The following is a 288,041-nucleotide window of genomic DNA, read 5'->3' as shown; positions in this document are numbered from 1 at the left end:
CATGTAACAGAGAGAAGGGATACATACCTCGGGCTACTTTTTTTTTTTTTGTGAAAGGAAGTAATGGGTGACACTTCTGACCTTAAACCCTCAGCTCTATTAGACTCCAAACTCTGTCTCATCAGATCATCAACCCCCCCCACCCCCCCCTCCACCCCCACCACCACCAAGCCCCCACCTCCCCACCGGTCTGAGAGCTCCTCTCGTAAATGAGTGCTGGATTAGATTTGTAAGAGTGTCAAATCTCTGCCTGGCAGGGGGATCTTCAATCAGGGGTACCTGTGCTCCAAGTGTGGGGCGGGGGCACATAAAGAGTGTCTGGGGAGACTGGGGAGCTGTGGGAAAACCAGCCCGGGTAAGTCTTTTTCCGTCTGGCCTCTTGACAGCAGGCTATCTCTGCTATAACATCAATGCCACAGCCATACCGACTGTACACCCAGATACCCTTTAAAGAGGAGCTCCTGAGAAACCACATACACTGCTATGAAACTCTCCTGTGGAATATGTACATATTTATTTGTGTGTACTTTTCGTATATCAGTAATGCTCACACGCAAATGAAATACACACACATCAACTACTCATATACATGTATCCAATCTTTTATATGTGCATGCAAGTAGGCTGTTTCATATGTGTGTTTGCATGGTAGGATTCCCTCTGGTTAAAGTAAAATCTGGCTTCACTGAAATGCCTTCTGGTTGCAGATAAAGCAAAATGTCCTTGCACACATTCATGTGAAGGGGTGGGGTAGAGCTTTGGGAACAAAAATAGGTAGATTGCAGTGTATTTACTTTAAGCCACTTAATAACAGGAGTTAAAACCACTAGGCTAAAGCCACTAAAGTAAACATTACGCATTAGCAAGTTAGTTTGCTAACTTTAGCTGATATCTTCTGGTTACCAGCTGTGTATATTGGTTTCTATAGCTACAATTTACAAAAGATAATGGTTGGGAAAAATTATATGTGTATATGCATACTATTCATATTCACACATGACATACTCACTAAGTCTCCATACTTACTGCACCTCCAATATGCTTATATTCCTATCTGTGTAGGTAGCCACAAGGAAGAAAAATCAATACTGTCAGGCCTGAGTCAAATTTGCCTTTGAAATATTTAAGTCTTTTAGAAGGCAGTTAAATGAACACTACTGAAGATCCCTGATAATTTTCTGCCCACTTAGTTACCTAACAAAATGTAGCTCCATATGAATTCAAGTATTGAACAAAATGAATACTTCTTCACAAATTGTCATTTATCTATAGGAGATTTTCAGGTGTACAAAGTGTTTCGAAAGCAGATTTGGCCCAGGTCTGCAGAGTGGTTGATGTTGTTCATACCTCCAAAGTATTGGATGATGTGATGATTGTTATGAATGTCTCTGACGAAAGACACCGGGGAAGGCTGGCGTGTAGCCAGGCGGCTATGTAATGCCTGCTCTTGTTTTTTGTTGGTCTTGGCATTGCTTATTAAACTCGTGGCACCAGCACAATAACCTGTCTGCAAGCCACACCTGGGCGCCTCGTGCTCTTGCCCGATTAGTGGCACCCTGAAAGCAGCTGGAGACATGCCAGTCCGAAATGTTTTTGCAATATTGCATTTCTCGTAAATTCTATTTAAACTGCCTATGATAAACAGGTGGCGCGCACACACACAGTATAATGGCGTTAGTGATAAAGAACGAAGCTTGTATTAGAGCAAATATTTAGTCTTCCTGACAGACCACAGTATAACTCCGTGATGTATGCCTGCCTCAACGTACGCCTCTTTATGGTTGGACAGTTTTGACTTATGATGGCCCGGGTCGAGATCAATCATTTGTTTAAAGGTTCAGGAGCACAGAGCGTAGGACACGACGCGGCGGAAAATGGAAATGTACAAATCACTGGCTGGGCAAAATAGCAAAAGGGAGGTGTGCTGCAATGGCCGCCTGCTCTGCTGTGCCCTGCTGTCTGCAGGAGTCTTTTGTCATTCGCCGCACTTCAGCTGCTCTCTCCCGCTCGTTTACGGCTGCTGTCCTCTTTTGTGTTATCTGGAAAGTGTACTATCGTGCGCTGGGCCAAAGTTCAGCGCGATACATGCAGCCTGTGAAGAGGCAGTCGTCCCCAGAGAGCCAATGAGGCAAACTCTTAACAAAACAGTCTGTAGTCCTGCCCCAAGTCGTTTGCACTAGGCTGCTGTCAGGTAACCGCAGCAGAACAAAACAAAACCGACAGCCTGCCGCGCGCTAACGAACGCCGCAACAGGTCGGACTGTCCGATGGTACGCACTCACTATGCCTGTTTCCAAATTTATTTCAGATTCCGGCACCCTGAGATCGCAGGTAAGACGTCTGTGACTTTCACTCTGTTGTTCTGTGGTGATAAAAACGCTACCTTTTTTTTACGGTTTCCCAAGAAGCAATTGTCATTTTCTCATAATGTTGCAGAAGTATGTTATTAGCGCTAATTTCTTCACACATTTTGTTGTTTTGCTGCTTGTCTAACACTGGCTTGCAAGAAGTTAATGTACAAGTGTTGATGCATTTTTTTTTATAGCTTATGCTCGTGTTTGCTTGATTTAGAGGTTTTGCAGTAAATGACCCTAGCATATAAATGCATGTATGTACATGTGTCGTCTCATTACAGAAAGTGTGAATGTTGAGATGGTAGAAATTACTCCAACCAGCAATCATTGGACATTTTGATTGTACCACTGACAAGCTATTCCGTGCTTGTGTTACTGCAGTAATATAGTGCACCATACTGCATTTATCATATACATATCAGCACAGATATGACTATATTCCTAATAAACGCGACCACAGATGCATGTAAAATTTCATACACATAACAAATTCCATATAATATATGCAATCAGGATGGGATTACTTTCATATTAGTGTCTATTTACCAAGTGCTACAGGCAGATATGATATATATATATATATATATGAGTAAACCATACAAATATATATGCATATAGTTAGGGAAGTCTATATTTGTCCATTAATTGTTCCAGTCAGGCTAGCCCTTTCTCTGGGACAGTGTGCAGATCACATTTGTTCTCTCCCCTCCCCGCAGAAAAAGACAGACCACGGAAGACGGCATGACCCAGGTCAGTACGCTTTGAGCGCGTTTGGAGCCGGGCGCGTATTCCGTCGCTCCGCATCTCCTTCCTCTCTCCTAACGCGGCGCGAGACGCCCCGAGCTCACGAGCCGCGGAACGCGAGGCTGAATCCCCCCCAAAAATGTGCGCGCGCGTGCTTTCCTTCTAACGCTTCGCATTAAGACGTGGAGAATCCACCTCCTCCCGCTCCGCATCGCGCCGAAATCATCACCTGCCGCATTGTTTCGGCCATGATCTTTTTTATAATTTTGCCTATTTCGCGTTGCGCGAGTTGGAAAAGGGCCGCTGATTTGCATCTTCCCTTCTGTTGATGTAGCGATTTTCATGCTCCAGGGCACGCGGAGCGCCTCCGTAATAGCTCAGTGTAGCTCTTGCCTAAGAGGACAGGCTGTTGCATGCAACCAGCACTTACAGTAACTGTCTGTAATTAGATACCCACTTATTTATGTGTTGCACATTTGAACCCTCTGCTGGGGTCCCGCACGAACACTCACGCACAATGCGCTGTTTTGAGAAACCCTATCCGCAGTAACTAAACCCTGCATGATAGGGTATAGTGTTCTAGCTTTGAGTGCTTTGAGTAATACATCCTATTGCCACATGAATAGAGAGGGGATGGTCTGACAAAACAAATCTCTCAGTCATGCACCTACTTGCCCACTGCAATTGCAGCATTGCTTTTTTTAACTTAATGAGGACTATTGAGTTGTTTCACGTGAAATTGAATCATGAACCTTTTTAAATCAAGACACAAACAAAATATCAGGCAGAGCTTTGCAGGGCGTTGTTTAGTAGAGCACATGGCCAAGGCAGTAAAATGGCTCAAATGGGCAGGCTTTATCTTATGAAGATTGTAAAAAATGCTTTGTTGATAATGATAATAACAACAAGAGCAACAACAATAATAATAGATTGCTACAGTTTTTTAAATACATTTTTTCAGCTTTGAGTGTTACAGCTTTAGATGCACTCATTTCTGAAGTGAGAAAATCACTTCAGAATATATGGTGACTGATTAGGGGCTGTCATACAGCATAATTATAATGCAGACGTGGTGTTTTTTTAATTTTCATTTTAATTATATTACTTCTGTATGTTTAAAGCATATTACACTTAACAATAGGCCACATTCTGTTGACCCTTAATAGAGCAGAAGTTTCACAGCAATTGGACTGAAGTGTCATGAGAACCAGAGCATCTGGGCTTTGAATTTGCATCTCTCAGGTTCTGGGGCAACAAACAACTAATGCTTCCAAAAAAGGGAGGGGTGAGAGGAGGGGGGTAGGTAAAGAAAGCTATCTTTCACAGCACCGTTTCTTTGAAAGGTCATCAAGCCATGATGCACTTCTGTGCATTTGTTAATGAACAGCACTCTCTTGGGCTCAGGAGAATCAGCTAAGTCTCGTTTTTTTTTTGGAAAGAAGAGTGGGCGGGATCAATAAATGCGAAGTAAAAGAATCCAGCCATGGAAATTGTTCCTGCGGAGCGCCAAGCCGCGGTTGGCCAGTGATGAAAAGCTGTGAGGAGAATGGTAGCCGTGGCAGCAGTGGCAGGAGGAACGCCCCCGTGCCAGCCGTAATGGGATCATGAATATTTGAAGTAAATGGGAAAGTGTTCAGATATAAGGAGGCTTTTTTGTTAACTCTGCTAAAGACACGCGCACGCACGCTCACACGCACGCTCACACGCACGCTCACACGCACGCTCACACACACACACTGTAAATGCTGGAGTTCACTGCTGTTGAGAGATCCTCGTGGAAGGTTTAGGCAGTCTATTGGAAGTGATTAGAGAAGAACTGGGATCTGTTTGTTTGTGGTGTTTTGTGCTGGAGCACATATTTCATGACAAGTACTTACCATGTCATTTAAAATACATATTTATTCATGCTTTATCGGAAAGGCAAGTGTGTTCACCCTCCGCATTAATTATTCTTCTGCAATGGATCTTTGTAACCCTTTGTAAGTGCCATATGAGGAAGAAATTCCTGGCTTTACCCTCTCTCTCTCTCTTTCTCTCTCTCTCACTCTCTCTCTCTCTTTTTCTCTCTCTCTCTCTCTTTCTCTCTCTCTCACTCTCTCTCTCTCACTCTCTCTCTCTCTTTTGCCCATGATGTTGTGCATAATTCCAAGGTTTTTTAATGAGCAGTGCTGGGGAGAAAGAGGCCCAGTCACAATTATTGGCAGATATCCTCCCGGTTGTCTTCCTCCAGAATGCTGGGCTTGTGTGAACTGTCCTCCCTGAGAGAGACAGAGCCCGATTCACAGGCTTTCCAGCCTTTTAACTGGCTTCAAAGATGCTTCCATCCTTCGGGCGTGTGCCACTATTCACAAACTTAAGGGTCTTTGTGCTCTCACAAGGGGCCACTGATGTGTTTAAGTGCACCTCCTTGCGTTGTCTTTGTGCAGTAAAAGTGAAAATGGCCAAAAAGAGCAGTCGGTCGCCACGTTCAAATGCGGCTTGAGCCCCGTGCTTCATATTGAGTTTTAATGCCCACCTTTTTTGTTGATAAGCATCTGGTGCCCAGAAAATCCACTCGTTCTGCATAGTTTAACCAGCAGGGGGAGACCTTTGAGCTCAATTACGCTAATCACAAAAATCATCGCTCCAATCTGTAATTTGGATAATTACATGCTACAGTATGCCGCCGACGACCAGAGCCAATACACAGAAAGCAGGGCAAGTAATGAAAACAAATACAGCCTGCCACCGCTGCCGTTCAGGGAGGGCAGACAGCATTTATCTGCTGTGGAGACCTCTCCATTACAAAAACAAATACCCATGGTTGCGAATCGTATTGAGTGAGAATCACTCGCTTTGAATGGTGTGTAACTGACTCATTATGCGCCAAGTCCATTTTAATTATCATTAAAGCAGCTGGGAAAGAACACAGAAATTGGAAATTAGCATGTGGCATGCACATTCTGGGGGTCGTTTTGATGCGCTGAAATATTTATGCCAAGAACAGACAGGCTCAAGATGGCTCCCGAGCTTTCCCTCTCTCGCACTTTTTGTGTACATAACCAGGCATTTAGGATTTCGCAAGCAGTGAATGTAGAGCTATGAGCATTTTCACATCTCTTTCCAGAGCCAACTGCGTAGATGTAGTGTGGCCCAGATTCACTGAAGTGGTGTTTTTGTGTGTGCGTTCACAGGTTTGCCTAAGATGCTGGCGACTCGTAACTATCATGGCGTCCCAAGCCCAGTGTGTGGACCCCCGTTGAACATTCAGGCTGGGGACATCATAGAGTTGATCTGCGCAGATCTGCATAGTTCCTGGTGGCAGGTGAGGGGCAATGCCGTTGAGCAATGCAAAACAATACATTTAAAAAATCCCACCTAAATGCTAACTAGGTTTTTGCCAGGGCCACAACATTACCTCTGAAGGCTGTGTAAATCTCCTAACTGCAATGTACCTAGTGATGTGGCTCACAAGTTTTTTTTACAGCTTTCTCATGCCAGCTATCTCTCAGCAAATTTCTCATGACGTTCTAGTGCAGCCATTATCTTATCTACCATGAAAACCGTTGACACAAGCTTCAGTGTGAAGATTTACACCCACCTACATAATCTGACTGTATACGGTGCTTGCTGTGTGTGGTGACATGTAATGATAAACTTGAATGTGTTGGGAAAGCCCCATATGAAAATGACTGTGAATGCCTGTAATTTCTCCTAGAACTTCCTTGTAGAGTGGTATACTGTATGTATAGTTTACGTACAAAGCAAAAAGCCACATTCTGGAAGTTTCTCCGTAGAAGCGAACTGAAGTGAACACACAGCAGTCGCTTGTTCCAGTCAGATTGCCTTTGTCACTGTGAAGCTCTTTCTCAGTGCTGGAAATAGGTGCGGAAATGAAAGCTTTGGGTTGGCACTTCGTGGATTGATGCTCGCTTATTTTTGGCTCGTGTCCGCGCTGCCACGGCCAGGGCTTTATCGTGGCACGAGAATCGCGTGTTCCCTCTCGCCTGGCCCCGGCCGGGCTGCGGCTCTGTGGAGGACTCGGGCGGGAATAGGCATTTTGGTGCGATTTCTGAGGCTTTTGTGTGCTGTCATTTTCTGACGGCGCACAGGAAAACAGAAACGCGCACCCAGAGGCTCGCTAAGTCGGCAAGGCTTCAGACGCCGGCTTAGGCTGGCGGCCTGTTCAAGGAAGCGTGCGCCTGCGACCGTATTCCTGCAGATGTCGATGCGGGAGGAGGGGGAGGGGGGGGAGTGGCAGGCGGTAGGTGGTTGGCGGCAAGAGTGGGGAACGGCGAAAGCCCCAGCTGCGAAATGGAAATGTGGATTATTTATTTATTTTATTTCATGCAAAATTACACTTCACACTTCATGAGGCTACTTAATCTTCGCAGCCCTTTGGCGACAATGGGACGGAATTACAGAATACCGAGCATTCATCTTCTGCATAACCTAGAGACAATTATTCCTGTACTGGTGCCAGACAAATACAATCAATCAACGTAATTTCATTTTACCCTTTGGCTGCCATCTGTTTACTCTAACAGGGTTATAAGTTTAATCTTTATCATGCGCTTATCCGCGCCGTAACAAATAGAAGAGGTTTTCAGGAGCATTGATAAAATGTTATTACACTAAATGCATCATGGACGTTTTAGGATTGGGTTTCAAATTTGATTTGTGCAGAAGGGTGGATTAGCTGAAATGCACTTCTTGCTGTAATCAAAAGACAGTATGAGGGAAAGGATATCGAAATAACCTTGCTTTGTGCCACTTTATTCAAGTAATGTCCAATACAAACGTAAGACACAACTACATTGGTATGGATTGTACCAATTTGTGTTTCCATTGCCAGGCATTATCTCAAACCTAATGAAAAATAAAAATGTTCAATAATCTCACTTAAAATGTTTGTGGAAGTACAGTGAAATATGGCGAGCAATCTTTTTTGCTTTTGAAACGGGTTTCCTCCTTTTTCTCCCCAATTTGGAATGCCCGATCGTGCAAAGCGCTCACCCCTGCAGCCCTGCTCTGGGCTGAGAGTGGAGACGAGCGCACGCCTTCCTTTGAAGCGTGCGAAGCGGGGCTTGTGAGCGCCCGACCGACCAGCGGGGCTCGCCTCTGCGCGGTGAGACGCTGTCGTCCCGGGTGACTGAAGCCCTCCCACACCTGCGTCTCGCTCGCGCCAATTTGCGTCGCCCCGCTGGGCTGCCGGCCGCGGTCGGCGCGGTCTGGACATGACACGCGACTGTAAGGCCCGTCTGTGTCCTATCATAGTGTTTTAACGGGATGAGACACCCAGCAGGGCCCAGGCCATTATTTTTAACCAGTTACACATGATATGCTGGTATTTCATTTTTTCTTTCTTTTTTTTGGGGGGGGGGGGGGGGGGGGCAGTGGTGAGGGTTTTTTTTATTATCACTCAGGCATGTGAGACTCTATACATGCATAAACCTGAGGATCGTATGGTAATGTGGTGTCTGGCATCAAGAGTCAATTTCACACAGTTCTCTTCTTTTAAGAGTGCTTTCTTTTATGTATGGAAAACAGGCTAATTTCTTTTGCATTCCAATTCAGTCTCGGTTTAGGCTGAGGATGTGAATGCCTGTTTGTTTATGGTGATTGTTTTCCCATAAGCAGTGCCCTGCTCTGGCATTCAAAGACATGCAAAGGAGTTGCTATCGCTGCGAACCAGGGCCCTTATTTTGATGCTGTTCAAACCTGTCCACGAGGAGAATATGAACAATAATTAACACCAGCTATATATTTGTGGCACCGTGCTAATTGTTACTGAATTATTGAGTGGGAGTCTAGCAGCCAAATGTAATGCAATTATCTGCCATGGTTTCAGGGAAGAATACAGGCGAAGAGAGAAGTTGGCTTCTTTCCAAGTGATGCTGTGAAGCCATGCCCATGTGTAAGCATTAAACTGTAATTCTTTTACATACACTACAATAATAGCTTTTGCCTCAATATGGTAATGAACACATATGCAGTGAAGCAACAGTTTGATGACTGCCAGCCTCTTTTCCCTTTGCCATTTTTCAGTAATTTTATCCCTTATAAGGAGCGCTTCAGATTGAAACATCTTCATAGTTCAGTCCATTCATAAAATGCCCTGCAATTGGAGTCATTTCTTGCTATGGAGTTTCACCAATTTCCCAACTCAAAGTCCAGAAGAAACCTCTCATGGAATCACAATGAATGCCTCTCATTTCCCTGACTCTTCTAACAAACTGAGGCTTTGCTGTGATGTTTAACATTCATGGTATTTTTATATTTTTCTGTCACCTGTTTTGGCACAGCCCTTATGTAACTTGCAATTTCATAACTTTGAATTCATGTGCAATATATACATATCCTAAGAAACCTCAGGCACCTGGTTGTCTGAGGTCAACAATAAAATGTAGTTAATGATTTAACACTCATTATCACACATTATTGGAAAGATAAGAAGGGCATGAATTTTGGTCATCATAGATCAAGAGGAAGCCACTTGTTACCAAGACTCATTTTAAGATTTGTTCACACAAAACTCTTCTTCTTATTCAACTTCAACACACACTCGCGCACACACACACACACACACATACACACACACGCACACGCACACGTTTGAGTAAAGAGAAGACTTCCTGTCTGGGTAAAGAGACAGAATTCACTTGCTTTTCAGATGACCTCAAGAGCTGTACAAATGTGCTAATGCAAGAGCTGTATTTGCCGGCTTGTTATCTACAGTCGCCAAAGATGAGCTCATTAATTACAGATGAAATCTGAGCCACTCTGCAAAACTTATGAAATGTCTTCATTCCTAAACATGTTCCTAATGAGCAACACTTTGACCCCTTTATCACTGAAATCTTAGATAAAAATTTGAAAGTTAGAATTTTATTTAGAAGTTCCTTACTTTTGTTACAAAACAGGCTTGATTTCTGACAGGATTTCAAGTTGTTTGTTGAAAGGCAAGAAATCCTATAATGCTAGTGAACTAATTCTTCTCAGTCACAGGCACTTAGCAAGCTGAGTAAGTGGTAATAAAAACAGTGTTTGATTATTTTCTTTGTCAGGAATGGTACTGTAACTCCTGTTTTTTACTGTGTGTGAAGTTGACCGTGTGAAGAGCAGAATAGGGAACTTACACGAGCATTTAGGAGCTGTGTGAGCGAGACATTAAATTGAATTCTAAAGGCTAAATTAACTATAGCTAAGAGAGATCTCTCATTTAGAAGAGCTGATTTCAGCCATATAGTGAAACACAACTTAATACCTAATGGTTTGGTGAGATTCATTCCACGAATAACGAGTCATTCCATTCCTCTACACCAGGTTCCAAAACCAGTGGATTATTCAGCACAGCCCTGGTATGTCAGCACATTTGTATTATTTTAACACTGTATACTGAAGTGTTATTTTCATCTAGCAGTTTACATTACAAGTTATGAGTGCCATAAACATACTCATATAACGTGTTTGTTATGGTGTTGAGCCCTCTCAAATGATAGTTAACGTTTTCCCTACATTGCATTAATGTTGTAACCGTGTCACCCTTTCAGAAGAGCATGTGGAAATGGAATGATACTCTATCCTGAGAGAGCTGTTATTTTAGTATGCGTTATCACCATTAAGAGCTCTCTTCCCTCTAATATTCAGGCTTCAATTAATTTATTTTTCATGGTTTGTTGTTTATTTGCCACTTTGACACAGTGTTTCTTGGCTGCCTTAAGCCAGGGACAGGGAACAATTTCCAAATTGTGTTGTCTTGCTTTTATTTAAAAATTTTTTTGTCATAACAAACGAACGTTGTTCAGCACTTTGGAATAGTTCCATTGTGAAGACTCCATGTAACAAGTGCATTTCGATTGATCGATTGATCATTCCACAGGTTTGCCGGGCCAATGGAAAGACTCCAGGCAGAGGCAGAGCTCATAAACCGCGGGAACAGCACCTACCTGGTGAGACACAGGAGTAAGGAATGCACGGAGTACGCCATCAGTATAAAGTAAGTCAGCAGAATCTTATTACGCCCTTCATAAGGCAGAATCGCCATAACCTGTTACGAATATGGCCCCTGTCTCTCCCTCATAAACAGTGTGTGGTGCGTTCCCCCAAAGACGTGGCACAGCAAGGGGGCCCCTCTGTGTCTTTCTGTTCCCGTCTGTTCCTACTGCATGGTTTATGGTGCCGGTAAAAAAGAGCACTTTGCTTAAAAAAAGTTTGTGCACACTTGGTTAAATTGTTCTGTGCTGCTGACTCTGGGTCTCGGAGGAATATCTTAGAGTTATCTAGGAACAGCCGAGTGTCTTACCTTGTGTTAGGCATCATTCGCTCGCCAGGCGAGGAGGGGGAGGGTGTTCTTCAAGGCATTAGCGCTCTTTCATAAGCAGACGGATCGTGCTCAAAGCTCATAATCGCACGACAGTCTTAATTGCCTGCTCTTGCTGTGTGCTTGAACTGTGAACGGTGCAGAACGGCCCCTCAATGGCCGCTCAACTTTATTCATCCTAACGGCAGAAAGAGGATGGCAGGCCATATTTGTTGAAACGGCATGAAACTGTCTGTCTGAAACAGACAATACGTTCTCTTCCCCCCCCCCCCACCCCTCTGTAGTGTGTGGTATGTGCCCTGTCAGGGGAGGAGCCAGCTGGAATAAGACGCCGCCAGAATTCTAAATTAAGCTTTGGCATTTCAATTTATAATAAGCACGTCACTGGATTTTTTTTTGCGTACAATATGGATTAGGAATATTATTAGGAGGCTTATTCGGCAGCCAAGTGATAAGAGGCTCATTCCGGAAAGTAATGAAGATCAGAGAGGGGGGGGGGGGGTGGGGAGAGCATGCACGCCCAGACACAAAGGCTAATGTGATTGCGACTCCGCTTGTGCCAGCGTAGCTCATGCCGCCACAATCAAGGGCGCAATGAGTGATTTGGCCCCCGAAAAGCGCCCGCAGATTTACATCGGCACCTCTGTCCCGTAAATACAGTTTGGTAATGAGAACCCGGGCCACTTCTATTGACGTCTCTGTACATTTTGTGTCAGGGAGCTTTGGCCCCCATGCATTATCATGGCAGCTCACCCTTGGGGTCAGTATTGATCTCAATGATCACCAGAAAATTACACTCATAACTTATTCATTGCCCACAGGTATAACAACGATGTGAAGCACATCAAGATCTTAACTAAGGAGAGCTGTTTCTACATCGCAGAGAATAAGAAGTTCAGGAGTATTTTAGTAAGTGAGCAGGCTTTTTTTTTCGTATTAAAAGAAATTACTGTAAACATTTGTTGTTGTTTTTAATTTAGTGGTGAGTAATTAATCTTATTTCAGACCCATAAAAACTGAAGGGCTAGGAGGGTTTATGGATCCCAAGGAATGTGGAATGGTCCGGTTGACTAAACATTTCTAATTTCATTCTCTTGGCTTTGAATTTCATCCAGCACTATTCAATGTCAGCAATACAGTATGCTTCTCCACTTTGACGGATTAGTCTGCACAAGCTGATGAACAACATATCTGTCCTGTAGCTGCATAGTCAGATATCCTTACATAGGGCCAGAGGATCTGCCTTGCTATGTTGTTAGCTGCTGTAGCAACACCTGTCTCTTTTGAGCTTCTGGCTTTCTTGATGAGTATCTCCATGGCTGTAATGTTGTGTATTCAGATAACTTCCTTGAGACTGAAAAGGCTATCTATCTTTTTGGATGATTACGGTATGCCCTGACATGAATAACTGTGTTTAATATTATATTAATGTGTCAAGGTGTTACTGGCCATGATTTATGGACAATAAAGTTGAACAGTAATAGCTTCCCAAACAGCTTTGCTTATGATTGTAGTTGCACCAGTGTAGAACACAAATTTGATTTCACTTTTTTTGCCCTAGAAGTGTTGAGGGTTTGAGTCTGGTATGGAGTCTGAATGTGTAAAAATACGGTAGACTAACTGCTTCCTAGTTCACTAATTATTTTTGTTTGATGCGTTTGGCCAGGAGTTGATAGAGTACTACAAGCATCATTCACTGAAAGAGGGCTTCAGAAGTCTGGACACCACATTGCAGTTCCCCTACAAGGAACCAGAGAACGCAGCCATGCACCGAACCAACAGGCTCGGGGGAAACAGTGAGTATACAAGGCACAGCCAGCTTTTTTAAATAAACGAAAGCAAGACATAAATCTCAATTCAGATATTTTTTTTAATTAAAAGGTACAATCCACCATAAACACTAATTGGATTTTGTAATTGGACTTGATTTAATAATTCGTATAGTATTCCAAATAACCTTGTAGCGTCACACCGCTTAAAAGTATTCATATATCCAGCCACATTTCCTACTGCTTGGAAAATCTATAGCAGACTTGTTTACTCAGCTGATAGATGCAGGACTGTGATGCCAATTTTCATGAAAAATGTTTTTTGGGCATGGCATTTCCCTGTTTAAATAGAATTCATTTGTTTATGATATACGGCTAAAGTGTGTGTTGTCTTATATGTATGGCACAATAGATTTTCTACAGGTATTCACACTGATTAATACTTGGAATGCGGTTAAAAAGATAGATACATAAATGTGTTGAGTTCTCGTTGGAAGGAAAGGGTTAAAAGCCTTGCTTCTGCTGACAGCTCACTGCTGGCTCTAGCAGCGTTCTGGGTTGATCGAGAGTTTATGACGCACTGCAATCAGCGCTTAGATGAGATTTCATTGTAGCGCCATATGTCATTGTGCAAAAAAGCAAGAAAAAGAGTCCCAGGATTGCTGAAGGTCGTGCTGCATGTGGGAAATATATCCAGATTGCAAAGCCCCACTCTCATTTTGAAGAGCTTGTCAGTCAAATTTTCCAATCTTTAAACAAACAAACAAAGGAGATTGGGGAGCGACAAGAGTCCTTGACTAAAGAATCCAAATTCATGAAGGCCATTTTTCTCCCTGCAATTCTTGGGAAGGTCTTCTCTCATGGTACCAGATTTGCTCTTCTGTTTTTCCTCCTGCTTTAAAAATGAATGCAAATGTTTGTTTTTTTAATGCAAGTGAATCATCAATATTCATTTCTAAAAAAAATCAGCCTCCATGGCATTGCAGCAAACCTGTAATCATGGTGTTTATATAGACAACTGCACCAACAGAAGACTGAGCAATACCTTGTCAATCAGTGATGTTGCATTATGATCAGAAGGTTTCAGCTGAAATGCAAATATATTATTAAAAAATATATTTTTTAAAAACCTGCTGGCTCTTTCCAGAATCTTTTCACCTGATTGAAATGTCAATCCGCTTTTGGTTAAACACTGTTTTCAATGTGCTAATTAGACTTGTTAGCGGGGGTGACAGTTCATCTGTGCTGTGAGTTTTTGGATGAGGAGATTCGGAAGTAAAATTGAATTTTGTTTCTCTTGCCACAGGCTCCCCCCCATCCCCATACTGTATATTTTAATTTCCTGGGACCCCTGGAGTAGGCTGCCATATCTAGTTTTGAAATTCGGTGTTCAGTATTCAGTGTATTCTACTGTGAATGCAATGTACTCTCTTGCTATGGATGGTCGACCTATAACCCTCAATGGCGGTGGTTGCATCATGAATAACAACAACATTTTGAAGGGGGAAAAAAAAGTTTTATGGAAGGTGTCTTTGTGGTGAATAGATGGCGGTTCTGCAACAGGCATTTGACTTCCTCTCATTTTATGGAAGCGGCGTGGGCAGAATCAGAAATGTCAACCGGTCGGATATCACAGGCAGGCAAGGTGGATTGTGGGTAGAAAAGAGACCTTTCTGAAAAGCGCCATGCATTCATGAATAAATGCATCCTGCGATCCACGCTGCTGCAGAGATCGCTCTCTAAATATGTGAGCAGATGTTTTTGAAAAATAGCACAGTCCCAACAGCTCTGTCAAATGCCGGTTATTTAACCTCTGCCATCAGCAATGATGGACATTCTGAAAGGGATTCATTGCGCTAGTGTATTTTGGAAATGTTCGTTGTATTTGTATTCTTGCATCCATGACAAACATATTAACATGTTTGAGGTCTTTGCATATCATTATTATATATACATATAAATGATATATACACTACATTTCCAAAAGTATGTGGACACCCCTTAGTAATTAGTGGTTTGGGCTATTTCAGCTACACCCATTGCTAACAGGTACATAAAAGCATGCAGCATGCATCAATCATGCAGCCATGCAATCTCCATTGACAAACACTGGCAGTATAATGGGTCATACTGAAGAGCCCAGTGACTTTCAACATGGCACTGCCATAGGATGCCACCTTTCCGAAGTCAGTTCATCAAATTTCTGCCCTGCTAGAACTGCCCCAGTCAAATGTAAATGCTGTTATTGTGAAGTGGAAACGTAGGATCAACAGCAGCTCGGCTGAGAAGTGGTAGACCACACTCGTTCACAGAGTGGGGCTGCCGAGTGCTGAAGCATGTAACGTGTAAAACTCACCTGTACTCGGTTGCAGCACTCACTAAAGGGTTCCAAACTACCGCTGGAAACACTGTCAGCACAAGGACTGTTTGTCAAGAGTTTCGTGAAATAGATTTTCGTGGCCGAGCAGCCGTACACAAGCCTAAGATCACCGTGTACCATGTCAAGGGTTGGCTGGAGTGGTGTAAAGCACGCCCCCATTGGACTCTGGAGCAGCAGAAACATGTTCTCTGGAATGATGAATCACGCTTCACCTCCCGGCAGTCTGACGGACGAATCTGGGTTTGTGCCAACTGTAAAGTTTGGTGGAGGAGGAATAATGGTCTGGGCCTGTTTTTCATGGTTTGGGCTTGGCCCCTTAATTCCAGTGAAGGGAAATCTTAATGCTACAGCATACAGTGACATTGTAGAGAATTGTGCACTTCCAACATTGGGGCAACAGTTTGGTGAAGGCCCTTTTCTGTTTCAGTATGACAATGCCCTCATGCACAAAGCAAGGTCCATTAAGAAATGGTTTGCGTAGTTTGGTGGAGAAAAACTTGACTGGCCTGCACAAATACCTTACCACAGCCCCATAAAACACCTTTGGGATGAATTGGAATGTCGACTGCGAGCCAGGCCTTACGCCCAACATCAGCACCTGACCTAACTAATGTTCTTGTGGCTGAATGGAAACAAATCCCTGCAACCATGTTCCAAAATCTAGTGGAAAGCCTTCCCAGAAGAATGGAGGCTGTTATAGCAGTAAAGGGGGGACCAACTCCATATTAATGCCCATGGTTTTGGGATGAGATGTTCAACAAGCACACATGGGTGTGATGTTTGAGTGTCCACATACTTTTGGCCATGTAGTGTATGTCTGTAAAGATTACGTACTGTACATGCAGTATGTTTACAACGAAAGGGAACTTTAATTTCTTTTAGAGGAAAATGTCAAAACACTAAAAATAGTAAAATACATATAAAACAAGCTCATTGAACATAACCATGCAGTGAAGTAGAAAAAAAACATCTTTAAATGCTTTAATTAGGCGTGTGCTTGTACACACCGTCTCTGTTTCCTCCTGCCGGTGTGTTTGACATGAAAGGCCCTTTGCGGGGTGTTGATGCCTGACACTCACCGTTACGCCTCTGTCTGAGGAGGCGGTGAGGACCGCGGCGCAGCCTGTCGCGGGTCAGCCAGCGTGCACTGTGTGTGTGTGTGTGTGTGTGTGTGTGGGCGGGGGCGTGGAAGCTTCCACGCTGAAGACTTAAGGCCTGCAGGGTTTCTTTTTTTTTTTCGATAGAAAATCACAGGGAGTTTTCCCTCGCTTCGTCGTTACTTCACAAATGTCCCGTGCCCACAGACGTAGAGGTGGCGTGCACCGTCCGGTGGAAGTGAGCGACACCCGTTTTTTAACTGCTATGGTGGTAAATTTGTGCCATGTTGCACACTGCATTGCATTTGCCTTCTGCCGGAGGGGAGGCCAGTAAACATATTGCGGAGTTGACACTAACTTTTTCAGCATATTGGTCTAGCTAGTCAGATGCGGCATCAGATGGCAACATAACGGAGTCTAACATGAGGGAAGGAACTGTTTCTGTTTCTGTGCTGTTCATCTCAGCAAATGGAACAAGAAAAATAAGTCAGTTCCCCTGTATTGCCTTCTTCAGTTTATGTGCGTTAGGGCAAAGTAAGATGAATTCAATTTTCACCCGATTTTTCACACGGTTTTCATTTTACAAGGCAAACCAATACTAGTGCCACCTGCACAAATCTGGAGTTTGGCTTATCTGTGGCTGTTTGGCACCATTGTATGTATTAAAATATGAACTTGAAGCTGGAGTTTGGTATAATTCTGGCTGTTAGTTGCAGTTTTTTTTTTTTTACTGCGCTGTTATCAGCCTTTGTTTGCCTTTCAACTTTTGGTTGATATTAAACATATCTTTTCCTTTGCTTCTCTCCTTTTTTCTTTGCTTCCCTCCCCCCTCCCCCACCCCCTCCCCCTCCCCAAGCTCCATTTCTCTGTGGGCTTTCTTTTGTAACTGCTGCCGGCTACAGCTTTGTTCCTCCCTCCTCTGCTCCTTTCTGGTCAGGTACAGGTACTGCTTTCTATTCCTTTTCATTTGGCTTTTTAGCAGTCTGCGCAGGCCCATATCAGGCTTATCATTCCCCCTACACCATCCCGAGCTTTGCATTTCTCTGTGGTTGTGTTTTTGGTGTGTGCATGTGTGTGTGTGTGTGTGTGTGCGTGTTAAACTTATGCTGTCTTCTTCTGTGCTGTCAGAGACGTGGCCTCCCTGTGGGTAATTTCCCATTTCGGGGACGTACCCCTGGAGGCTGAACATATCCGTCTGGCCCAATGAAATGTTACCGAGAGCCATTATCCGAGCGGGCTTCCTTGTCCTCGGCACAGCTGAGAATGCAGGAGGCAGGCAGGGTCAAATTGTTGTTCCTCCTAAGAGCTCTAAGCTCAGTTTATACTGTCATTTTAGTGGGCGTATGAATGCAGCTTATTGGCTCAACGCCATCTGTCTGTACCAGGCAGTTTGGAAACAACATGTTGATTACTGGAAACAAAGAGGCACGCACTCGCACACACCTAGCAGTAGGGCTCAGAGGTCTTTCTGAAAGAGAAAGAGAGGCACTCACCTGACACGCATGTAAACAAAGTGACGTTTATTAGTAATTTAGTAATTTAGTGATATATATATATATATATATATATGTACAGTATATATATATATGTGTGTGTGTGTGTGTGCGGTTGTGTGTTATTGATTGTGTCAGGCATATTTAAGACAACACAAAAATGCACTTGCCAGATAAGCAGTGGATTCATTTTTTTTTAAACCTAGTTTTTCTTTCCTCCTGAATGTCGGGAACAGCTCTTGTGTGGTTTTATTGCACCAAATGAGTGTGGATTATGCTGTTGACACATCTCTAGGCATAATCAGTTGAGCCACTTCATTTTGATTCGATCTGCCTTGATTTGTAAAAAAATAAAAAAATAATTCATTTATTTTAATTGGATGTGCTAAGACAGGCAAATGAGTGTGGACTGAATTAAAATGTTTGTGTTAGATCCGGGAATTCCACCATGAGTCACTTGTGTAAATGTGAGAATCACACTGTATTTCAGTACACTTTCTGATAGTTTGTCATCCTCCCTTGTTCAACACACACACACACACTGAACACACGCACACACTCGCACACACACTGGACACACAAACACACACACACACACTGAACACACAAACACACACACACATACACACACACACATGCACGCGCACACACAGATGCACGCACGCACACACACACACACACACACACACACAGGCACATTCAACACACACACGCACACACGGTCGTGCACACGCGCGCACACACACACACACACACACACACGTGAACACACATACGCACAGGGCTTACACTTTATTCTCTGTCTTTCAGTGTTCACTCCGAAAGTCATGGGCATCGCCATCGCCCGTTATGACTTCTGCGCCAGAGACACGCGGGAGCTGTCACTCCAGGAAGGGGATGTGGTGAAGATCTACACAACGTCCGGCGCCAACGGATGGTGGAGGGGGGAGGTTAATGGCCGGGTGAGTGGCCCCCACCCAGTGGGGGAGCCGTAAACAAACAGCGACACCCCGATAAGGCCGGGAAAGATATTGTTCGTACAACCATGTATAATGAACATCCCCCGCTCACACAAATTCATTTAAAGTGGAATCCCATTAAGTCTGTGGGAAAAAAAGAACTGGGGAATCAAAAGAGCAAACAGTGATGTGGATGAAGGCTTTATGCATTTTCCTCCCTGTGGGATGGGGGGGGGGGGGGGGGACACAAAAACAAAACCTGTGTCTTTCTTTTTTGTCTCTGGCTTTTATGCTCCTCCACTTAAACTACTCACGCCGTTCGAAACAAGGGCCCTGGTCTTTTTTTAACTGAAATGTCGAGGTTCTTGCTTTTCTTTTGCGGGTGTCGTTAATAGTTTTGTGGATCAGTGGGCATCGGTGCCTTTGTGCGGCCCCGATGGCTCTGTGTGGGCTGCTGGGAATGTGGAGGGCTGAGTGGTTTTCACAGTGGTCACAGATTGAGCCCCCGTGGAGCAACTGGCCCTGTGACTCAAAGGTCACTCAAAGGTCTGCGTCCAGGCCCCCTGTCTCCGCCAGACCTCGTGTGCCCCGTTAAGAGGGGAAAGAGCAAAGATGGGGGTGGGCAAAAGAGGGGTCTTTTGGCGACGTGACGTTTTGCCCGCCTTGGCTGCATGTGAGGGAGTCAGACCGTCAGTGAATCAGATAATGGCGGAAGCGCACCAAGCGCAGAGCTGTGATGGACTACTGCTGGATTTTATTATCCCAAGCACAGCTGCAGCCATCAGCGCTTGGTAACCCAACACGGTAACTGTTCTGCCTAATGTACTGTGAAGCACATCTCATTGGCCGCTCCCTCCCCGCCTGCCGATTTTTGCTCCCCGTCTTCAAGGTTATTGATAGACAGCCGCTCTCTGATGCAAGCCCGAGCAATATTCTCTCCTCTTACTGTAGTTTGATCCTGCCTTCTTCCAATTTCAGGTGGGCTGGTTCCCCTCCACCTACGTAGAAGAGGGAGAAGAGTGATGGACACGGGAGGCGGGGACACCCGGAACTCCGCCCTCGCCCCCCCCTCCTGCTGCTCTGCCCTCAAACAACTTTGGGGGGGAAAAAAAGGAAAAGTGTGAGACAATGCAAAAGAAAGAAAAAAAAGAAGCAACAACAAAAAAGGAAACGCCCCGGTCGGGCCGCTGGCTTCGCCGCGGCTGGGAAGCGCGGGGAGCTGCGCGCTAGCCCGCGCTGACAGATTAATGGCTAGCCTGCAGCTTTAGCGGCGAGAGGCTGCCAGTCTGCCTGTCAGCGGGGACCCGCTCGGAGCCAGACCCTCTGCCTCCCGGAAGAAGCTCACGCATCCAGACAGCTTCATTCCCCCTGTCACTCTCCCCGCCTGCCGGCTGCGGCAGCCCTGTCGCTGGTAAATATTTAAATACATCTCCATCCCCAGCAAAGAGTCTCCTTGATGAGTTGGAATTAGGAAAAAAAAAAAAAAAAAGCCCTTAGCTGTTTCATTTTAGCCCCGCAAGACGCTTCCTCTGTGCTGACCTTGCCGGTGTCCTACTTACCTGTGTTATTATTGATGACTTCATCCTCCTCCCTCCCTCGCTCTCAGAGCGGAAGGCTGGGCGGCCAGCACGCTGTCTGCCACCTAAGCCTCTTTTCGGCACGCATCGCGATCGCTGCCCCGGACTCTGAAATGCCCCGAAACGGCACGCGGGCCCGCAGAGAGAAGGAGCGGGGAGCGCCATGTCACGTGACCGGTTGATTGCTGTCGTGTTCTCCGCCCCTCGTGTTCGGTTCAATGTAAAGACGTTTACTGTTTTTTTTCTTTTCTTTTTTTTTGCTGTGCTTATCTCAGAAGGCGCGTTGTTTGCTGTCACACGGCGTTTATCTGATTTTCAGATAGCTGCGGTGTCAGCGAACAAGCAAATACAGCCGCAACGCCGAGCGGCTTGTTGACAGAAAACAAAGGCGATCGCTCCGTCGCTCTTGTAAACAATTTGGGCCTGCAACTCGGAGAAGATTGCGGCTTTCCACTCCGAAGGGATCTCATTAGATATTACAGCCGGCACCTTCCTAATCCAGTAATGAGTAGGATTTGTGCACGTTTGACAAAATAATTGCATTGAACTGAGCAGGTGCAAAACACTGTCATCGGAATGATAAAAAGTAATAATTATCGAGTGGGTTTAAAAACCAGCTCAACGCGGCAATTTGCGGGAGTTAAATTTAGTGTTCAGGTGCATAGTTAGGCTGGTAGAAGAGCATCTGTCTGTTTTGCTTGTCTGTGTGAATGGCAGATTTTGAAATGGGGTAAAACAGAACTTGACATGTTAACGGCCATTAAATGTGCTGGGTAGGCAGGCAAAGCGGAGAAGATTTACATTAGACCTTTCCGTACTGGCTGCAGCCATGCTAAAGTGGAAGGGAAACCTGAAGCCATGGACAAATTTGAACAAATTCACACAAGCATACGACTGAATACAAAACAATGTCACACCTGTGTCTCCAAGAATAATTTTCTAAAATTAATTTACCTTTTTAATCTTATGAATGAGTCTTTTGAGGATTTTGCAAATGAAAATAAATGCTGACACTGAAATAAGGGGAAGATTGACTGTTCCATTAGCAGTAGCCGCAGGGCGTTAGCATGCCTGTTGTATCCGCGGCTAATCATGCCAAATTCAGAATTAGAATCCCAGTCACACGTTTCCTGTGGAAGTGCTGCCAACAGGAGCCGGAGTGAACCCTTTTCCTTTGAGTTACAATATGTGACAGGTGCGCGTTGTTTTCTGTTGTTGGAAAACGGTAAGGCGAAGGCAAGCAAAGAGCAGTGCACAAAAGCCGGATTTAACCCTCAGCGGCTTTGCGGAAACTTTAAATACAATCGCGGCGCTTCGCTCGGGGCCGCTGGGAACAGAATGCGGCTCGCCCTCGCTTCGGCGCGGTCTCCGCCGTCGTTCGGTTCTGCTGAAGGCCGCGTTCGCCGCCCGTCCAGGATTAATAACTCCGGAGACAAAGGGTACTGTGGGCCTTCGCGTGATGCACAACTGCTGTGGCAGATTAAACATCATTCGGGAACCGCTGCTGTGACAAGCTTGCACACAGGCAACGCTCAGCCGCTGAGGTTTAATAAAGCGACAGATCTCAGTTCACACAAATGCTACAGGAGCGTGACGTGCTTCTCTCCAACGACGCCTTGACGCCGTGGTGACCAGCAGGCCGCAGCGGTCGGCGTTGATGTTCAGAACCCCATGCAGACTAGAATAACGCGCGTGCGGGCTGAGCGTGCTAATGCACCGGGTGCTGCAAGCTGGTGGCTTAACCTCAGCTTTTGCCAAGGGCCGGGGTACATAGATTGACACTAGAGAGAGCTGTTGGAATGCTGTGAAATTTTACCTCCCTTCCTACCCTGCAATAAGACTGAGAGGCACTCCTAGCGATGACTGAGTCCAGCAATAGGTTGTTAGATAGTACTGCTCTGTCAAACCTTATATCAATTTTATATCTACGTTGTTTAATTTTTTCACCTATACTTCCTGAATAGTTGTTGCTGAGAAACGGGCATGTTTCCTGTCTGGTACAGTTTGAGCTCTGACAGTTAAAGAGGAAAACAAATGCCTCAAAACAACAATATTGCATTTCTACTTCCTGAAAGGATTATCTATTAAGGACTTAAATGAAAGGACTGGTCAGGTTGTTTTCGTATTTAATGAAAAAATTGCTTACATGCTTCTTAATGTGAGTGTTCTGGTGTAAGTATGCCCTTATCTCCCACAGCGTGAATTTCTGTGTTGCTAAAGCTGATCAGAACAATATATATGCACTTGTGAAAATGTTCCAAATATGCTGTTTGATAGTCAGGTTTGCTACAATATATGTGGTCAAGGATGCCCATTTATTGAATTGCTTAAAGAAATGTATTGAAGGAATTTTTGTACTGGATATAACATATTGTGAACTGTGTTCAGTTTGTATATGAGATTTTTTTGTATCTTTTTCTGTTTTTGTACATTTTAGATTAAGTTAGCTGCTACAATGCCTGCAGTTGTTTTCCCTATTTGGGAGAATGAAAAAATTATTTTATTTTTTTTTAATGTATGATTTTACCATGTTAATGAAGGATTACTTGCATTTTCATTGCACACAATGCTGCCTAGTTGCCACTAGATGTCAGCATTGAAAACAACACGGATTCCTTACTTAATTCAACAGCAGATCCGAAGAGAACAATTACGCCCATCCACCTTAACTTGTACGTAAAAGAATTGTTTCCACGGTCTTATCTGAGAAATATTTGGGGTAATTGTTTAACTTATATAATATTATATATGAATTTATTACTATTCAGCTTCATTAAATACTATGTATTGCCTTTTCACACAGTTTGCTCTCTACAAAGCATTGATCCCGGACTGTGTACTGAAAAAACCATAGGCACTTGGCTGGTGTCTGATGTAGCCATCAGAACCCATTTGCACCCCAGATGTGAGGACTATTTCACGAATGCGGTTTCCCAATAATTGTCCAACGACTGGGACAATCCGGTTTCTTACAGGTCACCAATCAGAATACATGGCGTTTCGGACGGTCCAGCGGCCCCGCACACAGAGCTTAAGTAGCTTTTGTCGTTCGCTTAAACGCGGAGGCCGTCCGGGCGGAGCGGAGATTATCGCTGCCCGTTGAAGCGCTTCTGCTTTCACTCAGACGAGAGGCGCAAGAATTGGTTTTCTAAGCTCCGCTCCGGTAATCTGTTCACTTTCCTCTTCCCAGGAGATGAACTCTGACAACAGGGATTTGACAGCTTCTATATATATGAGGAACATCCTCGCTGCAGACCACCGCTGCTCTAATCATCCTGTGATCTCTAACCCCCGCAAATGCCTGTTCTGTCACTGCGCTGCATTGCCGCAGATGCAGCCGCTCGCTGGTTAACTCTGTAGACGGACGAAATCCACGTTTGGGGTGAGGGGGGTGAGGGGGGTGCAGCGTGTAACGTCTTGCACACCAGTATTGAGGTGGGTGGTGGGTGGGGGGAGAAAGACCCATTTTTGCTTCTGATTGGATTAATTATTTTGTCAGTGTTTACATCAATCGAAGCCTTGTCCCTGTTTCACTAAAGCCATATTTAGTCCGTAAGTCTGCATTGTTCCTGTATAAAAAAGCCTATCCCAATCAATAGTTCCTCTGATATATTGAACAGTGTATTGATAATGTGTGCTCTTCCCTGAAGCCAAAGATGTGTCTCTGCTCATGGAGTTCAGATACCATGGAAACCTGCCATGGCGACCTTATGTGTTGCTGTGCAGTCCGAGTTTATCACCTATTGCTGTATCATAATAAACTGTGAATATGTACAAATCACACAATAAAATGTATATTGCTTTTTTTGTAAAGTGGGTTCATGTGTGTGTTTTTTTTCCCACAAGTGAACTTGGAACAAATTTGTATTTCATTTGCAGATGATGAGATGTTATTACCTTTTCAGTTGACTGACTGGGGAGCACCTTTAAAGGCACTTATTTGCTTATTTAATTATGTCTGCTGGCTGGTATGTTTTACAGGCTTAATTGGCTAATTGGCATGCATGAGAATGCTCTAAATTAAGCCACGTATCCACCTTGGTCATTTTAGAAATGAGAATGGGGATCTATCAGAAACTGAAGAGCTGAAAAGCTGTTTGCTCATGCTGTAGTGTGTGAAATGAAATGCGGTTCTTCATTTGCATGACTGTTATCTGTCTGCATTTATAGCATTTTAGCATTAAAATGAAAAACCGACATGTAAATCAGAGATAAAATATTACATCTAGCTGCAGCAAACCTAAAAGATATTAGATCAATTGCACATGTTTGTGCCATTTCAGTACAGTCATGTGTTCTTGTCCTAAAAAATATGCATGTATAGGCTGCACAAATAGAAGTATATGCTAAGTGAATAGACTGTGTGAATGGGGTATTTTGCAGATGGTATGTTTTCTAGTATATGCAGTCTGTGTTGACATAATACTAAAACATTCTTCTATATTTGATATTTGAATGTATGTTTTCTTAAATGTGTTCTGTACAGTTTACCTTCGTTTTTTTAATCTGCAGACATGATGGTGTACGTAGGCTATGATGAATGTAGATAGTACGGCATGTTGTTTTTGCGAGATATATTTTGTTGGTTGATTACAAGTATAATATATGTGTTAATTTGTAGTAATAGTGCATATGTAGATGGGTGTTTATGTATCTGCAGTATATTCCATGTTTTGTGCCACACACGGTGAATGAAAGAACTCGCTCTGTGGACAGAATACGGGTGCAGCTGCTCGGTATTTGCAGTCGGTTACGCGCGCGTCTGTGCGTGGCGGTCGCCGCGCCGACGCTCTGGCCGTGGCGGCCAGGCGGGCACTGAGTCTCATCTACAGTAAGGTCGCCACCTGAGCCCCATTTTTCACGCGTCCGGGGAAATCTGAGGGCAGCACGCCGCCTGGCCCCTCCGTTTATCCACAAGGTTAAAGGGAAAGGAAAAGCCCGGAGCGAAACCTACGGCACTGCGCGTACGGGCGGTCCGGTCCCACTGCTCGCAACGTCTGTAATATCACCTTTCGTTTCCTGAAAGGTGGGGGGGGGGGTGACGGAAGTCCCTCCGTATTTCCAATCAGACAAAGACGGTGCCGTGGCCGTGGTCTGAGCCATCTGCTTCCCGGTTGCGTAAGGACGGGGGGAGACGCCCCGCTGGCGTGCGGCGGGTCTCGGCGATTTGCTCCCTGATCCGTCGCTAAGGGAGCGCGGTAACAAAGACCCGACTCTCCACCCTGTAGCCATGGCAGTGACGGCCCGCCTCGCCGCTGCGCTTGCAGAAGCCGTGCGCGCAGACAGGCAACAGATGGTGAGGACGGGACGTCCATTTACTTTACCAGCCCTCAGTGCTGCTGACTGCAGAAAGGAGCTTTGCTCTACAGCACGGATGGACCGCCACTACTGTGGTACAATTTATTTATGAAAAATTTATTAGAATGCTGATTATTATTATTATTATTATTGATACTACTACTACTACTACTATTACTACTGCTACTTATAATAATAATAATAATAATAAGCATTAGCACGGTTACTCTGTGTTTGACTGTTGCTGCCAATGACTAGTTTGACCAGAGTTTCTACCCATCTGGACTGCCAGAGATGTGCTGTTTACCGCTTGCTCCTGCTGGTCCTTAGGGGAGACATCACTTCAGAGGCAGTTACTGGTGTGTAAATATCAGGCTCCCCACTCTCCTCCCCGAGACCGTCTGCAGTGCACACACAGCGCTGTGATCTCCCAGAATGCTCCCACTGATTTAAAAGCAAAGAAATCCAGATCGCACGCTCAATCAGACCACGGGTCCTCCTACCCCTAAAAGAGAGCGCTACGCTTATTAGTATCTGGCTCTGTGTGTGACAGGGTATTAATCAACACTTGCATGGGAGCCTTAAGCCATTACCTGACAGTTCCCCCCTCGCTCGTGCGGTATTGAAATGCACACTTGTAGCGGCGCTTTTCCTCTAATAGGCAGTACTTGCTTGCCTGGATGACCTGTGAGATGAAACATCTGCAGCACAATCCTGCAGCTGATAGGATCGTCTCACTGCCACGGGGAAGCGTATATTGCACTGACAGGTCTCTCATCTCAGGGGCACTTGAACTAGATAAGATAAGTGTGTGGCGGCGGTTGGAGAAATGACTGCGCGCCGCATCTGCCCGTGTACCAGTCAGGCTCTACAACGAGCGTGACAGTCTTCCTCCGTGCTCACGTCTCCTTCTCGTCCGCTCTCCGCCATCTGCGGGGAGATCTCCTCAAATAAATAAGTGCTCACCTGCAGATGCAAAATACACAGTGTTGCAGTGGCCTTGTTCTCTTGAGTGTATAAAGGCAACCCATTGCTTTGCTCTTTGGCTCACCATGTTAAAGAGAGGCCATGTTTTGGGTAATGGCCAGCGATGGACTTCTGTTGCACTCAGAATGAGTGATGGTGCATTGTCCTGAAACAAAAATAAAATAAAAATAGGGCACGCACTGAACATATGAGCCAACCTGACTTGTTGCAGACGAGAAGGGAAAAATGCCAATACAGATCAGCTCCACACTTTGGGAGGGATGATAAGACACATATTTATCCAGCAGGACTGGAAGAGGGGATCCACATCTGGATCTGTTTGTGTACATCGGAGCTTGGCTTGCTCCAAACACCGCTTCCCCTCTCCGCATGTTTAAACAGCAGATAACAGTTTTATCCCGGGAGCCGAGAGCTAGCAGCATATCTTTTATTTATGCGCGATGTTTGTGCAATGCACGGTTGGGAGCGTAGGTGGAGGTGTGGGTGGGGGTTGGGAGGAAGGGCGGGGGCGGAATCGGTCTGTCTGAGCGGATTCTGTCTCAAACTAGGGTTCAGAAAGCACACAGAGGGGAACGGGTGCGCGTATGTGTTTTGACTCACCACAGGAAATGGCACACAACAATGGTTTTTCTGCACACGCTCAGTGTGTGGAGAAAGCAGTACTTTCCTCATATATGAGTTCCATATACACATTTATTCACTTGATTAGGAAGGTGAGAATGAGGTCATCGACACGATGGATCTCAGTGGCCCCAGTATCATCTGAACGGCTCTGCTGCGGATCTGTGTGTGTGTGTGTGTGTGTGCATGCACGGGCAAGTGTGTTTGTGTGTGTGCGTCTGTGTTTTTGTTTAGCACAGGAAGCATAATAGAGACCAGGTGTGTATTCACTTTGGGCCCGGTGTGAGAAAAGTCACTGCTCGGTTCTGATAGGCCCCCCTGTCCCCCTGGTCCCACATGGCCCCTGACTGCCTCCAGATATTTTCCACTTTCATTTGTCTTTCTGAAAAGTGATGTCGTCAGCTCTTCCGAGCAGCTCCTGTGCTTCCTGAGGTCACTTTGTTTCTTTAAACCACTATCCGTCAGGTGTTTATCTAATTCTGACCATCGTCATTTCTCCTGCTGATATTACCTTCTCTAAACCCTGCACCTTTCAGTGGCAACCAACCTACACCAGTGTGGCAATGTATGGCTGGTGATTTTAGTTTTGGTCTTATAGCAGATGTGAGCCAGACAGAAATCACTTTGTTGTGTGCCAAAATAAATCACAGCAGTTTTATCAACATTTTTCTTTATTTATTTCCCAATTTTGAATTTTGTTACAAAAAATATGAGTAGAGTATACAAATGGGTAGCAGGGCTCTGTCAAATATTCGAAAAACAGCAGGAGAGCATCCGCTGCAGTGACACAAAACAATTTATTGGAGTGGTTAAATTTGCCAAACAGCAAACAGCTTGATATGACCCAACAAAGAGCACTCCCGTAGACTTATATTACTCTTGTATCACTGCAGAGGTTGCTCTCCTGCACCAATTTTGAATTTCCTTCTCATCAGTGCAATACATTTTGGAATCTCTGGTGGGTGCACACTAAAAAAAAAAGAAAGTCAGTCTTCAATCCACAGATCACTACAGTGGAAGACTGAAACCCATTCTCTCTGTGTGATTCTCTGGGCCACTTATGCATTGCCCTGGGAGTCCGACTACAAACCATGGGGCAGATCACTGCACTGAGCACTAGTGCAACACAGGTAAACACAGAAATATGCATTCTAGTGTTGATAAAAAGAATTGCAGTACGAACCTTAGTTACAAATAAACAAATAGATGAAAATCAGGCCCATTGTGATGTTAAGTGATGCACTCAGTATGTTATGACAAAATGTACACATAGTATATTTGCACACTGCCTAAACTACAGTAACTAACACATGCAGTATAAACTATTTAATTGGCCACAGCTCACAACTATTTCAACAATTATCTTTTTTTGTATGGAACACATAAAACTATGCACAATATATAATTTTCAATTCTTCCTGGGATAGAAATGCAGACCAAGAACTATGCCCCTAGTTTTATTCAACCCCAGTAGTGGTAGACATACATTTACACTGAGCACTTCACCTGAAACAAAAACAATGCATTGGTTACTTGAATATATGATCAGAGCTATGTGGGCAAATTCATTTCCATACCATATAACACTCTGAAAACTAAAAAGCTGTGAACAGTAATGTACTAGCCTACAGGTGGATTTAACAATTAACTTCTAAGACCTCTAACTTTTCCGAGAATAATAAGCAAAATGACACTGCATATAGCTACACCTTTGTGTCATGGTATGGATCCATATAGAGAGGAGTGATGCTGAGCTATATGGAATCAAAGTCAAATGGATAAGCCTGAGATTAAAAAGGGCAATCTTTGATAAGAACAAGACCCAAGCAATAGAGGAAAAAAATTAAAAGACACCAAAAGACTATACAAATGAAAATATAATGGAGTAAATGTGATTAATTACCATATTTAGAATAATGTGATTGTTTTAAAAGGTCCTTGCGGTATCTGTGTGTTCCCTGCAATTACTTATGGAATGATAATAAATTAGGCAATTATGGAATAGTTGGATTCATTAAAAATATATCAAGTAAAAATTGCTCCGTGTACACAGTTTGTTGGTGTCCCAAAGCACGCCTATCACTCTAGGTTTCTGAAGTTGTCTAAACTCTGGCATGGCCTTGTCAAGGCGAATAGCCGAGGCTGACCCTGTCGAATGGGAGAAAGCGAACAGGGTTAGCGCGCGGGTCCGCGCTCGTCAGTTAAGCTGTCCGTTTAGCACCGTGAAAAGCGCTTTGTGTATTGGCACCCAGTAAAAAGCGCAGATGCCATGTCCCGCCGTTTTATAAGGTTATCCAGGAAGTGTCGCCGCGCTAATAAACCTTGAAATGGGTTTAGATTACTTATACAGTAAAACGCAGGGCTGAGAAACGCTCTCGCCGGCATCCCGACTGTGTCTTCCGCGCGCACAGCCTCCCACCACAGAACAACGGGGGGAAGAGAAGCACATTAACCTAATAAGGGACATCTGGCAGCCATTCATTAACTTGACCATCCGCCTGTCCTAGCCTGGAAATGCCATTTATCATATCGCCAAGATCCGTTCGGCGGCGTGACGCGCTCCGGCCAAATCACTCGAGAAGGATGGAAAGGGGGGGGAAAAGTTAATTAGCTCTATCGGATTTTCGCGACGGGACGCTCCGGAGCGAGCGAGCGACACGGGGGCGGCGAGGATGAGGACTGCGAGGTGAATTTTTGGGGGAGAGAGAGCGAGGGAGGGTACCGTGTGATATAAGCTGCCGGGGGAACGTGCGCGTGGTGGGTCACTGCACACAGAGCACTGCTTATGCTTTCAGTGACCCGCGCCGACACCAATTTACCAATTTAACCCCCCCCCCACCAATCCCCCCCTCCTCCCACACACGAACAGCGCATCTTAATCAACCATTTTCCATACGTATGCCAAACGTAACATTATTCCCCTAAAAAAACGACAAAAAAAGGTCATATGCAAATCTTCCCATTCCGTTTAACCGAAGAGCATTTATCACGAATAAAACCCCCCTTAATCGTGCTTGTCAGTTCTTAAATAGACCTTTTAGGGGGTTTCTCCCCTTCGCAGTTCCAAGTGGTTGAGTGGGATTATGCTTTGATCTTTCTGGGCACGTTCTTCTGGCACGTTTTCAGCCACGCCTACTTCAGACCCTGTCCAGCTCCCTTATCCCATTTTACAGTATTTCCCCTTCCCTCCCCGTCTTTTTGTTCCTTTCATTTGTCAGGGAAAACCTGGTAACGTAGCAGAGGTGGAATGACTGGTGATTTAAAACTCATTCTATATGTGTTTCTTTTTATTATATTTATATTTGTGTAATTAGGCCTATATTTAGACCAGAAAAATGTGTGAGCTGTAATAACCACAGTTCATCTGCCATAGTTTTGTGGCTAATGGCACATGTTAAGGCTTCCATTATGTCTTATTAATGGAATGGTTGTCTTCAGTGTCTCCAAAAATGGTTGAAATATTCTATCTGTGGCTATGAAAGAGCCAGAGAGAAGACATGTGCTGTGCATGCTGCACAAGTGTAGGTCGTTGTATTTATATCTCTGTCCCAAAACGCAGAATTTTTAGGTAAAACACAAGCCTGCCTGTAAATGGCAGGAATAATTTGAATCACTCATGCACCTGTCTGCCTCTTAAGGGTGAGCAGGATAAAAATATTTTTTTGTAGATTTAGTTAATATAGGTTACAGATTGTATTACCTTGTCATAAAGAAGGTTTAGAATACTGAGGTACTCAGACAGCTTGAGTAGTGCGTGTTCATATATATATATATATATATGTATATATATATATATATATATATATATATAACACACACACAGAAATCCCTTTGAGAAAGCGTATCCCTTAGGGAAAGTTTATTTAATATGTAAATCTTGATTTGATATTATATTTTAGTATACATTGGTTTTACCAACCCCCTGGAGCATAAATATATCTCCAGAGAAATAATCGAGCTGTCCTTCATTAAGAAGCACAGGGACTTGCCAAATGCAATGGGAGTTGAATCCAGAAAGAAATACGGCCTTCCTTTTACCAGGAAGAATAGCAATGGCTGCCTTCATGCTTGTAAGAATACAATTATAGACTAGTGGCATCACAATATATGTGATGATAGTGTCCTTATTTTCTCTAATTAACAGGTAGAAATGACAATAATTCATCCATACAGGGTGAGTCATTTACAGTCTTTTGTTCTCAATATAAAGGCGTAATGTTGGAATGCTGGCTAATCATCATCCTCTGGCCTTCTCAGCCTGGACCAGTAATTGGACACCATTCCAGACCATCCTGTTCATGCCATTACACACTGTTCATTTTCCCTGACATGCTGTAACTGGGAAACACAAAGACATTTCAAAGAAATGTCAAAGGTGTTCTGTTTGAATGTGTATACTCTTTGGAGACTAGGCTTGAGGTGTCACATTATATTCAGATGTACAAAACACACTGAATCTGGATGTGCTATGAGCGAAAGAGCAGTTACAGTATATCATCAATGAAAAATTTTCAGTTTATACAATTAGCTATATTAGATATACAATACAAAAGAAGAAACTAATACATACTTGAGAATTCCATCCTAGTGAGTACACTCAAATTATGTTTTTATTATTGATCATCTTACCTCTTCTGGGTGGATTGTTTTTATTACATTAATGGAATAGGCAATTCTTTGGACTAGTAGATTGGGATGGCATGGTGGTGCGGTGGATACCACCTTTGCCTCACAGCAAGAAGGTCCCAGGTGTTCGTGTTTGCATGGGTTTTCTCTGCTTAATTGGAGACTCTGAATTGCCTGTAGTTGTAAGTGAAGGGTGTGTTCTACAATGAAGTGGGTACCTGTCTGGATATATTCCTGCCTCTCGTCCAATGCCCCCCCTCATAACCCTGACCAGGAGTGTGACCTGATAGATGTGATTTTTCATAAGTAAAAAATATTGTTTTAAATAATAGTGCCGGCAAGTTATTATAAAATGAATACTCTAAAATGTACAATAACATCCTGGCAGAAATTATCTTGCAAGTTGCTTTAATACATAGCACAGTATTCTTACTATAAATACACTTACAGGACCCCTCTAAGGACTGTTATTACAGTAATAATTCCAGTACTGTAATTGTTATTACAGTAAACATACTGTGAAATATATTACAGCAACCTACAAGCTCATTTCTGCCAGCAGGTCACTGTAAATTTTACAATATTCGCATTACAGTATGGCTGGCTATTTAATTACAGTTACAAAATATGTACATAGCAAATACAAATAGTCCTAATTTATTCTTCATGAAATTGTGTTCATAGTGATGTTCCTGCATTATCTTTGAGGAATGTAGTTGGCATATTATTTTGTATAGACCATTCATCCAACTGACTTGCCCTTAGCTTTTACAAAGCACAAATGTAACACCGAAGCACATACCGAGCTGAGGTAGTGAAACTAACCAAGTGGGCAAGGACGAGAAATTCTGCTTCTACGTGCGCACGCCAATGCTTTGTTTCATAAATGTTTTATTTATGGCCTCCTGGGTGGCTCATCCCGTGAAAAGCGCTAGCCCTGAGTGCAATGACGTGCCCCAGTGGTCTGGAATTAAATTGTGACCCTGCCAATGCTGACTGAAGCTGGGAGGGCCCATTGGGGAGACCCAAGATTAGTGTCACCCATGAAGAGAGCATTTCAGCCAAAAGTGTCCCCGCCCACCTCATTGTGCAAGAGAAATTCCGGCAGTCTGCCTGTACATGGCATGCATGAAGTGTGCTCCCGTGATGCAATGACTCCGCAGATTAGTCCGGGAACTGTACACTGAACAGAAAAAGAGGCTGGCCACAGGTGCATGGGAGAACCTACGCAAGTATACATAAAAAATTTCTGCAGGATGTGCAAAATAAACACAAATCAAATCTAATTTGATCCCGCAAACCTTCACTGGAACTTTTCTTTCATAAAGAATATCTCAAAGTTCCCTTGATAAAAGGCTGAAAAAGTTTCCAACTATTCAAATGATCCTGTTTACTCACAGAAATGTTTTGGTGTAATAATTTATTCATTGGGGAAAAATGCTTGACAATAATACATTTTTATATCAAAACTTTAGTTTTTTGCCATTTTGGGATGAACTCAGGGTTTTTGGTTTCACAAAGTGAGTTCACAATTTAGTGTGCCTGGTTTCTGCGGCAACGCAGTCTTAAGCCCAAACCCGCAAAACTGCAGGCTTATACTTAAGTTAGCTGGTGAAATCACACACACACCAACAGCAGAAATTAACCCAAGGTTCTTGTCGATGAACAAGCCATCATTGTAAGAAGTGCATTTAGAAGGGAATGTGTTTTTAGATAGCGACAAGATCCTTTCAGGCACTTTTAGCCTACCATCTTCATGAACACTACTGATCGGCAGGGAATTATTTACCTTCAGAAATTTATAGAAGTGCACATTGCCAACTCAGAGTGAAGTTAGGCCCATGGCTGGAAACATACTTGATTTAATGTAAACAAATATGTACAAACATTGTACATGTCCTCAAAAATGAACTATCTGCACCTGCAAGGTGAAATACCCACATAAACGGTGGGAGCAGTATACATTATATACCTAGTGATGTAACAGATGCTAGGAAATCAGAAAGTATGACAAAATAATTTGAAGAGAAACACTGATCTACCCCTGGTAGATATACCTTGTAAATTTCCAATCAGACAAAAAGCAAGCAGGCGAGCATACACGCAGCACAATAGAATTAAAGTATATTTTCAGCCTAACAGTGACACAGACACTGTATTGAGCTTAACTTCCTCACACCCATACCATTTTAAAAGCTGTATGCAGTAAAATGATAAATAGGCTACCATTAAAGCCAAAGAAAATAAAATATAAATAGCCTAAAGCCACAGTAGCTATACCGAGCAATCAGGAAAGTGTACACTGCATTCAAAAGGCATATTGTGTGTTCATAAGATTTCTAGGCCATGCAAGGCTGAACACTATTAGGCAAGTTTTCTCCTGCAGGAGGGTTTCACAATGGTAATATTTACCTGTACATAATCACTAATTAATACATGTTTCATTGTTTTTCCAATTGTCCTGTGAGAATAACCACTAACTTGTACATGACCTAGTTGAAAATGTAGAATTTCAATAAAGATGCTATGTTTGCAGTATATTTTTATATTTAATTTTGACATGCTACCAGCTCCTCCAAGATTACAGGGGAATTGCACTTTATAACACTTCTGCTTCTCATGACCAATATTGTCCTTCTAATGAATGTGTCGCCCTTCATTAGTTATTTCATTATGTTAATATTTTACGCTGTTTTGTTGTTTTCCTTTACAGATTCAGGAAGTAGACCCAAGCAGTTTAGTGTCGAACTCGAGGATGCATATCATTGCGCGACTTCTGATGTGGGTGTACCTGCAGACAATAACATTAGGTTGGTTGTAGAAATCATAGACATTATATACATATGTCTATGGCAGAAATAGTGTTGTATGACTACTAGCTAGCGAAACCGAAAATGGCTGAGGACGATGGAGACTTTGTTTTTGATCATGGAATTGTTGTGCCCTATCGATTCGAGCCGGAATACACAGAAGAAGAGCTGGCTAATTTGCAGGCTGATTGTGCGAGAGCGAGAGCGAGTCAGGAGCGGGCCGAGATTGAGGAACCACAGGCTATTCCCAGGACAAATGGCAACTGGTGATAGACATCCTATGTATCACAGACAGACGTGATAGCGTTAGCCAGCCCGCATAGTACCTACCTCGAGTGGTTCAACCAACGATGAGAAAACGGTGGGTACAGCTCCAGGCTTCTGACGGTCGCCTTGGTATTCGGTGGCTTCAAAGTAGTCGCTGCATACCCTTAGTCCTCGTTTGCAAACTTCTTCGGCTCTTATGTTGGGGTGTCTGATTACATCCAGCCATGTCTGGCACAAAGTTGCATCACGTGGAAAACTATGAAAATGTGCTTTCAAGGCAAGTTTAACAGGAGCATTACATCAACCGGGTACAATGCACCTCATTATTACACCGATATCGCATCAAACAAAAGAACGTTAGTTTGTTCGATTTCAACGCTAAATTAACGGAATGTTTTGCTTCGCTTCTTCTCGGTTTCGCGGCAAAACACAATTGAAGAAGAAGAAAAACCGGAAACCGTAGTACTATGTGGAAAAAAATAGATATTTCTTTCTAACGTTAGACATATAAAATGAAATAACTAATTGAAAAATGAAGGGCGACAAATTCATTAGAAGGACAATATCAGTCATGAGAAGCAGAAGTGCAATTCCCCTTTAACTCTAGTTCTTGAATGAGCCTTGTCAGCTTGTGTTTTTGCTTTGCTGTATCTGGGCCATTGCAGCGGCTAGCTAGCAATAAACACTCTGAAATCTGATCTCAAACCACAGGCTTGTTACTACACCCATGCATCCTCACACAGAAAAGTCTCACACCCAGAATTGTCCCAAACACATTTTAGAATAACAAATATAGTTGAAGATGCACGAATATGGTGAAAATGCATAAAGACAGAGATTATAAATATGACTTAGCATGGTTATTTTATATTTTCAAGGTTAAAATCCTGCATAGAATGCATTGAAGTAAAAAAAAAAAATGTTATACCTGGTTGCAGCTCTTACCCCAACTGCAAACATTAAATTAATTTCCCAGGACTACCCATTTTGAGGCAGCCAATTTCAGCGGCTACTACAGTGTTTGTGTGGGTATGGTTAAGACCCCCTTCTCCATACCAAACAGCTGAACTTATAAATAAGGGGCATCACCAATTAGCATATTTTCTGAAGATTTAGTTGCTACAATTAACATTTACATTGAAGATTTACATTTATATTTAACATTAACATTGACATTTATTTTTAGCATTTACGTCTAATTAAGAAACACACGGTCGGCATGACGTCTGCACAATGCAATCAAATCCATCGGTACGACATATTATTTAGAGCGTTTGCTCACTGGACCTCCTGTACATCACCACAATTTTACCATTTGAAGGTCTAATCTTAGGAGCGTTTTCTCAGTGGTCCCATGTCACTGGCATGTCTCAATGCACCAAACAGTGCAGCGGGAATGTAGGGCCAGTGTGCAAATGCTGTAAACACTATGTCATGCTGATGAATTTCATCGTGCAGATGTGGCAGTGACTTATGTGTCCTTACTGGGATTTAACATTTACATATATATTTAACATTTACATTTAACATTTATATTTAAATATAATATATAAGTTTTAAATTTTGCTTTAATGCATGACATTACTCTTGGAAAAAGGATTACACTGTTTTAGACAAATTTCTCTCAAAATTAAAAAGGTGACATTTAAAAATTTTTGTCCATTTATTTTTTACTCTTGACAATGCTAAATGTGCAAAAAATTGAGCACCGTTACAGAATACGAAACTTTTTACAAATGGCACTGCATACCCCAACTCCTGCTGTTCTCATTGGATTACTATATGAGTGCCTAGAACGCTCTTTAGTTATTTTTGGACTTATTATTCTTAATACCCCAACTCTATTTCAGGCAGCAACCTAATTTTCTCAGGATGTCTCCATATCTAGGAATTTTCTCTGCATTGTCTCAGGATTCCTCCGCATCCAAGCCCATGTTTACTTTGCTTCAGCCATTGGGTAGAACTATGGTGGAGAATGGTATAGCTGCTGGTCATAAATAATAATGTTTTATTGCTGAAAATATTATTATCCCAGTTCATGAAGAGCAATAGCAAATAAACGGCACATGGAACACAACTACACATGTGCATATGTGCACACACACACACACACACACACAATAAATGGTAGTAGGCAGAATGCATTTAAATTACTTCCCAGATACACAGCATCTGGCCTGAGTTTACTGAATCTAGCAATGCATTAGATTGTTTGTGCTCCCAAAGTGCACACAGCTGTCCGCCCTGATAAACAGATGCAGTACGCTGAGGGAACATGGACACTATATGCTTAGGGAAATTGTGTGTACACTGCAAGCTACAGCTTGGGAGGGGAGGGGGAAACCCAATGTACAGATACCTGCAACTGGGTGAAACAATGACTCCAGAACAGCATGCACTTATAGGTCTCAAGAGCTTACACCACTGTACATAATACAAGTTAAATAGAGAAATATCTATTTAATAATTATGAGCTAATACAGTACATTTTCTTTGGAATTTTAATTAGGTGGTCAAGAAACTACTTCTCACATGCTTTAATGATCAGAAATGTTCTTGGTTAGTTTGTAAAGAATCATTTTCTCAGTACATAAATAAACAAACAAACAAATAATAATAATAATAACAACAATAATAATATATTACATTACATTACAGGCATTTAGCAGACGCTCTTATCCAGAGCGACTTACACAACTTTTACATAGCATTTTTTTTACATTGTATCCATTTATACAGCTGGATATATACTGAAGCAATTCCGGTTAAATACCTTGCTCAAGGGTACAACGGCAGTGTCCTTACCCTGGAATCGAACCTGCGACCTTTCGGTTACAAGCCCAGTTCCTTACCCACTGTGCTACACTCCGTCCCGATAATAATAATAATAAAACATTCTCCTGCAGCGTTGTTGTTCACACTGTGATAACTATTCTGCTTTGAGATGGAGGCACAAAATATATTCAGATCAGTCACATGCTAATCAGTCAACCAGGTCCTGTTGATATCAAAAAAGGGCTCCCGTGGATGGGCCTGATGTGAAGGGCTGAATATTGGTCTCTGTCACTACACTGGTGGAGGAACAATGCAGGTAGACTCGGTCACTTCTATTTAATGGGAAAGAAGAAAATATAATCTATTATACAAATGTTGGGCCTGAGTGCAGTGGTGCAGGGAGTAAGATTAATTGGCTTTTATAGTATAAAGGAACAGGTTACTTGGATGAACATCATATCCTTGGTACAATGACAGGTACATTTTAAGGTTTAAGAGTCATGAACTTATTTGTAATTGAAAGAGTTAATTAAAGAGTTAACTTCATTCACTCTAGTTACAGGGGTATAGCCATTGTGACACTGCTTCCATATCATTAAATTGTCGCCTTACCCTGGCAATTGTCATTTCTTTGTAATGAGCCACCAGGGACCTCTGGGCAATTGCAACTTATCATTGCAATGCTGATGGGTTCTTACCATATTACAAGTGCTTTATCATTAGCTGGAAAGTGTAACTGAAACAGTTGGCATGTGAACAAATATAATTCTATAATTAAACAAATCATAATCTTACAAATTGCTGACCTTGATAATGATTTCCTGAACAGCGCAGTCATCTTTATTTTTAGCCAGCTCTATGACAGTCTCTGAATAAGACTGACCAGAAATTATGACTCATATGCTATGGTAACTAATTATAATTAAAATGCCACACCATTTCCTTTTTTGAAGATAAGCATTGATGGCACAGTATAACTGACTCTGATACATTTATCTCAGCAGGGAGACAGGAGCCATTGTGAGTCAAGTGATGCCATAAGGATCACTGTGTTTATATGGAGATGAATTAAAAAGACCCAAGAACATGTAACGCAATCACATGACGTGGGGAGCCCGCATGTATTCAGACATAGCTGGACACAGGTACTTTCCAACCTCATAATAATGTTTGATATTTTTCTGTGGGATTAGAGGTCAACTGTTTTATCTCTATTAGAAGTTGAAACAATAACCACCCATTGAATTAAGGTTAGGGTTAGGCTACAGTTAAATCCCAGAAATTGTACTGCTCGTTGCTGTGTTACAGCTGTGTTTTCCCATGCTATACATAGCTTTGGTAATCATTTGGTGCTTCCCCTCCTCTGCATCTATGCACTGTGGTCATAAGACTGCCTTAGTGTTTAAACCAGATCCGGCTTTAATTTACATGTGAATTAATACATAATAAACTTAACTGTCTTTAAATCTGTGAACTCTAATATAGGCTCTAATCCAACGCTGCATTTACAATCTGTGACTCCCTTCTGCTCAATTCATGTTTTTAGAAAACAGGGCAACCATTCACATAAACTCAAAATCTTGTGGCCAGTAGTCTGGTTACATTCTTCTGTATGAGTTTTCATGATATGATGTTTTTAAATGTGTCTTTGCATACTAAAGATAATTTCTTGTTCCACAATGTGAATGTGTCTCTGTTCTACTTTTGTGTCCATTGCTCCAGTACTGGTGTTGAAAAAATAAAAGATCTGAAGCAGTTTGGTGACTTAGTTTAGTGGCTTGTACATGGAAGCCTTGTGGGTGATCTATGTACAAGTGTTTTAGGCTGTACAAGAAAAAGAAATGCTCCCTAAAACTTGAGAAAATGACCAGGCCATTTCCCCAAAGAGATCGTTCACAGCGGCTCCATAATTCAGTACAGCAAAAATTCTTGGCACGTAACACTTAATCACAGTACAAGACATTTTGCCGTGACAACATCCTCAGATATTCTCGGGTGTCCTACCCTCCAAAGAAGTCTGTTACTTTGAAAAATGGAGTCTAGAATACATTCATTAGTCACAGAACCATTGATATTGCCTAGATAATGCTGATGCAACGTCAAGGGATAAATTTAGGGCAATGGTAATGGTTTTAGCAGCTAGCATATTCTTTATTCTACAAATATTCATAAGAATAATAAAGATGTGTGTGTGTGTGTGTGTGTGTGTGTATCACACATGAGATAAATAATCTAAATCTTGTTAAAATAATAAAATGATAAACTATAACGGTGCTGTCATTTAAAAAATAATTCATTTGTCTCCACAGATCATGTGATCTGGTTAGTATGAAGCCAAGGCAGAGGCAGTGTTGGGATGCTTGAAAAATAAATATGACTGCTCCAAAAGAAAAACAAATCAATGTCTGATCTCTCCGGTTCGCTCTCCGCATCGATTTGCGCACTGAACAGCATTGTGATAATGCAGTAAAACAGAATGTTGACCAAGGTCACGAATCAATACGCGAATGCCAAGAAAGATTGCACGTGCGCTACGTTTGCTTGTGCACTCAGTCAATTTCCTGTGTGGCTGTTGGATGTCTTTCTCTGGGTTGCACTGTGGCTAGGGGAGTCATGATTCACAGAACCTTGTATTTCACATGAGAAAGACCCAGTGCTCCTTCATCCACAAAACAGCATTCAGTGATCTGACAAGCCTTTTTGGAATATTGCATTTTTCTGCAGCTTTATTGTGGTTTCATTCCAAAATAAATTGAAAGACAAAGTACTATCATTTAAAAAAAAATACATCAGTTAGTAACTTTGTTAATCATGAGGCAAACCAAAAAAAATATATGATGATATATGTAAATAAATATAGACAATATAAATGAGTGGAATGATTTCATTTTGGTAACTTGTTAAGTACAAACAAGAAACATGGATAAATATACATGAAAAATGCTTGTATTTTGATGTTATAATCATCTCAACAAGAAATGAACATATTAATCGATTTTGTTCCTCATTCTGTGCCTTCAGCACTTTAGTGCATGACACAATTTATCAAGGAAAGTTTGGGGATAATGAGATTACTGAATGCATTCTTCTGGCCAAATTAGTGCTTTTCTTGGTCTGGTTCTGGAATGCAATAAAAGGACAGGAGTAGCCACATTTTGAAGGTGAGGAATCTAGGATAAGGTTTCTTTCCAAGAATAACATACGCTATTTTAATTCACCACCCAGCATGCAGCATGCAGACACCAGGGTTGAATATACAGTTAAAACAGTGCCGTAATGAGGAATCTTGACAAAACCAACGCTGATGCTGTTCATTAAAACGCAGAGGGGAAACCCAACTGAGAACCAATGTCTTTGACACAGCCAGACCTCTGAACTGATGTAAAACCCCTGCTTGGGGAAAGTGGTTTGGGCCACTGTGATTCACATTTCCTCAAAATGGTCATCGCTTTCTGGGTACAGAGAGATACGCTAGACACATCCCCTTAAAACGCTCTTACTATTCCTCTGTGTTAATAAGGGACACCCAATCCCTCCTGATGCACTGAATCCGGTTAATAAGGTACATTCTTTCCTACACCCTGGCAGATTTTTTCCAAGATCTGCTTTGCAAATTGGGATTCAGACAAATTATAGAACAAATGAGCCAGGTGATTTGCATTTGTTGCTGCTCATCAGGGGAAGTAAAATACGTTTGGAGGCTAAAATTAATGAACATGGGTTTACTGTTTGATAATACTGATGTATATTTAGCCCCCTTTTAACAGCACCATAGAAATGGAGAAGAATTTCCTTGTAATTCAGCACGAACAGTCAAGCACCCAAAAACAATGCATGTCACGTCGTTTTGTTGAGCCCATTGGAATTAGATTATCCCATCTGGATGTGGTGCATATTCTGTTCTCTTTGCACTGGTAATTGAAACAGGTGAAGAGGAGACTGGCTTTATTCAGGCAGTGCACATCTGTTTGCATAAAAAAAAGTGTTTTAGTGGGTTGAAATAAAGATGGCTTACAGGACTCTGGTGAATCTAATTTTTTACCTGGAAAATGTAGCATGTGTTGACAAAGAGAGCTATGTATTTCAGTGGCGATATAAATAATTTCTCATTTTCAAGATGAAGTTTTTGGTTTGTTTGAAAAGGAGAATTTTCAAATCACAGTAATACAACTGCAAGACAGCAAGTACTATAATCATATTTTATATGTGAATGAAATATGTTCAACCTAAACAGAAGTGGCTATTGGCTACCACAGCATGGCAACATGAAAAACAAATTTGAAAGTGAATGAATTTGAATTTTGAGTGTATAGTGCAATCAGTAAGTATTTGGACAGTGACACATTTAGTTGTTTTGGGCTCTATACTCCAACACATTGAATTTGAAATTTAAAAAAATGAATATGAAGTTGAAGTGCAACCCTTTTCTGCAGAAAAGTATGCCAGATAAGTGCATTCTCTGAAGTAATGCAGGGAAATGCAACCTTCCTTTAACAGGTTTATAGTACAAAAAAAGTGTATTTATGTGTGTATGTGTGTATGCATATCTGTGTGTGTGTATGACTGTGTATCAGTGTGTGCTTGTGTGTGTAAGCATGTGCTAGTGCATGTGTGTGCCTGTGTAAGCATGTGTGTGTGTGTGCGTGTGCATGTGTGTGTGTGGAAGGGAGGAGAATAGAGTAAGAGGGCTGGTAGCAGGGCTGGATGTGAAGAGCCATTGTGGGATTTGAAAATGATTTCCCGGCTCATGGCTGTAGTGGGGTCTCCATAGACAGTGAAATAATTTAATCAGTAAGCCCACTGGATCCCCGCCAATGCATTCCTTTGCATATATTACCTCATTTTCATCACTTATCCCCTGGAAATGTCCTAATTTAAAAAAAGTGTTCATTAACTATAATTTAAGATCCGCATACGGTATGTATCTAATACTCACTAGACTTTTTACACTTTTAATAGAAACTGCAGATCCTTTGGGGGTAAGACTGCATAATTTTCACACATCAGAAGACCCCTTTGCACAGTTTTTGGCATGGCAGGGATTTCCTAAGGCCTTCAGGAAAAACACAGTCTAACAAACTGCTAACTGTGAAATTAGGACGATTTGCACCACACACAGAACTTTCAACATCTGGAACTGGGGATGAAAATTACAGTGATCACATCAGGCAATTCGTTCCACCAGCGTTCCGGTAATAATTTTTTCCTCAGAAAAAGGTTTCTGTTTCACATCACTAGATTTGGGAAAGTCGATAAGAACCCTTGAGGACAAAAACTAAGGTGTACACTGCAAAATATTGCCTGTATATTTACAGTAAATTACCGGTATCTAGTTTCAGTACTTTTACTGTAATCTTCAAATTTCATTTACTGTAACATATTCAAAGTATATTGCAATTAAATGACAACTATATACTGTAATTTTACAGTAAACGAGACCTGGGGCTACTGTGATATAGCTGTATGCTACTGTAGAATTATAGTAATCAGCTGTTTCTAAAATAACCTGTATTTTCACACATCAACTGTAAAAGTAATGCAACTCAGGAGTCAGTAATTAAACACTTAACTACATTGTAGTTAATATTGTTAAATACTGTAAATTTGACCATTTAATGTCAACAATAATAATTATTCATTGCATTTATTTAGCGGTTTTCTCTCACTCAAAGCGCTTTACAGGGATGAAGGGGAAGCTTGCATCAACCACTACCAATGTGTAGTATCCACCTGGGTGATGCACGGCAGCTATTTTGCACCAGCATGCTTACCACATATCAGTTGAGGTGGAGAGTGAGAGAACAATTTATTTATTTATTTATTTTCTTGCCATATTCTCCCCAATTTAGTCGTTATACCAATTCCCTGTGTGTATCACGGTCGATGCGCTATCCTCTGTCGGTCTGGGGAGAGTCGCCAGCCGCTTCTTTTCACCTGACAGCGAGGAGTTTCACTGGGAGAGCGTAACGCGTGCGGAGGTTCACGCTATCTCCCCCAGATCCCCTCCTAGCTGAACAGGCGCCCCGACCAACCAGTAGGAGTCGCTAATGCAACGATCAGGACTTATACCCTCACCGGCTTCCCACTCGCGAACACTGCCAATTGTGTTCATAGGGATGTCTGACCAAGCCGGAAGTACCGCTGCTGGGGATTGAACCCGGGTCTCTGCGGTGGTAGGCGAGTGCTTATACCTCTACACTACCCAGACGGCCCCAGAGAGAACAATTTTAGTCAATTAAAATTGGGAGCTAGGTTAGAAATTTAGCCAGGACACTGGGGAACCCACTACTCTTGCGATGAGTGTCATGGGGACTTTAATGACCACAACGAGACAGAACCTCGGTTTAATTGCAGTTACCATCTATATGGAATCATTCATGTTGCTAAAAATGCTATTTTCAGTATCTCTGACCACCTCGACTCTTTGCTTGACATTTTGCTTGTAGTGTTTGAGGTTGTGTCCTCAAGAGAGGTATGGGTGAGTTTGAGGACGGCGGGGGAGACTTCTTTGATTATAAACACAAAGTGTAAAGGGCCCCAAAATCTTACATTTAATACTGACCGCATTGTGAAAAATGACTGTTACATATTGTAAATTCCAGGTAACCATTGATTTCATGGTTAAATTCTGATTACAATACTTTTTGATGAAAAATAACTATTAAATCCGAAATGTTTTTACAGTGTATGTGAGGTATAATTGTCTGAGAGTTATTGTGCACATATTTTCATTTTATTGCACCTTATCATGCACCCAATAGCAGTTCCCAATTAACCATACATGCTTGACACATTTTCCAGGAATCTGATTAACAAAACTCAACTCAAAAACAAAAAAAAATCCCCTCTGCAAGATCTGACTTTTTCACATTATGGATGAACTGTCTCTTGGCTGATGAGACCTACTATACTGAATAAACTTTGAACACAGCCTCTCAGCAAGACGTCAATACCTTTTAATATTTAATTTGCCCCTCTGACAATGCATTCTACTGAAACAAATCTTTACCGGATTGAATTCGAGACAAATAGCATATAAATACCAATGAAGCTCACCACATTTTCCAACATTTTCCCAAGTATAGCTCTCTTTAGAAGTACAAAGAGTTTATGTCTGATGTTTAAAAGCTGCAGTAATTTGTCTTCAAAGGCGTTTGATAAATTTAAGGAATAATGATTAGGATTTGAGCATTTTCCCCTGTTTTTTTCCCTCCTAGTTTCAGTCAGATTGCAACAAGGTCATGCTGCACAATTATACTGTATGTTTTTGGACAACAGAAGATATTGAAAATGAAAATGTAAGTCTTTTATGCAAATATATTGGATGAGTAACATTGTAACATTATGGTTCAAACAGATGGGGACACAATTAATTAAATGCACATGGACAGTTATTAACCTTAACAATTACTAATCCTATATTTTTAGCCTTATGCTCGTGACAATAAATACATGTGTCATCAAAAGGAATTACTCATCGCAAATACAGATACTTACCCACAATGGTAATGCAGAAACAAGGCCTCTTCTAGAGGATGTGTGGAAAACATGTTGAAGACATGGTAGAGCCAACAGTGCAGCTGATTTTAGGAGAGGCCTGTGATTATAAGTGGGGCATCGCAGTTGGCTGTTACCCGTTAACCTTCTGTTGTTTTTTGGACTCAGCTACAAACAAGTTGCCAAGGAAAACGCTGGAAACCTGCTTGGAGATCTGGACTGCCGCAAACACCGTGCGAGATCTACTACTGCGGGAGCACATTCACGAGTTTCACAGCATGCCACAGACTGGCATTGAAATAAAATGTTTACAAGATCTTAAACTAATGATTTGTCACATGTATATATAACGCATAGCATCATAATCACAAGTTCTATGTAACCCAGGAACTTGCAGGGAGTCATTTTTGGCTGTGGTCTGCTATTTATTTATTTATTTATTTATTTATTTATTTATTTTTTTATTTATTTATTTATTTATGTATTCATTTATTTACTTACTTACTTATCTTACTTACTTGCTCAGTGGACAACTTTATGCAAGACAATTTACTTAATTTGCTGATTCACTTTTACTGCTGGATAATTACTGAGGAAGTAATGTACCTTCCTCGTGTTCAATGTACACTAGCAATGCTCAGCTTGGGAATCAATCATGTAACCTCCTGACAAGCATTAACCATGGCAAATGTCCCACTAGGGTACTGGCAAAGCTGTTTTTTGTGAGAACAGTTCCAAAAATAACTCTCTTTACATTCGCTCTGCCCATTGCTCCTTAGTAACTAGGATGGGTCAAATTCAAAGGACAAAATACCCCATGGGGTCAATAAAATATAACTTAACTTAAAACCGGGATGGTATGCCAACGACCCTTTATATTAGGGTGAACAGATGTCCCATTTTATCTGGGATAGCCATGTATTTCAGCCCAGTGCTTTTACTGACTTATTCACAGGAAATCTTGATGTCCCATATTTCATTTATACCAGTAATCTCCATCACTGTTGGTTCTCATTGCATTTTGCACATGGCCCTCCAGGGAATTTGGTAACACTACCTTATATAGGCTACAATTCGACTATAGATATTACTATTTTATTTTTTTTCTGAAATTAATTTATCTGTGTTTTAGCCAAAAAACAAACAACAGCCAATAAGACTTACACAGTTTTTCCTCAATATATTTTATTCACTTAAATTTTCCAGTGTTAAAGCAACAAGAAAACAATTAAATGTCCTTTGGTGGAATCTTATTACACTTTAGTATATATGTAAACTTATATTCTTTGATGCCAGCACGTTGCCAATACAGAGGAAGCTCTGCACAACCAAATAGGAATAAAAAGTAAACCATTTCTTATTTTTCTCCTTCTCATAATGAATGAATATATTAACAAGTTGCCTTTTAACATGTATCGGCAATAATACAAAAATGTATATGCATTACATGGTTTTGCTTCATCAAGAAAATAACTTGTTCTTTAAATACAAAAATTAAATACACTGATTTTTTTTCTAAGCACTTCTGCTCATGTGGACACTAGCATCTTTGCGATGATCTCTATTGATGCAGTGCTTCTAAGATAAAAGAAGGACACGGGGTTGCTCTTTTTACTTTTTTGGGTGGGTGGTGGTGGGGGGGGGCGGGGGCAGGGCTATTACACATGTGCGTCACTAACATTGGACAAAAAATCTTTCAACCAACGAGGGTTACAGGAGTAACTTTCACAATAGCACAGGTAAGAGGGGGCAGGGAGGGATAACTGGGGCAGAGAGAGTAGAGGGCGGGACTAATGCAGGTCACAGGTCAAACGTGCCAGTCGGTGTGATTTTCCTTATATCCACAATGCACTGACAGCAAAGAATGCTTGAGTTTAATTTCAGTGTCGGTCCACACAAACTGGACAGTCCTACATTGCTTCGCGTCAGATTAGCCCAAAGCAACCCAGCCAACATATTACTCAAAAGCACCAGAGTGTGGCTCTGACATTGTTGTGATCGCCATCGAGTGGTTTCAGCTGCTGTTGCCGCGGCGAGGTTGAGGAAAAACAGTCTTTCATCTCTGGATCCTCTCTTGGGGAATGGTATCTAGTATGGCTTAGTTCACTGGTCTCCGTTCATTTGTCGGCTTTATGAAGCAAATGCTCAGTTATTTCATTAAATATATCTTTGTTTTTTTCTGTTTTTAAATGTATTTATTTTTGATTTCAATACTTTATTATAATTTTTTTCTTCTTCTTCAAATTATAGTTTTGCTTTCATTCTGGCACATTCCTTATTGACAGCCTGTGTCTTGGGTTGGGTGGATTGCTTGTATGCTTGTAGATTTTTTTTTGGATATATTTCTCTGTCGCTCTGCTTCAGAGCGCCGCGGGCCAGCAGGCCTCCCTCAGGAGGGCGGGGGCGAGGGGCAGGAGCAGCAGCAGGGGGGCCGGGGGCAGGGGGAGTGCGGCCTGGCCGGAGTCGGGGCCCCCGCAGCCCCCGGCCTCGCCTTCGCACCGACGCTTCTCGCACAGCAGTCCGGTGAAGGCCGCGGGGCACTGGCAGCGCACGTTGTTGTGGCACACGCCGCCGTTCTGACAGCGCATCAGCTCGTTGTTGCACACTTGGGCTGCAGTGGGGAGCAGGGGAGGGTCGAGCAGAGAGAGGATGGAGAGGATGAGAACCAGGGCCCGGCGCCACCTCTGACATCAATCTGCATTCAGTTACTCAAGGCTATTGAATTTGAAACTTTCTTCCGACAAATAAGCTGCTAGCCTGAGTTTTACAAATATTCATCATAATACAGTCATGGTATAGTAAAATTTAACTGTCACATAATATATTGTAAAAACAGTTTATGTGTAAGGCATGTCTGAGTAGTTAAAAATACAAAAAACAGAAATCACATAAAGGAAACTCTACTCTCTTTCAGTCGTGATCTTCATGAACATACTGTTCATGACTGGAAGAGGTCAGGTATTTCTAAGTCAAAATCAAAAAAATAAATTTGACATTATGATTGACAGTTCTGTGGAATCTGTGAGGTGAAGACTGCACAATCTGAAGAAAACTAACCTAAAGTAGCATATTTTGTAGGACATAAGACAAATAAACGAGGTAAGGGATAGTAGGAAAGCATGTAAGGAGTATGTCTATGATAACAGGAGAAGGTCAAAGTTCATCTAACTGAAATAGAACACAATGGATACAATATTGACAAAGATGTTGAGGCTGTATCTTTATTGCCAGTCTGACTAAAAGACCGTTTAATCCTCTTCTGGCTGCACATAACAAATTGAGTTTTTTGGGTAACAGTTTTCAGGCAAATGTAGTTTTAAATATGCCCATATACCATACCCCCTCCCCCCCCCTCCAAACAAACTTCTCAGCACAGTTTAAAGCACAGTCACAAGCTCATTGTTAAATGAATTAGCAATGCATTTGCACTTGATCATTATGTTGACAATTATTCACAAACTATTTTTGTTTTAGACCCAGGTATAAGTATATGAGTATAAGGTTAGGTTTTGTTTTATACACATTTGTCTAGTTATTCTTTTTGGTTGAAGAATCACACTCGATAAATCATGACATCATATTAAAGTCCTGAACTCATGTGGGAAGGGGGGGAGGGAGGTGAAACTGTTCAAGAAAGACAGTTCTACGAGCATAGAATTAATCCAAACAAAATATATTTTGCAGTGTGAAGAACAAGGCCAGTTTTATTTCTCCTGGAAGCAAGCTGTCAAGCAAGCTGTAGGCGAACAGAACACACATACAAAAACAAAAACAAACAAAAAGAGCTACTGCTGTTCACCTTGACAAGAAGAAAATATGGCGTATTAGCAGAAAACTCATGATAAAAATCACCCATGAAACTAGCATTCTGTCTTACCATTACTGATACTGCGCAGTTGAATTATGTCTGGCTTAACGTAATGGTAGAAAAGCCTTAAAGGGCTATTTTTGGGAGATACGCATGAGACGGTAACAGGAAAAGAAGGGCCAGTCTAGCACTGTGAACTACATTACCCAGGATACTGACAGATGGATAATACTAGTGCATTCCTTTTTAAGAAACCAAGCTCAATTCAACTCCTCTGGTAATCGCTAATCTATATGCTTGTGTATATTAATATACTAACGTATACTAATCTTTCTTTACGTAAAATATACAATATTAAAAATCAGAGGAGAATTTGGACAAGCCTGCCAGCACGACTCCACATGGAATTCATTCAGTCCAATTGAACATGCTATACCTATGCAGGAAGAAACACTGGCATAATAAAATCTAATTCTAAACAAAATTTATTGCTATTTTACTCCTAAAATGTTATCATCATTGAATGCTCATTTTTAAAAAATATATAAAAAAAGAACTATGAACTTAATAAATAAACTAACGTAAGCCTAGTCTTTTACATTTTCTTAAAGGCCGTCTGATAATTATCTTTCATAAGAATTAGTCAGCACCAAGTAGTTTTTCATGTTTAAACAATGAGGATGACTAGCTCAAAGGGTTTTTTCCCCTTCACTGAACATTACACAGTAAAAATATGTTAAAATATTACACAAATAATCTAGAGCAAAAGGTCTTTTGTGACTTTTCTAGAGTTACTGGAGGACACTCACCGGAAAATTGTGCTGTGTAACACACATACCGGTGATTGATGTAAATTTTAATCTGGCATAGATGTAAGACTTTACTTCTATTTACCCAATGACTGATTACTGGCACAAAACAAATAAAACATTGGCATTTACCAAGTGTTGTGCTGATATTAGATTTTTTTTTTAAATATGAGAAACAGGCAAACTTAAGATCACAGACTATCGTTATGCACCAAATAAAATGCTGACATTTTTCAAGTGACATGCTGATATTTGTTTTCCAGCTCGAGAAACAGGCACACTTAAGATTGCACTAATAATTTATTAAATAATGCCCCAACTTATATTGAGGTGAGCACCAAAATATGGATAACAAAACAACTAATGAATTAAAATTGATTTTTGGATGTGATGGATGTGTCATTTTTACCAAATAGATCATACTTAATGCTAATATACAGAGTGATTTGGTCTCTGCGTATGGATGTGTAGAATTACATTGGTCTAGTTCTGAGGTTTGCACTGAGCATCAAACTATGCTGGAGAGGGGGGGTATTGATTTCTTAAAGTGAAACGTCAATACTTCCAGTTATCAACGTGTTACTGAGGAGAACTAAAATAAGGAAGGTAATATTTAAAGGAAGGAAACATTGGATAGAGATAGCTCAATTCTGATGCGACGGGCTTAGTTTTAGACCTAACTTCAAGTCCACTGCTCTGATGGATAGATTATCAGCCTGCATTGATTCGTGAGGCGAAGCGGAGGGAGGGTGTGGGCGGGGGTGGGGGGGAGCGCGGGGTGTTGGTGTCGTTTCTGAGGTGGCTGTGCTGTCCTGCCTGGCATATTTTCCAGGTCACAGTCAGCGTCTCATCAGCCCCCACCCCCACCCTCTGCTCTGTGCCCCCTGGCCTCACTGTGAGACTGCTGAGCACAGGTAAAGCAGGACACATTACCCTAGAGAGTCCTCCCTGGACTCCCAGTCCCCACACAGAGCACACACATCATATTGTGATGCAGGCCTTTCAAAACGATGCAGACTTTGAATCTACCTTCTTTGAATCCGTCTGTCGTGTGTATCTGAGTGTATATGTGTGTGCGCCTGCGGGTGTGTGTGTGTGTGAAAGACTGCAATCAATATCATCACCCAATGTGAGTATAATCATATCAAGCTGTTGATTTAGTAGGTATATATACTGTATAGAGGTCTATAGCTATAAAATATTTTTTTAAAATCTTATTTGCAAACAAACAACAACGGCAAAAAAAAGTCAACTGCTGCAATGAAGGGTGTTAGATGTTGGGTTTAACTTTTTGAATTTTGCATCCTTGTAATGGTGCAAAAACATGCACTTTTATATACAATGGTCCTGTAAAGCCTGTGCTTAATTTAATTAAATGTGGAAGACATTTAATTGCTAAATAAGTAACTGAATATGTTCTTGTTCAGGTTGAAATTAAGAATTGAGTTCATGTTGGAGTTTATTTGTTTGTCATAGGTGGCTCATTCTTTAACTAGGTTACTGGTATTGAAACTGTCAGTATACGTAGGTTTCACAGTTGTACATTTTCACGCTTGTACAACATGACCTATTAAATTGGCTGACCAATATGATAAAAGAATAGGAGATGTGAAAGTGTATTTATTAAAGTGCATTACTACGTCTAACAGAAAGCAAATCTTCCTCCACACACCTGTACCATCATTTTGAAGCAGAATTGAACTTGTACTTTTTAGTTGTTTGGGCCATGAAAAAGGCTATTTATAAACTTTTTTATTTTACTCTTTCTGTTTGTGACCTGATTGTGATATATTCCAAACCACTTCACTGCTATCACACTTATTTTCCAAAAAAAGATAAAGTTATTTGATTGAATCTCATTTCAATTGGTTAACTCTACTGCTGTGATACCTTAACAAGCTGTGGCTATTATTGCAGATCAGATTTACACTTAGCATTTTTCAAATCTAAGTAAAATTATGCTTAGGTGCCACTTATATTTCATAATATTAAAAGCACACAATATTCCCCAAACACAAAATGCAGATTTCAGGCCAAAACTGTTATGTAAGCCAGCTTGTGTGTAAAACATTAAGAAAGGGGTCAACATGCAGCATATGAGAGTATTAGCTCTGGACCACAATATTTTTTACACTAAAGGGTGCTGCATGCCTTTGTCCTCATTTTACAGAATATTTTACAGAATATGCCGGAACAATGGAACTTGGATTGAACCGCGTAAGGCAGTAATTTCCCATCGCTCACGTTCACAATTTCCCCAGCGTAAACAGACGCGATAAAAAAATAGATTGTGAGATTTATTAGGTTTACTTTTGCTATGAGGAATAATATTTATCAAGTAAGGAAGAGAGTAGATGTTGCATCTGAGTGAGTGGGGATTGTTTGAGGAGAGATTTCTGTTTTAATTGCCTATTCCTATCTGCATACAGATGGATTCCCTTTCCTACTCTATCAGAGGTATATACTGAATGATCAGAGTGCCTAAAAAAGCTGGAAGATCTAAAGGTCTGCAGGTACTGTACTGTATATGGCTAATGATGAGCTAGGAACATTAATGATATTTGTTCACCTCCAATGCAGAGCTAAAAGCATTTCCCATTTTTGAAGCATTGCTTATTTTATCTCTGTCCAAAAATTATTTGAAAAGATGGTTAGCACTGGAACATACCAAGTAGCAACAGACTGCAGGTCTTCTGAATCAGGTTTTATACTAACTCTTCGGTTGTGATCGCTACATAAAATAATACAAATTTATCACCAATATTAAAATCATTGTGTGTTTAATACAATTTGTCATACATTATAAAATGACATATTTTAACCGAAAGTATTCAGTATATGGCACAGGTGTACCCTAGCTCTGTACATATGAAAGAGTGCATTTTAAAGAGACTTTGTGGGTTTTATAAGCATGATTGTCATGTAGTGTGATATATTTTGCCCTCATTTTTCATAGGACCAGAAGCTAACATTGGGACTAGCATGGAGGCTGTTATCTAAATCCTTATTCATAATACATGGTTAATGGCATTCAGCCATAATGATTGCCATTATGGATGCAGCATAAATGTGTGCATACTAATTTTAAAATAAGTCCAGAAAGTGCATTATTTGGACAAAGTGTTCAAAAAGGTTAAAATTATAGGGCTAATTTTCAATTTACACCACAGAGTTATGTACATAAATGCAAGCAGATTTAGTAATCCAGTTATTGCACACATTAATGGCAATGGGATGAGCCATATAAAAATGCATATGTATATATGATCGTAGCAAAATCCACATTTGTATTATTTATGATGTTTGTAATATTTTCAATTTGTATTGCACAAAAATAACCTTAGCCCAAAGTTCTTGGTGGTCTGTGCATACATACGGAAGGTGTATCTATTATGGATAGTCATATCCCCCAGAGAAAGTAAAGGGCTGGGGAATATGACGAACTATAATATATTACTTTCATCCCCAGACACAGTATCACTACTGCATCTGGAAAGGGAAGTTATGGTTTGTGAAATTGGTTTCCTGCAATCTGACTGGTTCCAGCAAGTTTTTGCTGCCATTGACCAGCATACACTTGGCTGGTAAGCCACCTACTGTTTCTCATTACAAGCCATTTAATCGAATATGTGGGACTTTCATTATATATATATATATATATATATATATATATATATATATATATATGCAGTGCTGTGAATACAGTGATAAGAAAAAGTATTTGTCCCCTTCCTGATTTCCTCTATTACATATTTGTAACACTGAATGGTTTCTGTGACAAAATGCAATATTAGACAAAGGGAACCTGAGTAAACACACTGTTAATATAATTATTTCATTTATTTAATGAGAAAAATGATAAAACACCCATGCATCCCATGTGAAAAAGTTATTGCGCCCTTAAGCTTAATAACTGGTTGCACCACCTTTAGCCGAAATAACTGCAACCAAACATTTCCTAGTCTTTCACATTGCTGTGAAAGAATTGTAGCCCTCTCTTCTTTGCAGAACTGCTTTATATATATATATATATATATATATATATATATATATATATATATATATATATATATATTGAGTTGAGTTGGGCTAAATGAGTAACCAACACTGCAGAGAGGGGCAAGACTTTGCATGTGTTGCAAAATACATGTGTGGGTATGTGTTATAAGCTCTTTAGGTATTTAAATTTCATGAACTGACTGTTAGATTAATATGTATGGCATGTCTTGCAGGCATCTTAATTTATTTATTGGAATATTCCCAGGTGATGGTAATTATGGGCCTCATCAGCTGTGATTTTTTTTTATTGATTCTGACAATTAAATTTAGGCAGTTTGGTTTCAATACTTAAATCTTGCTTATATTTTTGCCTTGGTTGTTTGGAAATAAATCCTTTTATATTACACTCTTTGGTTGTATAAAGCATCAGCTGGCTTTGTGACTGTCAGATTTTGCATATTTAACTAGCTAATAACAATGCTTTACCCATTTTATGAAAGAGGAAGTATGGCTAATTGGTTAATATAATATTCCAAGTACACAAGTTTAGCTAGCTAGCAATTATATAAATAAATTAGCTCAGGGATGGTGGTTTGATTTGTTAGGTATTGTTTCAGACACATATTGCTCACTAATGAACAAGCTGCCTCAACTTTAACACATTCTTTTTTGTAAACATTGAATGTGTAGATTTGCTGCTAGTCAGATACATAAGAAACTTAGGCATATCACATTTGAACTGGCCCATCCAGATCATGATTCACCAGAAATAGCAGACCATTGGTTTATTAGCAAATGCATCCCTGGACATTGGATAGACTTATCTCATATCACAGTGCTAACCTGGCCAGGGATATACTACCTTCAGAGCATAAGTGAGTTTAACATTGTAGAAACATAATATTGTAACTAGCTTGATTTTGATTTATTAAAATTAAAAAATCTAAACTTTTCAAAGAAAACAGGCTTTGTTTTTAATAGTTCCGACAACATTCCCAGAGCAGCATGTAAGGATGTACCGAGTAAAACACCAGTGCAAGTTATCTATGGTCACTAAGAACAAATTACAAATTTTTAATACATATAGGGTCTACCAATAAAAAATAAAATAAATAATAATAATAATAACTGTGTATGTTTTCATTGGAGAATAGCTATAGATCTGACACTATGTGTATTATTATTACACATTTTGCTAGCTAACTGGATCTTGCTCACGCAAAAACGGTTTGTTTCCTCTCGTGTTTTTTAGACCGACCTTTGTCCACAATGCCGCCTCATAAATAGAACAGTGTGACAATGGAACGGATGAGCAAACAAACAAATAAACTGACACAGACTGATCCATAGTCATCCCTTTTTTAACACCATTCCAGAATTTGAACTGTGCATGGAATCACCAGCTCATGCCCATCTATGTACCATCTTCCTTTTTTCATTTGGTTTGTGGTGCTCTATTAGGTACTTATTTTCATGCATGTTTGGCAACCTGAGAATATGACAGCAACTACATCACTTGTCTGTCACATTCTGTTGCTCTGCATAGATCTGACTTATTCCACGGTGTATTTCAATAGACACTTACAAAAAAAAAGCACTTTTAAGGCTATGAACTGATCTTCTAATACAAGAATTCCACACACGCAAAAGAAGCAAAGAAATACTTCACTTATCATTCTCTGTCACCAGCATCAGTTTTCACATTTCTTTTCCTACAGCCTGTATTAGGCCCAGATGCCTCATACCGCTGCATTCAATAAACAGATTTGATCTTGTAGCCATTGCATGTGCTGAAATCCAATTTTTTCTTAGCCCTTTTTATCCATCAGTCATACAGTGAACATTATGCAGTTTCTAAATACATGGTGATGCATTTCATATTGATCCAATATTGAGCGAACAAGATCGGACTGGCTCCGAGATTGTGCCACCTTGATTTTACAATTGCTTGTTTACCAACGGTAGGGCAGGGATAACAAGTGGAGTGGGTGGTGAGGACAGATAGCTCTTCTCCCTCAGCAAGGGCTTTCATGAGATTATGTCTACTGAGCAGCTCAGAATCTTCATAGGGCAAAGCCCAAGAAAATTGAGGTTAAAGGAGCTCATGAATATCTCGCCTGCACTGTTCAGTTAACTACCCTCTGCATGTTTGACAGGTTGATAGTATTTGCAGAGCATCAACTTGGCCATGAGATTGTAATGATAATACAATGTTGTGTGTGACTTCATTCTAGTTTTTCGCTTATTTTTTTGTGAAATTATTTTACCTCTGAAAATATTATCGATGTTGCATACTGCACACAGTATCACATACTCAGTTGAACATCAGATGTACATCCTCTCAAGTTAAACCAAATGCCTTTCAGTAAGATTTCATTATTCAGTATTTTTTTATTTTGATTATACTTTTTTAGGTAACGAGCATCCCAGAGGAAAACTGCCAGTTCAAAATATCTTCCATTCACAGAGTCACATTGAGAGAAAAAATACAGTTCACCAAATATAGTTCAATATAGTCACCAAAACAATGTTTCTGCGGACCAGCTCCGGTTAGATTGAACATGATCCCTTTTAATGCTTGATTCGACTGGCTCAGCTTCTCAATTCCAATATTAAACTACAAAATGCGCTTTGAGTTTTCCTCGTTCGCTTTGAAGGATTATACTGGCGTGCACTGTCCTCTATAAGAGCATCAATATGATTTGTCTTATTAAAGGTGTTATTGGTACTCAGGGTGAGCGGGCTTCTGGGGAATGGGTTTTAAGCACACTTGAATGGATGTGCTGGCACTACTGCACTGACTTTGACATCGAACCCCTCAATTGTCAACAGTCAGTTAAATAGGGCTATCTGCAATCCATTTAGGCCAGTGTGTCAGAACGTAATGGTAGAGCGTTAATAATGGGCAGTGAGGTTTGTGCGGATACATTTTAAATGCATTGTTTTTGAGATGGAAATGTACCTTTGCATCAACCTCTATAGTTGCTAATCGTACATATGCCAATCAATCATATCCATGAGGGGAACCACATTGGGTAATGGGATCTGTAATATTGTATGCTGGCATTTGTTCTCAGATGGAAAAAAGATCAATATTTTTCTGCATTTTATCTACATTATATTTACATCTATTACATCTATTTATCCATTGCATTCACACAGAATGCCAATACAAACCTGATGTCCAGGCCTCTGATGTGCTTTCTGCCGCTTAACGTGAAACATTGTGATAACACAGATGACACATTTTAATTAAAATTTAAAATAGAGGAACTGCAAAAAAATAAATAAAAATAAAAACCGCGTATTTTGAACACCATTATTCAGACATTTAGGCAGAGGGAACAAATTGACTTGGCACTGAATAAATAATCCTGTTGCTGCCACACATCAACAGCATGCTGCAGGCAGTAAATATTTGGTCAGCTGTTATGCTCCCCCTACATCAAACTGCTGAATAATTTGGCTAAAAAAAGGAACAGTCTGCATGCACAGCTTATTGCCTAGTTCTGAACACAAGCAAATGAAAACTAAAGAAAATGACAAGCTTTGGTGCGCATATGCCTATCAAAAAAGTCTATTAAATCTCAGGAAAGAGAGAAAAGTAATTCATTTCCAACTATTTTGAATAAAGCAAATCATTCATTCTTCAGCCTGTTAGTAGTGGTTAGGTATCACAGGTTCGTTTTCTGCTGTTAAGGGCACCTGAAGCGGTTGAGGCCAGGCTGGCGAAGCGGTTTCAGCCAACAGGACCAGGAAATGCGGACACAGGCGCTGCAAGGGAGCGGTTCTACTTACATTTGCAGCCATTGTCCCACAAATATCCCGGAAGACAGTCACGGCACTTAGCCCCTGTTGTTCCCTCCTTACATTTACAAAATCCTGTGCCATTACAGCGATCACTGTCTGAGCCAAAGGGATTACAATTACAGTCTGTAGAAACAAGACACATACACAAAGACACTGGAGACTGGTTTACCAGTTTAAAAAGCACGTATCAATAAATAATAGCTGCTGTTTCTAAGATTTCTAAGAAACTTGTTGGTTCAAAGGGCCCTGAAGTCTCATGAATCCATGAATAATAATAATAATAATAATAATAATAATAATAATAAAGAGCAAAACCAACCATTTACCAAAAAAATGCTGCCATTTCAAGTATAATGGGATACATATTGAAGTACAACCACAGCATAGATTATATTAACATTATAAAGCCCATTTTAATATTTTGTTAAAAATTTTCATCAATATAAATGCTAAATATAAATGCATTTTCAGTTCATTGGATGTTCCTGGCTTTGCTAAAATATGGTAACCAAGGTGAATGATGGTTTCTGTCAGGTTTAGCATCTTAAAGAATAGTACACAGTATCTCACTAATTATACTCCAATGAATTTATGTAAAATGTTTTATTTATTCAATCAACATTTGTCCTTAACCCTGATTTACAAGTCAATTAAAGGGTTATGCTTTTCTGCACAATTTCAGTTTATTTCAGTGAATTGTCATTTAAAGTGGCTATCCTTATTTTATCAGTTTTGATCGATTTGGTGACATCTGTGGTGACTGGGGTCACAAAAGTTTGTTTTCCCACTCCAAATACCATAGTTCTATTCAGAACTAAGCTACTAGACTACTAAAAGCACTTCAAGGGCATTTTTTCTGTTTTGTTTTAGAAGATAATCCACCAGTATTTTGGAGAAAGAAGACAACCAACAATGTTGTCTGACACAGAAACATATGAAACCTAATTTTAAAGATGCTTTTTGGATTTTACGCTTGGCATTTCACGTTTGGCATGAAAGTTCCTGTGTGTGAATCACCATATTTGAATACTTGGCGGGATTATCGCACTTGACACCACCAGTGGAAAATAGCATATTTCAGAATGCTAGGGCATTTAATCGATATTACTACAAATATGCCAGTGTGGAAAGGTATCACACATGGCATTTATTAATATGAAAAAATTAAGGATGTAAGGACAGATGTTGATATTCAGGTCCTAATGTGGAAATAATTTTTATCATTGATAGTAACTCAACTAACCACAGAGAGTGTGGCCATGTGTACAATGCACATATGTACAGTATGGGCTATGAAGGGGATGTGGAAGATGGAATGTAAAATGAAACATACAATCTGAAGCTCAATATTAATTTGAAGGCTGAGGCAACAAGATATAGTAGTGAAAAAATATTCACCTTTATGATGAGCATTAGCTGGGGTGCAAAATGAAAGTTTGGAATTGTATTTCTTAGTATTACATTTTGTGCTGCTACTTGCTGGCTTTTCCAGACTGACAGAAATAGAACGAAAACATTTGAGAGTCAGGAGAGAACATATTCAGCACTGAAGAAACAGGGTCTGAAAAAAGGGAGGCCAATAAAGGACAAGTTTATCTCCACTGACATCTGTCCAATTAACTTTATGGGTATAAGAGGGGAAAGAGAACTGAGCGGAGATGACACTGTAATGACCCCCCCCCGCCCCCCCCAGACACACACACACACACTTTGCTTCCTGATTGGCTGAGGAGACCTTAGCACTCACAAGCCTTATTCAAGTTATAAAATGCAGTGATCCCTGTGTCAGGTTAGGGAAAGCCTAGCAGTGTCCGGTGTGATCCTGGCCCATTTAAGACTGCTCTCCATTAGAGCAACAACAGAAACTACCATGTGTAAACCAAACGTGAATCTAGTTATTTATCTGAGATAATATGTTTGTCATATTGCCCTTATTTTGATCATTTCAACCAGTGATCAGGGCATTTAAAGTATGGTAATTTTTTTACTTACATTGCATTACTCTGGTGGTCACTGAAATTAATGAAGGAAGTTTGCAAACAAAATAAAATGCAACACTCATTAAATTTGTTTTCCTAAACTTAGTGAATAGGCACATTGTGATTAGATTGGCATAGGGTCTCTATTGTAAAAACAACAACAACAAAAAAAAAACATTTACCTGCTATTATTGTTTTTCAATATTTTGCTTCCTGCGAAAACATTTCTTTCTTAACAAAGGTTCATAATTAGGTACCAGAGAGCCATTCTACTACAGTAGGTTACCATCTTTCGCAAAATATTTCCCTTGTATTTGAATCCCTCCACATTTTGACAGAAACAGAGGAACTGGTGAACAAAAAGAGGGAAAAGAAACAGATAGTGGATAGTGGGAAACACTTTCTGCTGGGTTATGATAGATGTAAATCCCTGCATTCTGTCTTTTGCTGCTACTTTTTTGGCATACAAGAAAAAATTTAAATAACATATTTTTGTAATTATATGGTTTACATCATAACTTATCAAGGTAATAATGTTTTTCTCTTGCTTGCTATTTGGATGTGACTGTTGCATACTGTAGGACCATCAGTGAATTTACTTGACACATCATTGTGCCTCAATCTCGGTGAATGGATTTCTGAACACTATCTTTATCCAGACAAACTGGCTGGAAGACATAGTGTATGTGCAACATGGCACCTTCTCAAGGTGTGATGTTTTATCTCAACACGCTGGGGAATTCTTGTGAAAGGAAACGTCTCTTCGGGCAAAATGACACAGCAAGCAGCACATGGTCTGCTCACAGGTTGAACAACTGAAAACCTCCAATAGGTGATGCCACCATGTCCAAGAACACTGGAAAGAAGCCTTTGAAAAGCTGCTCTCCATGTGGCACATGCCCTGTAGCTCTACGATTGTGCTCCAAAATGACTTTTAAAAATGTTTTGTTTTGACGGTAATCCATTTAGCCAATGCAAAGCATAGATGTAAATCGGTGAAATGCAGAAATATGTGCGCGCGGTGCATTGCTTTCTTTGTGCTTTAAGCGGCCTTTCCCATTCTCTTCCGCAGGGGAATGGATGTGTAATGGACACTTGTTCATGACTGTGTCAGGTGGCGAGTAAATGGAGTGAAGCAAACAAAGTAGGCAAACAGTAAAAATGAGCAATGAGGCCGTGGAAGATGAATCAGACAGACGGCTGACGGGTGATGGGGTGGGGGAGTAGTGGGGAGGGCTGGTGGTCGTCACAAGTTGCAATGTTGATTACAATGATGGGACTGACCTACGCAAACATTCTCATCGTCCAGCTCTGCTGAGACGTTTCTGTAGTAGCCCAGCTTGCACAACTGGCAGTGCTGCCCTCTAGTGTTGTGCTTACAGCTGATGCAAATGACCGTGTTTAGCAGCTCGATGTAGCTGCACCGGGTGGAGTGGCCGGAGCATTCGCAATCTTGCAAAGAAGAACAGAGACGTGGATGTGACAGGGTGCGCAGTAAGGAAGCAGTCAGGTAGAGAGCAGACTTGCATGCGTGGTTAGGATGGAAGGTTGGCCCAGTCGCTGTGAGAGAGATGACCGGATGTTGGCACAGAGGCAGGCAGTGGTTTTAGATGTCAGATCACCATGTACTCATGGACAGCATGTTGTTAAAAGCTTTTTTTTTTGCATCAAGCACACGACAATGGAAAGGGGACAAGGAGGCCACATGGTCCAGAACGACACAAAAAGCAGTGTTACATGGACACAAAATAAATAAATGAATAAAATAAATAAACAACCACAAAAAGTTCAAATTCTGGGGGATGTAATTTTCAAACACAGCAAGGCATGTGCATACCACGCAGTTTGAAATTTACATCAATATTGTTTCGTTTTTTGGATAGTTTAACTCTAACAAAGATAATGGATTGTAAGGAGCTAGAACTTTCAAACACCTATCTGATCTATGGTATAATAAAATAAAGTATATAATGAATGTATTAAATATTATAAATATTTCACACGATGTCTTGATATGCCAGGCAAATTGTGAATATACACTGTAGGCAAGCAAAGCTTTATGACTTAAGCTACATTATAAAGACCTCACATCTCATCTTTTTGAAATAATTCTGCAGTCCCATCCTCGATGCAAGCATTTTGGTTCTGAGAAATACTGGAGGACTATTTCTTGATTCCTGGAAGGATTCAGCGCATCACATCCCAGGCCAAAGTGTCAAGGCTGATTTACTATGGATAGAGACGAGGCTGTGATGATCACGGCACACCAGTCTCCTAAAGCACACACATAACAGCTGACAGACCCAGATCAAGTGGTGAATTGTGACAAATCGGGCTTCCGGAACAACGGTTGCCACATGTCACGGAGCCAGCCGAGTATTAAAGCCTCACGTGCCCCTCTGAGCTGGTTCGGCCAACTTTTGGAGGGGATTCGGATTGTTCAGACCTGGATTGAGGTCAGGTATGTTCGATGCACTTTCCGGTCCCCTTGAAAGACACTCTCAAAATGAGAGGCTATCTGGCCAGTCCATCATGATGGAGACCTTACAGCACGGTCTGGATTTGATTGTTTAAGAAACAGGTCAGTGCCATATTTATCCAAAGTTTTATCCATCACTGTATCTGGATAAATCGCTAGGAGAGGATTTTTTTCCAAATTCAAAAGGTTGTGGTGGTGTGATAAAATCCCACCATGTCAGTAGATGTAACACATTTCTAATGTGCAAATATGCAACTATGCTTTAAGTACAGTGCGATGCTCAGTCACAGAGACATTTATAATGAAAATGTGAATGTGAGAATTGATCCTCACAAGAGATTAGGCTTCAGACTGCGAATAAAACTGCGAGCCACCATAATTTTAAATTAATTTCAAAAACTATAGTTAAAAAAGAACTAGTTAGGAAAATATGCTGAGGATTAACAGAAGTTTTATATTCGTGCAAAAAATATATTTAAAGTTCTTTTTTTGCTATTATAGTTTTACTGTGTCCCTCAACATTAGTTTATGTAAATTTACTATTTAGGTAAATTGACAATTTGTCATCAATATTTAATCTTGGTGTGAGTTTAAGACTTAATGTTTCATTTAAAAAGTGTGACATTAGTTTAGTAAGCTTGTTTGCAATGGGACGCTTTTTAACTTCCACGACGAAAGGTTACCAGTGTTGGACTGCAAGTATTCAAAATAATGTCCATTGAGCATACCAGAGATATTGAGTCACCAATTTGCAACCAGGTAAAATGATTTTAGAACAAAACACTCAATAGATGTCAATCTGTATACAAGTAATTACTCAGCAGTACATTATAGCTTATTTAAAATAGAAAGCAAGGGAGAAAAAGAAGAACTGTGATGATGAAGGACTCCCTTTGTGATATTTGTGCGTGTTTAATCTGTTTCCCGTGTGAATAGACAGCTAACTGTGAAATAGACACGCATGAGAAACTCACTAAAATCACTACTCTCCTGATCTAGAGAATGAGCACAGAGCACATATTTCTCAGGAAGATACAATATATGGTATAGAGGTGGGTCATTACAAAAAGGGTGAGGCTGGGTTAGGTGTCTACCACACAAAACAAGTGATTCTAGATTCATACAGTGGGAGATTCAACTACAGAGACTGAGGGGACACTGCATGAATCTTAGAATTCCTACCTTTCTTGCTGTTTGCAAGCTGAACGGAAGGGACAGTGGACAAAGCAACTTGTGGAGCAACTAGATGAGTTAGAACAAAACAAAGTATATATTATGTCCATTAAACTGGATAAATGAGGCCTCACCGGCTGTCCAGACTGTCCTGTCTTGAATAATTGTTTTTCTGCTTGTATTTAAATGTACCCCCCCCCCCCCCACACACACACACAAAAACTAAAACAAAGTCAATCAAAACAAATAAATACATAGGCACTTATTCAGTTAATATCTGTCCTTAATTTTGACATTTAACTTTGACGGTGATTTCTGAAAGTGCCTAATTACTTTTGGCAAGAAAGAAGAAACTTTGAGTCAAAATTAAGGACAAATGTTGATTGAATCCAGACCATAGTAGAATACCAGTCCTAAAAAAGATATTAAAGCTCTAAACATAAATTAAGACCAGGAGTATATTTCTAGTTATCATAATGGCTTGTTGGTTAAAAAGGGTCATTTTTACTTTTGAACGTGGTACAAATGATCTATTTCTTGTTAGAATGATAGTCAAAACTATGAAAATCAGTAAAAAAGTAAATACAGTAAGACATAACGACAAGACCAAATCTGTTGTTAAAATTGTGATATGAATATCAGTTACTTCAGGGATTCAGGGCCTGTTTTGCTAAAATGGTATTGAGCATTCCCTGCAAGTCCTGCAGTAAAACAGGATTTTAGCCCTGAGATATTTGATGGGCTGGACCAATAAACAATTCCAGAAGCACTGATTTATTTAAATCAATTAAATTCCATTAGCCTCAGCGTAAGTTTCACAAAGTTTGACAAAATGTGGTCCCTCTGTGGTCCTTATAATCATGAATGTACCCACCCAATGTTTGATTCTCAGGTTCTGGTGCATACATTCATTTCAATAGTAAGCCTACTTCCATGTGAGCAAGTAACACCTCTGTGCCATCAGGGAGAGCCTTGTGAAGAACTGGCTGCACTGTCATCTGGTGTGGCCTGCCCCTGGTGTAACAACTCTTTAAACACCAAGACCGCCTCCATGACCCACCCGCAGACCATTTCCCTTGAGTTAGTACACAGTGCCCCACAAAAGGGATCTAACAAGGCAGCACACAACAGACTCCACAATTCACCACCACTAGCAGTTATTTCCTCAACTCCAACAAAGAAAAAAATCGGATAATTATATTTAAACCACCTGCCTACTCTCACAAAACCCCTAACTGTGAGGACAAGAACCCCCTCTGCCAGAAAGGGTGAAAAAAAGAAAAGAAACGGGCAGCAAATTCAAGAGGTTTGCATGGCACATCTGCACGAGGGATTAACTGGAGATTGCCTGAAATCAATCTACACAAAACCTTCGTGGCAACTCGTCTTCTCTCCAGTCGATGGAGCCTGAATCCAGAATCCCTAGATGTGTGATGCCTAATTAAAATGGAAGGGATAATCAAAGGCTGTTGTAATTGGCGGAAGTGTTTGTCTAAATGTTGCCCGTTTCGTGGGGGCAGTCCAAACTGGTGGCGAATTGCACACAAAACTTTCATTTCACTGTGAAAGCAGAAACCCCCATCTATGGGAGAAAATGGTATCTACTTTGGAACAGAAGATGTCGGCTTCAATGAAAACACATATCACGTCTAACGAACAAAAAATCTGAAATCTAAATATAGCTTTGTAAAATTTTGTAATAACTACCAATCCACTCCAAAGACCATTGCCATTAGATCTGCACAAACACTTAATTTCAGCTTGTGATATCCTACCTTGATTTCGGTTAGCAACCCCTAGGGATGAAACATTCAGCCGAACTGCATGCAATCAGGAGAAATCAGGAGTTATTAAAAGAACTGTCTACATTAGCTCTCACGAATCTATGGTGAACTAGTGGACACAGACAGCCAGACATTCACCTCTAGCTGGATTTTCTTGTATTTCTCTTGCATAACAACAAGCCTGACGAAGACAAGCAATTGATGCATCCCAAGACCAGTAACACTCTTAAACATTGTATGTAATTGTGCAGTTTCATGGTAGTCTTTACATCGATGGTGATGATGAATAAAACAACAATCTGTGACTTTTCTCTAGTGAACTGAAGTGCATTGATTTACATCTGTACTGAAACCTGGTTATTCTCAATGAGTACAGTTTGTTTAGTCAAATCGTCTTAAGCTTTCTGGGACTGGGATAATTCATAATAATGTGTATGCAGTAAAACAATGATCGATTTATTGAATAACCTCATAATTACATACAATTCTTTATTTCCTTGATGGGAAATAGTAGCCAGAGATGGAGTCTTCTCAATGTCATGTCAAGCAGAGGCAGCAGTGAAGAATTGTAAAAATAGGGATAAAAGTGGTATAATTGACCCATCTACCGAAAAAAACCTAAAATCATTCCTCACTCTCTGTGTGTGCTGCTAAATTTTTTCAAGGCCTGGATTCAATCAAAATTTGTTCTTAACTTTGGCTTAGAGTATATTCAAGAATTAGATTCTTTTCTTCCTTCGCAAATACAGTTGGGCAAAATCCACATACTGTTTTTGTGACAAGGCCCTTGTTATTAATTGTGAGTCAAATTTAAGGATAAATATTTATTGAATCCAGGCCAAAATGCTTATGTGAGGGGCGAGACTGAGTTCTACAAATATCACAACAGGCAAGTTGGAAATGCATATTTGTTTTGAATATATGTCCAAAAACTTGAAATACATTCAATTTTGTGATATGATTGTGGAGTATTTGAAATAGTGCATACAAACATCTTTTGTAAAGCCCATAAATACTTCATGATGCTAGAAAGTAGTAAAAAAAAATTAAGATAATAAAGGTGTTGATATCACCTATCTAATACAAAATGAGAATACAGGATATTTTACTGAACCTATTTGGTTAAGTCTGCAGGAAACTTAATCATAAAACAAAAACTCTAACATTATGTATCAGTTATTCCTTTTGACCTAAGTTGTGCTGTAAACCAGAAACATTTATAACTGCAGAATACAGTTAATGAGCATTTTTTAAATGTTTGGTTTTGGATGTCATTTATTCCAATACAATCCATTCCCCAAAACTGTTGTATCACTGGGTTCTCAGTTCAAGCTCCTGTAGAGATGTACCATTATTCCTAGTAGTTTCAGTAGTGGTATTTAAAGATGTTTATGAAAAAAAAAGAAATAAAACTTACATCACTGCCATTGTTTTATGATATTGAGTAGTAAATAAGCAATGACCTTAATGGGTATCTCAATTTTACAGCAAGGACAAAGCCAGGCTGACACAAATAGAAAGGACACAGGCCTCCATCAAATTGACAATGGAAGGGAAATCAGCCATGTAAATTTTAAATTCTAAAATGAGAAAGTGATTTTTCATTTTCATTTGATAACATGGGGATGCGAGATATATTTTCTTCAATGGTACGCAATCAGGATCTGATTAGAATTAAAAGCATTAATTTAACATTTGTGAATGATTGGTTTCAATTCACAACACAGCTGTTATCTATTAATTATTTTTTCCATGAAAATTCAGGTAGGTGAAGTGAAATGAGAAGTGACAGATTTTAATCAATGACACTCCCATAATGCAATGCAATCTTACACAGCTAGAATCCTTTTTTAATATTAATTTTGTCTTAATGGCTGCATTAGGCTATTCTATCTGGCTTAATAAACTTGAAATCGAATTGAGAAAAGTCAATAAAGAATTCAATTACATTCAAACAACAGTATAAAAACTGCAGCATTTTCTTTTTCTGGGTATTCTATATAAGGTTAGGTATAAGTTTGCTGCCTTCAAGGGCATTCTTCTTTTTCCTGTTATGAATGCTTTGTCTTTTAATTGAAGTGAAAATGGTCTAGACTAAGGACATTCAAGCTTTGTTTTTCCCCTCCAACTTTATTTCCCAATGTGGTCAAAGAAGTTGGATGAGATTTATCATGTGGGACAAGGGGCACCCTTTTAAATGCTTTCTGACAACAACAGCTGAGTGCATTGTACATGCACTGTGTCCTTTCTGCAAAACACATGAATGTTTTTCATTGAGATTCCCATTAAGCACTCCAAAGAGGTTATGACAGAATTTGGTGAAGGTATGATGATGAGTGGGATGGAAAGCATGCAGTGCAACACAAGCTCATGCACATGAACAACAGTGAGAACATCAGTATTGCAGATTAAAAGATCCACTTAGTCCAATGTCCATTGCTGAAATTCAGTTTGACAGGATCGTGCCAATTTCTGGTCAAAACAAATTTACATTTTACATTTTGTGACAATGCAGATAACTATAACAAATTAGATAAATAAAGCTGACTGGACACAACTATTCTGAGAATAAAGTGAGAACATTTCAACAGAAGATTTCTGTTGGTTCCGCATAAACAAAATATATAGAGGGCTGTTCTTGAGACAAACAGAACTGTAAACCTTATACCTCCCATATTCCAAAAATGTGTGCAGATGGATCGTACTTTCAGAGCACTGGAGAGCCAGTGACTGCAAGAGAAGTGCACTGAATCTGTTTGTTTTCCCAGATGAGGAAGTTCTGATTAAGCCAGAGAAGTGGATTGATTTAAAAATGTCCAGGCTTTAAATGCACTTTGACTTGTTCAATACTTCTGTGGTTCTTCTCTTTATTCAGCCTCCCAGCAACTGTAACTTTATACATAACACAGCTCCAGGGGATGCTGGCCAGAGAAGATAATACTGTGTCATTTCTATTATGGTGACCTTTACAGCATTGCGCTTGTGGAAAGGTCTTGGACTGTAATAAAAATAATTGCTATTTATGTTTCATGTACATACACCAATTACAGGTATTTTCAATGTCATTACATAGGATGAAGAAACCTATACTTTCTTGTACAACTACTGTATATGTTAAGTATGAACATAATTATACACATACTTGACTTCTTTGTTAAGGTATGAATTGACAATTGAATTGCCAGTTCTGGTCCTTAAGGTAAATAAACTGCACACCAACTGCCTATTTGGGCCTATTATAGTTGTGAGATCACTTCATAAATAATAAAAACTGAAATCAGAAATGAACTATGAATACCAAGTGGACTTTAATTACTTTTAATAAGCAGAGCAAAAACTTGCAATTAATGTTTTGCTTTGTTTTCATTTACTTACTAACTGGACCGACATTATTGGGAATACCTGGAAAAGACAAACAAACAAAAATTATTCAACAAATCAATTACTGTATAAATGTAGAAACAATAATTACAGATTTGCATAATGCACACACACATGTACAAACACACACCCACACGCACACATACACACACGCACACACGCACACACACACACACACAATGAACAAAATCACTTTTTATTATTAGAATAAAAAAGCCTGATCCTGCTGACATTTGTTTCTCTATCTAAAGGTGCTTTTGTACTGAGTGGTGAGGGGAGAATGCACTTAGACGCTATTGCAGATGTGGACAGTCTGGTTTCCCATTTTCTCATTGATTCTGCACAGCAGGATGTTGTGTCCGTGTGAAGAGAAAAGGCAGTCATATAAAATGGAACTTTAAACAAAGGCACATGCTTTGTTTATCAAGCCATCATTATTAACCTATTTCTACAGCTTTGTTGCTGTCTCGAGCCAAACTAAGAAAATAAAATTCCATTCAGCTAAATCAGACAAATTTAAAGATAAATAGATCAAATCTGGTTCATGTTTTAATACAGCACAGTTTTATTCCCTCTAATGTTTAATTGACTTACATTGCTTTCATCTCGTCAAATCAATCTTATGTGAGCTAGCTTGAGAGTGATTTTCCCGGTGTTTTCTTGACTTCAAATCACCAATTGTTTCTTTTGAGTTACTGATGTACCACCTACAGAGAGCACTGCTGTGAAGAGTGTACACTCTGCCAGTGCACAAGCCCCCATTGACCATTTTCAACAGAGAACTAAGACAAAAAGGAGACACTAGGACTCTACTCAATTTAATTGGCTCTTGCATTATTACACAAGGATGACAACTGATTGTTATGAATAGACCTTAATCATTTTCAGTTGTTTTAATAGCAGTTTATATTTGTGTAAAACTGCTGTTGAATCTGTCACCTGTTTGTAATTGTAAAATATTTTGATGTTTTCATGCTCTGAATTGTATTCTGCCCTTGCAAGTCATTCTGCATGAGGGCGTCTGCCAAATAAATAAGAGAAACAGTGTGGTGACACCGAGCAATGGGAGGCCTGTTGAGACCTGCACATGAAAAAAATAGAAGAAATTAAATAAATAAATGAACAAGCGAACAACCGAACTCAAGATTTTCTTTGCCTCTCTCTCTCTCTCTAGCTCTCTCTCTCTCTCGAGGACTGAAGATATGCAGGCATCTGTGCAATGTTTTCATCAAACAGGGCGTTCAGTCGACAGCACTTGGGGCTTCGCGGATTTCGCAATAATTCTTCCCCTTCTCTGTCGCTCTCACGCACAATCATCAGAGATGCAAGAGCCCCCTGCCACGCACAGTCAATACACCCCCCCCCCCCAACTTTTTCCCCATCAGCTAATCTCTCCTTCTGATCCTAGCTTGACAGGGATGGTTGGGAACCAAATTTATGACCTTTGGGAAAGAAAACGAGTGGGCCACTGCAAAAGTGATGCTTCTGTGTGCACTGTCGAGTGTGAAGGCGCGGGCTAGAATAAGGAAGAAACAGACGAGGCAAAGAGTCTGCAGAAATGCTATTCCTGGATGCCCTGCTCAAATAAAACTCCTCTGAAATCATGGAGGAACTGCATTCCATAAAGCAACCTATTTCAATGGCAGAGTTACTTGCAAAAGATTTATCAATTGAATATGATAATGACCCATAATGATGACATATTTTCTTTAAAGGAATGACATGGGAAAGGTTTACTTGTAAAATGAATATGCAGAAAATGATTTTTCAGGCTAGCAGACCTCAAAACCGTTAAAGATCGTACAATCATACATTAGTGAAGTCATAAACAGCACATTGCTACATAAATGGACCAGGCTATAGAGAGGCAGCAATGGCAGCAGTCAACATTGACGCCATATTCATCAACCATTTGAATCTGAATATAGCTAGTATAGCTGCATTTCCCATGGACAGCTGATGCATCATTTGATTGGTTCAGTTAACTTTCCGCATTTCCAAAGGGAAGACTAACACAAACAAGCTCAAAAGAAGGTAGTGGATATTTTGAGGTGCTCAGAACTGTGGTGTTTCAGAACGGGGGCAGCTGGCTTTAACTGAGCCTCTCCAGAAATGAACGAAAATTGAACTTGTCCATCTATTTTTGGAACTGTCACTTCCCTTTGTGTGTCAGCTTCACCGTCAGCAGTGACAGATCCGCAGAGCTGAAATATAACTTCCTGTGTGAAGACGATCTGAGAGAAGAACAAAACTTCAAAAGAAGAGAATGTGACAGATCTTTGGTTGGACAAAAAACAGTATATGATTATTATATGGAAGTACAGCAGTTTATATTTAAATTTCCAAGCTATGGTCACCAAAAATCCACCGCAGTCCTTGAGACATATGCAGCCGCTCTCAACATTTCATAAATTTGAATTTGGTCAGAGTTTGATTAGCTGATTGAAATATTTGTTTTGTGAAATACCACATTTGTAGGGTAAATGTATGGTTATAAAACAAAAAGTAACCAGTTTTTTAAAAAGGTAAGGCAAAAAAAAAAACAGTTTACTGTGCATATATGCACAAGTCATACACTACCATTTAAATAGGGGCCAAAACAATGGGCTGTTAGCCATATTTCAATAAAACCATTTGTTCTGTTTTCATACAAAAATGAACAAACTAAAACTGAGGTCTGTTTGGAAGATAGAATATAAGATGTATGCTAATCAATGTGAAAGCCTGTCTTAAGCTACATGGGACAAACCATAGGGCTTGTGCAGTATAATATGATCATGCCATCTTGAAATTTTAGTGTAAATTTAACACTAACAGAGTACATTTTACTGAAAGCATTTTATCTCTTGTTAACTTGAAATAATACTGAAAACTTTATTGTGGGAGTAAAAATATTTACCAAATGTTTGATGGACATCAAGCAAAAGACCAGTCCAATGGTCAGATTGACATAATTTAGAAATGTATGTAGTTCTTGAGAGTATTATAAATGTAAAAAAGAATTCAGCATACTAACATGAATACATTACCAAGGATAAACATGTGTGCAATAGCAATTTAGGGAGAGGGGAGCTAATCTTTTCAGCATCAAAGAAGGTTAAAGTAGATTATATTAATGTTATACAATGAATGTTGTCTGATTCCTTCATCAGACCACGTTTACAAGACTGCATCCATCACAGGGCATGTTACACAGTGGAAATAGAAGCTCTCTACACAGAAGAGCAACAATACAGATTTGGCCTAGGAATTATTTAAGTCTGTCCTATACCTCCGTCAGCATTCAATTAGCCTTTGTTTAAAAAAAAAAAAAAATGATAAAGAAATGTATCAGTAATAGAAATTACACACATTTTGTCAAATTTATTTTAACCACTTTGCATAGTGCACACACGCATTAGGCTAAAAGAAATGTGCCTTATGACTTATGGTACAGGCCAGAAGTTCAGTTGGCCATCATCCATCGTATGCTGCAGTGTGATTGTCAGAGGAAAATTGATTACAAATAAAGAAAATGAGTCACAGTTTTTTCCTTCTGCAAGATATATACATAACAAATGTTGCATTAAAATAGATTATTTTTTACCAACTTATTTCTCCAAATAAAAAAGCAACACTTAAATAAAGTTAAGGACAAGTGTCGATTGAACCCAAACATTACTCTCTTCTGGCTCAGTAAGAAGAGACCAGAGGGATTTTATTGAGGCTTTTAAAATGTTACTGTGGACTGGCAAAGTTATTTAATTATGAATTCTAACAGCAGAACAATCGAGCATAGATAGGCATCAAAGGTGAATATTATGATGCTAGGCAGTAGTTCCTTGAAAGTATTTTTCTGATGTATCTTTCTCATCAATGGGCCTCAAGGAAGCAGACTCTTCGGAGTTTTCAAGACAAAGCATCACAGAGCTGGATATATGCAGTACGATGAACAAAGATGTACTAATAGGCATGACAGGATTATGGAACTTCCAACTGTATGAAATCTAATAGGAACCATGAGATGTACTGAATCCATCCCACTGCATCCAACCTGGGCATCTGCAGTGCTGCACTTGCTTAGGCATGTATCATCTTGCCATATACGTGCAGGGTCTGTAATACTCAATCCCAAATAAAGAAAGTCACATTCACCATTAATTGGTTATATCGAGAGAGAGAGAGAGAGAGAAAGAGAGAGAGAGAGAGAGAGAAATTCATTACAGCACATTTTAGCACCATAAAAAATTATATTGGACTTACTCGTTGTGACATTGACAATTAATTGAATTCATGCCAATTGATGGCCACAGTGCCCTACTTACGTTTGCTTTTATTACTTGGTTATCGGTCATAACTGGCATCATAACTGTGTATATGAACATTGAACAGTGGAGTTGGATAAGGGTATATTTATAACTGTACAATATCTATTTATAATAAGTATATTTTTGCACAGTTAAGATCAATAAATCTGACCTAGTCATTTAAAGCAAATATTTGAAATTCTTTAACTTTTAGGCACCAGTAAAATTATCATTAAAATGAAATAATGTATTAGTATCTAAATAGTATAATATTTCAAAATGATACTGTATTTGCTAAAAAACCGTCAAGTTTCAGAAATGATAAAACTCATATTGTAAGCCATTACTAACTTTAGTGCAAAAGGAAATGCAGGGATATTCAATACCTCAACAACAGTTTCATTGTTTAACTTAAAATTTAGATTTTAGAACAAGTTCTACTTGCTTAGACTTTAAACAATTAGAAGTATGTTTTTCCTTTTTTAAATTTTTTTTACCAGCTATCATTCTCATACAGTGCTTATTGCTATATTTATTTTCTTAATCGACTACATGCAGTCAGGCCAGCTGTTGAAGATCATATGCCACTTCATTAGATTAATTTTCAATCACCATCATTTTCGGTACTCTTCACCTGCCAGTTATCTCCATTAAACTCCATAATCAAAATCTAATTGTGCAGAATAATGCAGGAACACATTATGCTGTTTGTGTTTATCATGTACTTCACTGGTTTCTATTATCATGGTGTTTCAACCCACAGGTTCACTGTTTTAACCCTGAATCACCAGATGCATAGACAAGTGTATGAGAAGCAGAATGAGCATTCACACATATCCACGTTCTACACATAGGCAAGCATTGCACACATGCTTAGCCATTTTGTTACAACAAATCTTCTATTTACCTAAGTGTTTCAAAATGTGGTTTTACTACATAGCTGCTGTTGATTTAATCAAATCTAGGTCATAATGCTATCACAAAGACGCCTGGAAACCTCAACATTTTCTAGTCATTGATGTGATATACTTAACTTCACCTGAGTGAGCAAGACTAGGTTGACCCAGGATCTGTCTTGGCAAACAAAGCAAATGCATTCAGCAATTATAATATTATTTTATTGGGATACGATTGTTAAACATAGTAGCTATAGCTGCCCCATTGTCTCCTACTAGAAGAAAAATTCACAAATCAACTATCCCGCATATAAGATGAAGAAAGGATGTCTTTGCTCAGCCTTAAGCAGTGGGTTGTATTAGCTGTAAATGGTCCGACATCCTTATTATTGTGTCAACTAAAATTGTCTGACCTTCACTATATCTGGTCTTTTTAGCTCAGGTCTGCCTGGCTCACACAGCGAAGTGTCTGCTGGATGTTTGGCAACAGGAAAATTCAGCAATTGTGCTGCTGGCCATATCCCTCATTCATTTTCAATCATCTGAAGAAACAGGCGCAGGATACCGTACTGTATTTTAGAGGAATTCTGCTGTTCCACATTACTTTTTTGGGAGATGTGTTGTGAAATTTTCAGTTGATATATGGAATTCATATTCAGCACAACTTCTATTCTCTTTATCCTGAATACCAACTGGCTTGGTTCAAATGTCTTGAGATGGTGGGGGTGGGGTAGATTTTTATTGAAGGTGGCAAGTGTTGAAACAGGTCTGCAGAGTAAGACACAGCTACGATTCTGAGTGGAATACCATGAGTAAAAAAAAAAAAAAAAACAAATATTTGAAAGAGAGATTACTGGCTCAGCTGCAGAAGGAGAGATGCGAGAAAGACAAAGTAAACAAGGCAGGTCTCATGGGGCCAATAACAAGAGCACAAAACAAAACAAAAAGAAAATGACAAAATAATAAAGGTGTGAGCACAGGATCAGTACCGGGAGGAGAGAAATGCAAATAGCGTTTGGAAAATAGAAAGGAGCATAAACAATGTACGGCCAACGGCATCTGTTTGTATAAATAGCAACCAGAATAATTAGGAACTTTGATAATAGAAATAACTTGGATTTTCTTCGCTATGGCAAGGTGACCACCTGCCCTTTGGATAATATTAATTACAGAGCCCTGTCTTCACTTAGGAAACTGTTCTGAAGTCTGTCTTAATTACACCTGATCACACCTTGCAATGATATCTGTTCAACGGCAAATTATTATATTAACCTGTGGCTAAGCAAGGGTTTTAAGGGGGAAGGGCATGAGAACGTTCATGGCTTGATATGAAAATTCTGTTTAATATTAACTAAAGGATGTGGTGGCTGAATTATACTTTGGGAGGGAAAAAAATATTAAAAGGGTTGAAGGTTCTGAAATATTCTCACAGGTTCACTGTGACTTAAACACACAGGTACAGTATAATAGTGTTTTTTTCCTGATTACACGGGGGTATGCCCACCCCATCCCCAAGCTATTATTGCAATTAACTTACTATGGATGATTATTAAAGTGCATCCAGGTGAAACTGGTGGAGAGGTTATGAGCCACAACGTGAGGGGAGGGGGGGCAAAATCCGTCTTATCCATAGTGACAGAACCACACTGCTTGATCTTCGAGAGGAGGGGAGTAGTTGGGGATAATAATAGCAGGGAATTTGCAAGACATCTGGCAGTCGCACTTATGCACTCTAATCAAAAACAGCAATTTATAAGCCACAGAACATAGTAGCACACGTAATCCTTGGCCCTAGCTAGGACTGCCTTCTGCAGACGTGCGTCTCTTTGCTTTTCAGGAAACCTGCCCGAGCCTTCACGGTCGGGGTTAACGTTGGAGCGATTTGTATTTGTTGCACATGAACTTCTGAGATATCCTTGCGCCCAAATGGGCAAGATGACCTTCGCCTCTCCTGCAAAAGCTTTCAGGTCATATTCATGTGATGAATCACATTAGAAAGCAAAATCTTCATAGATCCTATTAGCTCTACTTTATGTGGAAAAATAATACCGTAACAGAGAATAATTAAATGTTAAAAAGCTGTAAAATCAATAAGTCACATAAAAGCTTATATCATGTTCAGCTCTTATCCCCACAGACAGGAGTACAGGTCAATGAGGAGTATTAGACCTTTGTGAAATCCTCGCTGGGACATGTCTCCTCTTTATACTTTTATCCGCAGTAATTCAGAAGTTCAATCTGGTTGATCTGAAGTTCTGCATGTTGTGTTTAATCCAGCTTGAACAAAGGGGTTTAATAACTGGATCTGTGTTCAATACATATACCTCAGTCCTAAGTGAACAATTTCCACATAGTGGAAACAGAGGGCTTTTAAAAAGAAAACAACAACCCACAACATTAGAATAATTCATCTTCTCTGCTCTGTTCATCTTAGATCAGGCATTAGCTCATTTTGTGATAATAAGATCTTTGAAACACTTCAATAGTGTGAATGACCATGATATAATCTACAATGAGCCATTTTTTATTTGTCTGGGGGACCAATTATAACACTGCCAAGAAAGTGTCACATAAATTTACGTGACAGGAATTGGCAGCAGTGTATTTAACACTATGTAAACACCATAGTGGGTTGTTAGCAGTATCTGGCACAACCACATAACAGCCTTTAACAGGCATGGGGAAGCTCCAGGGAGCGGCATGTGTCTGCGCTAGTTTCGGTTTGCATAGTTATTCAAATACCCGCCTGCCTACACAGACCATACCGGCGCTATCCACACACAAGTCGACATAACATATTTTCATTCTGTCGGAAGTTTCTCTGTAAAGTGGAAAAGCCACGGGGAATTGCGGGGAGCTCCTCGAGAGACGGTCGGACAAGCTCACGGATGACACATTGAATCAAAGCGCTGGAAAAACAGAGAATTCTCTGCTAGCTCGGAGACCTGGGCCTCCCGGCTCCCAGCATCCTTCGCTGGGGAGACCAGTGCCGCTGCAGTGCAGCCGCTTGCTCCCACATTGCCCCTGCAAAGTGGGCTGTCAAAGATGATTCCCAAACTGATCCTTCTTCTTCTGCGCACTGACAGTCAAGGAAAATTCCTGTATTGCAGAAGGAAGCCTTCACCGTGACAGAGAGCAATTTCTCCTCCTCTGCTTCGCTCCCCTTATTCCCTCTCTCTCGTACCTTTTCTCACTTGTACAGGCAGGCATTTCCTTCCTCTTCAATTATTGGATATTGTCTCTACATAGGTGATTTATTGCACCCATAATCGTATCAGATGACTTGATGTGTAACTCAGAAATGCATTAAATCCTAATTAGATTTGTACTTTTGACTAATTTGTCTCTATACGGGTGCCATATGTTTAATATCCTCTCAGCAAATGGGAAAGCTTTGCAGAACCGGCTGATCTGTTTTGCAATGAAAAAAATTGCATTAGTAATATTCTCCCATCAAACACATGTGTTCACTTTTTCCCCTTAGAGGCGGAATCACATTGATAGCTTTTTTTTTACACCATTATTGCATTATAAACTTCTGACAGAAGCCTAATAACAGCCTGCAATGGGACTAGGCTTCATCACCTGGGTGCAGATGTGACTAAATGCTGGGTTTTTAATAATGTGCTGTCAATCGGAGCCCCATAACCTTCATCCTACTGCCTCTCACAGAAATAAATAAATGTATGCTACCGGGCAGAAAAACTAAACAAGGTGTGATCCTGCAACACCGAATTAACAAAAAAGCAAAAACAAATCAAAGATAGTCCGGATCAATTAAAGAAAAAAGAAAGAAAAATCTAAAGAAACGGACAATAAGTACATCACCTCTTAAGGACATCGCCGCATAAATACGTGGGTTTTTTTCTTTTTCAGGATGGGGGAGGGAAGTGTGGGGAGGGGACACATTCTATCCTTGTCCTTAAACTGCGAATTGCCCCATAGTGCTAGTTGCAGAAGCATGCAGCATTCATTTTAATGGAGGTGGCTTATTCCGAGGAAACTGCATTCAGGGAGGCAAAGTGCCCACTTGCCACCATCTGGACAGTACTGGGCCGCATGCAAGAAGTCCCTGAGCTGGGGATCCTGGATGCATTAAATTTATAAAGGCGATGAGCCCCCCTGCCTGAATCCACAGATTTGACAGATGTGGCTCAGGACTCCACCAAGATTAGGACAGGGATAAAGACCAAACCCCTTTCTCTGTGTTACAAAGATTGTCACATGGAAATAAGCAAAAATAGCAAATAAATAAAAAAACAAAGAACAAATACAAGACAAAAAGGGTGAGCGTCTGCTCGAATCCTCTGCGGTGCAAAAGGTTGTTCATTTAGTAAATGTTTTTTTCCGACAGATGAAAAATGGGGAGAGGTGCGGGGCATACTGAGAAGATCTTGTGTTCAAACGGGGGAAAAAACCCAACGGATTACACAGGCCCCCGTTGTCATTAGCGCCCCATTTAAGCGCGGACTTCCAGGCACGCTGCCTGCATCATGGCGGTGCGCATACTGGGTACTCACAGATATTTGCTGTTCCCTTCGGGATCGGAAGATAGGAGCCCGCACTCCATGCTCGGCCCTGGTAATTTTTCTTGCATTTCCCGCAGTCGGGGCCTGTGGTGTTGTGCTCGCACTCGCAAGTCAGTTTCTCTTTGTCAAAGACACAGCTGTTGGCGTGAAGGTTGCACTTGCACCTGTCAAAAAAAGGAAAAATAAGCATCAACACTGGTCAATTTTGTATTGTGGAGTTCGATGAGGGGAAGATAAAAAAAAAAAACAGTCAGAGTCTGAAACACACTTCAAGGCCACAGTGACCTTCAGAGGCATTTACATTTTACAGGACACATATTTGCATGCAGCGTACTTTCGTTTTCTTCCACAGCTTCAAATAAGATGCACGATAACTTGCGGGGGAAAGCTATTTTGCTTCATTATTTTGTTCTTCTGGGAAACATAATTAATTTGTAATTGTCCCTGTGGAGAAAGCTTAATAGTGGTCACATTTGTGGTGAAAAACTAAATGAAACAAGCTTAGTGCAATTTATAAACACTGAGACAGAGCATAGTAAAAAGCATCTTCATAGTCATTTCCCTGTGAAGTGAGCTGAGGAACCTAAGATTAGCGCTATCGGAGCATTTATTATGATAAATTAAAACATAATGATGCTTGTAAAAAAATAACTTCAACTGCACACTGGAAGGTGTAAAAACTAGGACAAATCAATGTCTCTCGACAGCTTCTCTTCAACCCCTCCAAAACTACATTTCCATGAAAGCTACAAATGCTGTTAAAAATAGATTGGTTTTTTGTGTAAATAAAAAAGCTAATTTTTTCCCATTATTTCACATAATACATGTATTTGCAGTTTTATGCATTTTTTAATTGCCTTTCTACAAAATAGCACTTGCCTGTGGACACTCCTATTCTGTATAATTCTACTGGGGTCAGGAAAACAACAACCTCTCTAAATTCCTAAAAACACATTAGGCAGAGAGATCCTGTAATACAAATCCGGCTTTCTAAATATAAAACTATGCCACAGATTTTATTGCATGGAGACAAAATGTTACAATTATTGCATACAACCAATTTCATTCACACAAGAAAGAGGAACTGAGGTGGCTGTGGAATTATTGGCTTTATCAGTAATCATACTCTCCTGATGGGAATTTGTGTACAGTTTGATATCATGTATGTTCTGGGGTTTATGGAGCATATCTAGAGGTCCTGTCTCTTATTGGAGATAAGAGAAGGTCTAACTCACTATGGACCTGCAACCAACACCCCACTGTGAACATGAGACAGACACATTAAAGACACAGTGGGAGGTAAATTCATTTTAATGGACCTCCTACCCTTTGTGCCATTTTTCAGAAGAGATGAATAATTCCCAATTTCCAGAAGGAGAAAAATATGAAAATATCTCTCCTGGGAAAAAAGGATGTATATATATATATATATATATATATATATATGTGTGTGTGTGTGTGTGTGTTTCCCATACTATTTGGGTGGGCCACCCAAATAGATTTCCCCCCGTCCAAAAATATTTATTGGAATTTAGTTGCTTAATTCTATAGGCAACACACTATACTTTAGTATTGGCTATTTCTTTGTTTAATTATCTGTGACATACAGCCAACTTTCGTTTTGCAGCATGAGTTGGCCCTCGTCCCTCCGTCTTGTAGCCAGCATATGTAGAGCAGAAGAGGGAGGACAGTGCCTGAACGAGAACATAATTAGAAGGACAAGTCATGCAACTGTATCTGTGTCAGGTATGGAAATGTTAGTTTTTCATATTGGTAAAATATAGCTGTTTAGTTGTTACCCAACGTGTGTTCAATGTCATCTGCCCTACCAAAGACTGAAAAGTTATCAACATTAATGGATGCTAGCATTTAGCAAGCATCAGCATTCATCCAGCTAATGTTAGCTTAGATAGCTAATGAAAACGTAAACTTTTCACTTATGACAGAGATGAGTACAAATAAATTTGTCTAAAAAAAGAAGTCTAGAGGAGGGGAAGGAGGAGGAGGAGGGAAAATATGCCATAATATTACTGTTATAGTAACAGTTACGGTTAACAGGCCTACTTAATTTAATTGAAATTAATGAAAATCATTTTGGTTAGAAATGAGGGCATGTTGGATATCAGGCACCAATGACTTTAAAGCCCTTAACTTATGTTTAGAATTTGTATGTGATTATATTATCCTCCAAATCAATATGATAGCATAAAGGTTGGTCTGGAACTGACCCCATTACTGCAAACAATATTTTAGTTTGGTTCCAAAACTCTACTGATTTTTAAGGGACTTCTTCAAACTCTAACCTGGCTGTTCTCTTTGTGAGGCTTCAGTGGTTTGCATCTTGGCAAACCCTGCGAGGTTATGCTGGTGTAGTCTTTTTCTCACGGTAGTCTTTGAAATATCTATTCTTATATCCTGGAGAGTGCTCTCATCTGGCAATTGAAAAGGGGTTCTTCTTCACAATAGTATTCTTTGGTCATCAAGAACAGCGGTCTTCCGTGGTTTACCAGGTTGTTTGCGATTGCGTCCTTGCTTCTTAAAAACGTACCAAACTGTTGATTCTCACACCCAATTTATTCGGATTTTTCATCGTCATGATGGCCTGCTTTACTGTATATGCAGATAAGATATGGGAAAAAGAAAAAAACCTTATGATTCCTTGGAATGGGGGGGCTATGTATAAAAAAACTCTGTAATTTCTATATGGTGAAGCCAAAATGTATACAAATACCGGTTAATAAAAGCTGAGACTATGCACTCCAACCACATGTGAATTGTTTGATTACAAATCTAAAATTGTGGAGTACAGAGCCAAATCAATAAAAAATGTATTTGTCTCACACATTATGGACCTCACTGTATATCCATATCCTGCTCAGAGAGTAGACTGACTGGAGAAGCATAAGGATGCGATGGAATCATCAGAGGCTCCTTGGTTGGCGACAGCTGGTGTTGTTTATGTGCTAGCCACTGCTAGCTTCCAGCTTTAAGATGCTTAGACTGATCCCCGGAGATAAATATGACAATTTAAGGAGCAGCTCTCCTAAACCAAATAATTTGACTTTGATCTAGCATCCTAGTTATCTGGGACACACTTGATTCAGGCTCAACGATGATTATAAGCATAACAGGTTGCTTGATGTATTTCATTTCTTCCATGCATGTAAAATTCACACAGCATGAATATGGGCCCATTATTAAACCTATTACCGCACCGTGTGGAAGGACGAGCCTGTAGGAATTGATGTGCATGATGCACTGAACTGCTCTTCGGTGACAAATGACTCCGGTCTCCCTGCAGGTATACATGGATGGCATAAATGATAGGTCATTATTCTCCAGAGGGGCTGATTTGCATCTCATTATCAAAAGGTTTTCCATAAGGGCGTATCAAGCTCAAGATCTTCTTATAAAGCAACAAGGGCTTACCTACTACAGACTAATCTTTAACAGGCATCTTAATGTGACTGTACAAATTTGACAACTTTGCTCATGCTCAATCAAGAGAGCTGCATTGATTCGATACAATATATGATGTTGCACCATATGATAACCTTGCTGTACCTAATCTTTTCAAGAGTTTCTGAATGGCACAACATAATCTAATAGGATGGTTTACTGCTGAACAACATGTGCCGGGGACACAAAAAAGGAAATCACTACAATAGTCAACTTGTGCTTTCCTTTTCTTTTTGGTCAGAAAGTGCATCTTGAAATTTCAGTCAACTTTTAAAAATATATAGATAACTGCTAACAACCATTGGAAGCCATTGCTGAATAAAGTAAGAATTAACAGCAGTTTTGCATTGGAAATTCAGAATGCAGAGAGCAGTTGGCAGTTTTGTTTTTTTAAAAAATATAGCTGGGAGGTATTAATTTCTACAAAGTTCGCTTTTGTTTTAACATTTTCCCTAAACGGCGGGTACATTTTAATTACCAGGCCCAGATGATGCAGCAGAATGCAGGCGGAATGATGACAGCGCGCAGGCTTGGGCCTGGGGTCTTTGCCGTCGGCATGTTTGCACTGAGCCCAGCAACCAAATGCTCTCATTTCACTCTTATCGCCAGGGGAGGTACAGCTCAGCAACAACTTAATGGGTAATGCTGTAAAACTGTATTTAATATGGCTTTAATGGCATTTTCCTCTCATGGGTTCTACAACAATGAACGCCTGTCTTTAATTAATACAGGCTGCTGCCTCTGTCAGTTAAATAGAATGTGCCACATTCAGATGCACCCTGTCCTTAAGTGAACATTTATTGCGGATATAAAACTTTTTCTGTGATGCTTTCAACTATGCAAATACTGATGAGTATGGAGGGCAAAGGGTTGGATGACCCTTACATAATTACACTGAGGAGTCACTAACACCCTCCCCCAAACAGATGAGACAATGAATTCATAGTGTCAAGTGAGAAAAAATACCTACACATATGCGCGCACATACACACAGCGTATAAATAAGAGCTCTAAACTGAAGATCAGTTTCCATCTTTGCTTTAAAAATACATAAATACATACAAACAAATAATATTAAATAAAAATTATTTTATATCTGTCAGGAAACATCCTCCTTAGGGATCAGAAAAAGGAATACAAATTGTTAAAGGGTGATTTATTTATTTATTTATTTAGAAATTGAAGTGCTCTGCCACGGAAGCCCACACCCTGCTAGCCCGGAGCAGGAGGCTGTGACCTCCACTGTAATGGAATTCTGATTGGCAATGAGAGAGCAGGGAACATTATTGCACTTTCCTCACGTAAGGTAAGAAAAATAACAGTTAAAACAAACCACAGGAATGGTGAATTCCGGATGAGTTCTTTTAGCAAAAATAACAGCAACTCTAAGAATTCATGCTTGGTTTTTCTTCATTTCTTTTTTAATATTACCTTCTCTTTATTTTTTCAGGGAGCAATAAAAGAACTCAGGCTTGTTATTCAACATAGTCTAAGCAGTCAGCATCAAAAGGGTATTATAATGGTGTACTATATGTGAACTAGGCTGATCACAGACTGCAGTAGGTATGAAGTTATGATTATGGTAATAATGTAAATACTAATGTTGGCTATAATGTGCCAACATCTTTACATATCTACGGCGACTGACTCAATAGAACGTTACGTGAAGCATGGTAGCTGTAGATATGGAGATTTGGTTCATGTAATACACAGTAACCTGATGGATCACTTCAAGGTCGTTATCTACATGCTATTTTTTCTTTGTGCTCAAAAAGACACACGTTGCAGTTGATATCCTATGCTTTTTATTTTCCTATATTTCTAGCAGCATAACATAAGTTTGGCAGAACTTAAAAACTATGCAGCATGCGTTTGCATGTTATTTGATGGATGTGATTTACTGCATTATTGAATACTTTACTGCATGATTGAAAGATGGCAAATCATTTTTGTTTAAACATTTTAGATGTCCAGATCATCAACTAATAAATCACTCAAATAGTTCACTACCACAATAGAACAAACTGAACATGATTCATAAAAATGCATCAATACATGTACAGCCCCCTCACCACAACATTGAGTAAAATGACTGTAATGTGGTCCTTAAATGAGCTAAGTGGTAGGCAATTAAAATTAATCATACATGCAGGTGTTATTGTAATCAAGCTAGTTACATCAAATTAGGTCAAATATCCTGTAACTAAATGTTTGTTCATGTCACCATGAAACTAATCTTGCAAATGAAAAACAAAAGTGTCAGCTGCATGATGTGAGCCAAAAACAAAATACAATTAACAGTAGAAAAGCAAATGTAAAAAGGATTTGTTGCATCCTGAGGGTTGATGCAGATGATTGGTTTTGTGATCACTGGGGTGGAGAGACTCTGTGATTACCATGTCTTTATAACTAGGACAACCCCTGAAACAAGTTTCCATCTCATATTTATAGTACTGTCAAACACAGCAGCAATTCCTCCCCAAAACACACACACACACACACACACACTCTCTCTCCCTCTATCTCTCTCTCTCAAACATACACACACGCACACACTCATACACAAACACACAGACGTACACTCACAGACACTCTCTCACACACACTCTCTCTCTTTCTCTCTCTCTCTCTCTCTCTCTCACACACACACACACACACACAATTGGCAGTCATATCACGTCTGAAGTTTATGTACTTCCACACTTCAGATTGCATTGACAATAAACAAAACTTCATTGAATCTTAATTGTTTCCTGAGATCTGTCCTCTGGCCTGGACTGTAGAATGTAAAAAACAGTCACTTTATTTGGTAAAACAAACCTGCAACATGAGACTGACAGAGAGTGTGCTGTGGTTATACTCCATGAGAATCTCCTGAGGACTGCAGATTCACAACTCTCATTCCGAACTCAAATTAGGAAGAAAGCGAAGCCTGAACCATTTCAAACCTCATTACCAACCGCAACAGTAATTGTTTCGAGCACTTTTGTGATTTGTTCCGTGATTTTTGGAGTACTGAATTGAATCTGAAGACTTGAGTCAGAGAGAAAAAAAATGCACATGTGCACTCTCTCTCTCTCTCTCTCTCTCTCTCACACACACACACACCAGTATCTGGAGAGCATTTACAAGTTAACACGTTGCAAGAATATTACATTTGCTATATGGGAAATCTAGTCCAATGAATTAGTCAATTGAAATCTCATGTGGAATAAACGGATGACCCTGAAGCTTGACTTTTATGGCTTCTTGCCTAAGCCATTTCACTCTGTTTGGATTTAGCAGTTAATGATTTAAAGGTAACAGAGAGTACACAGGAAAACACACACACGCACACACACACACACACACACACACTTACACTTATATATGCCATGTTGGAAAATCTCACCAATTTTATTACATCAGTACTAATTCAGTGGAAAACCATATACAATATAAAATATAAAGAACATACTGGCATATAGGGCAATGCAAGACCTTGAATAGACCTTGAATTGAAACATGATTCAATAGGTTAATTTGCATTAGTGTTTTAGTGATGTTACATATATACTGGCTGATACAGGAATGTTGCAAGACAGGTCTAGCACTGTTGATCACGTAAATCAGGTGAGAGCACTTACGTTCTCCTACACTGTAAGTCGCTCAGGGTGAGAGCATCTACTAAATTAATGTAATGTAATACGATAGGATCAAATGAAAAATTCTAGCCCATACATTTTAAATGTGAATACATTAAACAGACTATTTTTAATGTATGGCATTGTGCTGTATGCATCGTGCATGAGTGCAGATTCAGATCGAGGGTCACTGAAGCTGCGAGAATGGATCTGTCCATGTCTTTAGCGGGCGAGGCAAAGCAAGACAGAGGCTCAGTTCCACTGAGTTGAAGAGATCAATGTCTGCTCTTTCCCTGATCGACCCCTGGGACAGCCTGCAGAACCTGGGGGGTTAAATGACCTCTTTGATTTTCTTAATGAAAGCCAGAGCAGTGGCACAGTATGTAAGCCATCACATACGCTTTCACCTGTGATTCTATTTTTTTAAGCAAAAGAAAACAGTGTGGTGGAAGTCGATGCTTTTCGCAGCTGGAGGGCGAACCTCACAGGGGCCTCGTAAGACTGTCATATTGAGGTGGGGACATTGATCAATTTGGGGTAGGATGCAAGAGTCTGCCGTCGCAGTCACATCTTCACCCGGGATACACAGACGCGCGTTACACCATGAGGGTAAAGCGGTGGGTCCAGAGTGCCGTGCTTACTGTTCAGAACTAGCAGTAGAGGAGGAGCGGTCTTAACACCCACAATCCCCTGTGGCAGCAGTGCTTTAATGCCATATTCCTGCTCATAAGAGGAAATGAAGGGCTGGGGGCATGATTCCTGTTGAGTAAAACACAGGGAGCCTTCCCCATGACAAGATTAATGAGGTCAATGCCAGAGGTAACAGATTGAAAAAAGGAGTCTCTCGGCTCAATATATCAGAGTGATGGACTGGCACCACAGAACTGGATTTAAAGACCCTGAATACTGTGTGACATTTGACCACGTTGCACATTTTCATTATGTGTCCAACCTTCAAACATCAGACTAAGCATCTGAAAGGCTTTATGATTCTACAGCAAGCATCTTTGTTAAGCTTCCTTTCCCCACAGTTATGCCAGTGCCAAATAGTTGATATTCACGAATTGGTGTAAAAACCAACATTATATGCATACTGGATGGGACATACTTAAATGCACAATGTGCCATATTTTGGGATATTAAAAAAAAAAAAAACAACTCAAAAATTATTAAATAACACGCTCCAGGTGCTTTCATTTGGTTCTTTGTTTTCTTGCTCTGCTGAGAATTCCAGCTAAGACCAGCTGGGATTCTAAGCTGATTTAAGATGGTTTAAGCTGTGTTTGATGCTATGACACTTCTAGCTGGTCATAGCTGGTCTGTGGCTGGTTTATAGCTGGACAGAGACGCAGAAGGCTTTAAAAAATTGAATATGGGCAAACAACAGTTCTGCAATCCTGATCCTGGAAAGCTACAGGGTCGGCTGGTTTTTGTTTTTATCTTAGTCAACTGTATAATCAACCACTTTAAATGATAAATTAAGTGCTGAGCAAAAATGATTGGAGACCTTTGCCATCGATTCACAACATGTCTGTGTAATTTGCTTTCTTGTGACCTCTAGTTTATCACAACGATAAAGCAAATGTGGAAAAGGATTTGAAATCCTGTCAAAAATCACATTGTGCCATATGCCTTAACTCCCCATTTGTTAAAACTAACTGCAAACAGTATATACCTTGTGCTCCAGCTGATATCTCCTGGAGTAGTAGGGTAGCAATTTGCTAATTTCCTGAGATGCGGAAACTGATCTGTAATGCAGATGGCTCTGTTGTCCTCTGGAATTCCTTTGCATAGTTCAGGTAAGCAAGATGTTTGATGTCACAGTCTTGGCAAATAGGGATTTTCAAAACAAAGAAATGGCACTTTACTCCAGTCATAAAAAGCACATAGCTCTTAAAAATAAGGCAGCAGGCATAAATCCCTATGGTACTGGTGATCATAGTCATAATGCTGCTATGGAGGGAAAAACTCCTTCTCTACAGCAATTTTCTGCCAGGGTGACTGACAGTTATTGCAATGTATTGTGCGCAAACTGGCTTCTCAAATTGGCCATTTTATTGTGTTGATGGATACTTAGTTTGGTGTAGTAAACTGTGTGATTTAAAAATGGTAATTTCTTTCTCATTTGACTTTAAAAAGCTGGTACCAAAATATGAATGCATCTTAGTAAACGGTAAACTATGCAATTGGGTGCAGTTTGACATTTAGCCATAATTTCACTTGCTTATTTTCAAGGGCAGTGCCTGTTTCATGAAATAGAAACTTCTTTTACTCAAGAAGTTCAAAGGACTTTCCAGGATACCAGGAAAATAACAGGATATGAAAAATGTGGCATCATTCTTAGCTTCCCCTGATTTGAATACTGCTTCGGAAGTAGTGGTAAACATGTTGACATACGGCCACATCTCCGCTTGTATCTGATAAAAGATAATATCTCATGAGATCCGTGTCATGTTTATGTACTTGGAAGCCAATTCGGCCACACGGCTATAGCCAAGTCTCTGCATTTCTCATGATTAAAAGCACTAAATCCATCAGAAAATCTGTAAGATATGCGCAGGACCCTGGCGCTCTGCGCTAGATGTCCAGAGCATCATGTGCCAATGAGAGCTGGTCTACAACATCCCATTGCCCACAAGCCGCAATTTTACCAATAAACTGAACTTCATTCCGTTTTAGCAAGAAAACCGGAAACAGAAGAATTACATGAAGTCAACTTATGATACCAAAGATGAAAAACCTTTGTTTAAAAACCAATGGTTAATTTAATCATATATTGTCAGGTACATGTATTGTATGTATGTACTGTTATTGTGCATTTTCTGGTTCAGTGTTTATTGACCAAAAAAGACACATTGGAAGCTCATGGCCCGGATAAAGATGCAAATCAAAAAACTGAAGAAAAGTCTGTCATGTTGCACCATGAGCCTTCTGGTTTGGCTCACTCTATATCTTCCCATGTGGTCACACTGACGGCAGCATGAGGCTTAATGTGCACAGGATGTGTGTCTGTGTGTATGTGTGTGTTTGTGTGCATGTGTGTACGTTTGTATGTGTGTTTGTGTGTGTGCGTGCGCGTGTGTGTTTGTGCACATGTATATGTGTGTGTGAAAGTGTGTGCACGTCCGTGCAAGTGTGCGTGTGCATGTGTATTAGTGAATCAAAGGGAACGGGTGACAGTCAAAGTGAAGGTGAGGTCAATGTGAAGATTAGTCATTAATATGTGACAAGAAGGAACATTATGTGGTCTGAAGCAGGCCCAGGAATGGATTGAAAAAGCGCTGTTACATGTCTAAAAGTGCTCTCCATTAATTATATGGGTCACTCCATGAATCTTGAATGCAGTCCCAAAAAAAAAAAAATGATGCTTCTTTTAATATGACCAGCTTACTGGAGTACAATGGATGAGAAGCGCTCTATTTTAATGAGAGAATAAAGGACATTTTATAAATGAGCCAGCAGCAAACTGAATTCCCTCATAGAGCTTGCTTTCTCATAAAAATTAAAACCTTTTACATGAATTTCAATAGAAACCAATAGTTCCAACAGCACCGATCGAGGAACGCCTTTACTCTGCAGCTTTGTTTCTGCCAAAAATCTTCCCGAAACTGGGAGGCTGTCTTTTGTTGCAGTTCTGAATGAAATCTGCCAGTCTCAAAGGTTTTATTTAACTTTAGGCTGGGAGAGACTTCCCTCCCAAGCTATTTTCTGTTCCTGTTTACTTGCCAGCTCGAGGATTTGAATTCTCCGTTACTGTCCGTGTGGGAAACTTGTCATTCAGGGCACATCGGGTCCAAAGCCCCAAACCCACAACATAAAAATTCAATTACAATGTCTGTGAGCGCTGCTAATTTCACAGTGGGATGCTATAAAAAAATCAATGTATAAAATCAGAGCCATGTTATCGACTCCGCTGTTTCTCAAATGAGACAATTAGTGATACTTGTGATGCGTCTGTGGTTCAGGCTTGGGGTGTACGTTTGCGCATCTGTGCCTGTGCGCGTGCCTGTAGGCAGGAAGAGAAGACAGTGGAAGGCTGTGAGCCTACAGTACCTGCCATTTGTATGCAAGATTGATCAGGGGAGAAAGGAGAAGAAGAAAAAAAACGGGTGGATGAGTGAGCTGAATGTAAATGGAGGCGCGGTGAGAGCGCCTGAATTTATCCAGCCTGTGAGAGTTGAGGCTGTGGCTCCCGTCAAAAGGTTGCTATCTGTCACGGCAAGGCTGTGAATTCACCGCGCTAATCTGGGACCTCAGACACTGATCTCCAAGGACTCTGAAACAGAGCGCTTCCCGCCAAGCGACTTGCATCTGACACCCTTTCCCCAAAGGCACAGGGGTGGCACTGTTCCATTAGGACAGGCGGATAAAAAGCTCCCCCTTCCTATTATTTTCCCATTTTCCTCTGGCTCAAAACATTCTTCCAGACGCGTAAAAGGTTAATTTGTAGGTCATATCCATACATGTGTGAATATGTCCTCCCTCTGCTTTGCCACTTAACTTCTATGTGAGATAGAGAATATGTAAAAGAGATGAGACAAGGTGTAATCGGCATCATGAATCAATTCAGGAAAGCTGAGGAAGCACTATACTATACTATCTTACCGTAATTTAAGTGTTCACAAACAGTTGTGGTTGGACTACAGTTCTGTACTATAATTGTAAGGTTTTTCTTTTTTTGTTTTTATTTTTGGCGCTGTCAGCATTGCTTCTTTGAGGTGTATTTCAAACAGACTCCTCTGGAGAATGTGATTATTTCTGAACCTGGCTTCATGAGCTAAACATGCACCTTTGATATGCTGGGGATTTATCCCTTTCCTTTGTGCAGCAAGGAGACGATCACACTAACATTTGACTCTTCATCCTTTCAGCTTTTGGAGAAAGAAAAAACTTTTTTTTAATTCATGTTTGGTGTGTTGGTTCCTGAAGTTAGGTTAATAATTGTGTGCATGGGTGCACCAGATGCCACATTTCTCATTTATTCATTTCCTGCATTCCATACAATATTTTTATACACCTGAACGTGATGTCATACATCACACAGCATATCTGTGTGTTCCTATGCAATAATCCCAACCATAAAAAAATCACCAGAAAAAATATCAGGATATATCAGAAATACTTTCATTTAATTGCCAGTATTCCTTTTTAAATTGTTTAAATTGCAGATAATGGGGTACTTACACTAATTATGTAGGTGTATTACATGTGTATCTCCAGCATTTTTTTATGACTACAGCTGTGCTGCTGGTCCACAATAACAAAATACAGATCACCCACAAAATATTTTTACAGCTAATAACGCTGAACAACTTTTTTTTCTTTTTTTTTTACAGTCAAACAACTTTTCCAATTCCCCTTCATAACATGTTCCATCTCCAGACACGGATTGGTCAATACAGCATTCCAGCTGTGTCATAATATATAAAGTTGCATAAACAAAATATAGTGGCAGCTATGATACAACACACCTGTTCAATTATTACTGTGTATAATATCACTGCTCACCTTTAACAAGAGATTAGACTATTAGCTATTGCCATCGCCCAACATTTGGTGGGCTACATCTGAGAAAACTCGGAATAAAAAATATAAAACAAAAAATGTGCAACAAACTAGGACAATAATGTGGACAGTTTTAACATTAGGCCTATGTTTAATAATAAAACGCATCTGACGTAGCTGTCCGTGGATAACATCAAAACGTAACGTTTTGTGTTGGTGTTAAAAACAATCTACTGCTTGGCACATTCACCACTTATATGAATGGCAACATCCAGACAATAAACCTTATGTGAAAAAGTACCTTATTAAGTTAACTAGTTAGACTTTCTATTTTTTTTTTTGTTGTAATTTTATAGCAGCAGCTAGAGTGATTGACAAGTGAAAAAGGTGTAGACTGCTTGCCAAGTTTGCATAATCAGATAGGTGAGTGTGTAATGTAATGGTGCTACTATAAAATTCAGGAGTGCATTTTAGCTAACTAGATAACATTAAGTTAATATTATCTTGGCCATCTTCTCTCTGCTTTCAATCATCACAGAAAAGATAACGTTATAGGCTTTATGTCTGGGGTTAGCTAGATAGCTACACTAATTGTCCCACTGAAATGCACCAAGCTTGGTAACCATCCAGTAATGTTGTTATAGAACTATATTTCTTATAGTGAAAGAATGTTATTGCATGTTTTGAACATTGGTGTCTTTTTTATTTGGCGATAATGTTAATGATATTACCGCCATTTTACAAAAGCAAAAAGGCACCTGAGGCTGTGAAAATATTATGAAAATGATCATGACAAAAGGGGTTAGAGGTACTTCACTTTGCATCCTCTCTAACAGCGCCCTTTAGCCATGACTACATTCCCAATATAGCACAGCCTCTCGTGCCTTATTGCTTAATAAGGCCCATTCTATAGGTTATGCTGCAGACCAACAACTGAAATGGTTGCTCACTGTTCAGTGAAGAAGTCTGCACTAAGCTCAGGATATGTTCTTCTGTTACATGAATATTAACAATGTAAGTAACCCAACAGGGCATCTGTATGCCAGAACCAGTCACTAAATATTGTACAAATTATTTGTGAAATTGTACACTCTTAAGATAACCTTTCTTATTTATTGCTCCTTCAATCCAATTGTTTTGACAGATGAAACTTTCATGCTCATCCAATGAACAATGCGCCTTTAACAGCTTTCCCAGCAAATATTCTACAGCAAGTCTGATTGCATGAGCAATGGCTAGAGAGGCATGGAAGGAACTTTATCATAGATGAAAGGTGCCAAAAGCAAGTTCTTGATACTTGACGGCAACTGATGGAACAATAAATGCTCAGATGAAGCTAACCAAAAGTAAACAATCACATGCTACCATTTTTTTGCATTACACTTCCATTTATGTAATTTTAGTGATGAGTTTAGTGATGTGACATGTTGAGTGAGTTTCAGTCCAGCAAATGTTGAGATAAATCCTAATTTTGGGTGAAAGACTATTTCTCTCTCTGAGACAGACTTTCTACAGCTAATCCATTAATTCTAGGTATATTTAAACAAAATGTTTTTGTCGGTAGTGAGAGAGGAGAGTCTTATTTTTTCAAGTAAAATTATTTTTGAGATGCTGTGAGATGCATTGATATTCATGTTTGTGATTTTACCTCTGGGAGAATTTATGTGTGTAATGTATCAAGTCACTCATTTATTATTTACAAAAAGCAAAGCTCCTAATGAGAGCTAATTAAACATCTGAGCAGAGTCATGATTGGCAGGGAACACGTCTGCATGTGACATGCATCTGGTTGAGCAAGCAGAAATAAACCTGTCCCTTCAATTCATGATAAGAAAGAGGAGCGGTGGCCTGACGCTGCCAGGCGCCATATGCAAACGACTGGAATCTGCCAGCTGGGTCTTCCAGATACAGCACGTCATACTCGAGCGCTGCCAACTCGCAGAGGTGGGAATTTTCTTCCCTTTTTTACCTTCACGGTTCACAGGTGTAGCGCTTGAGGAGGTTTCAGTGCAGGGAATATCCAATTAGAGGGAGGCAAAAATGGATGTGGGCCACACTGTTCGACCTCAGTACCACCACTTCGTTGCTTCAAAATCGTCATTTTCATCCGACAAATCCCCCAACAGCTACTTGACTCCCATGTGCCGAGGTTTTTGTCAGTTATCCAGGAGGTAATTCTCTTGTGTGTGGGGTACTACAGACATAAAACAACTGAAAATTGATTGTTGAAAGCTGATGATTCCTATGCAAGAGAAACATGCAGTTTTGCTACTTGTTCAATCCCTGTAATGAATGGTATCTTCAGGAAAACCAATGTGAAGGCTAAAGATTCAAATAGCTTCCATTTCAGAAAGTGCAGCTCCTTATATTATATCCTTTCAAATCACTGTAAAGTATTGAAAACAGTTTTGGTCAATTAAACCATTTTTATAAAAAGTACATTATTTATTTTAGTCAAACAATTAGTATTACTACATATGAGTTCAAGATCTGGGTTTCCATATTGAGAAGATCCACACAATGTTACAAACAGGAATATTACTACATTATTTAAGTTCCCATCTCAGCAGTGTATATTTTGCACAGTTTTCTCGGACTAAATCAAACTGTACATTTCCATGCAACACCTCACATTCTAAAACCGTGATTATTAAAAACCCATTTGGCATACATTTCCAGACACTGTGTCTATGGCAGCTACAGAGATGTAGTTGAAATACGTGTGGGGAGATCAAAGTGAACCCACTGTGAGAATGGTACGCTACTGTAATCACTGTGCTAAAGTCACAGGGGAGTCAAGGTCAAAAATTTCAAATCTCAATGTGGAGGAAATGGACATAACGTCTCCTTGAGATTTGTGTCAACAGGGGAAGTGCAGATTGACTGGTCGAAAACTATCCATCAAGCAGAAAAAAATAAATCCCCAAGTCGGGTAACTGAGGACTTCTGCAGTTATGAAGGTAAATCCTTTACTGAAGTTTTGTTAACAACTCCTAAATCCTAAAATCTTTTAATGCATTCTTTGAAGAGTCAGAGGCTTTATTTTAGAGATGGTGATGGAAAAGTTCAGATTCAGAAGGTAGATTCAGGCCAGTGGAACTGATGTTGGATCTTCTTTCCCCTGAGGGATGGAATTTCACAGATGTTGAGAATAACTGATCGGGCAAGTTTAAATTTTTACAGATTCAATTGTTTTCTTAGCTAAGAGGATGTAAGAAAATAGTGTTTGTAGATAATGAGATGACAGAATGATAGATTAGATGCCGGAATCAACTGGGTGTGTAATTGTGCACCGCCTCAACAGAATATTAATGGTTTAAAGGTTGATGATGATTTTCATACAAAAACATGAGATGAAATCGCTCAGTGTAATGTGAATGTGATGTATAATGACACATACATGCTTGGATTCTCGTAAATAAATAGGTCAGAGAAGATGTATCTTAAAAACCTGAGTAGGTCATTTGAAAGAAAATTGAACTATTAAATATGTGCATAAATTTAAACAGCTCACTTTGTGTACTCATTTGTAACCAAGGCCTATCATATAAGAAGATAAAGATTTTGTTTGAAATAAAGCATATTATCCCCATTAATATTCGGATAGTAACATACTGTGCAAATATCAGTTTTACCGGCTGGTTTTATACCAGGTCATGAGATATAAACAAGCTGCTGTTTATTACAGAAACGCAAATGTGGAAAGTGCAACACGCACTGTGAGTATTCACAGTAAGAAACTGAGAGTGAGGACAAAAGCCATGCAAAATGGCTTACTCATGTGTGGGGGAAAGAATCATGGAATTAGTACAAATGGATTATATGTCCCCTGCTTCCCAGCCCTAGCACAATCCTCAAAGAAGAAATGAAACAGATTGACTTTTGAGGCCCTTCCAGCTCAGTCAAGTGGGAATTTAGGTTGAACAATTAATCATTTTATCACCGTTCAATAAGTAAAACAGGTGCCTTTAAAGCAGGAGTGTAGTGGGTCTTTAGTCAGACCAAAGAAACAAAACTGTTTGTCCTTGCTTTTCGTTTACAGTAAATATGCTGCACAAATTATGTTCTTAATGGGGTCACCTGATTTAGCGTGAGGGAGGCAGAGTTGTTCAGTTGATGCCTGTATTTGGAAATAAAGGTGCACGAATTAATGTTTTCCTACCTTGCAAGCATTGAACCTACATTATCAGGTAGGATTTCAGTCATATGACAGCACATGATGTTCTACATGTCCACTGCGAGGTGCTCAGTGATAATCTGATTGTCAACGGTGCTATCTTGAATAAAACGTGACTGAAGCTAAAAAGAGAAATGGGTAAAAAAACTATGAGGTGTGTAGCCAAATAATAAACAGCAATAGCTGGCTGTCTGTTTGTGTAAGAATCAATGTGTGGATAGCATCAGTGTGTCAGTGACACCATGAAAAATGGTACATTTCAGGACTAAATGATTTATTGTAGAACCAATTGTGCATGCAGTTGCCCAGTGAGTCTATTTGTAAGAGCTGAACAGACTATTTCTGTATACTTCAAACAACAATGCATTTTTGTTCTTTAATTGAATAAATGACCTCCATAATAAAGATTAAGAGGTCAAAATTTACAATATGACTAATAATTTACATTATTAAGTCAGATATTTGAAGCAAATACAGAACGTTTAAAAAAATAATTTTACTTTCCATACTTTTTATTTTATTATTTAATAATACATATTCACTGGAAGTGCTGTACCTTTCTGTATTCTTCAAACAGAAATCCTTGATGTTTCATTTTTGTCTTTTAAAATAATGGATGACCTCTAATAGAATGACAATGTGGTACAATGTGAGTAATATTTTGCATTATTCCATATAAATATTATTATTTTATTATTTATAATTATATAATTATAAATGTTATTTTACTTTTTATAATCATATTCATCTGCATGGATGCGTTTTTTAATAAAATGTACAGAAAGGTAAATTACCAATACATAATTCATTCATGAATTGCAGCTATTTATACCTTTTCTTATTTGTTTCTGGTTCATAAATAATTTGATTATTTTTATTCTTTGAATATTATTTTGGTGTGTTACTAAAACTATCCCCCAGCCCATGCAATTTAACAGTCCTGATTTAGATGCCTATATTATTAATCGTGGTCACAATAATACATATTACATATATATCATAAATAGACACAAATCTTCATCCAGTACAACACATTCTGTGTTGTCATAAAATGATTGCCAAATTGCATTGTCACATCATAATTATATTAAATGTGAAAGAATTAAAGCTGTTTAGTAAATAAGTATCAGTTAGTCATTAGCTTGTGTTTTCAGTACTGTGTCAAAAAATGCAATCTGAACACACTGTTACAGAATGTGAGTAATTTAAACATTTCTAAACATCATTATTTTAATATATATGACAGTACGTGGCAATATGATGTACATTTCCAATTTTAAGAATTTCTGGTCCTTGATCAATTTTTATAGAATTAACAGCACACATAATTGAGTCACTGATGAGCCATTTTGATTTAATTCTTAGATGACAACCTCAATGAAATGTCCAGGGATTAGCAGTGTAGCTCTGCACTGCAGAATAGACCTTTCTTGTCTCTAGACATACCGGCATATTATTCAATGCATAAATGGCTATTGCATCAGGTTAAAAATACCACTATGCTGTGAATGTTAAAAACAACATGTTAAACAAGCATAACCCTTCCCTCCCTTATCCCGGAAACACAAAACACCATGGTACTGCAATAAGGAAAATTTGCACTTCATAGGTGTTTTTCCTGACTGAACATATGGAAAGGTAGCATAAGCCAATGCATTGCCACTTGTGTAGCATAGTTTAATTTAGATTTTAACAGGCTGAAACAGCAGCTCAGAAATCTCAATAATGTAATTCTGAGAAGTGCTTGAAGTGAAGTTGAGACGGAAATCGGCTTTTGATAGAAGTACATCTTTACATTAAATCAAGAGGCTTCTGAAAAGCCAAAAAATAAGAAAAGGGGGGAGCAGTAAATAATGTTTCTCCGGGTATGTTTTAAAATGGGCTTCCACATGAACTGTTAAATCTCCAAGTTGATATTTTAAAATCAACAGCCATTTATTTTGGAGTAGACACACTGTCAACAAAGGGTCAAGAACACGTTTTTAGCAGTGTACTATGAGTGAAAGAAAGAAATAAACATTCATCTAAAATAACAGACAGTGATGAAATATGATCAGTACCAGCACTCATCATTTTTTTGGCCATCACTGCCTAGGTGCAGACCCCCGCTTTCATTTTCAGAAAACTATTTTATTTTCATCTTTTTGGGAAAAAATGTTTGATAAGAATTACTAAAACCATACCGGCGACATGGCACATTATTCAACTGCAAGTATCCATTTTAAAAGGGTAAACTGTGGCCATAAAGGGATGCACTTGGTCAGCAACAATGCTTACAGTAGGTATGCTTTGGCATTCAAATTATACTCAATAGGTATTGATATGTGCCAAGAAAATATTCCCCACACCATTACACTGCCACCGTTAGCTGGCACTGTTGACACAAGGCAAGATGGATCCATGGATTCATGCAGTTTATGCCGAATTCTGACCCCACCATCTGCAGATATTGAGATTCTTCAGACCTGGCAATGTTTTTAAAATTCAAAACCATCCGTTTTGGTGATCACATGTCTACTGCACCCTCCCCTTCCTGCTCTTAGCTGACAGGAGTGGAACCCGGCATGGTCATCTGCTGTTGTAGCCCACCCACTTCAAGGTTTGACGTGTTTTGCATTCAGAGATGCCGTTCTGCATGCCACTGTTGTTATTTCAGCTTCGTGAAATATCTCCTGATTTCTGATTTTGTCCATCCCCCTGGCCACATTTAATAAGTGACCTGCTTTGCATTACATTAAACTTTTCAGTCAAGTTCTTCGTTTCAAGCCACTGTGCAAGACTTAATGTTCCTCAAGTCTGATTCCCATCCCAATCATATAGACTAGTTCACATAGTGTCTTATGATGAGTTTTCAAATATAAAAAGAAAAATATTACTAAATTATGAATTGATCCACATTTGAACTAAACTATTTTTTAATTACGACCACTTTCAAGTAGATATAAAAAGTAATATGTAATAAATTACTTTTTTAAATGAAAAGCTAAATGTATCTGACCAGTGTGAAGGGAAAGTAAGCATGTGTTTTATGATGCAAGCAAGGTTTTTGCTTTAACTAACTGCCCAGAACTTTTTCCATAGTTTTAAGGGTTATGCATTTGATTGCACAACTAGTGTTGCCAGACATCAGGTTTCCGTCCCCTGGTTGGATGGTTATAAGGAGACCCCCTCCCCCACCCCCCGGTCTGACAGCTCCCAACATCATTCGCGAGTACGCTTCCAGCTGTGCACGATTCTAAATCTGTTAACCCTATGCACTTGTACCATAGCTACCAAAGTAAAAGTTTAATATTTGCATGTTCCAAATGACTTCAAGAAACAGACAAAATAAACCAACAAAAACATCAGCTAGGACAATTACACTAACTGCGGTCTGCCCAACTAAGACGTTTGACCGATATACTAATGTACTGAAACATTGGTCCCGTTCTTTCTCACACACAATCAGTCACACACTTCCAAATCCACATGCTTGCAAAATGTTTCTGACTGATGATAATGTAAGTGTATTTTTTCACGTCATTACCTTAGTCTACAATATTCTGAAGGAAGCGAAAATGATAAAACAGTCATTTACTTTGATCTTTCCTATAAATATTAGCATGTTTTCTTTGTTTCCTAACAACATCACTGGCCACAGTCACATATTAATATATGTTAACATGGCTGCTTACAGCACTGTTAATTTAATTACAAAGCAAAAAGCCACTGGAAAAGCCTTGCCCATGTGATAAACATAGTAGGCTGGGAGCCACCTTTGAAACAAGAGAGACTGAACTCTATTTACTGAAATACTCACGACAGAACATTATGAATAGATCTGAGGTTAAAAGGCTGATTTCGGTGAATAAACTACAACTAAACTGAGAAATTCAGATAAAGGATAAGCATAGTGTTTAAGCATAAGTTCTAAAGTTTTAAAGTCTTAGTCTAGTTTTAAATAATCGTTCGGTAATAAAGTCTTTTTAAATTATTTGAAAATACATATTTTGTGTTACAAATTACAAACGGTTACATTCTAGTTACTTAGTAGATGTTCTTATCCAGAGCAACTTGCAAGAGAACATATGTGCATTCACCTGAGTTAAATGAGCAACAGTGCCAGACCAGGGGATTCCATTTTATTCTATTAGGTGAGGTCTACTGATTAGAACAGACTCATATTAAAGGTTAGTAGTTAGTAGTTTTATACTAAATTAATATAAATTTCAAAGGTAATTAATTTACTGCTGCGCTGTGATTGGAGGAAACCCTAGATCCATATATGAGGTAGGTAACTTAGAGTCATACTTAATAACCCAAACTAGTACTATACATTAAATAGTGAATTTATTTCAACCGCATACTGTCCATGTGCTGTATTTGATTCATCGCATTCTATATGTTCCGTTCATTTTGTTTGCTAATCTCCAGGAGGGAAATAATTTACTAACTATCCCACAATGGGTAAGGTAATCATTGTTCTTACAGTAATAGATAGAGATAACGATAGAACGGGAAGCCTTAATATGCTAAAATAGACTAAATGCAGAACTGATAAAAATGTAGATGCTGTCAGACAGCTACTGTTGGAACAACCTGTATTATGCAAACCTGCTAGAAGGGATATAGGGGTCCAGTGACTCATGCTGAATCCCCACCTGCTCGCCCCATGGGAAATTGCTCTCACAGTATCGGGCAGATTAGAATGTTGGGTTAACAAGTTTACCTTTCCGTGCGATGCAAGAAGGATGGTGAGGAATGGATGCACAGTTACTTACTTCAGAAGGAAGACTAAAATGTGAACTGTTTTGTGAAATCACACATTACCTCAACTCATAGGGAGCACTGAACTCATTAGTAGTGCTGTAAATTGAATTCTGAGGATGTCCTGAAATGCCTCTGGGCTAGCACGGTTATACCTAAATGGGTTATTATATATTTTTTCTACTGTATTTACTTTTATGCTTTAAATGTGTTTTCCCCCATTATTATCTCCCCATTATTAAGTGTGTTCCTTCAGCAGTACCTTTTTGTACTTTAAGCCCATTAGTATTTCAATTGAAATGGACAGATAAGACACTCTTACCATTAGGCTGCTTGAAAATGGCAACAGATCAATAATGACAACAATTTTTACAACCAGCAACTAAACAGTTGGATAAGCACAGCCTTGTTTTACAACATCGGGGGTATTACCAATTCTGTGGCACGGCTCACTGTAATAATCACAAGCCGGTACAACCTTTTACTGGGAACTTTATTACAGATATGAACTTCATTAGACCCCAAGCAGAACAGGCTGACTGACGCCAAAAGGATTGCCATATACCCACAGCCTAGGTCAAATACTTCTATGTAGGCATAAATATATGCAAGGCAAATGTAGAATTACTGCTCAAGAATTTAGATCTTTGTCTGACATTTGGATTGCTGTGTCCCTGCAGTCCATAATACCTTAGTCTCTCTGATTTAGCCATGACTCCTCTATGGTTATCATGGGAGATCTAAAGCAGACTCTTCTAGTCGTGAGATTAGTTCCCTTCTGATCAAGCAAAATTCTAATTGTTCTAATCCACCACTGCACTCTGCTGAATTCAACTTTGGATGCATCGTGTCTGAGCTGAGGAGCCATGATCGCTGGCATTATAACTAATGATCCCACCGTGAACCAGCAGGAGCCCGAAGTGCAAGTTCAATTTTAGAAACCAAGGGGAAAATCTTTTATTCATTTTGAAGTAATAACTTGGCTTGCAAAGAAAATTCTTATTTTTTTATTTCCTGTTGCAAGTCTGGAGCCTCTGAATGCTTTATTAAAAAACCAAGCAACTTAACTGCTGAATACTATTAAATATATTACCCATTACATTATTTAGGATATTTTTGCTGTTCTCATGAGTTGTCCTAAGTCGGTTAGGACACGTGGCATGCCCTGATGCATTTGCTGCAACCTTATGTGCTTCATGCCAGCCAACAAATTGCAGACTGACACAGTTCCTAAATTAAAGCAAGATATATAGTCAAAAGGAATTACTTTAATTAAGGATCCTGCCAACAGTGGAGTTCTGTAAATGATTACAGGAGGAATTCCCTGACTGGCAAAGAGGATGGTAGAAAAAAATCTCTTCAATGGGCTATTAAATCTTTGCACTAATAGGACTGTACAACTGCAGCTAGACAGCCTAAATGGCAGTACCTGTGGTGAACCATCGGTTGTAGTAGGCTCTACCCTTGGAGATCTGCTTCATAATGAGCCCTCATGGATAGGTGAAGAATGTAAATGGATATTTTAGAATTCCGCCGCTGGCAGTTTACATTCGCGGTCCATTTTTTCAACATTTCTAATGCTTTTTAGAAAGTTTTTGGTATGCAGTTTGCACTGTATTAAGCCCAATGTTTAAATACACAAGCTTCAGGTTACTGGGGATCAGTATAGCAAATCTGAAACAATGTCACAATGATGCCCTTGTCAATATTAGCCATGTGCCATGTAGTCCACAAATCTCAATAGTTAATGATAAAAGTAAAGATATAAGTGTGAAAATTAATCATAAATTGTGAAAGCCTTATAAAACATATAGTTTATATGACACCTTGATGTATTTATTCAGGTGAGTCTGTTCTAATTCAGCTGTATGTAACACCTTTACTTGACTAACACATTCACTTCTGCTAGTGTTGGTTTTTTAATGAATGCTTTTTAAAATTCAATGAAAAAGCATGGGCCAAAGTGTGAAACAGAAAGCAGTCTTTTGCTAGGCTTTATATTTAATAAAACAAATGTGTATTTGTGCTCTCGGTGGTTCCATGTCATATAGTGAGCTCCATAATATTTGGACAAAGACATAATTTTTCTTTATTTGGCTCTGTACAACACAATTTTAAATTTGTATTGGTTTATTGGTGCTGAGTATCTTCTCTGGTGATGCTCTGCCAGGCCTGTGCTGCATCCATCTAAAGCTCCTGCTTGTTTCAGCGGCTAGTTGCCTTAGGTTTTCTCTTCAGCATATGAAACACATGTTTAGATGGACTCAGATCAGGGGACTGACTTGGCCAGTCAAGTATTTGCCAATTTCTGGATTTGAAAAACCCCTTTGCTGCTTTAGAAGTATGTTTGGGATCATTGTATTGCTGTAGGATGAAGTGCCATCAAATGAGTTTGGAGCATTTTCTTGAATGTGAGCCAAAGCATAGCACCACCCACCAACATGTTTCACAGATGAGGTGGGGGTGGGGATGCTCAACTCTGATCCCCATGTAGAGCAGCTATTTTGTGTGTTTCCTCGTTTGATATTTAGCTATTCTGGTCATTTAGTTAAAACTGGAATGTAACAGAGTCATGTGTGGAATAAGTAACATTAGCAGGCCATAGGTACATTATTGCGAGCTAATACACTTGTAAAGGGAATGACTTTTTCAAATACAACATAATATGTATATGTTCATGGCTACGGATAACTGGTACTGTATGCAAATTGTAGCTACCTAATCTGACCTATGTTCTGTAGTTGTTCCAATGTCCTTTGGTATGCAGGTATTGTTCATTGCTTCAGATAAAGCTGCTACCAAACAAAATGTAATGTAATATTACATTGTTATATTCTTGAGTTATAGAGTTAGAAATAAATTATTGAAACATTTTGATGTTTCAAGTTATGCTGTTTTATAATCAGTGAACCCTGATGAGAACGAGAGACGTTATTAGCTTTGTTAGTGAAGTAGCTGTAGCTAGATAGCATGCATGCTATATCAAATTCAGTCCCCCTGATTGAAATAAATGCAGGTGAACTCTCGATGCCTGAGCAGTTATGATGAGTTTTATCATCAGTGAATTCTGATGAGGACAGGGAGTCTTTGTTTGCAACTTTGTTATCTTTGTTAGTGAAGTTGGCTACATGTAGCTAGATAGCATGCAATTCAATTCACTTTAAATCAGATTGAAATAAATTCTGGCAAATTACTAAATTAGCTAAATTACATTACTTACAGGTCCAACAGGAAACAGGCCAAGTCCCATGGCGAACTTCAGCTGACGCCACCAAAGAAAACCAATTCTAAAGTTGACTCTAGTTATTGAATGAGCCCTGTCAGCATGTCTTTTTGCTTCGCTGTAGTCATTGCAGGAGCTAACAAGATATCTGATCCCAAACCACATGCTCTGTAGCCACACCCACCCCTCCCCACACAGAAAAGAGTGCCATGCCCAGAAACGTCCCATAGACAATTTAGAATAACAAATACAGGTAAAAGGCGCAGGAATTTTGTGAAACTAAGTAAAGACATAAATTGCCAGTGCATCATAGATATGCCATACCATGGTTATTTTATGATATTGTCAAGTAAAAATCCTGCAAAGTCTGCCTTTAAATAGATTTTATTTCCATTTTCTCCTTTGCTTCTAATTGGATCACCTTTGTTTTAAAATAAATTGACACTGTAATAGTTACAACTTTAAAGAAGGTGTTCTGTCATTTTTGCTGTGTTACCCTACGACTACTTCGGTATCTAGTATTCAATTACTAAAACACACATGCATGTACGCATGCACGCACACACACACACACACACACAAACAGACAAATATAAATATGTGTTTTTGCAATAAATAACAGATACCTCACTTTACACTTATCAGCTTTAAAATTCATATTGTTTTGAAATTGCATTCCACCAAGCATGACTATAAAAAATGGAAACTGCTAGTGTTTTGAATCAGAACCAGTAAAATGTGAGCATCTGCAAATACAGCCAAATGCAGATGCTCAATCAAACCCACAAAAACCGTCAGTGACTAAAGCCTAGAGGTAAGCATGTGCCTGATGTTGTTTGAAGTTTCCTGTTTTTCTTTTGAGAGAAGTGATGGAATGTTCATACAATTCATTCAGAGAAGGCCATTTCTTAAGGATGAAAGGTCTGGCTTCAAATAGAGTTGAATCTATAAATTATGACAGTGAAAAATCTTTTCACAAGATCTTACCTTCCATGCACTTTGATGTCAGATATGGCGTAGAAGTATCTGGACAGGTTGTTCTCATCCACCATGGTGGCTCCCGTGGCTGGCCTGAGGAGTTTAATTCTCAGGTCTGTAATGGTGAAGAAGTCCCTCAAGTTCTTTGTGGTGTCCAGCTGTCCATACAGCGAGGCCATGTTGTGGAGCCGGGGCCCAGCGAAAAGGGCAAACCTGTCCTTGATCTCAAAGCGGACCGTTTTGTCATACTTCCAAACATAGCCCCGGGAGTAGTCCTCTGTGCAGATGATGTCCAGCAAGGTCTGCTGAGTAAGATCCTGAACTGTCTTGGGCTCCATGATGAAGGCATCCAAGCAGTCTGTGGCGTAGAACTGGTATGGCTGCCAAGTTCGACCGTAGTCCAGGGACTTCTCCAGGACCATTTGCTCTGGGCGACCGGACTCAAATGTTATTACGATGTCATCTGTCAGCTCTATAGTTTTGTTCCAGGACAGGGTGATGTTGACCAGAAGGGGCTTTGGGTATTTTTTCCAAGAGGAGGACTGCCAAAATGTTGTTGGATTTCGGCCTTCAAAGTCGAACATCAGTTCAGGGGGGTGTGCTAGCTCCTCGGTGCTAGCATCACACTCGTTATTGCACATGTACGGATTTTCCTGGAGAGGGAGAGAGACACAGAAAAGAGGGCTTATAAGATGACAATAACGCAGCTGCTTTATGAGCCTTTGTTTTGGCTTCTTTTGGGATTAAAGATGTCAGCTCTGTTCAAGGGGAAGAGTTCCAGTAAAACAGTGGAGGCCTCCACATGTTCAGAGTGGGGCTGAGAAAGTGACATGATTGTAACCATAATTGATGTGCTTACTGGGCTTGTGCACCAGCTGTGGAAGGAGGGGATCCAGATGAGAAGGTGTTATAAAATACCCAGCACCACATCTATTTTTTATGGAGTCGTTTCCCATGAACGCACATGCACAGACACAGTAAAGCCAAACCAAGGCCTCACATTTTCATCACATCGACTTTACTGTGGGTCCTGCTGGCATCATTTTTGAGAATATTTACTACACATTGTGCCAATTTAATCTGTTAGTGGGAAAACCAAGGCATTTATTGCATCATAATCATTACAATACAATTTATACTTCAATTTGAGCAACAGATTTAATAAATTGTTACTTATTTTCCCCAATAGCATACTCTAGCGGTCAGTGAAATTAATTAAAGATGTTATGTGAGACAGAAAAAAATAAATGCTTTTGTCTGCATTATTATAATATAATTAGTGGCACAACCACAGCTGAACAAACAGTATTTACACGGTATGCTCTGAAAATAATAATAATAATACAAATATATCCCCTTCTATTTCAGTGGGTAGGAAGACCTGAGAACAGCTCTAAGCATAAGCTGTAAGTTTTAGACCCAGCTTTTGTCGGATGTATCAAGCCGATGACATGTCCTCTTTAAAACATTTGTACAGTTTGCCACAAATCATTACACCACATTGTACAACAATCTCTGGGGCTTCATACCGACATCTGCTGGCCTATTAGCTGTGGGCTACGGGAAGCACTTCAAGGAGAGGCCTTTCATGAGATACTCGGCCCAATTTATCAGGACAAGATAATCCGCCACTTGATGAGGCAAGAGATGTCAGCGTCTTTGTAGGACTTGTGGCCATGGTGATTGCAGTTGTTCGGCGTGATATAAAAGGGTAGGAGCTAGTAGGGAGAAGACAAAAAAGGGGGGAATATGTTCCCACTAATAAGCTTTTACTTTACCTTGTCCTCCAAGGCAAGGTGAAAATGAAATGCTGCACTGCCAGCCATTTAACCTTCCAGCTTGTTGAGAGTTACATTAATATCCCTATTCAACAACTCCCCAAAGTCTATTCGGATGGAGAGTCTGTGAATAACGCTACATGTACATGGCAGGCAGAGGGGTCCACATTGGGGTCTGCATTTGAGTTTACTTTAATGTCGCAGGCCGAGGTTATATTTGCCCCATGATTTTCCATCTACTATATCAGTATAAAAAATGTAGGACAATTTTTATGAGTAATACATAAATAAATAAATAAATAAATAAATGAACGTTTGTGTGTGTGTGTGCATGTGGTGCTTGCATGCAGAAAAAAAAAGATATATCAAAGGACACAGGTGTAGTTGCAATCTTTCCGATCTTTCCACTCGCTCAAGTGAGCAATATTTAATGTATGCAAAAGTACATGCATGCATAAACATATAAAAATATACACTCATTAACTGCCTCACAAGCAGACGTATGCATGCAGACATACACATCACTTTTTTTCTCTCACTCTGATGCACAAATACAGATACACATGGTGTCTCTCACTAACATAAATGTAGTACAATGAAACATGCATAGACATAGAAACACACACACATTTGAAAATTCCAAGTATGTAAAATTATAATGGGAGGCAATGCCTTCCCTTACAGAGCTCTTGTCTTATAGAATAATCTCCCTTTATAGGTCCAGGCTCTCTGTCTTTAAGTGTAGGCTAAAAATGTAGCTCTTTTGTCAATCCTTCAGTTAAAGATGTCTGGGAAGGGGATATCAGGAGCATAAAGCTGTTATGTGAGCTGAGCTGATTGTGCTGTTGCCCTGCCACTGCATGTGAAAGCCTAGGTTTGCTGTTCTGTGCCATGTTGGAGGTACTGTCAGTCCAGGATCACACTAAGGGTTGTTTACAGCCCCTTTCTTCACAACTTTCAGATATGCTGCTCTAGCGTAGCACCTTTCCATATTACACTTAGGCCTTTACATATGCAACAGTTAATCTCATAATTATACAGGCCTACTGCCTAACCTCCTCCTTCTTCCCTGTGGCTTCTGTCCCTTCACCTGCCCTAAGTTCACAGGCCACTCCAGCCCATCCCTCTCCTGATTCAAGCCCATGCCATGGTGCAGTCGAGAAGCCTAGATAGACCACCCTACATATTAATATACACTATACTGCCTATTTTATCAGCAAGCAAATACCTCTGACTATTACACCGAGCCAGCCAGCAGAAGATGGGCTCCTCTATAGCTTGTTTCCTCCCAAGATTTCTTCCCATTGGGGAATTTTCCCCCACCCTCTTTTGAGTGTTTTTCTTCCCACTGGGGAGTTTTTACCTCAATTGCTTGCTTTCTGGGGGTTCAGGCCTGGTTTCTGGCCAATTTTCCTTTCTGTTTTCTCAGTAAAGTGTAGAAAGTAGAAAAATGCTGTCAAATTCACATCAAATAGAAATTAAATTAATTCACACACACAGACACACACACACACGCACTTTTGCAGAGAGACACTAAGAATTACATTAAAACCTTTCATTACAGCCTCCTCTGCTGCTCATTTAACAACAAAATACTGCCTTATGAAGATCAATACCCTCTCTGGTCATTCCAAACCAGGGCCCATGGAAAAGTGCTGAACACAGCCATTGAAAATCAATGGGAATGCTCCGTTTTACTTTACGACTCTGAGTGCTCTATTACGGGATTAATGGTTTGGCACACATTAAAATAATTGACATCACTACTGCTGTAGACCAGATCTGTAATTATAGAAGATGTTTCTATTAATCCTAATCTGATCATCAGAGACAAGGAATCAGATGAAGCCATGTATTTCACAGATGATGAGAGTCGCTTGATCATAGAGGTCATGCTAAATTGCTGCTAATGATGTCTTCCCCTCAAAACAGGCGAGGTTAATCCAATATCCTGTGTCATTGATGAAGTGAGAAAGAGCTGCTATCTGAGCACGGTATTTCTCAGAAAAGCAGTCAGCCGCACTAATCTTGTGACTGTCCAGCCCATTGATAGCGTTCTAGGTAATTTCACCAGCCGGCTACAAACGTAATATAACAAACTATGGCATTCTTCCCCTATTAAAGGCTTGTTGTTTTCTCTCCCTATTGACACAATATTATTTGCATTCGTGGTGAATTTGTAAAGCGTTTTTCTACTTTTTTTTTTCTCCAGTAGCATTGGATTGGTCACACAAAGTCACATAAAGAAAAAACAGGGATAGTTAGATAGTTAATTCTCACAGCAAGTGAGGCAAGAGAAGTTGTGCTGCTTCATTGTCTTTGTCTTATCAGATGTGGTACTACCATTGCTGCTTCTTTAAGGCTAAGCCCTTAATGTTTGATAGTACTAACACCTATAGACATGCTTTCAGTATATACTTTTTAGCGAACAGTATAGTTTAGTATAAATAGTTCCATATATAATTACCATGCAATAACAGGTTAAACAAAGGTAATAAGAGAGGGCTTAATGGAACCCCCCTCCCCCCCTCAATCCCCAAAAAATAAATAAATAAACAAATTGAGAAAAAAAACTTGAAATGTATACAGGTAAGATGGCTTTCCCTATCCCCAAAGTGTGCATCAGTACTGCCGAGTTTTAAAGAGAAGAAGATATACCCTTTCAGAATGACAGCATTTGCCTGCCGATTCACTGATAGAGGATGTGGATAGGGAATATAAATTTACCGTCCACTGACAGGAATGGCTGATATATGGGTCTAACCAATCAAACAAATCCTTTTGTGTGACAGATGTTTCTGACTTGTAACCCAGATCACAGATTGCTCCTCGCTCTACCCACTCCTCGCTCCCACCTCCCCACCCCCCCACCCCCCTTTCCCTCACACACACGTCCTCTGCATGCGTATACATCAAAATAAAACCACCAAAAGAAAGAGGCAACCAACCGCCTCTGCATTGTTTTAAATGCTCCATGTAGAAAGTGCATTTCAATACATTTCAGAAATGTATGCATTAGCCATCCCCTGTTGTGCAGATGCATATATTATCATGGAGATGGCAAATGCACACTAACAGGTTCAGCATCCATATAATCATGATTTACTTCCCGACTGTAAAAAAAAAAAACCTGGGATTTTAATGATGGCTCTGCTTAGTCTATAATTAACATGCCTGGACCGCTGAGTGAGGGATCATCTTGGGAACACAACAGTCCATTTCATTTTTTTTTACCGGGTTTCATTTATCTGTTTTCTTTCATGGGCACACGAGGAGCAGACATGCAGTGTTGTAGACATCTTGATGTGACATTTGTTTGTGGGGCATATTTGACTACATTTGCAGATGTCACCGAATGAGAATTCACACAAGAAACTTCTCTGGGATGTTGTTTACCGAAACCTTCCTGGTGACAAAACCAGAATTCAGCTCTCTGTCCCTGTGTAGGAACTGGTAAAATAAGTACTTTTTCCCTCTCCAGCAAGGTGAGGGTTAAACCCATCGCTCCTGCTTAAATGAGGCCTTGTCGGCAAGGAGAGATTTCTGGCTGCCATGGGACATGATTGAAGCTGTTGCCGGTTTCAATCTCTCCCTGCTCACGTTAACTCCTCGTGGATTCTCTTCCCTCGCTCAGCAACAAAGGCGTGCAGGCTTAACCTCTATGTGGCGTGAATATTGGAAGCTGTACCACAGATTAGAACTGGTGATAGACACCAGGCTAAATCCCATTGAGGATTACCGTTACATTTTCAAACTGCTGTGGGTCACTCAGGGGTTGTTTAGAGAGTAGCCAGAAGCTCGTGAGCCTACCTCCCCACCTCCCCACCCCCCATAGGAAACATCCTTTTTGGTGGGGGGAGGTTTTTATAATTCTGGCCCCAACCCTAGTTACCGTGGTGATACTGACCCTTCTGATGGCCTATGTGCCTGAAAAAAAAGAGATGTCTCATAGGTGAGTTGATGAAATACTGTGGGTGTTGGCAGTTCAGTGGAAATTCAATAGCGCTCTAATGCCACTTATGTATAGATGTGTTTTACTGCACTGCGGGCTACCTACTGACCTCAGAAGTTATGATGCAGGACGACTTGTACATTTAGCTGTTAAAGGCCGTGACACACAGGCTCCATGATTTGTGGGATGCTTGAAGCTTAAAACAGTTTAGGGACATCAGAATCCCTTCATCGTGCTTGTAAAAAAGACATATTATGATATTGTATTACCCTTTAAACACAATTGAAGAGCCCACTGAGAGAAAATGTTAATATGGATTGGAGACCCCACTGTTGCTCACTGGAAAATGAGGGAATATTTCTGGCATGGGACATTTAACACCCTTAAACACATCTAACCACACACCATTTCATCTCAATCTCTGTTCCACATTACACTGAAAACATCATTGAATTAATGCAGCACCTGGCCATGTTGCTATGCACAAATAGGCAGATGTATTCCATTGTCTTTATATCTATATATAGAGACTGAATCCACAATAATATTTTGATGTCAGGAGAGTAAACATTGAGGGGAAACTTTAAGATGCAGAATTTGGCACCTGAAAACAGGGTGTAGCGTCTGTTATTATGATGCAAAGACAAAAGACTAGTACATTGTAGACTAGTACAGTAAACAAAAGCAAAGAACTATATTTCTACTGTCAAATTAACCACACTCAAAACATTATAAAAACTGCTTTGCTCCCTATGATGCATCCACAGCATTATAAAGCAGCAATGCTAACAATATAACAACTGCAGTACACGCATGTAAAGCCTCACCTGTAAGGGTTTGTGGTTGGTTAACGGTTTCAGACACAATGCAAGTCACTGTTTGTGTCAATACTCTGTGGGAGGGGAGCAGTGAGTCAGTCTTCCAGTCTGGCAGAGGCGTTGCTGTCTTGTGCAATTTTTAGTAATAACAGGGTCACTGGTTCAATCCTCACTTTCCTTCTTAGAGCACTTAACGATAACAGAGAGCAGGAGTCTTAACCCTAGGGTTTACTCCTCTCGAGTCTTGAGGAGCTCTGAAAAGCTGAGCCTTCAGGCTGCTACAAATGATGAATTGTGTAAGCGAGTTCCATAAAACAGACAATGGTTAAAAAAAATGTTTTCCTCTTGATTGAAAGTTACAGTATACACCGGATAGCTGAGAAGCTATCAAGTATTACCCACACTTCAGTGCCCATTATTTTCAGGACAGGCATAATTAAACATTATTTTTTACACGTAAGAAATTGTGAACCGTGAAGAGTCGGCATTTAAAAAAATAATCCGCCCAGCTAATTTCCTTTCAGAACTAATGAACCCCATCAAGGACATCAAACCTTGCCACATAAAAGGACAGACTGCTGTGTGCATCATCCTACGGTGTGCTGTACTGTCATCTCATAGCAGACATCTACTGTTACAATAACAGTAGGTTGTTAGCGATGGAGATGTACACGCAGCATTTCAATGTGGGCAATGTGAAATCAATCTGAGCCCTGACCTGGCTGGGGATGCTTCGGTCATGCTTCGGATTGAGCTGTGCAGGTTGGTCTGTTGCTAATGCATTACCTGTGTCCTGCCAGCTTAAACAGCTGCAGAAACAACAATCTCTAAACTTCTGCAAAGGTCTTTTAAGCAATAACTTTGCAGTGATTTGGCTCCTAGTGAGAAGCTTGACTTCTGCTCCCTCACCTGAGTAATAAAAAAAGATATAGATCCTGAAAGTCTGCCAGGCGGGCATGACTTGCAGTCACCTTGGGCCAAACCGAAACCTGACCCACAGCCCTGAGATCGCTGCTGTGGCAGCAAGTCAACCTCTTAGGAAATGAGGGTGCTACATGGCCCTCCGCATCATCAGTGTGCCATTACATTACCTTTAGTTATGAGGAAAAATACTTCTGTATAAATCTGGAATTTCATGAGTGTTACACTGACATCTGTGACTAAGCCAGTCCAGTTGACCTGCTGTTGTTTAAGCAAAACTAAATGAACTGCAATGTACCAACACCATCACTAAATTTGAGTTAAATTAATAATCTGACTGCAAGTAGAACGATAGTGATCCCCAGCTAAAGACTTCATGCTAAACTAAATGCTGGGAATTGCTAATTAAGTCGTGATTTCCTGGAGGTGAGATTTCTGGAGGGAGTTTGTATTGGGTACAGAAGTAATGTTATTCAGCACACAAATAGTATTCACACACATGCTCTTTTTGAATGGAAGGTAAATGCATCTGCTTCTATCACTGGGAAAATTAATTTTATGTTACCATTTTATTCCTTTTGTAAGCCATTTTTCTTGAGTAAATATCTCAACATATAATCAGATATATCCATTTGTCAAGCTTGTCACGTCACAGAATGTCATTTGATTAAAAAGCCTTCAAAACACTTAATTCAGGATGCGTATACACAGTTTTCCTGACACGTGAATTGCCCTTTGGAGTAAAGGCCTCGACACGTTAGGCTCCGTTTGTAATCTACAACTCATCAGAGCTTTGATGTGCATGTCATGTTGTTATGCCTTAATTAGAATTCACACTGCAAGAATAGATGGAGAAAAAGCCTTTACTGGCATCATTATTTATCCCATGTCGAGTTCCAGGCACATTTAACACCATTTCATTATCTTGGGGATTTAGTTAAAGCTGGAGGATGGAGGAGTGAAAAGATCAGCTGCTCTCTGTAACATTTCTTCGTTGGTTTTCCCTTATTCCTTCAACAAAGTACCCTAGCTTTTCAAATGAGTTATTAAAAAAAAAAATGAACAAGGGCAATTAGCATATGTGGGGCCATTACGAGTATGAACATATAACTTGAAATTCTGGTCTTGGTGCTGCTGTCAGAAGTCAGGAGGTTGGCTATTCCACAGGGGACTTTACCATTTAAAAAAAAAAAATCTTTTTTTTCTTCTTTTTTTCTGAGGGGTGGGGAGCTAAATCGGAAGTGTGATTGACAGATGACTTCAGGGAATAGAGCGCATGCCTGACTCCAGTCCCCTCTTTTCTGAGAACTGAGAAATGAAGACACACATATACACGCTCTCACAGAGGCAAACAGACAGACACAAACACACACACCACGTGTGGCATGAGGACAGTGTGCGTTTCCACGCACAGAAACGGACACTGTCCTTATGCCATACACATTCCGCACATACCACAAACACACATACAGTACCACAAACACACACACACACACACACACACACACAACAGTATAAACCCAAAATTTTAGTATTCTGCAAGCACAGCTCAAGGGCGTATTGATATATGATGCTTGACGCATACTGTTTTTTTGCTGGCAGTTAAACATTAGTACCGCAGAACAATCGTTTTTATTATTGACTGTTTTAAAAGGTGCTTAAGCAGTCAAATTTCAGCCCATTTCAGTTTGGAAATAGGAGTTAATGGACTAAGATTGCCATTTACTCTGTCTCCTTTTACAAATGAAATTCAAAACTAAGACACAGCAGGCTCTCACAACATTGCTGTGAGTGTGGGGGCAATGATAACACTGCTCAAAGTTCCAAGACATTTTGAGAACACTGTGTGTATTTCACAGGCATGGTGACCCTGCTTCTGCACAATCAAAGTCCTAATGGTGTGTTGAGGGCACTTTGGGAGCTGATTGTCTCTTTTGTTGATGAGCAGCCATTAAAATCTTAAAAGGCTACAGGGAACTGTTCCTCTAATCAACTCCACTCCATAAACATAAAAGATGAATCAACTACTCCAATACTGGTGAATTCAGTCATGAGACCCAATTAATGAGATCACAGAGCAAAATAGCAGTCTTTTCATTTGAACCAATCACACATATTTTTAATGAGTTGTCAGAACACAGTGGTTTCTAAGTAAGAGCCTTAAGCTGTTTAAGGGATGCAATCGTGTATTTCAATCCCAATCCATTTAAAATATATTCAATAGCAATGGCGGTAACTTAACCACTTTCACAAAGGACACAGAACCCACAATCTACTAATTCGAGACATTATTTTAGAAATCAAGTTGACCCAAGTTAATGTCTCCATTTTGTCTCTAAATTTGTGTGGTTTGCCATTAAACATGTTTCTGATTCTTAGAGAAAAATGGGTCATTTTGCTGTTGTGCTGTTCAGAAATATTTTAGAATATGCTGTTAAAATGTATATTCTAAAATATTTCTGAAGAGACAGAAAAATTATCAGTGTACCCTTAAAGGTCTCAATTTGTGCAACAATGAAATATTCCCAGACATCCTGTTTGTTGCTTGTCTTTTTTGGTGGGAAATTTAGGAAATAGCACACCTACATTCAAAGTTGTTTTAAACTATTTGATACTGAAAGCACAGCGAAGCATCCTTGTAGTTTAGCATTGCAAATAAGCCCTTACATTATGGCTCATAAACAAACAAACAAACAAGAAAATAAATAAATAAATAAATCATTGACCCACATTAATCATGCAGTTTAGCTTTCCATGATATCCTTAATAAAAAATCATGGTGCAGCATCACCTCTGGATATATAACTTTATATGCCAATGGCTGGTTGGCTTTATGGAAGTGAATTATAGAAAGTGCATGTTTTGCGGCTTGACTTCCAGTCAGGTTTAAGCCCGAGAGAACTGAAGTCCAGAAATCTATCAGTGTGTCACTGGTGTTGATCAATGTCATCTGGACAGAAGAGAGCTCAAGGCCTTCATTAGCACCTCTGACACATTTGTTGTGTTGGGGGCTGCCCCATGTCAAATTGTTCTGCGTTAGCCTGCTGGGGTCCCACTCAGCCCTCATGATGGTAAGTGTTGTGTCAAGGAGACCCTATTGTGTGGGTACTTAATCAGTGGCTCGCATCTGGCACCTTGTAATGCTCCCCACGTGAGCCTTCGGGATGAAAATATAATTATAATACAATGGGAAAAAAACTGCAGATGGTGTAATATGGTAAAATCATGGGTTACAGCTGTCTTATGCACATGGTTGCTTGAGGATCTGTTTTTGTAGTCTGAGCAGTAAAAAATATAAATGGGATTTATTACTTGAACCATGAGCCAGTTCTCTACACATTTCAGCAAGCAGTGGGAGAGATTAATTGATACTTCAAAGAATGTCATTCTCATTTCGCTGCACAAACGTGTGTTTAGACCAGTGCTTGATTGGTGCTTTGATGGCAATTGGTAAACAGACCTTTGATCTATTTGTTAATTTGCTGGCTGGCACAAGCCCCAAAGAAGAAAAAAACAAACCAAGCACAGAAGGTAGATTTCAGAAAACGAACCACAATCTGACTCTCTAATGTACCTGTCTGACTGAAATGTGAAATAGCATGCGATATCAGTTGGTTAGCTAAGGCTACATACATGCTAAAATTTTTTTTTTTTTACAATACAACAGGGTAAACCTTTATTTTCAAACATGGAGGAATTGATTACTTTTTAACTGATTACACAGCCTTGTCATGGCTTACGGTAAGACTGCATACCAAAATAGAAATCTTTTCACTGTTTCATTCCATTTCTACTCCGCGTTTTCCAAAGGTCTGAGAAGGACTCTGGGAAATAAAAGAATCTCTACAGTTTTTGTTTCTCTCTGGGCTGTCTATCTTTCATGGTTGGCATATAAATAATTCAAAATGAAGTTAAACCTGAAATTCCACAGAAAAACACAGCTTGAAGAAATAAAATAAAAAACAAGCATTCTTTAAGGTGCGCATTAACTAGCTGTGGCTGCATACAGTAGAATCTCCCATTTCCTTTCTGCTACTACGTCTGTTATTTGGAGGCTCCCAGCTCCCAGAAACCGCTTGTTTTCAGTTCAGGTTGACACGCTCACTGCCTGAGATCGATGATGCTGACAGCAATGACTGAAGTGCACAAAGAGTTTGTGGTTTTTAACCATTCTCATCTCTGAGGAAAACCCACCCTCCACAGACTTCTCTCTAACCCAAAGAAAGAAATATATTCTGACCAGTGTTTGCTCTCTCTGCCTTTTTTCTCACACCACAGATTTCATTAATCAAGACTGAAAATATAAGCAACCTGTACTCTCAATACATTTGCAAGGCAAAATGTTCACATGGTATTCAAACACCCCGGGACAGGGTTGGAGTAGCACTGAAAGAAATCACATGTTGTCCTATGTTTTTACCTATTTTTTTAGGTGACAAGAAGCTTTTGTAGTCATGTTGAAAGTCGTAGTTATAGTTAAACAAAAATTTAGTTTTCACATGTACATGTGTGTAGATGTGCCTGTGTGTATATATGCAGAACCCGGCATCCAAACGTATGAACAGAACTCGACCATCTGTGTAATGGAGAGGTGTGTTCTATAATGGAGAATGATCTAGGTTTCTAATATTATCTCCTGATTCAAGCTGCTTCACTTTCCCAGCTGGTGGGAATGATGGATCTTGTTCCCAAGCTTCCTTCACTCCAATTTCAGAAACTAGATACATTAGGATAATGACAAGCATCAAAACACATCTCATCCACTGCAGCAAATGGGCAGCAAGCCAGGTCAGACCAAATTAATAATATATGTTGATTGCTGCTATAAAAGCGGTTATCCTGTAAGTGTGGTTTTGGCGTTCTTGCTCATATAGTATATGTAAATGTAAGCTTCCGCATGATTACAAACAGGTTTTAAAGACAAATTAATAGCCTCTTCTTTCCAGAAGGCTTAGTGGCATTCACTTGCGGCATTAAATTCAACCGCAACACACACACACGCGCACGCGCGTGCACACGCACACACGCATGCACACACACACACACACACATATATATATATATATAAACAACATTGCTGTTCTTTGAATACACATTCTGCTTAGAATGTGAATAAATGTAGATGCTGTGGTTCATCGATTACTTTGTGACACTGTGTCACACTGATATCGACAAAAGAAGCTTAGCCTGTCATTTTTTTGGCAGAGGAAATATCACTGTTTGCCCTGGCAATCTTAACCCCTCAGACTCTTCAGGTACACAGATTAGATGACACTTCCTCCTGGCAGATCTGACTCCTAACTCTCAGTCTCTCACAGACAAAAAACAGTATCTCACACATGAAAGTGTGTACACACACACACACACGTCTGAATATGGATACATGATATTTAGTATCTGCTGAAATGTTTGGTTTTAGCTTGATGAATTGATCGCCAATGACCGATGATGGCCATTTGCTTTAGTGACACTATTGGTTGTATATACAATGCAAAACTGATTGTGGTCAGAAGGATGACTGGGTATAGGTGAAAAGGTCAATTAATCTTTTTAAATCAAGCCTGGTAACATTTTTCAAGGGAACTCTTTTGGGCCATTGGCATGTTGGGGGCTGGACCAAATTGCCACACCATCACAATCAATATTTTTCACAGTTCCATCTGGCAATGTGTCGAGACATTACAGCTGAGCTTCAAGGATAGGTCCAGAGAATGCAAGTTAGAAGCCACTAAGATAAAGACATCCTTATTTGTAATCATCTTTGCACTGCCATGCTCACTGCAGAAACATGAGCATCATCAGTGATGAAGAAGCAAACAGGCAGATAGTGGCAAGGAGGGAGTACAGATTACTGGACCGCACAGGACCCCAGTGCTCACCCATGCTCATCAATGCAACATAATGAAATGGGGTCAAGGACTCATAAGGTGGACTGGTCAGCAATCGCAAGCCATCCATCAAACACTAAAGTGTCCTTTACTGATGAGTCAAGGATTTGTATATGGTATGCTTGCGGACATTGGTGGTGTGATGTCAGATGTGTACAACAGAGCGAAACACTAATGGTTGTGTACTACAGACCAAAAGATGGGGGGGCATCCAGACATGATCATCTGGTCAAGAGTTGATAAAAAATGTTATTTAGAATAAGTAAGTAACCTATGTCAAGTGTAGTGGTATTACAATTCATGACATTGTACACCTTTGTACACCATAAATTATATGTTCTTAATGATAATAGCTTCAGAAATATGTCACAAATATAGTTTATCAGTTTATTTACCAGAGGAAGACAACACTTGATTACCTGACATGAATGATTACCTGGACCATCTCTTCACATAGTTATATCAATGATATGAAGTCATCATGGTGAATGATACTGGAAAAAGTAAGACAAAAGCTAACTTTCAGCCAGACTTGAAATTAAAAAGATGTAATATTGATATACATCGATGTAATGTGTCCAATTTAGGGGAGTTGGTTTAGAGGGACAATAAAATGAGATTTGGATGAGTGTGCCTTTGTCCTTGTTTACAAGATTTCTGTCCCTGGTGAGGAAATGCACTGTTGATGAGGATGAACTTCCTAATACATTATTTATATGCCTATCATTTATCACCGAATAATTCCACTTTTCTGGAAGCAACATTTGAATGTAAAGGCATGTGTGTATGACATACCAAACAAATAGTATACATTCCCAGGGCTTAAATTAGGATATGGGAGGCAGAGGCACCCAAAGATCTGATTTATCATAAAGAATTCTTAGATAATACCTCATGATATTAAAATGTGCAGCATGTTTTATGATACTGCTTATGATAAATAGAAAGTGAAAAAGGAAACATATGGCAGCAGGGGGTTTGGGAGGACAAGAAAATAAACATAACTAAATGATCTGTCTTAGCTAAAATATTTGCCAAATTTGTTGCTATGATAAGCTCTGCAATATATAATATATCCAATATATTGAGCACATACTAGATGGGCAGTTTGGCTGTTGACACTTGCACACCATTTATACAATTTATATACTGGTACACATATACATTTATAAAAAGTGAACATCTCTAATGCATCATGTATATCTCAGGCGTGATATGCAACTTTTCAAGCAAATATTACTAAATGACAAAAATAAAGAGTTTGTTCACTGAACTCACTGTGGATTTTCCCACCTCAGCTAACAAATTAACTAAATTTTTTTCGCATTTTTCATAATTGGCTGGGCGAGTAATCTGGCTAGAGGAATAGATACCATATTCTTCGTTTTCTTACCTGCAATCATCTCTACTGTCATTTGCCAGAAGGAAATTTTTGTATGAGTGCAGAAAGATGTAATAAGAGTAAATAATTTCTCGACCTGTTGAGCCAACATTTTGTATTCTGAGGCTGAACCCATCTAATTATATGGTGGGAGAGTAGAACCAGATTGAGAACCTAGTTCGAAGCCTATCGCTACAGAAATGGGCTCAAATGTGGTAGAACCACATCTCACTTGATAATAAGTGATGATCTGAATCTATGATCTTTTTAAACTGAGGATGTGAGACAATGTCTATAACAAGCAGAGGAATATCAGAGTATGTGATTACTTTCAGAAGGCTCAGACCTCCACAGAAAGCTGGTGCTGCTTGCCCTGGTAACTGTGTGTGTTTATGCCCTGGGGGTTTGGGAGAGAGGGAGGGAGGGAGAGAAGACAGATTGAGTGGAGAGGGAGAGACAAAGATAGGGAGAGAGAGAGAGAGACAGACAGAGAGTGTGAGAGAGAGAGAGAGAGAGAGAGATTGATTATGAGTATGCATATGTATGTAAAATTGGTGGTAACATAGATCTGTCTCAAAATACCCCGATTCTCCATTGGGGGAGAGGGCTAATCAACCAGTTTGCTGGATTTTGTTACAGGCTCCGCCAGTCTTCTCCCCCAAGCAGGCTGCCATTTGTCCCATTTTCCGTGATAGGTAGTTATACAGCTGCAATGATTCCTCCAGATGCATTGACATTTATCCACTTAGCAGCAGTGGTCTTGTCAGCCCCCGTCAGCCTGCAGTCAGCTCTGAGAGGTGTGAGAATAAAGGTCATGACCCTTGTTAACAGTCTGCTCTTCCCCTACTCTTGAACTCTACTTAACGGGATTGAGGATCTGGCACCACCAGGTTTATACAGTGTACTACAATATTGTTTAGACCCATTAGTGCAGCAGTTTGGAGAATGATTTCCATATTTATTTCCTAAGGCTCTTACTTGATTAAAACATCAAACTAACCATCTCACACAAAAAACTGACTGTGTAGATTCTTAAATAATGGCCAAAATAATAAGTTAGGCATGTGGTTTGTCAGATACTCTATATACATTACATACTGCAATTATTATCATAATAACACCTTGTATCAGAAAGTCAACATATCCATAGCATTATATTACAAATTATATTAATTTATATCACAGCTGGGTTAAATAAAAATATTCTGGATTCTAATTGGTTAAGAGGATGTAAACCCGTAAACAGTATAAAGCATGACTGTGAAGTAGCCCCAGCAAAAGTGGCCAATAGGAACTTATGGCATGATTTTCCCTCCTATCTAGATTTGTATAATCAAATATTACAAGAGGATGTTATGACATAATATAAATATGAATTTGCTTGGTGGGATGAAGGTCGGCGAAGCAGGAGATATATTATATACTGTATGCAGGGCCATATTCTATTTGATGCTGAACGAATCAAGAGATTGACAGAACTTCCTGTATGTTTCTGAGTATCTGATACATTGAAATCAGGATGAACTTCAGTTATTATGTATTTGTTTGTTTTTAGCCTATATTAAAATACAATTTTGAAAAGAATATGCACATGAATTAGCTCTCAAAGTTTTTCAGTTTACAAGATAATATACATTGGCAATTTCATTAAAACAGCACAACAGTAAGAAATTACTAAATATTTATTTTATTGAAAATATATTGACTTTATTCTGAAATTGGCTCAGTTTAAGCAAATGAATCCAGAAACATAGATCCTATTCGTTTTCATGTCAACCCTAATTTTCCACATCTGCCTTTACTAATTAGCAGTTCAAGAAGATCTCTAGCTGTTGAATGAGGTGTGTTTTGTTAAAGTTGGTGTGAAAACAAGATAGTAGATCTCCAAAAATAGTGTTGGGCAGCCCTGACAGAGATGTTAAAAATAGATGTATTCCTTGAATCTCAATAATTAAAAAATAAATAAATGTGCAGTAATATACAATTTATGGTTTATTTTGATAAAACTCTGGTTCATAATTAAAGCCTGTATAGTAAACATGACTTTCCCTTGTTTACAGGTTACGTAGCTCCAAAGTAAATAAAATGAATTGACATTCCAGGTAAAACAAAAATGTAAATCAAGTGTTTGTTGAAAAAGTATGCAGTCTACTGATGAGAGAGACCAAATGGTTGGTACATTTGACAGATTTTTAGACTTACCATGAATAAATAAACTAGTTCAGGTTTATTTCATTTTAAACTGCATTTGAAGTTGATGATATTCAGTCTAAAACAAGGATTATGGTTACCTTTTCATGAAGCTAAAATTAAATGAAAATATCAGATTCATCACAGAACACACATGGCTGGGATTCAAACCTGGGACCTCCTTGCTGTGAGGTGACAGACTGCTACCCACTACACCACTATCTCATGTGCTTCTGTTATCATACTTCATTTTCTGGTACCATTTAGTGCACTCTAAGTCTGTTGTGTTCCATAACAAATACACTTCAAGTAGGAGAAACACAACTTTACTCTGCTCAAATGAACAATGTAAAGAATATACATACGAGTATACGTATATACATATTCTTAAAATTAAATGCATAGAGCCACGATTGATGAAAAAATATAATTTAAAGTATGCTTTTCAAAAGGATAATACAATACACTTACAAAGAATGAAAAGTATACTTTAAGTAAATACTATTTCCATAATTTACCAAGATTAAAACAATGTGCATTTTTCATAAGTATATTACAGTATAAGTTTAGGTGAGTGAAGTTAAAGTATACTTTCAGAAAGTATACTAGTAGTATGCTATCCAGGGATGAAAATAAAGTATACTAAAATATCACAATAAATATATGCGATTTAATATAATTCCCTGCTGAAGTTTTCATCTTAAACCAGTCTAAATTGGTCAAGCTGGTTTAAGCCGTGTTTTTGACACTTTTTGCTGGGCAACCAGCTGACCAGCATATATAGTCAGCTCGTCCACCACTTTGGCCACCAGCTTTGTCCAGCTAGAGACCAGCTTTGAGCAGCCACACCCCAGCTATGACCAGCTAGAAGTGTCGAAAACACAGTCTAAACAATCTTAAACCGGTTTAAAATCCCAGCTAGTCTTAGCTACACTGAAGTACACTGAAGTACAACTTAATGACATATATTTGGAGGTATACTTTAAAAAAGTACATTTTAAGCATACTTTAAATTAAGTTTAAAAACATTTAACTGGATGTCCATGATACTGGTCCACCAAATAATAAATAAATACTGGATGTAACTTGTTTCTGCAGTCAAAACATTTTCAACAGACCAAATAAATTTCACTCAACATCACTAGTTTCCCTGAAGTGGATCTCTTCTTAATCTTTGCAAATCAGTGTGATTTCAATTGCCTTGCAGGAACAAGGGTCAAGTAATTCTCATAGTCTTTTCAAGAGGTTAATGTAACAAAACCAGCTCAGGAAAGGTTACAAGACATACTGAGCATATCAGTAATAAAGTGCATACAAATCAGAATATGCATACAATGCAATTATATACGTTGAAGGAAAATATGTGTTAAAGCTTTCCCTGAACTTAAAAGAATGGATTTTAAAAGTATATATCAAAACTAATTTGCTCAGAAATTTTGAGCATTCATCTTTATTAATTAAAAACCAGAGCTGACTCCGTGACAGCTGTCACAATCAATAACAGTGTTATTATCTGGTGAATTTTTAATTGTCATGCTGGAGGCAACCAGACGTCTGGGTAGGGTTTATTGAAGATGTTTTGTAGCTGCCAGTCACCATATCTTGAGCATTTCACGAGGCTCTCAAGTACACAGTATTAAATATTTATTAGCTGCCGCTTAATATAATATGAAATATATGCCATGGGCTATTTTATCAAAATGGCTATGCCCAAACAGTGTGTTTATTAGCACCTGCGAGTTGTGCTTTATTGTTTAAATTGGTTAGATTGGCTACAGTTGTGAGAAAGGAAAAAATATATATATTCTGACCTAGAGGTAATGTAAGGGTGCTGATGTGAGATCTACTCCTCCTGTGCGACTCTGTTCTAAAACTTTAAAAGACTTTCAAACAAACAATCAAAACATAATTAGACGATAAACAGCTAAAATGAAACTATTTGGGTCAGACGCAGTAAATAAGGTCCACGAGAGATCACTTCGGCCTCTGTGATGAAAAGAAATACAACGTATAATCAAAACAAGTGAGGAAAACATAGCAAAGGTCACAATTCATGAATAACAAGCGCCATTTTCCTCTTGGATATTCTAAGCATCCCATCACCCCAGCTGCTGCTGAGGCACTGACAACCCATAATCATCATCTATTTTCTCAACTTTGCCAAGATTGGATTTATTACTTGATTTCCTCCAGCCTTGTGTCCAATCCAAGTTAACAATAATACTGTGTATACATTAAATGAATAAATACCTAATAATCATTGCAATGATTTACTTTGTATTTTTTTAAAATTAATTTTTATAAATTTTTTTGAAGTTCTTGCCAGAAAATGTGATTTTACATCATTCAAAATGACCTGCCCCATTTAAATGCACTGCCAAAATATCTTTACTCATGTACATCTATGTAAAATTATGTTTAGTGACCCATTAAATCTGGGGACTGGAGACAGTCATCAACTTGCTTTGTAGCAGGCTGCAATAGTCACATGCACTTCCAAAATGCATTCACAGGACTGTTTCAAATTCATAGTTTATTTTGCATATACATTATTCATTTCTGTATTTATCCAATGCCCTTTACAAAAATTTACTTTCAGAAAGCAGTTTTAGGGACACTGTAAAAATTATGTATCATTACAGAAAAATGTTTGTAAAAATTTACAGGACTTCACAGTCAAAGTCATGTAGAATAATAGAAATAATGGCCATCCCATGAAATAACAGGATTTATATTTTCCCTTTAAATTGCTTTTCACTGGCAACATTATTGCCCAGATTTTTTGTAGAACATTTTTAGAGTGCAATTAAAGCTTTCTTCGCTTTGTAAATGAAGCACCCATTTCTAAACCTTCCCCCATATTATAGCAGTTCAATGAAAGCTGAATGATGCAAGTTATTATGTGCATTTTAGGGTTTTATGCTTCTTCCAAGTAAAAATAATAATAATAATAATAACCTCTTCAGTATATACAGTATATACAGTAATACATTAATATTTGGGACAAACACACTTTTTTTCTTGATTTGGTTCTGTACTGCAAATTTTTAGATTTGTAATCAAATGTCAATTGACATGTGGTTAAATTGCATTTTCAGCTTTTTTTTAGGGTATTATTATACACTTTGATTTCACCATGTATAAATGTACAGTACTTTCTATACACAGCCTCCCATTTCAGGGCACCGTAATGTTTGGGAGACATTAATGCATTTTAAATGAAACTAGGCTATGACCCTTAGACATGACAAGGTTGCTGAGTATCGTCTCTGGTTATGCTCTGCCAGGCCTGTACTGCAGCCACCTTCAGCTCATGCTTGCTTCGGGGGCAAGTTTCCTTAAGTTTTCTCTTCAGCATATGAAATGCATGTTCAATTGGATTCAAATCATTGTAATGCTGTACAATGAAGTGCCAGCCAATGAGTTAAGAGGCACTAGCTTGAACTAATGAGCAGATTCTTATGTACACTTAAGAATTAATTCCGCTGCTGCTATCAGCAGTTACATCAGTGAAGACAAGTGAGCCAGTACCTGTGGTAGCCGTACATGCCCAAACTATAACACCCCCACCACCATGTTTCACAGATGGGGGATTGGGTGTGGGTAATTCCTTTCAGTCTCCACACTTTGCTCTTACCATCGCTCTGATACAAGTGGATCTTGGTCTCATCTGTCCAAAGGACCTTTTTCCATAACTCTTTTAGAAATCCTTTTGCAGGGATTTTCTTCTACTTCATATCAAACTAACCAGGACATCCTGTTTTTCGTCTAACTAGTGGTTTGCATTGCAGTTTTGTTCATGAAGTCTACTGTGGACAAGAGTCACTGACACATCCATGCCTGCCTCCTGAAGAGTGTGTCTGAACTGTCAGACAGGTGTTTGGGGGTTTTTCTTTCATTATGGTGAGAATTCTTCATCAACTGTCTTCCTTGGCCTACCAGGTTCTTTCCTATTACTGGGCTCACCAGTGCTCTCTTCTTAATGATGTACCGAACAGTTGATTTCGGTAAGCCTATGGTTTGGCCTAGGTCCCTGTCTGTTTTTTTTCTTATTTCACAGCCTCATAATGGCTTCCTTTACTTTCACTGGCCCAACTCTGGTCCTCATTTTGAAAAAAGCCAATTGCAGACTCCAAAGGCAACCAAAAGCTGAGAATCAAGACTGAATATTGAACAATCTCTTATATCCTCAATTGAAGCAACTGAACACACCTGATTAATCAGAAACACCTGTGAAGCCATTAGTCCCACACATTATGTCACCCTGAAAAGGGAGGACTATGAATGGAAAGTTAAGTAATTTCTACATGGCAAAACAAAAATGTAAAAAAATAAAATAATAAAACCTGAGAATCTGCACTTTAACCACATGTGAATTGTTTGATTACAAATCTAATATTGTGGAGCCAAATTAAGAAAAAAAAATATTTGTCCCAAGCATTATGGAGCTCACTGTAAGAACTGGTTTGAAAGGAAGGATGTTAACATTTTGGACGCATGAAAATAAAAAAAAGATAAGAAGCATATGGGAGGAGCAGTCAATAGCTCAATTCCATCTCCCTCAATATGAAAATGAGATGACAGCTAATGCTAACTGCCAAGTGCATCAGAGCTGTGCTGTGACAGCCATGGGCATTTCTTAGAAGCGTCAAAGGCAAAGCATGGCCCTTGTTGGGTGAAGGTGGAGGGTGGGGGGTGGGTGCTGGGGGGAGAGGGCTGAGGGAAGAGATGATGCCAAGTGAAAATAAAAAAACTTCAAAGATTATAACAGAAAAGAATATTCTGTCATTTTTGATCATTCTGGTCCCCAAATAAAACAAAATAAAAAAGGAATTCAGAGCTTCACTGGGGAAAATAAAAGCATGTGTACACAAATAAGAGTGTGAATACTGCCATGCTAACACCACAGGCACCACCCATCACAAGCCCCAATGCGCAAGCCCCTTTTCCATACCACAGCAGCCTCCAAGCCTCTTGTGCCAACATTTCATTGGCTGGGAGTTTCATCTTTCTCATCAAAGTAAAGCCAGCCAATCCACCAAAACACACTGAAGGCTTGCTTTCTGTATTAATACACCAAGCTGAACAGGCATTCGTTCATAAATCTAAATTATACCACAGTACTCAGTCTAGACTATTCACCAGGTAGAGATCCTTTCTATTTCAGCGGGAGTAATTAGCTACACTGTCTACAGAAAGCTCTCCAGTTAAGACTGAAGCGCTGATATTTATCAGGGTGACAGTTACAGCTCAGCTCACTTTACTGCTAAACAGACTGAACTGAACAAAAGAAAAATGATCTCAGACCACTTTTGTTAATCATACAGTTTGTAGAAGGAGTCGATCACAAAACAACTACAACATGAATGCTTAGTCATATTATAGGGAGATGAATTTACCTACATATAAAAATGTATGGGCCAATTAAAAAAATAAAATTCCTTGGCCCTGGCCCATACTACCCTGACTTATTAATCACTGTAAGGTTTAATTAAGCATGCATCTATAATTTTGTGCAAAAAATTCAAAATTAAAAAATAAATAAAAAAGAGGGGTGTCATTCTATCTTGTGGAGACAATAACATTCAACAACATATTATAGACTGATGTACATTGTTTTCAACGTACAAAAATGCCAAGTTAATCACACATACATACAAAGCACTGACTATAAGTCATTACTTCAAATCTAGGCCTGCCATTAAAATTACCAATATCAAAATTGTGCCAAGTTACATGTAATTAGCTTACACAAATTCTGTATTTATTCCAAAGCAATACCACCCAATGTTTCCTAAATTGTTTTAATGGGCTATTGTACACAACTGACCAATTCATTGTCTGTATGTTTTTGCATTGCCCAGGGATGGAAGCATGAGCATGACATGGCATTCCAGTTTGGGGGGGAAAATTCCCATTAAAATGCTTCCCTCACTAGTTGCTCTCTTCTTGGACATCAGTAATAGTTCCATTTGATTTCTCTGATTATTTGTATTGATTCCAAAATATTTGGAAGGATAAAAATTCAAGTTGACAGATGTTCATCTCCAAAAGTACCACAACTTGTCTTTGTACAATTCAAGGACAAAAATGAAAACATGACCCCAAATACACAATCTACCTAATCCACTTTTGTTTGCATTTTATAAAATAGACATAACAATAGTTATGGTAACAATTGTTAACATCATATTGCTCTAAAGCTAGGGGGAATTGTAGTGCACTGAAGGTATGGAATGTTCATTGGAGGAAACATACACTGTATGAACAGTTAAAAAAAGCAATGGTGGTACCATGAAAATCCTACCACCCCCCGACTCTGAAGGACACCTTCTGTATCCTCGAGGTCAAACATTAGGTACTAATGACTGAGCAATCTTAAACTGCAATGCCATTGCATGCAGTGCAATTTATCTATGTGTGTTTTTCTAATGAGCAACTAAAGCAGACAGCCCTTAATTTATGGTGTGGAGTTACCTATAATTACCTTAAAAATAATTGCATTAAATACATGAGCACGGTTTCTCCCTAATTTAAAAAAAAAGATGATTGCTATTTCAAAAATATTAAGAGGATGAAAGGGGCAATGTTTTCGTCACTCTCATTTTTCTTTAAGGGGAGGTATGAAATAACATTTTAAATGTTCTATTCTGCTTCAGAGGTCCTGAAGCACTTCAATGAAGAAACACAAAAGGCCATTTACTAAGCATTTTAAAACATAATAGGTTTAAATGTGAAACCTAATGAGCCAATTATGAGGCTTTTCAATTTTCAGTAAAGTCAGTGAGTTACAAAGTTGTGTAACTCAACAAACGTAATTTTTAAGCCACAAAATCTATACTACACTACATTACATTTGTTTAGAAGGTGATTTTATCCAGAGTCACTAATATCATGTTCATAAATAGGACTATAATTGACATTTAATAATCATGTTTTTATCATTGACGAAATAAAATTCAACAAACCTGCAATAAATCAAATCCATAAAATATGGTCTCAGTCAATACAGTTTGTTCATAAGCATATACCTGTGTACCCTTTTGCAGTGTTTGGTCCCAAAATATTTTAGATATTTCAGTGAAAAAGACAGCCATAATGTAAAATAAAAAGATAAAATAAAACAATCAACAGTGAATAACAAACTATTAGACTTGTTCATTACACACACACACACACACACACACACACATATATATATATATATATATATATATATATATATATATATATATATATATATATACAGGCAGGTGACAAACTAAAGAAAAAACCTGAATAAATGAGTGGAGAAACATAATGAATGCAGATGCTTCCATACAGGTGTACTGCATGGTATAATTAATCAATTAACACTTTATCATGCTCTGTGGCATGTATGAAAATGCTGAGCAGGCCCACCTGACCTCGATTTTGAATTGAAGATAGCAAGAAGAAAAGATCTAAGAGTATGTTTACACTGTCTGGCAAAAGTGACCCATTTCCAATTTTTTTGCTCACATGAGGCACAGATCAGATATGTACTATGAACATATAAACAGGAAAAAAGCATATGGAATCGGATATTTTCAGATCCGTTTTGGGCCATAAGCATTTGGAAATACATCGGATAAGAATCTGATTTTCCAATGCGGCTGCCATCTTAAATGGACAGATCGAAATTTCCTTGTCCTAGCAATTCGCATGTTATTCAAAATGCAATATTCTCATACTTATTTTTCTCATTTGAATTACAGTAATGTATATTACATACACAGCCACTCTCCGCTGGTGACGTTTAAATAGAGGATGTAGGCTTAGTCCAGTAGGGAATACTGAGGTTACATGCTTTTTAAGTATGTGGGCGAAGAGTCGGTATATGCCAAAATACAGTGGATGTTCGTTGCGGATCCAAGATGCTTCGAAAAGCAATAGCTTGCATTATTATTTCTGTCTCGTTTTGTGTCCATTACAGATGGCGATATGGCCGTTGCGCTGTGGTTGTTTACTTTCGTATCGGTAACCAAACCCTCATGTACGCATGCAACTTGTTTCCAGTGTAAACCATGTGAGCAAAGGTATCAGATATGGATCACTTTAAGTAGATGCAAACAGGTGGAGGTTCATACTGGGGCATGGATGGTAGGATCTTCAGTCACAGAGACTGCCCAACTGGCTAGTGTTTCAATAGGAACAGTGACTAAAGGGACATCTGCATTTCGATCTATGGGAAAGGCATTAGTAAACAGGGTCAGGAATTGTGGTCGAAAATGCACATTCGATGACCATGATGCTCAGTGTGATATGTAACGAAAAACAGACTGAGCATGTCAATGCAAGACGTGATCAGATTGTGTTAGCAAGAACAGTTTGTCGAGAACTACATACAGACAAATATTCTAGTTGCATTGCAGTACATACTCCCCTCACTACAAAGACAAATGCACATTTGAGAGTTCAATGGCACAAAAACCATAGTCACTGATCTACAGAGATGTGGAAAAAAGTGATATGGTCAGATGAGTCATATTCTCGGCAAGTTTGCAAGTGCATGTGTGGCATACACCAAGAGAACTACAGGCCTGAATGCTTGACCCCTACAGCCAGGAGATCCAGTGGCTCTGTTAAGCTGTGGGAGGTATTTTCCTAGCATGGTTTGGGTCCACTTGTCCCCTTAGAGGGAAGGGTCACTGCAAATCAATACAAAGTTATTCTGAGTGATCACCTTCATCCTATGATGAAACATTTCTATCCTGATGGAAGTGGTCGCCCCCATCCACAGGGCATGAGGGGTAACTGAATGGTTTGATGAGTATGAGAATGATGTGAATCATAAGCTATGGCCTTTGCAGTCACCAGATCTCAACCCAATTGAACACCTATGACTTGTTTGACATTTTGGTGTTTTTTCAGTGTTTAAATAATGAATCACTCGACGTCGGTTTTATTATTTGAACTGTCTTAATTCGGTGGACAAACTGTGTCTTTCTCCAATCTCAATGTAGTAGTTTTTTTGAAGTTGTAGTTTTTAAAAGGAAGCTACTCAATACAGTTTGGACAGAAATAAGCATCACGATAACTACAATGACCATAATTCATTGCACGTACAGGTAGTGTTGTGACAGTTTGGAAACACCGAACCTAATAATCATAGAACACGAATGATAAAGCTGGGCCAAAGAGGTACAGTATATGTAGGCCTACTTCACAACTGCAACCCACAATACACATATTTGTTTCTTCTAACAAACTGGTAGTTTATATTTGGCAGACTGTTAAATCTGGCTAACAATTTTCAACATTGCTAGTCACATTGCGAGTTAATTAATTGCTAACGTGTCTCACAAGGAACACTGAGACCAGTTGGCTGTTTACTTCTTAGGCTCTTTACTTCCAGAGCCAATAGTCTATGAAAAGGGAGCCAAAAGTCAAAAAATAAAATAACTATATATACACACCTGAAATTTTCATATATTTTTGAAGACCAAAGTGATAATTATTTATGCAGTCACAGCATTGGAACCTTTGAAAATAGAAAGTTCTTTCTTTCTTCTTTTAAAATTAGTGTTTAATATTTCAATAAAAAATATTTTATCCTTCACATAGACCTCAGGACACACTTTCTGTTTCGAAAAAAATGGTACATTCATATTTCTAAAAAAAATTAACAAAGTGAAATTGAAATCATGATTGTCAAACCGTGATTAATGTCAAAAACCGAATCGAAATCGAACTGAATCTCAAAAGCACTAATCACACAGCACTAGTCTGGAACGGGTTACAAAGCCATTTTAAAAGCTCACTTTTGCAGAAAAACACCCGGATGATTCCCAAGCCTTTGGGGACGATGTTCTATGGGAAGATCAGTCAAAACTGTAACTTGTTGGGCGAAATGGGTCCCATTATGTCTGACGTTAAGCAAAGACAGCATTTCACAATACAAACATCATACCAACAGTCAAGCATGGTATCGGTAGTGTGATGTTGTGAGGATGTTTGCTGCCTCGGGACCCGGACAACTTGCCATTATTAAAGGAACCATGAATTCTGTTCTGTGCCAGAAAATTATTTAAGAGAATGTCATCTGTCATCTGTCCGTGAGCTGAAACTGAAGCTTAATTGAGTTATGCAACAAGATGAACCTAAACACGAACAAAATTGAAGTTTTGGAGTGCCATAGTGTCAGTGTCCTGACTTGAACCGATAGAGATATAGAGATAGAGATACTGTGGCAGGAATGAGAAGTCCGTGCTCAAAAAACCTACCAATTTCTCTGAATTAAAGTAGTTCTATAAAGAGTGGGCTAAAATTCATACACAGCAATGTAAAACACTGATATCAAATTACAGGAAACATCTGGTTGCAGTTATTGCTGCTAAAGGCGGTGTAACCAGTTATTAAGTTTAAGGGGGCAATTACTTTTTCATATGGGTGATATAGGTGATTACTGTTTTCATTAAATCATTTTTTAAAATGTTTTTCGTGTTTACTCGTGTTCCCTTAGTCTAATATAAAGATCTGAAGCCATTCAGTATGACAAATATGCAATAATAGAGGAGACCAGGGAGAGGACACATACTTTTTAATGGCACTGTGTGTGTGTGTGTACATATATACTGTATATAGATACTTGAATATTTATACATTGCAAGCTTGAATATACCATTGTTTTCCTCAGTATAAAGAAAGAAAGCTAATAGAAGTAATTTTTGAAAAAAAATGATTAAAGGTTTGAATATTTGTTGTCTCTTGAATATATACTGAAAATTTTAAAAATTGGGTGTACACAAATAAAGGAGAGTGCACTGCCATGGTAATTCACACACCACCCCAGTCACAAGGCCCTGATGCTGTATATACTGTATGTCATATGTTTATTTTTTTAAAAAAATCTGCCAATGAAATCATCACAAACGAGATTAGTGTCAGAATGAATCAAGCCTCTCAAAGACAGGGACATAACTGAAGAATGAGGGAAAATGAATGCAAATGGGTCAGACTAATTCGAGCATATTAAAAAACCAGAACAAATTGTATTTTAACACTGGGCAGGCTTATCAGTGAGTAATGTTTGATTGCTGCCAAATTACAAAATGACTTGAGGGAAACAGTTCATTGGCAGGGTTTCATATGATAGAAATATATATTCCTGATAAACACACAAGATGGTTTATGTTAACAGCACTTTAACAAGGTATTCACGAAAAGAGATTGCTTCGCTCACTAATACTATTTACTTTTAAAGCTCGGCATAATTGAAAAATTTGCAACAAAAAAGTTGCACTGAAATAAGAGTCCGGAAATAAAATGAATGCATGATCATGTTCCCTCTTTAACGCAAGCCATATATCATCAGCATAATACGCACCATATGGAAGGCTGGGGCATATGCTAATGGAATCGTCTATATTTCACAATAAATCAACAAACATATGAATCAATAGACTAGTTTTATCTTACATGTGTCTGAGAAAGATTTGAGTGTGCCCACACTGGGCCAAAGGAATAGACAGGCAAAACAACAGTAAGACTTTCTAAATTAAATTTTGATTAGAGTCATTAAATGATTTTCTTCCTTTAGCTTCCCTCTGCTCCTTGCACAGTAATTGCCAGCACCGCACACACATCTCTCCAGTGGAACGCTAATGAAGGCCCCTGGGTCCAAAAACACTCCATGTTAGATGAGCTGATTGCACCGCACGACTATATATGGACACATTGTAGACAAAAAATGCTTCCCCTCCTCTGAACATACAAGAGAGGGATGTCTTGTCTAAAAAAATGCATTAGGAGAACCAATTAGGATTATTAGTTGGGTATAATTTATTAAATAGAGAATAAAACAAATCACTTCAGCGGTTTATAAGACACATTTAAAGAGGAAATAAATTGTGCTATATAAGGAGGGTTCTACATTAGATTAGCACTAGGCCCTAAACTGGTTTTATACTGTATCACTTAAAGAGGCAGTTCACCCAAAAATAAAATTAAGGTATGTTTCCACTTACCCAGAGTACTATCTATCCATCCAAATTTTGCTCAGATTTGTTGAATTTTTATAAATATCCACTGCAGCTCACTCTGATACAATGGACCTCAATGGGTCTCTGGCTTTTATGGCCTCGAAGCGTCAAATATTTACATTTAAAAAACTCAACAACATTTCCTTCCAAATACAATGCAGTGGTTACTCACAAATATCCACAGACCTTAATTTGTGCATGTTTTTTTTTTTAACTAATATTTATAAATCACGCCAGCTGTGTATATCCAAAGCACACCAGTAACCTTGGGCGTAGTGTCAATGTTGTTAAAACAACATTAATTTCATTTCTGGGTGAACAGCCCCGTTATGTCACTATTAGTAGCGGAAAAAGCACTATATTTGAATGAGACCATCAATGAAAAATGTGTAACACTTAAACATTTTTACCTCTTTGACATGCTTGAGTCGAGTAGAGAGAGAAAGAGAGAGAGAGACCTAAATGCTCAGTAGGTTCACAATTGAAATTTGCATAATCTGAACTTTTTTCCCCAGTCACCTATTGTACCTAGTCATGCATAACATACTTGCAGGATTCAGTAAACATCGGCCCTTATCTTTGACTCACAATTACATGCACGTGCAAAAGTCCCCTATGGTTTTTGCAACTTTACTGATAACCAAAATCAGTGAGAAGAATTATGCATTGCAAAAAGCAGCCTTGGATGATTTTTTATTAATTTTTTTACATCATTCTTATGGAAAAATGTTGATTGAGTGCAGGTCGTTGTATGCAGAACATTTGAAACTAGGCCTGCATCACATTGATGAATCCAGATTTACTTTTAGCCCATTTTTTGCGGCACCTTTAAAATATGCACTACACCAACAAACACTTATTGAAGAGGTGTTGGTTGGGGAGGGCTGGGATCACTTAAATTCAGGTCAATCAGTCAAGGCGAAAAAGTTTCCAACAAAATAGAAAACAAAGAAACATCGGTAGCTGATTTAGAACCTTCATTAATTTGAACGATAAAAGTGACTGCTAATTTAAAAAAAAAAAACAGACTTCATGTCCTGAGGACTAGCATGATTAAGTTTGTTGGTTCAGATGCCAGACATGCAACTGCTCAGGCTCCAGGAGGCAGACCTGCAGACACTGCAGTCCATCCTCAAGTGGACTCCATATATAGATGAGTCTCAAACCCATAAATTGTTAAAGATTGCAATCAGTGGGCAGCGATTCTGTAACTACACCTTGGCACTTTCACCTTTTCTGCCTTTTTTGCATTTCCCACAAGAAATGCAGCTAATCGATGAGCCTTAATAATTAAAGGGAAGCTCTGGGGGGTATATTGGTCTGGCCGTGGTTTCACTTATGCTGTCAATGAAAATTTATATTCAGATTAGTATTAATGAGCGCCTCTTGTTTTTGTCTCGTTAATTAAACAACATGCATTTAAGTAAGTGCCACACTGGCAAGTGATTCCCTCACTGTGGAACAGCAATGCGCATTACTATTGCAGTATAAATAAAATGCTTATTATCACTGAATGGAATGATGCAAGCTCTCACTAGCCCACAAAAGGAGGGAAACAGAAGCATGCCAGCTCAAATCCCAGTTGGGGCACTACATTTGTACTCTTGACATTGTACTTAACCTTAATTGATCTTAAAAACTGATAATCAGGTCTGGTTCTAATAGGTTTTTACCTTTTTTTCAAAACTATTTTATTGTATGTAAAATATGTTAAGAACTATATTTTATAAATATTTGTATTTCATAAATAAATGAATAAAAATAAATACAAAATACATTACTAAAAACAAATAAATAGGTACTTTTATATTTATTTGACTATTTTTTCAGTAAAAGTTTTGTATAGTGCACATTTTGTTTACAAAATGAATTGATCTGCACTTGCACTCACTCTTTACATTGACAGTGAAGCTTAAAATAATAATTTGTTCATACTTATATTCTGTATTTCAGTCTAGGGATGAAAATAGGAAAATAGGAAAAATAGGAAAATAGTTTACTCCGATTGACACTGAAATAGCATTTCTTCCTTTCCAATAGTTTTTCACCCAAGAGATTTTTATAGGAAGCTGTAAACAAATCAGAGGATGCATATAACCAAGACTATCAACCTTTCTGATTACAGGAAGGGATTGTTTTAAATAGGGACATCCATTAAACTGTAGTACACAACATACCTACATACTATATACCACATTGGTTGAGCTAGTTGACATCCATGAAATTGTGTTACACTCACATCTTCCGAAATGCATTTCAAGTAGAAAAAAGAAAAACTGTCATTATGTCACAATGCATAGAGCTAATGTCTATGTTACAAATAACATTATTTGCTTCTTAACATTTGTTATGCAACACTCCTACACATTTGCACGCAATAGCTACCCAATTTATTGGTGTCATGCAGTAGACAGGAATATCATGTGTCTAGCACCACTGTCCAATAGTATAATTAGCTTGTTGACTTAACTAAAGAGCATGTGAAAATATACTGTGTGCTGTCTGTACCACAGCAGGTCACAACGACCTTCGCAACAATGAAATATAATTTATTAACTGTTATAATAATAATAATAATAATAATAACATAATGTATTATGTTAAAAATATTGTAATAATAATTTTCTCATTATTGGTTGCTTGCCTGATCCTGCTGCTGCTACTTGCTTGTCTGAGTTTGTCTGTGTTGTGCAGTTTTTCTTGTTCAAAATTCATATTATTTTTGGTACTGTAACTCACATCTATAAGAAGGTTTTTCTCCATGAAAAATGTTATCACATTTGATTAGTAGTTTTTTACCCTAAGTAGTTTTTTCTTCTTTAGAGATTTTTTTAGTAGTTTTTACTATTTTAAGAGTAAATATTAGAGCAGGGAAGTGCTTATTAGCTAGGTTGCTCCATATTGTGCTTAAGTAAATATCAGTTAATGTGTCACAAAGATTATGCAAAATGTTACTGCCAGTAAAACAGAAGCATTTAAAATTAACCCACTGTTCACACAGCGAGCGACTCGTTTGACCAGTTGCCGGAATCCATTCATTTTCTATGAAGCTGTGCAACTGGGAACTGGACATCCGAGCTACAAAAGTTCCAGAGAAAAGTTTGCCTGCCAACAGCCAATTAGAGTTCTGCAGCTCTTATTTTTCCAATGAATATGATGCCATTTCATGAATGGTTCTCCCCGGCTTCACTCATTGCAATGCAGCTAAAACTTAAAAGATAGGCTATTTGGCAAATATGTGGTTTCCTCTATTAATATCAGTCAGGAAAGGCTAGCTAGCTAGCTATTTCTAGTGACCTATCTATCTGTCCCACTACCGAGAGTGAGTGTCATGACAACACTATATAGACTTAAATGATAGGCTAAATTCCAAATATACATCTTGATAGATTGTGTAATGCCATTATTTCTCTTCATCAAAAACATGCAGCAGTACGAGACCACTAAGAGGACACAACGGGAAGCTCTTGCCCCTCCCTCAGCCTAGTACATTTGAGCAATCCATCAACCAAATTGTTCACTGTGTGTACATAGGCCCATCCTCAAAATTTAATAAAAACTGTTCAGTTTTAATTATATTTTAAATGTAAATGCATTAATTATATTGAACTAAACCCACCCAAGCACACTGAATCTGATAGCAATAATGAACCAGCCAGTGACTTAAGTGCACTACATTAACCTTACAATGTCTGCTACAAAGAGTGATCTATCTTAAGTCAGAAATCAGGTACAATGTCTAAAATGTGCAAAGCATGTAGGCAGAGATTGCTTTTTACCTCTAAAAGCTTTCATCCAAATCTGTGAAGAACATGTTTAGTCATCCAGTGCACAGCCAAAATATCAATGACAGCAAAACCTACCAGCTATTTGATAGTCTATTCTCCATCTATCAGAGATGACAGAGATAATAAACTTGTATTCTGCCAGCATGTTTGCACAATTCTAAGAATAAATGCCATGTCAATGAAAGCACCAACCATCCCACCTCCGACATGTTGTGAAACAGTGATGCAGGACTACAAATAATTGCGCTGAAGTAGGCTACTAAAAGATTTTTTCAGCATTAGCTACAATTTCTATGTATGGAGAACAGCTAAACCTACCCACTATCCTTTACGTTCCTAAACCCCTGAAAGTAATTGGTCCTATATTCTTCACAGACATATCCCTTTAATAGCCTTTTTATATTTGTGCTTCTCAGCACTGAAATCTATTGCAATTCCATCACCGATAGCCTTTGACAGGAGGGAACCACAGTTCCGTCCTCCATCTAGCTCTTCCACTTGACTAAGCTGTTGATAGTTTCTGTCAATAAAAAAACACATTAGCAATTCATCAAAGGAGCAAATGTCATTATGCACAGGAAGTCCGGGGGAATTATTTTGCATTTGATTTTAGGTTCCGATAGCATTGTTATTGATTTAAAATTTCCCTAACACTGCATAGGCCAGACACAACAGATCACTGTATTTTTTGAACTGTCAATCAATGTAATCCAGGGCTGTCTGAGGACTGACAGCATCAGGCAGGCCCTTTCTTATTCCCCTCTGAAGTTCCCAAGGGAACACGAGGCCTTCAGGCCAAGAGTGTGGTAGCTCCCCCCCTCCAAAAAGGCTTCTTCAGCCTTTTAAAGCTAGCAGCTCTTCCTCAGAGGGACTTGTTTTCAGTTTTTGCCCCCAAGAATGGACAGACCCATTAATTCCCCTCTGCAAACCACCCTCCATCCTGTTCATTTGTTATTTTTACTTTTTGAATGTAACTCAGAAGGGCACGGCAGCAGGTTGTAGTCCAATGCCCGTTTAAAGGAATCAATTTGTTTATCAATAAGATCGTCCCTTCACTTGGACGAAGTGACCCATGCATTTTTCCCCATCTCCATTTAGTAAATGGGCCTGTTTTGACATCCAACAACCACACACAATCATTAATCTTTCCTCCTGTGCAGTTCCTCCAATGGGCAGTTAATGCGACTGAGATCGAGCGGTGCGTAGTCTGATGCAGAATCAAAGAGCCCCCCCACCACCCCCCACCCTACCCACCACAGCCGAATCTCCTCAAACGCACTCTGCGACCCCAGCCCATTGATCTACATGAAAAATGCGATCAGCGATGTCTCAATTTAAAATGCGAGTATTAATCTTTTCATGAGCGAATTAACATGCCACCAGAAATAAATCAAACAAACATCCCCTTATCCCAATTTGTCAACCTCTCCAGCGAAGTGAGTACGGGTGAGTGCGTGAATGTGTCTGTGTTTAGCTCCAGTATGTTATGTAAGACATACTAGTTCTCATGATGACAAGCATCCAGATAGATTGCTTAAGCTCTTGTCTCTATCCAAGGCAGTACGTATAATAGCACTGTTAAAGAAGGACAGGGACGCCGGAAGCAGTAACAGCAATTAAGAGCAATGGATCCCTAAGCCCTATTTAAGAAGTGCTACTTCTGTATTACAGCTATTCTTGGAAACTGTACACAGGAAAGGTTTCAACCAATAGTTTCCATGCATGATGAACTGTTAAATGTAACAAAAGCCCTACAGCCAGGAGGGGGATCCAGGTTCGTTCTGAATTAAGGCAAGGGGGAACTGGAAGGCAGAAAGGAAACCTAGGCTGAATGGAATCACATTAAATATCTCCTGTGTCTAAGAAATAGGCAAATGAGCAAAGTGAAATACGTTGTAACAGTGCTGCTTCAGTGCCATGTGAGCGTAATAGCAATGGGAATAATTTGTTGAGCATTTGAGTAAAGCGGATATGATTGCCTCATAATAGCAACTGGAGCTCAGTTTCTGGTTGAGGAGTCACAGTTACTCCAATGCACCATTAAGGAGTATTGGAAAAGCAATGGCACTAGAAAATTCAGGCCCTGCTTTCTTTCAAAAGCTTAAACATTCAATCAGTTTTAAATAATTCTCAGTGTTACTTAGATTAATTTATATCAAATTTAATTAAAAAATGTTTTTCATGTTTTCTCATTATTCCAGACTGCATGTTTTGGTCTCTAAAAACTCCTACAATAACCTACAAAAAATCATTTAGAATATTCTTTTTGAGGCAAGTTATGTTTTCTCACACTAATTTCTTTAACTGCATATGCTTTACATGTAAGGTGGCATATGATGCTATTTTCTTTTGCCATTTTCTGCTGTTTTGAGGTTCAGATACCTTCCCTGTCCACCTTGGAAAAAAAAGGAAACGTGTGTGACAGATAATGGCTCTTTCCGCCGTTTGATTCTGTCACCCTCATCATCATGCTTGCATTTCCATAAGGACAAAAACGCTGACAAATGTCACGAAGACACCACGGGACATTGACCTGAGAAACTATTTTCTTATCTTATTGTAGCAGGATATACTGAGTGGTGCCCGATCTATGCCCTGACGGATATCTGCTAGACATGCTCTGCAGGTACACTGGAAATACAACTTCCTGTCAGCGCTCGCGGTGCAGATAAATTTGAGCGCTCAGTTCGTGTCACAGGCCCTGAAATCTACGTGACAGAACACCTGTCCAGCGGGTGGCACTCCGCTAGAGAATATCTAGCACCCCCCTCCCGCAACGGAGGCTGAAGGATTTTGTAATGAGCATGTCCTGTAAATGATCGCCACGATGTCATCGGCGGCCGATCTGCCGCGGCTCCGCAGTCACCTTTTGCTGTTCCGGCGGAGCGAGGTGGCCGGTGGCGGCGGCCTCTCTGGCGCTACGCGGCCTGGCAGCTCCCGTGTCAGCACAGATGCTGAGGTGCGCGGCCACGCATGGCCGGGCAGGGACACGCCATTAAAATTAAAATGTGGAAATTTCCTGTCACCTTGTTAATGGGTTCCTCTAGCGCCTGGCAGAGCAGATGGACAAGAGAGCCTGGGCTCAAGATGGAGGTTTTGTATTTAAAAAAACCCAGACTATTCCCTTGTACTCATGCAAGCTTTATTGCTAAGCACTCAAACACAGACAGCACCGCCTCTGATCAGCATGACTATCTTTGACAGCCGGGTTTATTTATGGACTATCGCTAAGTGTACCCCTTGCTTAATTTTTTTAAAATTTTGCGTGAAATACATCAAGCAACTGATTGCTGGAAATATGCCAGACACTGATATACTGACGTCTCAAGTGCACTGTAGGACATTACGTTTGATAACGACGTGTAAAATCTCATTGAATATGACATTCCAGTGTAAACAGAATTTCCTTCTGTGCTGGTTGTTGACATAAAGCATTTATGTGGCCCACATAAATTCATGAAATTCAAGTCTTCTTGAAAAGAGAATCATAGCTATGTCTTCTTAGGTTCTCTTAATGGTGGTTTGTAGCTTCATTTTCATTCAATTTTTTAATATTTCTTTTCCTAACTTTCCTAACGTTTGCCAGAATTTTTAAAATGAAGAACAGCTGATGAGACAACTGAAACAGTGACCACAAGAGAAAGTATGAGATTGGTATAGAGCATACATTACTACATTCTGAACGTCTACTGAATACATAATTGCCTTTCAATATAATTAAAATGCAAATATTTCCATGAGTCCACTCTTATTCAGAGAAGTCAGCAGTTTTGAAATGCTGCCTGCTAGCTTATTTTGTAAATTTACACATGAATACAGTATGAATAAACTATTTGATTAAAATGAAATGTCACCATTTGTTTGTCTGAAACAACACTATCTTAAAAAAGAAACTTCACTTTATTCCTGAATTTAAATGCGTATTTAAATGTGAAACAAGCCGTATTGTTGCTGAAAGCAGTCTAATTTCACTCAAATGTCAACTTGCAACCACCTGAGGAATATCCGTTCTTAGAGGATGGTGTGATGAGCTGAAATATTCTCTGCCAGTCAGAGAGCAGTATAATACCAGGAGATGGCATTATGAAAGGTCAAAATGGAATATCAAAATATGAAAAAGCAGAAGAACAATGAGTCTTATTAGTTGTGTTATTTGCAAAAACTGTCTTAAACAGATTCAAACATTGTCCTGTGAAGCCATCAAGGCTCTATCATGAAACCCGTAAATTTCAGTTTCCTTCCACAATGTGTATTTCAGAGAAGACCCCAAAGCTCCAAGCACATTTTCTTATTTAATATAGTAATTTTATCCTCTGATTCTTCATTTAACGTGGTTAAATAAATGAAATGAGGGGAAAAAATTAAAATGGCACTGCACACGAAGGGGAGGCATAGCATGTCCTCACATGGCAAGAGGAACCTTTAATTAAGACAATGTTGCATTAGTGATCAGCCGAGTCTCTGCGGAATGCGTTTAATGACTGTCTCATAATATTATGCCAGTGCCGGGTGCACGGAGGACTTTTTAATAATCTCTTTGTTTCCTAATTTAGTTTTGATTGGCTATGAAATCCATAGCAGCACTCAAGGGCTCGCATTTCGCCCGTCATCAGCACTTCTTGGCCATAAACCGTACAGTCGCACAAACAAGCGCTTCCGTCCGGGGGCTCTTTTTCAGGTCCTCTGTTCAACCTCCCTCTGGCTGTTGGCTGTGGCCTGGATATAACTGCAGATAATTTCACAGGAGCCCCCCCCCCCCCCACCTGCCTGAATGTGTCGCCTGCAGACCACAATACCTAGGCCTGCTCATGCCTCATTCCAAGGGTGGGGTTGGGGGGTGGGGGGGTCTCTACTGGGATATGACATACATCAGGGTTCTTTCTGGAAACCACCAGCCTGAATTGAACGTGTCACGCTTTCGCAGACAGCAAATTTCTACAATAAATAAACAAAAACAATTTTTAACCGAGAGATAGTAATAGACATCTGTTGTTTCCAGCATTTGTTCAAGTCTATTGGATTATACACACTTAATTTCTGTAAATCTATCTTGTTTTGAATTTTGTGTAATCTTAGATTATATCAGGGGCCCATCACAAAGAAAATGTACAAAAACAAATCACGATGATTACATGGGCAATGTATGAACTACACAATGCTACACAATGTCTCAGCGATTCATAGCGCATCTGAAAACCTAGAGTACACTTGGACCCGTCTGAAGGCCTGGAACCCCCACAGTGAGACGTAACTGGCATTTCTAGGGGCCCCTCGCAGCATAATTACTTAACAATGGTAGCAACTGAGAAAAGATGACTAATAAACTGGGAGGTGAATCCTGCCTCATTCCGGAAAACAGCAGAGCTACACGGCTCCTATTAGCGCAGCAGCTATCCACGGCCCAGGAGAACTCAATGCCTGCCTGGATGGATTGTGCTGCACATTTGAGTCATGTGCCCAGGCAGCGAAGCTGAAACAGGGATCATGCATTTATAAGGTTTACACTTGACCTGAGATAAGCCTACCTGCCCGTCTGCAGGCAGCGACGCCTGATACCGCCTTAACCGCAGGAAGCAATCAGAGGCAGCAGAAAGAGCCATATGCCCTAAGGGTCAATGGACAGAAATCAATTTAACCAGATTGAATTCTCAGACAGGGCATGGTGTAAGGACTTGGTAATTGCCTGCATAAATAACTGCGGTACTTATGATAAAAATGTTATTGACATAATCGTGATATTGGTATTGTTTTAGTTGCCATTTCACAGCTAATTGCTCAAAAATTGATCTCTTCTGCTGAGAACTTGGATGCAAAACAGAATAAAAATCAATCGATAGCGAAGAGCATGTTTTTTTCTTTCTTGCTTCTTTAATATGAAAAATATTCATTAACAGCTAAAAGAAAAATCACATTTATATGGTAGTAACTTGGGATCACTGACAGACCTGATTGAATTAAAAGTGTATATGTCTGTCAAATAACAGTATTTATGCTATAAGTTATTTTGACTAAAGAGCTTCTGGTCAGGGTGGGGAAGTCACATTCTCATTGCCTCAGTCTCTTCAAAGAGTCAAAATGCAACTAACTCAATTGCTGCGCTTGTTGATAAAGGCTAAAGGTCCTTTGAGTGCACTTTGTTTGTCTGGAAAGCATTTCTACTGAATGTAAAATTATTGAACAACTGCCTAGGAGATTATTGATGGATGACTGAAGCCCCTTTTCACGCTTCGGCCGAGAGCAAAAATCACTCAGTTATGGGTGGCTTTCCCCCCCCCTCCATCCAATAAAGACACCAGCTTCAGTTCACATTAGCCGATATGATGTTCACTGTCCCTGGAGACCAGGAGGCAGAATGCAAGTGTGACGCTGACCCTCAGAAATACCAGTTCAACCTTTTCTAACCTTGAAAACCTATCACAGGCAGTCAGCGATTTCAAAAGTGCTCCTGAGATGCGAGTCTGAATAATGTATCCTATGAATAAAACACATTAGCTACAAACATATTGAATAATTCACTTTTCAAAGCCCCTGTACATGAGATATTAGGTCTTCCATCACTCCCCATATTTTTATCCTTGCGTCTCCCTCTGCCAATGGTTGCTGTCTTTTTCATTTCTCAAGTAGTAGTTACAGCACTTCTTAGAACCTCCTTTATTTTTCTGAAAAGGTTTTGAAATTTTTAAAAGCACGTTTGTTACTGATAAAATGTTTGACAGAACAGTACAGATACCCAAGACGTATTCAGCTTTCATGTCTATGTGTCACTTAATATAGACAACCAACTGCGGCTTTGAAGCTACAAAGTCTAAACATGGAGGAGCTACAGCACTTAGTGCTTTACCAATTTGACCTCCTTTTCAAAAACGAGCTGCATTTACCTCAGACTAATCTTGACTTCAAGTGGTTTTCTATACTTGTACTCACTGCCACTGTTCTGGTGTAAGTGGCCTTGTTCAACAGACAGGAATACCCGTAAATGAGCAAATGCATATTTTATATGATTCAAATCATGGCCATTACAAAAACAAAGATATAATTCCATCATTGTAAAAAAACGGAATTAATTAAAACGTTATGGCTCTGTCTGGGCTGAAATGCTTCATAATATTCTCCTGTTATGTGATTTAGTTTATTATGCTTTAACCTCTTCCTGTACACAAACATATAAGTACGGTGTAATGGAGTGATCCATCCATTATCTATACCGGCTTATCTTGGGGAGGGTCATGGGCGGGTGCTGGAGCCTATCCCAGTGTGCATTGGGCGAGGCAGGAATGCACCCTGGACAGGCCGCCAATGTATTGTAGGGCACACACACCATTGTAATGGAGTGATGCATAGACTTTAACTAATAAACAAAAAAATATTTTATGTTTGTCTTGTCAATACAAAACTAGAAAATAATTCACTTTTAAAAGTCCTCTAGCTTATGCAATTCACAAACAAGTTAATTTTTCCCTTTCTTGAGTGCATATAAATAAAAAAATACATCCCATATTTGAAAAATATAAATAGTGGTGTGAGACCAACTAGCAACGTTTCTGTATTAATGTTTTGCAGAGGGGAAATGTGTGTGTATGTGTGTTTGTGCAAATTTATGTGTGCGTGTGTAAAGAGAGATTTTGAGCGATGTTACTATGCCCAGACAACAATATTGCATTAGTATTTAAGCAATAGTGAAATCTTTGAACTTTAAAGGTCACGTAGAGTGAAAAAAGCCGCATGTCATAAATCAAACAGAAGTGCCAAATAAGCCCATCCATATCTGAGAGCATTCTAGACTCACCAAGGCGCAGTATGTCTCAGGCGGGTCTCCACATGTGATGTTGGGAGGGTCGAGTGTCACTTTCAGGTACTTGGTCATGTCGGCTGCCTCTGGCTGGCAGGCCATGTAATCCCAGGTCAGGCCTTCCTCGGTGTAGACCTGCGACTTGCAGACGTCGTAGTGTCCCCAGGCTGCGGGGTAATTCTGCATGGCGTGGCACAGGCCGGCCCACACGGCCTGCAGTGTCAACAGCACGGGCAGACGCATCGCTGCTTCCTTTGTGAGCCCTCTCTAAATTCCTCTCTAGAATACTTTACCCCGCTCCCCAAATGAAAGTGAGAGAGAGTGGCCGGGGCAATCTTATAAAATAATCCAACTTCTGTTGAGTGGAGAGCTTTGGAACCGTGCCGGCATGCCAGCTTTGTGTTAGCTGCTTTTGGGGGGTGGGGGTGGGGGAGGCTGCTAGCTCTGCCTAAATCTGCACTAAGTCTCGTCTCCCCAAGTTCTGTGGTTAGATCCGGTGTCTCAGCTGACAGGTCAGTGGGGTGGAACAGGGGGGGAGGGGGGGGTCCCCGGCTGTTGAGGTGATAACGAGAGAGGGTAAAGGAGAGCACGAGGTCATTAAATGCCGTCCGTGACACTCAGGTGATTCGCTTGCTTGGCCCGGGGCGATGAGTGACAGCCGTCTCAGGTTTGCTTCCTGTCAGTCATCGCTTTGCACCTCGCACCCGTGCTCTGTAAGAAACAATTAGAGGAGATGAATATGTTGCAGGGGTATAATGACAACGTACATTTTGACAGTGAGAAGATGCAAGGTGATGAGGGAAGGATGTGCAAGGTAGCGCTGTGCAGATGTCTTCTGTACATCACAAAGAAATATAACATATCCAAGTACCACCAGAGATTTGGGGTATACATCCCTCACACCGTTTATGCCTTTCGATATTTATACCTTAGCCAATACACAACTTCCTCAATATTCCCAGCTATACAACAAGCTCCAATACAGCAATTCAAATGTAAACACTAAATTGTAATTGCAATAGAAAAATGTCAGTTTTGCTAAATGTGTCTTAATGTATTTCTGAGTCACCAGACAGAAATTCAGAGCATTTCCGAGGCAATTACAATCAGGCATTATGTCTCATTTGTCTTTCAAATGTGACATTCCACAGAGGTTGTGACACACTGTGGTCATCAATGATCCTACTGTCATTTTGAAAAGGCCAAAGTCTCAACATAGCCCTTCAATCTGGCCACATAAATCCCCAAATTCCACACATGCACACATGCACGCACTGTATGCATATATACAGACACACACACAGCTGACTGACCACCCTATCCCTTATATTCACTACCTACTTTATTTCCCAAGGTCATCGCTAAAGACAAAGAAGTTCTAAGTAGGGTAGCACAATATGAAAACTTTTTCAATAAACCATATTAGTCTGACCATACCGGCTGGCACTAACAGCAGTGCCAATACCCCTGTGTATTACATTATAGCATAAATGCTAACTGCAACCAAGTTTACACATTACCAGAAGACGTACATGAACACAGACATCAGCTAAGAAAATAGTTACATATTTCATTTGCAAACCAAAATTATTTAAACTTGCTTACTGTTTTATTAAACAGACAGCATGAGTCTAGAGAGCTAATGAATCTGTGTATCACTTTGCTTGTGAGTTTGGCTGGAAAAATAAAAAGAGGTTCAGATGACTCTGCTCAGGCTACTTTGTGAGCACAGCATTTTATGAAATTGACACCATCAGCGGCACACCAATGTCTTGCCTCTCTGAAGCATGTAGGTCATGCCACCACATCAGCCATAATCTTAGTTCATCAGCTAGTATCATTTTAAGATGTTATTTACCGATACAGTACATATACAACCCCAATATTATCATGTTTCCCCAGGTCTAAGCTGATCTTCCTGACTGAATAAAGGTTACAAACCAAAAATGAGTGTACATAAGTTAGGCAAGAGGAAATTGGGAAATAGCTTCTTTCCACAGATTTAGAGGTGGCTCAGTGCTACCTACAGGTTTTCTATTGCAGACAAAGTGCAAATGTAAGAGTGATTCTATACAGCATTCAAGACCATGAAATGTGTTCATGGGAACTGCTGTCCTAAATTTCATTATACAGAATCATAATAAGGGGACTGATACGGGCCTGAGTTCGATCACAGCTTCCAATTATACTTAGCAGCTACATACTGAGTGAGGTTCTATGAGAGCAAGATAATCAGTTTCTTTATTTTGCCTTAATACAGACTGCACAGACCTCACAACCCACTATGGTCACACACAAAATATTCAATTAACACCGTGATTATGACTTTCAATTGTCTCGGTTGAAGCTCCACCTTCAAATGATTCAAATGGGGGAAATGTGATGGTCTTTCTTATTCTCCATTATCACTGGGTTGAATTCATGGCACTGAAATCCATTAGACACTCGTCTGTTCACCTCTGACACTGTAGTTGTTCTCCAATAAATGCTGGCAGATCTTGCTTTCATTTGACCCCGTCACACGGCTGAAAGCACCACTGTGAATTTTTTAACAAATCAAAACAGGGAATGCTTGTCACGGAGGCTGCTTTGATTTTGGCCAATTTAAATTCTATGGATGTTTGTGAATGTTTGGAGCCCCGTGGAATAAATTTTAGGAGATATTATTGCACAGTTTGAATGCCCACACACTTCAGCCTGGTTTAAGTCCAGGGATACCCAAAATGCTGTGTGTGATAAACGCACTCGGTATTTAGAGGGGGTGACTATGATTTCAGGTGCTTTTATAATAACCATTACATTTTATTTGTATCTCTTTATTTTATGCAATTGCACAGCAGTTATGTCCCTCACACTGTCGTTTTATCTTCTTGTCTGTTCTGATCCTAGAGAAACAGAGACTCCTGTGTAAAAACAGTAAAATTTAAAATTCCCTGAGAGGGACCACACTCTTATAAAACTGCTTATAAAATATGCTTGCACTCACACACGCACACACACACACATACATACTCGCATGCTTGCGCGCATGCATGCTCGCTCGCTCGCTCGGTCTCTTGCTCACGCACTCACAAACACAGCAAAAACACCAAAAGAAACACCATTCTGAAAATACATCCACAATTGACCAATGAACAATGCAGCTTCCACAAGTACTGTTTTATCTGTTCGCTTCTACTTACTTGGGTCTTAGTAAATTGAGATCTACAGTTTATCTAAAACACGATTATATAATCAATAGCAGATGGCTTTTGAGGCAAACCCTCTCTGTGCTTCCAGGTGTCCAGAGGCAGTTTCATTCTACTGCCGGGAGCAAAAAAGAAACAATGTAAAGTTTTTAATTTTTTATGGCAGCCCTGCTACCAGAGGGATAATTGCTGATGACTCACCAAACACTCCTGCAGATACAATGCTTCTGTACATTTCCGTTCTGGTTAATCAGTCAGGGAAGTCAATAGGACTGCTGACCTGGCACACCTACTCCTAAGTGATCAATTAGTCTCCAAAACTCATTGGAGGTTTGTCTGCTCAACGCTGTCAGCTGCATTGTACTGCACAAGCAATTTTGCCTTTTAAAACCACCACAGCAGTTGAAAAGAAAATAATAAAGCCTTTGTCCAATTCGAAAAGGAAAGATTAAAGACAATTTAAAGTTTAATACCATTGACTAAGTTGAATGGGGGTAATTGTACAGATTAAAAATTACAAGAGACAGAAAAAAGAAAAAGAAAAAAACAATGTGTCTGCTGTAATTGGTCTCACTCACATTTGAACATATTATTCAGTAGGTAATGGCATGTACCCCTTGGAAATAAAGTAGGAGGTGAGCAAAAACACAGCTTTTTAACTGAAATTCTGCTGCTGTTTATGGGAAACACGTCAGCAGCGCATATTTTATTAACCTTGACCTTCCCTTCTTGTAACCTCAGGTTTCCTACTATGGAAGAAGGAAATAAATTCAGATATGTCCGTATTCTTTTTCAAGTATATTATTATTTTTCCATATTATTTTTTTTCCTTCTCTTCTTCTCTTGGTGTGGGTTACACGTTTAACCTTACGGGAGAGTGCTCATGAATACACCCAGGGCACAAAAAGGATATTTTTATCAATCTGAAAGTATAATTCCATTCTATTAAAATCCATCACATCCATCAAAATGACCATTATCAGCAGTTATGGATGGAGACCTTGATTGGATCCACCATGCTGAATAAGGAGAGACAGAGAGGAAGGGAGGGGATCCTCTCCATTAAATGCCGGCACGTCGATGGAGAGGAGACGTTCCAGGCAGGGGGAAGCCAATTACGGAGAAGAATTCTTGGCATAGAACCTGTTGTGATTAATAGTCTCCCATTACATTACAGACATAATATTAATGCGTAGAAAAACGTCAGAGCTTGCCAGGGACTAGGACTGGTTGAGCGAGGGAGAGATAAGTCTAATGAGAGTACACTGATTCCAGGGTAGATAAGGGCCAGGGCATATTAAAGATCACAGGCGCTGGGTCATTATCACTTTTACAATTTAGACACAAGTCCTTCCTCTCATTAGCCTGCTCTCGGATTTTGGTGTCACAGCTAGAGGAATGGAGCGTGTCTCACATTACAAGCGAGACCTGCGCTATTTAGGATTGGATGCTTCCTCAGCCATAACAAGGGTCATTTGTACTGGTTTGCACAGCACAGATGAGCAAATTCAGAACTCCAAAGCCACTCTGAACACCATAAGGCTGAAGCTGATAAGCATCACTAAAGGTCGATCCAAAATGATCATTTGGAAGAGGCTTGTAAAGATGGAGGCACTAGAGTCTCTGCTAGAGAATGGGCTCCACTTTGTTGTATCACAGAATTGAATTGAACATATATTTATTTTACTCTGGCACAGGTTTTAATATTAATGCTTTATGCAAATGATTTAGCAAAAAGATCTCGGTACATTGTGTACTTTCTTCCCACTGACCCAGACAACACAGATTGGGAGTGTATTTTTGGGTTAGGATTCCACCAATGAGATAACATGGGAGCACATCTTATATTAAAAGCCATAAATGTTTCACAGAATCTATATGACCTGGAAGAACACACTGCAGGACACGATTTTTTCCCCCCTCCCTTAAGTTCTAAAATACCCCCTTGCGTCCACTTCAATTTCTTCCCCCGGGTCACTGGAGCATGGCAGAGTGTTTAAAACTCCACAGACAGACATGCCTGGCTGCCGTTGGTTAGTGTCACTGGTGTAGCTTCTGGGAAGCGTTGTGTTTACATAGCCTGCTTACTTTATCCTCTCTATCTCTGTCTCCTCTATCTTCTCACCCCTCTCCACGTTTGTCTTCCTTTTCTTCATCCTCTTCTACACCCCACTCCTCTTTCTCTATTGCTCACACTGTTTTGCTCTGCATTTTTCTCCCCTCTCTGTCTCACCCCACCCTTTGACCCGCTCTGTCCCCTTCTGCCTCTCTCTTTCTATTTTTACAAAACCAGTGTTTATGAAAATGATGCGCATAAAATGTAAGTTTTGCGAACAATTGCTCATGCACAGAGCTCACAGGGCAACTTGGCCATAGAATCATAATTGACAGTAGCCCCAAATAAGCATTTCGTAAATGTCCTTCCTCCCATGACCAGGAAAAGCACAGGAAACATTTCTCTGATACTGGATAATATAACATCGTGCGGCTGTAATAGGACTCATTTCGATGTATATGCCACCATATTAAAGACTGCATTCGGCCATTCTTCTTTTTGTAATGGTTGATGGAGACAGCTGTAGCGGTAACAACAGTTTCAGTGATGTGTCCTGGCAGTGAGCGGTAAAATCAAAGCAGAGGCTCATTTCTGTCCCCCGAACACCTCAGAACGTGGCAGGCCCTTCTTGACACAATCTGACTGCGAGAGCCTGACAAGCCCTGATCCTCTGAATAAAGCATTCCCTTCAGTGCGGCTGCCAAGGCACGCCTGACTCAGCCCACAGCTGCGCTCAGGCTCTCCCCTCGCACGGTTTGGAGGCTGCCACATGCAGTTTATGTGCGAGGGACCGGCCCTTTTGACAGGGTGACTCTTGTGGTACTGTTTCTGGCAGCTCCATTGCTCATGAGAGGGCGCATGTGGCTGCGGCCGTGTGTGTGTGTGTGTGTGTGTGTGTGTGCGTGTGCGTGTATGGGGGGTTGGGCTCTTCCGTTCATACAAAAAAAAACCTGCCTCCGAACAGAGGCGATGGGGGGAAAGCTCCTTCCCTTCCCCTTCTTTTCTCTCTAAGGTACTGTCTCTGCCACCAACCAGACACTTCCCCTTGACATCAGAAAACTGTATACATTATTTAAATCGCTTTTCCTAAAAGGCTACCATATTATTCAGCTTTCATGGTGACACTGGCTGACTGCTTGAAATGCTCACATCATCCACTAAGTGAAAGCAAACCAAGGTATTGCATTCAGGAAAATACAAAAAGCTTCATCTGAAATAAATGCTTACATTCACAGTAACCAGGATAAGACATTCCCAACTTCACCATGATGTACATATAATATATATATATATATATATATTTTTTTTTTTTTTTTAAGGATACACCATAAATCTGCTGGTGGTTTCATGAAATAATGGAATGCTCAATCATGTGACCTGGCTTTTGCTAATGTGACATTCTTATCATAGGCCAGTTATTAACTCTTTTTAAAAGGGTGGCCCGTTGACAACGAAGAGTATTATATCCTTCTAATGGTAACTGGTAAAATCAGTTGGTCACTAATCATCATCATAATTATGCCAATTTTTCGAGGTGATAAACCATTCATCTAGAACTACAAGAATGAGTTATTATTGGAAAACAAATTATTAATTAATGCAATTCGCAGCTCATTTGCAGCAAGCCTATAAAATCATAGACAATGCATCCATGCCAAACTATTAGTAACTTTTCAATTAAATTCAATTAAAAATATAATTAAGCAAATCACTTTTTTGTTTTGCTTATTAGCATCGTTATTATTTCAGACTGGATATTTCCCTGAAATACTATTTAATTATTAACAATATAGAAATGGGTGTGATGACTACTTTAAAACAATTCAATCACATGCATTTATATGTTGCATGGCAATAATACCTCAACTATTTCCCCGCGGTTTAAGCAGCCCACTAGTTCCTATACATCCATGATACTTTGTAACGCTTAAAACAATGACGAACAAATTTCACAACATCAGTCAGGGCACATCACTGCATCCACAATAGTTCAAATGAAAAAAATAATAATAATACCTTTCGGCCTTTTTCTAAAAAAAATAGCACGCAAATTCCTCGTCTTAACTTTTCATATTCAATGAGCATGATTTCATTTATTGCGCCCATGAAAAACTCTAAGATAGATACCTGCATTCAGTGTATATTCAAGGACAAAGTTTCATTCTGAATGTAACCGAACAAAACAACAGGGATGGACGTTATGAATTACCGCAAAATGCTCTCCCTGCGTTGCTATGGTTTGTTCGTCAGAAAAATTGTTAATCTAGTTCAGTCAAACCCCAAACAAAGTAACATTTGAAAAGAAAGACCTCGAAGCATCTCCAATTAACTGTCCATCGGAGCCTGGTGTTGCCTCGTAGTTTGTTGGCCAGAATCGTTACTATATGGTATTCTTCCTGTGCGCAGAGAAAATCTAAATACAATCTATTCCCTAAGTTGTTGTATTCAAAGTAGTAATACTGGTAAATATTTTTCAATTCGTGTTAATATCTTACGAATTCACAACAAATAACAATATAAAATGGGTTGATTACCCCCACCAGAGGGCGCTGTAAAAATCGGCCATATAACGTGCATTTTCTAAATGAAAGCTGCATCCTAAAGAACGAGGAATTAAATAAATTTACGCGTGTACACTCCTAAGAAAATTAGCATATGAATCATTAAACGCACCATAGAATCAATTTGTTTCCCATTTTATAGGTTTTTAAAATATACATGTTTCTATTACGAGCTATTTATTTATTCTACAGTCAAATGAAGTTGATGTCAGTTAGTGTCAAATGGGGAAATCGAGGCAATACTACATAAAACGACAGTTATGAGAAAACTCTCTCATAACACAAAATTACAGTGAATAGTTCTACTGTCGAAATAAATTGTAGGGTTTCCAGCACCCGCAGGCTGTTACGCGGATGCATTGCAGTAGCCGACAAATAAAAACTGAAACATTTACGGAAATACCTAGGCTACTTACAGTTTTTTTATGATTCCCTCTGTGTTCGCGGTACGATGGTCCAGTCTTTGTGAGTGTTCAACAAGTTCCGAAATGACCACTGAATCCTCTTTAAGATGCGTGAGTTAAATCTCAATGTGATGAGTTCAGGGAAAATGTGATGCAAAAAGTTGATGATGCACGAGTTTAATGAGCTGACTAAATAAACTGATTTAAGCCGTTTCCTAACACACGTCAATCTTCGTTGAATCACGGTGCCACCTTCATATAGCTTGCAATCGGGATCGGGGAGGAGATTTCAACCACTTCAAAATAAATGACTTATCACTGTCCGGGGAGCAGGGTCAGCGCGATGACATGGGAATATAGAATTTCGGCAGTGCGTTCCGTAGCTACAATGTTGTTCAAAAATCCGCTGCTTGCCTCTCCAACATACCGCCAGTATTGTGTAGTTTTCCCCAAAAGCCTCTTGCAAAACTTTAAATCGTGGCGTGGTTCCCACTTCTCAAGCAATCTTCATTGTGTCACTCCCCATATCCACAAGCAAGAGAATAAACTCCTGATAGCGGAAATGTTTTTCCCCGCGAGTCTTTAAGAACTCGTTTCAGACACTCAGTTGGGACAAGAATCGCGCCAATTAGCCCTTGTGCCTAGAATATCTTCTACAGTTTACTCAGCGCGCTTCCTCCACGCATTCCTCTACTCTGTGCGAGGTGTTAGTGTGCAATGTAGATGTGTTGACAGATACACATTTGGAGAGTCCATTGGATGAAACACACAGCACATAGATTCGTCCAGACCTAATTCTTTAGAGCATCCTCTCTGTTCACACCGCTCTGTTGGCTATCTCAGTGGGACATGAAGTTAGAGGACAAAGGACATAGCAGAGGAAATTAGGGTTTCCGTTGCCAACACCTAACACTGTAAGGAGAGATGTATGGGAGATAAGCAATCTTCTCCAAATGCGAGCTAATATAGGGATTGGAAGCAGTCTTCTGCCACAATACTTGCGCGATCCGCAGGGTCCTAAAGCTAGCATTTACCTGTCCTGTTTTATCAATTATAACGATCTGTTACGCTGTATAAATGTTTTAAAGTAAATAATGTGGATTTTGAATTGACTGCGCATTATACGCCATATGTTAAAATGAATGCACCTGCACTTTCTTACTCTATAACGACGTTTTGATGATCACGTGTTCCAAATACTATATCCGATAAGCTCACACATAATTTTGGGGAAAATCGAACGTATGTTTCAATTAATGTTTCGCATGCGCCATATCTCGTACAAAACGCAATTGGTTATGGGCGGCTCCTCCACATTCTCCGCGACGTTACGCAGTTAATGGTTTTGCCATAATTAACACCTGTCTTTTCAGATACTCAAAAGAAGCGCACGCGCGTGCTCATACTCTCGTACGTACCACGGTGCCTATATAGTACAATGACCACTTAAAAGAAAAATTGCAAATATGGTAATAAGGTCAGTAGCCTAAGGTCTGAGCATCCGACACACAAAAGAGGAAAGTCGAGGAATTCTACCATGACATTTACGCTACCGCTTTATTTGGGTCAGCCCTTTTATTTTGTCTCTGTGAGAAATAAGACACACAGACACTGCTTACATTTAAGGCTTTATTTTTTCGCAATTAGGGCCAACAGTGACATCAGCCGAAACAACTGATTAGTATTGGGAGCCATTTCAGGAGCGACCCCGCACACTGTCACGTTCGGGAGAACCAAGATGGTATTAAAATTCGATCAACCCCTGACAGTAAACCCGGGGTTGACGACTATTCTAGAGCGAAGAGCATTCATCCAGCTCAAGAAAAAAAAATGTCTTAGACGATGTCTTGTCCACATATCTATTTATACTAGAATATGTGCCAGACAAATAGTTACATTGATATCACTCAACAAATAGTCTATTATTGTAGGTCTATATCACTGGCTATTGTAAATACACACATTACATCAGATTTACCCTTTCAATCCATAGATTCCGCGTCAAGAAATGTATAAATGTGCAGTGAGGATCATGGACAACAAAGCACAAGTGCTGGAGACGGGATCTGTTATGTTTAACTAAAATGTAACATATAAATAGACTGAGCATCCAAACTATGAAAATACTGTACTGTATTTGTTGAAAAAAACCCCCCAAAGCATTTAACTATATGAACTGAACTGAAGAAATAAAATAGTGCCCCATAGCTATCACTTCAGAGGGGTCGCCAATAAAAAAAAAAATGCTACGAAAGTTTCACACGACAAAAAGTAGCAAAACTGGGAACGTGTCTGTGCGTGCGTGTGTGCGTGCGTGTGTGTCATATATAACGACAACAACGACTATTATTGACTTAAGATGTGTTTTTTGTTTCTCCTATCAAATAAGGTTGCAAATGTGGGCTATATTTCCTGAGGGATGAGACGATTTTCATGTTCTGAAGGTGAATTACAAAGCATCAGAAACTCCCATCGGAAGAAATCTGGTTTGGCCCTGTCAATCAATATGACTTATTATATAACTCAGACTATTAAATAAGACAAGTGAAGACCAAAGCGACAGGGCAATCCGTTTACGGAGTGTGATAATCAGAACGTGGTTTAAACGGCTAATAAAGGGGTGGGAAAATATTTTTTTATGAATATTAAAGGCGTGCTTGATTAAGATACAATATGGGAACAACACAGATCATATTTGGGCCTATAGGAAAAGTCACTAGTTTGATATGCAGATTCAGCACTTTGCATATGAAAACCAACCAGCCGACTTACCATGCACATTCTAAAATGAATGAATAAAATAAATAAATAAATAAATAAATAAATAAATAAATAAATACGGGAAAATCTGCAACCCTGATGTGCATGCTTCCTATCTTACGATTTAGTTCTCAAATAATTAAAACTAACGCACACACACACACACACACACAGAAACTGACAGCCATCAAAAAGTTTTGAGCAGCTAGTCTGCCTGTGAACATAACCACACCAATCAACGGCTTACTGGACATACCGGTCTGTAGATGGAGAATATATTGGCTCAGTCAGTTTGCAGACATAAAGGACCAAACAAGTCAAAAGCGTCATATTGGCAGTCTAGCTATAATGCAGCAGAGGGGGGGGGGGGGGGGGGGGGGGGGGGGGGAGTTCCAAATGTGTCAAGAAAGAAAGAAAGAAAGAAAGAAAGAAAGAAAGAAAGAAAGAGAAAGAAATGGCCCACATGAAAACAAAATGTCATATCCCGATTCAACTGGCAAACGGTTCCTTTCTGTAGCCTACTTACTGTGCCTAATAATTATTTCTAGACAATATAGGCAATTTTTATACATGCCACTCTTATCTATTAATTTGTATATGATCACGGGTGTTCAATCATATACGCTGCACATAGGTTTTCCCTGAAATATCGCGTCAAAAGTTTGTCTGAAGGCTTACATCACAACAACAACAAAAAGTTTCCCGCACCTATACTTTCCTTTCAAGGCGTCATTCCATCCGACTCAGAAGAAGAATGTGACGAGCTCAAGCACGTGTTGGTTTCGGACTTAAACCTTTGTGGACTGCAGTCAAAAAGATTTGCTCAAGAACGAACAACTCTCCCCACAGCTCTCCAGGAGTGGAAGAATCGAAGACACAAACGCCACTCCAATGGTAAAACAACAAGCCAAACAAATTCAGTGGCAGGGTGATGCAGACAGGCAACCACTTTAATTTCGGTTTTATACTCACTAAGAAAGCGCAAATTTAGTCCCTCATCTAGGTCGGTGAAATGCATGCATTTTAAAACGCAATACCGTAAATTCACCAGTATGCATAAAGATAGATTGTATCTGATATACTACACCAAATGGTCGTATTTTTTTAGGTTTGTGTGCACACAGCTCTCTCATTAAAAGTTACACACATTTGCACAGCCTAGCTTAACGTGACTTTGTCGGAGGGTTAGTAAAGACAAATATATTGTAGCGTCATGAGAACACTGTTCACCGCATGTGTTGGTTAAAATGATCAGGTCCGGAAATGTGATATATTCATCGTTTTACCCGAGAGCGCTCCTTGATAGTTAGCGTGCTTAAACAAGAGTGATTCAATCCAGGAATGTAATAATTGTTTAAAGCATGTGTCTTATGATTATAAAAAATGCAATGCTACGGGACCACATTTTAGCCGTCTCTAGCAGAGAAACACTACTCGGACACTTTACGCAGGCACCAGCACATTTACGCAAACTCCTTAGTACAACTTTGTACTAGCCTACATTTAGCCTCTACGGGAATTGAAAATGTAGTAAAACGTAGCAAAATCAGTGTTATGTTACATATTTAGTTGTAAAAATAAATAGGACACCCCTTATTACCTTATAGGGTAAACCCCCTGTGTTTGCTTCACAAGGTTGCGCGCGACCTCCCTCCCCCCCCCCCCTCTCTCTCTCTCTCTCTCTCTCTTTCATATACCGAATTTTATAACACGTATCAAACTTCGGTAAAATAAATTATTGGATGGTTTACTCAATAATTAGTTATCGTTATTGTTATATATTTTGTATTAAAAAAGAATAGAAATAAGAACAATAAAAACGAAATCAAGATGAAAGCCAGTCATTGGAACTAACGTGCAGTTTTACTATATATATATATATATATATATATATATATATATATATATATATCGTACACACGCGCGCGCGCACACACACACACACACAAACACACACACACACATATATATATATATATATATATATATATACGCACACAATATCAAACAAACAAAAAAACGAAAAAAAAACGAAACACAACCTGATTATGAAAAGGATGCAGTGTTCAGATCATAATGCAGGCCTAGCTGGTTGTGTTGTACACTGATAACTATTTATTTCTTCAGTTTTTGCTTTAGTTTCATTTCAGGTACATGGCAGCTCCCCATGTTTTTTTCTTTTCTTTTCAGCTGACAGAGCAGAATGATCCTACAGACCATCGATACAGCGATTTAAATAGTTCAACAACCGACGAAACTATTAACTGTACTTAACCAAACAGCCCAGCATAAGAGACTGTGTTTCTTGCTTGATGTCAGGATAAAAAACGGATTTCTTTGTTTCGGAAGCTACCCCAATATTTCCTTATGTCACCTCGAACAGTACGTCGGCGCAGGCTTGTTTGTCTGTGTATGTGTAGGTGTGTGTGTGCACGCGCACGCCTGCCTGAATGCGGTTGTATGTGTCTATATTATGTGCCTATATTTATGATGCTTATTAACACTCATTCCTTACAATTCTACCTGCCAGTTCACAGTTTAGAACAAACAAGTGTTGTAGGTTAGCATACATTATTTAGCGAGTTGTTTATGTTTTTTCTAGACATACATCATCACAGACTGTCCTGCATTTACCTCAGTGGAGAATACTTAATGTGGCGTAAAAAGCACAATGCAACCCAGTAGCAAATGCTTACACATGAGTTTGCCTGTCAAATGTACAATATAGAGACCATGTCGGTGCTTGAATTGCAAAACCCTAAATGGAATACTTATATTCTAGTGCTGAAAATGTCCACAAACTAAATTCTATCGGTGGCTCTGTTTCAAACAGATCACACAGTAGTTAGCTACATTATGCCTCACACCATCCATAGCATTGTCTAGCTTCGTAGAATACATATACAACAGCCTTCTTGTTGGCTACAACGTGTGAACTATGGCAAGTTGAAATGGGCAATAGGTGATAATTAGCGTTATATATATATATATATATATATATAATTAAAAATTGTAAAATAAAAAAATAAATAATAATAAAAAAATAATCATAATAATAATAAATCACTTCTGATTACACAGGATGGCACTTCATGTGTGGCTCAACAGATACAGTACTTGCAGGCTCTCTATCAGCCAGTGGGGGTCGCTGATGTGTGACAAGACGCTGTCATCCAGGCAGACTGAAACCGTCCTGTCCCTGAGCAACGCTATAGAAAATTGTGATTCACCGTACCGAGCTGCTGACAGTCCACCCTGGCATAGATCAGATTCAGTTCCACACTGGGGCCCATCCATGTGTCTGAACACTGCCTCAACAAGATGAGCCACCCAGCAGCACATATTCCATCCAGATATCATGAAAAATAATAGAATGGCACACATCAGGCAGGACAATCATATATGAATAGAATTATTTCATTATTATCATTATTATTATTCAAATATGCTTCAATATTTAAAATGTAGCCTTCTCAATTGCAAATAACTGTGAATACACCATCGTTGTTACATAGAAAATGATGATAGAAGGCATGTTGGCTCGTTAAAAGTTAAACTGCTACATAACACCACCGTACGCTACATAGCAGTTTGTGTATTAACTTTAAAATTGGGCAATCTCTTTAAAACCCCAAAATACCTGAAATAAGATCACTGTAGGTGGTTTAGTTTCATTTTAGGATTGGTTTAGTGTGGTTTATGATTAAAGACTGAAAAAAATCTAAATTACTGTGCACAGACTTAAACTGGGTGCATAAATGCCAAAACAGTAATGAATCAAAGAAGAATAAAAAAAAGGCTCTGCATACAAAAAGATGCCTGAAACACGCTTGAAGCATTAAGTTTTAATAGAAGACTAAGACAAACGTTTCAGCATTAGCTTTCTTGAGTGTAAATGATGATTAAAGATTGCAATAACAAATAAATGCTATATTTAATATTTCCAGTCAAATATTTAAATGTTTTGGGAAATCTAAAATTGTAAGTTATCATTTAAATTGTTATCATTTATAATTTGCATGGTAAAGGACTATCACTGCAATCTAAAACAAATATGCCCTTTTCCTATGAGCACATCTTACATCATAAAACTAAGAAGGAATATTCTTCTAAAATATATTTTTGATACTGTATGCAGAAGCGCACTCTGACACAAAAGTAGTTTATTGGATTGAAAATAACTGATAAACAAAAATATATAGTATACACACAATTTCTCTTACTTAAAGAGGAACAATAAAGATATCTTTACCTTTCTACATATTAGTGACAGAGCGTCAACATACTGTAAGTATATAAGTCTGCCAGACAGTTTCCCTATTCAACATTTCACAAAACCTTTTTTTTTTCAGTATAAAAGAAGTCAAATGGGTGATGACAACGGGTTATTTTGGCCAGTACCCAGTGGGATTAAAGACGGTCTCTGCAGAATTTAGGGATGAGACTGAGTTTCCTGACAAGGCCTATATTTTTATTACGATGGCTAATCTCAACCTCAGTGGGAGCATGTAAAAAACAATGCTTCCATTTCAGTTTATGAGGATGCAGGTATGCAATTGGGTCTTTCTTTTATGTTATATTACTTCTTGCTTCCCATGCACATAATGCTGCTGCTTGACCAGTTCAATCAGATATTGAGAACAGTTGTATTTTTTTTTCTCAAAATAAAAACAACAAATTTCACTCTACTGTTCCCATACTTTTGGAGAGAACTGTGTGCATTGTAATTAAAAGGCAATCTAAGGCAATCTGAGCTCAATGACAATATTATAACATACAAGTGTGTACATATTATATCTGTTATGAAACAGATGGCATTTTCTGATACTGTGCCATGCACCATTTTAACCTTGTCTATAAAACATTTTTCTCATGAAGCCTCCGTCTCCTCTAATAAAGTACTTATAAAACAGTAAATTAATGAAAATGATTAAATATGATTGAATCCCTCAAATGAAAAATCCATCTTCTAATAACCTGTAAGCAATTTCCAGTATAGAAATTTCCAAAACTATTACTAGTACTACTATTGCTAGTACTCTACAGTACTGGCAATGTGATGTACTGTAACCATAAGGGAACTTGACTTAACCATAACGTTTCAGGTTTGAATCCAAGAAATAGCCAGGCTGTCGTACCCTTGAGAAATGCATATCACCTGTATTGTAAATACTCAGCCATTTTAATGGGTAATATATGAAATGTAAGCCATGTAAGTAACCCTGTATTGAGGCATCTGGTAACCAGATCAATAGTGTAATGTAATGCACCACACACGCTCCGAGACTCCAATTCACTACCTCCTCCATTGACTGAAAAGCTTCCGCACCATTGCTGCTTACTATTTTGCACTCAGCAAAGCCATGCATCTAAAAATCTATGAAGAAGTTCAATAACTGGCACTGCAGTTGACATGGGCCGGCAGTCACGTGGGAATGCCGTCTGTTATTAGTCATCTACAACATTCTTTGTTTACTGTAATATGCCTATTGAGCATTGCAGAAATGATGCCGACTGCTGTTTTTGCACTGAACTGTCTCAAAGACTCAATACAAAGGGCATTCAGACATTTTAGGTCAATTCACTGCATGTTGCAACCATCTGGCAACAAATCACAAATGCATTCTGCAGGTGAGGAAAAAACATCCTTGCCCAGAATTTATTATCATCTGTGCCCCCACAAGCTCCTCATGCCAATCTGTGGTCTAAAAACCTGTTTCATAAGGTGCCTTAAACCCCCCCCATAACTGGACTTGCCTAAATTGCAATATCATATTAAGTGAAACAATGCTTGGTAAGAAATAAATAGAACTATAATCCAAAAAGTGCATGATTGAAAAGGGATTATGATGGGCCCACACACTATGTGGATTTGTACCATGCTCGGGCCGACTTGCCTGTCTGAGGCTGATTATGATGTAGCCTTGTGTGCAGATTGTGCATGTTCTGAGAGTGAGCTGGAATCCATTTTCCTGCACCAGTAACAACTGCCCTAGATTTGTTGTCTGTCCATCATATTTGCTTCAACAGTTGCAAATTCTGGACCGTTTTGTCAAAAAATAAACTTGTTGTTTATGGACAAATGTATGCGTTGTTTTCATTGTCTGTCTCTGGTGCTTTAACCTTACAATAATTACTTATCCTCACTGGATAAGTCACCCCGAAGCTTACTGTCTGTACCCCATCCACCACTCCAGCCTGTCTCACCACTCCTGGACTGCCACCTTCAGACGCTTCATGCAACCCTGCCAGACCCCCCTGCGCCTGGTTCCCTCAAAGGTTTCTTCCAGCATTTCTTCCAGGGAGTTTTCCCTTGCCACTATTGCCTCCGGCTTGCACTGTGGGGGTTTAGGTTAGGGTAAAAGCGTTTTGCGACAAATCCTTAGTAAAATGTCCTATATAAATAATAAGAATAAGCCATAAGCTCTATGAAAGTGGTCAATTTAATAGATTGATGCAAAGAAAAAAAAATTCCACGGCACTCTTTGTTGAGGGAAAGTTTTTTTTTTTTTGATTAATATAGCGGTATGTTCATAGGAGGTTAAAAAGATGTACCAATCCTAAGCCTCTTAGCTTACTTGCCTTCGTCAGGGTATGATACAGTGTCTTATAAACCCATTAGAGATGGGTTGCATGTCGGCAGAACAAGATAAAAAATGACTCATTCATTCAACCCGGGTGACCTCTGAATGTGTTGTAATTATGACGGAAAAGAACATAAATGCAATAGGCTATATTAATGGATGATTTCTGCCTGATTTGCATCTGGATATTGGAGGTGTAGGCTATGTCATAATTAAAGCATGCAGCATTTCCCTTAAGATATATTAAAGTAATCTACAATCTTCCATCTTCAACATCATTATAGTTTTTTTTTTTAAATATTAGAAATATCATGAATCCATCCCAAATGTGTAGCTTGTCCAAATGGTTTTGAACTGAAGACTCATTCATAATACATACATATAGCTTATAAAATAAGAGCAATGCAATCATGACATATCCAGATGTTATTTTATGTCAATGTATTTATTTTAATTATGTGATTTTTTCTTATATCATCTCAATGGTACATATGTAGACTAACCATTCTTGTAACTTTCTGCCAAAGACGTGCAGTTCAGCTGGTTTCCTCAACACTGTATTGCACGCCAAATCTATATACTCAGTGCGACCCTCCGTGCTTTCTCTTATGAACTCCATGCATACAAAATGTGTTAAAAAACAAAAAAGCCTGAATAACCAGCCCTAAAAACTCAGAATTCCTTGCTCAATACCCATACACAGTTACCAACTATAGTGCAAAGATATGACATTACAGCATATTTTGGGAAATAAATACATCTATATCTTTGTCTGTGTGCTAGGGGAAAAAATCAGACCACAGAAAAAAATAATGAAAAAAAATTAATAAAAATAAATATGAAGTATAAATTAACCACCAATATATGTGCGGAAATATTTTTTATCTGACAGTATGGTGGTGCTGTGGGAAGCCCTGTCGCAAGAAGGTCCAGGGTTCGAATCCAGGCTGGGCCTTTCTGTGTGGAGTTTGCATGTTCTCCCCATGTCCGTGTTGGTTTCCTCTGAGTACTCTGGTTTCCCTTCACAGTCCAAAGACATGCAGGTAGGCTAATTGGAAACTCTAAATTGCCCATAGGTATGAGTGTCTGAGTGAATGGTGTGTGTGCTCTGCGATAGATTGGCAGCCTGTCCAGGGTGTATTCCTACCTCTCCCAGTGTGCACTGGGATAGGCTCCAGCACCCCCCGTGACTCTGCCCAGGATAAGCAGGTATAGATAATGGATGGATTGATGGATGTCATAGGGGGCCACGTCATACATGGTGGCAACAGTTTGATAGCCAGCCCTTTGGTTTGAGCATGATGGCTGCCACTGCTAAAATAACAAAGAGGTATTCAAAGCCAAAAACTGGAAAATTCTTGACAGGCTAAGTCATACACCCGATCTGAATGCAACTGGACATGCATTTCATGTTGAAGAGAAAACTTAAGGCTAGCCCATGAAACAAGCAGGAGCTGAAGATGGCTGCTTCACAGGCCTGGCAGCTGATGATGTCTATGGGAGTCATTGCATGCAAAGGACATGTCCCAAACATTTTGGTGTCCTAAAATGTGGGGGTGGGGGGGGGGGGGGATTTATAAATAAAAATAGCTATATCTATATGGTGAAACAAAAGTGTATGAAATACTCTTATATAATGGCTGAGAATCTAAAATTGTGAAGTACAGAGCAAATGTTTTTTTTTAAGTTTATCCAAAACATAATACAGCTAACTGTATACTTTACATTTTATTTGTAGTTCTGTTTACTTTTTGGCGCATAGAAAACACTGGGAGGAAGGCAGTATTAAATACAATTCACTGCAAGCCCTTGAGGGACCTATGGCTTTCCTCTTTGCAGCTTTAAGTTTAACATTAATCTTCTTGTCAAACGTGCCTTCACTCCTGGATGAACATTGTATAAGTTTGAATAGATGCATGGCAGTATTGATTCTTCACACAATTGCTATGCAATACAAGCAAAATAATCCTATTCCAGGGTTGCAATGTAATTTATATTCTTTAAAAAGGATTAAAAACTAGCCAAACCTTGAATAATAATTAGTTTAACATTTAACTGAGGTAAATGACTCAAGAGAAAGTCCAGCACACAGTTCAGCACTTGCTTGAAGCTAATATCATACCTGACATTTCCATTAAATCTGAGATCTCGGAGTGCAATGGGCAATCCAGCTGTTGAACACCACCACATACCCGTGGCAACATTGGTCAAATTTAACCAACCGAAAGTAATGTAATTAAAGTGCTTTCAAGACAACAGTAAAGAAATAAACACTTTCACAGCCAGAAGATGTTTTGTCAAAGTGTATGTAGTAGAATAGCCTATAACTGCAGCTGAGATGGAGCTCTTACCAACACTACCAGCTCACATTTATACCACAGTCAGTTCACAGTTTTGTGCCACTAGCCCTGTGGAAGCAGGCAAAAAACATGGGAACATGTGAGAATAGACGTAATTTATGACAAATCTCCACCATCTTCCAATTCCATGCAATTCAAGTAGCTAACTGATAATGGTAAGATGTGGAGCTTACTGACATAATCATGCAGTTTCACTTTTCACTGACAAAGTAACATGGAATGCTTAGTGCCCATTTTGCTCATAAATATGCATGCTTTGACAAAAGAGGCTACAGAGATATTTTAAAAGGAGCCCTAACAAACATAGTGAGCTCTTTATTTTATATATTTTATATGCTATACCTGGAACATGGCATCCATGCTTTTTGTCTGTGCACACAGTCAATGCAGAATTCTACAGGCATAATTTATAAACTTCAATTGTATTTTACTTGTACCTTGGCTGGGATGATTAGGAACCGCCACACAAACCCTCTATCAAAGTCAGTGATACCTTCCAAGAGAAAGAATATTATAGGTACACTACATTTTCAAAAGTATGTGGATACCTGTTCTAATTAGTGGTTTCAGCTATTTCAGCCCCACTCATTACTAACAGATGCATAAAATCAAGCGAACAGCCATGCCATCTCTCTTGACAAACACTGGCAGTAGAATTGGTCGTACTGAAGAGCTCAGTGACTTTCAACGTGGCATTGTCAACAAGTCAGTTTGTCAAATTTATGCCCTGCTAGAGCTGCCCCAGTCAACTGTAGGTGCTGTTATTGTGAAGTGGAAACGTATATGAGCAACAACAGTTCAGTAGGCCACCCAAGCTCACAGAACAGGACTGCCAAGTGCTGAAGCGCGTACCAAATAAAAATCATCTGTCCTTAGTCCCAAACTACCAATGTCAAGAGCTTAATGGAATGGGTTTCCATAGCCGGGCAGCCATACCCAAACCTACGATTACCATGTGCAATGCCAAGCATCAGCTGGAATGGTGTAAAGCACAGTACGTTGGACTCGAGCAGTGGAAACAGATTCTCTGGAGGGAAGAATCATGATTCACAATCTGGCAGTTTGATGGATAAATCTGAGTTTGATGGAATGCATAGTGCCAACTGTAAAGTTTGGAGGAGGCAGGATAATGGTCTGGGGCTGTTTTTCATGGTTTGGGCTAGGCCCCTTAGTTCCTGAGAAAGGAAATCTTACTACTACAGGACCCAATGACATTTGTTAGTCTGTTTCCTGTCAATTTCAAAGGACCAACCTACTACCAGGTGCCACTTTCTTTTCAGTGAAGTCATTGTATCACCATGACATCAGCAGATAGCAGCTTCCTAATTGACCAAAGGAGTAATTTTTATTTATTGATTTATTTATTTATTTTTTGCAAAATGAGATAAGGGCAACCCCTCCAAAATAAATTCTCTGTGCTTGGGTGAGCCATAACCAATTATGTACAGGCCTGTAGGGCTACCAGTTAGAACCAGCACTTACGTAGTTGAGATACATGGCTAATAAGTCTAACCAATAGAGGTGCTGATAAACAATAATGTATTAATAAACAGCTGGCTTCTGCTAACACAAACCAAATTTGCTAAAAGAGGTGGGGTTTATCCTCTGATAATACTATTAAAGTACACACTTGTGCAGCAGCCTCCTTACCCTAACCTACTTCTTTCCTTTACATGAATTATGATCTCTCTCAATGCATCTAAAGGTTAGACAAAAACCATAATATAAAACGTAAAGGTCGAATTTAAAAAAAAAAATGCATTATGGCATAAACTGTGATTTTATTCTGCAATAGCATTTTGAAGAAATCTCCACATAGCCTTAATCTAAGACAGACCAAGAGTTACCTCCTCCAATACGTACCATTAACTTCAGTAGGAAAATCTTACTGGGCTGAAAGAAAAAGATGGTCAGACAGAGTCAGATATCTGCCTAAATTTCAAAGTAATTACCATTCCAATGATATCACTGAACATCATCCATATCAAATGGCTCTATGCTGAATATGGAATGGGTATGATCTGCACACTGAATTATCAGTGCTGACATTCATAGATTAGAATGAGGAAGTTCTGAAATTACATATGTTTAAGTGCCTTTCTGTTCTTTATGGAGAAGATTGGGTAAATGCTCCATGTATGATTGCATGAAACATCTTTGCCATTCATTTTCGAATGCAGCTTAGTTTCAATGGCAAGCTTTCGACTGTGAATGTTCCCTTAGTGCCAACCAGTGGAATACCCTAATGTACAAAGAAATTGCATCTGCAGTGAAATGACATTGCTGAAAATGGGAAGGCCAGTGCTTTGTCATTTTACATATAAAAAATAATTCAAACAGGCTGCTGGGTGGCTCATTCAGTTAAGGAGCCTGTGTGCTAAATGTTAAAGCTGTACACAAAAGGTCTCTTAATTAATTCTGTGCGATATTGGCTGTGGGCTGCAGTGTGAAAAGAAGCAGGCTAGCTACACCACGTTTTGCAAAACTGTGGATGTCCACACTCTGTAGAATCAGCTGTGGGGTCCGTTCACGTATACAGCTGGAAATAAATTGACATTCCAAATTAGGGTGGAAATTGAGTAAGTTCAGCCACACACTGGGCACCAATATTTTCAACGATAATAATAATAATAATAATAATAATAACAATAATAATCTGCAACCTTGCTTTTTCATACAATGGATACAAGGCCTTCACTTTGAGAGTACTTTGTATGCAAGAGAATATTATATATTAGCAACAACCAGTTTTTAAGTGAAAGCCATAACCAATATCAGTGCTTTGCACAATTTCCTAAAACATTACTCTTAGCTTATGTAACAAGTAGGCTACCACTTCTTCAGAACTCCAATCTTAAATCTTATTACTGAATAATTTGTATTTTTTCCATCTGTTTACAGTCGATCATGCTACAGGCCATCCGGTGTAACCTGTGCATCAAATATACATAACTAGATGTAATGAAGTTATGCACTAATATCAAGTGTGGAAACACAGCTCAGTAGTAAACAAAATTGTCAAGTTATTTAATCTTGCCACCATTACAGAGTAATGTGTGTCATTGCCACAACTAAAGATGTGCCGATATCAAAGCATTTACAGTGAAATGGTAGAAAAAAGGCAATATATTTTAGATAAGGCAAGTTTTGGTTCCTGTTTTTGTGATGAATATTTCAAGGTATCTACTGTACAATATGCAGGGTTGGACAGGCATCAACAACTTGTACAGCAAGAGATAAATTTTAAATATTCCCAAATAAGAAATTGTTAGAGCATTACTTAAGAAAACTTTCACAAATCCACTTATATGAATAACATACATTACAAATAAACAAAGATAGTAACAATAATCAGAATTCAATGTTCACAAACTAATATAACGCATTACATAATTTGCAGGTAAAATGATCTTTTCTACTTTTGAAGTCAGAGCTGCACTTTTCAAATGTTTGACAGCACACATTCATAAACGGTTGACATGAACACAAAGTAAACACGCTTTAAAAAAATAATTTTGTTCACTGAGCATCTGCATAGCCGTCAGGAATGGAAAAAGTCTTGGATTTCTTTTTGAGGTCTCCTATTGTGTAGTCCACGTGGACGCATATGTGTCTGGAACTTTCCTCAGAGGGGTACATGGTTATCTCCCCTGTGATCTTCGTGTCCTGGATCACATCAACGGGCTCGTGAAGATACAACACTGCTTGCTTCCAGTGAGTTTCCGGATTGAACGGGGATGTTGATAGGACTAGGGGTTTTTCTTCTCCCGGAAAACTTACGGTAAACCACACACAGAAGGCATTGACACTGGAGGAACCGAAGCACTCACATCCAAAGTTACCTTGCACACGTTTCAGTTGTTCTTCCGTCACCGTGTGCAAATCTAACTCGGCAAATTTAGATGGGTGAGAGAGTACGTCCTCTACGGTCACCAAGTTCACAGTGATATCGTTGTTCATGATACATTTTCTTGCGAAGTCAGACATACAAGACATGTCTACACCATACTGGTCTTTCACTGTACTCCAGAAATGTAACCGGTCCTCCACCACCAAATCGTTTATAGGTGCAATATAAAGATCTGCTTTGGAGGGTAAAATGAGGCCCCCAGGTTTTAACCATTTGTCACGCGCAAAAAGCACAGAGTTTAGCATGGATTCATGGAGCAAAGCATACCCCATCCATTCACTGACTATCACATCCACAGGCTCCGGCAGATCGATTGTCTCTAACGTACCTTTAATGACATCGATCCTATCTTCCATGTTATTCAGTTTCACGATCTCTGTCGCTTGATCAGCGATTGAACTTGCCTCGACCGCGTAGACCTTTTTGGCTCCAGCTTGAACACAAAATATACTGAGGACGCCGGTTCCTGCACCAACATCCAAAACGACTTTGCCCTGGATGGCATTACTGTTCCTCAATATTCCCATTCTGTATGTATTAGTGCGAACATTGTCTGCAATCATTTCTTCGTGAATGGTTACATCAGCATAACTATCGAAATATAAGTTATCCTGAACACTTTTGTCCAACTTCCTTTTCTTTGTAAAGTGAGACATGTTTGTTTCCCCTGAAAACCCCTTCCTCAGTCCAAGCAAAGTCACGTTGGCTTTCACATTCACCGAACTTCCTCAAGGGAGGTGATCAGCTGCATCATGGTACTTGTAGTTTTAACAGTAGCTTAATTCGCGTTGCAGCGTGGTTTCACCTATTCAACTAGATCTTTATTAAAAACTACATATCCAATAAGTGCGACAATTACAGGGACCCAAAAGACACGGGCGCCATGAATATACGTACACGTTTCTTTGATTCGCTGCTTTAGTGGTTCGGTTGTTAAAGCCGTCCAAGGAAATAGAAAGACAATTAAAATATGTGGCAGTTTATTGAGGTGAGACTTTTTAATTCAAAAGAGAAATGAATGTACAGAATCTACGGCTAACGTGCGCAACCCATTTCGGTAGCGGAAAGCACTGACTGATCCAGCTGAATAGACCATAGATAACTAGTCAGCAAGGTGTGATCCTATAGAGCAGTGGCAACCAACCCTATTCCTGGAGATCTACCGTCCTGTTGGTTTTCATTTCAATCCTAAATTGGCACACCTGACTCTACTAATTAGTAGCTCAACAAAATCTCTAGCTGTTGAATGAATTGCGCTTTGTTATGGTTGGAGTGAAGATCTACAGGGTTGGTTACCACTGCTATGGAGCGTTCAAGTCCCGCCCACCGCAACAGTTGACTGGGCCTAGGAAGTGGTTTGACACAATGGCATGTTTTAGAAAACCAAATGTGACAAAATTAAATAAACAAATTGATAATTAAATAAATTAAGAGCAATTAAACAGATAAAAAAAATATATGAAATAATAAGCCATGAAATAAATACCGTATCTACTAATTTTTTATCTCTTTTATTTATTTCATGACGTTTTCATTTCCAAAGGACACTGTGCACCTTGGCTCTTTTATTAATTTCCTCGCATATTTATGTCTCTCCAATTTATTTCAACATATTTATTTCAAAATGACTCAACTTGTCAGTCAACATGGAAGGGGCAGTATCAGCTATGATCATACAGACAGTGCATGGGGCAAGCCCACAGTGGGGAAAACAACCTGCTGCACTTCATATAAAGTAGTTAGTATTAGCAGTAAGTGGATTTTCATGATTGCAAAAATGCCGAGAAGTGTTGTGTGGCGGGCTGTACGAATAACAAAGCCAAGAATTTGTCGATTTGAAGTTTTACATTCTCCCACACAAAAAGACCAAGCCAATGAGGAGGAAAAAGTGGATTAATGCCATGACGGAAAACTCTGGGATGCTGACTTAATATTTTTGGCCATGTAAATAAACTATGTGTAATAATAAAATAAGAGATTGTCTTCTACAGGAAAAAGGAAAATAAGGGCAAATACAACCTTCCTATATAATTTACTGTACTGTAATGTTGTTACTATCCCAAACTAATCTAAGCAGTACAAGGTGGAAATTATTCAAGAAGATGTCATTGCCTGGTGCTGATAAATGTACCCATCACAAAAAAAAATGGGCTGGTCAATTACACTTTATGCCAGTGTGATTTTTATCATGAAATGCACACAAATAGATTGCAAATTCACTGGAAAACTGAACATTTGTGTCCTTCAAAAAGCAATTAGTGATAGCCTACAATTAAGCGGAACACAAAGGCATTGTCACTATCTGCAATTAACTGAAACAAACTAGAGCAAAAAATAACTCCAATGCAAATAGTGGTATTCTATAATCTCCTGTAGCCACTCATGTGAAGTTTGGCCTATCACAGCACACCGGCAAATTTTCTGCACTTATTGAACGCAATGAATTATGAGGGTAGACAGTAAATAATAAATAAATAGATAAAACACAAAAAAATACATAAAATCTGTTGGTATATTGGTATTTTATGTATTTTATATTCATACAGTTGTCATCTTTTGTAATTGTTATCATCACCTCTCCACCTTAATCAGCACCATATCATCATCTCAAAAATAAAAACAGAAAATTTTATATAATAAGCTATTTCATTATTTATTTATGTTGGCCTAACGAGGAAAAAAGAGGAAAAAAGTGACTTTGAAAGAGGGCTCATTATTGGGGCATGGATGGCAGGAGCTTCCATCACAAAGACTGCTCAACTGGCCAGTGTTTCAATAGGAACAGTGATTAAAGTGACATCTGCATTTAAATCTATGGGAAAGACATCAGTAAATAGGGTCGGAAATTGTTATCGAAAGCACACATTCAATGACCGTGATGCTTGTGCAATATGTAAAGAAAAACAGAACAGTAGCTCTTCCTCAGTTGACTGAGAATGTCAGTGCAGGACATGATAAGACTGTGTCAGCAAGAACAGTCCGTTGACAACTGCATAGTGAGGGATATTGTAGTAGGGTTGCAGTGCCTAAACCCCTCATTACAAAGACAAATGCACATTTGAGATTTCAGTGGTGCAGAAACCATAGGCACTGGTCTACAGAGATATGGAAAAAATATTCTCGACAAGTGGGCAAGAGCATGTGTGGAGTACATCAAGAGAACAGTACAGGCCTGATTGCTTGACCCGTACAGTGAGGGGGTCCAGTGGCTCTGTTATGCTGTTAGTGGCATTTTCCTGGCATGGTTTGGGTCCACGTGTCCCCTTTATGTTGGTTTTTCCTTTAATTTGTCACCTATCTGTATGCTACCGTGAAAAAGTGTTTGTTCCCTTTCTGATTTCCTCTATTATTGCATATTTGGTTTCAGATCTTTAGAAAAAATGATATATTAGACAAAGGAAACCTAAGTAAACACAAAACATTTTTAAAATGATTATTTCATGTATTTAATGAAAAAAGTTATCTAAGTCATCAAGCACCGATATCATCCATTATATGGCTGCTTGATGCTCCTCTAAATTTGTACATGAATCCCTTCCATTTCCAGAACACAGAAGGCAAACAGTGCTGGGGTTTTTGACTTTAACTGTATTTTGTAGTCTCTTCAAGGAATTGAAATACAGCATAGTTTAGTGGTGTGGATATTTTTTAAATTTGCCATCTTCTTCATTTCCAGACATGACTGGCGAAAATTCTGGACAACTGCAATAATCCCCATGATCAGCAATTCATGTTTTCTTTCCAATATTTTCCTCTTTCAGTGATTCATATTTGAAATGAAACATACATATACCAGAAATAAATGTTTCGTTTAAACACTGGAGAAACAACACAAGCTTATTGAGGCTATAATTTATACTGCACGAACAATGAACTGAAATTATGAAAAAATGGCATTTGTTTTCTCCTTCCAGGAATTCTCAAGTGGCACATAAAGCTAAAGCACTAATTCTCAGTGCAGTGACACCCCCATTAAACATGGACTTGTATCCTGATCATGCCACAGGCAACTGTAAATGGAAATCCTGCTAGATCACAAATTAGTTTCCATAGCTTAGCCCGAGGAGGGGTTGGGGGAGGGGGGGTGGTGGGTCATCAGGGCTGTCTCTGTCTCATTTTACAATAGCAACTCTTCATGTTGATTGGACGCCTGTGGCCTGTCTGTATCAGCCTGACAGGGTACGCAGCCCTCCAGTGCAGTGGCAGGACAGCGTAGACAATTAAAATGTTTAAGATGTAGGTAGCTGCATGTGTTTCTGAGTGTGGGTACTACTCTGTGCTCTTCTCAACTGATGGAGGTTACAGCCTACCTTTGCAACTGTGAATTCAAAATAGAGTAAAGGAAAGCAGTGAGTAAATAGATGTTAAAATTGTAATAGTGTGAAAGCGAACATTTTAACATTAGGCCAAAGCTCCTGTGATTGGATTGAGGAGGAATTTGATTTTTCCCCTCACGTTTTTCTGGTTGATACAGAATTAATTTATTCTTAATTGCTCATTGATTTCTAGTCCTCACGCTGAGTTAGTGGCAGCATTGCTTAGTCAAAGCACAATGCCTCTTCTTTTTTAGACATACAAATGAATTCAGCAAACATCCATCCTGCCCTGTTCCTGCTTTAAATGTTTTCCCATGTAACTTTCACTAATCTGATTTTTTCCCCAAAAAACATGTTTTTTTAAAATTATTTATTAATGTGATGACAATGTTTTACTGTGATGAGGAAATATTTTAAATTCTGAAAACAAAATGATCTTCACTCACAGATGATAGTGCTATTGCATGTGGCCCATGCTTAATTTGCACTATGTATGTCTTGCTATAATTTTATTCCTTGCTCATTTGATCCCAGAAATAGAATATATTAATTGATTATACATTTTACATATCTTGGAATGTCATTCACTTAGAGACACTTTGCTACCAAAATAAAAAAATTACAATATTCAGTTGTATTTTAAGTATGCTTATCTCCTTTGGTATATGACACAATACATTATACTGACTACAAAGGCAGAAAACAGTATCTTCTATAGAAAACTCAAGGCATCAAGATATTAGGTACTGTAACCAAAGTAATATTGGTGTTCCTATGAGAAAGACATAGCCTAGCTTTGAGGAGTATTCATGTCACAGGGTAATTTTGAACATATCTGACTAGAAACAAATAGGGGGTCTGCCCCACTCTCTATAAATACCCAACTATAACTTTAACCGTTTTTCATTAACGGAACCTCTTAACCAAATCTATCAGGGCTAGAAAGATGTGGTTTGTTTTTGGTCTCCCATAGCTTCCATAGTTCAAATCAAGATACTCCATTACACTGTAGTCAATGTGAACTATAACAATCCTGTGCAGTCAGTCTGGACAATGATGCATTGAATGCTTGGAGAAAGTTCAGTTCAGGATAGCACCAGTTTGAAAAAGGGCCAGGATTCAAGCACTTTTAAATTTCACTTTAAGTAAATTCAAATGTGCAAATTTTCTTCCAAACACAGTTTGTCAAATAAAGCAATAATTGCAAAAACTAACTAACAAGGCTGAGTTTGTGATGAAAAGCATAATGTTTGCATTTACTTGTAATTCAAAGTTAAGGACAAATGTTGATTGAATACAGGCCTTAGTTTGAATTTTTACCAGATCTGTGTTGCAAACAAATCAAACAAAACATTTGTCTATGATGGCTATACATTCAATGCAATATTCTGTAACACTGCAAAACAATATGAGGCACTCACAAATGTGGAGAACATCAGTGTTAGTCTTAGGAATACAGAAGTATGATAACACCAGTGAGGCACAGAAGGTCAATTTATAATGAATAAGTGTAAATGTAACCAAACAAACCAACAATTTGTATTGAAAACAAATGTAAATACCACTACACAGCTAACCGGCCACATTGCTATCCCAAAAGAAAATCCAAAAAGGAGAAAAAAAGGAGAACAGAAAAGAGAAGCTTCCGGAAAACGCAGGCATACAGAGGTGAGGGACCAGGTTTCTCGAATTATAGAATCACGAAATATGATTACATCATACAATATAATCACATGTTCTCAGTGTACCCAACCCGATAAAAATATTTTGTTTGGTGAAGTGCAGAAACAACAGTGAAAAAAGCAAAAGGGCAGTCTTTTTAAAATGTGATTTTCTCAACATAAAACATCAAGCAGGGTTTATATTAAATAAGTACATCTGTAGTGGCTTGGTCATAAAAAGGAAAAAAAGCGCAAAATGTCCAAGGTACTCTTCTTATACAAGTGATAAAAGCCTTTAATAAGCCTGAAATAGAATACTAAGAACATGCTTGACCTACACATTGTGGCTCAGCCAGCTGTCAGCAAGATTTTATTTTTTATTTTTTATACTTTTCTCGTTTTTTGACCAAGTCACTGCAGCTGTACTAACTTAATGCAAACTCTGTTTGTTTTTTTTAGTTTAAAGACTGTTTCAAAAGTGATACAGCCAAGTCAGTAGGGGTAAGACGTGATGTTGGGTGTGGTGGGGGAGGGGGGCGGGGATGGGTGATAAGGTATGTGTTCTTCCTCTGTCTTGCAATCAGGGCAAAGCAGCTGTTTGAGCTGACTGCTCCCAGCTGTGGATACGCTGGCGCAGTGCCAGCTCCTATCAGAGCCAAACCACATTTCACAGTATGATGGATGACATGATTTGTCTTTAACCTTAACAAAATGACAATATATTACCAACGTCTGTTGTTCCTCAAGCGTTAAAAGCTGTCTCTGACAAGAGGTAATTCTTTGTGAATCTGTGTTTTCATTTTTCCAGCCATAATGATGAATGTTGATATATTGGGTATTTCACTGGCTTTACTTTGCGGATCATTTAAGGTGTGTTTTGTTCAGCTATGATGTTTTATGGCCATTCTTTTTCTTTACTGCATCCAGAGGAATGTGGACCTTTTATTTTGAATTATGGGTTAAAGAAAATGAATGAGAAAGTGTTGAAACCCTCTTTAGCATTTTGAGAAGAACATTACTCATCCAATGGCAGACCATTATAATGCCAAAAAGGAGATGGTCATGAACATAGTTGTTATGAATAAAAGATAGGGAGAATGCAAGACACTGTAATGGAGAGAATTAAATGAATGTCACCAAAGTAAATAATAAATGAAAGTGCAGAAGCACGGTATGACTGGGAAGTTAATATTAAGTGGACAACATATTGCTGTTTGGTTTCAATCTTCAGCACCCCATGTGTGGTGCTTGTATTGAAAAGTGAGAATGAAATCTAAATATTTAGATATACTGTGTGATAACCTAACCATAAACACAACAGATAAATAAGTCTCACTTCATTTTGCATTGCTTATTCTGCCAAGAAAGACACCATAATTGGCACCCACCCTATTACATGTTATTTTCACTGCAGGCCCATTGCCAGTCTTATATATACAGAAAGTCCTCAGCCTATGTAAACTTCATATTGCATGAATCTGGACTTCCGTAAATTGTTTCAGAGGAATTTTAAAAAGCAATATCATGTAATGTGTTTATCAAGCAATAGTTTTTATTTCAACTGCAAAATGACTTTTCAATTGTGTCTTCCATATGATGCGCTTGCCCTTTATGAAAGGTTCGCAATTTCTTCCAATAGGAAATATATTTCCTATAAATTGATTTGCATGTCTGTGTGCATGTGTGCCTGCGTGAAGTACATGCGTGTGGGTGTGCGCGTAGCTCATTAATTAGCATGTATTCAATTGTCCATGCCCAAGCGATCTAGCATTAGGCAGTGTAAACTTTGAGTCTACTTGCGCTTCTGTGTCAATATAAGTTTCAGGCTTAGGGTTGTAAAATGTGATGTTTAATGTCCCCAGTCCCAGTCTTTCCTAGACTGGCCAAATGCTGAGTTGCTCCGGAGGCATCTGTTTTTCAGCAAAGCAAGCTGAGGTGCAGAACAACAGCAGGAAATCATTTCCACTGTGGGGATACAAGGGTAAAATTGGGCAACTGCAAATTGAGTGTCAGAACTGGTTCAGAGACTCACTGCAGGAAGACTCCAGCTGCCAGGTGAAATTTTTTGGGGAGCTGTGAAGTGATTCAGATCTCTAAAACAAACATAACAGGTCATCCTCAATTGATTGGTTGAAAATGCAGCTGAGAAAAATACAGTTTTAGCTGAGCTTTACATAAAAATATAATTACAGCACACACCTGACAACATACCTGCGTGTGCACACACCCACACACATTTGCACACACATGCACACACGCACACACACACGCACACTTTAGAATGCACATCTCTCTAATGTAATATACAATTCTTAATTATTGGGGGATTAAAACCCACATGTTTGCACAGACGTCTAGACCTGATCTCTCTTTAATTAAATGTGTACATCACTGTTTGCCCATCTAAACCACAGCCTTGACTGGAAAATGATTGACTCTGAAGGTAAAGGGAATTTGTTCAGCAGACCCGAAACATGTTTGAAAACTCCAAAGATAATTTTTAAGCCCAGAGATGGGTAAAGTAAGGCTGGCAGAGTAAAGTGATTGGATGTTCAAGCATGAGTAAGAAACCAGATCTCAATCTCTTTGACAGTGAGTGAAAAGAAAGCAATTGCTACAGTACTTTTTAAAATGTATTTTCCCCCTAAAGTAAGGTGCTATTTGTGTGGCAAAAACTGAACTCTATGAAGTGCGCCTTATCGTATTTTCAGGTTTGTTTTCTACAAGTTAGTAAAGAGGAAATGTATTTTTAGAAGATTAAAGGCCATACTATAGTGTCAAAATGTAGTGTCTAAAGAAATGTTACTAAGGGTTTTCACATTTTTACAAGGAATCAGTGATCTGATAGGAATACGAAGACAGAAAGTTGTACTTGTATTTTGTTCTATATGCTACCCCTTCTATTTAACAAACCTGCCAAACCATACAAGTGAAAATCTAAGCTCAACTCAAGTTACCATCTCTAGCAATACCTCAGTGGTATTTCAATATCCTTCTGCATAAAGCTGTACTTGACATTTAAAACTTGACTTTCAGTGACAGTTGAATTATTGGATATGGTTGCAGGATACATTTGATCAATGCAACAGTAATTCAATCTGATCTGCTCTGGAAATCTGCTTATCATATGCATTGGCAAGCATAATTGCTATTCTTGATGCATGATGGGAGACACCATAACCCACGACCATTACTATACAGTCTCAGGAGGAGCTGTGTATCGAACAACTCCCAAAAGCATATTGGATACGCAGGCACATAGAGATTGCTCATTCAATGGAGGCAGACTTAGTTACAGGTTCACCGTATAACCTCAAAAAAAGAGAAACAAGCACAATATGAAATGTGATCTTAACAGAACTTTTTTTTAGGAACCATTCTGTTATCTTTTAGATAAGAACTATTAGATGGATAACACAACCTCAGTTTCTCCAAACCATGAAACAGATTTATTTATTAATTCATTAATTCATTTGTTTATTTGTGTAATGAAAGTGGTGTGTGTGTGTGTGTGTGTGTGTGTGTGTGTACATGTGCAGAAAAACAAGAAGCTGTTACTTTATTTGGGCAAATGCTGCTGTCTGTCACCTGAACCCCCACCCATCCCACCCGTCCCCCGTCCCCCGTCACCCCCCAGGCAGGACAAGACACAGTGCCGAGAGCAGCACAGAACCTGTCACCTGACCCCCTGGGACGCTCCGCGATGCCGGCAGCAGGACAGAAGCTGTCACCTGTCTGTGCTCAGGGCGGAGAAACCAGCCTCCATCAACCCGGAGTCAGAGAGTCAAGGGACTTGCCAGTCAGTCACAGCCTTCTGGTTTTCTATTGCACAGAATAGCTCAAAGAAAAGGGGGATATATTGACACAGAAGGGGGAAATATCGATTGGAGTGTTTTGGCATGTCACTACTGTAAGGCAAGGGCGCAGCAGTCAAGAACGGTTTGTGGAATTGGCTATATTTTAATGAGTGCTGATTATTGTCTCAATATTTGACAGCGAGCAGACAACACTGATCAACACAATTCTGACAATTACATTTTCAGACGTGTATAGTATACACTTCGGCTCACACTTGCTTTAAATAAGACACGTCTACTGTGTTCCAGCCTCATTACGGTAGTGAATGATTCTACCAACATTTATTAGCGCCTCCACAGTCTGTAAAAACTCCTAACGCAGACAGACTTTTGAAAGACAACGCTGATGCGTGCGTCTGGGGTGGGGTGCGGGTGGGGGGGATGTTCTCAACTGAAGCATTTATTTTACCTTCCTCCAGCACAGACCATTCGCCATGGCAGGATCTTGGCTTGTCACTCCCCAGCCCCATTAATCAATTCAGTAATTACAGCCCTTTCCCAGAAGACATGCTTACTATCTACCCTGGATCAATTACATTACAGTGCAATTAGATTAAATTACTAAGTACAACCTGCAAAATATGACAGCAACTGAGGAGGCAGAAAGATCTGCTGACCACATCAAAATCCTTAAATATATTTTGTAGGAAATAACTAAGCTTGATCATTAATGGGAGGATTATCAGATATCAATATTTCTTTTTCATTGTTTTATCCTTGTCCAAAACTGGCTTTTGCAGACCATGATATTTAATATCCAATTAGGTGGTTGGCATGCATTGCTATTGTCTGGCAAGGCTAGTGGTGATGGTGGGAGAAGGTGGGGGGGTGGGGGGGGATTCTGTTCTTACTTTAAGAAAATATCCAGACATTTAAAAAATATTTAATGAGAAAGTAAATAAAATATATAAACATTCATTTTATTTTTTACTTTTAATTTTTATCCCTCTTGTAATATTTTAATTATACGACTGTGTTTGCTTGCAATAAAGGAAGCAACGCCACTGGCTGTTTGCAGGCAGAATGATTGACTGGTCATCCCTCTTGCAGCTCTGTATGGTTTGAGGCCTGTTGTCTAAAATCATATGCTGGTTGTATGCATTAGCCCACCTCATAATTAACTGACTGGCATGCGGAATTAACATTTGTTTTTTTGAAAAGGGCATAAATATAAGGGAGCTTAAAAGATTTCACTCAGATTTAAATGCTCCAGAAAGACTGTGGGTATGATGGTGTGCTTAAGGGCAGTTTGTTGCTGTTGTTAGCCATAAAACACAATAATTGCTCCAAGGATTGCTTTTTAATTGAAAGGCCTTTTGGATTTAAACAACTTGATGTACTTAGTCACAATTACCCTCACAGGCAGTTCTAATTCACACTTCGACAACTACAGTTTATCACATCACCTGCAAGAGACACTGTTTCAGCAAAGGCACTTGCTTTTTATATTTCATTTCGTATAACCTCTACAGATTACGATTCTAACATTTGCTATTTTTTGTCCATCTCACTGTGTAAAGGACAAGAAGCAATGGCCATGTATTGGTGTTGTACACTATCCATGAGCACTTAAGGCAGAGCACATTACAAGCAAAGCTTTCTAGAGAAAAAACAGCCATTGTTGGGTATGAATTATAATGGCAGGGAACAGAAAATTTGAAACAGTGCAGAAGATGGAAAAATTTCCAGCCGACCTGTCAGTTTCTGAAATCATTGATTTTCAATGATGTGACAGAGAAAAAGTATTTTAGGAAACAAATATCTCCTTCTGTACAAATTACACATCAGCACTGTAAAGTTTACCCAAAAGTTGTTTGCTGCAAATTTAAAATCATCTTTGTTGCATCTGCCTTTTCTTAAAATCCTCTAGCAGGCTGTAAGAGGCTGTGTTTCTTCATGAGTCATTCATTCAAATAACTAACCTAGCAGTCCGTCTCTATATTCAAATACATGTTTCATTTTAAACATCTTTCATTTGTTTTGGTCATGAATTCACTCCTGTGCTGTATAGAATTGGTTATTGCAACACTCCTTTAAAGTCAATTCATTAATGATAGTCAAGATTATTAATTGTTTCATCATACCACAGTTTCATAAAATATTTAATTTGGGACTGGATCCATGGATCTGCAATAGGTTGCTGTCCTGCTAGGGTAAATTGGCACAACAAACGTTTTCCCCAGATGATACACATAGGTGAAAATGTAGGATGTTGTAGACAGTGAAAGTATTGTACTGAAATCCTATTGCCTATAATGGAATGTGACTGCATGTTCAGAGAAAAACCAGCCATTACTTGGTATGAAATGTAAGTGACAGAGAAGCATTCCCAGAGAAAAACACTTTTATTACAAGTATTCCCTCCTATTCAAATCACACAAAATCATTCTGAGGTTTGCTATCAAGTTAGATCCATCCATCCATTGTCTAATTTAGAGTCTCCAATTAGGCTAACCTGCATGTCTTTGGACTATGGGAGGAAACCAGAGTTCCTTGGAGGAAGCCCACATGGACATAGGGGAACATGCATCCCAGCCAGGACTCAAACCTGTGACCTTCTTACCGTTTAATACAAAGCTAAAATCCTCTTCAATTCTACTTCCCTTTCTTAAAATCCTGTGGTATGCTATGATGGAGAGTTATTTTCCTTCATGAAATATTCCTTTGAATTACCAACCCAGGAATTTGTCTCTGTGTTCAAATGCAAATTAACTCAAGTACTCTCAGTTCATTCATCAATATTGCCTTTCATAAATTACATACAAGTCCAAAAATACAAGTACTCATTTCAAATATTTGAATGATCCTATACAGAGTGTGGAGTGTTTAGTCACTATAACCTTTCCATTATGAAGCAAACAGAGATTGTGAGATTACGTTTTTCAGCACAAGGAGATAAAGACTGTAAACAGGGTATTGAAGGCTGATTCGAAGATAGAATGATCATCATAGAAGCACTGAAAAGCTTGAACAGATACGCCGCCTCAGCAGTTCCTAATTTGCATTTAAAAAGCACCCCAATCAATATGACGTCTCAATTCCTTCTTGCTGGAAGTAGCTGCTTTCATGTTTACGGAAAATTCCCACTGACAAATGATTATCCTGAGTGAATTTTTTTTTTTAAGCCAGTGAAATAATATTTGGAAAAGACTCATTTAAACCAGTTGCATTTTACAGTTGATTACATTTTTGTCACTTTGTTTATTTTCACCATGAGGGGCTTGTCTGGTTATGGTTCTCCTATTCTTAATATTTCATTCAATTATTTTACAAGAATGTTGATGTGTTTCTTAATTTATTGTGCTATAAATGGCTGAATTCATCTTTATACTGTTTGCAATACAGAATTCACGATCAAGCATGTCAGTTCATCTCGTACATTAGAGACTGTACACAAATAATGGGACTAATCTTGTTGGATGACAGCTTTCAAAAATTAATTGTTTCCCCTTCAATGCTATCTTCTTTGCCTAAAGAATACTTGCAGAATTGGTATACTGACAGTGGGCCATTTTCATAAAGGAAAGGCTAACTATAAATTTGTTTTCATCCTCAAACATTACTGAATCGTCCAAGCTTAATAGATATATTGGTAATGGCTGACTCCGTGTTTGTGAGAGAATGGTTGATAGAATGAAAATGGCAACATTGCAGTGTGCTTTGTGAATATAAAGAAGTAAAAAAATAAAACATTAAAATCAATAAAACAGATAATCAGGGAAACTTATCTTTCAAAGGAAGGGTACAGGGCATGAAAAAAGTATAAAATAAAACATAAAAACATAATATAAATAAACATTTCACATTGTTCAGTTTATGCTATACTTTACTAAACAAAAATGGGCGATCTTAAACTTTGCATTGTCTCTGTAAAACAATTGATTTTTACCAAAATAATTTATCATTTTGTGCAAGCCTCAATCATACCCAATAGGGCTATTAGTTGTTAGTTAAATAAACCAAGGCTTAAGGAGCTAGATAATGACTTATGTTTTAACAAATCAATGGTTTATCCTTTGTTAATTCCTCATATAGCAAAAGACTTCATCATTGTGCCAAATTACTTCATTCATTCTAATTATCATATAATTTGGCTCAATTAGTGAATTCCCACAGGTAGCCAAACACAAACTAACAAATATTACTAGTTAAATAATCAGATTATGTTCTAACTCTCTGAGTTACTCCTCAAAAGGTCTGCGATACTGACCAATCTTCATTTGTAAACTCCTTATTTGTAAGTTATTTAAACAGCACAAGTTTGGATGACATGGTTTACACATATGGGACTTGAGATATTCATATTATAGTCTATGACCAAAATAATATATTTCTTTCATTTTCTGTCATGTACAGCACATCATCCTAATGCTATATTGTTGTAAATATAGTTCCAAGTAAAATATATTGTATGCGTTTTATAGTTATGATGTTTTTCTATCAGATTAAATGTTCCAAGCAATTGCACTAAGAATTAATAAGAAGTAAAACACTAAAACCCACACAAAATGAGGCATATTGCAATTGTAGAGATCCTTGAAGTTTTCCTTTCAAAGCAACCTTGAGGCTCTGAAGAAAATACATCAATAATGTGTGTGGGTCTGGGCAGTGCCCTCCATAATGTTTGGGACATATAAATATTTTTCTTGATTTGGCTCTGAACTCCACAATTTTATATTTGTAATCACAAGTGAAAAGTGTGGAGGCCAAAAGGAAGTGCCCAAGATCCAAAGCATACCACCTCATATGTGAAACATGGTGGTGGTGGTGTTTTGATTTGGGTATGTATGGCTGCCACAGGTAGTAGCTCACTTGTCTTCATTCATGATGTAATTGCTGATAGCAGCAGCAGAATAAATTCTGAAGTATACAGGAATATCTTATCTGCTTAAGGTCAAGCAACTGCCTCATTTGGAAAATACCCCTTAATGAAAGATGAGAATCTGCACTTTAACCCCAAATGAATTATGTGCGTATAAATTAAAAGTTGTGGAGTATGGAGCCAAATCAAGATAAAATATGTCTTTTTCCAAAACATTAGCACACTATATCTCTTAAGGTGCATTTACACAATGAAAATATAATAATCAGATATTCAATAGAGGTAACCAAGTCACACTATTTAACAGTTATAATGGCTGATATACAACAGGCCTCCAATACAATTTGGATATTTTTCTATTGTGTTAAATTATAGCATTTATCAGTGAGTTAGTACTGTATTTACAAAGGCATCAGTTGCCACTAGTTCATGTAGTCATGCAGAGCTTGTTACTTGTGATACCTATGTAAGTGCCTCTGGGGGTGGTGCCTGGTGTCTAGCACTGAACAACAATGCTCCTTTAGCCTGCGGGGCTAAATAGGACATGCAAAATAAAGCCTATGGGTGAGCTCCAATCATCTCAGAGAAGAATGAAAGGAAGCTGGGCAATAAGACAAATGAAGATCTGTGATAAAACCAGGTCTGTCTGGACTGGATAAAGCTCCTATAATCTCTGCTGGATTGGCATCCTCCAATCGACGTCTTGAGCAAGCCTATAGAATAGAACAGAGAAGTGATAATCACAGTAACTCTATGAGCCAGTCTCAAGCAGGCTTTATGGCAGAGCAGGTCACAAGGCCATAAATAAAAGCTGTGCATGTGCCCTTTAACCTACATGTGAATATAAAAATGTGGAGTACAGAGCCAAAGCAAATAAAAAAGTCTTTGTCCCAAACATGATGCTTTATGGCCCTCACTGTATATACATGCATACTATACATAATATATATATACATAAAGTATATATATATGAGTGAGTTCGCACATGTACCTTTGCACAGGTGTATCACCAACATTGGGAGGGTGTGATGGGCAACTGTGAAGTGTCAGTCTTCCCTTAAATTGGTCTTCAACCTGAATAAGCTCTGCCTCCAGCAGCAGGACCTCTGAAAACCATAAATATATCTGGGGACACAAAGAGAGAAGATTAAAATGCAGTAATAAATCTATCATAAGCAGGGAATAAAAAAAGCGAGCTCTCAGTCATTACATTATATTTCATTTTGACGATATGAGGAATCCTCATACCTGATGCTCTTACCAGGAGGGCATTTCTCTCAATTAAAGCACTGCTTGTCTCAACCAATGTGAATTCTGAGAAGATCAGGCATCATGTTAATGATATCCTCCTGCAGATGATGGAATGCAATACATTGATGTTGACTGGGTCTGGACAGCAGCTCCTTCTTCCAGAAAATAATTCCCTAAAGCACAATAAAATGAGAACTGAAGGGAGAATTGAAGGGAACTGTGGCCTACGTAGTCTGTGATTTGTTACAACAGAAAAAACCCTGAAGGTCAAAGTAGGGGGGTTGAAGCTAAACAGTGTGAGGCTCAACCAGTGTCATTAAAGGCATTAAAAAGTTACATTTTGTGGCATGTGTTACAGATTTAATAACCTCAATGTAAACCTTAACAGCTGGAAAAAACTAGGCTTCCAACAGCAAACCAAATGAAGTTCATCATTTGGCAATGATACTATTGACAAAAGGTACAAGATTAGGAAGAAAGGCCGGAAACACTCAGAACCTCTTCTCTTTGGCTTATGGCATTAATGCTGTTTCTGCTTTTTCCCTCTCATCAAAAATGCACCGCACAATTGTAGGTCCTGTATGGAACGATCTGACAAGCAACAGATGAAACTTACCCAGTTGATGCTTTGGGGAATACTTCATTCTGAACATTTTCTACTTTCCCATCACTGTGTCAAGGTCTGTCTGAACATTGTCAGTCACCATTTAAATGACCCTGAGCATTTATTGGCTGTTCTCCAGACGGCAGAACAATCGGCCTGTCATCAGGCTCAGAATAGGTCCTGAATGCCAGAGCAGCCCAAGCCACTTACGAGATGGCTGGCTCACCATTCGCGCTTCAGGCAAATGGTCATGAGCGCTAAAGGCTTCAAGTGGCAATAAAGCAGCTGTCAACTGTTTGGCAGTACATACATACAGAGTTGCACGGAAATAATTCTGATAAATATAGTATGATATTTAATAAAAAATAACAGTAACAATAACAGTACCAGTACTACTTCTATTATACTATAATACATTGCATTTGCAATTTGGTCATTTATTTGACAGGTACCTTTATTGAGGATGATTTACAGAGCGTATTACACAAGTGAAAAAGACAAATTAGCAACTGCAATTACAGCCTCCTGTGTAATGTAAAATGACATGATCCTGCCTAAATACTATGTTGGAGGATATACTGTACAGAAAGTGTGGCACAGAGACTGTCACTTCACATCCAGTTAGAAAGCGAGGCAAGACACTTGACAGATTCCCTTTCTCTCCCTTTCAAAAAAATCCATTGCACTCGCATTAGCAAAGCATCTAATTGGTAGGCACACATCGCTGTGTGTCTAATTGCAGAAATTGATCCGCCCATGACCACCTACTGCTGCAATAAAATTAAGAAATTAAGGACAACTTTATAAGAATAAATTGATTGCCACAGAGGAAAATGTTGTTTTCATACTCAGATAAACAGCAGTTGATGTGATGTGCTTGCGTGGATGGAAAATTAACAGTATCTCCATCATATTCAAGGATATGTTTACATGCAATTTTTTTCCCTCATTGCTGTTGTCTACAGTATTTCATGGAAATCCACATGCATGCAAGTTATTATTAATAGGCACAAATCGGAAGCAAAGAAGAAATAGTTTAAAGCCACAAATTACTGCTTTCTGCTCAGACCACATTGACAAATGGTGATAATCATCAGGGCAAAGATGAAACTGATCATTTCATTTTTGGTAACAAGTGCTCCTTCTTGGAAACAGAATGTTACAGGTGTACTGTTATGATTGATATGATTATGGCTCGGTGAAAAAATTGGCATGACTTGTAACAAATGCTTCATAAAAATAGGTCATATGTAAATAAATAATATATTTCATTGTGGATTAATTTCCAACACACAATCCTTTTAAAAATATACATTTAATTATGTAAATTATAAATGGCAGCGGTTCGTTGTTACGTGATAACACTGATTGGCAAATGTAATGCCAATGTAAATTGAATAAAGTTTGTAAAACAACTGCACACCCTGTTTCAAAACTGTATAAATTATCATTTGGGCCAGAGCACTTTTGTATTTGCCTCTTGTCTAAATGAGGATCTGTCATTCATAGACTTCCTGGCCAAATTCTTGAAATTATCATCTTTCACCATCGCAAAAATAAATAAATAAATAAATAAATAAATAAATAAATAAATAAATAAAAACGAAAAGAATGAAAAAGGTAAATATAAGAACTGTAAATTTATGAAATGCATAGCTTCTTCCTTTGTATATAAAAACTACATTACTGCCAGATTTCCAAAACTAAAATGTTAATTAAAAAATAAGCCACTTTATATGACTGATTGAAAATAAGAGAATGTGCAGAATAGAATATACATTTTTAGAGTATAATCAATTCATAAAATAAATGTGAGTCGTTTTTCTAACACCATACAATTTCTGTATAAAATTTCTGTACAATTGTGTTTTTGTGAAGCTACAGATTCCAAGAGGAAGTGCTCCACATAGGGTGTGCGCATACGTGCCACATTTAGCTGATTAAGGGAATGGAAGGGAAAGTCATTTATTCCAACTATTCCAACTATCCATCCATATCCGTGTTTTGTATGCTCTGATGAAGGTCGTCTGGCAACAGTGTGTGAATATATTTTCTTTGTGTCTAGTGCATGAGCCTTAAATTTTATTCAATGGTTCAAATAATAATTTACTAGGACTGTTCAGAATTATTGCTGTAAATTATTGATGCTAATTAAAGAAAACCCTCAGATGTGTGTTTTTCCTTTTTTTTCGTAGTTCAGCTCCACCTCCATTCTATATCAGAGATCTTTGAATTTTGTAATCTCAGTGGTCTGGTCCTGCTGGAAGCCCAGCTATAGAGAATATTCTCTGTAGAATTCAATTACAATTCAATAGGTCACCAATGCCGATATTCTAGACTTTTTTTCTCCAGATAACGGCTCTACTGATGTCAGAGCTGAAGGTGTCAGACTCTCCTGAGCAGTGATAACTGAACATGGTTTTTCTGGGTGTGCAAAAGTTTTTCTGGGGAAAAAGACTGCCTGGTGAGTGATTTTGCTGCTGCTGACAGCTTGCCTTTGGCTCTGATAACTGACCACTGCCTTACAGGACCACCACAATATATGAGTGGACTGTAGCCATGGCAAACACGTGTGCCTTTTAAAGGCTCTGTACAGTAGTCTATACCTCCGTACAGTAGTGTGTCCCTACACAGTCTTCTACCCAAGAGAAATGCCAAAAGATCATGGCATTGGCTTTTGAGTTCAAAGAGACGACAGCTGCACGCTCAGTGGCAGTTTTGCCTGCAAGCTTGTTGACTTTGCACCCACTGCAGCCGACCATGAGTCACCTCTCCTGCAGTTGGTATGTAGACAGCCTCCCTCCACTGCGCTGCTGTCTGGATCAGAGGGTATCAGGCTCTATCTGTCTGTTTGACTGCTTTTGAATTAGGCTTGACAGCTTTGAGACCAATCTTTCTTGGACGTTTATTCAATTTTTTATTTTTCCAAATACCTCTCAAAGGGTCCTTTAACATTCCCAGTTAGCACCTTGATGAGAACTGCATTTTCAATGCAAACATGTCATTTTAGATGCAAACAGTGATCAGGCTGGCTCAGAGTGATAGCTTATGTAGGAAGATATATGAAATCCACAAATAAAAAAAATTAAGAAAAAACTTAAAGTAACTTTTAAGCAAGATGCAAGTCAGAGTTAGACACTGTACAATAATGTGATGCCATGTGAACAGCTCATACTGTGAGGACATGCTTCTTGTAGCACCATCACTATATCTCCTGCCACTGTAGAAGCCCTTGAGGTGTGTTATTGACGGGTCGCTTCACTGTTGATAGTGCTTGCCATAGCAAATGTGGCAATAGCTTTGGTTTTCCAGGTTTGAGTTTGCAGTGAACCCTTTATCAGAGTGGTTTATCCTGCAAATATGGCCTTATCCAAGTGAAGTGTGCATAGAATGCCAGTGTTGCCTTTGTACGTGTCCTGCAGATTCTTATGTGGGGAACTAGCTTTGAATCTGAGTTCATGATGTAATGCAGGGTGATTATAATCCTCCAGCTATGATCATTATTTTGCTAGGCTGTTTCTCTGTCCTCATGAGGGCAGGACCTGTTGTGACCTTATGACATGGTCTGTGGTAAAGCCTGCTTGAGACTGGCTTATAGGGTTACTACCAGTTCTTTTTTTCCCATCCTGTAGGCTTGCTCAAGACGTCCATTGGAGGACCCCAATCCAGCAGAGATTATAGGAGCTTTATCCAGTCCAGACAGACCTGGTTTTATCACAGATATTCATTTGTCTTATTGCCCAGCTTCCTTTCATCCTTCTCTGAGATGATTGGAGCTCACCCATAGGCTTTATTTTCCATATCCTATTTAGCCCTGCAGGCTAAAGGAGCATTGTTGTTCAGTGCTAGACACCAGGCACCACCCCCAGAGGCACTTACTTAGGTATCACAAGTAACAAGCTCTGCATGACTGCATGAGCTAGTGGCAACTGATGCCTTTGTAAATACAGTACTAACTCACTGATAAATGCAATAAGTAGTAATGTAATGTGATGTGACCCTCAGACATCACCAGGTGCTCAGTATCTTCTTTGGTGAAGCTCTACCTGGCTTGTATTGCAGCTATCTTCAGGTGTTGCTTGTTTTGGGGGCTAGTTGCCCTACATTTTCTCTTCAGCATTTGAAACACATCCAATGTTCAACTGGATTCAGATCAGTGACTGACTTGGCCAGGCAAGCATTTTCCAATATTTGGCTTTCAAGAACTCATTTGTTGCTTTAGCAGCATATTTGAGATCATAGTATTGCTGTGAGACGAATTGCCATCCAATGAGTTTTGAGGCATTTGCTTGAACTTGATCAGATAAGATGTTTCTGTACACTTCATAATTAATTCTGCTACTCTATGAGCAGTTATGTCATGAATGAAAACAAGTGAGCCAGTACCTGTGGCAGCCACATAGTACCATATATCACCTTAATATAATACCTTGCTCACGGGTACAACAACAGAAGTAGCTAACTAGCGCCAACTGCTGTTGTTATTGTTAGCTAGCTATTTTAGTTAAATTTTAGTTCAGTTTTACTGCAATTTTAGTTCACACTCGGCTGTTTTAATTTTCTTTTTTCTCTTGCATAGCAAATTTTTGGCCCTGTAAATCAGCCCTAGATAGAGAGTTAGAACAGATAAAATTCACCCAGCAGCACTACCAATATTACCATATAGTTGGGCATGTGTCTGGCATGGTTTAAGAGTTGGGAGATGGATTATTTTATATATGAATTTAGTAATATCCTACTCATAGATGCCAACCTGACAGTTATTTGGAGGTTCACCAAAAGATCCCTTCACCCATGGCTGAACAGCATGGCGAGTTTTAGAGATGAGAATGTGCATTCCATGTTTTATAATATTGTGACCTCATTTTCTTGTGATAGATGATTGCCCTCAGGAAATATACTTTCACTATAGCATATAGCAATGGCTAGCTACACAACCTTGGGTGCTTGAGTGATGGAAATGCACAGTTCATCTTGTCACAGCATTGAAAGAACTCAGCATCTGGTCATGTTTTTATTTATTTATGTATTTATTTATTTACCACAGAACATACTAGAACCAAGGTTGGATAGATAACATTTTGTAGACTGTAGATGATAGTTTCTCTGATGGATTCTTTTTGCCTGTCTTAGGCTACAAGCTATCATTCACATTTTAAGCAGTAACATATACACTACATTTCCAAAAGTATGCGGAGACCTGAACACTCACTCCCATATGTACTTGTGAACAACCCAAATGAACATCTCATTCCAAGCCAATGGGCATTAATATGGAGTTGGACCCTCTTTCGCTGCTGTAACAGCCCCCACTCTTCTGGGAAGGCTTTCCTCTGGATTTTGTGACGTGGCTGCCAGTATTCACAATTAGAATTTGAACCAGAATACACAGACAAAGAGCTACATTTAATTTGTGTGCACACAAAAAAGTTTGATCATACAACTTCAGACAGAATTATTTTTAATTTTGATAAACAAATTTCAACATTCACATTCATTTTCACTTCCCAATAATCAGCTTTAGATAAACTGGACTTGCTTGAAGGTACATTGATATGTAGCCTATATATCTTGGTGAAGCTACTGGCACAGAGAAAAAAAATGTCTAAAAACCCAAAACTTGACAATTAAGCAATTGCGTAAAATACTATCAGAACCGATAGGATTGATTAAAAAAAAATATTACGAAAATAAGACCCAGCTTGAAAAAAACAGACCTTTAATTTCTGCTTCACATACATTGTATCATTTACAGACGGTTGACACTTTGCAGCTTGCGCATAGACTCTGCTCACATTTCTTACATTATAAACCTGGAATACAGACGGGCCGAAAATCTGCTGGTCATTGATTGCGTGTTATGGAGCGAAAAACAGGCCAGCTCTGATCCATGGCTGATTGATCAGTGCACCCTTAAGCGATGTGATTATGTGAGAGATCATTTATGTATGCCCAAGTGAATGGGTAGCTGTGGGAGAATTCACATTTTTAACATCACACCTCAAAATAAATTGCTTTGGCACATACATTGCTTTTTGTATTGTATTAAAAAGTAAAATATGTATATTTAGGATATACCTCAACTTTCAAAAGAAAACCTAAAGTTGTGTAATACACATTGATGTGGTAAAAAAAATTTGTGCCATGACAGGCACCTTTAACATGATGCTCAGGTCCACTGTGAAAAAGACCGAACTTAACATTGTGCCTCTCAAGGCAACACATTCGCAAAACACTCTGCCACATCATGATCAGATTCAGACTTAAGTAACTGTAGGATGTAGCATGTTGGATCTTGTGTCCTATTTAAATATGTGTAAACATAAATGTGCTAATTCAGAATTAATACATGGAAATCCATTTCATAGGTAAAGACAAGTGGTAAACACCGAACATTAGTGTCCTCTTTTATGGGACCAAGATTTCTAAGTAAATGTGGCAGCCTGATATAGGTAGCTGCTAATGACCAAGTAGCATCATGCAATTTTCACATCAAATGTAATTCTTTACAGCATCATTTATTTCCTTGGCAGCGTTATGCAGCTTGCAGTTTACACATTACACATTTACTATATTGGTGGTTGTTTATTTGAGAAATTCAGTAAATTCAGTACTTTGCTCAAGCGCTCCTTATAGGAATCTATTCCATTGCCATTTAACTCAGGGGTGTCAAATCTTATCCGAAAAAGCCTGACGTGGGTGCATGCTTCTGTTTTAGCCCAGCACCAAGACACCTGAATCTACTTATCGTGGTCCTGATTGAAGACGATGATTACTTAATTAGATGAAACAGGTGTCGTAGTCCTGGGCTAAAACAAAAACCTGCACCCGCAACGGCCCTTTATGGATAAGATTGGGCCACACTGAACTAGCTACAAGTCCTGTCCCTTAGGTGTCAAATTAGAGTATTTTTTATGTTTTTTATTATTCCAGGAATAAATCACTGACGCAGACAAAATGGAAAGGAATGCATCATTCAAATAAACAAAAGGGCCAACAAAATGCAGATATAGGTTAAAAGAGTGGTGGCAATTAATAAATATACGTTGTGCAGTTTTATTATAACATGCCTACGCAGCCTGCTTTTGAACATTGGTATTGAAAGGTGTGACTATGTTGGAAAGAGCGACGGTCAGTGAGAATGCACCGTACAGAAATTTCAATTTCTTTAGGTATGCAAGGCATGTTTCAGGTACCCGCAAACCTCTGAAATATTAAAGAATCCTACCTGCCGTTTTTTCTTCCCTTTTAATAATACAAGACAGTCACAAACCCATGTCCATTTGCTATCTGAGTCTGTCCACATCCATTTACATTTCATTCTGTGTATGTCTACAGCCATTTTCATGTATTCATACTTAGTCTTACTCATGTATTCATACTAACTAGCAATTAACAGTTCATCATAATTGTATAATCAAGTGACATTCAAATCAACTGTGCACTACTAATTGATGCTTCTGTTGATAGTAAAGTATATCATACATACATTACATTTAATTCACTTATCATAAGCTCTTATCCAGATGCCAGAAGTGAAAAACATTTGTGTTACGCCCAGGAATATGAAAGTGACTTGGCATTCATTATCCCATATTAAATATGTTACTTGAATTACTGTCTATAGTATGAACAAAAAGCTGTGATCATATTAAGTGAAAAGACTCCATAGGAACAACAATAAGACTTATTTTTCATTCTGTAAATTGCATGTGGTCTCATTTTATTTCATGCAAATGAAAAAAGCAATAAATGTATGCATTCATTAATGATTGATTCCATAATTTATTGCTTGTTATTGCACATAAGTATTATGCACAATAATTATGTGCAAAATGAAGCCTTCTGAACCACACACCATGAGCGTAGAAGCTGACATTCCTCACCCAGTTAACAGTGAAAGCTGGCCATAGCTCCTCATTTGAGTGAACAAAGATGTACAGTACAAACCCTTTAAAAACCAGAAGAGCTCGGATCTGGTCGCTTACACCTAAGTGCTCAAGTACAATCTTGTGAGTGTATCAATGAGTAATTTCATTGTTTACTGAGTGAAAAACTAGGCATTATCTCCTGAAATGATTCATGAATGCCATCTCTTGTTTCACTTCAGTTGTCTAGCTTTTCAGTCATTGACTGGAAGAAGAGGGTTGAGTTTTAGGCTTATGGTATGGAATGCTCAATCATGCATTTTAGCACAAACCGTGTATAAAATATGCAATACCAGACTTTTAAGATTGGTATATCAGTTTGAAGTAGGTACACCACGTCCAAATGAAATAAGGAAAATCAAGACCCATTTGTACTGGAATAATATGAACTGTAATTCAGAGATCGGGTGTAGTTAGAGAAGGAAGTAGATCAGTTGTACATGCTAATTTATTTAAATATAGCCGAGCAGACAATGCTAAATAAACATTATGCCTCAAGAAAAACTATGAAAAACCATTTTATGCTGGGGAGAAGTTTCACTAAGAAATAAAAATGGAACAAAAAACATAAAATAGCACAGTGTTTTCAGTTTTCTGTGAGCAATACACCCTCAATTTTACCTAAAAGATAAAAAATGATGATGACTTTATGTTGGAATTATCACTGGAGGTCTTTGGTATGCATGTAGGCCTTACTTAAACAAAAAAGAATTTAGTTTCAGAAGGGAAGGCACAAGTGAATTTAGAGAAGCCTTTTCTTCTTTTTGATGTAAATGTGTTGCTTATGGAAATGCATGGGCTTGTAATAAACAAAAATAATACACTTTATTTTTTGAGAAGCCTCTGATGAATTGTTGCCTGAGGGACATCTGAAAAGGAAAATGAAATGTGAATTATAAAAGGAAACAGGTTACATGGTTTGCATGTACTCTTTGAAAGTAAACAACTTACATGAATTACTTATGTATGAAGTGTCTTCTTCTTTGTTTGTTAAGTGAATTGCCTACAGCTCTCTATGTGCAGGAGAAATTCATCCAAAAGGGCAGTATTCTTTTTTGTTTTAAATAATTCTGACATACAAAATTTAAAGCAACTATATAATTTTCAAAGCTATTTTTTGTGTCTACCTTACTTGAAGAAATATTTGAATGTATATATAAATATATAATGTAAAAATGTTACATAATGTTAATATTTTAATAGGTAGTTTTCACTTAAATCACTGACATTCAGTTCATTCAGCAACACTGCTTGATTTGATTTTAATATTTCTGCCATATGACTCTTAATAACAATTGCACCGCACATTCTCTAAGAACGAAGAATTGTTGGCAGAATGCTGACTCCATTTTGACCCTGAATTGGTATTGTGAAAGTGACATTACAATGCAATGCTTAACCACTGCTGTGGGGCATTGGGCTGCACAGTTAGTTAAACACAGTCTGTGTCTATCCCCGAAACGACACTTAAAAGGCCTGCCACTTTGTCTTTAAAAACTGCAAACGCAGAGAGGACAGAGCTTTATGTGGCAGAATTATGCCTTGAGGTATTGGGATCCAGACGAGATGGCCAGCTTCGCAGCATGAAGTTGCATAATATCCCACTGCATCTGGCTAATAAGCTGTAAATAATAGTCCATGTCTGGCTTGGCTCGTTTTTTTCCGGGAATTTGTCCAGCATAATAAGGAAAATCAAACTGGATCAACCTTTTTGTATTCAAAATGTTTCCCTCAAGTAACACATCTGAATCTGCTTATCCACCAGAGACCAGGAGGAGAAAAAGCACAACGGGCTAAAGAAAACAAATTGAATTCATATAGCACCTTTCTTACAACGATCTCAGAGGATGTTTCATCATGTGGTGCTTTGACTTATTATTGTGCAGTTTTGGTGAAGAAAACAAGAATTTTAACAGGCCAGCTTGAGAAAAAGGATGATAAGGTGGCCAAATTGAGAGACCCATATTGCTCATTTGGCCTGTCCACGAGGTATAACCATATTTTTACCGATGGAACGTAAAAACAGCAACAGCACATTTAATGTCTCATTTGACAGACACCACACCCTACAGTACAGTACTCCCAAAATTTTAATAAGGAATATTATTCAATTTTATATCACGAAGAGTGCCCCCTACTAGCCCACCAAACATCACATCTAGCAGCAATCATCATGTTTGATATTATTCCGACATGAATTAAACACAGCCCTTGTGTCATTTCATAAGGATGTTCCATACGTACTATGAATCACATGAGGATTAGCAGTGCTATTTTAAACAGTGGGATACAAGTATATGGGCATACGTTATTCAAAGTATGTACAGCTATTACGTTCCAATGCATAATAAGGCAGCACAAAATAAATATTTAACCATTTGTTCAACTCTAGACAACAAAAAGTGTGTTTGGGAGCTTTTGACCCTGGGAGGTTTACAGCCTGTCAAGACTAAAGGGATTAATTATGTAGAGACTCCAGTAAATTAATTATTCTTCATTAGATTTTAATCTCCAGAGGAAGCATGCCTGCATGCAAGACTAACCTAAACATATAAGCTAACACATCTATGTACATTTGCACTGACAGTCTAGTGTAATTACTGTATTTATTTAAAACAACTGGAATTATTGTATGTTTTCCCCCTGACAATTTACGGTTGAGTAATGAATACATGGTTAAAATATGAAACAAATGAAATAATCCATTAAACATAATTTATACCTCCATTTATTTTTACAGAAAGGCCTATAAATAAGCATGTCCATTGCCTTAATATAGTACAGTACCTCTTTCTATAAAATGTCAGTAGGGACCAGGGTAAATGGAAGGTGTACAAGTGTATTTTTATAGTGTATTAATATTGTCAGAATGTGTCAGAAAGTATCAGGTGGTACAGAATTGTCATAATTATAACACTTTCATAAAAATAAAAATTATTATTCATTTGGTCTCTGTAAATCCATAAATACAACAAAAGGTTTTGATAGCTATTAACCCCTTCTGTATCGTCCTCTTTTGTAACACAAGCCTGAAAATGATATACCCAAAATAAAATGGTTACTATTTTGACTACAGACTCTTCTGAAAGGTAACCCATGGGAGTTTGTTTTCCAAGAATCAGAATAACACTAAATTTTACTGAAACAAAGTAACAAAAGTTAAAGCATAGTGGAAGTGGAAGCTTTTTTCTCACCTAAAATATTATTTTCTTTTGAGTGGATACAGATACTTGTGGCTGTGCCTGGTGGGCTTAGAAACACAATGTAGCCACACCCATAATGCTGGACAAATCCTGGTTCATATTTGTTGACAAGTAGCATCCAGTGTAGTTCGCCATGCTTAGTAGTCGTCTCAGTTCAGCGACGTTCCAGGGTGACTCCATATTTGTGATGGCTGTAACTCTTCCTGGGTTTGCAGTGATTCCATTATTGCTTATCACTTGACCCAAGAAGTCCAGGTTTGGTTGGCAGAACTTGCACTTCTCTAGGTTGAGCTTCAATCCTGAATCTCTAATAGACTCCATCAGCTTGTAAGCCTTGTGTCATGCAGCTGTTTTGTCTCTGCAAAAACTAAAATATCATCCATGTCAGTGGGCACTCTGTAGTGCCCACTGAGCTCTAACATCTTTCTCTGAAAGATTTCAGGTGCTGACATAATCCCAAAGGGTAAACGTTTAAAACTGTAGCATCCCAATTGAGTGGCGAAGGTAGTTAGTCGGACACTGCTCTCCTCCAAGGGGATCTGCCAGAACCTGCAGGCAGCATCTAAGCTGCAAAACACTGTGCTGTCAGCAAGTCTGGGGAGTAGATCATCAACGGTAGATAAGATTAATTTTTCACACTTGACACTCTCATTGAGCCTTTTTAAAGGTCCAGGCAACTGGATTCAGATTGTGGTTATATTCCCCAGAAGTGACAATTGGTTGTATTCTTAATGTTTCTTTAACAGCCATTAAATTGTACAGCCATTAAATTGTAATAAACACTAGTAGATTATTGTGACCTGTTCAGCAGACACGGACAGGGTGGGCGTGTATCCTGCGCTCATTAACATTTACATCCGTAAGATACATCATATATAAACCATTCCACATTGCTAGCCAGGTTAGAGCCGGTTAGAGCAGTAACCTTACACTACCAGACAAAACGAAAGAAAGCAGCATAAACTTGGCTTTACCATCATATAGTTAAACCTGAAGATCATTCAATGTTTAATAACATTGTTACACCGAGGCACTGTACACTAACATCCGTCTCGGACTCCAGATATTACACCCGAATAAAGAATAAAGTCTTTGATTCCACATGTCTACGTTTGAATGCTATGCAATTTTTGCTAGGTAGGCCTACTTACCGAAGCACCACGTTCTGCAGCAAGTTCCATGCTACTGCACTGCAAATACTAATTGTGGGGGTTATCGTAATATTGCAGTCCCAGCGGCCTCCAGGAATAAAACCCATTCCTTGTAGGACTTTTTGTGAAAACAAAAACCGTATTGCTTTCTCTGCATTCACAGAAGGGGCAATTCTTAGGCATGGTCAACTTAGCTTCCTTACCCACACAAAAGTGACAAGACTGTCATTTACATATTACACCCAAAAAAGATTTCACTGGAATTTTTTTTGTTTTTTGTCTCGTAAATAATGTTGCGTTCAAGACAGCTCGGAACAAGTAAAAAAAATAAGATCTGACTTGGGAAAAAAATCAGCTGAACCACAGCTGTTCTAAAGCAGAAGTCTCTCAGCTTATCACTCATTTGAGCTTTTATTTTTGCCATGAGCTACATTTAATCCACTTTTTTCCTTTGCGGGACATTGCTCAGTGTCATTATGGTCACATCCACACCTGCTGCATTTAACTTTTATTTTCTGTCTGCATGCATTTATTCCATTTGTTCTCTTGACTTTTCTCACCGCCTGAATGGTTTCATTTGATCAATTTTGTCTGTAGTAGCGCACTCTGAGTTCTGCATCTTGTCATAATGCCTCGCCATTTGCACTGCGTAATGTTGGGTTACGTTTCATCTTCAGTGTTTGAGCAGTTTATCGCATGTGCCAATCACTTGTCTATCCTTGAGCTCTTCTTCCTTCTGAGCACCAAACTCATAATTTTCGACTAGCTTATAAGCTCCCAAATGAAGGCTTCTCCCCATTGTTCTGCATATGCGATTGAAACTGGGCTCTTAAATATATTCTTGGCCTCTGCTCCCATTTAACAGATTAATGGATTGACCTATATTGTCTCCGATTCTTCACTTAGCTGTGTAGCGACTCTGTACAGTGAAAAACATCTGCTTTCAATCTGGGCATGTCGCGAGTATAGTGAAGTCAAGCGACTCTGGTGTGGAAAACTTGACAATGACAATGCACACAACTCACAGCAGCTGGCCAGCTTCTCCACACTTCTCACAATTAATTCTGATACCATGTAGCAATACTCACTTGCTTAAATTTGGTTAATAACTGAGGTGAGGACAATGCATAGATGCAACTGTCTTTAACTGGACTGCCATTTTGTCTGAGTGGCTGCGCAATACAGTGGGGGTGTTATGGTTTGTGCATGTTTTGCTGCCACAGGTACTGGTTCACTTGTCTTCATTGATGATGTGAATGCTGATAACAGCAGCAAAATGAATTCTGAATTGAACAGAAACATCTTATCTGCTCAAGTTTAATCAAATGCCTCCAAACTCATTAGATAGCGCTTCATCCTGCAGCAAGACAACGATCCCAAACATACAGTTTTAGCAACAAAGGAGTTTTTTAAAGCCAACAACCGGAAAATTATTGACTGGCCAAGTCATTCACCCAATCAGAATCCAATTGAACATGCATTTCATATGGTGAAGAGAAAACTTAAGGCAACTAGCCCCTGAAACAAGCAGGAGCTGAAGATGGCTGCTGTACAGGCCTGGCAGAGGATAGAGAACAGAGTTCTTTCATATATAAAAGACACAGAGCATGTTGCTACAATTGAATATTACCCTAAAAATTCAAACAAAATAAATGCATTGAAACAATCCCTGTTCTTAAGTCTTTCTTTTTGGCTTTTCTGATGTCGTCAATGTTTAAAAATCTAATGATAAAAACATTGTTTAATTGTTTTATCAACCACCGTGCTCTTAAAATGTTTGGTTCACTGCTTAGTGCTGAGCAGGTTATCATAGTGTTTAATATTTCCTTATGAAGTCTTAGAAGATCCATTCATCAATGTGTCCGCCTGCTTTCTGGCTTTTACTATGAAGTTTTCCTCCCAGATAGAATCCCATTTTCTTTGCTGATCTGGTGGTTTTCATAACTATAACTTTTCCATCATAAAGACAAGAGAAAACCAAAGAAAACAAACTAAAACCACATATTTTCAATCTCACTGTATATGAATATGCTATCAACAGATACATGAATGATCATATGCTAAGAACAATTTATGTTCCATTCGAAAGCTGAGCTCCAGCAATAACCCATAAATCACTCAGAACAGAGTTCTTCTATCATGTGCCCCTGGTCAGCATACTAGCCTGTGTCATGCTCAGCAAAATCTTTGTGGAGATGTTTTGCATGCACATATGTAAGAGACATAAAACCGTCCAATTAAGCACATTGATACCGTACCACATTTAATAGCCTTTAATTCATAAAAACTGCTGAATATTTTCAGGAAATGGTTCAATTAGTCACCTTAATAATAATAAAAAACAATCATAAGGCAAAAATGAAGATGATTGAAGATGACCCTTTTTACTTCCCTCTACTGGAGCATAGTAGCATTCCTTTTCAAGGTGACTAATTTAATTTTCCTCATTTAAGTGACCTTTGCTAGAAATGTTTTGACTATAATGATTTCCTGTCCCTTTTACTCAGCAATTCGAGCAAAAAAACTGGCAGAGGCCTGCTTTATGTTCCTTGTGCTAAAATGAAATGTGAAGTGAGCTGTAAAGAGATCCTTGTGTAACTGTGATAACACTGGAGGGAACTGCTTCCCCAGTGTATTTATTTTATGTGCAGTGGAAGACTCTCACATGAACAGACACTCTAATCTTTTAAACGTGAAGCATTGTGCTGCTATTAACCACACCATTGTGTTATGCTCAGTTGCTCAAAGTCAAGAGTCATGCAGCAAATTTCGCTTTCCTTTCACAGCTTGCATTGATGTGACAGTCTGGATTATTCACAAATGAGCGATGCACATGGAATGTGCAGAGAAAGTTTCTGTCAAGAAACTTTATTCAGCAGGCCATTGGTTGGCCTGAGCAACCACACGTTCCTATACTCAACCAATCACATACACACATCACAACATGTTCTCATACTCAACCTATCACATACACACATCACTTATGAAATGCATTTTTTAAACCAGCAATCAGATTGCCTGTACTGCATGTACTCTCCTCCACCGCAGTTTCCACCTGTTGTTTGGATCTGCTTGTAGGTACTGAGGGGTTTTGGTATTTCTGGCTTTTAGTAGGGGATATGCATCATTATCCCTGTTTGATAGGTTAGTGCAAGCTGTGGCATGCACAGATGTACTTAAAGCAGATCCATTAAGCAGCAAACCAAAAATAATTATTTTTCATATTCATTCATGAATTTAATCTAAATATGTGAGTTGTCCTAACTGAAAGAGCCTTGTTCTACTCCCTCTAAGAAACAACATTTGTGTTTGCATATGCCTTTCTACAGAACACTATTTGTATTTTAGCCAAATTTAAATAACATCAAAATATAGATGACTAAATACTAAAATATTAATACTGAAACACCCATGTGCTTGTTATCTGTATCCCGCTGAATCATTTATTTTCCAGAAGAGTGTCAATTAAAAGAACCCTTGGAAAGCTCGTTTCTTGATATTCTTTAGTGGGTTGATTCTGGTACACCGTAAATGAACTGTGTCCTGAAGGAGTCCTGGGGCTTGTTTCACAAAGTTGCAACGTGCAAGCTGAGCTCTGTGAGATGTGATGGATTTCTTCTGCTCTTTCTGGAGCATTTTACATGAATGCATGTCGCAAGCACATTCATGTAAGCAAACAGTAAATTGGCTATCGTTCTCATCTGCCTGCCTCATTTTTGTTTTGTTTCATACTTTGTTTTTTACTTCAGCTTTTGTGAACTGCATTGTAGCTCTATGTGGGCTGGCCATGGGTGTCAGAAGGCAGGGTTTAATGAGGTATTTGAGGGGTGGAAATATTCAGCTTGTGGTCAGATTAAATTAGAATTATAAATTTACATTGTGGCGGCCTGTCCAGGGTGTAATCCTATCTCTCACCCAATGCGCGCTGGAGTAGGCTCCAGCACCCCCGCGACCCTGTCCAGGATAAGTGGGTATAGATAATGGATGGATGGAACTTACATTGTAATATAAAAATGTCATTTTAATGATTTATTTTATTTGAACTATTATGTGTCCCTGGTACAACTAATATAGCCTATACTTTATATTAACATTAGGCGTTTTGCTATTTGTAATACTGAAATTAAACCTACCCACGATCACCTAGAAGCCAACCATACATCAGTAATGTGGTCTGTGACACAAATCACAGTTGCTCTAAATGTAGCTGTCGTGTGTGCTTCTAGGTTATTTAACCTCACCATCTAATAGCCTACTGTAACTGGCATCACATACAACTTGTATGTTTACTGAGTGGTACCCTTTTGTATTAAATTATTAAATTTATTATGTGAAAAAGAGAGATTGTTGCAAAATATTGCACCAATCATCAAGCTCTGTTTAAAACAGCAGTCTCTCCATAATCTGTGCCAGTACAGTCGCTATCATTTTAACTACAGTCTGTTAAAATGAAAAGACTATTCAAGTTGCATTTAGTGTCATTCTTCCCACTACAGATGGGCAAGAAAAAGAACAAAATCCAGTACCCCAGGGATAACAATGCAGTATAAGAAAAATTATAAACAATTAAAAATATAAATAAATACAAGAATTTAAATTATGAAAAAGAAAAAGACAATGAACAATACATAATAAGCATTTTTCCTGCTTCTGAGATTTGTATTAAAGCGGACAGCATATGATCTATGAAAATCATTTAGTGTCGTTTGAACAGACTGTGAAATATGCATGCATTGCACTGGAAATCCAGAATTAGCAATCCTCTGGACAATAGCCAGCGCCGTACACCATATACGTGGTTGGGGTAGGTGGGCACAATGGGTGATCAGTGCAAAAGACAGACTGGACTGACCAGAAAATTCCAACGAGCTGCCAACATTGCACAGAATCATGCAATATTTACTGACTGACACTCCCAGCAGTGGCTCCCCTCCTTCTTCGGTGTACGTGATTCACGAAATTACTGAATTGCTCAGGCATGTCAAAATATATGACAAATACAATTTTGCCAGTGTGACAGCTCACAACACTACATGAGCTGGCCAGAAAATAGAACCTTTAATGCACATTGTGCTTGTAGAATCTTGCTGCAACTTTAGGAAGGTGAAGCTTTACTTCACCAAGACAGATTTTTTGACCAGAGATCCTGGAGCAAAACCATTATGAATATTAACTATAATGTGACAATGAATGGATGATTTTATTGAAAGCAACAAAATATGTAATAAATTAAAAACTGTTGGTGCAGCTATGCTTCACAAAATAAAACATTTGTATAATTCCTGTTCCTTTTTTGTGTTTGAGAAAATATGTGTCTAGTGGGTCTTGAAATGCTAGCTTAGGACACAGCCCCAAAGTCCACAATGCAATTAAGTGAGTGGCCTGACGTTGCCCTAACCTGCTGAGTTTGTGCAACCCCAGCTTTACTGTAATATCAGACCAATCCTGCGCAGCTGCCACCGGTGAGGTGAAGCATACAGGGCAGTGTAGTTTGCTTACATGAACAGTTCTTATATGCACTTAACCACTACCTCAGTAACAGCCAATTTCACTACAAATGAGAAATGTGCTTAAGAACACTGCCTTGACCCTACCTCTCTCCACATGTATAATATATTCTTATTTGAGGGTACTATTTAATGTTATGTGTATATATTTTTTGAACGGCTGCTCTTTTAAATTTTGCTACGTATTAGGGTTTATATAAATATATAATTTTTTATGAAGGTAGATAACGGGAAACCAAAATACAAACCTTTGACACCAAATGGACAGGGATGGAAAAATGAGGTTAAATGATTTAAATCTGTTTTAAGAACTTCAAGAACTTCAATTTTAAGAAATTCAAACAAGTGACAGAAAGGTGTTTTACATTTGTTTCTGAATAATAATAATATATATATATATATATATATATATTAAATATAGAGAGGAACAAAGTAATCACAGTAATTGCTTATCACTTGCTTGTGATTGTTCCCTTCCCTGTAAAATGTTTTATTAGTGAGATGCCCTTAAGTTTCATTGACCTCCAATATGAAAGCTGTGGTGCAGTCATCCCCAGTGGCCAGGTATTTTATGTGCCACACACAGTTCAACTGATTCTAAATGAATGTTTTGCAATGCTGGAAGAAAATGGGCAGGGCCCTTTCCTCTCGGGGCACTGCTCTCTTCATTAGGTAAAAAGAGATATTTGATGTCAGGATCCAATAACACACTACATTTAAATTAATGTGGGAAGAACCATTCCAGTCACATTTCAGTGTTTGAAGCACATGAAATGAGAATGCCGGCTCCATCTTCAGTAAGGTTAACATTTAATTTTCCACGCTGCCACAAATTATTTAGAAGTATTGAAGAGGGTTGGGGGGATATTTCACACATGAAACCACGGTCTTAAAAAGCTTTGTTCCACATGCTTGAGCATCATGGGTATTTAGGCTGTAAGCAATCTGGCAACCTGTGGGGGTATAATCTTTAACAAAGGAGTCTTCTTAATGAGTGCTGAGCAACTTAAGATTTCATCTCTGAATTTCAAAAGCTTTTCATGGAATTTTGTGTCCAACGGCTTCCCTGCAAGTGGCATTCTGAATCCTAGCTCTTTTAATGCCTCTGCTCTAAACCGAAGCAAGCATGGAAGTGCTCTTTTTAAATTCTATCCTCTATCTACAGTATATGTGCATGGTACACATTTTCTATTCTCCACCTGTAGTAATGATACAATAGCTCCACACTCCCAGTAATAGCTTGGTGTACTAGTAGCTTGAAGGCTACACACACCCCTGTCCAGGATGTATACTGTACATGTAAGCCCTGTGTCAGGAAAACAGTCCTACAATGATTGCCAGGAAGATTATGAAGTGGCTGACTCTGGTCGTTTCGAAAATGTTCCCTGTCCTCTCTTCTTGATCTGACATATTTCTGCTCAAAGTGATCATTTTTGGGCATTGGCCACCAGGGGCTAAGTCTGCTGAGCTGGTGAACCAAAATAAGCTTATGTGAGCTGTAAGGATGAGACTGCTGAAATGATGTTCGACTTCCCATTCAACGTTCCGCATTGGGAATTTGTTACCAGGCTATCGTCAAGGACACCATTATGGCTGCAAAACATCCATCTGCCCTTAACAATCGTGATAATGTTGTGGAGAGGTTGTACGTAGGGTGACACCAGCATGAATTATTCACAGCCACATTATTATTTTACAAGCTGGCCACGATGTGGAATCAGAATTTTTCAGACTTGCTGTCACAACTGCTGTTTTAGTGCTGTGATATTTGTAGGGAACACATTTTGTGTAGTGTTGTGTGCAACCTAAAATGCTATGGAGACACAGAAGCAAGCATGTTCAAATGCTGATACATTGTGGTGTCTTTAAAATTTAAAAAAAAAATAAATATTATGCCTTTGTTTTAGTTCAATAATATAAATGTAAATTGAATGTAAAAAATAAAAATAAAAACACTTTGAAAGCAGGGGGTTTAAAGATATTCTGATTATAATTATGTATTATCTCATATTTAGTTTTCTCCCTTTCAACCTATCTAATGATAGCTAAATAGTATGCTTTGTTTGATCATCATGAGCAGTCCTGTTTTAAATTGTACAACTTTAAATATGGTACATGGATGAAATATCCCTCAGTTAAGTTTAAATGAGCAGGTTTAATTCCTTTTGAATAAATGCATTTGTTCCAAGAGAGAAATGGAACATCAGCACTGGGTAAGACTGCAGCAAATGAGGACAAGAATGATTTCTTTCCAATGCCAAGCTGGTGCTTTTACTGTTAACCATTTAGCAATGTGATCAGCTTGGTTTCCTGTGGTCTTACCATCCACTCTCCCTGTTTGTATGACCCGGCCTTCATGCTGGCTTTAATGGTGAGTATGAAATTAACCACAGGTGCACTGTTTACAGTTAGGCTGCTGCTCTGGGATTGTTAATTAGAATTTCAGTGTCAAGGCTACTGCTACTGCAGTGATTTGTCCTTCGGCATCTGTATGAGATTTTCAAGCAAATGAGGAATTTATGCATTGTGTCCAGTGGGAGAAGGATTTACTTGCACCTCATGTTGGAACCTTAAGAATAGTCTATGGTTGAAACAATGTGAAATGAACAAAACACAGGGTTTCCACTTACATTAGGAGCGTGGGCCAAACTTCCTAACAGTGTTGCCTTCCTGGTTAAAAGTGTAAAAATTATAATATGGCAATGTCGGTATTTGATTTTAAAATCAATAGAAAATGTGTTAATGTAAGCATTCCATTCTGCAATCTATCATAAATTATCAATGATCCAATACATTTGGCTGTGTGTGGACTCCTCTTGATTAGTAACCAACTCCCAAATAAGAAATTACTGTTTTGATTAGCAGTTATCTCACTACGATAGTGCAGACAAGTTGCCATTCATCAAATAATTGACACCATAGATTTCTTCTGAAAGGTCAGTTAGTATTAGACGGAACCAACTTTTCATGCTTTGGTGTGTTATTTGGGTTACAAATAACACGCCATTACTACGGATACTATCAATACTCAAGCAACGCCAGCAAAGGGCCAAGAATAGATCCTTGTTGAACACCACAAGTAATACTGACTTGACTCAGACTCACCACGAGCAACAAACCTTTTTCTATTGGTGAGATAAGGCTCAAACTGTTTTAGTGCCATTCCAGAAAGTCCAACTCTGTTTTTAAACCATCTTATTAAGATTTTATAGTCTACCGCACCAAAAGCAGTACTTAAATCTAAGATAATCAAAATGCTAAGTAAGCCAGCATCTGCATTAACCCAAAAGTAATTTACTAAGAAAAGGGAGGTGTGAAATTGGTCAATAATGACTTAAGAATTGTCAAGATTAGCCTTTTTGAGTATAGGTTTAACAATAGCTGTTTACAATTTGGCTGGAAATATTCTGTAAATTTAACTTTTTCACATGTAAATTAAAATATTCATGTGACAAAAAACAGGTCAAATTGAGTCATAAGCATCATAACATTTTTACATGTCGCTGACTTTTTAAAATGTTAAGTGAAAGAATTGTTAGTTGTGAAAACAAGACAAGTGACTTGATACAGCATTAGTTACCTTTTTCTGATCTCTTTTCTGATAAGTGGGATTATTTTCATAGTTCGCATCTGTACTCTTCACATTTTGGGTGTTTACATGTGGTTTCTGAACATGTGATTTTTGAACCCAAGATTTTTTTCATGAGGTGTCTCCTGTTCTTTATGCAGGATAGCAACTCATACATAATTTTTCCAATGGGATAGCAGAAAAGCAGCTCCTCCCTCTTATACAAGAGGATCACAACTGACACACAAAATTCTCCTAGTGGGAACCGTTCACAATTTCTTATTTTTCAGCATGACAGGAACGTTGCACCAACCTTTCACATTACTGTACTCTGCTGTGTGTTCCCTACGTGGCATTGCTTGCTTGACTGTTTCCTAAAGGTGCGGAGCTACTGCACATGTAAGAAGAGGACAGAGGAATAGATGACAGTTGTCTATATGGAGAGAGATGGCTCTGGCACCTCATGCTGTGTCTCCTTTGAAGTGCAGGAAGAGAGCACTGTGGCACTGCCAAAGGCTGACAACAGGGTGGAATAAAGTGAGAGAAAACGTTGGGAGTGTTGATCATTTTACTGAAGGGCAACTGTTTCCAATACTGTTTTTTTGTTCATGGATGAAAGCACACATGAAGAGGGCAGCAAATAAGAGCTCAGAAAGGGCTTAAAATGTTTAAATCCGAGAGGCCGTACTATGCCACTGAAACAATTGTGCTTCCATAAAATGTACAAAATAAACTGCTATAATCTTTTGAATGGGGCAGTTCAAACATATACCAGTTAATGGAACTTGTAAAACGATGTCACAATTAAATAATGTCTTTACAGGTGAATGTACACATGAAGATCCCGTGCAATTTAACAATACATTCATTATGTAAGTATGCATTAAATATGTAAAACATATCATTAACTGTCACAAACTCTTACAATCTCATGTTTAAAACTACTTTCATTGTTTAGCAATATGCGAGTGAGTACTGCCTACAAAATAACTGAAGTCTGAATGGATACCTTTAAAACACTTTGATTCTCTGGAAGCAATGGAAGTAAAAATTGATTTGAATCAATTCTGATGCTATAATTTGATCTCTTACTTTGGGGTCAATTCTAGCAGTGTGCAGGGTCATTACTGAACAAATAATTTTTCACTGAGGTCATCAGAAGCCAAATGTTGAACATTGTTACGGTGAAACCAAGACACTATTACAAATGAGAAGTTGAAGCAGAGTGTAATTAGTTGTGGCAGCGTATCACTGAGTTATTTTATAGTTAATGTTCAAATCAGTTTTTGGTTTAATTAATGTGATGTTGAAATGTATTTTGTATATTGGAGTCAACTGAATGTTTTCCAGAAATAAGAAGAAAAAATTTAAATGTGCGCCACATTTTGAAAATTCTGAAATATTAACTGAGACATCAGTTTTCAGCTTAGCGATGTATGTTGCTTCACTAAACTTGTGAAGATTAGTAATGTTCTCAGTATGAAATCCATTGCTTGCATTAACTTATCCTAAATACACAAAATAGACTATGGTATCTCTTATGAGATACCTTGACAATAGCAATAATGATGACTGGCAGTGACAAGCTGATCTGAAATGCATTTTGGGTTCTACTGTGAGAGTATAAACAAAACAAGTAGGTCAATCAGAGGAAACCTGAACTTTTAGTGGGAATGTGATTTTGTGGCCTGATGCAGGTAACTTCTGTATGAGAGTGAACTACCTTATTACAGAACAATTGACAAGCTAATCAATTTACAATCCAGGGTTTTTCCTGGCTCAAAACTGGGCTTAGGGGGTGACTTTTTGTGACAGTGACTGATTGGTATGGCTTTTATGTCCATATTCTTTTGCATCTAAACTGGTGTCGTGTCCCTCCTTATGTTGCGGCTTTTCGAGCCGGTCATAACAGAGTCATTCTGCAGGAATAATAATATTTGGAATTGTCTTGAAATGCTTTTAATTTGTCACTCAGAATTTTGGGTACAATACTTATTAACCTTTTAACTTAATGAATCCACACAAATGCCAGCTTAAGTAATTTTTTATATATTCATTCAAAGAATCAAGAAAAACAAAAAACAGTGTAGGTTAATGCAGTAAAATCAATTTAACTGCATAACAGATTATTTCAAATTTTTGGTATTTGAATAGAATTGCTAAATCCCTAACTATTTCCCATTCATTCCATCATAAAGAGATCACATATTTGCATTAACCATATTTAAATCATATTTAGTATATTTTCAATAGCATAGTTTAGCTACATATCGATAGCTATGGATAGTCTCTGTGGCAAAATAGGTAGTTGGCTACTCTACAAGCTAGCAAGTGATGTACTGACCAGCTGTATGTTATAAATTAAATAAAAAATTACAAAAAGCCTAATTGCCTATAATAGAAATATTTGTCTGATAACACAAATTTGAATTAAGATTTGAATGACAGCACACCCACATGTTGCAATGACATATGCTCCAGACATATTCAGAGCTGTGGCTGAAATGAAAAGTAATACTACATGTGCTGGATTATCCCGAAAGGAAAGCAGTCATAACCTGTGTTTTAGTCCTTGTGATTAGACATACAATGTATGTGAGATTTATAAACAGAATGTATTCTGAAGGCTTAGAATGTAAATCAATGCCCAATTTTTAACATCCGAGTTTTAATTTTGTCCGTTCCATTGGAAGGAAACCACACTTCTGTGCAGGGTGCTATTTTCAAAGTCAAACCCCAGCCAGTTTGATCTAGCCTTTGCATATTAAGAGTGCTGAGCCACTTTTTGTCTATGAAGCACCCCAGGTTGCTATCTGACAAAGTGCTGTTCATACCAGCTTTGATGGTGCAATACTTGTCCATGACTGGGAAAGATTAAAAGTGGGATTAGTCTTCCGTTCTCCACCGGCCACAGGCTCATCTTTAATGTGCTAAACCCCCCCCCCCCCCCCACCCGGATTTGACATTGAACTTGTGCCTGACACAAAACCAAACATTTACCATCATTCAGCCTACATTCCTCCCAAATGAACCCCTTCACGTGCATTCTTTGATGCAACATGCAACACAGCCTAGATACAAAATTGTGGCCTTGGGGAATATTTTTTATTTCTTCAGAATAATACATGCTCATGGATAAATATACCAAATATAACACATTTTTAATACGTTAATACGTAATACGTTGTAATATAGTTAATACGTTCAGAAATTGTGGTTGAAAGCACACATTTGATGACCGTGATGCTCATGTATACGTGTAATGTAAGGAAAAACAGAAGAGGAACTCTTCCTTTGCTGACTGAGAATGTTAATTCAGGACATGATCAGACAGTCAGCAAGAACTGTCCGCTGACAACTACATAGACAGGGATATTATATGAGTCATCCTTCACTATATTCTCGACAAGTGGGTAAGTGCATGTGTGGCGTACACCAAGAGAACAGTACTGGCCTGAATGCTTGACCCCTACAGTGAGGGTGTCCGGTGGCTCTGTTATGCTGTGGGGGGGATTTTCCTGGCATGGTTTGAGTCCACTTGTCCCCTTAGAGGGAAGGGTCACTGTAAATTAATACAAAGTTATTCTGAGTGATCACCGTTATCCTATGATGAAGCATTTTTATCCTGATGGTATATTTTTGTCTCTTTGACAATGCCCCCATCCACAGGACAGAAAGTCTCACTGAATGGTTTGATGAGTATGCCAATAATGTGAATTATATACAATGGCCACAACTGAGGGAATATCTTTAGGAAAAATGGTGTTCAATCCCTCCAGTAGAGTTGCAGAGACTTGTAGAATCTATGCCAAGGTACATTGAAGCTGTTCTGGCTGCTCATGGTGGCCCAACACCTTACTAGGACACTTCAAGTTGCTTTTCCTTTAATTTGTCACTCGACTGTACGTGCAAATGTTGATCCAGGATCATCATCACATCATCCATCCTGGAAATAGATTGGATGGACAATGCTAATTTTTTTCCTGGATACATTTTCCATTGTTGATTCAGGATGATCATCAACTTGTTGATTCTGGAAATATTCACAAAAGTTTATCCAGGATGATCACCGCTGGATAGATTTGTTCATGTTGATCCAGAATTGTCATCACATTGTTGTATTGGGATAGATTTGCTAATGTTGATTCAGGATGGTTATTTTCCATTTTCAGGGATAGAAAAATATTTTTAAAAAGAAAAACCCAATTTGTATCGCACTTTTTTTCATTTTTACAAAAACAATTGAATATGGGCTTTATATTACTTATTGTTAATAATTAGGGATTTAAAAACAAATGTGACATGACAGAAAAGCAGGGTGTTCTGGAGAATTTTCAAATGGCTCAGGGAGTGGCTATTTGGCACACACTGATGACATCAGAGGGCAATGATTGGTTAATTGGAATGTTATTCCAGTACCAACAATGGTGAAGTTGATCCAGGAGCATATCCTGCTCGTCTAAATTACATTGTGCTTTGTGGAACATTCTGCAGACCTTCGGTTTTGTGCACATCGCAGGTGTATAAAATAATGAATGCCATGTTGATTTGCATAAGGAAACACCCTAGCAATCCCATAAAAGGCATGTCACCTGCAGGCTTGTGTGCAAACATCAGACATTCATTGCACTCCGTAAACATATCTGCATTTCATATGCATGGTCTCTCAATACACGTTTAGCTAAGCAATCCAAAAGCATAAAATATGCCATTGCTATGAGTTTGGTTTGGCAGTGCATTTATGGGTTTTTATATATAATTATCATCATAAATACATTTTTATCAAAAAACAAAATGAATTACACACATTCCCAGCAAGGTTGTTATCATAAATTAACAATAAGATGAAAAGTGCACAAGGGGAATAAAAGTTGTAAAATTGGACTAAAAATGAAAACTAAAAGTTTTTGACAAAATGGAACTAAACCAGTAATACCAAACCTGCTCTTAAAACTAAAGTGAAACTGAAATTGAGGTCTGTAACTACTTAAAATGACTTTGCATGAATAATAAAGCACTCTAAATAGAAACATCTGTGTAGGCCTTTATGTGTGTTTTCAAACACACATAGATTTTGATCTGACCAATAAACAAATTCAAATAAGAAACAAATGATGAATGTCAAATTGTTTCTGAGAATGTTTGTAAGCACAGTTATCGATCAAACTTGATCATACACATTTTGTGAATGCCACCCATTGTCCTGATTCTTTGACTGATGTTATGTGGAAATTAATTTCCAAAATTCTATCATAAACCACAAAACTTCAGCTAAAAAGTCTAGCAGAAAATATAGTTATATACATAGTTATGTAATAATACATGCTGAAACTTTCTCAGAACCGAGAAAGACTCTCTTCATCCCATTTCATCCCTTTGGTTTAAAAGCAGGTGTGTAAATCTAAAGAATCGATTTAAATGCCACAAGTTAAGTGCTCATTAATACCCTGCCTGATAACGGATGCTCCGATTGGTACTTTCTCTCTAATGAGTTTGTACACCTGTAGTGATGTTGTACAGTTAGGTATAGAAGACTGCCATCAACACACAACACAATTTCACTGAAGGCAATACGCCAAAACAATTAGTCTTCATCTTATATAAATAAAACAAAAGTGTGTGGACCTTTCCTGGATGTAGTACTGAATTCTTTAAATTGTCAGCACCTCTGGTTTTAAACCAGGGTTGAGCACAATTCACTACTATTTAAAATGCAGATTTGCCCCCATGCATTAAGTACTTGTAAATAGCCTAGCTGAAATAGAGGCTATGATTGATAATTCTTCTTTAATTGGCTTGTACACTTGGTTTATAAAACTTCTATTAGCATACGAAAGCAATATGCTGAAACATTTGAATTTTAGTCTCATTTTAACTAAAAAACAATTGAAGGGCTCTTTCCTAAATGTAGCTGTTGTAAACTGTTTGAATGATTCGAGTATTTTCTTTATTAGAGCATCTACATTCTTATCAATCCCTCAAATGCATGTGAGCAAAATTTCTAAAAATTTATATAGAAGTAAAAAAAGACTAATCAACATCCACAAAACTTTCTCAATATACACATGGCATAAATTTCACAACATGGCATTGTAACACATATGCAATGTTTGTGAATGCACTCTATATAAATAATTAATCTTGTACACCGACGTTGTGGGAATATAGTTTATTTTAGGAGTTTTTGTCTTCAAATAATATACCTGGGAATTATCTTTACTTTGTACTCTATGGATTCTGGCTTCTCAACCTTTGTGTGCATTCCTACCTCTCCATGGTAGATATCAATAGTTCCTTTACCTCTGTCCTTCTACATAATGTATAACACGTTCTGCTTCCCTGCAGTCAGCAAGATGTGGGGCCTTTTATAGAGAGGCCTCATTGCTTGACTTCAGTTTTCTGCCATATGAATGTTTTTTTTTTTTAATGGAAAATAATGTCCCCGGTATCTTAACATCTCAGGTATGCATCACGTCACTCCAAAACAACACTGCGGATAATTCCGCAAGTACACCGCGGCTGGCCTTTCGAACCTGTCCCTGAGTTCAGTTGAGATACTAATTGGATCACTGCAGTGACAAGCTGTGTGGTGCGCTCGAGGCAAATTATATACTTCTATTTGTTTTAATGACTGACATAAAACAAAAGACTTGTTTTATAATTCAGTTGATTGGGTTATGTATCGGAGGATTACATGCAAATGGTACATAAAACACAATGCATCATATTTGTATGACCTACACCTGGGTTCATCTTGTTTTTATTCCCTCCCTCAATGTGCTCCTGAAATAATATATGGCAAAAATGACAAAGATATTTCATGGCAAGTTGGAGAAAACACAACAAGGAGATACAGCTCTTATCAGAAGGCAGCAGTGGCTTTCTTTGTAGGAACACACATTTGTTAACTGGTGGAAGGCTGATAGTCATAATCTTTAAACAGGCAGCATTTATTTCCGAGGTCTGGTGCCCACAACGGCTTCATTTGTTCGTCCAGATTGGGAAATTGAGTCCTCCGTTAAGGTCCTAAATCAATTTTATAAGGTGGTACGGAGTCAACTTTGACTCAGAAAGTTTGTGCCTTGGGTTCAGAAAAGAAGAAAGTTTTCAGGCTCTGACTGGCCTTGCCATTAGATTCTGCCAGATTGCACTAGTGGAAATGTCATTTCAGGTAGAATGTGAAGTAAAAGTATGATTTCGAGGTCAAATAAGGTTTCATGTGCATCTTGAAACTGAAAGCCACTAGTTCCTTTAAATCCATTTATATGTGTATTCAATTATTTCTTATATTATTCCATGGAAATATAAAAATAATAATATTAAAACTCATAGGTTATCATGTTGACTGTGTACAGCAATTTCAGAACTGAGATTGTTTCACAGTGGGACTATGATTATTCATTAAAGCTCATACTTTTCTCGAGGACTTTAACCTTGGCATTTAGGTTATCTGTGATCAACTAACAATATGTAAATATGCTGCAAATACTTCTGCTCAGATACGGCACATTATTGATGAACTTCTTGCATTTCAGATCTGTGCTTCTCAAGTCTTCCAGGTAGGATATTAAAATGTCCCGTTTATTATGTTCTTTTCGTCCCAGTTATTTCCCAGCAGGATTTACATTCTCCTTCTTTGATGGATAGACGGCCTATCCAGAGGGATTATGATAGCCTAGCCTTGCTTTCTTTTTCATTTCTTTTAATGCCAGGCATCTGTAATCTGTCACCTGAATTCTGATTACATCGACTGAAAGAATAGGAAAGGTATTTCCGTTCCTCTGCCTGGTCGCAGTGGGCTTTGTTTTTTAACCCCTCCGTTTCTGCCAGCTGTACTTGCCATTAACCAACACGAGGACATCAACGAAAGATAAATGTGTGGGCATCCTTGATTAAGATAAACTGTGTAAAAATAACACAGATGATAAGCTATGTTGTATCAAAAGCACTGGGAAAATGAATACTAAGAAAATGTCTTATTTTTTTAATCAAGTAATTTTATTTCCCAAAAAGATTTGTGTCAGAATGATTGGCACCCCTGTTTTGAGTACTCTGTGAACTCTCCCTTCATGAGGTTAAAACTGAGTCATCTTCTATTTGCTCCCAAACACCAGTCCAAGACTGGTCCGTAGCAACATGGCCACTAGCCCCCAGCAAGCTGCTGTAGCTATTAGCAGACATATTTAATAAGACCACAATCTTATTGGAAGCCCCATTTACTTGTAACAGCCACTTCTGTCATGGTCCACATAAGGTTAATTCTCCCTCAGTTACATTATTTGAAAGAATTGGAGCAGAGCATATAGGGCCGGCACCAGAATAAATTAAGCAGGGGGCACTGGGCTTTTAAGGAGTGGCTAATGTATGATTTAATTAGACCTTTGTGTGATACATTACAAATAAAATCTGCAGTATTTTCAAATAACAACAGGAATAAAAAATAACACAAAAAAAGGTTGCTTAGTTTTGGAGCAGTTATGATTGAAAATCATCGCCAAAGTTGAATTTGTCACAACACAGTTTCAGAATGAAGCCAGAATATGTGTTACTTACTTTGTTATACATGCACACGAGATTAGAGCAGGCCTTTGGCACTTATTGTAGTCTCTTTTGAATGCTAGAGTCCTGCATCTCATCCCCAAGCCATTGGTCCAGAATGCATTTTGAGGTGACATCATTTCAGTTCATTGTCTCTTCGTTACTGTAGCTGTGTTGATGTGAATTTGGTTGCAATGATTTAAATCATTATAACCAGCATCAAGTTGGCAAAGCTATATCCCAACTGTGATATGCAACATTATGTCGATTATATACATTTATTCAAAGCTGTTGAATGTTAATCAAGTTCAAGTAGAGTTTTAAGCTTAATGTTCACACCAGGTGTTCATGTCGTTGGATTATCTCCCTTCTAGAGAATCTCTGCTTGAAGCCTGTTGATTAAACATTTCAGCTATTTAAAGTTAGAAAAAAAATCTTCTTTTTTGGTGTAGAAATGTCTGCCTTGATATAGTTTAATAGCTGAATGTAACCTCTAAATCGTGATGTAGCAGGCAGTGCCATATTTTTACTGCAATGTTGCAGCGTGATTGTAAATACCTTAAATATACCCATACAACACATTTGACAGCATTTACTTAATTCCTCTGATGGCTCAAGTGTAGGATCAAACATCTACAAGTTGAAACAACTGCATGGGTTTATGATTGGATTTCCTTTACAAAAGCACAAAATTCTTTATGGATCTAGCCTGGCTGAATTCATGGATTTTCCTCTAAAAGACCCCCAGATTAATACTTAACTATTTATATTTAACTGTTAAAATGGTTAAAATAGAGGGTTCAGGGATCCCCCAGCACAGTTTCCCAAAATAACCCTGGAGAAGCTGCATTGGGATATTTAGCTTGTTAAATAAATGTGACAGTTGATGATACACTGTTGTGCCAAAAGATTAGTGAGATTAGTGATATTTATTGAATAAAAGTATGTCATTAGAGTTAGTTATGATGAAATGCATATTGTTGACCTTACAAAGCGTGATGGTCCTTGAGACTCTGGGAAACACTGTAGTGCTTTGAAATTAGTGATCATATTGGGATTTCTGACCATTCCTCCATATAGACTATTTCAAGATCCTTCAGTCTGCACTTGTGGGCTGCCCCTTTTAATTCAAAACCAAACTAATTCAGTTCAAGTCTGAAATGGGAATTGAAATAGTAATTTAGTGGTCAGTTAACTATTTATTGGTGGATTTTCAGGTATACTTGAGATTGCTGTCTTGTGGAACTATTTATTTGCAGCCTAGTTTTACCTAGTTTGAGGTAGTTATGCCACGTTTTTGGCCACAGTGTCTTTGGTCATAATGGTACTTGCTGGAGTTCATAATTTACTTGACCTTAACAAGACTCATAGGAACAAAATATGGGAAAATAACTATATTAGCAAAGATCCATCATTGGATGGATAACAATCCATTATTGTAGGTACGACATCCTTTTCAAAATAAGGGTCCCTCTATCAACATCCAAACTGACCATTGTTATGCCTCATCAAAGAGTTCAATTTTGGTGTCATCTGACCATAACATGCATTTCAAAGTTCAGCATTAGTACCTCAAATCTACAACTGATTATATTGTAGTCAGCTAGTCCAACTAGACTCGTCACCAACTCAACACAAATACCTTTTATTGTGCTGAAAATGTGCACCCATTTGCTGCACTGTAATTGACCTACACTAAGTGGTGACTAGTCCAGTGTTAAATTCATTATTGATTTGGGGTGATTTTATTTAATTCCATCTTGCAATTATCAGCACCAATCCACTGCAGCCGGTATGGCCACACAGAGTTTGCGTTCACTTCTGAAATAAACTTGATAAGTTTAGAGGATATTTTTTTTGTGCTCAATGGGTATATTGAGACCTTATCCTGGGATGGTGCTTGCAAGAACCTATAAGTTGCCTGGAGCTTTCTTCAATTTCAGCCCACATTCATTTGCAGTCCTGGGTGATTTAATATTTCCAAACCTGTCCTTTGGGTATTATGCTCCTCATGCTGCCCCTTGCTTCAGTATCTTTGTGCTTTGCTTACAGATTCCCATGCGCTCAACGCTGTCTGCCAGTAACATGCCCTCAGTGCCAAAGATTGGCTTTTACAGGATGCATTAAAACAACAATTCCCTCTCATATGGACATTCACATAGTCTACAGGGACTGTAATTATAATACCAAAATATAAATATACCCATGCTGTCCTGTCCTTGTGAAATGACAAATGGTATATGTTTACAAAGCATGCTCTAATGGGAGAACGATATTGATCAGAGTGCAGAAAAACAACTGCAAACCCTTCCCAGTCTGCAAAGAACACATATTTTAAAGGTACAACAAATCAAACATTTTTTACTTTTGCTTTTTAGAAACAGTGTTATCCCCAAAACAGGAAGAGGGTTTTACATTTAAATAGTTTAGTTAATTGTTACCTTAAAATTACAAAATTAATCAATATATTGTGCAAAGGTCTAATTAAATCATACATTAAGCTGAGAAAAACACTAGTAACTATCAAACAACGATGTTTGACATCTATTACCTGACATTCTGCCTGTGCTTTCTTTCTAGGGGTATTTTCTCATAGCAATCCACAAAACACAAAACTGTAACTGAATTTGAATATACCAAAGAAAATAATAATGAAAAGGGGGGGGGGGGGGTTTCTGTTCCAAAACATTTTTCACAGATTACATTCTAATTGCTAAACAGGTATTCTTTTGTGTTTCTTTAAAACAGAAATGAAGTAGCATTGTTTTGTTAACCAGTTAACCAGTCATGCATCCAAATTAGTCTTCGATCCATACAAAAGAATGTACAAATAAAGATTATAAGTGGACATAGTCTCCATTGACAACTGTAGGGTGATTGGATTATGCAGAACCATCACACAGTATGTTTACAGTGAGAGCAGTGTGAATGCCAAACTGACCTTGGAAACCATATGATATTGGTCAGCTGAAATAATCCAATGGCAGAGAGATTCTGTGACCTTGAGATTTTTTAAGTCACATAGTGCACCTGGCATTTTTGCAAAATGTTTGGCAAGTGAATGGCAAGAACAATGTCAACATATGAAAATTGAATATCACTTGCCGAATTAAGAATTCAGCTATTATGCTGAACATGTCCTAAAAGGGGGGTTTTAAGGGAGTTTCTATAATAAAGGGTACATTTTATGTCATACTTTACCTTACATGGTTGTTAGTCATACTTTTAACAATAGCATTAATGATTCCAGAATATCAAATTAGGTGCTTTTAGTTGGGCATAAAGTGCTTGACCAATCAACTATGGGGGGTCATATATTAATCTTAATAAGTTTAATATATTAGTCATATATTAAGATTATTCCAAAATAAACAATGGATTCATGTATAAAGAAGTCACATTGAAGATAATTCTCTGTGATATAAAGAACTATCATTATCCATGCATTGTAAAACAATCAAGCCTTGACTGGTTTGATTTGTCCAGACACCCATATACATCCATATGGGGTTGGTTTTAAAACTCCCAACACACAAGATATAGGTTTTTCTACATCAAGCTGTGTTTGTCAGGTGTGACATGCAATGCTTCGGAATAAATAAAGATGGGACACTGCTCTGCATCATAACGAAGACCGTGGAGCATGACTTGGCATCACATTACAGCTGCCTAATAGCTGATGAAAAGGAACGAGAGAGCAAGACCCCAGCAGCTCTTGTCACTCTCTATGGAATCGGAGAGAGCTAAGTGTGTCCCAGTTCTAATGGTAAACACAAACATCACGGTGTCTCCCCACTTCAGGTGACAGCCTAAATTCTTTCCTTCAGGATTCTTCCTTTATCATATTTTTAAAATATGTTTGTGGCAGGCTCAATCGTGAACTGAATCAGATATTTCTTTCCCATTGTTGATATTCCATTTCATATTTTTTTGTCACGTCACAAAGGGAAAGAGATATGCAAAGAGTGGAGTGAGGCAGAGAAGGAGAAAAATAGAAAGTAAACCTGTGCACAATACAGAAAGAGTGGATGGGGTGAAGCAAAAATGTGTTTTGTTCACTTGCTTAATTAAAAGTAATTTTCACCTGGCTGTGCTACTCTTAAATAAGCCCTTACAACTTTGTGGCAACACACAGCAGAGAGCTTATGGCATTATATGAAGGGCACCTGTGTGCCATCAAGACTGTGTATCAAAATTCAGGAAATATGCAAAGAATTATTCATGGTATACACAAAATGTATATAAAAATGCTACTGTACTGTTTATTTATTTTTTTTAAATCACCCATACAAGTATAACATAAAATTCACCATGTCACTCACCTCGTATTTGCGGTGTGGATAGGCTATTTACTTTATCACCATTCTGTGGGCACCGGCGCTCAAACCACTAGGGGGCACATGGGGGATATGGCTACATTAACCATTAATACAAACTGTCTCCTAAAGGGCACTATAGAAAGAAAAGAAGAGAGGACGAGCAGGAAGTAGATGTGAATGGCAGGTGCAGAAAATAAAGAGAAGTTGTTCAGATAGATCGGCCTCCATCTCCTTGCTTGCAATTATGTAACAAATTGGTGACAATATTTCAGAGTATAAGGAAATGGAGGATAAACATGGAGAGAGACAGGAAAAGACACCTCCTCCATTAGCCACTTGAGTCAAAGTAACCAATGGCTGCCAGGACTGCTGAATTTTAAACACTCAAATTGGCTGACATTGATACGACATTGACTATGATTATGATTATTAGTATTTAAATGATCAAATATGAGTGTAGGACATTCTTGAGACACACATTTCTAGTTTTCAATAGAAACTCTAGTTTAAAAAATGGCAGGAGAGAACACGGTATGTGTCAACAAAATCTTGGTGACAACATGAAATTTGGTCTCTGCTGAAGTGCAAATTATAATTCCAGGCAATGTACAGTTACAAAGGACTACAAATGACAAAGCTGAAGAAGCAGGAAGATTCAAGAAAAACACGACTTAGAAAAAAAAAATAGTTGGGGAGGGGGGACATTCACAAAGCATTGCTGCAAAAGCACGTATGCTCAGTCATCCTTGTGTGTATAAATAAAGGTTAATCAATAAATATTCAGTGGGGTGGGGAGGCTTGATATGTTCCTAGTCCACTGATACCATCTACCTGAGCTATGGAGACAGCATTAAAGAAGAAATAATATACATAAAAGTATATGAAACCATGCATATGTACAGTTGCAGAAATTCAAAACGTACATTCTTTGTATGTATTGGACATACAATGCATTTCAGGTAAGAACAAACACCAAATCCCTGTGCACCACACCCTCATTCACATTCCTGAAGGATATTTAATATTGAAGCTGCCACTCAGGAGCCAAGCACATGTAATATCTACAGTGAAGAATACAGAATAAATACACAATCTAATCTGACATTACATGAACACACACATACGTGCACAGTTAAGAAAATGTATATGTATATGAGTATTATAAATTTATTTATAATTTTTTTTTTTCATTTGTAATTAGGTGAATTAGGCACTGGATAGCTTTCAGATTCAAAACAGATGTATGTCTTCTTTGGTCGGGTTGTTTGTGGGGAAGGAGAGATCGCAAATACAAATCAATTCAAGATCTTTTCTTCCGAGTGACATTTTGAACTCAAGTACAGGGTTTCAACCACAGCTATTCACATGCAACTGTATACATTGCTGCTCCTTATTTTGACAGAGGTTGTGAACTTCGTCATAGTCAAATACCAGATTGATTTTGGATAGAATTATTTAAGTACACAAAATAGCAACAATAATGCTCCAAAACATTAATCCCGTGGTCATAGAATTGTCTCGAGGAAACCTAGGAGATGCAGTTTATTTGTTGCCAGTGACATGGGTTTGACCATGGACATGGAATTTGTCAACATTATTTAATAAATTTAAAGAAAATAAAGATAATACTGCTAAGGTTTTTCTGCTTTTTGGTCCAGAAATCAGCTCCTATATCTTAAAGGCTGTGTTCACTCATCATTGGCAGTGGTTTGCGGGGCAGGTTTTAGCCCCCATAACTGAAAGAAGTCATTACACTGATGACGCACCACTGAGGGTGCAACACCTGAATAGCATCAGCAAAACCATGGAGAGTTTGTAGATTTATCAATTTGGTGTCATTGATAGATACAGGTTGCAGAGTGTTACACGTACAGATAATATAATGAGCAGGTTAATGGCCGCAGGAGCGTGTGGTAAACAGAGTATTGTTACTTTTAGCCATCATGAAACCAGTGACATGGTTCCACCTTCTGACTTGGTCCTTTACTACAACATCTTAAGAGCACATGCTGGTTGAATCAGGGCTGAAAATTCAGCGTGGGATTGCGCAACTTGTGCATATATTTTATGACCATTCAGTGTTAAATGTTCAATAATAATGGAATGCAATAATGGAGAAAATCAGGAAGTGGGCAAATAATTTTCCATGGCACAATCAGGGACAGATAGTGGGAGGGTTACAGCTGGGAACTGACCTTTCTTTGAGGCGATGCACAAGGCTCTGGGGCAGAGGGACACCATCAAGCCTCTCAACATCATTGCAATGGCAGTAGACTCCTCATCAGATACAGCAGAGGAGCCTGATGAGGTTCCCAGTACCTCTGCTGCAGGGCCATCCACAGCCCTTAAGAAAATGTCTGGAGGTTCCAAACATCCAACAAAAGACATTAATAATTTAACACAATTCAAACTTTTCTTTACATTTTAGCTTAATGATGCTGTTTAGACAAAAACAAAGACTAAATCAATAAACAAGAAATTACCTCACTTCCTCTCTGTAAAGCATAAGCCTTAACTTAGGCAGTTGCTCCCTTACATGCATACATACAGTACATATTGAGGAAAATAAGGAAGATATACAGTGCCGTGAAAAAGTATTTGCCTCTTTCCGATTTCCTGGATTATTGCATATTTGTCACATTGAAGGGTTTTTGATGTATATGTTTCACTTCATTTTCTGCCATGCTTCTTGTAAAAAACATGTTGTATACATTATGACTGCTGTTACGCTTATAACATTAGGTGTAAAGTATACTTGTCCTGTTAAATATACTGATCCCGGCTGTACTCAGCTGTACACATTTCATATTCTGGCACATTCATTCATTTCTACAGCAGACAGTAGAAACAGTTTTTTTGTGAGCTTAGCTCTTCTGAGGTCCTACTCAGATGTGTCCAATCACTGTTAAGTTTTTTCTCACAAAGTTCATTTAAGAGGATTTTGGATGGCAAGAGCCAGGTTCACGCTGGACAAGAGCTTGCCCAGGAGTTCTTTGGTTTATGCACAGTCATTTCAGTTGCATTTAAGTGCGATACGATTTTAGACACCACTGCACAGCCTTGTTGCAAATGTACTTTGAACAACAAGAAGGTTCAGCCCTATTTCAATAAATAGTATCAGAAAAACCTCTATCTATAATTTTTACACATCACTATAGCAATATTGAGTATTTCTGTCTGCTCGGTGAAGCCATGCACCTTATCAGGGCTGTGCATGAGGAGAGTGTAGGAAGGTCGCCCCTCTCTCCACAAACTACATAAATCATGTATGCGCACACCCAGTTGAGCTCTTGCTGACAGCCTGCGCTTCTTGACATTCCCCCACACTGCGTCACAGATAAACATCCTCACAAATGAACTCTTAAGGTTATCTCTCATGTACCCTTGACTGCATGCCGCCTAGATTAAGGCACTAATGAATATGCAAAATTCAAAAGGAATATCAGCCTGGCTGAATCAAGTGCATGCAGGCTGATGCACCAGTGTTCGTTCCCAGATCAATTCTCTTTGGGTGGTGCATGATTTTGCACTTGCAAAAGGAAGGAAATATATTTTTGCTCGGAACATGGAAAATTTCACAGCAAAATCAGTAAAATCAACTCTTCTTTCATTTATGATAGTGTACAGTGTTGCCCTTTAAACACATTTGCTCCAATGTCACATTTAAGTATAGATAGTAAAAAAAATCTATTAAAACTACTGTGGCTTTAAAAAAAAAAAAAAAAAAAAAAAAAAAGTCTATAGAAAGAAAAAGCAGCAGCCACACTAGGATTTAGTAATTAACTGGAGACAGCTGTGGGGAGGGGGACCTATATTGACATACAGTGAATATTTCTCCCTACTTTCTTTTTGTCCCAAAACAGATGGTGGAGTAGTTTACAGAGATGAGTATGATGACGCCTCTTAACAGCCATACAGTCCATACAGAGACACCTCATTGATCAAACATGTGTCTGAATGTACTGGTGGCGGGGGTGTCCTCTTTCACTGTTGGACCCAAAGAGATTCTAGTTATCTCAAACAGCTATGTGGCCCATAGTGGCATATGGTGACTCTAGTTATCACGCGGCATTATAAAGAAGCCATTTTAACCCCATTGACAGCAGTCTCTAAGGTACCTCACTGAGTGTCAGGCATGGTGACAGAGCAGGCCAGGGTGCAGGCATTCCCATTTGTGGTGCATCCCTTTCTATATGTCATTAGTTACTGTTCTGTTTGGCACTCCTCGTTTTTTTTCAATAATTTTTTTTTTAACAGCATGGGCAAGCAATGACAGCTAAGCTCAGTAATCGCAAAGGCCAAGGAAGACCTCAACAGTTGATGACTGAAGAATTCTCAACATAATGAAGGAAAACCTCCAAACACCAGTCTGACAGTTCAGAAACACTCTTCAGGATGCAGGCGTGAAGTCCGCAGAACACTTCACAAAGAGAACTACAGAGGCTACACTGAAGGATGCAAATCACTAGTTAGTCACAAAAACAGGATAACCAGGTTACACTTTGTGAAGAAGTTCCTAAAAGAGCTCCCACAGAGCTCTGGAAAAAGGTCATATAGACAACTGAGACCAAGATTCACTTGTGTTGGTCTGATGGAAAGAGGAAATTGTGGAGGTCAAAAAGAACTGTCCAAGATCCAAAGACCCCCCCCCCCCCATCTGTGAAACATGGTGGTGGAGGTGCAATGGCTTGGGCATGTATTGGACAGTGCTTCATTGTACAGCAAGACAATGATCCCAAACATACTGCTAAAGCAACAAAGGAGGTTTTCAAAGCCAGAAATTGGAAAAGTCTTGACTAAGTCAGTCACCTGATCTTAATACAAATGAACATGCTTTTCATAGGCCGAAGAGACAACCTAAGGCACTTAGCCCCCAAAGAAGGAGCTGAAGATAGCTGCAGTATCGGCCTGGCAGTGCAGCGGCATCAAAGAAGATACTCGTCACCTGATGATGTCTATGGATCATAGACTGCAAGCAGTCATTGTATACAAAGGATATGTGACAAATTACTAAACATGACTACTTTCAGTTATATACATATACAGTTTGTGGCACCCCGATCCCTGATCGGTGCTCCCCACGAGACCACCAAGACGGCCGAGCCCATCGACACCGGCGGCTGCTGGGAAAAGTCGTGAGTGGGCGGTACTTACCAAACCACAGCCTGGAGACGTTCAGGACCCTGGACAGCACCAGACAGAACACCTAAGGTGACACCAGGCAGCACCATGGACAGGGCTGCAGCAGAGGGAAGGTAAGGGGAATTTTCCACTCTGCTGCACACCTGCAACTGCTTGATAGATTGGCTGCCGGCGCCCACCTGAAGCTGCTTGCGCTGACGAGCAGGCAGGCTTTTATAGACCAGCACAAACACAGGAAGAGAGAGCTGCTGGGGCTTTCGGCGGAGCTACACCAGGCGACTTTCTGCACCTGGATCAGAGACCGTAAGCGGCCGTGGGCCACTCTCTCCTCGCGTAGAGGAATAGGTGTGACAACTTATAAACTGTTTTGTGTACCGGAGCAACCGTGAGTCCAGGGGACCGTGTGACCGGGGGCGACGACAGGGACCTCTCAGGGCTGGAGCTGGGAGAAGGTTGGAGCGCGACCACACAGGGGAGGGAGCCCTTCACCCCTACACCCCCTCGCAGCCGGGAGGAGCACCAGTCGGCACCTGGAGGAAGGAGCCGGACCCGGACCGGACTGACCAAGCCCCGCCCCCCTAACCGATGTGCTTCTTGTTTCCCTCCAGAAGGAGACCGAGTGAATACCTGGAGTGGAGCACCGATACCCCGACCGGGAAGACATTTTAGTTGTTTTTGGCTCCCCCTACCTTTACCCCCACTCGTTACCATCATTAAAGCACTTTTTGTTAATCACTACCTCAGTCTCCCTGCTCTGGTTCTTCTGGACTTCCGTCACTCAACCCCCCGTGGGCTGAGAGAGTTCACAAGTTATATACTACTTTTCATATATATATATATATATGTGTGTGTGTGTGTGTGTATATATATATATATATATATATATATATATATATATATATATATATGAATCTGCTGGTATGGAGTGGAGCAAAAGGAATGTTTAATATGCGTTAAAGCCTTAAAGTGCCCCTGAACCATAACCCAGTTTAATGAATGATTTAAAAGGGTTATTAAATAGGTTAAGTGACTACTTGCAGAAGCTAGCTGTGCTTCTCAGTCATGACAACTTAAGTCTGGACTCATTAAATTTCTTAGATGAAATATATGGCAGTGTAACCTTGCCAACCTTTCTCATCCCTATTCAGTATATAATTGTCAGAGAATTATGGAGAAAATGCATGCTTTGTGCTTGTGTCCAAAACTGATGCTACAAGCTAATTTAACATTACATACTGTCTGTGAGCTTTCTGTAGCCTTTCATTTATTCACTGTATTATGAATTCAGATGTCTCTGTGCATTCCTTGGCCTGCAGCTATATTCTAATACTAGAATTATTTCACAGTAGGGAACTGAATTTTGTCAACCTGATGTGCTTTCTAATGACATTATCCACATTTTTGTGACTTCATGTGAATGTTTCACCCTTGTAATCCATGCAAATGCTCCTGTTGTCATTGTGATTAGTAGTTAGCCAGCCAGATTGTTTTCGGCTACTGGTACATTAAGCCATCATGGAAACCCCTAATAGTTGTAAGGGGAAACATTAATTAATTTTGGAACTGATTATTAGTAACTGACTTCAGGATATGCTCTGTTAATAATGATCATGAGAAGGAGAAAAGGAGAGGGAAAAGAGAGAAAAGGAGGGGGAGAAGCAGAGAGAAGGAAGAGAAGAGGAAGAAGGAGGAAGGTCTGAGATTAGATGAAAGAACTGAAACTGTAGTGATACACTAATCCCACATTACAGTATGACTGGGAAACTTGAATTTATACACATGGGCAAACCAACAGTGTACAATTTATCATTCATAAACACACAATGCCATGATTTGCATAAGGGTTGAATAAGTGTTGAGGATGTAATATTTGGAGATGAGAACAGTTTTATTTCAACAGAATGATGTGTTTCCAGAAATATCATACATGTGCCTCAGTTTTCAACTACATGTCAATCGTCACTGGGGAATATAACCACAATTTGAATCCAGTTGCGTGGACCTTTAATAATTTAAAATACCAAGGTCACAGATAATTCAACGGCAAAATTTATAAAGTACATTCTGCGTTGAATAGCAGGCTTTATAATTGATTTGTCATGCTTTATAACCGACAACCTTTGTTAAATTGTAAACAGAAAATGAAAATAGCCTTGTCATCGTCTTTCTCACATAAAATATTCCACCGTAATTCAGACCTCCAGTTTCAGGCATTTAATTTAATTAAAGCAACAAAAAAAACACCTGGAATTATACATGTGTTTAAATAATAGAAGCATTGTTAATCAAGGAAAATGAGTGATAATAGAATGAGACCAGTGATAAATTTGAAAGGTAAGTTTTCAGTCCTGTCTCATCTCAAAAACCACCACTGAAATTAAGGTCAAAAACCTTGAAATCCCCCTGCTTCTTTAAACATATGTATTAAAAGAATGGTTGGTTGGTAAGGATAATCTTACTAATCTTTCAGTTGGTAAGGATAATCTAAACTAATCAATTGTAAATTATATCCATCCATCCATTATCTATATCTGCTTATCCTGAGCAAGGTCGCGGGGGGTGCTGGAGCCCATCCCAGCGTGCGTTGGGTGAGAGGCAGGAATGCATACAGGAATACACCCTGGAGAGGCTGCCAATCTGTTGCAGAGCACACACCATTCACTCACACACTCATACCTATGGGCAATTTGGAGTCTCCAATCGGCCTACCTGCATGTCTTTGGACTGTGGGAGGAAACCGGAATACCCGGAGGAAACCCACGCGGACACGGGGAGAACATGCAAACTCCACACAGAAAGGCCCTAAGCCGAGATTCGAACCCTCGACCTTCTTACTGTGAGGCAACAGTGCTACCCACTGCACCACTGTGCCACCCTGTAAATGATATGTAAATGTCATGTAGGTTCAGATACTTTTCCGTTAGAAATCACCACAGTGTCTGTGCAGAGGGTGTAGTAAGGCTGGCTTAATTTGTAAATGGAGTTATCTGCATGGGACATTTGGGCCAGTAAACAGATCTCCAATGTTATGATTGGTTCCAGAACATGCAGTACAACCAATTAAGACAATTAAGATACTTGGCCTTACCTAGGGTGTTTAGCTTACCATGTCCATGTCCATGTTCTGCAAGAGGTTTCTGTGCTATCTTGATTTGCTGTTATTATGCAGAGACGTGTCCAAAACCTCTATATATATCTCTCAGGAATCCTAATGTTTCCTCACAGAGGAGACAAATGGAGCTCGTAATTGCAGTAATCTAGAATACCCACTAAAGATGTCAAATTCTTGCTTAACGCAAACCTCTTTCAAAAGTTATCTTTGGCTTTCCCAATGATATGTTTTCTTTCTTGTAGTTTATTCTACCCTTCAATGTACCCTTTGATGGATCTGTAATTTTAGGATAGGAAAGTTTCATGCTATTTATGTGAGATCTTAAATTCAAATCATGGAAGGACACCGCGTGTGCAGCTTGTGGAGGTTCCTTTTCAGTTTGCAGCATATGAGGCCTTGGGAACACGGTGTATTGACTCTTTGGCCAATTGGTGACTTAAATTAAGCACTAGAAACAGACCAATAACCAGAAGACACTATGCCCTTTCCAGATATCTCTGCCTTATGTAAATGAATGTACTAAGGGGAATTACAGAGAAGCCATTTACAATCATCTGACATAGAGCACAATTATAAACAAAGTCAAGGAGTCTGGTGACAATCTTGACAGAATTTGGTGACAAAATTTTGCTCTTGTGATTTCCTATTCCTTATACTATCAGGACTATGGATCCTTTTCCAGCTGTCATAAAGTCAGACATTTTATGGCAATCAATTTCCACAGACCCTTGGAATATCATTAGTCACATGGTCTCATACTGCTTTGTTTATATTTACTGTTTTTTTTTCCAAGAGTGCCCTCAGCTCTCAGCAAGTTTTCATGTTCTGAATCTCCATGAATTCAACATATTATTAACAGATGTACAATGACCTTTGGTGATTCAAAAGTCACCATAGTATTGGAGTGTATGTATTGTCACAATGATGTCCATAAAGTTTATGTGTCACAGTTGGAGTTGTAAGAATATGTGGGTCCAGCACAATACACACTTTAAAAGATAAAATACTCCAAAAGACCTCCAACCTTCTTTAAAACTATTCAATAATTCAATAGTGGACAAGGTACATAGATGCATACATTATACTTGAATTTACTTTGAAGTAACACCTTAAATGCCTTTTGCATTCAACATGACAGAGTACTGTTATTTATCAAATTAAGTCAATGCTACTATAACTGCATAGTACCTTTCCATGATTACAGGAATTGTTCAGATAAGAGAGCATTTTACAGGCAGGAGATTTTCCATTACCAATTTGCTTTATTACAGAAATTGCTGTTAGGTTGTATTAGTACTGCCTTATTTGCAGTCTGATTTCAACCATAGACAACACCAGCACAATTAAAATGAGGAACAGAATGATAGATTTACTGTAATAGTGTATTTAAATACCGGAAGGTCCATCATATTATCATTACATATTGAATTTACTTTGATGTGCCGTTCATTGTGAGTACATTGTACATATAAGAGTTTAAGTTCTGAGGATTTACACATCAAGTCGTCATTTTGGCTGAGTGCCACAGTCAATGGTAAAATGGCTTAGCTGACCTTTTCTGGAAGTTGTTTTAAACAAGGTGCATGCTACCTGTCAATAGAGGTTATTCATGGAACAGTTCATTTGGCTTTTTTTTTTTGCGTTAACCTAGATAAACGGGAAGCTCACCATTACCCCTTTAAGCTGAGACAGAAGTTAAATAATCAAATTATGCTACCCACCCTTCAAAATGTTTTGTCTGAATATAATGGCTGCTTATTGATCCAGTACAATTGTGATTATACTTAATTCTGTAATAATGTCCCAACATTAAAATAATATCCTGAGGCTTTTGCTAAATCCTGGCATTGCCGTGCACCTAAAATGCATAAATGGAGTAAGAAAATAACTCCTTATAATAACATTTGAATATAATGTATTATAACTGTCTATATATTCCCAAGTGCTGTATCTGTATATGATTTCTATAGAAGGCTCATGGCTACACCAATACGATAAAACAAAGCATCACAGAACCTAGAATAAAACAAATAAAAGATCAAACTATTTACTGACATTAAACAGTTTTTATGCATGTTCATCAAGCAATTGAGCAATCCATATCAGTTTCAGAGATACAGTATATCTCATCAGTTTAGCGATATGCAAGTCTATGACATAATCTGATGGTGAAGAAATCATACTGTAGTAAATTCTGCCAACAAATTTAGTGATTCAAGAGAGGTTCATATCTATCCTCTTTTTGTCAGCCATCCGGTGAGACATAAAGAGGGTGATATTTAAAGCTACAGGAGGAAAGTGTGGGTCAGAAATGGTATCATTGGCATCCCACTCCCTTTTTCTCCAGGCTTGACATTGAACAGGTTAAATCTCCTAATGAGCTGAGATGCCCAGATGTCTTAGTGACTGAGATGATGAGGAGTGTAATGGTTACAGCTGACTGCTCACGTATGATGCAGTGTCATAAGCTGTGTCGTGTTGTCCCCTGCCTGCAATCACACAGTACCTTTGTTTTCTCTGCATCCTGTTTTCTATGGCAGTGATCTATGAAAGCAGCTCAGACAAATTGATCAGTCTTATAACTGTGACAAATGTTTGACTTAGAGAATATTAACTTCATAGTAAGTACTTGGATGTAAGCTTTCAATGTGCTTTACATCTCTCTAGCTGAGTAGCCTGGTATGGTATTGGTAACCTAAACTCACCACATAGATTTTCAAATGTTTTGTCTTATTTAAAACAGAAAACATTAACACGTTTGGTAGACCTTGTGGAATAATACAGAATTGCTAAAAAAAACAAAAAACAGAATAAGCGTGGGCCTCTAAATCACAATTACTATTTATAAACAGCCTGTTAAATCTTTTAATGTTACTGCTATTTAAGGGCAGTATAACTGAATACACTGTGGTGGTCAGTCATAAGTCATGATAACTGTAAGCAATCAAACTAATATAAAAAAAACAAAACAAAAAAATTGATGTGAAAAAATCCAAAATAGAGTTTGATAGATGTATATGCTAATAAGTATATGCACACTAAAACCATTAAATTTATGATATCGCTAACTAGGTTTATCAAGTACAGCCACAATGAGGGTAGAAAAGAAACAATACATTTATACAAAGACATTGTTTATGACTGACCTATAAAGAATCTATCACTCATGTCAATTCATAGGAAATGGTTTAATAAAAATCAATATGTGGTCATTATTTTGAAATATAACTTGTAAAAAAGACCTTCTGACATGGAAAATGCCACTCTTTGGAGATCGTGTATTAATAATTCATGACTTTAGTGGCCTAAATAAAAATCCATTTTAAAACTGACCTTCATGATTCAATGTTTCTGTAAAGGATCTTGTTCAAGTTCAGACATGATGTGTAATGTGCAAAAGGAATTCTTTTTTTGCCATTATGCTTCCAGATGTGATAGTTTAGTGTCAATCCTCAGGTAGCACTGAAACACTTTCAAAAGAAGTTATCCTTGTTGAAAACAGGTGTTTCCTGAAAATATACAATTTAAATGTCCCTTCCAAAAACTGACCCCTCTACTGAGAATGATTTTACTTTGTTACCCTTCCTAGGATATTTCATACATTTTTCACTCTTTAATTACATATTTTATTTAGCTAACGCTTGGCTAGTGTCATTCAACACTGACCACAAATCCATGATAGAGTGATGAAGAAAAATCACCAAAAAAGCAGATTAAATAAAATTTCCATGCCTGCCACTCTCTCTCTCTCGTTCCTTGTTCCCCCTATTGTTTTGCTTAACCAAACCATGATCTGCCTAGTAGTCTTTTTACAATCCAGAGTGAAAGCAAATGTTTAAAAAACCGGCATCTGGCCTCACAGCGTTTGGTTTGAGTTGTGAAAGTTGCGGAACTGGGTGCCATGCAAGATTTGTGTGATAATCTTAATGTTATCAGTGATCAACATGCTCTGTATCACATATTCTACCAGAGTTCTGAGTGTTTCTTTGTGGCAGATGTTTTGCATATCTGACCTGCCTGATCGATATGTTATTAGAGAACAACCTCTCAGAGCCTTGTCAATTAATTCACAGTTGTCAGCCTCGCACATCGCATTTCATGGAAACTGTCATCAGCCCTGTCAAGATGATACTCATGGAGGCACAAATGACCTTATTTTCCCCAGCGTTCCACCTCTAGCTCTTGTATACAGATTAGTGGGCTGCTGTTAAAGTGAAGTGTCTCATTTGAAGAAGTATAAGTATAGGTGGTGTTCATTAAGTAAGGGATAAAACCATGATGTGGACTGTGGTGTTGTATGAAAATAAACCTTGATGGGTGGTGTGACATGGATCTTAAGCAACGCAGAGTGTTTTATTTTAATGCAGCAACCAAGAATGATTTATTCCAGTTATACCACTCTTATGTGTCATAGGAATAAAGATAGACAAAATATATTTTGAAAGACCCTTCCAAATACAAAATATATCTACTTTGTTTTATGCTAAATACAATGTCCCAATTTAAACTTCACACACACACACACACACACACACACACACACACACACACACACACACACACATTTTCCAGTTACGTAGGTATATCACAATGTAAGCATATCGGGGGGTAATTGAAACTTCTAACAACTATTCATTTTGACAAAATATATGTAATTGAAATTCCATTAAAAAAATTATCAGTTTTGACAAAAAATGTGACTAGAAAATCTATTTTTCAGTGTGCTGTTAGCTGTAGTGCACATGAGTGTTTATAAATTATTACATTCTCTTGTCCACTGACATAAGCAAAGATAAATTAATGGATTTCTGGACATCAGCCATAACAAAGTATGGAGTAGTGACACATGTTTGAGTGCCCTGACAAGGTCTTTTTATCATCATAACACTGAATGCTATCGGACGCTATCATACACCCTTCACCAAAAAAGCTGTTGTTGCAGTGTTTTGATTGTCCCGTTAGCCTGACAGTGCGGAAAATTCAGCTGAAAAAGCCCTGTGCATGCCTTCTGCTGCGTTCAATGTGTACCCACAGTATACGAGCCCTGAAGCTGACATACCAATTTTTCACTGCCCTTTGCCGAGATTTCAATAGCTGTGGATGACAAAGATGGAGAGAATATTGTTTAAAACGGAGTGGAATAGATTTCCTGCTCTGTCTTCCTTATTGAGAGATAGAAAGAGAGAGAGAGTGGTGATAAATGAGCTAATACCTGTATTCTCTTCTCTCTTCTTTAGCTGGGGCCTCTGCTTTGAGATGTCTGCTCTTCTGTCACTGTACTCTGAGCTGGCTCAAAAGGGCCAGGGCAACTTTAAGTTGTCTTCATTAGGTGTAGGTTATTTCCAGGACTCAAGGCAGCTGTGAAAGCATTTGAAGGCTTCTGTGATTATGCTTGTTATTTCACCCTCTCTTTACCTCACCCAACATATCCCATAAAGGGGATGTTAAATTGAATTGTTGCCCTTTTGAGTTTATAGTCAATAGATTTTTGTCCAGTTTTGAAATTTCTTAAAATGTGAATTGAGAATCAACCAAAAAACAATCAAGCTCCATAACATTTGGGACAAAGACACATATTTTTCTTGATTTGGCTCTGTACTCAACAACTTTAGATTTGTAATCAGACAATTCACATGTGGTTAACATGCTTTTATTTTTGATACAATGTAGTTTGACTGTGTAGAAAGTACAGAATAAACTACACAGAATAAAATTCAGTTTGATAATGGATTGTGATTGTTTTTTTTTTATTGTTTTTTTTTTTTTTACTTAATGTATGTCTTCCACTGCACTGACAGAAAACGGAAACAATAATCAGATGCTTGTGGCACACATAATGATTGGTACATCTTTCCAAGGCTGCAACTTACAATCAAGCAGATCAAGCTGAACTTTTTATCAAACAGAATCTTGGCAGAATATCCTGACTCATCTATTCTATGTCTTCATTATACATATATTGGCTTATTCTGAACAGAGTACAGAAAATATTCAAAATAACACATGTATAGGCCTCTTCCACAATTATTGTAAATTCTTACAGATTATAAGCTGCACGTACACATGGAAAATGACTGTACATCGTAGTTAAATTTAATATGGGCCTCAGACTGTCCACTTTCCATCATTATAGTTTGAGTTGGAGGAGCGGCAATATGCCCCATACCTTTACAACACCGGTTTAAAGAGTCCAGCTCTTTTCAGGGAGTGACACAGATATAATTAAAATGACCAGAAGCTCACTCCTTGTAAACATGAACACATTACTTCCCTGAACAAGTGTAGCAAAACAAGATTTGCATTGTTTTGGCTTATTTAGTTTCAAACACGTGTTCTTGTAGGTTTATTTGTAGCTTGACATTGTTGTGGTAGCAATAATTTGGTATGTAGAAAGCTTTTAGGAATGGATATTTTAAAGCTGTATAGCATGCGTGTGCTTTGTGCATGCCAAACTCGATTTTTTGATAGATAGATTCCTTTACTGTCATTGCACAGTGTACAACAAAATTAAGTAGCAATCCTGACGGTGCATTCACATATAACAAACAGCAATTAAAAATAGAACAGGTTTGTTAAAATGTCACATATGCACAAAGAAGCACAAATTAATGCCTTCAGGCCAAATTAGGTTGTTATCCACTAATTGTAAATCTCCAAGAAGAAGCACTAAAATCTTGATGGACCTAATATCACAAGCAAGGACACTTAGCAATGTATAGCAATTAAAGCCTGATAGTTATCTTGTGGAAACAAGACCAGGTCAAAACCTAGCATATGGCTGGACCTAACACACGTGATCCGGCCGACCAATGGTGTAACTTCATAACTCGGCTGACCAATGGTGTAACTTCATCACCCACTTAGTCACGCAGTCACTCAGGCACAGACATTCGCGTTTGTAGTGCTGGCCCCGCTGTTGCGGTCCAGCCAAAAAGCCTTTTCAATCTGCTGATATTGAAACAGAATAACCTAGTAAACTAAATTAATAAAATCGAAGTTACATTACATTACAGGCATTTAGCAGACGCTCTTATCCAGAGCAACTAACACAAACTTTTACATACACACAGCATTACTTTATACAGCTGGATATATACTGAAGCAATGTAGGTTACGTACCTTTCTCAAGGGTACAATGGTGTCCCACCTGAGAATCAGTGACCAGGAACCTTTAGGTTACAAGACCAGCTCCATACCCATTATACTACACAGCTGCCCAGTCCTGTTTCAGATCGGCCCATACCTTGTTCCAGATGTACTATGATGCACAACATAGTAATACCTAACCCTGCTTCAGTTTCTAAAAAATCAGTGCCCAACATCCAAACAATGACTGTGTTGCATTATGCATACTAGCAATCTTGTTGTAACGCAGAGCAAGTGCAGTCATCATTCTGCCATCAGTGCATACCAAACCACAAGCATGCAGACAGCAAGTACACACTGTAAATGCATATTCTGTAGAAAATGTACTGCTAGTTTGTAACCAGGAACTTTTTCTTTTTTACAGATGGTTCCTTTTTAATGAAAACACATCTTCTTTGTGTTTGTTAATTAATGATAAATGTACTAGCAGTTTGCTACTTGATTGATTCAACAAAATATTTCCTTTTTTATTGATGGAAGCCTCTTGTGATATTGAATGCCCCCCCCCCCCCCCCCCCCCCCCCCACTGTCAGAAAATGTGCATAGGCAATAGTAAATATTGTGTGATACATACTGTATAATTGTTTATACAGTTTGTAGAATGTTAAAATATAAATAATTTGGAGGGAAATCATGAAGCACCAGGGATATTTTGCTTTGAGTAATATTTGCATTTAGTATTAAAAGTGTCTTGTCACTTAATCTGTGTGTGTGTGTGTGTGTGTGTGTGTGTGAGCTCTCTCTCTCTCTCTCTGCAAGTGAGAAGATTCCAATAAATTGATGTGTGCTTGGCAGGCACCAGTAAGACAAGAGTAGGCATTGATTGCTTTGTGACAAACACTAGTCTCATGTAACGTGATGATGAGACACTGAGACATTGATCACATTGGTCACCTAGGCCTGTGTTGGAAAAAAGGCTGCAAGCCTGTAAAGACTGTCTTGCAAAGACAATTAAGCTAAATATGCTCCTGAGAGACCACAATACACCAGGCTGACAGTTTATTCAGCATGTAAACCACCAAAAGAGAGGAAAACATGGATTTAAGTAGTTAGTCAGAAATAGAGTAGTTTTGCACATTTTGAAAGATGTCATCAGTCCATAAGCATGTAAGTGATGACAGGGCATTCCCTTCTGTAAAACGGCTTATGGAAATTGCAGGCTATGGGCTGATGATGCACATAAAAACAGGATTCAGTAATGTTTTCATGGTAAAACTTTTACTGTCTGCAGTTACTTATTCAAAAAACAAAACCATCTAAACATCCATTCCATCCATTATCTATACCCGCTTATCCTGAGCAGGGTCCTCACGGGTGCCAGAACCTATCTCAGCATGCATTGGGCGAGAGGCAGGAATACAGCCTGGACAGGCCGCCAATCTCTTGCAGGGCACGCACACCATTGACTCACACATTCATATCTATGGGCAATTTAGAGTCTCCAATTAGAACACACAAACTCCACACAGAAAGGCCCCAAGTCGAGATTTGAACCCACAACCTTCATTCTGTGAGGCGACAGGGCTACCCACTACACCACCGTGCCGCCCCACGTCTATCACAGAGTCCCACAAATGTTAAATGTTCAAAATGTGTCCATCATGAAGGATGATTTTTCTGCCCCTGGATAAAGAAAGTGTGAATGAGCTGTTCAGATCAGGAGGCCAGGAAACACTGTAATGCAGGACTGCCCGACCCTGTTTCTGGAGATCTACCTCATGCAACAGCTAGAGATCTTGTTGACCTGCTCATTTGTAGAATCAGGTGTGCCAAATGAGGATTGAAATGATAACCTATAGGATGTAGATCTCTAGGAACAGGGTTTGTCAGCCTTGCCAAAATGCAGCATTTTTAACCTTCTATGTCCACATTGTGGATCTGTGTCATTTGGCTAAGCACTTTCTCAGCTGGTCATCTGGTACTTTCTCAGTGTTCCCTTCTTTCTTTGTTACCCTTTTCTGCATTCTACCTGTCTGAATAAAGCATACAAATAACTACAGTACCAAACTACAGGAAGCAATTGAATAAATGACAGATCATTCGGATTGTATTCTGACCCCTTCACTTTTTTCAGTGAAGCCTTCTTCTAAAAATGATTAAATTCATTTTTATTCTCATCAATCTACACACAATACCTCATAATGACAAACCAAAAATAGGTTTTTAGAACATTTTGCACATTGATTAAAAATAAAAAACCGAAATATCACAATTACATAAGTATTCTGACCCTTTGCTATGACACTCAAAATTAAGGGCCATCCTGGTTCCATTGATCATACTTGAGATGTTTCTACAATTTAATTGGAGTCTACCTGTGGTAAATTTAAATGATTGGACATGATTTATAATACACCTGTCTATATAAGGTCCTACAGTTCACAATGCTTGTCAGAGCAAAAACCAAGCCATGAAGTCGAAGGAATTGTCCATAGACCTCCTAGACAGGATCGAGGCACAGATCTGGGGAAGGGTACAAATAAATTTCTGCCACATCAACACAGTGGCCTCCATCATTCTTAAACGGAAGAAGTTTGGAACCACCAGGACAGAACCACCAGCCAAACTGAGCAATCGGGGGAGAAGGGCTTTAGTCAGGGAGGTGACTAAGAACCTGTGGCCACCCTGACAGAGCTCCAGAGTTCCTCTGTTGAGATGGGAGAACCTTCCAGAAGGACAACCATCTCTGCAGCACTCCACCAATAAGGCCTTTATGGTAGAGTGCCCAGACGGTAGCCACTCCTCAGTAAAAGGCACATGACAGCCCACTTGGAGTTTGCCAAGATTAACCCTCCTGTTATCTTCAAATTTACTAACATCTTTTATCCTTGGGGTCAATTTGACCCCATCAATTTAAACCTCCAGAAAATGATTATAATTGAAATTGTTACCACAAGTTTGTGTCAGGTACTTTGTTTCCTTGTTGACTGCCTAAATAGCCCTTTAAATTAAAAATAACGCGCCCCCCCCCCCCCCATACATCCAGAATACCTATTACCCGACTATGAAAAAATATGCAAATCACCATAAAATCTCACTGATTGACCTAAAATTGGAAAGAAAGATCTTTTTGGTGTTTTAATGTTTTTTCTCACTGTCCCCAACATGGTAACTTTCCTTCCTTAAAAAATGATCACATGTAATGTTATGACCATTCAGTCCTTCAGCCATGTCTAGTACCACCCTCATGCACTGATTTTTTTCAGGTGCTTCCCCAGGGGATTTACCAGTGTACATCTGCATATTCCAGGCATAGCTGGACTGTGCATCACATGCTGCTCATATTTTGATATCGTATTTGGCCAGTTTGCTTGGTATGTATTGTCTGAAGGGACAGCGCCCACAAAACGCAACCAGACATTCATCCACAGTCACGTGGGGGCCTGGATTGTAAAGAAAGGATAATTGCTGAACCCACTTGTCCCATACATCCCGTATTGCTGCAAGCTCTCATTGGCCCTGCCTTGTTTCTCTGTCATCAAAGCGTATGACACGGGAGAAAACATAGAATGTCTTTAGAGACATGGTGGCTGGAAATATTGCCCTTCCAGTGTCAGCATTCCAAAGGCTTGCTGTTGCTTCGCCTTTTGACTTGTAGACTCCTGCCAAAATGAGCAACCCGATGTAGGCTTGCAAGTGGGTCACATCCAAGTCTTACCAACTGTCCCCATACACGCACCACCCCTCTAAGCTTGTCATCTCAAGTGTATCCTTTTCGATTGATGGTGTTACGAAGAGCACAAATGCTGATTTTATGTCTTGGACATGGCTGACAGCATATCTGGTGGGGCCTGGAACCATTTTGATGACATTAGCAGCACTAAGTCTACCCTGTCGTTCAAGTGGGGAGAGGGACCATAATAACTTTCCATTTTTGGAAGGTAACGTGTCTGCTGGTGGTTGAGAGACAACAGGAGGGTCAACACTAAGGGTCTCATTCTCATCAGAGGAGGATGCCTCATAATCAGGGTCCTCCTCAACATTATCCTCTGTCTCAGACACATTCTCCTCTATGTTGCTTTCACTGTCAAAGAGCTGTGACAAAACCTCACTGACAGAAAACCTTTTCTTAGAGGTCATTATTATTATTATTATTATTATTATTATTATTATTAACCTTTATTTAACCAGGTAAAAAAACTCAAGAGTTTTTCAAGAGTGACCTGGCCAAAATAGGCAGCAGTAAACACAGGAGTTACTAACAATACAACATAAAACAAAAGTACCTGATAAAAAGGAGCAATCAAACCCATAAGATCAATAAAAATAAACAAAAACAATTGGGGAGTCAGAGTAAATAAAATCATACAGAAATTTTCAATTGAGAGAGAGCATAAAGAGAGAGATAACAGAGCACCAAGAGAAATGGTTTAGAAGGCTGCTGTGCAAGCTTTTATATGTTTGCTCCTCCCCTATGTTGTGTGAGCTCTCAGTGGTTCTAGCACTACTACAGTTAAGTTAGGTTAGGGCCCTAAAGCAGAGGGAAGTTTTTTGAAGATTATAAAATTGCATGTTATAGTGACCTCAATATCATCCAAAACAACCAAAACAAATGTGTGTAAAATGTTGATATTTCTTATATGTTTCATACAGCTAAAACAGCCTGGGGTCAAATTGACCCCAAAGAACACCGATGCATACAAAATGTGTACAGGACATTGAAAACATATCATCATGTTTATTTTATGTTTACCCAGTTGTCCCCATTAAATTAGGAAAAGTCATAAAATATGAAGCAATCATTTATTTAGAGACGTTAAACATTGAATGGGGTCAAATTGACCCCAAAGATAATAGGAGGGTTAAACTTTTTGGCCACAATGCCAAGCGTCACAACTGGAAGAAACCAGGCACCGCTCATCACCTGGCCAATACCATCACTACGATGAAGCATGGTGGTGGCAGCATCATGCTGTGGGGAACTGGGAGACTAGTCAGGATCAAGGGAAAGATGAACAAAGTACAGAGAGATCCTTGATGAAAACCTGTGCCAGAGCACTCAGGACCTCAGACTGGGGCAAAGGTTCACCTTCCAACAGGACAATGACCCTAAGCACACAGCCAAGACAACACAGGAGTGGCTTTGGGACAAGTATGTGAATGTCCTTGAGTGGTCCACCCAGAGCCCGGACTTGAATCCAATCAAACATCTCTGGACGGACCTGAAAATAGCTGTGCAGCAATGATCCCCATCCAACCTGACAGAGCTTGAAAGGATCTGCAGAGAAGAATGGAAGAAATACCCCAAATACAGGTGCGCCAAGCTTGTAGCGTTATACCCAAGAAGACTCGAGGCCGTAATCGCTGCTAAAGGTGCCTCAACAAAGCACTGAGTAAAGGGTCTGAATACTTATGTAAATGTGATATTTCAGTTTTTTATTTTTAATAAATTTGCTAAAATTTCTAAACCTGTTTTCGCTTTGCCGTTATAGGGCATTGTGTGTAGATTAATGAGAAAAAAAAAAAAAAAAATCTTGAATACTTTCCAGAGGCACTGTACAACATATATTGTTCTTAGTGAGTGAACTTGATTTAAACATGCTAACATGTCTGGTCAGTTTCATTAAGTGAACTGATAAATGCATTGGTCGCAATGCAAAGCTATTGTTAATGGTTTCATAGAAATGGATGCTTTGCTGCTTTTAGCATCTCCATGGTCATTTCCTTTTGGTTTAGCCAGTGATGCTGAGTGAACTCTACATTTAACAGGGACAACACAGAATTGATTTAGGTAATCCAAATGTTTTTTTGTTGTTGTTGTTTTTTTTCCAGTAGAACAATTGCCCCTCCAAAATCAAATAATAAACTTGTCTGACATTTTCCCCCCTGATTTGGCTCTGTACTCCACAATTTTAGATTTCCAATCAAAGAACTTTTATTAAAGAGTATTTGTATACATTATTGGTTTCACAATGTAGAAATTACAGCACTTTTTATACGTAGCTCCCCATTTCAGGACACTACTTTTCAGCACAAATGGCTTCACAGGTGTTTCTGATTAGTTACTGGTGGGTTCAATTTACCCTTTGTTGTCCTCTTGATTGGTTAGCTGAACCCCCAATCAGAGCCCTCATGTACATAACAATTGTTGGTAACCACCATGGACTGTCAAGCTTTTGTTTCAAAATCATTACCTTCTATGCAGGTTGTAACAACAATGAGAAGTTGTAGCCTATCTGTATATTAAAACAACAATAAAAACCAATAAAACCATGCGCACATGGAGCATAGATTAGCAAATAAATTTTCAATGTTGAATAGATTAGGTAAATAATAAAGCGATATGGCACTCAAATCAGTGGTATATCATGAAAATTGGCATATCTAGGGGGTTTGCCAGCACTTGGTTTCACAGCATGCCTATCAACACCCCTTAGCCGTGCCAATATTCTTGAAATACCACAGGTTCGAGTGCCATGTTGCTTTTATAAGGCAGTGTCTACATATATCTTACAAGGATTCACCAAAGAAACAAAACACAAAAACTTCAAAAGGAATGTTAATAAATTGTGCAGTGTGTCTTTTTGCTGAACGAATTTGGTTATGAAGCAACAACAATTTCTTGTTTGGACCTTAGTTGTTACATGCAACTAGCTAACTTTAGCTTGTTAATGAATTCAATTGGATGCTACCATTAACATTAGTAATGGTAGTAGTCAAATTTATAGCCTACATAACATGACTGGCATTGGGTGAAAAGTAGCCTATTCGACTGACCTCTAAGGAGGTGGGAACACAAAGAGAAATAAATAAAGATGACTCTACAACTTGATTACCCGGTAGCATGTATAAGTAATGTGCATAGTATGAACTGGTCGAACTTTAAGCTTTTGTCAAATACGATAACTGTAGCCTCACTACTAATTCATGAAAATAAAGCTTATTTTCAAGATTTCAAGTGAAATGAATGAAACGCAGTGCACTGAAACATACTCAAGAGTCACTTGATTAACAACGGGGTAGTTTGTGTTCAATTTTATAAAGTAACTGTTCTTTCAGTGGGTTTTCTATGAAAATTAGCTTTTCCAAACAAAAGCTTGATGGAATTAGCAACAGTACCTAAGGAGAGCAGGACCAGGGAGGGTCAGTTGGTTCCTTAGTGCAGGTAAAAGAGAGCTTTCAGTATCTAGTCTTGATTCTAGCAATGTGCTGAGGCAAAAGGGAACTGCCAAAGACCCAAAGCATGCCACCTCATCTGTGAAACATGGTAGTTATGGTTTTTGCATGTATGGCTGCCACAGGTACCATCTCACTTGTCTTCATTGATGATGTTACTGCAGTTACGACTGCAGCAGAATGAATTCTTAAGTTCACAGAAACATCTGCTCAAGTTCAAGCAAATGCCACAAAACTCTCTGGAGGGTGCTTCAACCTACAGGAAGACAATGATCCCAAACATACTGCAAAAGCAACAAAGGAGTTTTTCAAAGCCAAAACCTGGACAATTCTAGACTGCTCAAGTCAGTCACCTAATCTGAATCCAACTGAACATAACTGATATGCCAAAGAGGAAACCTAAGGCAACTAGACCCTGAAACAAAACAAACTATTAAACAATTATAAAAATATAAAAATATGTTTTTACGACATTGCAGCATTTTTGCTGGGTTACTGACATAACCTTGAAATGTTGATTGTTTGTGTAAAATTTCTCACCTGAAAATAATAAAAAGATTAAAACCTGTGAGCTGGGCTGGGATATCAGCAGCTTCTTAACAGCTTTCAACAGTCGACTGAACCCACACGGTAAAAAAAACCCCACAGTTCTGTGTCAGACAGAATTTTGTGCACAGAGGTGTTCTTGTCCAGACACTTGGCATAAATTACCAGACATGGCCGTCCACATCTCAGAACATGCCATGAAATTTGAGTGAGGGCAGAGTCCATGAATTAATTGTGACTATCTGAGTCTAGAAATACCCGATCACAGAATTGGCCGGGGAGTGTGCAGAAGCATCTGAAATTATTGACATGTTTACATAGGGAAACTACCACTCGCGGCCAGACGTACCCCACATTTAGCTGAAATTTAACAAGTCAGAAATCTTCCAGAAACTCAGGTAGCGGAAAATAAAGTTTGCAGCTCCACCTACTGAACTTTACTTTCCACCGCTCCATAGCACATGGATGCCTTCATTATAAAGCAGAGAGACATAATAAATCGAAACTAATAAATAGGGGAATTATGGTGGATACACAGCACAATTTTGTTTCTTACAGAGCACTTTGTAAGAAAACAACATTGCTCAGAAAGTAAATGCTGTGTTATTAGTCATATTGATGTGGGTGGTAGACGGCTCAGCCATTCATCAGGGATGCCTCGACTAAAAACAGCTGTGCAAGTTTACCATCCTTCATCAGCTAAAACAGAACAAGTGCTGATGTGGTTTAACTTGAACTTGCAAGTACAGTGCCCGCTGTCTCACTCCACCCTTGCCTTGTACCTGTATGATGTCGGCCTTAAACATACACAGCGCTCTCAGAGCAGTTTAAATAAATCTGTTAAAAGCAGGGTAGCGTAATTGATTCCCTCTTGTTCCAGCGTCCCCTGCCAGTGTCAGCTGTTTTACTTATTTTAGCTCAAGTGCATCTTAATCATTCCATTCTAGGCCCATTGGACTCATTTTACCCACCTCCCAATCCCCATGCCCCGAGCCCCCCTCCCTCAGCCAGCTCCTCAGCACTTCTCAGACAGACTGTGAACTCCCTCGGGAAACAACTTCCTGTTAATATGCAGAGCATCCTTCCCTGCAATCAGTACTTCTGAAAGGTTATTACTAATGTTCCCAGAGGACTGGAACAAATCATGAATACATACAAGGCCTTCAAGATGCTGCAAGTATATTGTGCACCTAAGGTATCGTACCTTGTTTTCCTGATGCCACCGAGGTTCAATCGGGGTACAATGGCTGTAAAATGGAAATACAGTCCATAAATCGTACATCCTGTCTCTCTGTCTCTCTCACTCTCATGTAACTTTACAGCAGTTTACTGAGACTGAAACTTTCTGCACATGACATATTTATAAAATGAGGCCCAGAACATGTAAAAGTCCTATGTTTATAAATTATATTAATGATCTGGACCTGAAATTCAAATGTGGTCAATACAAAGTCTAATATTCACCTTCTCATACATAAAGAGTACATTCAGAAATGTTTATATAGTTGCACAACAAGTAGAGTAGCACATGCAAGTTCTATGCAAATAATTACACTAACAAGTATAAATACTTTAATTGCTGATGATGTCTATAGTCTGTATTATGAAAAGTGTATGTTCCATAAAAAAGTACACACACATGTACTTACATAGTAACTGTACAAGACCACTGTAATGCCACGTTAGCAATTGTGTACATTTTTACTTGGTCGTACTAATGCGCTTTGCTTCCACACAACATGTATGCTTACTAATACAAAAATTTGACATATATCACTCCATTGTCTCTTGTTCAGTTTCTGGCTGACCAATACTATTTATATAAGATACAATGTGAACTTTATTCAGAATAATGCCCAGTCATTGCTTTTTTTGATAACTTAATTAGTCCAGAGGAAGCATATAGGAAGAAGGAAAAGTGTTCCATATGTTATGCTTAACAACCACAGAAGTTTCAAATACAAACAGTTTGCCTGAAAGAGCTGACAAGGCTATCCTATATACCGGCTTTCCCGGGAAAAGCAGAGGCAGGCAATAATCTTACTATAATTAAGGGATATAAAACATGTCATGCTGCCATTAGACGAAATAGCTGGCAACTAATCAACTATGACATTAATGGTAGAAATGAAGCACAACTTTATAAATCAGGGCTCCTGTAATAAGGGAACCTATTTTAAGATTTTTTTTTTTCTGCATAGTTTCTTTTTCTAAATGACTTGCTAACAACAGTATTGTACTGTAAATCCAAATAAATGAAGCCTAGATGCTTTATATAGATTTTCTATTCTAGAAGATCATGATCTAGAACTTTTATTATCATTCTTTGTAATAAATTGTGTTACTGTTTTAACGTGGAATTATATATTCCAAGATAACAGATAGGCTCTGACCACCAGACTTTGTTGGATACATATGATTTTACGGCACATGAAATAACCAAAACATTTTCATTCACTAGCCACTTTTTTCAAAATACGTATGTGTGCCTATTCTGGAGTCATCATATACTAGGTACTAATACAATCAACAATTAGGCAAGATTTAACATAAAAACAGCTGTTTATATGAAATGGTAAAATGTAATAAGCATGTAAATACTATGAATGAAAAGTTGGTTGTAAATCTAAATTATTGTATTTGTTAACATCAATACAACATAGCATTGCAGAGATATGGCTTAATTCCTCATTGGCACCTTTGCCTTCAAATTTGTTCACAGCAGCCATATTTTTTGACCTAGCAGTTTTGGTCACAGCACTCTCAAAATGATGCCTTCCCAAAGCATTTGAGTTTTCCATGAGGAGAGACATAGTATGAGGTAGTATTCAAGTCTCTTGGCTCTATTTTCTGACCAACACATGGCGTGTTGCGAGCCATCGCACTGGCAAAATGATATTTTCACCATATATTAAGACACGCCTGAGTGGTTTCATAATTTTGTGACTCGCTGTGGGAGGGGAGAGCCGCTGCTTGGGGTCTGTAAGTCAGTATCGCATGGTGCACTCAATTTTCAGGTCAGTCCACTCAGTCATTTCAGCTGTTCGCCAACCGCCTGCCCAAACCACATATATGGCATATATGACGGATTGGTAATATCAGGGCTTTACCGTGCAATCAACAGTTTTTTTGTGGATCATATTCTGTCCATTTTAACATTGAGTCTGGAAAATAGAGCCCTCCAGCTCAAAAGGGGCAGGAGGTATGCTTGCTTGGATATTATAAATTCAAATGACAGTTATGGTGCACCCAAAGTGGCCAGTCAGAGCCAAAATCATTCAGTGGCCATACAGACATAGCCTTTATGAATGTGCTCACTCATGTGGTTAGGTTAAAACTGGGAACGGAGGAAAAATGCTAAAAGCATTTCCAAAATGGCAACAATCCAAAATGGCAACGTAATGTTAGGTACAGATATATGTTCCAGATGAGGAAAATTGATCACTACAGCAAGATTTAAATGTTTAAAAGCCAACAATAACTTTTCATGAATGTATTTTTTTTAAATATTGTGGTCTATAGCACTGCCATTGTCTGCCTATAATACATGCCATTGTGGTCTATGACACCGCAGTGTGATTCAATTGGGCCAACCTGATGGGCTCATGATGTGAGTTACATAAAATGACCAAGCTCTATCAATTTATGTCAAACCATTTTGTTATTAATGGTTAGTTATTAGAAATTTTGTGATAAGCCATGCCCACATCAAATTGTATTGGCTTACTGCAGCCATCTTGTTTGATCTAGCAACAATCTTGTAGCAAATTTTGGCCAGAGTGCTCTCTAGGCGATACATGCCAAATTTCATCATGATCCTTTCATCTAGGAGGAGATATTTAAAATTAGTTTTTCAAAATGGCGTAAAATACAATATGGCAGAAATTGATGGTGGTGGAGGCATTCATCTTCGCAGGATCTAAGGATCACAGAGAAAAAAGAATCATGACTCTAAACCAAATGGTTCAAAGGTTACAGGCAAAAATCTAGCCTTAAATTTGGCCTGTTGGTGGCGCTAGAGGGGTAGATGAACTGACCCCCAACTTGGTGACTGAATACCTTACCTTGTCCTATATGATTGTGCACAATTTCACAAAAAATCCACCAAGTGGTTCTATGGGCTGCCATAGACTCCCATGGCAAAAAAAAAAAAAAGTTACAGTATAATAGTGAAAAATTCTAACAATTACAATAGGTGCCTTCACACTGTTGGTACCTGGCCTCTAATAATCATAATAGTAGTAGTAGCAGTGTTAGTTGTAATAACTGTGTAACATAATATTGACAAATTATTTTCAATAGATATGGAGATCATGAAAATGGGGGCCTTGAGGAATGTGAAGCGACTCACTCGGTCAGTGAGTCGCTTCACGCCGCACAAGCAGCCTCCCATTCGTCTGTCCTGATCCTCCTAGACCTTTCTGCTGCCTTCGACACAGTCGACCACCGCATCCTCCTATCCTCCCTGGCAGCTATGGGGATCTGTGACACAGCACTAGACTGGATCGAGTCCTACCTCTCCGGTCGCTCCTTCCAAGTCGCTTGGGCTGGTGCAGTATCGACACCTCGCCCCCTTGCCACAGGAGTTCCCCAGGGCTCAGTCCTTGGTCCCCTCCTATTCTCCCTGTACACCCAATCTCTTGGTCCTGTAACCTCTGCCTATGGTTTGTCCTATCATTGTTATGCCGATGACACCCAACTCTTTCTCTCCTTCCCCCCCTCTGACACACAGATCTCCGCTCGTATCTCTGCTTGCCTGAGGGACATCCAGAGCTGGATGGATAACCACCATCTTAAGCTGAACCCAGGTAAGACAGAGATGATCTTCATCCCTGTGCCATCCTCTAACCACCTTGACTTTTCCATTTCCCTAGGGGACACCGTGGTGTCATCATCACCCACCGCAAAAAACCTCGGAGTGGTGATGGACAACAGACTGTCCCTCTCCCAGAACATCACGGCGGTGAGGCTAACGTGCAGGTTCTTCCTGTACAACATCGGGAGAATCCGCCCCTTCCTCACCATCTACGCAACCCTGCTCCTGGTTCAAGCGATGGTCCTGTCCAGCCTGGACTACTGCAACTCGCTGCTGGCTGGTCTGCCAGCATCCGCCATCAGACCCCTGCAGCTCATCCAGAATGCTGCAGCGCGTCTGGTGTACAACCTCCCCAGACATTCCCATGTCACCCCCCTGCTCACTGACCTCCACTGGCTGCCTGTTATGGCTCGCATCAAATTTAAGACTTTGGTGCTTGCATACCAGGCAGCTAAGGGATCAGCACCAGGATACATCCAGAGGATCATCAGACCCTACACACCAGCCAGACCTCTCCGTTCTGCCACCTCTGGACGCTTGGCACCTCCCCCTCTTCGTGTCTGTACTTCCCGCTCGCGTCTGCTGTCTGTCCTGGCCCCTCGCTGGTGGAATGACCTCCCCGTGGCGGTCAGAACAGCAGAGAATCTGACTACCTTCAAACGCAGACTAAAGACTCATCTCTTCAGGCTGCACCTCTCCCCACCCCTCCCTAGCCTATAGCTTAGCTCAATGTACCTAGTTAGGCTAATGCGATCACATTAGTTTTTATTTGGCAGGATTGTTTTTCTCTGATTCTGATTAGGCAAATATGATTTCAGTGCTAGTTTGTACTTGGCAGGATTGTTTGTTTTCTGAACAGGTTACCCTACAGGGTTGGAGTCCTGATCTATGTGGTCACTTCTGGCACTACGATCTTTACTTCACTCTAGTGTTTTTCTTTTGGCCTCTGCACCTTGAACTGATGCACTTGTTGTACATCGCTCTGGATAAGAGCGTCTGCTAAATGCCTGTAATGTAATGTAATGAAATATTCAATGCATGCGTTTGCTTTTGCATTATAACAAATCAGGAGATGAGCATGCAACATAGTAATGTTTTTAAATGAAAAGCTTGCAGTGAGGCAGAGACCGGGCCCTAAACAACTGCTTTATATGCCCATGACCAGAGCTGTCCCAGAGTAAAGATCATTAAATTAACACCAGTGGTTGAACTGGTGAGATAGAATGGGCAATAAAAAAATGACATATTCTGATACCAATACCAGTATTTCAGAGTGATTGTATTTTACACCTATTCTGTGGAAAATATACTATTCTTAGTTTTGCCTCATGTACGTCTAATGATTATAGTTACTTAAAAACAGTAGCAAAAAGACATCCAATCCAAAACTGCCCTACACATCAACCAGCTGTTCATGAATTAACATTATTTACATTGCCTAGTAACATTAGACACGCACTAAGCAAATCTAACCAGAAATGTTATCTACAATATGCGTGAATTATTGTTTTTGGAGGTGAGTGTATCAAGCCCATGCCCCAAGCTTAAATAATGTACAGCAGAACATGATGTACCATACAGTGTGTTTAATTCTGGTACACCTACTACAAAACTACACTATTATTTTGCTTAAAGCTTTGAACTTTAGAAGGCAGTGTGGGAGGGATGGTAGTCAGGAGGGTGTAATGAACAAATTAGCACCTGTTTAGTTTCCCCTGACGTGCAAGTAGGGTGCACCTGTTCCCCCTCCTGTGAGTTTGATTGCTTCTAACATGCCATTGGCTGGAATAAGCTTTTTGTCTGCTCTTATAAGCAAGCAGATGAGCTGAAGGAGAACTGTCAACAAGAGCCCACAATATGGTGAAAGCTCTCTCCGATTGTGACACTGGCCTGACCAACCACGGAGGGAAGACAGCAGAATGAAAAGAAAAGAAAAGAAAGGAGCTACACAGTCTACAGAACGCTTTCTACTGTGTTTTTGTTCCTCCCTTGTCTAATAGATGATAGATGTAGTTTCTCTCAAGCCTTCAGGTTGTTTTAAGAGCATGTATTCTGGTTAAAAAGGGATGGCCTTCAGGTTGTTTTAAGAGCATATGTTCTGAACAGATATTACAATTCTTTTTCTTTTGATAGCACCAAATAACAATCGTATAATATCAAAACAAAATAAAATAATATATATATAGCATAGTGTACATCTGAGGCTGTGATACAACATGCTTGATGTGCCTTACAACACCCTGTAGTTGCTGTATGACCTTTGTGACTTGTGTCTTATAAAATTATCATAAATGGACAAAGCTGTTGGACACCATCTATCATTGAGATCTAGCCCTGTTCCTTACTCAGCAACACAATGTTGGCCAAGTAACAGCTGAGCAGCCAACAGTCCAATTACTTTTCCCCAATAATGGGGGGACTACGTATAAAAGCAGGCTGTAATTCCTACATGGATCATCCAATATGGATGTAAATAAATGCATATTACAGCTGACATTCTCCACTTTAACCTCATATTCATTTCATATCCAATGTGTGGGAGTACAGAGCCAAAATAACAATCATGTCACTGTCTAAATGCTTACAGACTACACTGTATATACTCTTGCATGTATTATTGAAAACTGGATACACAAATCATTTGCTTGGCTGCCTTTTTAACTTGTAACTTACTGTTTTTATTTTTTTCTTGTCAGCTGTGTGTCATATTAGCAAAAAACATGTCAGAATGTTTTTGGGTTCTACTGAATTGAAAGCCCTGTTGAGGCTTTTTTACATTACACACATTGGTTCATTTTAGTCCTCACTGTGTGTGTGTGTGTGTGTGTGTGTGTGCGTGCGTGTTTGTTGTGCATACCCATTTCTGAGCTTAGTAATAATAAAGGCCAGATGTGCACACATGCACGCGATTGTTAATTTATTGTGTTAATCAAATAATCATGAACAAAAAGTTGTGTAATCTCAAAAGACACTGCAGATGGAGAACAAGACTCCTCCTAACCTTGATAGTTTAAACATCTAGTTGTGAAAATAGGAATCTTAATGTTAGCCCTTTTGATTACCTTGGGACTTTTGTTCAGTTGAATCAAACTTTACATGAACTATTTGCTCACCTTTGTGTCTATGCAATTAAAAGGGTTATGCTTTCAGGTCATCTGGGCCTCATGATGTCTGATAATGACAAAAATGTGACCTACCTCTTGCCATTAGTCTTGTTGAAGCTGGATCTCTCATAAAAACCGCCATCCTTCTTCCTGCTCGGCACCAAGATCATTCAAGGAATCAAAGACAAACATTAAACATTCTCAGCCTATATTGATTTTGAAGAATCAAAGAACCAGGTCACAGAAGAGGCCAGGTGAGTAACAAAATAAAAGGGCTTCAGGAAACAAGCAAGAGACAAAACACTGATGGCAATTTGAAAATTAGAAGTGGTCTAGACATGTAGAACTGCTTCGATTCAATTTTGCCGGGGACATCAGGGAATTGAAACTTCCTTTGTTTAATGCAATTGTGCAACTCAGGCCCTTTTTGGGTTGTCTTTTTCATGTTTTAAAAAAATATTTCAACTATGGTTTTATATCGTGCCACATTGTTTTCTATTTGTTTAGCAGCTGTACAGAAAATTAGTCACAATTAAAGTGATTTAAAATAGCATGATTGTGAGTAATTGAAATCCAGTACATTCTAAATTTTAGACATTGAGCTGATGCTCTTATCCAGACCAACCTAATTTCCTGAAACAAGTCAAACAATGTGCCTTACTCAAAGGCAGCATGGCAGTGCCCCGCTTGTGACTGTGCATAGTTCATTAGTTAAGTACTTTTTCAATATATACTCTTGTTGAATTAAAATAGTCGGTCCATTAGAGATAAGTATACCATAGCCAAATTGAAGTATGCATTTCAGGAGGAAGGAACCTATTCTAGTTCTTATTTGATTTTGTTCACACATTCAAAAACTATGTAAATGCACAGTCAAGTAACTACTCAGGGGAAAAAGCAAAAAGAGGGTGTTCAATACACCCTCTTTTGGGTGTATTGGTGGTCTGAGTCCCAAATGGGGCGCTGCCAGTTACAAGCCCAGTTCCCTAACCATTATGAAAAACTGTCAACCCATTATATTACACTGCAATACCTTACCAAGAAGTATGAGAACAGTGGTGTATACAATACCACACTTACTATACTACTACAATACTTAAGGTTAATTGCTTAAACTCTAGAATTGAATATCCCGCATTCCTGCCACCTCATATACTGTATACACATGATGTCATATATACATTTACTGTAGCTTACACATAGTGAAAATGGTTATCATCACAGCACCTTTGCTCGTATGAGTGATTGTTCAGTCCTTGGATGTCTATTGTACATTTCTGAACGGCATAATGTTTTACATATCTGGAATTGCATAGCAATAAATGGCAGATGATCAGATTATACTGATCTGTTGCATTTATCTAGCTACCCATATATTTAAGAACTGACCATAGCAGCTTATTGCCATTGTTTCTTGTGGAAAATTAGAAGAATGGAAGAAAAAAAGAGATCAAGTTCATTACTTAACCATCATGAGAATCACTTAGAGAATCAGTACAAGGATGTAATGAACACCCTCTTTTTTGTATTTGTAAATTTAAAAGTCTATTTAACATTTAAAAAGTCTAACTGGATTAAATCACAAGGTGTACACTTTTATTTAATGATACATACATGAAAGTACAAGCTATTCAAACTCAAATACCTCTTAAAATGGTGAAACACTGGATAATTAAAAAATAAGTAAATAAATAACATCAAGTGTCCACTTGCACTACTAAAGTTTCTGCACTGTTTCCCCCTAGTAGTTACTGGACTATGAATTTACATTGTTGAATGTGTGAGCAAAATCAAATAAAAACTAGAATGGGTTAATTAATTCTGAAATGCATACTTCAATTTAGCTATGGTATACTTATCTCTAATAGACAGAGTGAACTATGCATTCACTAAGGGTGAAAATGCTCAAAAAAGGTCTAGATTACTGTCACTGTTTTGATTTAGGTTGAGTTGTTCAATGTAATTTAGAGCACTTAAGCAATTTTGAACCATTGTAGAAACTTGATTGTAAGGTATGGGGATTGGAGAGCTGGTTAACCTGAATAGCTATAATTAGAGGGCAGAGTTTAGAGCATGTTATGCTGCCCACAGGTCCCTTATTGTCACAGAGGATAAATCATCATATTTACACCTAGATTATTTGCTTGGTCCAATTATGCATGCATTATATTAAAGTATACAGCCCTTGGCATGTTTTTTAAATTAAGAATGCATATTTCATGCATTTCAGAATAAAAAAAAACTGAAAGGTGTACAGGGATACAATAAGAGAACGATTTATATTGTGAAACTGCAAATACTCTGCATTGCTGGTTTACTCCGTGGCTTAAAAAGGATGGTCAGGGAGAGAGAGGCACAGTTTTCTACATGAGACTGGATGGTATTATTAACCAAGATCAAGTCCAAACATTATTCCACCACAAGGCATTTCTTGATTGAGTATTGACAGCATGCAATTACTCTCTACAGCACTGATTGACTTCTTGTTAGAGGATGTCTGATGAGGGGCTCACTGAGCTGATTCCAAGTAAATGTCTTACTGCAAGCAAAATGTTTGCAAGGTCAAATCTCAGCACTCATGCAGATTACACAGTTCCAAGTCAATCCCTCTGTAATTTTTTACATTTTATTTATGTATTGCTTTAAATAGCAAGAAGTGTCTTTCATTTTACTGTTATTGTGCAATACAGTATCACTGGTTGGTACTTTATCAGTGGAAATCAGCATAGCAAGTCTTTTTCCTCTTCTGATATGGAATGCAGATAAAAATTCAGGCATAATGATTAAGCTGTCTGCATGAACTCTAGTACACCTGAGTCCTTGTATTCATCTTGAGGTGCAATTTCCTGGTTGACGAAATTACTACACAGATGTTGATTAATATCAGCGTGCAAACGTAATCAACGAAGCCCGCCCATGTTGGAATTCTAAGCCGTAAAATATGGCACTCAAAGCTCTGTTGGTGGACTGAGGCACTTCATCTTTGACTTAAAACAGCATATATTTTGAAACTGGTATATGTAGTGAGCTCCATAATGTTTGGGTCAAATGTAATCTAAAATATGGTTAAAGTACAGATTACTCGTTTTTATTAAGGGGTATTTGTATACATTTTGGTTTAACCCAGGGCCATCTTATCCCAATGGGCTACAATGGCTGGTTGCCCAGGGGCTCCACACTTTATGCTCTATATTCTGCTATATGAAAGTTAAACAATATTTCTGCAATCATGAAACCATGTTACATGGTCTCAATCAAGACCTACAATAGTCTGGGTAATATTTTCCCCAGTAAACTATACATTTGTACATTTTTACAATTGTTCCCATGCTAGAGTGTGGGTGTAATATTGGATATGTTCGAGACACAATTATTTGAACAGGTGCAAGAATAAGGAAAAATTAACACAGCAAAAAGTGTAAATAATATTGTCAAGGTTTCAGCAGTTATATATACCAATTATATAATCAGTGATCAGCCATGACCCTCATAAATGGAATTAGTTGATAGAAGAGGAAGGAATGCGACTTGGATGCAATCTCAAACAAAAAATTCTTTATACCTGCTGGCATACTACATGCTGATAGAGTTAATTTATTTTGCACTTCGAAAGCAATTGAACAGACACCTGTGAAGCCATTTGTCCCAAACATTATGGTGCCTTCAAATGGGGGTTGGGGAGGGGTGGTGGGCGCTGTATAAAAAGTACATTTCTACATGGTGAAACCAAAATGTATACATAGCCTTACATAAAAGCTGAGAATCTGTACTTGAATAAATAACCACATATGAATTGATTACAACGACTCCATACAAGCACAAAAAGATAACAACTCCCTGGCATTTACTGGAAAAAAAACATCACTTGCTGTCTGAAGTAAACAATGAGGGGAAACCTCTGCTAGTGAAAAAATTTCAGCAAATTCAACAAAAATTTGCTAAATATTGTGCAGAAGGCAGAAAGATACTTGTCTGTTTCACCCTATTCCATTAATATGGAATGATGAGCCTCTTCCTATGGAAAAATGTACACTGAGTACTGCCAGAGAATGACAGAAGAAACTGTTACAACTGACTGCGATGACATTGAATTAAAAAGATTAAATCTTGAAATTTTAGTTAATCTGTTTTAGGCCTTCATTTTAAGCCTATATTACTGAAAATTAGTTAATTGTTATGATTAGATTTATTTGCTATGTGTAGACCTACTTCCCATTGCTTAAAAAGAAAGAAAAAGTATCTACTCAACACTGTAGCAAAGTTGGCTGCATGTCTGCAGTTGCACTATGCATTGAACACAATAGAGAAGGCTCTGTTGACCTCATGTTGAGGTATGCAAGTGAGAAAACTGTCCAAGATAAACTGATACCCCTAGTTATAGGACAAACCTGCTGTGCTATGAATTACAGTGTATATTGTATTAATCTTTTGTGCTTACTGAAATATAAATGCACCGCAGAGAACTTATATTCTCAAGTGCATCTCTCATGTTTGATTTTGTCAACTTTAAAAGACTGTGACATAAATGGAGATTTTAGAAAATAAAGACAAAATATTATGAACTGTCTCATTCAATATGTTGTCCTTGCACAGTCAGTCAGTAGATGATGAGAGAATTTTAACAAGGTCTCATGACAAAATTTATGGTCTAAATGCTTGCATTGGGGATTATACAATTTCATTATAGTCAGTGAAAGATTATTGTCATTTGATTGCCAGATAGCATTAAATTCAATACAATATACAAAACATACAAAAATTAAAGTGGTGAAAGTGGTGTTCTTGTTTTCATCAAGTTTCAATGTATCACCATTATGCGTGCAAGAAAACGAGACAACAAATGAATAGGACATGAGAATCAAAGGCATATAGCTCATGCCGTACCAGTTTGTTTTGTGATTTTTTGTTTTTATATGTGAATCCAATTTTGAAGGCTGTAGGTGAAAAAGCCACAAAGGGTTTGCCCATTCACCCATTCTCATACCATCATGCATTTACGTGAGTTACCTAACTATCATATAAATTCTTTTTTTTTCTTTACTAGTTTCTTTACTAGTTTTCTTTTTTGACCTTTGAAATCCTTGCTCTTAAATATATTCTTTGAGTGAAGAGGCATGACTGTTACATTTGTGGAGTTTTATTCAGATGGGATTGTGTGAACATGACATTCATTTGCAAATAAAACAAAGTCATTTTATACAAAGAGAATGGTGTTGGATGTGTAGAGCTTTATGGTCAGGGAACCGTGCTGGATATATGGAAATTAGAATTGCACTGGATTTGTTTTCTGTAGAGAAAAGTGTTGAATTTGAAGACGTTTTACACAAAAAGAAATGGCTGAATGCAGGAGCTCTCCGTGGGGGCATCCTTGCCTTCCAGTTGTCACCTGGAACCTTTACTTGAGATGTCCTTTCTCATATGCAAGGATGTGAGATGTTTCAAGGGATGCCCTCGGGCTAGTGAGGCCTAAAGTACTTATCCAACATCCTTGACTGTTTCAAGGGACTCTCAGTTTTCATTTCAAAGCTCGGACAAATTTGAAATAAGTAGACTTCCCAAACTGCAACTGTACAAAAGATTTGAGTTCTTCAATATAATATCCACACATGAGGATATAAACAAAGGTAAACAGGAACATTCTGCAGTACTGTGTCCATTAAACAAGCTTTTTTTTTAAAATGTATTTTTCTTCACAAAGTTGAATATTACCAAATAGTACATGGTGCATATTTATTTTCAACAGAGAACATCTGAATCTTTGGCCTATTTTTGGCTCATGGACATTAATACCCCCAGCTTGTCCAGCTACCCAGTTTTGAGGGAGGGGCAGTCTGATCCAGATACTGTCCAGGTTGCACAATGCACTTAATGCTTCATTTTTCTTACTGATTGGCTTGAGTTGCCTGCATCAAAAAGAGCAGTGCTAAAAAAATCACATTTCATCAAAAATTCCTCCTGACTACCAACAACAGTTTAGGGTTCCCACAATTTAATTAACCTATATATATATTTTTTTTAATGTTGTAAGGGGCATGTTATATTGTGGACTGATTTTTCCTTCAGTTATTAAATGAATTACCATAGTTCATGGAACCAAAAAAGATAAATTATTTGGACTAATATGAAAACACATTAAGTATTAAGAGAATTAATATATTGGAAACACCTGTGCCCTGACCCCTGCCTATGCTGTCAGTTAATGGTTTTTAGAGACCATTCCTCATCCTGTATATTTTGTTTGCCTTAAATGTGGTTTTGCTGGTAGATCATTGACCCAGTTTTATAATGGTTGTTATTTTCAATCAGTTTTTGTTTGTCAATAATATCCAGGTTAAAATAGTTCAAAATCCAATCCTGTAGCAGATTATATTTATGTTAAGACAGCTCTGGAATTCCTGGCACTAACAATCCACCTAATGGGTGCTGAGTGTTTTTTATGAGCACCTTACAGGACAGCTGGTGCTAAATATTTATGAATAGAAGTTTCTGAGGGAATGGTTTTATCTTAAGTGTTAACATGCTCCCTTACATGGTCATAAATGCACTTTGAATAAAGCCCATCTTCAGAATATAATAATTTAAATACAATATTGTACCATGATAAAAATTAAAAATAAAACAAGACCTGGTCAAAACCTAGTATATGGCTGGACCGAACCGGCCGACCAATGGTGCAACTTCATCAGTCAGTCACTCAGTCAGACATGCGCGGTGTAACTTCATCACTCACTCAGTCACAGACACTCGTATTTATAGGGCTGGCCCCGCTGTTGCAGTCCAGCCAAAAATAAAAATAAAAACTTTTATGCTTCTCTTTTTCAACACATTCTGCAATACTCTAATATTTTATATTATTGTGGCAATGTGAGTTCCACAAACTTTTTTTAACACTGATATTGTTTTGTGGACAAAACTGGTAAGAGAAACAAGGGCACAGAAATGCTTCAACTCATTTTGCTCTACATAGTTTATGTTCTCTTTTGTTGTATTTCATGATGAGTTTCGTTCTCAGGATCACCCCAGATGTAAAATACATGTGCTGGTTTGTCTGCACCTTTCTACCTTGTTATTTTAATCTATGTATGTCATATGGAGAAATGGAATGTGTTTATAGGTAAGGAATACCTGCATCTATGATGCCATGTGTTTCCTCATTACAGTCCACAATGTAGCATATACAAGATTTTTTGTGGGTCTGCACACATGGCAAACACATAAATAATACTTGGAGGAACATGTACGCATAATACTTGCCTTCACGTACAATTTTAGAACCATATGTTGTTTTTTTTGTGTTTAAATCTTGAACAAGAATGGTTCTGACGAAATCATGACCAATGACGTGTACTTGCTTGGAGCTACAAAGTACAGTGATTACCTCAAGAGTTGAGTGGGTTTTTATTCAATATCCAGAGCAATCATCTGTGTCATTCATCTTCAGATTCAAACCCTAACAAGAACATTTCCCTCATCTGTCAACTGGTAGAATTGCCTTCACCGAATCACATCATCAAACATGCTGCTGTCTGATAGATGTCAGGAACCAGTAATGATACAATTTGTAAATGTCTGTGGAACACGTATGTAAAACTAAGGCAAAGAATGAATTTAAAATCTCATCTCTTCTTGCCAAAATTGAAACTTTATGCTGTTTGTATGGGTTGTATAATATTCATCACGATACAGTCACTGATATATTAAAGTTAGACATTTAGTCACTAAATGTTAAGTGATCGTTATAAACTAGAATTGTGGTGGTTTAAATGGGTCTACTCAATCCTTACCTTATGCAGGCATTAAAAAATGGAAATCTCTGGGTAAATAAACCACTGTATATTAATACAGAAGCATCATCCATTTAGTATGACAAATAATATCTAAACGCGTATGGTCATGTAAAAACAGGCTGAACAGGTCTGGCTGCCTATAATAATGCCTAGCATGACTTCAGGAGGAGAGACCAGTGGAAAAAAACTGATTGCTGGTTTGCATTTGGTGGGAGCTTCAATTGCCAAGACAGATTGTCTTGCTGATATTTCATGAGCAACAGCATCTAAGCTGATGGCAACATGTAACTCCGAGTGAAAGATTTAATCAGCAAATAACAACAGTGGGTGGACATAAACACCAGGATTGTGATGTCCATGTATTCATTTGAAGTTCAAGGCAGAACAGGTGAGCAGCCACACATTCAAGCTAGGTGAGAACAGACAAGCACGAAACCATCCAGACCCACGGCGCACCTGTACAAAGTGTCATGAGTAAAACTTGGCTAACTATTATAGCTAGCTAGCTATGGCATGTCCTCACCTCTGTAACGTTATTTGTTGTCTTCCGTGTGTCCATACATCTGTATCGGTAGTACGCACTAACTAGGTTAACTAAAGTAGGCGAAATGCAAACGTGTTAGGGTTAGCTAAAGTAACGTTAGGCGATAAAGCTGTGCTTAAAAATCTCGTGCCATTCGAAGTTGTGATTTTGGAAGATGAACTTGCACATGCATCCTACTAAACAAAGCACCACCTGCGCATGCGTCCCACAAAACGTCCCTCTCAGGTCGTCCGTGAGTGAGTGAGTGAGTGAGTGAGTGACCATAATTTGTCATGCATAGCCCACAGTGGCAGTTCCTGCGTGCCGTGGGAAACAAGAGAAAAAAAATTGGCAGCACCACACAAGTCATTTTGTTGGAATTTCCATTTTTTGTTTATTACCTGTATGTGCATGTAATTAGCAGATTACATATGATGTAAAAGATTAAATTTGCATTGCCAATGGGAATTATGTAATTATCTCTTAGCCAATATAAAAGGAACAGTTTGCTCTAGTAATTGCATTGCAGATTTATTATAATGTGAGGTTAAAATCATTGTTTCATAATTAAATGAAGAGAACAACACCTCCTTTGTTAATGGCTTTAAATCAATGTTCACCATCTATTGTCATAATATATTATAGCAAAGAACAAAAAATTCATCTGTAGTATTGGGTGAACCATGTGGACAGAATGTATATATATTCATGAAGAGGTAAATAAATTATAAGGAGTGCATGCTATGAATAAACATTTTGCATGTAGGGGAAAGCATATAACCAAGCTTGCAACTTTAGTAAAACAAAAGTATGTCTTTACCCTGCACTTCTTTGGTTATGAAATAAATTCTGTTTTAATGTATTGCAATTCAATTTCCCTGAGATATATCCCTGCTGAAGAACACCATGGAAGAATGTACACCTGACCCTCAGAAGCAAAAAAAAAAACTTCAGAATGGGGTTTCATAAAGAATTAATACAATTAAAAAATTTGTTTATACATGTTTATATATTTAATTAGCAAGTAAAAAAATTAATTCAAGTATAATAATTTCTGCATATTGCTGTGCAAATAATGCAGATTAAGTTTAGATAACACTAATTTTCAAAACAATTTTGCATTTGTGTTTTATTGTATCCCAGCAATAAGGTATGTACGATACATGAGATTTTTCTCTCCATAGTAGATATCAATCTGGTATAGTGAAGTCCCGTTACTCTTGTACTTACGATATCTTTAATGTTGAATATTTTATTCGGTGGCTTCCCTCACCCTGCCGGCAAAAAACATTAAAGGACAAAAATGTTTAATCTCTGTACAATGCTCATGCTGATGTTTCCTTTTCGCTTTTTGTGATGGCATTGTGGTGACTGCCACTCACTGAGGTATTTGATCTGTGATTTGCATGCTTAGCAGATGAACAGTGGCATACTGGCAGGGTCTGACATTAACACCCGCCACCCACCACATGCGCATATAATTCTGCAGTGGCGTTTAACTCCGTCACCCTTGCCAGTCACTTTAGTGGGTGACCTTTTGGTGTAGCTATTTTCAAACCACCAATACTGTATATTGTGTTTTGATACTTAAAAATAAAGTTAAAGTAAAAAATGTGTCTTTAGAAAAAAAATTTATATTAGGCAAAGAGAACCTGAGTAAACACAAAAGACATTTCCAAAATGACTTCATTTATTTAATGAAACATGTTATCAAACACCCATATTGCCCACGTGAAAAAGTAATTGCCCCCTTTAAACTTAATTACTGGTTGCACCAGCAATTACTGCAACCAAACGCTTCCTGTAATTTGATACCAGGTCTTACACATTGCCGTGGAGAAATTCTACCCAACTGTTCTTCATTCCTCATTCATTCATACAAATTGGTAGGTTTTCAAGCATGCACTGCTCATTTCAGATCCTGCCACAGCATGTCTGCTGGGTTCAAGTCTGGACTTTGACTAGGCCACTCCAAAACTTTAATTTTGTTTCTTTTCAAGCATTCCAATGTGGACTTACTTTTGAGTTTTGGATCATTGTGTTGCTACATAACCCAATTACACTTCAGCTTCGGCTCACAAACAGATGACCGGACGATCTCCTTAAGAATGTTCTGTCACAGAGTAGAATTAATGGTTCCTTCAATAATGGCAAGTTGTCCAGGTCCCAAGGCAGCAAAGCATCACACTACCACCACCATGTTTGACTGTTGGTATGATGTTTTTATTGTGAAATGCTGCATTTGCTTTACAGCAGACATAATGGGACCTGTGTCATCCAAAAAGTTCCACTTTTGAATCATATGTCCAAATAACATTATCCTAAAAGGCTTGAGGATTATCCAGGTGCTTTTTTGCAAATGTGAGATGAGCATTTATATTCCTCTTGAATAGCAGTGGTTTCTGCCTAACTACTCTCCCATGAATCCTATTTCTGCCTAGTCTCTTATAGGGGCATCATGATGTTCTCTGGATGTTCTTCTGGGATCTTTTGTGACTTCCTGGAGGAGTTGTCACTGTGCCTTTGGTGGGCCGACCACTCCTTGGAAGATTCACTACTGGTCCAAGTGTTCTCCATTTGGAAATAATGACTCTCACTATGGTTCAGTGGAGTCCCAAAGCCTCCGAAATGGCTTTGAAATCCTTTCCTGGCTAATATATTTCAACTTTTTTTTCTCATTGTAATTTCCTTTTAACATGGCATAGTGTGCTTGTAGAAACATTTTGATGACTACTTCACTCTGATGGTAAGGTTCAATACAAGTGAGGTTTGGATTCAAAAGGGCTGGCTGCAATCAAGCCTGGCTGTATTCAATCAGCTGAATCTGAAATTTAATATAAATTAAATTTGGTTAATTGGGTTTGAATCTCGGCTTGGGGCCTTTCTGTGTGGAGTTTGCATGTTCTCCTCGTCTCTGCGTATGTTTCCTCCGGGTACTCCGGTTTCCTCCTGCAGTCCAAAGACATGCAGGTAGGCCGATTTGAAACCCTAAAATTGCCCATAGGTATGAGTGTGTAAGTGAATGGTGTGTGTGCCCTGTGATATATTGGCGGCCTGTCTATGGTATATTCCTGCCTCTCGCCCAATGCACGCTGGGATAGGCTCCAACACCCCCCGCGACCCTGCTCAGGATAAGCGGGTATAGATAATGGATGGATGGATAATTGGTTGATTGATTAACTATGGAAGCAATTTTTTCACATGGGTATTTGAAAACTTTTTTTCATTAAAAAATTATTTTAAAATTGGTTTACTGTAAATTCACATTATTCAATTACATAACCTGCCATGTTTTTATTGGGTTTATCCAACCTTTCATGAATCCACCTTCCCTCTGATCCCATTGAAGCCCATATTATGCATGTATTTACTGTACTTTCCGATTTTGCCTCTTATATGATCAAAAGTATCAGGATACCCCTTGGTCTGGGGCTGTTTTATTGGTTTGGGCTAGGCCCCTTAGTTCCAGTGAAGGCAAATCTTAATGCTACGGCATACAATCACATTCTAGACGATTCTGTGCTTCCCCAACTGTTTAGAGAAGGCCCTTTTCTGTTTCAGTGTGACAATACCCCTGGGCACGCAGCAAGGTGCATATGGAATTGGTTTTGTCAAAAACTGTGTGGAAGAACTTGACTGGTCTGCACAGAGCTCTGAGCTCAACCCTATCCAACACCTTTGGGATCAATTGGGAAGCCTACTGCAAGCCAGGCCTAATTGCCCAATCAGTGCCTGATCTCACTAATGCTCTTCTGGCTGAATGGAAGCAAATCCCAACAGCAATGCTCAAACATCTAGTATAAAGCCTTCCCAGAAGAGTGGAGGTTGCTATAACAGCAAAAGGTAGACTATAACTCCACATTAATTCCCATAATTTTGGATGAGATGCTGGATGTCAGGTGTCCACATACTTTTGGCCATGTGGTGTATTTTCGTATGTTTCTCAGAAGACACACCCTACGATCAGGAAAAATATAGCTCATTTAGTTTTAACCAAAATTTACTTCAAAATGGAGGAAATTGTTCATTTTGATGGGGACTACGTTCAGAAGCCTACCTCAGTGCTGCACATTTGTATACATTCAATGTGGTACTGAATAGACAAGCTGGAAATAATAATCCATATTAATGCCCACAATTTTGGATTAGATGCTGGATGTCAGGGGTCGACATGCTTTTGGCCATGTAGTGTAGGTTTCTAAATTCACAAAAATATGCCACGTTCCACCTCAACTCTTTAAATATTGAAATCTGCAGGTCAGGATACAGACTTTAGCTCTTATTTTTAGAATTCCCGGGGAAAAGGTTTATTTACTTTATTATTCATTTCAGCATTTCTTGTTCGGATGGTCACCGCATGCAATTAGAACTTTTTTGCCCTTAAGACTTATTGGATGTTTTTAGATGTTTTGATGGGGTGGGGAGATTCTCAGCTGGTTTTCATGACCAGAAGGTCACAATGATATTTAGGCTATTCAGACTCAACTATTTCAATGTAGCTGTTTTGCCTTACTATATACATACACCACTGTATGGTTTTGTTGCCTTTTTCAGCTAATCCAAAATACAGTCTACTTCACCTTAATCCCCAAACACAGCCTTCCATCACAGTTTCAATCACTGATGGGCAGGATCCTCACTGAGGTGATAGAATCCATTTAAATACCCAACTCCACAGCCTTTCTGAAGTTTCCCATTTATGTCTCATTCTCCAGCCCATACCCAATAAATGCAGAAAGACAATTAAAGACCCTATTAACATTTAACTAAGACTAAATTATACATCAGGTAAGACACACTGTCCCAAAATAATATTCTGTGCTAGTTATAGCGGCAATCAGTCTGTGGGAATTATGAAATAAAAATAAAAAAAACATGTTTTTTAGAGATTACAGACATTTTCTATTTTTATTTTTCATAAAGCGTTCATAAGAGGACATGTTGTGAGCGATGGGCATGCACCCACAATACAATCATACATTTTCAGTAGCGGGGATTGTGTAGGTTGTGTGTACAGACAGGTATGCCAGAGATGTGAGTAAAAATGCAGGCACACACACACACAGAAATACAAATGCACTCAGGAGAGGATTTGTGGAAGAAAGAAAGAAAGAAAGAAAGAAAGAAAGAAAGAAAGAAAGAAAGAAAGAAAGAAGACAAAGAGCTCAATGCTATCAAGCAAAATACTATTTTAATAAATCATATCAATGTGCCTGCTTTAATCTTATGTTTACGCTCAGTATTTTAAACCCAGGGCATTTTCCCTCTGGGTCCTATCAACATTCATCACTCTTTTTTGCAAGGTATCCAAAAGGCTTTCACACACTGCATATGTACCATCTGTGTGGAATCTGCAGGGAATTGCTGAAATCTCAGGAAGAAAAAAGCCCATTCAGCCACTCTTCCTGCTTCACTCTGAAAGATACATTCAATTCTTACATTACTACTGATACTTTTTCTAGACTTTGACCAATATGGATTTTTTTAAGGCTGATACTGGTGGCCATATTTAAACAAGCATGAAGGCTAATCGGCTGATATATGCCAATTTTATGTTTGTTGCTTTTCTCCTTGTTAAAAAAAGGTCAAAATACTAGGTGTAAACTGCGCCTGAAAAATGTGAATTCACATAAAATAGTGTACTTAAATGGCTCAAGATTCTGAAAAATGCTTTATTCAGACAGGTATATTTCCAGATTCAGCATACATGCCTGATGCAGAATATGTATGTATTATACTATCTAGGGTTTAAGATGTAAAAAAAAAAAAAAATTTAAAAAGCAAAAACCATGAGAATATGGAATTAATAAAAACTGAAAATGGAGATACTCATACCCCACATTATATACAATAATATTACAATAATATAATATTCCACCATCAGAAAAATGTTTGCAATGTTCTAGCGTCATGGTAAACAAGGTCATGAAACCGGCCACAGTATGTGAAATGTCTGCATTAGAGAATAGCTCGAACCTCTTGAAAGACATTCAATTTCATTGTGAGTGGTATGTTTCTTACAGAACGGGCCACTGTGAGCCACTATGCTAACACTGCCCAGGGTATGCTAACAATGACCCAATGCTAACAGCTATACCTATTAGAAAAGACTGAAAGTGGAATCTCTCCTGCAGTGAGTAAAAGCAGAAAGATCAATAATCCCTTTAATCAGGGGCATAGAGCACCCAGAATTTTTGAAAATGTAACAGGAAATATGTGTTCCTTAGGAATATATTTTTTATTTTTTAACAGTATTTAAAATAAGTATGCAATATTTATAGATTATGATTTATTTTGCAATTTTCTATCAATCATTTGATCACTAGTCTGCCACACTAACATTAGGAAGAATAACCTATTCTAGTGAATTGTAGATGAAACTTCATTAATCATTAATTGGACAAACACAATGTCAGCCACTAACACCTTATCTGAACTTAGAAAATAAGCATGATTAATGTTTTTCCACAGTCTGCATATATATATATAATTTTGTTGCTGCCAATTATTTGCATAGATGAGTGATTATATGAACCTAACATGACACAGTGTACATTCACTAGCCATACCAACTAGTGGTTTAGAGAGTTACAGGAATGAAAAATGTTCCAAATAATTGTTTTACTCTGATGAGGAGGTAAGTATACAACTAAACAATGTACATTTTATTGGGCACATTCTAAAATTTTAATCTGGACCCATGAATAAAAAGGAGAAGTCTTTTTAAAAGAATGCCTGAAGCCTTCATGTCCACGGGGTGCCCATTAGTGCACAACTGTCATTCTAATGGATTACTGCTGGACGGATCTAGCTGTATTGATTGCTGCCAATGAAACAAGGTTAGTTCTGCTGAGATCAGTGGAGGTGGTTGCAAATTTGGAGCAGGTGCAGTAAGTCCCATGACTGACAATATTGAGATAGCTGCTGAAATTCCCTGCTTTGCGTTCAGACATTACTAGAGGAAGGAGAAAAGACTTTCTGCAGCAGTCTTTGCCGGAGGCAGCCTTCCCAACAGGTCAGGCAGCACACTACTCAGCAAACATGCCTTGGTTTCTCCACAGAATGGCCCAACAAAAAAATTGGAAAGGGGTTCTCCAGACGGTTCAGTCTAAGGTCATTTCCCTTTTCTGATACACCTTAAACTGTAGTTCTGTTTGATCCAACAGCAACCACAGGCTCTGACTCTTGTAATGATTCCGCCAGCTGCAGCGCCATTTCTTCTAGGCTTCCAGTATTAACATAAGTGATAAGTTCACACTTTGCCATGTAGCCCTCCCAGAAAAACTGTCCATCAAAGTGACATCACACTGGCCCCGGCATGAAAATAGGCCTTTCCAGCCACGACACCATCGCTTACATCGGTAGGCGGCCTGGTCTGTGCTAGTGACTTCCTCTCTTTCTCTCTCTATCTCATCCATCCACATAATGTGCATTTCTTTGTATGAGAAAGGCAATGCTTGTATCATCATAAGGAGTAGTCTAACTCTAATTGTGTGGAGCTTTGTAGGGCTAGACTATGGTTTTATTTTTAGATTTTAAGAGGATTTTAAGAGGAGCCAGGAGCAACTCAAATCAAAATCCTGGTAGCCAAAATTGTGCTGTCCTGCACTATTTAAAGGAGTACCATGGTGATTTTCACACTTTCTCGGTTTTATGTGCTATTTGCACAAGAGGCATTGAAGAAACACAATGAGTAAAGTATTAAATATGTCTGTTCTGTATTTTTCGGAGAAATATGCATTTTAAATTTATCGTCCTATTTTCAACCGGTTGAGAAAGTTGTCAACTTGGTGCGTCACGAACACAGTAACCACTCCCCTTTCCACGCCCCGTAAAAACCCATGGATAACTCGAGACCCATAGTTTGCGCCGCTGGCTTACAGGCAAGACAATGCAAATATTTGACTAACGTTAGGTTCACTTAAATTAGAGTGCCTTTTAAGGACTATTAGATTATTTCTGGTTATATTCATTTAGCTAGCTAGGTAGTTTGCTTTCATAAGGCAATGTTATCGAAAACGTTAGCTAGCTAGTTTGCTTTAATGAGGACGTTATAGTTGTGCTTTTATCTTAACTTGGCTAGCTAGATAGCAAAAATTATAATTGGATATAAGTCAACGTCCTTACCTTAGCTATCTATCGATACTTGATATACTACTAAGCTAGCTAGCTTGTGAAATGTCTCCCAAAAAGAGCGCGTATCATGGGGTAGCTATGGTAACGGGGCACGGTCTGTCAATCATAGCTAACTGACAGTTCTCATTATCACGCCCAGACGGTTCGGGTGAACTTTTATAGTGGGAAATTTAGGCTTAGAAAAATACGTTTTAAAGTATATTGAAATGACTGAATAATAAAAAAATTATGCACATTTGTTTTGTTGTTGCCTAAAGACAACTGGGAGGTGTCACGTTCAACCACCATGTTACTCCTTTAAGCACTAAAAACAAGACTCCTGAGATTCACTACTGACAGACTAAAACAATGTTAGCCATTAGCTTTGTTAGCCAAATAACATGGGGCTGAGAATCAACACCTGGCAGCTATTTAACAAAGACACTATTAAGTAAAGTAAACTTAAAGAAAAAACACTTTATCATATGTTTATTTTCTGCTTTCAGGAAACAGTATTTTTACTTAGTTTGCGAGGTCCAACGATGCAATTTCAAGTTGATGGTGTGGGGTTTAATCTGGGAGATATAAAAAGGATGCAGTATTTGTATGTCTTGTGTGGATGTATCTGTCTTTCATATATGTACCTATGTGAAACAGTGCTGCATTTAAGATGCAAGATTAATATCACATCATTATCATATTCACAATGTATGCGTTCCATTATAGGGGAAGTGTCAATTAAAAAATATATATTTTCCTTTGTTATTTGTCCATAAAATGCTCAAAAAAATCAGGTTCTGAACATCAAAGTCCATTCTATAGAACAGAACCACCACTTCCTCATGATTTGATGCAAAACGCGTCATCTGGCTGCTTTTGAGTGTAAGTCAAACCTGGGTTACCCGAGAGCCACAGCAGTCCACCCATTTCTTTCCCCTTTGCCTTGTTGAGAAAGAAGGGTGGAAAATACAAATGCTGTTTGCTGTCCCCACCTACACTAACGCAAGCATAGAGACAGTGCAAGAATACGTCACACCACCAAGCTGATCTGTTGCACTCCATAGAATTAGTATTAACAGTCAGTGGATTATCATGTTTATAAAAATGCTGAAACGTTGTGTGGTGGGCTGTATAAATAACAAAGCCACGAGCCCCGATTTTAAGGTTCATGTCTTCCTGCACAAAAAAAAAGACTATGAGGAGAAAAAGTGGAGTCATACCATTAGATGCCAGGAGAAAGCCAGAAGACTCTGGTATCCCGAATTAAGCCATCTATATTTGTCGAAAATTAGCCATTTTTGTCACTGGTAAGTACTTATAACTTACATAAGCTGTGTCAGAAATGGTAATTTGTATGTTTTTTAAATTTCTTTTCTAAGAATGTGATGTGATATGTTACTGCATAGCTAGCAACGTTACATATCACATCTAAGTTAGCTAGCTAACCTTTTGTCATAACTTAGCTGCTTTTAATTTTTTACAGTTGTCTCCTGTTCCAAGGTTTGGCCAGTTGTTTGGACTGGTGTGCTGGGTTCACACCCAGCTTCTTCCTGAGAAATGTAAATGCATATTGTAAGAATTGGGTTTTCATTCATAATTAACAGTGATGAAATGAAACAAGCTGCTTTCATTCGCAATTGACCCCCTAACAGTTGATAACGAGCAAACTGCCATATTATTTTTTAAATTGTTTCACTAAGCACCAACGGAACATACACGCTATGTTAGTATCACATATTCAAACTAAATTAATGTAGGCTACAGTCGACAGTAAGTGTTCTAAAAAGTTCTGGGTGAAAAAATAATTTGAATATGTACACCCAAATGAACGGTATAAGAACTAGAAGGGAAGCAAGGTCATGTGGTTCAATTCAATCCGATCCAATTTGAAACTTCTGTATGTGGCACTACCGCAAGATGGCTACCATGGCCCGGAAAGAGAATTACTGATGAGTCTGCCATGTATTTCCAATGAGTGTTGTAGAAATTAATCTAACTAGGTGCCAAAAGCTCACATTTACAGAACTGTGGGTACAACTAGTTCACCAGCTACTTTACTTTTCAAAGTTTCAAATACTTTCATGTGAGAAATATTTCAAATGACAGAACATCTCAAATTAGTAACTAGCTCAATAGATAATGTTAGCTAATGGTTATAAAGTCAATTCCATTGTAATCTTGTACATAATAATAAACACATTTTTTTTTGGTACTCACTTATAACAAAAAAGAGGTAGACAGATTTTTTTTTTTTCCAATTTAGACTATGAATCTACCTCTTTATACTGACCCAAGGATGTTTGGACCTTACATTTACAATGCATTTTGACAGGTAAAGCCCAAGAGACTTATTATTTCTTAACCGTGGATCAGAGTTACGACTTTGGTACAATGAAAGCTACAGTTTTAAAAGCTTTCAAACTAATTCCTGAGGCTTACTGTCAAAAATTCAGACATTATAAAAAAGCGAAGATATTACAATTTTACCCTCCACTGAGGCTAGAGGGATAGGAGTTATTTGTCTCAAGTATAGTAACAAAATATAAAGACTGTCATTGAGAGACTTGTTCCTACTTTGTGAAGAAGTAGTATCAACCCTTACCCACTGTGGCCCACGAGTGGTGGGATGTCGGCGTCTCAATTTTTTATGCCCGTGCCACTCAGTTCCTGTGGGCCAGTATCTGCAGTATCTTCTCCAACCCTGCACAACACCACCTGATTTCGCAAACGTTTCTTCAGAAAGCAGCGGCAGCTGCTGAGCTGAAAACTGATGGCGCTGAAAACATCCCCTCTGCATGACTATTGGTCAGTGATTAATACAGTGATTAATTCACAAAATACTCAATATCATCAGATTTAGCAGTTCTCTTGAATCAGTCTATTAGGTGAGTAATACAATTATGTTTTATCAACATAAAAATTTAACATTTTGGATACATGTATTCTTCATTCTGTGCACCTACAAATATTCATGGAAAAGACCTGCAATGCACAGATTTTATCATTTAAATGATCTTGAACCGCAGATTTTCTATGCTTTGTTGAAGGTTGCCCTAAAAGCAAATGTGGTAGTTAACAGAGTGGGTTTCTTTTTTTGTTATGAATACCTAGTGGTCCCAATTTTTCGAAATTGAATGTATCATTCTGTGAAGAAAGAAGCTACGTGCTTACCTGCCAATTGATTATTCAGGTTGTTGGCACACTTGTTAATCAATGAAAATGAATGAAAACAGATTGAGACCAAGGATCAGTTTAAAGAGAGTTTCTGCCCCATTTATTTTCAGCTGAGCAACTGCTACAGTCAGAAAGTAATCTCATTGGTGAAATCTGGTTGTGTAGTGCATAGTTGGAGTAAATACTTGCAGACATTGTGGCCCTGGATTTCAGTAGCACAGGACCAGGAGTTCAGTAGCACCAATATTTCTCTGAAGAGGACCAAAGTAAATAGCGTTAAGCAGAAATAACCAAAAGTATGAACAGATTGTGGATTTCATGGTTAAGTTAGTGCCTATGATTAAGTTTCCAGGTGTGACTGACTGATGCATTATTGCTTATAAGAATAGGTCAGTGCCTGAGCATTTAGTTGAAGATGGGAAAGATCCATTCTTGACTTTCAAAGGGCAGCACAATATAATTTATTTTAAATGAAACAGGATGTGTCTACTGTAGGGGAATCAAGATGTTCCCAAAAACAGGTAAAATGACCGTTAGCCCAGGAAGAAGCAGATCAAAAGTTTGTAGTAAAAACAGAAAGATTTATTACGCAGCCGGCCACGGGAACAACTCAGCAAGGTAGTTCAAAATAGTATTGTTGGGTGATTAGATTTATACAGTGGAATTCTATTGTTGAAAGGGATCACTGCCTCTGATTGGTGATGAGGCTGTGCTTCCTTCTGATTGGACCATTCAAATTCAAACCAATCCTACCTATTCAAACAGGTACCATTCACATTGAAATTGAATTACAACAGGGGGGCTCGTCCCCTCCCCCCCTGGGGCCCAGCGGAAACTTCCCAAATGCAGAATACACAAAACTGTCTGTTTCCCAACACTACTCTAAAAAAAAAGTGAAGATAATATGCAGTGTAATATAAAGTAGACAAGTGTAGACCAAATAAATCACTTATATTTAGCTCTGAGCTGACATTGTTGATTGCATTGTCAGACTCAGCTCCATTATAGTAACACATATTTAGAATTTACTATGCACAACTGACTAATCATACTAAAATACATGAAAAAGTAACACAACTTTGCACTAATCATGAAAGCACACAAAAAGCCAAGGATTCTGCAACAACCCCTGCAGTCTGACAGCAGGGATTTTAAGTGTTGATGGGGCTATTGATCATGCACACATTAAAATTATGTCTGCAGCAGTAAATGGCAATGGGAGAGAGGTACATTAATCAGAAAATCAATCAAGATGTCAATAGACTGCCTGGGTTTGACAATGGATTGCAGTCTGGAGACTTAGTGGCTAGCGGACCTGAAAGCTGCTAGCAGAATCCCCCACCCCTAGGAAGTCGTTCAATTGTACAACCCAACCGTGGGTTAGTATGTTGCAGATTCAAATTATTTTCTTACATATTACCGATTTCTATACATCTGTTAAATATACACGAGATAAATGAGAGCACATTTTTTGAGAACAAATTGAGCAGAACTGGTTAAATTCAAGATGTGTTCAGCAACCTTAACAAAAAGGTATTTTTAAAGTAAACTTAAGTACATCAAGTTTATTTTCTAAGAACTTTATACAAATATATAGTGTATGCTTTCTGTCCTAATTCAGCCCATTTTAAGTGAAGTATTTCCTGGAACTATACTTTAAGTGTGCCATTTATGAACTATTAAAATATGTGTCCTAGACTTTGTAGATTTAAGTTTTACTTGTTTAAGTTCTAAAATGTGTAGATTGTTTGCTTATGTTTTATTTTTGCTATACAGAAAGTGAAACTTCAATTTTACTCTCAATTCACTTTTCAAAGGCAACAGAAGTATTTAATTGTCTACACAAGAAATGACATAATTTTGAACACTTTCAGCATGCCAAATGTATACTTTGTTTACTGTCAGTTAATACGAGTATCTGTTGGGGAAAACACTAAGTATATCACTAATATTAATGCTTAATTGTATGTACGTGGCAGACAATACCTCAGGTTTTAGTATACTTAAACTGACACAATCATCTCACATCAAGATGGTCCCAGTTCGTTTTTTCTTTTTTTTTTGCCTGCATGAATTTCCTCCTGCAATCCAAAGACATACATGGCATTGGTGCAAAACAGCATGTGTGCTCAGTTAACCTACCCTGTATACATAAGGTTAATAAATTAACTCATGTTAATATACTGATTCTTAAAGTTCCTCCAGTTTAGATAATTTTGTAAAGACTAGAAGCACTAAATGGTATGGTTTCCCATGACTATTGTACTTGATTGAACCTGATTTTGAGTGCTGAAATTTTTAAAGTGTAAAAAGTGCCCTTAAATAAAAACTGAGAATGTGCACTTAACCACATGTGAATTGTTTGATTTGAAATCTAAAATTGTGGAGTACACTGCCAAAACAAGAAAAAACATGTTTTAGTCCCAAATATTATGACGCTCACTGTGTGAATACTTTGAGTAAAAGAAATAGCCTGTTCCAGATTCATTGTGAAAGATGTGGATGAGGTACTGTAGGCTATGAAGAGTTGTGAACTTCAATTACTTTTCTACTTGAATAACCGTCTATTGCAAAAACTGATCAGCAGCAGGTTTAGGAAGTAGGGAACATTAGTATCATATAGGGGCGTTAAACATATGGTTCAACTGGGATTGGCTTGGGACGAATTTGAGAGCACGCTGCAATTGCGACTTAGGTAGTTTAGTCTTGACCTTGATCTACACTGGATAAATACAGAAAGTCTCGAGAAAATCAGGTGCTAGTCTCCAACTTGAAGGCACACTACAGTCAAGTCGAGCGCATCAATTATTAAATAAATTAGGAATTGAACATTCTACCTTTCAAAACAAAGCTTTTTTTTTACCCCCAAACACATGGCTATGGAGTGCTTGTAATATTGGGATGAATATGTTGACATTTCTATGGGCATCATCTGTCCAGCACCAAAATCAAGAACTGCAGTTAGCCTCAGTAATACAACAATGTATGTGCATTTTTGGCAAGGAAAGCCATTAGTGGCTGAGAAACACATTTCTGCAATCAGCATATACTTTGCAATATCATTGCTTAAAAGAATTGAGTCTGGAAAACCTGTTATTGGTGATGTTTTGCCTTTTCATGCAGAGATAGCCATTGAAAGCCATTGACATGCAGTGCTATATATATGTGGAATAGTAATCAAGTAAATAATGCTACCATGCTCAGAAAGTTGCTGAATTAAGTTTTTTTCATTTAAGCCTGGTAAGCAGATGAATCACCCCATATGATCTTCAACTGCTGCAGCCATCACAGTGGCGCCCTATTTATCTTTGACGACACTTCATTGGAATGCCACTTGTATCTTGTGATTGTCCCTGGGATTAACGTGGTAATGGATACTCAGCCAATCCAATTTCAAAAAGCTCTAATGAAATTCACAGCACAAGATTGAATCACAATCACTGAACACTTTTTTGTGTGAATGTTTCATTTATTTCAAAGGATAATCTATGATAAAAAGAAAACGGGTCAAGATAAGCACTTTTAATGGCCACTGTGAAGAAAAAAAATTACAGAATTTGACAGCACACATTTTTTCCTTGGGGAATGTACAGACGGGTGACAAATTAAAGGAAAAACCTGAATAAATGAGTGGAGAAACATAACCAATGCAGATGCTTCCATACAGGTGCAATTAACAATCTATCATGCTCTGTGGCATGCATAAAAATGGAAAGTAGGCCCAGTTGACCTCAATTTTGGATCAGGATGGCAAGAGGAAAATATATAAGTGACTTTGAAAGAGAGTTCATTATTGGGGCATGGATGGAAGGAGCTTTAGTCACAAAGACTACACAACTGGCTAGTGTTTTAATAAGAACAGTGACAAAAGTGACATCTGCATTTAGATCTATGGGAAAGACATCCATAAATATGGTCTGAAATCGCAGTTGAAAGCGCACATTTGATGACCATGAGGCTTGTGCATTAGTGCGATATGTAAGGAAGAACAGAAGAGAAACTCTTTCTCAGGTGACTGAGAATCTCAATGCAGGAGGGGCCAGAGAGAGCAGCTGCTAAAGTTTAGCTAATGAAACTAGCTGACTAGCAGGGTAACTAAAATGCACTGGAGATAACTAATATACAAACAACAATGGGTAAAAAAAAAGAAATTACAAAAAGAATTGAACACAAATGAACACTAAATACTATAAGCGCTATTTAAAGCTATATTAAAGATAACTGTGCAAAATGTAATGTTACAAGGCAAACAAAGCAAATATGAATTTCAGAGGTAGCGAACGGCCCGGAAGTAAATGGACGTGAAGTTCCTAAAGCGGATGTGCAAGAGGCTAATTGGCTAATTGGTGCTAGCTCTATTCCCATTGTGATGTGGTTAACATCATATGGCACTGCCAGCCATGCACTTCCATCTACTGGGTGAGTCATAGCTACTATAATATTTTCATGGATTTCAGGTATTTTTGTATTGCTGTCTGACAGCGAGATATCAAAAAATGTATCTTTTATCAAGATTCATTATCATGTCCTTCAAAAAAGGTTGACTTAATTATCTGTCAAAACATCTTAATTGACCACAATTAGTAGGCTAGTTAGCAATTTGTTTGGACCACATGTAGGCTACATTCAGTTTGTTGTGCTTGGCCAGAGTCAATTTCATTTCACATCAAACAACCAAATTAGCTAGTTAGCTATATTGTGTACTGCAGGTACAATGCAACAATGAACATGAAATGACTAAGGAGATGCAAAGATAATGGCGAAACAGATGATTGTGTAGCCTATGCTAATGTAAATTACACTAGCTGTAATCAATTTGTAGTCCCTTAGTTTCTGTTATATTTCTCAAATTATTGAACTTGTTACCAGGGTTTAAGGTAGTATGTATATTTAAGGTAGTATTGTAAGGTAATGGACCAGTTTCGCGTTACCCGTGTTATACAGACTGCATTGTCAGACACACTCAAGCATATGTCGTGGTCCCAGTAGGGGTAAGCCCTAATCTTGTTGCTTGATCGTAATGTCACCAGTTTCTTAAAATTGAAGCTGAAATGAATTTAAAGATTTCCCGGCGCGCTCTTTACTGGGGAATAATTTATGATGTGCAGATACACTTTATAGTATAGTATACCTATACCTATACTAACCTGACTGCCCATCCCCCCGACTTGAAAGCGTTCACAGGTTGCACACTGGTTGGGAGTGCATGGGGTGGACTTGTCTGGGTCCCAAAAACAGTTGTATGTTGGCATCTATGAATGCTGACACACAACAGGAAAATTATGATAATGTTAAAGTTTGATCGGATATCCAGTTAAACATGTATCTGCTGTTGTGGTTCATCAGAAATATTGTTAGATAACGGTAGCTTGCTCTATTTCTGGCTAACAACATCACAACAAGTACACCAAACCAATCGTACTAGGTAGAAGCCCTACAAGTAATCATAAAGAGTTTGAGGAGGCAAATTGCTGCAATTATAAAATTATATTATGATTCTGTTGATCTGGACAGATTCCAAGTTAGTTGTGGAAGCCATTTTTCTTGCTGCAATCATACACTTCCTTGTTTATTTTTGCCGCCAGGTCAGACATATAGGAACCGTTAGAAAGTTCCCATATTTCCTACTCGGAAATTACAACTCTTTTTCCCAGTGGGAAGGTGGTAATTTCGGTAACTCCCGTATGATGTGAATACGGTATAATGATCTTTTGAAGCACTTCGACTTAAGGCCGATGTAGGCCCTGATGCACTCCATTTGTGGGAGGTAGCCACGACATAACGTGGAGGTAGTTTGCCTATTGGGAAGATGTTGCGGCAATGTTACTTATCGCAGAATCAGGTTTGTGTCAAAGTTATCGAAGACGACATCATCGTTTTGACACAGATTTGTCAGAATTATCAAGCAAAACATTTCTAACATTTTGTGAAAGCAATGGAATAAATATTGCAAAGAAAAATATAGATTTTTTTTTCTAAGCCTGTGAAAATGATCTGTTCTGTTTGATACTTGATGTGCTTGATATTTCTGACACAAATCTGATTCGATAGCGGAGCAGCGGTGGCCGACGTCGCCACATCTTCCCAATGGGCAAACTACCTCCACGCTGATGTTGCGGCTACCTCCCACAGACAGAAAGGGACTAGAGTGTCTAAGCCGGCCCTATGTCGCTTTTCTTAATGTGCTGTCTGGATAATGACCACAGTCATGGTATCAGCTGTTTGATTAGTTGAAAGATATGATCAAAAACTGCCATGAGTACTTATTGAGCAGTTGAAAGTGCTGTTTGTTTTACCACATGCTTGTTAAAAATGCATGCATACTCTACTTTTATCACCAAGAATATTTAAATTGACATATAACAGGTTGTCATTAATTAGAGAAGGTTTGATTTTTACCTTGTAGTGCTTTGCTATGGAAATCATAACCTCTGTGAAATGTTTCCTTTAAAAAGTTTTCACTGTACATTCAATTGCAAAGGAGAATAATTGAACTTCAGACATAAACCAATTTATCCTTTACCTCTCAGCAATACAGAATCCTATAATGGACAGCAGGTACCAAACTTTCATTTGACCATGACTGCCACCAGCTACAGCCACTTCAAATTAGAAAGAAGGAAAAGGCTGTCAGATGAAAATATGGATATATAAATAAGGATAATACCTCTTCAAGCAAATCATAGTTGTCACCCCAGTGGTGCCATATGAAGGGTGGAGGTGGGGGTTACGATGATTCCTGAGCTCTGACTGACAGGGGCCCTCAAAAAATAGTGGGGCCCAATGACCTTTTCCATGGGGCCCAAAATCCCTGGTGCCACCCTCCCCCACACATACACACATACATACATTACATTACAGGCATTTAGCAGACGCTCTTATCCAGAGGGACTTACACAACTTTTTTACATAGCATTTTACATTGTATCCATTTATACAGCTGGATATATACTGAAGCAATTTCGGTTAAGTACCTTGCTCAAGGGTACAACGGCAGTGTCCTACCCGGGAATTGAACCTGCGACCTTTCGGTTACAAGTCTAGTTCCTTACCCACTGTGCTACACTCCGCTACATACATACCAGTGTACGTGATAGTGAAATGGAAAACATTGTATGTGACACAACACCCACTTTCTTGACTCATTTATATTTGTCTCTGTGTGGTGTGAGCAGTAATTTATGAAATGAATATTATCCTTTAAAATATCCACATTTTATTCTGGCAGATTTTTTTCCATATGGGAATGTCAAATCCTGACAAATCCTTGAAATACAAATTTTAAGTTTCTTGTACAACTATTTAAAGAGGACATCGTTTGATGTAAAAACCACAACACAACACAAATCAACAAAACTTCATTGTGAGAAAGTTTACTGATTGCACCCAATCAGTCATGATGGGGGCTTGAAGAGACCTGAAGAGGCTCCTGTGGTGAGCAGCTGCTAAATTATAAGAAGAAACCATGTTATTTATGCAAATGCACATCTTTTTGAACTCAGTTAAATGTGTAGGAGTTTAGGCTGTCAATCACCATTACATTTATGAAATATTGCAAAACACTCAAATTCCAAACTAGTTTGATACTAAAGATATGTAGTCACTGCATTTTCAGTTTCAATGTCATTCTCCACAACTTGATTTAAAGCAGAGGAAACTTACTGGAATGCAAGAATGCTGTGATCCAGCTCATATAAAACAATGCAATCAGACAGAGTATATCTGAACCACAATGTAAGGGTTTTATTCCAACTGACTATGATGTGCTTTCGCCCTTTGAGTAAAGTAAGGAAAGGTTAAAAAAAAAACAACATGGCATCAGTGTAATTTTCATCAGTTACTGAATGCTATAATAAAGTTGTTTTTAAAATAATAATAATAAATAAATAAATAAATAAATAAATAAAAATTTAAAACATAATGACATAATGATGGACCCAAGGAAATCTACCACATCTGTTTGCTGTATGTGACCATTAATCAAGCATTATAAAAATGTATCCGTCATTATAATGATGTCACCAGACAGATTTGAGAACAGTGAAGCTTTCCACTCCAAATTATCTCATATTGTGTTGATTTACTGCACCACCACATTCATTTTGGGCTTTATTTTCCTGAATGACTGTTGTGTGGCGCATGGGCACAGTCAATCAATCAATCAATCAAATTTTATTTGTATAGCGTATTTTACAGCAGTTGTCACAATACGCTTTAGAGACAACCCTGGCCTAAACTCCCACAGGAGCAAGCCTAAGGCAACAGTGGCAAGGAAAATCTCCCTGTGGCAGATGGGAAGAAACCTTGGAAGGAACCAGGCTCAAGGGGGAAACCCATCCTCCTCTGGTCAGCTCAGGGTGCTGACTGGTGACCAACATGTCAGTCAGTTTTGTCAATGGCCTGGTGCATGGGCACACTGTGTGTGGCTAGTGGATGTTGGCACTTTTGTGACCAGAGGTGAGGAGTGCACAGCTCAGAGCGGGTGGCGCAGGTCGAAACATGGCGGAATTATGATTAATATATCATCAGTGGGGTATGGTACTGCTTGCTATATTAATAGTCAATCAAATGACCTCTTATCATTTCCTTTAAGAGACATATGCATTGCCTAGGGCGTACTGCCAATTTCCATATTCTACGACTGCAATGGAAGATGAGGATAATGATATACCGATCAGATGTTCCTCACAAGTCATTCTTTTGCAGGAGGTGCAGAGTTGGGCAGTCAATTGAGTTTGACTGAATCTCATAAATAAGAAAAGATTGTTAAAATATGTTAAAATTTTCTCCTGTCACAATTAAAATAAAACATTCCCTAAATATGTATGGGCTAGTTTCAGTTTCCCATTAAACCTGTACCTAAATAGCTTAACTGTGCTATGTTATAACCAAGCAATAATGACAGCAGTATTTTGAAGTTTTATTGAACAAAATAAAACCGTGGAAGACCATACAACGTCAGTGATCCCATTCACAGCAATGAAATGACTCGATGTTGCTCAGAAAGATTCTAACGCACAAGACCATCATTAATTCACAACAATGCCATCCATGGTTTAACTAAACTGAGTGGTTCAGCTTTTGTTTTAAATACACTTATTTTGATCATTTAACTCCTGGTTCCAAATCAGCATATGACTTGGGTTGTTTACTCATGGACATTTCTAAGCAATGAAACAGCGCCCCACGAGGCATGGTTGTAACATCTACATATAAAGTATAAATAGAACATACATATAGAAGTGTACAGAAGAGTAAAACCTGGATTCCACCTCACACATGTTTCGCACCTGTGTTACAACTGTCCTGCACATAGCAGTTGTAACATCGGACTACATTAATGTTTATTTAAATTGCACATGAACTGTCTGTGATCACCTCAAGCTTATTAACCTATTGTAATAGAATTGGGATTTATATATTGATATCAAAGTCAAATTGTACAGCATTGATCCACAAAAACCCTTGATTGGCTTTTGAATAGGCTGTGATCATGTGCGCATTGCATGGGAAAGCCCTGAAATGAGCAATCTGCTGTACCATGGGCTGTGACCTACGCCGTTGACATGGTCTGAGCAGGTGGGTGACAAAGGGCACAAATGGCAGACTAGACTGACCGGAAAATTCTGATGAGCTGCACCAAAATTGCATTGTGCAATGTGATATTGACTGACACATCCCCAGCAGCAGCTCAGCTCCCATTTTGGCGCACGATGAGTCGCGAAACTATCAAACGGCTCTGGTGTGTTGAAATCCATGAGAAAAATGCCACTTTGCCAATGAAACAGCTCGCAACACACCATGTGCCGGCTGGAAAATAATGCTTTGGCTTAATCATTCCGGTCATTATGACTGCCCAGGTGCCCCAATCTTGTTTCCATAAACATGACCAATTCACATCATAAGTGATATCGCAATTATGATACATACTGTAAACAACAAGGAAACAACACACGTCTTATTGACTGATGATTTGAAGTGTACTTGGTATATCTGTCTCTGCTGTCAAAAGCAATAACCTCTTCATCAGTCCTCCTCTTCATCTGTTATTGATTCACTTTCAGCTTACAGTCATTACCTATGACAATCCAGCATCTTTCGGTCTTAAACCATGTAATGATGTGATCTGCTGTGCTTTTCAGGTGTCAGTTCATGTTAAGAGACATCAGCTGTATTCACAACTTCAGTATGCTTGCAGGGGGATCCTTTCATCATTTCCTTTAGTTTATAATTTCATGAATAAGATTATCTGGTCAATAAATTCATAGGCTGTTGGATCATCTGAATCAAATGTGACATGGGCTGAAAGGAAGGAACATGGGAAGGAACCTTACAGGGAGGCCCAGAGAAACTGTGCTATGCCTGTGATCTGCCCATAAACAAAACTAAATACATATCCATGATCTATCTCATAAAGAGATTATTATTATTACTATTATTATTATTATTATTATTAACCCTTATATATTGTGCACCAGGTCCTATTGAGTATATGCACTTATGGGAATGTGCACACACACACACAGGTGATACTGACTACAGCCTGGAAAAGGTAAGACAAGACAAAACACACAAGCTGTGGAAACATGGCTTTTATTGCTGGCATGACTTTGTCAACAAATAATTGCTTTGGATTTAATTAAAGAGATTCTTCAAGGGCATCTGGTTTTACTGAAAGGAATCCAGGACACTTGAGTGGCCTGCTTTTTTCTCTTCCTAGGGGAACAGCATCATGACCATTGCTGTTGATTGATAGCATGTTGTCTGGGAGCACAAGAGAATCATCTTTGAACTGGCTACAGTTTAAGTTACTGCCCACATTCAGCACCTACTCTCTGTAGAGTCAGTTAAAAAAATGCCTGCAGGACTTGAACCAGTTCACTGGAAAGGCTTGACTGTGGACATTGTTTCACATTCAGCAAAGAAACTTGCTGTACTATTTCCTAGGATCTAAAACATGGAGTGGAGAAGTTGTTTCAATTGGTCCAAACCCTGGGTATACTTTGGTATTTCTTTATTTCAACAATTTACAGTGAGAAGCAGGAAAATATGAACAAACAAACAAATCATAAGATGCAGACCTTGTGTCAGTGAGACTGAGGAGGACCTTTTCCTTCAGGATGGTACATAAATGAAAAGTGAAGATAAAAAAATCAGCTCAATAGCGATGTTAAAATGTTGTTTTCATAACCAAGAAAAATGTGAAAAAGAAACATTCTCCTGCTGGATTACACTTGACCTTTCCCAGGGAAGAGTACAATCATTTGGCTACTTGTACAGAACTTTATAGGATATCATATTTTATCACATGACAGCAGATATGATTCATTACAAATGGAAACTAATGCCCCTATAAGTTTCATAACCTGGCGACAACTGCACCAGATATCAAGGATTTAACCTTTTTCGGTCTGATATGGATCTTGACTAAATACAAGTAAAGTCTTCTGCAGACAGTAGTGACTGACACATCCACGCCTGCCTCCTGAAAGGAGTTTCTGATCTGTCAGACAGGAGTTTGAGAATTATTCTTCCTTATGGTGAGAATCATTTGGTCATAAACTGTAGAGGTCTTCCATGGCCTACCAGACCCTTTGCAATGACAGTGCTCACCAGTGCTCTCTTTCTTCTTAATTATATTCTAAACAGTTCATTTGGGTAAGCCTAAGGGTTTATTCTGTCTCTGGCTGTTCATATTAGTTAGCCTCATAATGGCTTCCTTACCTTTCATTGGCATAGCTCTGATTCTCATGTTGATAAGTGGCAATAATAGACTCCAAAAACAAACAAAAGTCTAGAATCAAGGCTAGATACATACTGAAAGCTTTCGTATACCTGCACTAAGGAAACCATTGAATACTCTTGACTTATCAGAAACACCTGTGAAGACATTTGTCCTAAACATGATGGTGCCCTGAAATGGGGGGCTATGCATCAAAACTGTTGAAATTTCTAAATGGTGATACCAAATATATAAAAAATATTTAATTTAATTAAAGCTGAGAACCTGTACTTGAACCACATGTAAATTGTTTGATTACTAATCTAAATTTTTGAGTACAGAGGCAAATCAATAAAAAAATGTATTTTTCCCAAACATTATGGAGCTCACTGTACATACTTTATAGATCAACATTAGGGTCTACTACAATTTTGGCTAAAGCACAAAAAGTCACACATCAGTGGCAAAATTATGGACATTTTTTTTGAAAAGTCGTAGAAGGTCTTGGATCGAATCTAGACCATGCACCATGAGCTGGCAGTTGTATCTCCCATGGTATGGCAGGGTTCAGTCAGTTTGATTTTCATGTTTCATCACTTTCTTGTGACCCGTGTGAACTGTGTGCCAAATGTGCACATGAGATGTCTTCCTCTGACTCAGTTTTGTTCAAGCTTGGCTGTGGGCTGCAGTGTGAAAAGAAGTAGGCTGGTGACACCACGTGTTTTAAAGGAGATCCATGGCTTTCTTCACTCTCCTGAATCAGCAGTGAAGGACTGTGCATGAACACAGCTACAAATAGTAACTGTATATTCCAAATTAAGGTTGGAATTGGATATACGCAATCCCACATTGTGCGCATTATTTTTATTCCAAAAAAGTGGTAAGATTGAATGTCCTTATCAGAAAGGCATTGACATTGGTATTGTTCAGAAAGATGTGACTTACTTCAAACACAGCATTTGTTAGAATTAATGTTACAGCCATTGGAATTGACAAATTGGTTCACCATTCAGCCATTTTTTTTAACGTAAGATCTTCCCTTACAATGTGGAATCATCTGAAGTTTGGTGCAAATAATAGGAACGTCTTATTGTTTCTCAAAAATACAACATGGCAGAAAATAGTATAGGTCAGTATAGGTTTTAACCATTGAGTTGACCAATGGTTATATACTTTTAAATGATAACTTGAACAGCTGGATCCATGCTATGAGGACATAATTAATTATTACTCTATAATTGCACTAGAATCAGATTGTAATGTATATTTTGTAAGTATTTGAACATCACTGTGTGTTCTGTTCTTGAACAGCAACAATAACAACAACAAAAACAATAATAATAATAATAATAATAATAATAATAATAATAATAATAATGTGGGTTTTAGCTGCTGTGGTGCTTAGCCCCTTAGCTAAACAACATATTTAATCCCACATTGAATCACAAGGCATTTCACTACCACTGCAGCAGTGACAAAGAATATGACTAGAGTTATTTTTGACTACCCAATATTTTTAAAACCGAAAGCATTGTCACGTTGGATATGTTCAAAATGACCTTGGCAGTTTCTCTTCGATTAATCTTGAGGATATATTTGGAGGATATATTATAGTTAAACAGTGGCTTCTTTATATTTGAATATTATTTCCCATTTGTAAGACTAGCTTGTTCTATCGTACACACTATCGTATGTATTTACAAACGGAAACTGTATCACAATGAACATTGGAAACTGATCTTAAACAGCTTCAAGCATTTTTACAGTTTAAAAAATGCATGAGAATCATAAACTGTAGTACTGTATGAGTCTGTATTCAGAATCTCCACCATGAACCTCCTCCATTTGCCAATATCATATTTAAGATTTACAGCTTGTTCTTTGGAGGCTTAATGCATCTTTATGGCAGAGCATGCTCCCTCTCCCTCTGTCATCATGTAACTGGATTAAGTCATTGAGCCATCTCTGAATAATAGCACTGGTCTTAACAAGTGGTAATGCTCTCTAAATTCATCATGTGCGTCAGGTTTTACCCTGGGTCCAAGGCCACAGCCGCCATCTGTTCTTTAACACTCTAACTGCCACCTGTGATGGATAGGGTCACAGTCTGTTTGCTTTCTTTCATGTCTATCCACTACCTAACAACACATTGTTGGTACAAGCTGTCTGTGGCTACTCTTACATACAGGCCTTATAAAATGGCATAGGGCTCCACTATCATCCATCCATCCATTCATCCATCCATCTATGCACAAATCCTGAACCACTGACACATGCAAACCTGGAATGCAATATTAGAAGCTAAATATTTACTTTGGTCAGCCCCTAAAGACAAACATTTCAGCAATTTAATTTGTGGACATGCAGTTTGACCTTACTGACTAGTCATGGCTAATTTATATACTGTGATCTCTTTCAAATTTCACATTCTTCTTTAAAATACTGGAAAACAATAATCTGAACATGGTCCTGGTTTTTACACACACTGAATTCTTATTTTAAAAGAGATGACATTGACAGCGATGATGTATCATGTGCAATGGACCTGCTATGAGACAGACCACTTTCTATACCAGAAGATTACCTCCGAACTGCACTCTGATACTACCTCATTATCCTCAGAATCTCAAGCTGGTGTACTTTGCATTATGCGCATAAAACTGGTGTTATTTATTAAATGGAATGAGCTTTGTACTTCACTGAAAATGGATTATATAAACCCCTTAAAGTCATCATTTTAAATACAAACCACTGGGTCTTCAAATATTCCTTTCACAAAACTATGGAGTGACATCAACCTATTTCATAAGCAATGTGATGATGCAATTATACAGTACGCACGACTATCTTGTCCTGATGATAGTGTATTCAAATGTCAGCTGAGAAACTACAGATGTGCTCTTAGTTGATTAATTGCACACACTTCTGTACATTATCAGCCATAGGACTGAAATGTAATAAATGCATAATGAAAACTCTGTTGGTGGGCCTAAACAAATGTGATCGATGGAAATTGCTGAAATTACGCATTTCAAATTATTAAAATTAAAACCAATTGTTTAAAACCTTCCATCTATGCTACCTAGGCCCTTATTATTTGAATTGCAGTATAAAATATATGAAACCATCAAGCATCAGGCAGTTTGATTTCTATTCTGCTGCCTCCCTGTAATTGGCAACCCAGACCATTGAAATATACTATCACAGCAGAAAGCCTGGCCTCGCTGCAGGAAGGGGTCTACAAAAATGCTTTAGATTGATGCCTTTTATGTACTTCCACTAATGGAGTGAGAAATCAACTGTCACTGAATGTAACTCACAACAATCAGGGACAGCCCCTTAAAAGCAGGCCCATGGTAAGTGCAAGGCTGTTTTCAACAAGCGTTGTCTTGTTTATAGTTTAATCTCTGCAAGAAGCCCGCACACAAATACCACCTGGTGTCACTATTGAGTGTGAAGAATTATCAGGATTGAAGAAAATAAAATGAAATATAAAAGAGTCCCAAATGATAGCAGAATTATCATGTTGTGAAACAGAAGAACATCCTTGTAACCAAGCAGGTATAACATTTTGTACAAAAAAAAACATAAATATGTATGTAGCACACATTTTGTAAAAATTAGGTTTATCATATAAAGTATGTATGCAGTGGCCTCCAAAATTATCCACACCGTTGATCAAGATGAACAAAGAAGGCTGCATAAAACAAATAAATGTAGTGAGTTATACTTGACGCACAAAAATGGGAAATTATTTCAATGGCGCTCACAGATAAAATAACTTCTGTTTAACTTTGAATTTTCAGAAAGTCAAGTGTCACAAATATCCCTGCCTTGTTTTCAGTGCTTTGTGCATCCTTCAGTTGAAAGGATAACACTACTCCTGTTGGTGTGGAATTTTTTTCAGTGCAACCATCCTTCTTCCAGTGCCCAACCCAACACTGGTGTGCATGCTGAACTAGCATTAGAACAGGGTGTTACGGTCAGAAGACTTGCTTTGAACAGGACTTCAGACATATTATGAAATGTGCTGGAGGATCGTTCAGGTTATGAGGTTGTTTTGCATCAACTTGTCCTTGGGCTCTTGTTAAGTTCAATGGAATCATGGACTCCAGCAGGATATTAAGGGAAAATCCAGGAAATACAAACTGTATCTTTCAGAAAGACAGTGATTCCAAGCATTAAACCCACTTTCCAGACTTAAACCCAATCATGTCATGTGGCCCACAAGTGTTGTCTGAATGATCCAAAGGATTCTATATGGGGAAATGGGCAAAGATCCCCCAAAATATGTTAACCAATCTCATGAAACACTACAGAAGATGGTGCTGAAAACAGTGCTGAAATCCAGGATGTGAACATACAATATTGTCCATTACTGGTACTGTTTATTTTATCTAATAGTCCTCTTTGCAAATTTTTATCAAAGCTCTGAATATTTAAGAGGACATTATATCAATAAGGGCAAGGGTAAGATGACACAAATTTGCACATTTTACATGAACAGAAAAGGCAGATAAATCTTGTTTGCTAGCTCATAAAATAAAATTATCTGAAATGTTTACTGTCGGGGCCCATTGTAGCTTGTGGTCTTCATCACAGTTGGATCTGGGAAGAGATAGGGAGAGCGTCTTGCAATACATAAGTAATCTGTCACCCATAACATACAATTCTCCACCTTTCAGGCAGAGATCTCCAGGTGTCCTCTCTGGTCAACCTGTCAACATTTCAAAAGGAGATAAGTTAGAGGTTCTGTTACGTATCACTCTCATTGGCATCAATCTTGTGTCTGCCAAACGCTGCAGAATCACCTCCATGTCCTCTCGGTGTGTCTTCTCATCTGAGGATGAGATCAATAAATCATCAACATATTGTATTGTGTGACTTTAACTTAGGCAATCCTCTAAGTATTTAGCTAAAGCTAAATTAAACTACGTTGGAGAATTATGAAAACCCTGGCCAAAACGAGTTAAAGTCCAACACCATTTCTGAGAAGAAAAAAAAACTAAACAAATGTACATCAGAACCGCAAATCAAAATTAACAGGAAGTGAGAAAAATCCTTGGCAGATATCCAGAACAGAAAGGTATTTGTGTTTCTTTGGTATTGTGGTCAAAACAGTAATAGGATCATCCACTAGGGGAGCTAACTCAACTGCATGCTTTTTAACCTTTGAATAATCAATAACCAATCTATAAGAACAATCCGGTTTACATACTGGGAGTAAGAGTTATGAAGAGGGAGAAATAATTTCATGATGCCACATTCCTCTTTTTCTTTACAGCTTCTCCTGCTTTAGCTTTACTGGGATATTGGGTTTTTGGAGGAGGGGTTGTTATATGTACAGGGTCCATATCAATCAACCCACAGTCCCACTTATTCTTTACCCAAACACCGTCAGGGCCAGGGAGCCCCTGACAGGGATACGAATCAGAGGACGAATTGCATTCAAGCGGCAAACATACTTTTTCTTCTTCATTCATTGCAAAATTCTATTAAATCCATGTAATCCTGGTCTCAAAATACACCCGTGACATTATTCTTAACTTCAATTGTACAATTAGCTACTCAGTGTTACCAACTTAGTTACCACATCACCAGATGTGGACATTTATAACAATTAGGATGAGCAGCGTACACAAGTTGTTCGATGTTTCTCTCTAAGTTGTCCAAAAACAAATATGTGGTATATGTGTTTATTGTAGGAGAATGTACAACAGGCACAAAATGGAACTCAGAACAACGCATTACTGCTTCGGGTGACTTCTGTCTACAGGACGTAATGCTTTGGGGTTTACCTTGCAAGTTTTCTGCAATGCAGGATTGGCACCACTTTGGGCGTTTAAACCCATGCACAATAATCCTCATAAATGAACAATGACATATAAAAACGCTTAGCAAGTTCTTGCGGTCCTTTTCATAATCAAATTTTGACTTTTATCCACTCGATCACACACGTTCTTGACCAATTATTCTAGCAGTTATACTAACTCATGTCTGCAAATATAATATTAAAGTGCATCTTCACCCCAGCACAGACACTTCTCACTATGAGCTGTGCATGTTGTGTAGTAGTAGTACAGATCATTGAGTTGTACCTCATGACTATATGTTGTCGTCATCACTAACATTATGATGTCAGAAGACCCAAAACATTGTGAAATTACAGTAATGTTCCTAATTAGACATGATAGGCTTGCACACGGAGCCCTTTCATAGTTTCAATGACACTATAAACGGAAGTGTGATCTTTTCCCAACTTTCAACGAGACTAGCAATCCAGCCTTATTTTTTCCAAATACAAGGTTAAACAGCATTTTAAACCTGCATTTCTCAACACTACAAATATCCAGCTTTGTGTACAAGACTCTGTATAGAGTCTGCACTCTGCAGCTACAATTGGTTGAGGATTTACAACCGCCCCTCCCTCCTTGTGCAGCTGTGAGTTCTCCAGTTATTTATTAATTAATTTTAAAAAAATTTC

General features: G+C 38.8%; 3 protein-coding genes and 1 long non-coding RNA gene across 10 annotated transcripts in view; 2 read left to right on the top strand and 2 right to left on the bottom strand.

Annotated features, from left to right (window-relative positions):
- LOC118224832 (guanine nucleotide exchange factor VAV3) overlaps positions 1-24,487 on the top strand; it is a 71,191-nt gene extending 46,704 nt beyond the window's left edge. The window contains exons 17-28 of one of the 2 annotated variants that reach the window (XM_035412605.1): positions 258-355; positions 2,308-2,330; positions 3,070-3,103; positions 6,271-6,401; positions 8,928-8,993; positions 10,403-10,437; positions 10,959-11,075; positions 12,221-12,308; positions 13,066-13,195; positions 17,502-17,582; positions 18,949-19,100; positions 20,076-24,487. In XM_035412605.1, the coding sequence (XP_035268496.1) occupies positions 258-355; positions 2,308-2,330; positions 3,070-3,103; positions 6,271-6,401; positions 8,928-8,993; positions 10,403-10,437; positions 10,959-11,075; positions 12,221-12,308; positions 13,066-13,195; positions 17,502-17,582; positions 18,949-19,100; positions 20,076-20,120 (1,000 nt within the window). In that variant the 3' untranslated portion in view covers positions 20,121-24,487. The remainder of the gene's footprint in view (positions 1-257; positions 356-2,307; positions 2,331-3,069; positions 3,104-6,270; positions 6,402-8,927; positions 8,994-10,402; positions 10,438-10,958; positions 11,076-12,220; positions 12,309-13,065; positions 13,196-17,501; positions 17,583-18,948; positions 19,101-20,075) is intronic. The other variant, XM_035412606.1, reaches the window with a different exon arrangement.
- Positions 24,488-45,056: 20,569 nt separating this feature from the next.
- Positions 45,057-45,878, top strand: LOC118224834. The gene is made up of 2 exons (XR_004764705.1): positions 45,057-45,356; positions 45,724-45,878. It is a non-coding gene; the product is annotated as an uncharacterized LOC118224834 (long non-coding RNA).
- An 845-nt stretch (positions 45,879-46,723) lies between these two features.
- ntng1a (netrin g1a) lies at positions 46,724-153,941 on the bottom strand. Of its 6 annotated transcripts, none has more exons than XM_035412607.1 (8): positions 152,928-153,941; positions 144,704-145,417; positions 104,209-104,852; positions 78,480-78,652; positions 68,772-68,798; positions 61,245-61,412; positions 57,970-58,104; positions 46,724-48,166 (listed from the first exon to the last, which is right to left on the bottom strand). In XM_035412607.1, the coding sequence occupies exons 2-8, from the start codon at positions 144,947-144,949 to the stop codon at positions 47,916-47,918; spliced, it is 1,644 nt and encodes a 547-aa protein (XP_035268498.1). In that variant the 5' UTR covers positions 144,950-145,417; positions 152,928-153,941; the 3' UTR covers positions 46,724-47,915. The 6 variants fall into 6 exon arrangements, with proteins under 6 accessions (XP_035268498.1, XP_035268499.1, XP_035268500.1 ...); XM_035412608.1 differs by having other exon boundaries at positions 153,707-153,941; XM_035412609.1 differs by lacking the exon at positions 61,245-61,412 and adding an exon at positions 65,388-65,432 and having other exon boundaries at positions 152,928-153,939.
- A 13,677-nt stretch (positions 153,942-167,618) lies between these two features.
- On the bottom strand, positions 167,619-169,280 carry prmt6 (protein arginine methyltransferase 6). The gene has a single exon (XM_035412142.1). It carries the CDS (start codon positions 169,183-169,185, stop codon positions 168,139-168,141), a length of 1,047 nt encoding a protein of 348 aa, XP_035268033.1. The 5' UTR covers positions 169,186-169,280; the 3' UTR covers positions 167,619-168,138.
- Between the last annotated feature and the right edge of the window lie 118,761 nt (positions 169,281-288,041).

Source organism: Anguilla anguilla, chromosome 4, assembly GCF_013347855.1.
Source record: "Anguilla anguilla isolate fAngAng1 chromosome 4, fAngAng1.pri, whole genome shotgun sequence".
Taxonomy (NCBI): Eukaryota; Metazoa; Chordata; class Actinopteri; order Anguilliformes; family Anguillidae; genus Anguilla; species Anguilla anguilla.
The sequence above is the reverse complement of the archived record's forward strand: the minus strand, read 5'-3'. Positions and strand labels throughout refer to the sequence as shown.

Coding starts and splice junctions, on each gene's coding strand:
- ntng1a (XM_035412607.1), bottom strand. CDS start 144,949: ATGCGTCTGCCCGTGCTGTTGACACTGCAGGCCGTGTGGGCCGGCCTG. Junction 104,853..144,703: donor CTGAGACATACTGCGCCTTG/GTGAGTCTAGAA, acceptor CTCCCTCTCCAG/GAAAATCCGTACATGTGCAA. Junction 61,413..68,771: donor CAATAATGTCGGTCCAGTTA/GTAAGTAAATGA, acceptor CTTCTTTGCAAG/ATTGCGAATGCTCCGGCCAC.
- prmt6 (XM_035412142.1), bottom strand. CDS start 169,185: ATGTCTCACTTTACAAAGAAAAGGAAGTTGGACAAAAGTGTTCAGGAT.